Below are 288,358 nucleotides of genomic sequence, written 5' to 3' on the forward strand. Positions count from 1 at the left end.
AAAAAATATAAAGAGTCCTTAAGTAAATTTGTCATGTAAATTATTTTAAATATTGATCTAAAATTTTCGAATCGTACTTCTGGTGTAATATTTATTTCAATATTTAATCGAAAAACTTTCTTCAGAGATTTTCAACATGTTTATTTAGAGATTAATTCAGTTAACTACGAAAAAATATATAAATGAAACAATTAAATATAATACAAACAGTCATCTGAGTAATTATATTTACTATAACACAAAAAATTGTGTTTAATAATAAGTAAAAGATATAGTGTATTAGTAATTTGTCTATAAATCATAATTAATTATTGGATGTTTTATTTTTTACATTTACTACAAAAAGTATTAATTTATCGATTGATACGATAAACTACATAAGGAATGTAATAAAGGATCGCAACAGATTTTTTATAATCGTTTTAAATAAATCTGCTTTGTTTTGTTATTTTGGCAACAATATATAAAATTAGGCAATAGTTATGCCGTTAGAATATGTATATTTTTAAACAAATTTTTGAAATATTCAGCTTTAGTTGTACACGATAACAAATATTAATTACAATAATGGTGACTGTATAATAAAATAAATGTACCGTTTCGACTTTAAATAAAAAATATATGTATGCACACTTCATATCAGAACAAGTGATGTGCAAACGAATAATTTAACAAGCTAAAAAATTGGAGGTGACTTGTGAGAAATAGTACGGTCTGTATGATCGAGGACCGTGCCGTGGCTTTTTATTCAAAAACGTTATTTCTGAAGAAACGATTGTTGTTTTTAGTTGTCGTAACATGACATGACGATATTTTTATTTCTTAAAACACACACGATTCTTGTTTAATATAATAATAATTCCTGTACAACTCATTAAAATATAGCACATGCAAACAAAGCATAAGGACTTTTTAACTCTGTCCTAGGCTATTCTATGAGTATTGTTATTATTATGAATATGCACCTCTGCGGCTTATGATGGTTTCGGTATAAACAGCCATAAGGTCCGTCACGATTTTGACTTAGGCCATTATACCGATATCTGTGCCTCCAACGCTTTTTTATTATTATTATTACTATTACACTGAGATTTTCCCCTAAGATGTTATTTTCTTTAAAGATCAAGTCTTATTTTTTATTTCAAAATGTAACGTTAGCGATTTTATGTTGAGACCAATTTGTTGTTATTACTGTGGCTAAGGAATATTATTGTATATAAATGACGTGAAAGAGGGTAAAATAATTATTTATGTATTTTTTCGTAGGGGAAAATCGCTTTTTTGTGAACCATTAAAGATACTTGCAATTATTTGCAACCCTTTGTTGAAAGTTACACAGTCGGTTGTTAGAATAGTATTCTAGTTTTCTAAAAAAAAAAACACAGATTTTTTAATCGCAAATAAATTATACATATTCATTTGCAGTATTATAGATTAAACTTATGATTAGTAAACATAGCCAGTTATGACTAATGACGTAACATTGTGTTCAAACACGACACAAATAATTTAGGCCGATCTACATTAATTTAACTCAGTATTGGTTCTAATTTTAGTTGATTTATTAATAAAGCAATCTCGGCAAGTAACTGACGTAAAATATAAATTATTTATGGGTTGCTAAAATCGACATGCTTTTTGGTATAGCAAATAATTGATGAAACTTGTAGTTCCTGAGGAATTAAATAGTTAAATTTAAATAATTTAATGATATTTGACCATTGTACTTAAAATGACAATTTAGTATTTCATGAAATAATGAAATCGCAATAATATTTTGATAAAAATACTTAAAATAAATTCATGATTAAGTTCAATTATTACTAAGGAATTTTCTCTTTGGAAACTCAACCCGGATCAAACAAAGTTAAAAAGATTGAATATAAAAATTTTAAGTATTTCCATGTGATTAAATAACAGTTATCAGATTCAATTTAAAAAATACTTGGTTGTAGGGGATTATTTTATAATAATAATTATTATGTGAATTTTCCTTTTTATGAATTAAAATAGTTTAATTTAAAATGTTTTATGGTTTAAGAAATATTTCTGATTTTAATAGTTTCAATGTTAAAGTAAAAATTTCAGCCGTTGACTTTGGAGATTTATTAATCATAAGGATGAACAGTCCCATCTTCTGACTATCATTAGCAAAAATTATGAGCGTAACATTTGTATATATCAATATACCAAGTCATTTATGGGTAAATTGGGCGTTATTTTAAGTTATTATTATATTTTTCATTTCCTCGAGCGATTTAAATAAATGCAATCAGAATCAAATTAACATTCAGAAAAATATATTTTATAAACGAGTTTTTTATTTTTATTTTTGTTAATGAGTTCTGTTTCTGCGGGCAAAAAGAGATATCGAATTGACAATTGAATATAACTGAACATTAACTTTATTTTGATAGATCTGATTTAAAAACAAAAAAGGTTATATTCCTGAAGGCAGATAATTGTTATATTTCATTTATTAAAATCTATCATCGGTTGCCGTAGACCTATTTCGAAGGAAAGAGAAGGTAATTATTAAGAAAAATGTGTTTATCATGAATATCCAGAAACTATTCATACAATGTTTTTGATTAGATATATAAATTAATAAGTATTTGAAACGTTACCCTGTTTTTATTAGAGACCATACTCAATAACCAGCATACTTTTTAATATTTATTTACTTGTATTTTTAATAAAAAGTGTATCAAAAATTAATCTATACAATCCTTGGTAAAATCACATAGGAAAACGTTTTACTTTATCTAAAGATAGAATACAAAGTTTGATGTACACATTTCGGGTACACTTTAATACATTATACGGTACTCAATAAACAGTAGCTGTAAATTTATTCAAATACAGTAGTGACGTTAAAATATTACTTGCGCGTAAAGTTAATGAAAAATGTCTAGACACTATAGCAAAATTTAATTATTATGTTGGTACACGTAATATTGTACTATTATTGTGTTGATGGCGTCGAAGGAAAAATAATAGTGTTAAAGAAAATTACTAAATACTAATAACGGTTGTTTTTTAATTGTATTGCTCGTCGAAACAGTTGGTCCCGATATCCAAACTCCAGCAAATATATCTGATATTCAAACATTAAAAAAATAAAATAAAAATAGGTTTCCCGTTACTGCTATTACAATGTACATGTCCTCAAAGTGCCATTGACCACATTATACCGTGATGAGTTTAAATTGTCAGTGCACTATCGAGTTGTTGTTGAAGAGAATAGTTTAAAAATTATAATTTAGTAATACAATGTCGGTAATAACATCAAAGTTTACGACGAAGGAATATACTAGTGCATTTATGTACATACAATTGTATAATTGGATTGGCAGTAGCATTTCACCTGCAAGTGATAAAGATAGTTCTCTAATTAAATCTATTCAACTGAGTGTAATTAGTAAAGAAAGCAGGAATAATAATATTACAATATTTGTGTGGTTTTAATTTAAAGTCATTAAATACTCATACAATAAAACGTTTAACATAAGAAAGGTTTTTAATAGTATTAATTTTTACTGAGGTGAGCAAGAACTGCCCATGTATTCAAATCTATAGGTCTATTGTGCGCACCTCCTATTAAATTATATTAATTCAGTTTCTTCACATAAGTGTTTCCGACAAAGTGAATGTCTTTAACATGTATTGTTTTTAGTACATTCCAAAATAAATTTCATTATTAAACTGAACGCATGGAACAACGTTAAAGAAACATATTAGAGTACAATTCGTTCTCAATATCACTTGATTAAGGTTACAATTAATGGAGTTTGATTATTATGTGTGATACGTCTAAAACAAATTCGATTTCAACTAGTGAGTGATTTTTTAAAAATATTTCAATTTTTTACCTTATTATGTACAATGAAATAAATTTACTTTCTGATTATCGGATTATAAACGTAAATGTACATTTGTGGGCTACTACTGGTTGAAATTTATCTTTTCAAGCTTAATGACTTTGCAACCAGTATTATATCTATCGATTAACTGTCATATTCATTGATTGAATTATTATATTTAGTTTTCAAAGTATTTTTAAAAAAATCAGGCCATTAAAAGCTTAACCAGTGGTGGTGTCAAGGGGAGGCTAAAGGATACATAATTCACATTGGTCAATTATTTCAATTTACAGTATAAAAATTTGAAATAAAGTTTTGATAATATTTTTTGGTAAATTAAAAATGTTGATCGATTACTTTAAGCTGTAAATAGGTTAAACAATATTTGATACTGCGTTATCATTATTATAAAGTTGTATAATATTGTATGATTGTACCAGTCATTTGATTATAGATAGTAATATTATTTACCAATCTAAACATTTTAATGCAAATGTGAACTGATTCACAAGCAGAAAATAGAGCGAAATTCTATATTTTAAAACTAAAATTTTTTTTTAGCATTATGAACAATTTATTTTTAATATACAATTATACACATATTTTAACATTTTTTCTCTGTGGATAGAGGATAAGAATACTTCCACGGCCCCTCTGCCAGTCGTAAGAGGCGACTAATGAGGTTGCGTCAGGTTGACGGCCGGCGTAAAAATTTTTGTCAACTAGTATGAGGTGTCCTGAACAAAACTTAGGCGAATTGTCCCATCTCGGATGTACGCGGGGACAACAGGTGAGAGGGAATAAAGTAGTTAAAAACGGAGAAGACCAAAGGAATAAAGTATTTGATACCAGTCGGACAACATGTGCGGTAGCTGTTTCACCAATCATGTCAGTGTACAGGTCTACCCAAAGCTTGTAGTGTCAATGGTGTAGGGACATTACTACTTAACTATAGGCTGGACTCGTGTATAAGGGAGAAAGATAGATACAAAATAAGAATAGGTACTTGAAATGTTGGAACATTAACTGGTAGAAGTTGAGAATTAGTAGAAATATTGAAGAGGAGAAAAGTTAACATTTGTTGTGTGCAGGAAACTAAGTAGAAAGGAGAGAAATCGAGGGAAATTGGTTATAAAATAATATACTCAGATAAGTTTAGTACAAATAATGGTGTAGGGATAATAATGGATGATGAGATGAAAAGTAAAATAGTAGAAGTAGCTAGGAAAAGTAACAGAATTATGGTCGTAAAATTAATATTTAAAGAAAAAGTGCTGAATGTAATAAATGCCTATGCACCACAAGTGAGATGTGATGAAATAGACAATGAAGAGTTTCGGAGAGAGATGAATGAGTCGACGCAAGGGGTGCCTGGCAATGAGGATGCGATGATAAGTGGAGATATGAATAGACATGTAGGTAATAAGAGGAGAGGATATGAAAAAGTACATGGAGGATATGGTTTTAGTGGTAAGAATGAGGCTGGAAAAAGAATTTTGGATTTCGCAGTATAGTATGATCTTTTTGTGGTTAATAATTATTTTAAAATGAGGGAAGAACATTATATATAACTTTTAAGAGTGAGAGGAATAAATCACAGATCGATTATTTTTTGTGCAAGAGAGAGAGTGTAAAGCGAGTAAAAAATTGTAAAGCTATACCAAGCGAGAGTGTAACTACATAACATAGNATGTAGGTAATAAGAGGAGAGGATATGAAAAAGTACATGGAGGATATGGTTTTAGTGGTAAGAATGAGGCTGGAAAAAGAATTCTGGATTTCGCAGTATAGTATCTTTTCGTGGTTAATAATTATTTTAAAATGAGGGAAGAACATTATATATAACTTTTAAGAGTGAGAGGAATAAATCACAGATCGATTATTTTTTGTGCAAGAGAGAGAGTGTAAAGCGAGTAAAAAATTGTAAAGCTATACCAAGCGAGAGTGTAACTACATAACAACTGATGGTAATGGAGTTGTGGTGTACCGGAAAATAAGAAATGAGACATCGGTATCTAAAAACCAGTTTTGATTTATGCATAGTCAGTCAACAATAGAGCCTGTATTTTGCGTGAGGAAACTAATAGAAAAGTTTAGGGAAAAGAAGAAAAAGTTGTGTATGGTATTTATAAATTTGGAGAAAGCGTATGACAGAGTATCGAGAGATTTTAAAATGGGCATTAATGAGAAAAGAAGTCCCGAAAAGGTACATTAATATAATAGAAGATATGTATGATGGCACTTGTACCAATAAAAATTATTATTGCAGTAATTTTCTTCTATGAGCAAATTATTAAATGTGAATTTAAAACAATTTAAAGAGAAAAATCCTATAACTTTATATGAAATTAAAATTTTAAAACTATAAGATGCAATTAATATACTGTCTAGAATAGTCTATAGGGGTGTTCTTTCAATTGTTTAAGTTAAACGACTTCTCCTTTATTCTCGTTTTTAATCCAACTACTTGAGATCAATCACCCTTATCTTAAACTTCCATTTGACACGATTTCTCACATCATCTACGCTCACTTCCGCTGTCCTCATATCGCATTCAATAACAATCCCTCCATCTCTTTTTTGGTTTTCCTCTACCTCTTCTTCCTTCAACATTAATTTCTAAAACTGTTCTTACAGCTTCCGATTCTTCACTTCTCTTAAAATGACCAAATCATCTAAGTCTATTTTCTCTCATCTTATACACGATTGACACTACACCTATACTTCTTCTTATATGCTCATTCTTTATTCTATCTTTTCTAGTCACTCCACTCATTCATCTAAGCATTCTCAACTCTGCTACACTCATTCTGTGCTCAACTATCTTATCAACCGCACAACACTCTGAACCATAAATCATAGCTGGCCTCACTACAGTCTTGTAGAATTTACCTTTCAGCCTCATTGGAATTCTTTTATCGCAAAACACACTAGACGCTTCTCTCCACTTCAACCACCTGCACTTTAACTTTTATCTTACATCCTCGTCAATACCACCATTATTTTGCACAACAGATCCTAAATACTTAAAATTTTCCACCTCTCCTATCATGTCCTCGCTTATTGTCACCGATATCTTTATTTCACCTACCTCGAGTTCTCCTTTATCAAACTCAAAGTTCCAACTAAAAATTTACCATAACTGTGTGTAATAATTTTTTTTAAAGTAATTTCAATACTCAAATTATTCAAAAATAATGTGAGCACTATATTTTTTAATAAAACGTTTATAACGTACGTACTAGTAATTAAACTACTAGTGTATGTACTAATAATTAAATGATTTTATAAATAGTATGATCGTTTAATAATAAAAATTGATCACTTGTGGCTAACCGCGACTTTACATTAATTTTTTTGTGGCTTTGAGTTTAATATTTTTAATATTTTTTAGTTTTTTAAATTAATAATATTTTTAATATAGTTTTAATTTTACTTAGTATTATCGTTATCTTTATATGTATTCAATTTTAAAAATGAAATGTGAATGGCGATCAATTTTTCGCCGGTTAATTCATCGTCAAAATTTAATACTTATTTTTAATTTAATGAATATTTGTAAAGGAGTTTCAGCGATCATTTGAAATTGATCAGATCAAAAATCTGAATTTTTTAGTTGCAGAGAGGTATTTTATCCCCATCATTTATATTTTTAGTTATTTTGGAATTACGATGAAAATTAGAAAAATAGACATAAATTGACTAGCCTTATGAATATACGGGATATTTTGAAATATGTAAATATAATATATTATTAAATATGAGCTAAGTGTTCATTTTAAATGCTATGTATAAGTTCGCTTAAAAGTATTACAAGAGAATATTTTTAATATTGTAAATTTCACTTAAATGTCAATGTAAAAAATACAAAGAATCAAGTGTACATTTTAATAGAAAGACATTTAACTAATGGAGTATTTTTAGGGAGAGTCCAATAGTCTGGATCCTAACCAGATACCGATATTTTTACTCTTTAATATATGAGGTAAGACTCTGGTACGTATTCCTTGTAAATTTTATTCTTATGACTGACCCCAAAAATATGTTGCCAAATGAAACAATGTTTTTTTATTTTATTTTTTGCAATTGTTTCGTGTATATTAAAAAATCAATTTTACTACTACATTTATGTAGTATCAAAATTATATTTGAATTAGATCAAATAATTAATAGTTGATAAAAATATAAATTAGACTACATAGACTAGTGCAAGGTCTAGTCTAGCTATAAAGATTTTATTACTTAAACAAGATAAAAAAAAATACTATGTTATACGCAAGACTAGGGATAAGCCAAATCATCAAATTTGGAAAAACTTTGGAATATTTTTGAAGTTGATATAATTTGGTATTCAGAGACAAAATATTTAGAGTGGAGATTTTTAGCTTAAATGTTTTCATAACTTAGTTATTTGAAATTTCATTAGAAATTTGGTCGATTTAAAAATTATCATAACATTTTTTAATAATATAACTTATTTATTTAGTGGTTATATATCGTTGTTGTTTTCACAGAAATATTATTAAATATAGACTTTTCAATTTTTATGTTAGCTTACAGACTTCAGTTTGAGTGTTGATCTGGAACATTTTTAAAAAATCTATTTAAGAAAGTTAATATTAGAATATTCAGTTCACCATCAATTAAATCAGCTGGTTATTGCATTATAACATCCATTCATCTATTATCATTAGTAATTTTATAAAATTATATTAGTATTGAATTTCTTAATTTTTAAGCTGAATTAATGTAATTTTTATTTTGTTTCTTTGAAAAGATAATTATTTTTCTTAACAATGTTTACTAANATCATTAGTAATTTTATAAAATTATATTAGTATTGAATTTCTTAATTTTTAAGCTGAATTAATGTAATTTTTATTTTGTTTCTCTGAAAAGATAATTATTTTTCTTAACAATGTTTACTAATTATAGTACTTAATATTTTTTTATCGTTATTTGCAATGATGTTTTTTAAATTAAAATAAAGAATAACTGAGTAATTGATCAAAATCGCCATTAAAACTCAAAAGTTATTCAATGCCTGTACAATTAATGGAAACGAGTCTTGAAAGTTTTTTAATTATCGTTTTAATTTATCGTATAGATCTGCTTTGCTTGTAATATTACACAAAGCTATGTATTATAGCTCACAATACTTAAGCTACACTATTGTTATACCGGTGGCTGTGATGACAGAATGAAATTATACAAATACAGCGCACCAGCTGAGCGAATTTTGAACAGTTTGGTGGTCACTCATATTATATCATACAACCTCTTCCACCATTAGAAATGTTTACAGAGAACATCCATTGCGACGAACTTTTGTTTTTGTTTATCTTTGAACCGTTTAATCATTCAAGTGCATTCGTCAAACAATTCTTATCGTGGTTTTGGATTTCTGACCTTTTAAGGTATTGAAACAACATGTGTATAGCTCTAATACACAGAATTCTTGTAAGTCTTTCGCGGGTGTGACCTTGGGATCTAACGATGTATACAATCGTATTGTTTTAAGAAATACTAACTGTTTAGTTCAGGAAAAATTAAAAACGTTCTAGTCGAAAACAATGAAAACATTTTTGTAATATCTTAGTACAGTGAAAAAAATTGTCTCTCTCTTAATGTAAGAAAAATAAAAACAGAAGTATCTCCTCTTCAGTTTTTTATTTTTTATAGTGACAAGAAAAGTGATGATGGGAATAGTTGGTTGTAATTAAAACGAGAGGAATTTATTTAAATATATTAGTACAGTATTCAATGAAAAACGCCATAGAAATAGTTTAAAAATAATAAAATTAAGAATGCAAAAACTTAGAAAATAAGGTTTCTTTTTAATCCGTTGTAGACGGGATTTTTTTTAAGCCATTTTTAGAGATCATTCGTTTGGTAGTACACTTGTAATTTCGCCAACGGTTTTAATTCGTATTATTTGACAATGAAAATGTTTTCAAAGTGTATTTAAAGAAAAGTATCTTAAAGTTAAGCAGTACGTAATCATCGTAATAACTGCTGTAAAATAAATGTAAACATTTGTACTTTAATTTAAGTTTTTAATTATGCTAAGCTTTCTGTTTGAAAAAATGTTAAGAGTACAAATTTTTTTATTGAAAAAAAAGGAAGACTAGTCATTTATCCAATGACTTAACATTCTTATTGTGTTCTTTGAGATTTCTATTCGATATTTTTGGTCATGCTGAAGCCATTATGGTTTTAGAATGTTCATATATAACAATATTGCTGTGTAAGGTAACACATTATTTGCCACACAATAGACTCTGGACGAGCCTTTCAAATTATGCGTGTAAACCTTATAACGATTTGCGAATCTCTGGTGTTGTTCATTGCGTAAGTGAAACTTTCATCGAAAATCGCAGTGCAGGTAGTAGATACCTAAGTACGACTATCGAGTATCCACTTGAGGTAAAACAAACAACCGAGTATGATCTCCAGCAGTTGTTGTGTACACTGCACGCACAGAATATAATTACTATTTACCCGAGGCCCAGTGCGTCTTGTCCATATAAGAGTGTTCAACAATTATTTATTTATTTTTTTTACAACCTAAATGAGGCGGTTAAGTGTACATAAAGTGTTATACATTACACGCGGGCATCATCAACGTGAATGAGTTTAAGTTACACAGCGATCAGACTAAAAAAATTAATATAATGATAAAAGACGGTAGTAAAAAAAAATATATATTACTTTTTTGTTCATAGATTTTACGGTGCGAGTTATTTTTTGTTTACATTATCATATGCACTGTATAGGTATATACGTATATAGGTGCCGCCGAAAGGAAATGCGTTTTTATGGTAATCTAATGACCTAGGCATATTACTGGGCCCACCCACATTTGCTAAGTGTGTTAATGATATACATACACAATGAGATCTATTATATACCTGTTAACATGAACATTATTCTAATATTTATTTATCATCCTTAGAGAACCTTTATATGAATTTTCAAAGGTTTAAGCTCACAACAAAAGATGTTTCAAAAATTACAGATGCGAATTTCTAAAGTTCAGTCAAAAGATTTTCAATACCTATTCTATAAGAAAATGTAAAATATTTTTTTTGCCTTTGAAGTATTGACGATCTTGATATATTTTATATTGTTATTATTATTCATTTTTTTTTACTATCAATCAATCATTTATAATGACTAAAGTGGTTTTTATATTCTACAATACACATTTTGAATATGGTATTTTAACTATCAAATACTCTTTCGTTTATTTTTATTATTCGAATATATTTTCTATCCTTAATTTATATTATGAAAAACTTTCAGAAATTTACATACATAGTTTAGTTGACTTTACGATTATACCTTAGCTCTTGCCAACAGTAAAGTTTCATTTAAAGCACAATAGTTTGGTTGGAAAACTAACAACCGCTCTCGGTTAGACATTTTTGAGGTAGGTAAACCTAATGTTATTGTAGGAGTAGAAAGGACATCCATAAAAGAAATTTTCTTAAGAACTCTATTCATGCGAGCAAAGCCAATGATACTTTTTATGATAATCGTTTTATACCCCCGCATTTGATAATAAAAAAAAGGTTACACTTCCTGAGTAATAATATTGTAAGACTGTATTTGTTGCGCCCACGCACAATACAGCAAGTCAATTATAATGTACTGTTGGAACGGTAGCGACCCACAAATGAAAACTGGTTGTGCAGTACACTATCGTTATTACTCCGATTAAGTTTTCTGTGCCATAAACTCGATTTTGTCGTTACTTTTGTCCAGCACCGCGTACAGGAGGAGGTGTTGAATTTTAATCTGGTTGTCGGTTTTTTTTTCTATTTCACACTAATGGTACCGCACATCGTTGTCCCCCCACGCGGTTATTTCATAATATTTCCCTTTTCGGGGCAGTTATTACACGCGTGCATAACTTAAAATCACCAAGACGGCAGCACATACTACTGGTGTTACCTGCCATAATCCGTTTAAACACCACAATGGGCCTACAACATACCCGTTCGTTTGAGATGGAAACTCACATTTAAAAATACATGTCGGAGAATAGAAATAAATGTGACGTGTGTAATAAATTAGCCACCCGACGTCATTTTTTTATGTTTAAAAACGATTCAATTTTTTAAACGGCTTATATATTTCACTTTGCATATGTGGTGGATAAATTTATTACGCCTCGACTGATAATGTAGATTTTAGTATTGTGTAGTATAATATATGCATCGGTTGATGTCTTATCTGGCAGTAGTTCTCACTGCATTATATACACTATATTTTTTAATAGCTAAATATGCTTAACAGCTTAATATGAGTTAGTCAAGGTAAAATTCAAAAAGCTGAATGTTGTATCAGAATCTTGAAAAAAATATTGTTTATTGTCCTTATATTGGTTATTATGAGAGACATTATAACACATTCGAGAGTAAGATTGCCTGTCATCTAAAGTGATGTATACGATTTCTTATTTTCTTTAATTAATAACAGCTAGAAATGATATTTTGACTACTAATAAGAACAGTTATTGTAGACTGTGTAATAGTCATAATTAAACGTTCACCGACGGCACGATCATTGTTGTGTGTACAATAAAGTAGTGTTACTCGCGATTAGCTAGAAAGTATGAGAACGGAAAAAATGACTACACTATTCTCTTCTCATCGTTTTTTCGTTCGCACAATTATTGTTATTGCAACTTACTTGTATTTATTAGTATTCAAAATGTGAAGGATGATGCAATAAAATTGAGTTGAATTACACTGAAAATTAATTATTGTTTGGATGTTAACGGTACTATTAGTACACAGAAGTGATCTACAATACACTATTGTCTATTAACGATTCTTTTGTTTTTTAATACTACAAGAAACTGTTACAAACCGTAATCAATGCCTAAATTTATGTTTACTGTTCTTTTTTTTACTATATTTACACATTTCTATTAAATATTTCAGATATGTGAAGTCAACCAAAATAATGGATAGTTAATTTAGAGAAAAAAAATTAACTATTCCATTTTATAGTATTTTCTCAATAGAATTTGTGTTGTTCGTAAGCTGTGTACAGTTGAATTTAAAGCATTACATAGAGAATGCCTTTGAAATTTGATATTTTGTACATTAGTTATTGACGTCAGTGAAATATCGAATTACAAAAACTTGGGTTACATATATTTAACAGAAAACTAAGATAATGTTAATTAATTTTGTGGGAATGATTATATATTATCTATCATCTAAATCAATTTGATTTTCTAGATAACAAATTTTAAAAATAATTAGGCGTAATGAATGGTTATTTTAGTAAATAAAAACTTAATAAATAATAGTAAATATATAGTTTTCTCTAGTAGGCGACCAAATGAAGTTCTTGAATTACTTAGTTGATAAACTAATTTTGTAGAAAAAAATATAAACTGTCGTTTATTTTGTGTACTTATTAGGTATTTATTGATTAACTATCAAAAAGTGTATCATCGTCGACTTTTTAACTGTAATCTCCACGAAGATTTAAAAGTTACAGTTAAAATCTGACATTTATTATTGCAATACAAAACGACTGATTTTATTTTTATTTTAATGGCATTCAAGTATTTACTAATGATTGAATGAAGTCACTTTTTATTTTCTGTGAAATGATTTCAATAATTTTGAACTGTCGTTTTTATTTACTCATCGTAAATTGATTATTTGATTATTGTTATGTGAAACTTAAAAAAAGTTTATATATCATTATAATGTTTATAAAAAACAATATTTAATATTGTCCTAACAGAATCGTTGTATTTTTAGTTGAACTCGAATTTTAATTAATTTATCAAATCAATACTCAAAATACCGTAAAAATTAATAAATTTGAACAAAAACATTTTTCATATAATTTATGTGCCGTTTTTCAACAAGATATTTGTATCGAACAAGTTTCCTGCCGCCATTTACAAACCAAAAAATGTATCCCAACTTACGGTAGATTGAAGATATTTATGTTTGTTTTGATAATAACTATGTACGCCCGAATGCCTTTGCAAACTGATGCTAGTAATTTGGTAGCATTTTACAGAGCAGCTTATAAATTTCAATAGATACACAATATGATGTTTTAATATCTATTGTAATTTATGATCACAACTTCAATTTTTTTAACCAATTTTATCTTGTTTTTTCTTAAAACTCTTTTAAATAAATCGCAAAACTGAATTAAAAGGTCTTGTGAAATGTGATATCATATAAAAGTCTTGTACATTACTTTAAAATGAATTTTCAGTACGACTACAACCATTAGTCACCTAATAGGCTTTTCATGTAAAATATTCAAATAGATTTTATTTAAAATTGTGAATTCAAAGAAGTTAAACATTTATGATACATAGGCCATTCAATGATAAGTTCATATAAAAGGTTTAATATTGTAAAAAAATCCGAATCCGAAGTTGTACACTATTTGTACATTAGAAAAATACATGACATTTAAAGTATGGGGTTCAAAAAAAATATATGTACATGTATTGTATTAAATGAAATAAGTGACATTTTTATTTGTAAATATATTGAAGGCTAACAAGAGGAAATAGATTATATTAAATCAAATAATAAAAAGGTTGTTCGCTTATACTGACCATTTCAATAATGTTTTGTAATTGAATTTTTTTCCAAAAGTTTTTATCAGATTTAAATTTTTAGCATTAGTTCTTTCGCTTAGTATAATCTGTCATTTAGTGACAAAGTAATCTCCTCTTTTTATGTTATAATTTGTTTTTGTTTAAATTAGATTGTTAATGAGATTTCCCTATTGAACAAAAAAAATATTCAACACTATTGAACTATAGTCAAGTATTATAGTTTATTTTGACATTGTATATTATTCGAGTGTATCAAAGGTTTAGAATTTATAACGAATCAATAAATTCCTTATTTTTCAGATGAGTAAAATTGAGTTTTTGATTTTCGGCTTCTATACCTTTTGAGAGTGTAATTATATTGAAAATTATTTTCAATGCCATTAAAAGAATAAAAATGTTTTAAGCGTCGATAATTATGTTAAAATAATTTACTTAAATATTAGAGCTTCGTTTGGAATCAAATAACATTTACTTAATAAAATATTTGATCAACTGTAAATAAACAGTTTCTATTATTTTCAAATTTAAAATGATAAATGTTCAGATTTTTTTAATTCATCGGAAAACGACAAAAAAATTTTTTTTTTGTAATTGCTTTTATTGAAATTTTTTTTTTGAGTACATTTCTGCTACTGATGTGGCACTGCAAAAGGCTATGTACATATTACCTTACCTTTACCACATACAAACTATGAGTTCTATTCAGTGGTACGCATTCAGATAGGCCGAAGAATCCAAGATGGTGTGTAGTATTTTAATATTTTATTCAGTGTACGTATGAGTTTTTGGAAATAACAAACAAACTGGTTGTACGCGTATTCTCGAACTCTGCCTAGGTCCTCTTATAAACCCGGACGCGTTATTTATTATGATTATTATTATTATTTTCTACTGACATAATAATATACGTGTACTATCAAATATATACCTCCAGCTATATGCACGTATACCGGGTATATGGTAAGTATAGACCATGTGGTTGTGTGTGTGCTGGTGACGTACATCTGCAGTACGAGCGAGTGGTGTGGTCCTTATCGAACTCGGTGGTGGAAAGAAGACAAAGTAAAGAAGGACCAAGAACATCAGTCGACCGTCCAGTCACCCACCCACCCAAGCGTATACTTTCAGGTGCAGTCATTCGGAACTCAACGGTCTTTTCTTGCGTGCAGTGTGTGTACACGTACACAGTTTGTTGACGATAACCCGTGAGAGTTTATATAGACACCTCCTTAGGCGCACATATACGTTGATCTCTGCCACACACGAATACGTTATAGAAGATCTTATTTTTTTCCCTAATTTTCATTACTTTACTACTTTTTCATCATTAACTGAAATGATTAAAAAGAAGAAGTTAATGTACAGCGTAAAATTACTGGAAAAGAAAATATATTATACTTTAAAGTTTTTTATATTAAAATTCATGTTACAGTATAATCTGTTATTGATTTGTTTTTTTTAATTTAAAAACAGAATTACTTTGATGAATCGAAATCATTCGCACAAACAAAATTTATATCCATTTGTTTTTATGAGAAAAGTAAAATTTCTTTTCATAATTCAAAGATTATTAGTAAATATTTGTTGAAATGAATTTATATGTATAATGACATCAAAATACATTGAAAAAACGGTATAAAGTGAGGTATTGTATATTATTAATATACAAATATTGATGTTTAGAAGATTTTTTACAGAATTTGTTTGTTTTTGTAAATCTATGTGAAATGGAGTTGGTTTTCTTGTAACGGCATAAAAATATTTTTAGATATTTTTTTACACAAATATAAACAATATTTTGATCATTTAATTGATTTTATCCATTTAAAGTTTTATTACTTAAAAAGATGTTTTTATAACGTTCATTTGAATGATTAAAATCAAACTAGTCAAACATGGTTTATTTACATTACTTATTCTGATAGTGTCAATTAAATGAAAATATGCGGAAATTTACTTCACGGTGGACAATTTTTGCTTACGAAATATTCTGAAGAATTTATTTGTGTAAATAAAGTTATTTCAGAACTTTTCTTCATTTTAATGAAAATTTGATTATGTTATGAAAATTAGTATTTCAACTTCAGGTAGACATGATTTCAAAAACTATTCATTATATGATTTTTTTGTAAAATTAAATTAAACGGTTGAAAGATGTATTATGAATCTTAAAAAAGTTCTTCTTGAAAACTTTTACATTTATTGAAAATGCAAGCCTGATAATGACAAGCACTCTGTAATTTTTTTTTATTAAAAAACTGAGCAAAAAAGAAAACCGTCTTGAAAGAACAGTCAAATTAATTAATTTTTTCTACAATTACTTGATGTCTATGAATTATTATTCCTATTATTTTTTAGTGATAAATGTTAAACGATTTAATTATTAACATAAAGAAAATTTGTATTTTTACAGAATACATTTATTATCTGTCTTTATAAAGTTCTGGATAAAACATTAATTTTTAAAAAATGCGTTTAAAACTGTATTAGCAGTATATACTTAGCGTTTGAAATGATAACATTTTTTCCGAAATACTTATCTGCAATTTTTATATTATTTTTGTGGATTTTGTTCTATTAAGTATTTTTAATATTTTTAGTTTTAAATTCATATTATAATATAATATTTAATTTTTAATTGTATTTGCGATTTGAACTAAGACTTAATTATATAAATATTGTAGTATAGGATTTTTTTTACAATCACATAAGTAAAAAATCCTATATATATATATATAGGTACAATTCTATAGATATAGTGAAAATACATATATTTTTCTATAAGGGATTATTGGGTTTATCATAAATACTCGACAAAAAAATTCAAAATTGAAAAAAAATAATTGTTTTTTTTTTGTCATACATATATTTTTATTTATCAGTTACTGATTATTTTTAGCATCATTAATTGTATATAGAGTATTTAGTAAGTAAGGAAACGGGTTTTTATTGTTCTCGTTGTTTGTATTTATTTACTTGATTTCTTACTTACTGAAAATTCTGTATATTATGATATTATATTATCAATTTCTTATTTTTTATAGGTAACATAAATTTTTAACTAGCTTATAAAATAGAAAATTATCTAATTAAGAAAATGAAAAGTCGATATCAACTTTTAGACTTCGGAAGTTATGACGATTTGAAAATATGTTGTGATGATGAGAAGTGGGTAATACTATTTATATAATTTTTAAGATAACACTATCATTTTCTGTTACATCATTTAGTTCAATATGTATATTGTCATTTAAAAAATTAAGTTTGCCCTATAAACTATAAAGAATGATGTAAAAATATAATTAAAATCTAAAAGTAAAAATTAAAAAATTTTTTGTCAATATTATAATTTTTTTGAAATATGCCTAGTGCTTAGTACTTAATATATTAAACACATTAAATTTTAATTTTATAATGAAATTTTTGTTTATTTCGGACTTCATTTCTTGTGGGGTATTTTTCAAACACATCATTATAAATTATATGATAATTTAATTATTTTAAGTATACGTCGCGAATGGTTAATTTTTAAATCAACACACTCTATAAATACTTATTAACTAACGTGTAATTAAAAGTATTGTTTACACGCCCGGGTAAATTTTATATAACAAACTATTTGATTTTACTCACACGTTGCGTTCGTAAGTATAAGTACTTATTAACCTCGAAACAAAGTAAATATCCATTAAAATTTGACGTTAACTAATGATTCTATTAAAATAAATATTATGAGCGTTATAAATATCCCAGCAACTGTTTTCAACCTTAATTTGACTAGTAACTTATGTTTAATCATTATTTTCAATATGCTATATTATTAAAGTTTGTTAAGCTTTTTTTTGTTTATTAAGAAAATTGTTCATTGAATTATATAATCTTATTTTATTCCAGTATGTTAAAACTCAGTAATTTTATTAATTAATATGAGTGATGATTAGATCTAGAGAAACACCCACGATTGTATAATTTTGGAATCACGAAGATTCATGTCTTGGAATCTTTTTAAAAATCGGTTAATGAGAACCATACTAATATCACCACCCGTTAATGTAAAAACAATTAACAACTATTCGAGCATTTTATACTTTTAAAAATATAAGATTCATTAAACGTACATTATATGCCAATGAACTCATTAAATTTTTTAAATACCTAATGGTTTTATAGTCACCTCATTATTTTCTATAAAGCGTTGTTTGTTTTATTATATTTTGATAGTGTGTGTTAATTATCTATGGTATGCATCTACATAATTTTAGTAACACCTAACTGACATTGCAATCACCAACCAATTCAATAGTTTCATAAGGAAAAAATATGTCCTAATGACCTCATATCATGAACTAAAGCTCGTCTAATAATTATAAAAAAATGTATTCGTCATAAACAAACATCTGTGGGCCTTTGTTAAATATGCGTGGGTTAACGTATTTCATCAATTGTTTTCCAACTATTTTGTTTGTTAAAATGTTTTTTTTTCAACAATATGTACCTCAATTAAACAAAAACAAATGTTTTACGTCTTATTGATTTGAGTTAGGAGATATTTCGCATCAGTGTTTTAGAAAACTTATTGGACTTTTAGCTGTACTTTAATTTCCAGGTTGTTAGTTGACCGAACAAGGCGGAAAAATCAATTGTTCACTATTTCAATAGACTAGTAAAAATGTAAGATAGTAAAGTACACAACATGTAATGGAAACATTTTACCAATAAAACTAACAAGACAATATAAATATACTACAAACGTTTTAGTTTTTAGTAACCTATCATGTTCATTTTAGCATAAACTCAAGAGATTTCATTTTAAATTTCCAGTAGTAGCAATTGAACTTGGTTGGTAAATGCTGCTACACATTGGAATACTTAATGTCTACAATTATTGAAAAGGATGTAGAATGATAAACGCCTATATTATTACTGGTGTACTTAATTTTTAACAAACTATCATAACATATAATTGTGCAGCTTTAGATAAGATTTAATGATAAATTTGTGATTTGATAGGTTTTTGGACAAACTGGAATGAAATATTTCGTTTGTGGAAAGTAATGAGAATATGTAGAATATATGATTATTATTGCTGTTTGAACATGATACTCATCTTAGATAAATGCAGTCTATTTAGAATAGGCTCTTGTAAAATAAAGAGTGAACGCGTTTGAACCACGTACACAAATCTCCGTATGATAATCATATAGGAGACCTAACAATTACAGTTATAACGACGTAAGGCGATAATTTTGCTTTTGTTTTTGTCGGGGAGTTCATTGGTATGCATTAATACACTTAAGTATATATTACAGCATTTGTACCTATTATGCATCGACTTAAATTAGGGTGGAAAGATTTGGTCGAATAGCTGAGGACGTGGAATGGAAGTTTTGACCGTAAGATGGTGACAAAAAACAATTTGTATTAAAGTTATAAAATAATCATTAAAACAATTAAACTAATTTACGCAGCAAAAGAACACTGTTTGACTGCTTTCATAAATGTAATAACGTAATTTACTATAGTTCTCTAAAGTTGCTGGACAAAAGCGAACAAATTCACTGAAGAATTCAAAAAAATAATTAAACAAAAGTAAAAAGAGCAATTAATGACATATATATAAGAAAATTATGTAATATTATTGCTTTGAAAAATTGTGCTATATACTTCAATTTATTATTTAATATAAAGTAAGTTGTAAAGTTCTGAAATTTGGATTCTAAGTGGCTAGTTTTATTTAAATTATTTATTTATTTTTATTGACTGGATATATTTTACACTGAGTAATTTGGAGAATTCCTTAACCCCAGTGATTGTTCCCACGGTACCACTTGTGAGTTTATACTGCTTAATAAGGGTCGTCCTCGTAGTAGTTATATATTACGTTATTACTTATATGTCATATAGTTACCAAAGTGAAGTTTTTAGATTATAAATCTTTTGGCTTTCAATTAATAAAACAAAAATTACAGTATATAGTAATATTTTCTAAGTGTTTTATCATATTAATAATTATAATTGTTATTGAAAGGTATTATTCTTAGATATATACTTTTAAGGACAGAATTTTTAATCATTTTTATTAAAATTATAATCATGAATGATAAATAATTTTTTTGTTTGATTTATAGCATTATAATATTTTTAAGAGGCTTCACTAAGAGCGTATAGTAATAAAATTTAAATAACGTTTTATGAAGTATTTCTTTTTAATCTATACTTGCAATACAATCTAGATAATTACTCTATAACCGATTCACTCTTGTTAAACATACATCATAATTAATTTTTCTTAGATATATTTTTTTGTAATTGTCGTAAAAAATCTCATGAGATAATAACTTAAAATTTCGCTCACAGATTTTGAGATTTATTTGTGATTAATATAATTTAATGTTTGTGTCATATTTGTTAGTAATTAAATGACAGGCGTGTACTCGTGATAGGGATTGGATCCTTATCATTTTATTTTTATAAACTTTATAAATGTATGTTTAAGCAATATGCTTTACCAGGGTTGATTGCGTAGAAAATACTGACTCCACAAGTTTCAAACAGGTTATAATTTACATTAGATGAGGAGGCTATGTTTGATAAGATATACAGTCCAAATAGTTTTCTGTAGCGTCCGTTATTTGAATAGTATAAAATTAGCCTATAAAGTTTGAAAATAACATCGCCAGATTACGGTTGTTGCGGGTTTTTGGACCGTTAAAGGTTAAATTGCATTTATTCTACTAAAGTAAAGACATAAGGATCTTTAAGAATACTCAAAAGAACAGTTCTCCTTTAAATTAATCCTTTAAACTCCAATACTTGTGTAATTTATGTTAGTCATTTAATAAATAACCATATTTTAAGTTAAATTTAGTAAACATCGTCACAATTGATGTTATAAATTAATTTTAACATTTTACGACAAAGTTTCATTTATTAAACAAGTAAACGCATTTAAAAATGTATGAAAAAAATGTTGCATTTCATTTATGTTATGAATTTGAGAAAACTTATAAATTAATAAAATTTTAGAAACCTTATTTATACTTTAAACTTTAACTTTATAGGAAACCATTTACTTTAATTGTTAAATTATAATCATTTAATTTAAAATGTTTAATGAAGGAGTAATCTTTTGAAGCTAAAAAGATCAAAGACAACACTCTTTAGTTAAATGAGAAAACTAATGTCATTTGTGAAGTGCTGTTTCTCTTAAAGTAGTTGTAATGGTAGCTGTTGGTATTTATAAATAAAAAAGATTTTGAAAAGACTTATAAAGGGTTATAATAAAGTTGGTTGGATGTCCCATATTCCAGAGTCGTTTAGTTGATAGCTTACTTTTGAAAGGAAATAATTTGTAATAAAAACATGGTTGCAAGTGATAACAACATGAGCAAACATACTTTTGTAATTTAATACATTATATATCATTGACAAAGGAGGTTAAAGAATTCAGAAGCGCAGCCCAGTTGTTTGATTTAAAAAGACCCGTTATCGTTAAGTGCTGTTCATGATTTGAAATTGGAAAGCAAGTTGAATCTTTGTTTATATGTTATAAAAATTTATTTTTATCTTCTTATGGCGCCAGACCGTAAAGTGTAAGCTTCGAATAAATTTTAGGAACATAAAAGTTTTACTAACATAGGCTTTTTTAAGAATTATTTTATTATAGGTAATTCATTTAAAGGGATGGCAAAATAAATTAATTGTTCTCAAAGTTAGTAGAACCAAACACAAAGGAATGACCTATTTTCAGTTAATACTAAAACGTTATTCAAATGACAAAACTTAAACTCTTAGCATCTAGTTAAATTTAAATAAAAAATATACGGGAAGCCTTGTTAAAGAAAATAGTTTAAGTTTGGAAGCAAAAAAGTACGAAGTGTTGTTACCAAACATCTTTTAATAAATAATAATATTGTAAAATTATCTTAAACTTTAATTCCGCTCTTGTAATTAATTTTATACTCATTTGTAATAAGTTAAAACAACATTTTTATTTAAAATTTAAAATTATAAAGGTCTAAAACTAAATACGGCTCTAACTCGAACATTTTTTTTTAATTAAACATTTATAATTATAACTATAGTTAATCGATACATATAAATTGTTATATATATATAAAGTCAACAGCTATATAATTATTTTTATGTATTCAAATTATAATAATTATAATATAGAATTATTCTATTCATTATTTTAGAAAGTAAATAAACATTTTTCAAAAATAACCATTGTGCGACATTATTATACTCAAAACTGTCATTAAATAATAGTATGACGTAATTATCACGTTGTACTTTCAATCAATGTTTTCAAAACCATTGGCTTTTGAAATATTAATGTTATTCACTCTGCATGGGGTTTTCGTTATGCTCAGACTTCTCCAATTTATTAATTTTTTAACTAAACTGAAATAAAAATTAATTTAGTTATATATTTTTTTGTCTCACTTGTTTGTTTTTAAAATAGGTTAATTGGCTTTTGTTAATGGATTAGATTAATTTGATATAAAACAAGAAGAGTATCCAATTAAAATAATGCGAGTAAGACGTGATCGGTTTACAAATTAAATTCACCATCAGGAAATTTTAATTTTAGTTTTTATGAATAAATATTTCATGAAAATTATTAACTATTAAAAAGTATAATTTCATTAAAAATAAAATCAAATTAAATCAAATTGTAGGTTCATGTAGGTAATTGTAACAAGTTTAAATATTGTCTAAAAAAGGTAACATAATAATTTTCATAGAAAAGTATTATCTAATAAATAGAAGAAATAAAAATAAACCTATAAAATCAGGATGTATATCAAATTAAAAATGTAACAAAGTTTAATTAACGTGTATTTTGTACTAAATAATTTCCTTTATATTGAACCTATCCTTTATTTTAAGATTTCGTTATTTTAAGATTTAACAATTGACTTGTCCTTGTCAATCCTACTTTATGTTTATTTACCTATTAAATTCAAGCTGGCCTAGTTTAGATGTGTTGATAATACTATATATTATGGAAACTATTACGAAAACAAAGACTAAGCTTAACCTATTCCAAAATATACGGGTTATTGCTTCATAGCACAGTAAAAAAGTAAAAAGATTACTTAAATAAATAAAATTTTAATGAGATTTATACAAAACGATTTGATGTATTATTAGCACATTACATATTTAAAAAATACATTTTGAAAAAAATGCATTCATTTAATAAGATTGTTACTATTATTATTGTCATTATAATAAATGGAAATACTGACAATTAAACTTTGGTGTTTTAGCTTTGATGCGTAGCTAAGATGATAGTTCTAATTACCAATGGCTTATGATAAATTACAATTTGAATTTCATGACAAAAATAATAATTAACTAACAAAGGTAAATAATCAAATTAATAAAGTTATTTTTATTTCTTATTTTCATAAATTCATACTTACAATTTTGATACGCGTTTGCTTTAGCGATAACGAAATATACAATTTTTATAATTTCTCCGTAAAAATTACGATACAAAATATTGAATATCAAGTTCAAACTAAATTTAATTTCTATAATATGTATTTATTCAAAAATTATACTCATAAACCATAACATTAGTAACCAGGATATAATTTCGGAAATAGAAGGTGATGTTGCTTTTGAAATAATCTAACAATTCCTTCTAATATTTAAACATTATAGATTTGCATCTAAGCGCTTTTTACGATTGTGATTTCAATCACTGTCGGATATCATCTATACTTGACATAACTATGTTGCGATTCACTGTGCTGTTTTTTTTTTTGTTTAATATAAAATCGAAATTTATATGAAAAGTACTGTACGTTGCGTCGTTTTTAAGAAAAAACGACAAATTTTTCTAAGTGATCTACTATTAAGTGATTGTATCTATATTTGTTAAAATTGTGTACTTTTCAAAATAATTATTGTCAATGGTATGAATCATTTAATATATAAATTTAATAACACTGTATGTTATTTTTAACCTAGGATTTATGATCAAGCTCTATAACATATAAACCATATTTTTAAAGTAATTTAGTAGTTGATGCTTTTAAAGCGATAGGGTTTATGAATTATGACTGCTTAAATTTATAGTGACACGTCGAGACTAAAGGATCTTCTTTCAAATATACTTTAAATCAGACAGATATAACTATCTCTTTTTAATTTTTTGACTAATTACATTTACTTGATAAATAACATTAAGTATTTAAATAGAAAATCTTAAAATTAGCTGCAAAATATTTTTCAAAAATGTATTTTAATAAAGAGAACCATAGATCAGAAACATGTGCCATGGTCTAACTTGAATAAAATATTTTTTATTAGTTTTTAATCGCTAAAAATTGGATTTTATACAAAAATGAAACTTTTTATTAATTTATCATAGTTTTTGAAGCTTCAAAATAAAAATTAATTTAATGAAAATTGGTGAAATACACTTATTTATTTACAAGTATATTATAGAGCCAATAATTTTCTTTTTTTTTAATAAAAATAAGTATCTATATTGATTTACTACAAGAGATCATTTTTATACAGCATTAAATTTATGTCTAATATTCCAATAATACCAATAACTTGATATGAAGCATAGCTCCGTAAATTCGTCAGACTGCTTATAATAAAACATACAACCTTACTTTTAAAATAGTCGAATAAATTATGTAACAGTAAAAAAATACATAAGCTCACACCAATAAAATTGAATAAATCATGAAACGAAATTATATTAAATACTTATGACAAATTTTTTTTTAGAGAATTTTCAAATGGATAGTTTGACTAAATTATAAATAAAAATATTTTGTCACTATTTTATAAATTTAATTGTTGTTATAATTTCTAAGTGTTACTAACAAGTAATTAAATTAAAAAATTGTAGCACAGTTTAGACGTGGCATAGTTGGGATAAGTATAGATGATATTTGACAGTGATTAAAATCACTATTATCAAAAATGCTTCGATGAAAATCTGTAGATAGTGTTTAATTAAAAAAAATTGATGGATTATTTCAAAAGCAAAATGAACTCTTATTTAATAGAATTAAGAGTAAGATGCAACAAAAGTCATTTCGAGTGAGGTTTGAGCCTAGTCCCCTAGTGTAATAGATTAAACTGTTACCGATGCGGCAACAGTACATTACAAACATTAGTAGCCAAAAAGGAAGCTAGCTTAATATACATTAATTCAAAGTCGTTTTTTTCTAACTTTTAATTTAGAGAAGGAAAAATATTAAAAATAAGTTTAAATTTATATTCATTGTAAGTTAGATTCGTACAACTTTTATAGAAATCAGTGGCCTCATTATTAAGGAAAACCTTTATTTAAAAAAAAAAATTGAACACAAAAATAGAATGTTTTTTAACTACGGTGGCCATTTGCACTAGTAGAGAGGTCGTATGAACAATTTTTTTAACTTATAGTTTGTAACATAAGTATTAATTTAACATATATTTAAAAGACGTAGTATTTCTGGAACATTTTCAAAAGTTACACGAAAAATTATTTCCTTCCTCCCTTTATTTTTCATTCTCATCGTGCTCCTCGTTTTCTTCTTGATTGACTTCAATGTTATCCGGATCATATAATATATCGACATTTCTAAGGAATTCTGTGGTGGGGTCAAGTTTATGTTGTCTGCAATTTTTCAAAATACATACTTAGCCAAATAACCACCATAAAATTCTTTTTTTGGTCAATAGCTTGGCAATGACACTTAAGCATGTCGCAAAGAGTATTCTGTAGTGTTTGAGTGATCACCCGTTTCCGAGTCTATTAAGTTCACTGAATAGTATATAGAAGGTGTGTATAGCCATGTTCATTTAATCAATCATAAGCCTTAAAATTATAATTAATACTTCTAGAATTCATCTACATTTTTCATTTTTATTTTAATAGTACATACTTTCCAACAATCGGATATTGTTGTATTCTGTAGAAGCCAATCTTTGATTAGAACTACTAGAGTGATTGCAGCGTGATTTTCTTTGGATATTAAAATAGCATTTGTCACTATCCTTTTTATATCCAACAAAACCCCATTGCTCTTTAACACAGTAATCACAGTGATAGATAGGTCGTCTGGACAATTTTTTTTTTTTAAACTTGTAGTACGTAACATAATCTTTAATTTAACATATATTTAAAAGACAAAGATTTCCGGAACATTTTTAAAAGTTAAGTTGAAAGAGTTTTATTTTTTATACGTGTGTTTCAAATTTTGAACGCCTTTTGTTTAAGGTGAAATTGTCCGATTAAAAAAAAAGAGATGTATATAAAGCATTTAAAAATAAATATTTATGTTGATCGATATATTTTTTAAAAAATTTAAAACAATTTAAAGTTAAAAATATAAAATCAAACATTTTAACACAAAAATTGCATGTTTTTAAGTACTATTTTTACGTAAAAGATTAGTCGTCAGGACAATTATTTATATTTTTGTTTTTAGTACATAACATAAGCTTTAATTTATCATATGTTTAAGGGACGCAGTATTTCAAGAACATTTTCATAAGTTGTTATTAGGAATCCGCCCCTGTGGGCAGGTTGGGTTTTCGGTCAGAAAGACGGTCAAATATTCTAAAAATTTATGTCAATTGAATAAAAATACCTAAGGTTGGGATTTCCTCCTCCAATTACAGGAATCGAGGGAAAATTTTTTCAATTTTTAAGGACAATGTCTTCACCTAGATTGTGATCTTTTGACGTATTGTTGAAAGAAAACGATTCAGTAAGAACTGATAAAAAGTGGCGACAAATATAAAAAAAACATATAGTAAAGTTAATAGTTGTTCAGTTTCACATTAAAGCTAAAAGAAAATATAAAACAAATTATTTTTGGTATTTTGAAAAATATGTATTTAAAACTGGTGTTGATGCACATTCCTGAAGATTATACTTTAATCTCTCCGTGTTTCCAGGATTACTGGAACAATTGTCTTCTTAAATAAAGGATATTTAAATCAAATACTATATATAGTCGCTTCAGATTTAAATCTCATATTATGTGTCTTAGGTTTATATGGGTTTAGTATTTAAAAAAAATAAAGAACATTATTAATTTTAATTTAATCTACTTTACCTTACAAATTTTTTTTGGTTAATAGATTTTAATACTGAATATAAAATCTGCTTATATAACTTGAAAATCTATTATATCGACTCAATCTACGTATATTACTTTTTTATTAAATCAATGAAACTTTATTAAAATTTTTTTTTATCTAGTTTTATTCTTAAATCCTCTATTCAAGCAATTAATCCAATACATATATTCAAAGCATTCGTAGAAGATAAATCAAACGGTTCACCGTTTATTTGTAGAATTTCTATAGTATGGAACTTTTGAAACATACTTAACGATATTTTCATAGATTTTGCATTAACCGGAAAAAATGGTCTTACGATATTAAATATTTAATGATAGTTGAATCACTATTCTATTTTTCATTGATTATATTAATTCCATTTTCACAAAACTAAAATGTCCTTGCGTATATTTAATATTAATTTTCTGCTATGACAATATTTGTAATTAAATTTATTTCATTTATAACATGTATAAAGATATTTTATTAGAATTAATGAATTTTAGTGTAACCAACAGAAAAATATAAAAAACTAATTTAATAATATATTTTTAAAAATATTTAATTAGTATATGCACTTTTATAATTTAATATAGATTAAAAATAAAAATACATTAAAATTTATTGGACTGAAATATACTAACTGAATTAAATTGAATTTGAATATTATCAGTTTTACAATAGAGTATCTGTTATTTCCATCCCATTACCGATTTGATATTAAACCAAAAATAAGAGAGTTATTGTACCCTTGAGATACTTTTTTCTTAGGTAACAAATAAATATCTAATATAAAATTCGAGTAAATATAAATTCTGGAGCTTATCCTTCAAATAAACTGAGTTTTCAAGACCGAAATTGCTCTCGTTAAGAAAAATTAAAATCCTCGAGAAAATAGTAAACTTTTTTTAATCAAATCGCCATTAAAAAAAATGATCGTTTATTTATATAGCGTGAATTTTGAAAGAAAAAGTTTTAGGCATAAAAAATGAATAAAACGAAAATAATCTGATTTTCATGTTCGACCAAGTAAAGTAAAAAGGAGTTTTTCTTGCGTAAAACCGTTTCGCGTGCAAAAGATACCTTTAGGTAGGTTTTTAGACTAAAAGTGAAAAGGACAGGAGGAGTTGGATTTAGTACAGATAGAGGACACTCTTTGTAGTATTCGTAACCCATAAAACTTTTGAACGTTAAACCCCACATTTATCACTTACGTCTTTGAAACTAACCCGTACAGAATGTCATCCTATTCTAGTTGTTCATCTAATACTGATAAGCCTAGTCACCAAAAGTGTGACGCTCGCCGTTTTTCGTTTTCGACACATTGACAAGTAGTAAAAACTAAGCTGTGGTATATAGAATAATTTGATAAAAAGTGTATCTTCGTTATTAAAGCGCTGTTTAAAGAAACACTCTCAGGTTTCTGTAAATACATATAATAAATTATCCAAAACTTCATTTAGCTACATAATTCGAGCTTTATATGCACCTCAGGATATTAATAATTAAATGTTTAATGTTTTAAAAAATAAAATTTCTGAATAAATGTCTAAGATTGTTATCTAATCAATTAATAGTTTAAAATATTTTATTTACCATGTAAAATAAAAATTGGAACGCTTAACTACTATAACACGCCATTATTTGAGGTACAAACAAAATATTTTGATTTCATTATTTAACACCAAAAATGAATCTAATAACGTCATATATTCAAAAAAGAATATTATTTGGTCAAGCTAATCACACCTAAAGTTACTAAATATTCGTATTCAATTATGATGCATGTAGAGTTTTTGTGGTATAGATATCAGTGACACAAAAAAACAAAAAGTCTTAAAACCTTATTATATGTATACAAATTGTAACACAACCATAATAATATAATTTAAGTTATAAAAGTAAACTGATTCACAAAACATAGTTGAAAGTTATTTCAATACAAGTTCAAAACAGTGTAACTATATTGTTCTGTTAGATTATACAACATGTGGGTACTTATTATAACAAAGTTACAAAGAAAATTAACTGTTTCATTGTTTATTTAACATTTCAAAATTTGATAAAGAAAATAATAATACGTACAACATTTTATTTGTGTCATTCGGTTTATTTTTTTTTTTTGTTTTGTATTTTTCGCAGCTTTTTTATTATAATAATATAGTTACTTTCATTATTAAGGGGCTTTAATGTAAGCCTTCCACTCATTATCTCATAGCTATGTACAAATTCTTTAATTAACTTATTGTGCTACATTGTACTGATTGTAAATGTATTTATCCTCAATAAAAACTTATATAAAAAAAAAACAAAATATTTAACTAATAAAATAGTAATTAACTATTATTTTTTTTTAATTATAGCCATGATTTTTTTCCAATAAATATGTTTGGTTTCGCAGTTAAAAATAAAACATTTATTAAGTATTATTGTTAACACGGTATATTTACGAACAAAAACCCTTAATTGTTTTCGTTTGTGCATTTAATTAAATATTTAATTTAAGTAAAATTTAAATTAGCATGGATAAAATATGAATATTTCAAAGAAAGGTAAAATTTACAACTGTTTTCATAATTTTTGGTGCATACTTTATGCATAAAAACCCCATTTATATTAATGTACTTTAACCTACCAAAAAAATGGTCATACAAAATTAAATCTATTAATAATTGAGATGGTTTAAGTAGAAATTTTTAGCACAACATTGTGTATGTTGTTTAGAACCTAAATGAGAAAATACCAAGCCAATATTTATTTTTAAAAATATTGTATTTTTATGGTTATACATCAATTGAGTATTAATTTACATTAAAGAGTGTTATTATTAAAATAATAATCTTGTGAATGTGACATTTGTATTATGTTATAAATCTCAATTACAAGAAATAATGATTGCATTCATTATAAGACAAAATAGTTCAACTTAAAAACGATTAACATATGGTTGTGTGTCGACTGGCATGTTTGTTTATTAATAGCAAACAGGCAAGAGATTAAAAGTATAACGAATAATAGTGTCAATGTTGGTGTATGTGAAATAAAATGCAATTACAACTATGATTCACATGTGAACATTTTTGTTATTGAGAATAAAGATTTATTAAAAAGAAAAATTGAATGCTTCTACATTTTTTGAAACTTTTTATACTAACATCTGTCAACTGCACGGACAATGAACTTGGTACATCTGTTTTTTTTATTGTACACACACATATTATATATACTTAATTTAAATTTATATTTCCTCTTTTAAAACAAATGATTTTTTAACTCTCTGAAATTTGCATTTTTAATATTAAGATTTTGGAAAGTAAAATGCCAAGAAAAAAATAAGCCGAAAATAAAGAATTGCAGCAGATTGTAATTTATATTTTATTTTTTGGGACGACTATCAATTTAAGAAAATATATTTCTTTGTTATTTGAGATTTAAAATAAATACTTTCATAAAATGTACATTTTCTTTTGAGAAAAACAAAATAGAGACAAATTTATCATCGTTATATTATGAATAGTGATATTATTTTGTGTTCATTAACCTTTCAAAAATAATATTTTTTATTGATTGAGTTATAAAAACGAACTCACTGCGGAGAAATATTTAAATTAAAAAAACGTCATTTTTTTTTTTTATTTATATCTTGGTTAGGTTTGGTTAGAGAAGTTGTGTATTCTTCAGGGTATATTCGCATAGATTTTGTTTTATAGTCGGTTAGAGAATCCCAACGCAATCAGCAAGCCGATTTCGATCACTCGACTCACCTCTGGGACCGTAATTCAGTATTCGATCCACTTCATCGCTATGGAACATGAATAATATAGGATAGAATGCTAATTATCATCAAGAAAGGAACAATATGCACTTTAAGTATGAAGTTCATAATAATGTTTAACGAACTTCATAGTTGTATTATTATAATAGACCAACTTAACAAATAATAATTATATGATATCTGGTTAAAACAGTTTTATTTTTAAACAAATACTTTTCAGAAAGATGTGGCATTTTATGTTTATACTGTATCTACAAACTCTAATAAAAAAATAAATTTTTTTTTAACTATAAGTTAACATTTTTAATAATTATTTAATAAACAATTTAAGATTATGAATTCTTGTTCAATATTTTACTTTCGTTTATATTACAAATTAGTATAAGCCTTTTTTTATTTTTGTCACATTACCATATATCATGTAATTATTTAATAATTTAACAAAATTACACATAAATTATATAATATATGCAATCCACTGAGCACTAAATTTGAAATTTACATATTCCTAACACACTTAACGATCCTTCTGGCCTAAACTAGGAATCAAACAGTTCTATTTAAACTTTTATCGGCGAAACTAACTTGAAAACTTTCATAATTTTCCACACCATTTAATAGTTGCTTTTACAATATAATTACCAGAAAACTTCTTGTTTTTAGGATTTCAAATTACGATTCAAGTACATGAAATTTTAAACTTGGTTTCAAAACTCATAAAAGAATATATACCATAAACAATCGTTATTCTGCAAAAAAACTTGTATTATTGTACTTATACATAACGTAATAGTAAAGACATTTTAATTAAAACGCCAGACAACAAACGAAACTCGAAAACTTTTTGAAACAATTATTTATTTAAATAATTAAACAAAATTAGTTATTAGTGGTTAAAATGTTTAAAATTTTCCGTAAGACCAAAGAAAATTAAAATATTTGGTGTTTTAAGTACGTGTTTAAAATGTAACAATCTTGATATAAATCGACGTTTTATTCATTATTGAGTTAAAATAAGTAGTTTCTCAATTTTCTAGAGACAAGTATATTTTACTTGTTGATAAAAAAATTCTTAAATAATTCAAACCAGAATAAATTCTTAACATTAAAATTTACCCTTGTATAGTCAGAATTTGTAAATTCAGTTGTGATAAAACTCATTAATGGTAATATGAGCATTGTATTAGAATGCGTATAGTAGAATAGTGCAAAATTGATAAGATTTTTTAGTTTATTTCAATCGTCTGGTATTGTTTTTTAAACCTTGACAAATTAATTGACGTAATGGTTATAGCCATCGATCACTCATTGGGTCTATTTCATTGTTTACTCTCTATAAAAAATAATGTGAAACAAAAGAATTATATAATTATATAAAAAACGAATGAAAAATTTTATTTTTGTATATTTGGATACCGTACCGAAACTGTCCATGGCAAATTAGATCAAGTAAACGTTCGACGCGAATTGAGTTTATAAGTATTGCGTATTCGTATCTAAATCATTACATAATATATTGTAAATAATTTGTAACACTAAAGAAAATATGGAAACTGAATAATAGCAAAAACAGATACTTTAGGTGCTTTTTGAGAATATCCCATTTTATGAAAATAATAATTATTGAAGACTGGAATTTGATAATTATCAAAGCTAGCTAAACTATAATTAAGCTAAAAATTATATTTCCAATAATAATTTATTGATTTTCCAGAAACATTTTTATTTTTCATAATTTTATTTTATTTCTTTATAAAATGTATTCTTCTAGAACATTACACTTCTAACACTTAATTTGTTATTGTTGTTAAGACATATATTTTTAAATTCTTTAACTAAGATTTCTTTATATTATTATTTTGTTAAAGTTGCTATATTATTCCTAGAAATTTTTATATATAATGAATTTCATGTATATTTTGAAAAATAATTTTTAAACATCTCGAAACTATAAATAATATTTATTGCTTCTTTAAAAATACTTATAAATAATAGAATATCTAATTTTATAAATTCTGATGTATAAACTGTCAATATAATTGAAATCATTCAATTTGGCAAGAAAATATTGTTCTAGCACAATAATTTTATCTTTTATTTTGTTTTTAAAATTCTCTTGTTTAAAAAAAACCGCATTTTACTCTGGTATATTTTTAGGTTAAGAAGTAATTAAATTAATTCATTTATAATTTAATTAAATTTAAAAAAATTGTTCGTAATATTTTACTTTATAATTTGTTTCGTTTTAGTAAAAACTAATACTAAAAATTTTGTATTAATTAAAAACATAATTATTAAAGAGTAGAGTAAAAAAACGCTTATCTATTTTGTTAGTTAAAGATTTATGTTTATAATTAGTCCAGGAAGATAAAAAGTATAGTACAATTTAAATTTAATGTAAATATTATCTTGATTAAACCTATACGTTAAGTATAATAACATGTGTATGTAGGTTGTAAAAATAAATTATTAACCATTCAAAGTACTTAAAAATATAGATATATTTTTATTTTGTTACTAATGTTAGACTATAAATATTTCATAGTCTAATAAACTCAGAATCGGTTTGTTTGAAATACCATTTCAAAGTTAAGAAATAAACAATAAGATTCTGTAATACATTTTTTTGAAAAATATTAACAAACCACTCAAATTAAAAAAAATGACTGCTTCTTAAGTACTTTAAACATTAAATTTAAGTTTTTAAATTTGTAAGAATAATATGTATTTTTTAATTTGACAAAAAAGAAACAAAAATTGATATCTGTTGCTATTTTCCATATTCCATAATTGGCTTGTAATTTTTTGCCTCGTGTCAAAGAACATCCTAAATTATGTAAAATCTCAAAAAAACATTTTAATGATATATTATCTTTGAATATGAGCCATAGATATATTTCTTTATGAAATGTCGGAATGAAGAAAATGAAAATTCTAAATATATGAACCAAGTGTGACCGGATATAAACCGTTCCGGTCTATCCTTGCAATACTAAAATATAATATATTATTTATTTCTAAATAACAGTAACGGTATGAAGACACGCGTTATATTGAAATACCATTTTCAATAAGTTAGAGGTACTACCTGTATACCGTTATGACACGCTGTAACAATTACAACAATAATTATTGGTTTAATAAATTTTAAAAGTAAAAATTTTGAAATTATAAAATTTAATACAAAAATTTTAAAAATTTATAAAGGAGATATCAGGTTATATGATATTTACAATGCAAATCTAAACTTTTTGGGAAGATAATTTGTCTAGAGACATGTTACTTTAATTATGATTTAATGAATTTTTTTATTTTCACTTTCAGATTCATGTAAAACAGATATATAAGCCAATTTTATTATCAGAAAATATAATCTTATAAAAAAGGAAAAAATTGGTTATAATGCATTTATTTAATTTATTCAGTGTTGTGCTGACTATTGGTATTCGTGATAACGTTCATCTTCAGAACGATAATTACATTTCCACAATTGTAACTATACGATCAGTAAAATTTGTCAATGTTCAGAGTGATTTTTTTTTTGTCATAATTTACTCAATTGCTCACATACTTTTAGCATAAAATTATCGTTTATTAGTTATAAAAGTTTAAAATTCCAAATTTTTAATGTTAAAAATTCAAATTTTATTTAAATTTAAAATAAAAACTCAAACATTTTATTAAAATCAAAATATGTGTTTCCATTAGAAAAAACAAAGTTGACTCTCTTACAAGGCATAAGGGATGAACTTAAAAAGTATTACATAGCTTATAATTCAAGAACAATATATTACTAAAGGTATCCAAAAAAAAAAAATTGTTTAAATTATTTTCATTTTATAAGTAATTTCATCGGTTATGATAAATAAAACACTCTTTATATATATAAGGGCACCACATAATTTTAAAATCTTAAAATTTGAAATATACCAATTGGGAATGTTTTTCTATGGATCTAAAAGTAATATATATAAAATTTAAACTTTCAGTGACATGATCAACAAATATGCTCTAAGTTCAAAGTTTTTACTTTGTACAGAGTATTAAAAAAATTAATCTTTATGTATGAATGACTACTAATAAATTTTATAAGAAATTTTGTGGCAATTAGAATTAAATAGCTCTACAGAAAAAAACAATATTTGTAGAAAAACTGTAAAAATGTTTAAAGTTTAATTGAGTTTATATATTTTTTTCTATTTCTAAAAATATTTAAGTGTATGAGATATATTATGATCTGTTTTGATGGTGTAATAAAATGAATTGGATCATTAGAAAATCGTCTAACAATGTTTACAATTTTCAAAAAGTAGATATCCTCGTAAAGGCAGAACTTTCTCATTAAATCTAATATTTGAATAAACATTTAAAAATTCAGTGCTAACAAATAGCCTTAAAAAAAGTTGGGTGGGTCAATAGTATTTAACGCCAAATTTATAAAACAAAAAAGAAAGTTATTTGAAAAAGTAATACATATAGGCTCAAATACTTGTCAATAGTAAAATATTGGCTAGTTTCGTCTACTAGTAATACTATGTGTAACTCAGTAACCCTAGTCAAGACAAATAACCTTTGAAAACAGACAACCTCTGCATAAGGATTTGCATATTCGCTGTGTATACAACAATACTACAGAGGATACAGAATTCCTTTATTTTCGTAATCTTGTTTTAAAATGAACTCTAGCATATAAATTGCAATATTCCGGCAAATACCCTGACTGTTTTGTTTTATTTATTTATTCTCACACTTACTGTAAGAAACACAACATTTGCGTCCACGACAATAGTTGAAGTTGAACTAGAAATAAACAGTATTTTATGACAGTATTGTAATACTTGCTTTCAGCATTGTATATAATAGAATTATTAATAGGACCAAGAGGGGTAAATGTAAACAAATGGCGCAATTGTAAATTCAAATGAAAATACACGTGTTTTATTTTTTACATTTAAGTTGATATTGCACATCTAAAAATTAAATTTTTCTAATAACAAATAATGTATGCTAAATACTCCTTGAGAAATAATTAATATATAATTGTTCCGTTTGTGTTATGTGAAATTTACTCGAGCTTAACATAAGACTCAACACATTAATACATTTAGATCAGTGTATACATAGATAGTCTTTGAATAATTTAGGTTAAAACTCACAGAATAATATAAAAAGTTATACAGATTTATTAATATTTAATTTAGCAAAGCGGATTGTTATCGTCTTATATTTTTCAAAATTAAACTTTATACTTTCTCAATTATAAGTTTGATATTCATATCTTATTTTCCTTAGTTTTCTTTAAAACCTAAAAATTTGTCTTAAAAATAGCATATAAACAACAAACATTATTTTAAATTTTGAATTTTGTAAAGCATGCAACCAGCTATACATATAACATGAGTGTCGCCTTTTCCCACACTGCTATTTTAAAATCAGGGGACCCTTTGATACGTATCAGTATTGGAGGTACTTAGTCTATTGACTCCCTAGCACCTCCATATTCCTTGACGTAGAGATGTCCCTTTGTTTGTTTTTTATTTGTTGGTACTTTGTAATAATAAAATTACTTAATGGATTTGAATGAAAACAAAGATAACAGAACAACAAAATAATCATGATACTAAGGAAAACTAAAATTAAAAAAAATAAATCTAGTAGTTAATATTTTTGAGTCACAATTCCAGTCATTAGGTCACAAAATCATTAGTTTCCTTTCAATCCTGAATTCAGGTCATCCTCGTTGTGTGGGTTCAGACATGATAAATAATTGACCCCCTTTCTACCCTCCGTTTCTCTTAAAATCGGAGCGATACTGTTCCGGAGGTAAAATCATACATAGAGATTACGTGTATCTACTATAGCGTAGAAACTTAATGTGAAAACACCCAACCGATTTCGAACCACAAAAACCAATTTCCTCGGGAAAATATTAGCTATACAAATGTTCTTTTTATATTACATCGTACATGTAACTTGAGTAAACATAAATATAGTGAAATTATAATTAACTCAATACTAATAACATTACATTTTTAAACCCGTGAACATGCTTATGTTGGATATAATGTTTGTATTGGAATACCATTAAGGTAGAAAACACTATTGTTCGTATCTTAATTAAAAAAAATACTAAAAAGCATTTAAATTACTTTTATGGTATTTTATCTATATAACATACACCATAAAATTACGATTACTTTGACTAAAATTTGAAATATTATTTCATAATTTATTAATCTACATATTTTTCTGTTTTTAAAATTATTTATTTAACTATGTTTGTTGTGTTTTATTTTGTGAATACGTTGTTTAGTAATATTGTAAGTATCAGATTCAATGTGTTTTAACTTCAATCTTGGACATTTTTCTTAACAAAAAAATTGACTATTTCCCTCAGAAAAGATAACAAGGATAAGTAGCTTAATTTCTACATGACGAACGGGATTACTATTAAGCTAGTGCTTAAATACGTTGGTCGTTTAAGTGGGTAATGAGCTTTTAACGGTCGATCTTCAACCTTCGAAGAACGAACTAGATATTGAGCTCTCCTTGTACATATTTTTATGACCTCACAAAAATATTCAACATAATTTGTAAAACGTTAAGCCTCTCAAAAATACTATATGGGATGTATGTATATAATAGTAATAATGATACGTAAAAAATAACTAAGTATGCGATCATAAGCCAAATGCAGAAACATTATAGAGAGAGAAAAATTATTATTCATTCTAATGAAGTACATAACTTGACAAAAAATCCCAGTGAATAATGAATTGATACCCAATTATAATTCATTACTTTATATCATAATGTTAATTTTAATAAAAAAAAAATGCTCAAATTCTTATAAAATAACGTAATACAACCAAACCTCATTACCACAGATATTATTTATACAGCTTATTTGATTGACTACCGAGTTTAGATGAAAGAAAATATTTCAATTATAACACCTAAACCAATTTTATACTACACAAAAACACCAAACAATTTTTTTAAACTGATCTAGTACTGATGTTATACGTACAGATAATCAGTAATATAAAATTACTATTCGCAAAGAAAACACAATAAATAGTTTTTCGTATGATCATTGTCAATATTCTTTTGTAAATAAATTAAACTTTTGTAATCATTTACCATTTTGATTGTTTCTATTGCAGTTTTTTTTTTACTTTAAAAATTAATCTATTTTGGAACAACTATGAATAATTATTTATATAAATATTATTAATATTTTAATATTACAAATGTACAACATGACATTATGTCGTAAATTTTTTTTAATACAATTTTATCAAGATCTCTAGTAAATTTTATGACGTATTAATGTCAAAAAATACAAATAAAAGTATGTAACATTATTATTTCAGTAGAGAAAAGTTTCATTGTTCATAATAATCACACAAAGAGCACACTTTAATTTTTGTTAACTCAACTTTAACATTGTAATTTGAGTGTCATATTTGATAGCCTAAAATTCTTTCATGTAACTATGTATTTTTAGTTTTATTATATAATAAAATATTTAAAAGCCTTTGAGTAAAACTCAGAAAAGCTTTTTAATCGGAGTTTCTTGATCCGCAAAATAATACAGTATTTAAGAGATATCAAACTGATAATGCATTAACAGTTATCTCAGGGCAAATTTACTAGATGACTGATAAAGCTAATATTAAGTATAATGTTTTTATGCTCCTAGATTCTATTATAACATACAGGACTAAATTATATGCCAATTTTTATTAAATAAAATAAGATATTATTTTAAGTTTTTAAGTGTTCACAACAGTTAAATGACCTTTATTATTATCTAACTGATTTTTAGGCGAATACTTTGTATTAAACGTAGACTTTATAAATAATTATGAAAATAATACTTTGATTACCTGTAAAATACTTTCAAGAAATTCAATTATCGATAATAATATCAATTACATCTATAAATTAGAAAGTTATATTGGACTACAATATTCCAAAAACGCTACCGACCATTATGTTATTTCATGCAAAACAAAAAGACAATTTTAGGTTTGTGACATTGTGTAAAATACAATATAACTGTTTTTACTTAAAATAAAAACAATATTGCTTCACAAAACTCCATTGAATACGAACGGAAGTATATAAAAATATAAATAATGTGATGTTTTCTTTTGTACACTTCCAATAAATTTGCACTTTTTTTCTAAACACAGATACTTACTGGTCACACACCACTGAGGTTATGATACCACAATGCATTTACAAACGCACCCATAATGTAATGTTTTATTATTATATAAATTGAGTGTTATATTAATAAGAATAATGAAACGCAACCAACTGAGAAATGACTTGATAATGTAATCAATCAAATTATAGTTATAATAATGACAACTGCAATGTGTGAAAGGTAATGGGGGTTGTGTGACATTTGTTAGATAACTGAGTACGTTACATCTTGGATTGCCTTCCAAAGAAAAATTACAAAGAGGAATAAAAATGTGATAAATAGTGGCCAAGCAATATTGTCGTTTAGTTCATCGGCCAGTTCTTCCCAGTTGGATTCGCTTCAATTTATTATATAACCGTGAGAACTCCACGTGAGTCTCATAATAAATTTCACAGTTTTTTCTTTCATTCAAGAGTCGAGCAGGTGAACTGTTAAAAAGCAGGTGCAAACATTACGAATTTAAACCAATTGCCAAAATAAAATCTATGATAAGAGAAAAACGGATTATTTATTAAAAAATAGTTATAATACACCGATCGGAAATCAACAATATATTTGGTTTTAATCGATATTAGTACATATTAAAATTACAAAATAATGAAATAAATATTAATTGATTTATAAAGCATTTTGAAATATAATTTATAATTTACCATCCTCAAAAACTTTTCATTTCATTTAAAATTTTATATCAAAAGTATTATATAACTTATACAATTAGAAAACCTATAAATTATTTAGTTCATATAATTTGAAGAATTTAATAATCAGCTCAAAAGTATTCAGTAGCGCTTGACGGCGGACTTTTTGTTAATCGCATCGTGGTTACAAAAAAATGTCGCTTATTTTGAAAGTAACATTAGTCAGACAGTTTCGCCGGCTGAATAATATCTCTCATTCATTTCATGAAAATTTTGTTGTATGGAAAAACAGTAGAAAGTATTTACTATAACGTTTGGCAATGCTAAGCGTACCAGGTGTCGTTGGGTAAAAACTATTTAAGAACGTACGAGCCAAACCGAATACACCGACGTCGACAAATTGTTACCGTTTTAATTGAAAACTTTGCCATCATCTCTGTGCTCAAATTATTCTATATCCTGTAAAAACCACAAAAATGTAATTTAACAGTTACCGAAATTGCTTCCCTAAAACAAGAACGTTGCATTTCGATTAAGGTGCGTAATCCGTTAATGGAAACAATGTTTTCTAAAACATCGTGTAATCCTATTTCATTACTGCATATATTGAAAACAAACAGGACAACATTAATTAAAAGATCAAATTTTGACTCAGATTATTTTATTTTACATTAATTTATATTTTAGCAGCTGTTATAGGAAATCATATGAAAAAGTAATAACAAATTAACAGAATTGTGAAGAATGATAATACCACAGTAATTTAGCATATGTAGTGCCTTGATTAGCTTAAATACTTTTATAAGGATAAATATAATTTCAAAGAGTAAGACCAATTTGAAAATTTACTTTTGTGCATGTTTAAAAAAAGAACTTTAGGTTTTCAGTTCTATTAATGGTTAAATAAAACTAAAAAATATTAAACTCAAAAGCCACAAAAAATTACTGAAAGGTCACGATACGTTATTTCAGAAACAACGTTACTACTATCAACGGCTAAACACATATATACATACATGAGTATGTACAATAATAGTAGTTTCAATGAGATTCAGGAATCAGATTTCTAAGTTGTAAGTAAATCGATAAAAAATATTAAGTTATTTGAGTCATAACACGACTATTTCCCATGAACTGTAAATTTTACTTAGACTTAAGACAAAATATATTTTCAGTACTATAATATCTTACTACTTCATAGTAATAATGTATTTATCATAGTAATAATCAAATATAATTTAACGCTTTACATTATTGTTAATCATATAAAAAATAAAACAAAATACATCTTTCAAAAACGGCTAGACATAAAAAAAACACATAATCGTAAAACTTTCATCAAATTAGTTTAACTAATACCTGTGTCATAACATAAGTGCACTATTTGTACAATACTTTTAACACAAAAATTGAAACCAGGTTTTAACTTTATAAGGCGATTATTAAAAATACAAATGATTTAAGCTACTTATTAATCATAAGAATGAATTCTTCATTTATTTTTTTATTAATACACACCGGATATTAATAAAGCAATATAATATGAGTGTATTAATAAATCAATTTTCAAATTTTTTTAACGTTTTTACATTTACAAATTGAAATTATCGTTATGTGTATACAGGTATTTTAATTCTATTAAAAATATTCCCTGAAATTATTTATAGATGTGGAACTTTATTTCAATTTGAAATGTTTAAACTATACTTTATAATTGCGGTTGTTTAGATTACTATTGGCAATATGTCAAGCGTGTTTCGCTAAGCTTTAAAAACATCATGGAAATGTCCACCTTTGGTTATTTGAAATCCAATTATGTGTATATTAGCAATTCAATTTACTTTAATCTAAAAAAATTAAAACCAAACCCCTAATATTACCAATACAAGTAAATTAAATACTTCAACTATGATTCGAAAAATACTTTGATAACAGTATTAATGCTGTAGTAAAAAATTACAAAATGTTTAATTTTTTTTTTAAGTTTTATCATCTTAAATGTAATTTAAGAAATATAGTTATTATAATCACTTTATAACAGGTATAATTAGCAACCAGTGATATATTGTTACCGGAGTATTATTTCATACTATCTTTTGTTTAAATTACGCTCATTAAAGTTCTCGAAATTATTGTCGACTTAGGTCAATAATTTTATAGCTTAATGCTTATTTTTAAATTGTTATTACTCTTTATTATTCTAAGTGCTAACAAAAATTAATCGCACTCATTAAGTAGAAAACTTATAAAAATAAAAAAAATATTTTTAATTTTTTCAAGTTACAACTATTATAATATTAATGTAATTAACAAATAACTATTGTTCTATAATTTTAAGTAAAAGTATGTATACTTTAGCTCAAATATAATTAAAAATAAATATCATATATATTGAATTAGACATTAAAAAAAAAATATACAGGTCTATTATTGCGTCGTTGAACACAAAGAATAATTTACCAAGAATAGTTTTGTGGCTTAGAATGGAATATTTTAATTAATATTTCTAAACATAATATTTTTTTAATTTTAAATAAAATTAATTACAATTATTCATACACAAAATGTAAAAAAATATTTTCTCGAAGTGTTTATTACATGTTAATCTAATTGATTAACTGAAAAATTAAAGTTGTAGTTTTCTATACAATAAAAATTCAATATCAATTTTTTCATGTAAAATTCAATTTTTAACTAAATTCAAAAAGAATTCAATACAATACATTCACAACTTTTTAAGAGGCTAAAACATTGACTTATTAAATGTATTATTTCTGTAGTAATTAATGATTTTATTATTTTGATTAATATATTTTTTATTTTACTATTGATTTACCAATAAAAGTAATTAAATTAAGTTATTTATTTATTGTAATATTTTAATTTAAATTTGAAAAATTTAAGTTACCAAATATTTTATTATTAGGAAGATATTGTCGGTGACTTTTTTTTATTTACTATTAAAAATAAATAGTAATTGATGTTACTTTTTAATTTTTATTGTCGTATATTAAGAGTAATTTGTTGAACTATAATTATGATTGGTAAGCAAAAGATAGCTCAAGTTCTCGATCAACAATTACAAAAACACTATATAGTGAAAATAATTTCTTTAACTCTCCTAGGGGATTTACTGAACAAAAGTTGCTGTCAATATTGAAAGAAACATACTATTTGAAACTATCGTTTGGTAAATGATTAGTTTGAAAACAATTTTACACTCGATTTATTTGTAAAATCTTGTTTAATTTTTATGGAATTTAGTTTAATCTAAATTAAATAGCATTTTTATTTAGTTTTCAACATAAAATACATCTGTTCTCCTCTGTTTAAACTTTGTTCAGTCTTTATCACTTGAACCATAGAATCACTGCTGTTTTATGTGGTACTCTATTCAAGTAATTTGAAATACACGTGTTAACCCAAGGCAGAATCTTCACTACACAAACGTCACAAAAACATACTGCGCTTTGCTCAGTCAGAGATTTGACCTAATTCATATACTCAAAATTGATTAAATTAATAATTATTACATTAAACTATAAGACTGAATAAATTTAACTTGTCACTAACAAAATAACACTAAAATATTATTTTTTTAACTTGATATAAATGCACTCTAAATTGTGAACAAAAAATATCAAATACCGCATTTTCACTTTAATTAAATATTAAGAATTTCTAAGCATTGATATAAACCAGTAAAACAGTTATAGCGTAATTTTAGTACCCTTAAACAATTGATATGATTATTTCACGGTTGTGTTGTATGGGCGGGTATGCGAGTAATATGTTTTAAAAGTTGTCGTATCTTTGGAGATGACGTTGGCCTAGTGCAAAAATGAGTAGGAGGGACGCCCAAAGTATTAAACTCTGCAAAGTTAAGGGTTTTTATTCAGAGTTATATATTTATAATATAATTATGTATAAATAATATAATGCCGTTCATATAAGTTCGAAAACTTTATCGGGAAGTTATTATTAGTACTCGGCGGTACTTGGATTTCATCCTATTAGCATTAAACGACATCGCGTCAGATACTTCTTAGAAATTTAAAACGTTAGAAAAAGTCCTTGAATCGAGTACTCAGTTTAAAAAAAAAAAACTTGAACGGGGTTGTATTTTGTGTGTGTGTTTTATTACTAGCCTATGTATACGTTAATTAAATAAAGTGTTTCGATTGAGTATAAGCTCAGTTATTACGTGGGCTGTTAAACGACTGATAATACTTCTTAAACCGCCTAAACTAAAAAATAACAATGGCTGGTATATGTACCGATAAGCGCTGTATAGCTTAGTCATGATAGGGCGTTACCTCATAGCGTCGTACTTGGGGTGACAAGATCTATTCAACAATGTCTAAGGAGTATTATAATAACGTTAAAAAGCCAATTATTTCTTTTATAAAAACAACTATCGTTTGGGTGACAACTTAAACCAAAAAAAAAAAACATATACACTCAAGTGCGTCGAATGTGTATAGCACTTGAAAACAAAGAGATTTAAGAAGGAAACGGAGTAGGATAGGAATGTCTGTGGCTTCTTCGGGCGGTATCAGTATAAAATATATCAACTATCGATTTACATTGTAGCCACTTCCACGGTAAGTCTATGTGACCATAGAAATCATACTCTTGCAATTGACCATTACGACATGAAAAGTATATTTTTAAAATGCTATTTGCATATTTTTGTAGAAGCAATACAATAATTAATTCAAACTTAAATACAGTGTATTAAAAATGGATAAACATTTTATTGTTTTAATGCATAATCTTATCTCTTAAATAGAGTTAATTCAAATTTAATGGATAGAGTATTTCCTTCGGTCTTAAAAAGAGCCTGTATTAAATATTGGTTCGGGTGGACAGTTGCCTGAAGCGTTAACTAAACTTAAAAAACATAATAAATAATATTCTATCCTGATTGTTTTTAATAAGAATAAAAGATAACTAAGAATGGTTACGTGAAGTTCATCAACACGCTTGTTTGGCCGACAGCTGAAATACTTCACGCAAAACTAAACGAAACAAAGAGGTGTCAAATGAACATAAGACTTAACACTTAGTGTAATGATTTCCTAGTTCAAACGTGATAAATTGTCGCTATTAATAATTTTTAGGTTAGATTTATTTCTAGAAATACAACCGGTCCTTATTTTAAAATATTAGCAACTACAACTGAAGGACATACGACATCCAATTGTATGATTACACCCAAATACAGTTGAAAACATTTTTTTTTTGTGAATTAAACTTAATGTTCTGAAAATAAAAAATTTATTAAATAAACGAACATTCTGCTGAAATAAGAAAAAATCATTATAAACTATTATTTATGTATTAATATAATTTATTGTATATAAATCAAAGTTAGATAAATATTAACAGTTAGGTTGTAGATTTTATTTTTTGGATGCAAAATTAACCGGTAAAACAAAGAGTAATATACGGTAACTAAATTGTTGTATTTATTACTATTTGAAATACAAGTATTTGTATTACTTAAAAAAATACTTTTATAAAAAAAGTTTTAAATACAATTACATGGATCATAAATTATTCTGCAAATTAATGATGACATAAGTAGTCGGTTTAATAATACTTATAATAATCAATTGCTTTTAAGAAATAAGAAATAAAATAATTTCTACCAACTTAACGGTACTAGGGCGTTTTATATTAGATTGACTGATGGTTTTGGTCACAGCGATTGTCACAATAGAAATCGTTTTCGGATTTATGATGCATAGCTGACCCAGTCAAAACAATGGTCTTTATAGAAAACCGTTTTAGAGAAATCTCCTGATACAATATTTTCTTGTACGAAAAATCTATTCTCTTAATTACATTGGATTAGGATAAATGCCAAAAAATCCAAGTAAAAATATTTGGCATCGAGCTCGACATGACAACCATGAACTTTTTTCCAATTGTGGTTCAATAAATTTGAACAGCCAGTCTACTTTATAACTTACATTAACAAATAACTGAAGTTAAAATAATATTCTAAAATATTAACCATTACACAATAGTCTAAAATGAAAAATAAACAGGCCAAAATTGAAAAAATCAATTTTAAAAATTTAAGTATTATTGCGATATTTCGTAGTGGAATTGAATCATTTTTTTAGATTATTATTGATTGATATTTTACAGTAATAAAAATCACTCTCACAAAACGCATCGATACGTATTTAAAATAAATTTAAAAAAAAGCTTATCTACCAAATATCACATGGTTTTTTACTTAAATGGTAAATTCTAAGTTACCGAAACGTTTTTCTTTGTTTATTTTTTATTTTATCATATTAAACAAAATTTAATTTTAAATAATTAAATTTAATTTTAGAATGATTCTAGTATTCCGTTGCTACATAAAAAAACCTTAAAATCGGTTATTTGGATCAAAAATTATACAGAATGTTCAGTAAGTAAGGAAACAGCTAAATTGTTACAAACAATGAGAACAATAGAAACCCATTTCATTACTTACTGAACACCTATATAATTTTTTGTTTTAAAGGTTGATATTTTTTATAAATAATTAATAAAAAAACTATATTACCTTTAATTTGATGTAGGTTTAAAAAAGTCTGTTTTTTTTTTTTGGAAATTTTTAAAAACATAGCGAATTATAATCAATGGCTTCTTAGCTACTTATCAAAGCTAAAAATTACCATTATAAGATTGAATTTGAATACAAATATGTTCAGTCATTCATAGGCAATTTCTGAACTTAATTAAAACTATTTTTATACTGATAAAAGTATCAAACAGTGCAGTTGAGAATTGATAAAGTATGACTCTATTAAACTGCAGATAGACGCTTTTTTTATAATCTCCATAAAAAAGACTTTATTTACTTAAATAAATTACTTCAAATGTTTTGTCAAACACAAAACTCCACAAACTCAATTTTTTTTTAAAAAATAGTGCCTAATTGGTTTTAGAGATCTTAAAATCCTATAATTTGTTAAGTTTTTTTAAAATAAAATTGTGCCTTCCGTTCTCTTTAAAAATTAAATGTTTTTTTTTAAATAGTGCCGAATTTGGATTAAGAGATTCTAGAAACAGAAATCTTGATATTTGAACATAATCATAACTGTGATAAAATATCAAGATTTTAATTGATATATTTATTCAAATCTCGACCATAAGAATATTGTCCTATTTTTTTTTATCCTGAACCACTGTGCATTGTCAACATTGATTAATTAAAAATGAAAAATGTCATTAATTTACTTAGTTCACCAACCAAACTAAATTCTATACTTGATACAGGTCATGACTGCCTGTATTTGTTATGTTTATTCGTTCATCCGTTTATCAAACGTTCATCGCATAAACAGAGAAATAAACTGTATACTGTTTACCTCGCATTCCCATAAAATTCATACGCCATACTTGGAAGTGTACACGACTGACTTGTACATAGCGATTCGAATGACATCACGAACTCTGGATACTAATAATAATATTACTTATGATATGGTAGTGACCGCATTTATGGTTATTTGGCAACACACACTTCTATACGAAACGGTAGCCAATATCCGATGTGCGGTAATTCCTAATGCGCAAATTTATTGTGCGCGTATGTTCAATAGATTCAATTATGGCGAATGAGAATACGGATATTTCAATGGACTAATACAAATATAATAAAATACAAAACTGCATTGCCGAGAAACGTAATGTATCCTGTTATTCGATTGTTTATTTTAATTTGTTAAAGTATAGGCCCCTGAAAGCGTTTAAATCGATTCTTGATGATTTCATGTAATTAAAAATTTTTATTGGTAAACACATTATAATGTTACCGATTATATAATTTCTATACAACTTTAGAATGAGGTACAATTTTATTGTTATTGTTATTTATATGATACGTTTTCAAATTAAAAATCATAATTATTTATTAATAATTAATTACTCATTACTTACTCGTATTCATTTATCGTATATAAATTATCTACAAACTGAAATTTATTCAGATCAAATAAAGATATTTTTATAATTAAGTTTTTTAATATTGTGCCATTTAACGTTATTCAAATATTACTTATTATTCAAATCTATAACTTTTTCCAACCAATTTCTCACTATCTATAATCTTGGAGATATAAAGGCACGATAATTTATTAACTTATATAGACGGCTATATAATATAACTATGTCCCTAAATAATATTTGTGTTCGAGTTTAATTTGTGACTTCACAACATTGTTTTATTTGGAATTTTGTCGATTGCAAAGTATTAATTAGAAATGACTTCACTAAATTTTAGAACAAATTCAATATACTTTTATGATTTTTGGATATTTCATAATCACGTTTATCGACAATTTAAATTTTATTGCTCAAAGTGTAAATTTACTTTTAAAATTTCAATCTAATTTCATGCACCCAATATAAAAATATTTCCTTATTATTTTTTATAACTTTTGGTAGTTCTTACGTGCCAATTTTTTGCAAGCAAGAACAATAACAAATTGTCCAAAAGATATTTACTAGACATCATTTTATCCAAAAGTAACTATGATTTATGAAAGCGGAAGTTTACGGCAATATTTTCTCCTTCAATCATACCGAGAAAAATAATGCACCCCATGTAACTATATTGACCTTTTTATAACCAATTCTGTATATAAACCTATTGCATTATGTATGTGAATGTGTTTTTATATACCACACATCTTATATACTAAAACTCATAGGTACATATAGTGCGAAAAAAGGAATCTCATTTTGGTCAACAACTGTCACCTATTCATTTCTGTGGACACCAAACAATATAATATATTGTGAAGTAATGGAATACAGCGAATTCTCTCAAATAATAGTATGCATTCCATCTACCGTACGTTACTCAACGAAATACATAAATAACATACAAAAACATATATTTCTACGTGTTTTACATTGATACGAATTTATATACCACCTACGGAATCTGTGTCTATTATTTGGCAAAATCCAGATAAATACATTACATGTTATATATACATAATTAATAGCAAAAGCAATTACACACACAAAGTTTATATAATTTGTAATGTTTGCTATATAAACCATAGTGTGATCATAGTTATTATTCTGATAAAATAATGTGACGACGATGAAGTCAATGAAAAAAAAATCAATAAAGGGTAGGTCGATCAATGGCTTAAATTGTTATTGAAAATTCCACTAACATAGCAGCAGGTGTTACATCGTAAGTAACTGTATAAGCTCATAGTGATTAGTAAACTAATTAAAGTACATTTTATAAAAGATTTACTACCTACGCCCCACAGATCTCGTTCTGGATTACTTACATTTACTAATAATGATCACATTGTTGTATTGGCACACAAGTTAACTGCAATTCTGGCATAATCATGTTCACAATGCTTAGTTTATCTGCTATATTGAGGTAGAACACCTATTACTATTCAAAAGGGGAGTAGAGATCATTGTAGGTTGATTTCGATGTATACAGTTTCAACGTTGGGTCTTCTGACGTTCTTGTGTGATCGCTATTTTTGCATAATATTATCAAAACATCACAAAAACTAGTTTTTTATTTAATCCTCTACTCCATGGAAGTGCATATATAAGCAAGCTTGAAAAAATTTATTTAAATTTCATATACATCTATAGACTACTATTGTTCTTTAATAAAATTTATTTCTTTGTCAAATTTTTAATTTATACATTGAAGGGTTAAATCTGTTATTCTTTTGAGTGTGACATTGTGTAGTGAGTACAGTTACATTAAAATGAATACATTTTATGGACAAATGAATTTATTCGGAAGTGTATAATTTCAGTAAGAACAAATGCACTTTTAAATTGACAAATATAGTATAAATTCTGGTCTTAGATTTTTCTAAAATGTATAATTTAAAGTTTGAAATAAATAAATGTACTAAAAATCAACATCAACTTTAACAATGGATTATCAAATTCTTTTATACTAGTAATGACTATAGCAATTTACTATGGACAGCAAAAAAGTATTTTATATTTAAGTTTATAATCATTATTACTTCATTACGGTAATACTAACAATGAAAGACTTTCAATAACAACATTTTTAGATGCGAAAGAAGTATAATATATTACTACAATTGATCAAACAAAAAGTTAAGATTTATAGCAGCTAATTTTAGAATAAAGAGCTTTTATATACGTGTGTGAATAAATTTAGCGAGTTTATTCCTTAAATACAAATTTCTGTAAATATCTAGTTGATTTAAAATTTAAAATTCTGAAATAAGTATTTGAAAAAAAATATTATAATGATTTCTAAAAATTGAGTGTATTAATTTAATTTCTTTTGATGATTTTTTGAAAGAATATTGTTTTTATATACATTTATTAGATAAATAAACTACCTGACTTTAGTTAAAGGGCTTAGTGCGATAACCAGAAAAGTGTAACTTTTTCAGATAATAATTTTTTGTTAATTTTGAATAAATGTGATTTTTACGTAATTCAATACAAAAACTTATTTTATATAATTATTTGGAGAAATATTTAAGTTAGAAAAAACAGTTTACCGTTGCTTTAAATGAAAAATTGTTCAAAAAATATCCTTTTTCTATAAAAAAAATAGACTTATCTGGCTATTGTACTAAACGCTTCAATTAATTCATCCAGTTTCATATAGATGTGTATCTAACATTTTTTTTTTTTTGCTTTTTCCTACCTATTCCAGGAAATGTAAAAGCAAAATAAAAAAAAGGTTTTGGATATATATCTAATATATATTTTTCTAGTATTTGTTATTAAAATTTGAAATTGAATTTGCAAGACATTATAAATTTAATTCAACAAGCATATTTATATCATAATATTTATTTTCATATAATTAAAAACATAAATTATATTGTTACAAATTACATAAAATGACTCTTTTCAACTGCAATATTTTTTCTGACCATTAATTTCTGGCGAATTTTAATGAGCGTGTTCACTCAGTTGTACTTAAAATGGAGACTAGAGTGTTTTTGGTTTTATATTGGTTTATAATATATTTAATTTTTATGATAATGAAGTATTAAAAAGAATTATAAAGGGTTTTTCCATTGGAGACGTTAAATATTGTGTTTAAATATAGTACCTACTTTTACATTTTGAGTATTTTTGAGCTCTTACAAATTTTGTAAAACAACCAAATGTATTAATTATATTTCAATTGAGCTAAAGGAATTTTGAAATTATATTTTACAAACAACATTAAGTCCATCAAAAATTGAATTTAATCATTTAAATTTAATTGTTTTAATCATAAAATTACAATCGATAATAAATAGAACTAATATTATTTAAAATGGTTTTTAATTAAGCATCCAAATATTATTTGGATGGTTTTCACAAATGGAAATTTGGCATTTAATTGAATGCTCAATTTTCAAGAAATTATCTTAAATAACATAACTTCAATTTGATCTGCAACTACGTCATTAGTTTTTATTTCCGTATCTAATTATGTATCAGGTAAAGCACTTTGTATTTTAATTAAATGGGTATTATTCAACTTAGGATTAGTACTTAAACCCAACTGATGAGTGACTATATAGAGTATTCAGCAAGTAAGGAAACAGTTTTCTATGTTTGTCCTCAATATTTGTAACAATTGACCTGTTTCCTTATTTACTGAACACCCTGTATGTATTCAATGTATATATATCATCAATGAAATTATCAAAAATATTTATTAATTCATACTAAAAGGTTATTGTGACAAATTCTTCACTGTGTTTCTATTATGTTATTGTGTTAATATATTTTTATAGAATACATAATGAAAATACTTCTTTAATATAATTCAGATTTTAGGCTCAAAAGTAGATTATTAACATATTTGTCATTATATATGTTTTAGTCATTAAAACATTGATAATTTTTGTATTAATACAGGTTATTTGTAAATATAAAATTATCTACTCAGAATCACTAACAAATGTGTAAAATATATGTAGAATAAAATAATTCTAAAGCATAATATGCTTTCAAATATTTATTATTGTTAAATATTTTGAAAAAAAAAGCTGAAAAAAATGTTTTCAATAGTTTTATTTAAAAAATTTACTTATCATTATTGTAAAATATTTGTTTATATATGTATATTATATACGCATAAAAAAATGAATTTTATTAAGTTCTTTTAATAGATTATAATGAATTTCGATTATTGGAATAGATAATCTAAACTTGTATCTACAGCAGACAGATTTAATAAAATTAATTATTTGTACTTGATTATCATAAATAATGTGCATAATTATAGCACTCTATTAACATAGGGATAAAATCAATTTATCGGTTGAAAGACTAATATATTAGACTGTCGTTAAGAAATCATTTTGAAAGGTGTGCTCTTTTTTGTCTACTTCCTGTCACTGTATTGGTCATTGGAGGTGGCTCTTCCGATTACTGTAATAAAATTGGAACGAGGTTAAATCATTTTTGGATTACCTATAGGTAATACGTGCAACCGCTAGTAATTCCAGTAATTGCACGCGATGAAACTGTTCGTACACTTAAATGTTGTACGTTTTCTCTTTGTGTCATAACTTATAAAAGCTTATATTGCCTTTATAAATCGTTTTATACACATAATTCTATAGAGATGTAACTGGATTGTATCGAGGTTCCTTCAAAGTCAAATAGATTTGTTTCTTGAAATTATCATCACAAAACTTTTTATCAAAATCCGTTTACATATTTTCAATCTTCTCCTTAGCTTAAACTAATTTTAAGTAAATTTTAAGTAGATTTCCTTTACAATGGATGTCTATGAATCCATCAATCATTCGACCACACACACTTTAATAGAATTCCTCATAATAGTAATTATATCGCCCGAAGTTAACATCTCAAGGATAGTAGTTCAGAAAGCTCACACCCACAAAAATAATATTTGCATAACATTGGTATTGTATTATTTGATTTTTATGAATAACAAAAAATAATAATGAAACCAGTAGGTGCGTTATGACTCACAAATTTAGTCGTGATGTTTTGAATAATCAAATTACAATTTTACGCTTGACATCGAAATTGTACGAACAGTATTTTCTATATATGATTTGGATAATTGATTATAATCAATAATTAATTACATTAACGCATTAACTATAACGAAGCAAGATCAAAATATTACAATGTCGTATTATTTATTATTGTCATACGATCAGAATACAATAGCCTATTATTTACCAAGTTTGTGTAGGTACCTACCATTTATTTGGTTTATCCGGAACGGTTTTTCAATTATAATAGTCAGGTAAATTGTCATTATTTGCACAATGTAGCTAAATTATGATGTTTGAGTTGTCAACATAATCATTTACCATATCGTATGTCATGCATAAAAGAAATTGTGTACATTTTAATCCTCTGGTGGAATATTTATTAAACTAAAACCTACTAACTTATAAAAGGAAATATTTTTATTTTTTAATTGGAAATCCAAACTAATTTTCTATAAAGTTTGTCCATAAGAATTAATTCCATTATAGTTAAGATAAAATAAAGAAAACACATACCTCTTTAAGTAACATCTTGTATTGTAGATTATAATTTAAAAATAGCAAAAAATTAATTATTTTCTCTTTATCTTGAACAAAATGTATTTATAAATTAGTCTGTTTTATCATTATTTCTTTATATTTATATTCTGGAGGTTAGCACTAAAAATACATTTTACAGATACTCTCTATTATGGTATGCATAAGATATATTTTTTTAATGGAATATTTCAACTCAACTGCGGCAAACGGTAGCCTAACATGTACGTCTACAGCGTTGATTTATTATCTTGGACATAATATCGAATGTGATTATAATGTATATTATAATTATAATACTTGTACTGCAGTAGAGTTTGATTACTACAATAGTCCTAAGCTTTAGTTTACAATTTAACAAATGTGTATTTTTCAATATTCGTTTTTCTTAGTCATTTGCGCTTGTTCAGATCATAAAATTTATTGCTGTGTTTGATGTGAATACCTAGTATTCTATATAGTTTATTCAGTAAGTAAGGAAAAAGGGTTTTTATCGTACTTATTGTTTGTAAAAATTGACCTTTTTCTTTACTTTTTGAACACCTATATAATTCACATTTTATGTACAAGGAACTACATAGAAACGTTTATTTCTCGTTTCTTAATTCTTTGATTTCAAAAGTTTGAAAATAGTGTAAAGTGTTTTGTGATATGCTTAAAACGTATGATAACCCATTTATCAAAAAATAAATAAAAATTGATCCATTAAAAAACTGTTCTAATTCTTGAATTTACGAAATTAAAAGATATTTATAGATATCTTCGCGTTTCTATAGGATAGGACTACAATACAACTATGTGGATTTAATGTATTTTTATAATGTTATAATATTGAAGAAACTATATATGATGCCTAAGGCAAAACAATAATAAATGCCAAATAAAATTATTTCTATAGTAGGTACATATTTTACCCCGCCCTGGAAAACTTTAAATTTTTAAGAAAAATCAGTAAAACTTTGATAATGTTGTAGACAAAAGGTAAAATGTTTGTTTAAAATCTCTCTGGAAATAAAATTTTAGCAACGTACTCGTTCAATAGAATAATAATTCACATTCATGTGAATTAATATGTATAAAATTATATTAACTTCATATGAAACTAATGATAAAAAGTTGACTCTGATGAACTTCTGTGTGAGTTTTAATTTATAGTATATAATACTTTAACAAATGCATTATTTTGTGATATATTATTACAAAACAACGTAAGTATAATTTTGTAAAATGTGTAAATTTTCTACAAATATCTAAATATATGAAACTTTCATGTACGGAAGTGCCTTACCACACTGTGATTCATGTTATTATTAATTGCGCCGGAAATTTCTTCTAGAATTACATAGAATGCGACCAGATTATTACAAAAACTCTGTGTGACATGCATTTAAAACCACAAAAACAATGGAAAAGAATTGGAACCCCATTCAAATATTTTGTACTATAAAATAGATATAAATTAAAAATGTATTATAAATCGATAATGATTTTGTTTAAATAATCTTTGACACAATTAAAAAACAAGTGAATTCGCTTTTTTGCTGTATATTAAATTAAAAACTTACATCAAATCACTAACGGATTTTTATAATTTAAATAAAATATCTTTCTTACGATAATAGTTAAATTATCAGAAAATATTATTTTGTATGACAAGAAAGAAAATAATTAACTTTTTCGAGTATCAATTAAAAAAAAGCTATTATAACCACAAAGTACTTCTATTTTTTAACATGTTTATATTTCTGAGATTTTAAAATAATTATAAAGTTATTTCTTTTTCAGTATAATATATTATTGCTATAGAAATGATGATTTTTCTACTATTTTTTAATGTTTCTTATGAAAAAGGGAATTATTAGCTTTTAATTAAACTTCCCATAGAGGTAAAACTACAGGACGATTCTTTTAATACTAGCAACTCAATTATCTTAAAGTAATAATTTTTACACATATGTTAGTTATATATGTATTTTTCTGTTATAAAATACTTTTTATATACATCTCTTATGTCTTAAAGGACTGTTATATTTATCACTTGACATATGTAGGTCTTACTTCTCCTCCCGTCAAGGTATAAAAGTGTTTATAGGCTCTTAAAACTAATCCAAAAGGTGCTATCAATCAGTCTTTTAATTAATGACATTATTTTCTATTTTATATATATATATATTATAATTATAGCATACATATGAATATGTATGTGGCTATTTGAAAAAATAAAGTTGACATCCCTTTAAGAGGTAAAAGAGTTATAAAAAATGTTGGAGATACATATGTAATTAACAAAATAAAAAAATTAATTTCACAAAAAAATTATTATTTTAAAAGAAATTGAGTAACCGGCGTTAAAAGAATTATCCTATTTTTGCATTTTTTAACGTTATTTTTTTTACGATTTCGATATAATCATGTAACGTGAATTTTTTTTAAATGATTTTCTTTTAATCACATTTTAAATTCATCTTTCTTATTCGTGATATATTTTTTTCATTTACTGCACTATTAATCCACAAATTGGCATCATATATATTTATTAGTTTGCAATATATTTTCTGTTGGTTGCGTCATAAATGTTCATTATAAAATTTTTTCATTTGATAGCTATCATAAATAATTCAGTACAACCACAAAAACCGATTGTTAAAAACCATAGAGTAAAAAGTCTACCGCTTGTTTCGTACGTGATACCCAATATTTTAAGATAGAGTTTTTTTTCAATCTTTGGTATTATCAAAGATTGAAAATAATTTGGGTATCAAATTGTAACCAAAAATTTTCAAAAACTATTCATTTACCTTAGAAGTAACAAGGAAATGATTTTGCCGAGTATAGTAAGTTTTAAGATAACTGGACATAAGTACACATCATTGTCATTTTTTCCATTCGTAGAGACTTAAACCCAATGCGTGACGCACTAAAATAAAAACTTTCTCTTGTACATCTTTTTTTAATTAATTACTTATGTAAAATAAAAACTATTATTGTTTTTATTGAATAAAACTATATAAACACATAGTGACATAATATATAAATTATTGCATCAAGAATAAAACCAGAGGATTTTATTCAAAAATCGTTACTCCTCGTATCTATAAAACAGCTATATGAAGGAAAAACCGTTAAAAATTTTTAGCTATACACAATTTTTTCCTTTATTGAATAATAGTGAATAATTAAACTTTAATAAAAAAAACTGCATTGAACAACTAATATTCAACATATGCGAATCATTACTCATTTTTTTAAGATTCTCATTTAATTTAAGACAAATAAAACTTGGGATCAATGATGAAAAGCTGATCCAACGTTAATATTTGTCGCCATTCTGGTCCTTTTAACCTTTTTCTACGCGCATGTTTGGGAAGAACTTTACCCTATACGAATAAAGTATAGTCTAAACTGAAGAGAAATTATATTACATTCGGTGACGGTCAGTTAATTTTGGGAACATTCTCATTTTCATAGCTAACTACGAAAAACTCCCATGCTGTAATAATTAAGAAGATTACTGAACAGCTGCCACGGGTAATAGATGTAGAAAAGTTTAAATTTTTCCACCTAAAAAAGTACATGTTTAAACTACTTAATTTTTATGAAAATAATTCCCAAAAGTCAAGTCACAGACAACTCTTAATGGCCGTATAAATAACCGAATACTTTTTGAAAAAGTTTTTTTCTAACGTAGTACATATTTTAACTTTCAAACGCCTAATAACTATTACAAAGCTCATTAATTACTTGTAAATTAGGTCACTTTACTTGTTTTTTTTTTTTTTTTTTTTTATATGTAAAAACCATTTCTGGTAATATGATCACGTAGGTATATAACATAATGCATTCATCTAAACAGGATATTCTTAAAATTAAAAACATATATATAAAATACATATGGAATAAAATCATTTTAAAACAAAATCTGTTTAAATATCCATTTCAAAAATATATGAATAATAGTGGTAAGTTTTTACGAAAACGTTTGTGAAATCGTTTTACAAAATTATGAAAAATATTCCATAGTCTTAAAATGACAATATTTTAAAGCGGATTTTACTGTTAGTAGAGCGCCAGAAAAATACAACTAATTTGACACGTCGTTGTATAAGTTCAGCATTAGAGGCTTAAGGCGCAACGTGCGTACTGCTCACTTAGTTTATTTTTTTAAACCTAATAAGTAAACGATTCTCATAAACAAAAAAATAATAAAATGAAGTCAAATAAGTTTAATCGTTCAATACGATCAAAGATGGAGATTGTTCAAAGTGTTTTGTTTGTTTATTTAATTAAGAAATATCGAGTATAATCTCTTTCGTCCACGTTCAGTACACCAACATTTTATATGGATGTTAAAGAAACAATTATGATTTCTTACCAAAAATCCAAATAGGATTTTTAAATAATACTTCAAAGTTATATGTATGTAATACATAATTGTATGTGATAAATAAAATTAGATTGATCTGTTTCGCATGTTCTAGACATAAGGCTGTGTTTTTAATGTTGAATAGGTATGTCTATGTTGGAATCCCAATATTTTCTTGATAACCTTTTTCTGTTACATTTATATTTACTATGAACGTTCCATAAATTCTGTATCGTGTATTTACCATGTAACGAAACGTACAATAGTCCTCCCAAGTATAACATAAAATACAATCATAACAGATATGTTACTCGATCCATTATGTGTAAGGCAATTGTTTGGAATTCAAATAGGTTCCGTATAAGATTTAGATAGGAAATTATGTGGAAACTTTAACTGTGGTGGAGATCGAGAAGTTGAAAAGTTATCCGTGCCCTATTTCCGCTTTAATCAGAATTGCATGAAACACCCTATGTACTTCTCAAACACACACACACACAATACTGACACCAAATATAATATATTCACTCCGCCGAGGAGAGTTTAACGAAAATTATTTAAGCTTGTCGTTGAAGTAGAACCGATGTAGACGCGTAAAAGTTTGAAATGTATTACACGTCTACGTAAGTCTTTGACGAATAAGAGTTGCTAAATTATGTTAACTTGTTTACTTAAAAGTAGACATTTTTTATACCAACAGTGTTTGATGGATCTTTAAGTATAAATAATTATCAAAATATACCAAAATTATGAGAGTTACTAGCTCAAGAATATTTTACTCTAATTTTACCTGATCTGTCGATGATAGGGTTGATTTAATGATAGTAAATGTTATATGGTTTAGTTCTCGTAGAAAAATCATCAGTAATTGAGTTTGGCATTTATAATTTACCCGAAGCCTATAGAAGTTCACAAAGTAATTATTGAATTATGACTCACGTAATATCATTAAAAATAAAAACATTTTTTTTTTCGGAAGTTTGTAGTAACCTATGTTCTATAGTTTGCAGAAAACAATTTGGTGCTATCTCTCTCTTTCCCCTCTAAGATCTTATCAAATTCAGTTTTTTAAACATATGTGTTCAACGAACTTACAAACTAAAAAATGAACCAAGAAAATAATTAACAACATTTGAACCAGTATTTTAAAAAGATATTAGCATTTTTATAAAATGGCAGGAGGAGTAGTGCGGTTATGCCTAGAAATAAAAATAAACAGATTCCGTACTACTCTACCTGCCTTCATACAAAAATACTAATGTCTTTTAAAATACTGGTTCAAATGTTGTTAATAATTTTCTTAGACCATTTTATAGTTTGTAATTGGTTGAACATATTTGTTTCCACTAATAATAATTTTATAAAATTATTATTGGAGAAAGAGGGAAATAGCTTTAAATTGTTTTCTCAAAACTATATAACACACCTATGTTATGTAGTTATGTAGTTATACTACTAACTTTTTAAAAAAAGAAATATTTTTAAACATATTATGTGAATCTTATTTAAACAATCTCTCGTGTATATAATTTTAAGTTTTTAATATATACAGATTAAGGGGAAATCTTGATAAATATTGATAAAAATGTTATATTCGTGTATACATTTTCTGTACTTTGTGTCAAAATTACACTATTTGTATGTATAGTAAAAAAAAAATCATACTGACATATAGGAATTTTTGAATCGTTTCTCACGGTGTAGAGATAACGCCGTACACAACATAATAATAGTATAAAATATGATCAAAATCGTTAAAACTATTCGTACGAAAGTCATAATGAATTTACAGTTTTTAACTATAGAAATAGCATTACATCTCTTATGGTTTGCACATAAATCTAGTTCCGAAGCTGTGTTTTAGATGAAATTTGAAAATTAAATAGATGAGAAAAATCGTGGTGAATTAAAACGCTCATACAGCATTAACATCATCAATAGGGTGTTATACTTTAGAATTAAAATCAAAACATGACGAAAAGAGTGTGTTTAAAGATTATAAAGGCATATTTATATGTTTTTTAAAATAATGTTGATAAAAATAACAATTCAAAGTTCCACCGTATTTTTAAATTTTTAAGAAAACTGAACTTTACTTACTCATACATTACAAATAAATATTACTCATTTAAAAGTATACATATTATGTTAAATTTAAATGATATTTTTGTGTGGATCATTTGTTTCGGTAATAATAATCTAATAATTAATTGCATAATTAATCTCAAACTTCACTTCGGTTGAAAAAAAAAATCCTTTTTTAAAATGTTTACATAGTGTTTTTGAGTTATTAATTTGACAGAAATCTATTTATACTCTTTTTCTATTGTACTAATCTTGCCTGTGTGATATATTTTATCAGTTGGTTAAGTTTATCAAATTCTATTTATATTTTTGAAAAATTAAAAAGTGTAACTATGTATGATTTTTATATAGTATTTAGTTGTTATATTAATCACTTTAACCTCGTGCAATTAAAAAACAGAAAAAACACATACTAAACCGATAAAATAAAGATAATTTTTGCTGTAAATGAAAAAAATGTTACTTTTATAATTGTACAATATATGATTATGTAACAAAATAAAAATCCTAACCAATCCAATAATTTACAATTATACAATTATCCGATAACTTCACATATTAATTAAGATACATAAAGACATTTTTGCTTTTTAATACTTGCAAGGTATTTTTAAATTTCAACATTTATTGTTTTTTTAGTATTCAAATGCAACTCTAATTACATATCAGTTGTAATTTTGTATGCTATCTTATATTCACGGCGTAACAAGGTTTTTTTATATTATAAAAACATGATATATGATTGAATTGGATACCAAAAAAATAACTTCCAACACGGATGACTTGAAAAAGCTTTGAAGCTAAAACATAATATTATAAAAAAAATATTTTACAAGTATAAACTAAAAGTTGTTTTTTTAAATCAATTATATATTTTTGAGTATTTACAATGCAAATTACAAATTTGTACAACTTCAATATTTCATAGTCGTAACATTTATTTAGGTAACAAAAAAGTAATTTTACATACCAAAATAATTAAAGCAATAATAATATTTGTAACTATTTCATAATATTTTATAATCATCAAAGATAATTAAAAAAAAACGTCCAATAAACATTACACTGATATTATTTTTTAAGAATTTCTATTTGGGCGAAGCATTATTTTTTTAATGTTGTTATAAAGTAAAAAATTTTTATAATATGTTAGAAAAATAATTTTTTGGTGTCAGAGAAAGAGACTTACTCGATTTGATTATCTCTTCAGAAATTAATAACATATAAAATGATATACAATATAAATAATTGAAATTTATTTATAGTTATAGTTATAATTGTTTTGTAAATATAAATATAACTATATGCGACTATATAATACTTTTTATCGTTTCCAAACTACCTTAATTATAAAATTATTAAAATTTAATAGTTGATTTATTAATTAAAAATAGTTAACTCTAAGAGTCAAAAACATTCTAAATAGAAACTGCTACTATTTATTTTAAGTATAATGTTATCATATTCAGCGTCAAACATTACTGATACCTTTCTGAAAAATATTCCCCATTTATACTTCTATGATGCCACCTGGTCAAATTTAACATCATATTTTACTAGTTTAAATTAGCAATAATCAATTTTGTAGTGAGCCTGAACCTCAATTATTTTAATTATTTTTATATTTAAACATTTCTATTGTCTCCCTTAAATTTAAGATATTTTTAATTAATTAAATGATAAATAATTTAGGATGTAAGACACAGAATTAAATGCGGGTGGTTGAAGTGGAGAGAAACGTCTGGCGTCTTATGCTATAAAAGAATTCCAATGTGGCTGAAAGGTAAATTCTACAAGACTGCAGTGAGACCAGCTATGATGTATTGTTCAGAGTGTTAGGCAGTTGACAAGAAAGTAGAACAGAGAATGAGTGTAGCAGAAATGAAAATGCTTAGATGGATGAGTGGAGTGACTAGAAAAGATAGAATAAGGAACGAACATATAAGAAGAAGTATAGGTGTTGCGTCAATCGTGGATAAGACGAGAGAAAATAGACTTAGATGGTATGATCATATTAAGAGTAGAGAAGAATCGGAAGCCGTAAGAACAGTTATAGAAATGAATGTCTAAGGAAGAAGAGGTAGAGGAAGACCAAAAAAAAAAGATGGAAAAATTGTTATTGAATGCGATATGAGGACAGCGGAAGTGAGCGTACAGGATGTGAGAAATTGTGTCAAGTGGAAGTTTAGGATAAAGGTAGACGTCCCAAAGTAGTTGGAATTAAAACGAGTAAAAAGAAGAAGAAAAATTAAATGATAAATAATTAGTTACTTAATATACAAAATACAATTGTCGAAAAATAATGTTTATCATCTTTACACTAATTAAAACTCAAAATATTTAATTTATAATACATGTATTTTAAAACAAAAACACACATTGCTAAATAACTGTATTAAAGAAGAATAACTATGTAAAAAACTTACAACTCATATATTTTTTCTTTGAAAAAGGTTATCTTTTTTTTTTTTAAAGTTTTCAAGTATATTAATAAACCTTAATTTATTATTACTTAGATACAGTGCATAAAGATTATTAGACCAAGTATAAGCTAGTTAAAATATTTATAATAAATATAAAACAATTAAAATATTGAGACAAACATAATATTTCATTGATTAATTTAATATAAGCAATCAAATTTATTTTTACATTTACTGCTAATAATAAATTTTCATTAAATATTTATGAATTAATAATAAATAATTTATGATTAAGATTGAAATTTTTATTTATTTATTTAAATGACAATAGACATATTTAACCTCTCACCTAGATATAATTATGTCAATAACTTCCAAAATACTAGTCGAAAACTTGTTATTGACCATTTATTTTCTTAATAAGATCATTGTCTAATTACTAAGCTAGTTAATTATGTATTTTGCTATTTAAGAATTTAAAGTTGATGCCTTTATATGGGATGAACATAATATTTTTTTTTATTGATATATTAAGAAAAAAATTGAACTAAAATAAATTAATAAAAAAATAAAAAATATATTATTTTTATTTTTCGATTGATTATGTGGTTCATGATTAGTGAATCACTCTGTATATTGTACTTCTCCTAATTTTAGCTCATAATTTATTGACTATAAAACCTAAATAATCCATTCTCTCTGAAACATATATATAAATTGTTATAAATGTACGTGTGAGGCATTCTGTGTATTTTAGATTGTCTTCATCCCTTTTATTGCAACCCGCACTTGCAGACAAGAACTAAAGTTAGACTGTAATATATATTATACTACTGCCTTAAAACGATTGTCAACCATCAATGATACTTACAAATTACCCAAATGCACATTAAATCACATAAACAAAGTCTTACTACACATATAAACGTATCTAAAAATTGTCGCTGAACTATTCTTTTTTGGAAAAGTTCTAATAAAAATAAATAGATGAGTGTCATTTTAAATTGAACAAAACGCCATTTCATTTTAACAAGTTTAATTTACTTCAAAAGATTTTTAAGGTGCATATATAAATAAATTAAATTTGATCTATGAATAAAGATTCAGTTTGTAACGTATTTGAAAACCACTCCAAGCATTCAAAATGCCTATTAATAATAAAATGCTTGACTGTAACTGGTTATTTGTTATCAGTCAACATTTTTTTGGAAAAAAAAGACTAAAAATAACAATTTCAAAATTTAAGAAAAGATCAACCGGAACATTTTAAAAATTGTGATTAAACAAATATACATGCGTTGGTGGTTTCTTTTAAACTGTTTTTAGGTTTTTTATTGAATTTTCATTAAAAACAAATAAAACTTATTGTCATTAGTATGTTGTATTTAAATTCATAAAAATCATAGAGTTATAACAAAATGAAAGAAGTGACAATTTTTTTGAGAAACTTCACAATTTTCAGTTTTAAAGTTAAATAAATTACAGCAAAATATTTGTTGGACACATTTTTTTTTTCGTTCTAAAAACTATAAAAAAATCTATAATTTGATATTGGTATAAAAAATTGTTGGTCTACTTGGTTACTTTTGGTAACTATCATATATTTAGGCTTCCATTCATTTGTCCATTAGTCATATACTCTACATTCTGGTTATCAGGTCCTTTGTAATATCTTTTATATCTTCTTCATTTGATCCAAGTATCACTACATTCAGGGGCATCATTTCAGTTTTTTTTTTTTTGGTGTACGAGATTTCAAATAGGCCATTTTGAAATTTCATCAGGTCCCTAAATAGTAAGAAGAGAGAGGAAGACCTCCAAAACTTGATTCCTCCATTAATGGGTGGTTGACGTAGGGCTCATAAAAAAAACTCGGTTTCGAAACAAAACACAGCAAAGCCTCGGATGAAAAATAAATTGTGAAAGTTTAGATTTTATGCACAAAAATTATTACAATTTTTTTATTTCTGACATTGCATTAAATTGATTTTAAATATATGGGAAATACGTAGTTTTTTTAAAATTAATAACGCGTTACTAATATCTAAATTGTGCACATTTGTTGTAGATCCATCCAAGCTGACTAAATAATTTAGATTAAATTTTTACTCCAAAAATTAGGTTTTTATATTGCATTTAGTATAAGTAGTACTGAAGTCGATTTTTTCGAAATTATATCCAATGGTTTGGTAAAATTTTTATCAAACTAAAGTTATAAGTCTTAACTATATGCTATACACTAAATATATTAAAGTCCATTCAACTAAAATTTGTAATGTTTATTAACATTAGATGAGAAATTCAATTAAGCGATCTTTTAAACAAAAAGTATTTTTTTAGTTAAAATAACACTATTCAACTATTAAGTTAATGATGTTGAATCAACTCATTTTGTGTGTGTGAGCGCTATACACTATTGCTATACATATTTTATTACACTACAATTACTCATAAAATCCTTGTACTACATACATGTAACGCGTCCCTATTTGGAATATTTTAGATTTTTAATCAACAACTTTTTAATAAATGAAGAAGTTATCTAAAAATCAACTTAAAAAGGATTACGCATTAAAAAAAAAAATTCAATCATTAAAATAAATCTTCACAAACACTAAATTTTAGCTTTGGAAAATCACTCGGTGACTTTCCAATGTCGGTTGACATGTTTGTGTCACCCAACAAATTATACATATGTCGATTTGTATGCTATTAGTTCAATAAAAAACAATGTATGTTTTATTTTTTCCACGAATATCTCTTTTTGCATACAATTGTATATGTAGAATTAAAATGATTATTAAATAAATAATTATACGTAGCAATAAGTTATAATATCATAGTTATCTTTTAATTATTAACATTTAATTTTAAAATAATTAGAAAGAAAACTGTAGTATATTCTCAAATATATTTTTGTAGTCAAAAATTACTTTTTTTTAAATAAAAATTGAACTGTTAAGCTGTAAAATTTAATTTATTTATATACCTATATTACACAATTATTTTCGCCAAAAACAATTTTAAAAAAAGATTTCTTCATAAATAAATTCTTAAGCCTTTTATTTTTCGTAGGCCCAAGAAATAAAAGGCTTAAGTATTTAGCACAGTGCTTTATATATAATACAGTTCTGTCCTTATTAATAAAGTTTCTTGCTTTCAAAAAGTTCATTTTAATTTTAACTTTTAAAGATTTCTAATTATTTTATTTCATTTATATTATGTGAAAATCCAAAAAAAAACTTCTTACAATAAATTTTTTTGCGAGCTAATTTATTTGTTTTAAATAAATAATCTGAATTTTTTGAGCTGAAAAATAACCAAATAAAGAAATCATTATGATCACGTTATACTTGTACATAGTATGTATTTATTAAAATATAAAATATGCAATTTTATAAATCTATGGAGTTTTATAAAAAAAAATCGTAAATTCCTTTAGTAAAAAATTGGATAAATCTGATTTGAAAATAAAAAATTAGAGTATTAAATAATTAACCCGAAAACGCGTTCAAAAAGATCACTACTTTTCTAATTATTATTATTTTTATCTTTAAATCCTAATATGGCCTCTCTTTGAAACTAGACGTTTTTTTTAAATTTCGGGGATGTCAGTAGTGGTTACTTAAAAAACCCGTGTTTGATGAGCACAAGTCCTTCATTCCCAGTCGTTGTCTGCCTTTTCAGTTTATTAAGCAAAGGTAAATAGTGTGTAACAGAAAAAAAAAATTATGTTGGCTCCTGTACATATTTTTGTTATTTGAACAAAATATTTATTTTTTTGACATTTTTTTTTTATAGCATTAACATATTTTTATATTAACAATAAAATCTGTTGATTTTACTAAGTTTATATTATTAAATTAATATTTATATTATCGTAATATTATAATTCCGATAATAATAAAACTCCCAAAAATAGTAAAATATAATTTTTTAATTGATGGCAAGATTAGAAAAAATTATTCAAACGAGGAACACTGTTGGCAAATTGTAAACCTAATGAAATGTTGATAGCCCATACTCTTAATAATTATAATTTTTAGCAAAAGTGTAACAGTTGTAGCCTATTTAAACGTTTTCGGGAGTAATATTGCCTAATTTAAACGCCTTTGTAATGAAAACTCAATGGTAATCAAGAAAAATATTTTGAAAATAATAATTTTCAGAACTCATAAATTAACAAATAAGAAATAGATTAATTTTTATTTAGAATACAGTTATATTCAAGTCTACTGTTTTGCGCGGACGTTTCGAACATGTTGCACAGTTCATCTTTAAAGAGATTTTTACAGGTCGAAATTTATAATTATACTGTACAAATTCTAAATAATACAATAACCCATGAACATTTTAACACATTCAAATTTATGTGTGTTTCGAAAGTACATAATCAGTATATTGATTTTCAAATAAACTAATAATTTTATAACTAACTATAAAATTATTAACTTTACAAAAAATTATTTAATTAACGTAATAGTATTGACATAACCTATTTATTATATATTTACTCAGATGGCATTGTATAAATTGAATTAAATGATAATTTAGCTTCGAAGTGAAGCTGTAAAAAGTATTGATTTTATCATTATATGTATTTTTTATGTCTGTCTATGAAAATAGATCTCATTAGATCGATTTTAATGATTAATACGTCAAAAGATCCCAATTTAAAATTACATAACCGTGAAAATTGACATTTTCAAAAAAAATATTTTAAAGGGCTGTAAACATTTTTTTTTAAAAGACTGATCCTAGTGAAAGTTTAATATTAAAAGCAATAATATTTTTTTGGTTCGATTTTTGTGAAATTTCAAAAAAACAGAGATAATTCAAAAAGACTTCCCATACATGTAAAAATAGTTTTTTTTTTAAATTACTATTGAAAAATACTGGAATGACTACATTTTTCTAATCTATACCAAAATAAAACTCTTGAAACGTACTAAATACTTAAATAAAAACCAACCATTATGAGAAAAATAGGCTGTAACTTATTTTTTATTAAAAAAAAAAAAACAAATAAATTGTATTTGATTTAAAACTTGTTTAATGAACAAAAGAAAAAATAATTGAGTTATGATTTTTTCTATAAGAGGTATCGATTTGTTTTGTAAAATAAGAAATGTTAGTATTTCTTATTTTACTCTTAATAATCATAATTTCTACTTATTTAAAATAAAATTAAGACGAGATAAATATATTCTACATTGTCCATTTTATTGACGACTAAAATTTTATAAATATCGCATACCTAGATCAAAACTGTTAAAAATTTTGTTCTAAATGTGCAATATAACACATATTTGATGCACTGGTCGATTAAACCTGTTACATAATACATCTAAAAAACAATAGACATCCATGTAACATTCCTATTTCCGCTTCTACGATTTTGCCATTTTATTTATTTAACCTTAATGTACTCCATCAAATCTCCATTCGATACATTTATGTAAGTTTTCTTACAGTATGGCATCTTTTAAAATATATGTTTTTTTAAATGGTGCATATTTTTATGTGGCACGTGCCTGTCACTACTCAGATGTCACTTGTTCAATCCCTGATAGTATTACTAACAGGGATTGAAAAAGTTATTTTTTTTTAAATTACATTTTATTCAGTTTAACCATAATTTTTGATTATTTTGGATATTGTTTTAGTTTAGAGTTATTTTTATATCAAATAAAAAAGATGTATGAATTTTAATTAATTTATTAACGACTTATGAGTTTTGAAACGATATTTTTATTTTATTCCAAACAACTATAAGTTATTTGAAAACTTATTTAACAAATTATTTTACAATAGTGTTTTAAACCAATTAAGTCTAGTTATGTTTCTAATTATTTTAAAAAACAATGATATTTTTATTTAAGCTAGTAAAAATTGTTTTATTTATATAAAAAAAATATTTTGGGGACAAGTAAATATAAATTCCAATTATCTACCATGAAATTTACAAGGAAATATTTTAGTGTCACTAAAAAAACACTTAAATACCACATAACTATTTTTACAGTTTAAAATATAGACAGTCATCTAATGTTCAATACCACTACGGGATATAATTCAAGTATTTTGGTCATTATTTTAAATTTCTCGGAAAAAATTAATTTTATTTTAGTGCAATGCTAAATAGTTTATCAACCACAATTGCTGAACATTAACTTAACTATTTAAAAGATAAAACCAATGTTGTTTATTATATTTACTAAACGTGTTAAGTTACTGTAAAATAAAATAACTAGTTAAGTTAAATAGTTGAACTAACTTCAGTATTGACAATACGTTTGTAAAATAATACCATCAATTATGAAACAGAATAATAGTATAAATAATAATTGTATAATAATAAAGTGTGGTGCATAAATTAGTATTACTATTAACCACAATATTTCCTTGAGAGATCCATCTTGATTTTAATATTGTTTTATTTTCAGACGTAATCATTTTAATACTTATTTTTTTCTCTAACATTGCACTAATACATCACTTACAGTACAGTATGCACTAGTCTTATAGTCTAATACATTACCTATTTTTGAATAGGTATAAATATTTTTGAGTGATTCTTTTAACGTTAGTAACTCGATTAAATTAATCATTTTTTGTTTGTCTATTATTAGTTACAAATCTATCTTCATTTATCTGTTATAAAATATATTAATGTGCATCCCTTATGTTTAAAAGGGGTGTAAATTTTATTTTCTTAAATTACAACGTACATATTTAACTAGCTCATAGAATGGAAAATTAATGAATTAAGAAAATGACAAACGTAATTGGTCGATGACAACTTTTACTCGTCCAAATGTTATGAACAACTTAAAGTATTATCTGTAGATGAGTGGGTGCTGCTATTTTTATGATTAACACATATCTCGACATCACTTCTCCTCCCGCCAAAGTGTGTTTGGTAGAGAGCGCCTTTACCAAAGACTTAGTGTACCAGTTGTCATAAACACCGTTGAGTTCATCATATCGTTTATCTATCCATAATCGCTAATACACAACTGATCTCTAGCGTCTTTACCTACCCCCTCGCCCACCCAATTCGGCAAATCGACGGCCTATGCGTCATTTGCCCGCCATGTACAGTTCATCGTTGTGTGTCAGTGAGCTAATGTTTTTATGTGTCATCTTTTTACATCAAGCGCCTCCGCTTGATTGGTCAATTATATAGTGCGCCCTACTTTATTATTTGCAGCATCCTTGTGCTCAAGCTCTTAGAGCCCCAGTGCTCTTGCACACCTTCAATGAATGGGCCCTGACCATTACTGAATAACTCTTAGTCGTTTTTCCGTAGTCTGGTTTCATCCGCCATTAAGTGGTTATCACAGGTCAGCGTGTAGGCACAGGCTACACTCAACTGAGTTACACCATTACCATTCACGTTCTCTACAGTCTACTAATCATCACCGTCATCAATTTGTCCAGTTAAGTTACGATTTTTCGATATTGATAATTTTATTTTTAACTGCTTTCGCTAGCTATTAGTATTTACCGCTACCCCTTAAGCTTAAGATACTCATTGCAGAATATTAATATATTTGTTTTATGTGTTATTTGATTATTGTTTTTGAGTTATTTATTGGTGTGTGGTTACCTGGCATCCAACTAGGTGACCACTCTCCCTTATTATCATACAACAGGCTTAAGACAAGACAGTAATCGAGTGCGGAGCACAACTAGCCGCCCTATGGTCTATCTCCATCGTATGAAACAAAGTATAAAAACGTTAATAACTTCTAAAGTATTGGTTTAAAAGTTGTTATCGGCCAGTAATTTTCTAATGTAAATCATTATATAATGAATAAGCAAGTTAATTATAAATTATAAATTAATTGTAAATGTTCCTGATTCAAAAAATTAAGAGACTCCCGCATAGAACATAAAAAATATTTTATAACCGATAAACGAAAATAAATATGTAACTAAAAATAGCCAAAAAAAAAACATTAGAAAAAAATTATTTTTTAGAAAAATCGAGTGGCTAGTGTTAAAAGTATTACCCCGTATACAATACATAATACATGTTGGCTATTACAATAAAAATTTAGTTCCTTTTATACAAATGAGAGTCATTTTAGCTTCGATGCGAAGCTGAGAAGGTATTAATTTTACTATGATGTGTTTTTTTTTTTATTTTTATTTTTTTTAGTGATAAATGTTAAACGATTTAATTATTAATTAATAAAGAAAATTTGTATTTTTACAGAATGCATTTATTATCTGTCTTTATAATGTTCTGGATAAAACATTAATTTTTAAAAAATGCGTTTAAAGCTGTATTAGCAGTATATACTTAGCGTTTGAAATGATAACATTTTTTCCGAAATACTTATCTGCAATTTTTATATTATTTTTGTGGCTTTTTGTTCTATTAAGTATTTTTAATATTTTTAGTTTTAAATTCATATTATAATATAATATTTAATTTTTAATTGTATTTGCGATTTGAACTAAGACTTAATTATATAAATATTGTAGTATAGGATTTTTTTTACAATCACATAAGTAAAAAATCCTATATATATAGGTACAATTCTATAGATATAGTGAAAATACATATATTTTTCTATAAGGGATTATTGGGTTTATCATAAATACTCGACAAAAAAATTCAAAATTGAAAAAAAATAATTGTTTTTTTTTGTCATACATATATTTTAGCTTCGATGCGAATCTGAGNTTTTTTTGTGTCTGTTACCACTTTTTCTCAGCTCTCACCGAACCAATTTCTTTCAATGATACGTCAAAAGATCACAAATTGTATCTAGTCGAAGACATTACCCTCAAAAATTGAAAAAAATTCCCTCGTTCCCCATAAATGGGAGAAATCTCCAAAAAAATTACAAGTTTAAAAATCGCTAATTTTCGACATTTTTTTAATTTTTTTACTTAAAACTGCCATAACTTTCTTAAAAATGAACAAACCAATATAATTTTCTTTTTATATATGATTTATGTTTTTACCTATCATTTGGAATATTTTTTTTATAAATCTGACTCTTTACCTGCCCACAGGGAGGATTTAAAATGACATCTTTTTCACAAAAAATTTACTTTTTCAACTTAACTTTTGAAAGTGTTCCGTAAATACTAACACTTTTATATATACTTTAAATTAAAGTTTACGCAATATACTTTATCATGGAAACAAAAATATCGGACTTTATTTTGTTTTCATAGTGAAAACGAACATAAAAGTTAATAAAAAACATACGATTTTTATAAAAAAATTCTTTTTTATATTATTAATTTTATTATGCTATAACTTTTTGAAAAATATATGGATCAATACAATTTTTTTATGATAAATACTATTTATATACCTCATTCATTCGATTTACTTTTTTTTTCAAGTAAAACCATTTCCCTTTATATATATTTATTCATATATTACATTTATAAATCATAAAACTTGTAATCAAGATATAAATATGGAAATAGGAGATCATGTAACTTTTAATTTTTTTAAATTAAACGTTATCTACAAATTTGCATAGAATAGTTTTTTATGATAGTGATTTTAATCACTGTCAAATATCATTATACTTGACCCAACTATGCCACGTCTCCACTGTGCCGCGATCCCACTGTACTGGGTTTTTTTAGTTGTTTTTATGTAAAAGTTTAACTTAATCAAAACTTAAGATATTACTAAAAATGTCATTTTGATAGCCTAAGCACAGGCCATTTATAAGAGTCTAAAATAAATATGGTCCTGACTCTTATACTAATAACTAATTTGAAATATATATTAAGTAGTACTATATAATCGTATACATGAACACCCACAGGAGAGTTAAGGAGGTAGCTGTTAACCCCTCGACTTTATACTTTAATCAATTTTCATAGTCATAGTGTATTTTAAAATGTTCCAAATTAAAAGCATTAATGATTTTTTAACATTTTTTTTTGTATAATATCGTTTAGGAAGTACAATTTTGTTTATAAAATGAAAGTAGTGCAAAAAAGTGTTAGTGCGTGGATAGTACCGATTGTTATTTTTCCTATTATCTTAAAAACCCAAACTTTAAAAGGTCTTAAACCACTCTATCAATTTCAAACGTTTCGATCTATACATATAGTTTAACCCTTAACGTGAAAAATGAGAGTAAACGTTTTAAAACTGACACATCTTCCGAACGTCTCTGATAAATGTTCTGTTGTTATAGTACACATTGAACAGTAAATTTATTATTTTAGGTCATGGTATAAAAAACGTATTTTTTGTTTACGCACGACCCAGAAGAAATTTTCGACATTTATAATTCATATTTATAAAAATAAAAACAGTGTATGATTCCCATCATGAATATTTTAGTAATTAAACTAACACAACTTTCTTGAGTTTCATTGAAAACTGTCATTGTGTCATGAATAGTAATTGAATTTATAATAATAATTTAGAAACACTAAAATAGCTATGTGATAATACTAAAATTCCAGCTCGTATTTAAAACGTCAGAATTTCTAAATTATTGAGGATTTAAGAATAACTTCACTGTACAAACCTAATATCTACCGAAGAAAATGTTTATGATACTTCATCATGGTGTGACGTCAAGTTCAATTATATTAAATTGAACAATATCCAGCTAAAGAGTAAGTTACCATTGCAAAAATAATAATTGTTTTTAACGAACTCACGTGTTTGCTCGTTATTATTAGCCATATTAATATTATCATACACTGAAAAGTGTTGGCTACCATTTTAGTGTGGCCTTATCCACTTAAAACATAAAAATTTAATTCACTGGTTTCAAATAATCTCCATAGTTGGTCCGTCCATTAAAGTGCGCATATTCGGCATAGTTCGTGTGTAAAATTTATTATTATTTATTGTAAACTTTTCGCAGTAAATTTCACACGTCATTAAAATACAGACGTGTGAAGTATTAAAAACAATATTACACCCGAGAGAGTTGATCAGGCCGGATTTATGTGGAAAATTGACTTCCACATAGGCGGATGTAATGTATTTTCGCCATGCGTGCACATAAGTGTAGACTATTATGTACTGAGATATTATTATTGTTGTGCCTGCTAAAAAATAAAGATGACATACCATATAAAAGCCTGAATTATTTTTTACGATTTCCAGGTTTGTTTTACGGCGTTGGATAGCACTATAAAAACAAACAGCTATAACTGAACGGGGTAAATAAATCGTTAGCGGATCAACAGATTTTTGGATCATTACCAAGTTGAAAGTTGCCATTTTGGCCCTAACCAGCAATCTGTCAGTTCATATGATCGAACTCGAATGTATTTCGTACACTGTTAGTGTCTGATGTGTTGTTTATATACTAGGCAAAAAAAAAATACAAAAAATAGCCGTACAGATTATTTATAATAAATCGTACGAGTTTTCTATGAAATACACTTGACTGCTTTTTAGAGCTTTATTAATTTCTCGGTAATATTTTTGCCAACAGCAATCAATGGGACTCGTCTAAAAGTGCTAATATCAACACCGGAGTTCGTTTACAGAACTACCATTAATGTAAACGGTTGACAGATAGCATTATGGCAAGCAGATCAATAGCAATCATAAAAACCATTTCGTCTGGCTTTGGCGGTATCGTCATGATGATATCATTAACAAGTGTCATTATCATTAGGAATAAATGTATTTCCCGGAAATGGCTGTGTCGAATCAACTCGATTCCGACGTTAAACGGCAGATGAATGATGATAAAATATTTTCATAGCATCGCTAAACTAACACAACGTCTTACTCGAACCATCCCGAAATTAATACCTATCGATTTACAATCATTGGACTGCTCAAGTTTTTAGAGTTCCGACATAATTTGAAGCGTTTAATTACACAAGTGTAGAAGTAATAATCAAGTACGGAAACGACTAAAGTGTGAACGCTATGAGTCGTGTAAAACAACAATAGATATTTTCCTGTACTTATTGATTGAGCAATGTCTGTACCACAGCGGTACTCAATAATAGACAATGGTTAATATGGTTAAAAGTCAGCATCTTAAAATTTATGATGCACTGTTACCGCCGGTGTCGTGTTGTTGTTCTTCCAACAGATTTACAAAAGATTCAAACGTAACGCATTATAACAACTTTCAAACAAAAAACATTGTCCTTAGATTACACAAGTCTGGTGTAATGATATTAAATAACAATTATATTTATCCACGGTGTATAATTGCAAATACACAATTAGGTTATAGAAATTAAATCGTATACTCTTGAGTACATTTCAGTTTACTAGTACTGTTATTTTATTTTACACGATTAAATAAACCAGCAGAAACTAGACCCACTTCTAGATAAATATTGAGAATAAACATAATTTGTAATTATATTTCCAAACAGAACTTTCTATTTATTCAAGTGGTACTTCATTCTTTTATCTTGCCTTTTGTCAGAACTTTTTATGGAAACTGCTTAAAATAAACAACTCTATATGAAAAAAATATCTTCTATTTAACATGAACTTCTTAGGAAAAGCAAATATATTTTTACGTCTTATTAAACTTAATAGAACTCAGAAAGCTCGTGTTGCGTTTTTATAGTTTAGACGCAAAATCACCTTTTGAGAAGCTTGGTAGCTCTTGTTGTATCTGAAATAAATGTGTTCAGTTGGGTCATTGGCTATGTTTATTTTGAATTATTCAGCCCGAGATCTTGATTTGCTTTAAGTATTGAGTTTAGTCGTTTATGCGTGTCTTTAGTATCATTTTTCAAAAAAACATACAACTTTTTGAAATTTAAGATCAAAGGTACATATATACCTAACAACTTTTGTATGAACAAATACTCTGTTTTCATGGAATGTTTTCCTTTTCGTTTAAACTTTGGAATTAGCGCTATTTTAAAACCGTTGTTTAAGTTCAAATATAGAATACTTAAAAAAGAAAGTTTAAATTCACAAACAGATCTGAGTAAATGTGTGCGATTGTTAGCGTAGATGATTCAGATGCCAAAAATACAATCAAGGATTAAGAATATAAAAATAAAAAGGTGGAAACAGTGCGTGCGCTATTTGCGATTTGCTGCTAAGTGTTTTTACAAGTTCTATAATACCTAACATTCTTATTCTCAATGACAACCGTGTGCTTTCAGTATATATTTAGTTTTCACATAATACAGAATTAAACTTATTCGCTATATTAATAATGCTTATCTGTCACATTGAAATGTCTTAATTAGTATCATTTTTTTCAACAGAAATTAGACGTATAATTATTTCAAACTTTAAATAGTAAAATTTATAGAGAAAACTAGAGTAAAGAACTATACGGGATAAAAGTCCATAATTGAAATAAATAATTTTGTTTATAACTATTACGTACTGCAAATAGTGCGCAATTTTAGCTCAGGTTATTCTGGAGACAAGATATTGGAAATTATATGCATACAGTTTTTATTTTATCTTCAAGTGTGTATTAAATGACACATTTTGCGTATCTCTCTGAACAAAATAAATACGAGAAAATCATTATGCACAGCTACAAATATTTATTTAATTATGACGGCGAACACAATTTTGACATGTTGAAAAAAGTGCACTAGAATATTAAACGCAAATTGAAATGTGATAGAACTACGTTGTACAAATGTAGGAAACGTATACCAAACGTTTATAACAATAGATAATGTATGAATATTAGTAAACATTTGAACGAGTATTATTTCAAGGTACATTATGTAGGTTAGCTTGTTATCTGTGAGATGCAACTGAACCATAAAAGCAGCTACCGTTAATGTTGACGACAATAAAAAATATGTATTTGGAATTTCAATTTTGATTTACGTTTATTTTATGAAATAATTCACTTAAAGTTTAATAAAAATACATTTTTCATAAAAATTTAAAATTATGCTGATTAATATTTAACCTTGCGGTTCATCTAAATCTTTTGAATCTGCAGCCTTGGCTAAATGCGAAAACACTTCAATCAACTCTTTATATTCTATGACTATTGTAAACAGATTTAAACAAAATTGTGATGTTATTGATTTGAAAATTGTTTTACTACCAATAGTTTAATGTATTGTTTGTCCAGTTATACACAAAACATCTCATCATACAAGTTCAAACATTATACAAAAACCTATTTTAAGATATAAATGAGTAGGCACTTGATCGTTGCTAAATAATCAGAAGTAACATAATCATGTATGCGCTTGATTATAAATCATTTGAAAGGGGAAGTAGTAATATTTTCTTAGGGAAGGAGCATAAAATATTACGTACTGTAATCATAGACCATATAGAAAAAAAAATGTTGGTGTGTATATTTGTAACTTATGAATAAAAATTGTTCATAAAGATTCAATTTATTTATTCCAGTATTGTTTTACAGTTGCATCAGTTATTTTTAGTTTTGTTTTAACAGTTGTTTAACAATCAAATTACTCATTCGAAAATATTTTACCGTTAATTTGCACTTGTATGTGATGCTTATAATAGTATAAGTGAAACTTATTATTAAAAATGTAAATTGTTATTTTATTATTAAACAACTATTAATTGTAAAATATTAATTTCAGCTTTTACTTATATTTTATCTCAAGGTAACTAAGGATAATATATATTTTCAAAATATGAATTTAATTTATTTTAATCATATTACTCTAAGTATAATTGAAACTTTTTTAGGTAACAATAACAATACTTAAATGTTGTTACTTCGAATTTTATCTTAAATAAAAATTCTTGTGTCAAGATATTATTTGACTATTTACTTATGTTTAATATAACACATTGAAATATTTTGTGTGGTGATTGTTTAGAGATATATAAATAGAAAGTTTTCATTTTCAATACAATATACCTGAAACAAATGTTTCAGAGATTTGTTTACTATTTTACAAAATAAAAAATCTCATTTTCTTTTATTCAGTCTTTGATTCAACCTTACATGATCTCTACTTTGCCAGGAATGGTTTGTTGATTTTATTTTATTATTACTTTGAAAAATATAGTAAAACTACCGTTCATTGACTATTGTATGCATAAGAATATGTACATAGTACATACAAGTGTGTACCGTATTTTTTTTTTGGAAATGAACGCCGTTAGGTATATTAATGAATTTCAAAGAATTCTAATTTAAAAACCTCGTTGATGGTCGTGAAAAAGTTTAAAAGTTCTAGGTATACTTTTCATTTTTAAATATGTTTGAGCAATTTGAATAAAATCAGATGCGCGCTTGTAGGATAAACATTAAATGATCATATCACGTAGTCTAATACTTAGATCTCATGTACCGAAGCAGTGGGTAGTGATGAACAATTTTTTAAAAGTACCCTATAAACAATTGAAGAGGCTCGTGAAAACTCTTCCACTCAGTCCACTCATGAATGTGATAAGTAATCATAGGGGTAATTTGCTACGTAGAAGAGTAGGATAGAGCTCCCAAATATTATAGTTGAAGTTATCAATTACAAGTGCTCGTATACATATGCTATTTAATTACTGTTTTAACGTGATTTACTATAAAAATATCAAAAATACCCAATTTTCAACAAACAGGTTTTTAAAAAAAGTAGCTATGTTTATAGCCGCGCCTAAAATTACTATTTTTTTTGACCGTTGAAAAAAAATCGTTCTTTATAGAATCATTTATTGTTCGTCGATCATTTATTGTTGTCAGTAGTGTATAATCTTCTATTACGGCGAGACGTTTTTCGTATTTAAAATCAAAAACGTAAACCGCATCTGGGAAATTATAAAAAATATCATAAGGTTATTACCTAACAAAGTAGTGTCGCCCGAGGATGAAAAAAAAAAAAGTTTAATTTAAAAATGTATCAGTTGTGATATTAGTAGAAAACCGACTAGGGAAAAAAACACACACACGTTGTAGGCAGTAATTGAAGCGCGTGTAAAAGGTACGTTGCGCGGATTCTCCTCCCCACTTGTTCTACCGACGCCGTTCATTACCACCGACACGGCCACCTCACACACGTACGTCGCCGCCGCCACCGGCAATCCGTTCCCGAGTTCGGTCCAGCCACCCAGTCGTCAGTGGATCGTTGCGCTCAGACGTCGCTGGCCGTGTGTGTTTATGCGCGTTCCTTCGTATTGCGGCCCCGCCGATCTCTTATTTTCTCAACACTTTTCTCCGTGTTGACAGACAACGCCGGTCTGCTCTATGACGTACAACCACTTTAGATAATAATTCATTAAACTCGGCTTCGTTTTATTCGTCCTTCCAAACGGAAAAAATCACACTTAAAAAATATAGCGAGCTCATAGTTACCGATTATATTGTTCTAGCGGTTCGAGTTATTATTTACAGTAGTACTTATTATATAATATAGTGATATTTATGAAAATCGTGAGTTTCCGTTTGAAATAATCGTTTTATTGATTAGAATTTAGAGTGAATTTTTTTTTTTTTTTTTGGAAAGCACCTTTTTTGTTTGCTTTGAGCTTGTTATTGAATTTAAACCGAACGATTTGTGATAACACGGTGAAAATGAGGACTCTAGTAGCCGTTACGTTTGTAGCGGTGTTATCAATTTTAATTTTTGGCGCCAACTCAACTCACACTATTATTACTCCGAGTAAGTTTTATTTGAAAAACATTTTATTTTTATACAATCAGACTTTGGATATTTTACTGAACCCAATGAAACGTTGCAATTAATCGACCGTAAGATTATTGATGATAATTTTAGATCAGGAAAATCTAATACCGTGTTTAAGAATAACGTAGAAGAGGCATAGTGGTAGTTGATAAATATATCATAATCGTGTTACCTATGTACCTGTAATGATAAAAAAATAATATGGCTCAGTAAACCGTTATTATCATCTTGCGGATTCGTATAGTTTTAGCAGCTATGTTGACATCATATAAAAAATAACTACTAAAAAGTTTGTGTTATCTCGTTTAACCGGGAACAATTGTTAATTAATACTTAATGTAATTATACACACAGTTAATTAAAATGTTTATTTTAATTGGTTTGATAATTAAATATGGTTTAAATAATTGCGTACCCCATCAACACGGTACTCGTGTGCCTGTGATCATTCTGTACATTCACGTTGCCCGAAGAATAAGATACACCTGGTCGTTGAATTCGTCGATACACGTGTACAACAGCCCACACATCATTTCCCGCCGTTTCTCATATCGCGTGGTTCTTATTTTACTTATTTCGGACCTATAAAAGGGGATTATATAACTGTTTTTAGGTATACCGCCAATAAAAGTATGCCATTTCCAAAAAGATGGACTAGAATAAAATAAAAAAAGTAAAAGTCGATCACTAAAACCACTAAAACATTTGATGGGCTTGTAAAAGTAATGTAATCTCGATTTTATTTTATATACGGTCAGAATAGTATTCGCATGCATATTAAGTTAAATGTATTATACATTTGTTATATATGAACATGAATTAATAAATTCTGCTTCGGCATGTCGGACACCAAAAAAAAATGTTTGTAATAAATGCCTAAAACTAGAAATATTTAAATAACTGTACACAAATTATGAGTACCCTTCAAATCGACTCGGTATCTTTAATCTGGACACTTTGAAACTTTCCTTTGTCAAAACAAATTTAACTTACTATAAAATGTCATAATAATTGGCCAAGACTTGCATTAATATGACGTTATAGATCGTTTTATTTATCAAGTCAAGACGAGTTGATTTTATACCTTGAAAATGTTTATTTTTAGAGAACTAATAATAAATCTTTTCAGCGCAAAAACGTGTACGAAAACAATATTTTGATCTTTAAAACATGTCAACAACATAAGTTTTTTGTCAACATTTTTATTAGTAACTTGTTGTAAATCAACTTCAATTAAGTAGTTATGATTTGTAATTATTAATAGTACACATAATGCGCAAAACTTGTGGTAGTTGAAGTATTTTGTTCATTTCTTTTGTTTCAAAAACAAAGTTTAATTATAATACATGAAGTCTAAACACAAATTATTGGAGTCAGTTGAAATCTGTGCTTTCATCACCTGTTCTATGTATTATCTCTTGTATAATTTACATTGTTTTTGTTGTATTTTTCAATTACCAATCTGACGATGTCCTGTCAACAAAAATCGATTGGTAAACAAACGTAGAGAATTTTATCTAATACGAACATTAACATTGAAAAAAAATAATAGTAAATAACGACTTTACTAAATCAAGTAAATAATTAGTGTATCGTCAAATCGATTTTGTTACTAGTAATTAAATAACATCATTGAAAATTACATAATAACGAGTTATGAATGAAAAATAAATACGAATGCAACTAGCGATTTTAAATACAAATTCAACATTTTTTATACGGTTAAATGGTCCTTCGTAGAAACGTTAGTTTTCTTAAGTTTATATCCTGAAATTCTCGGAAGGAAGTTGTGCTACTTTTTTCCTCTCGTAGCCTTTACTTACCTATACTGTTGCAGTGTATAATACAGACGTCAGAACGTTTTTTTCCCATTACGTGGCTGATGTTATAGAAACACAGATCAGCTCTGCCTGCGTCTCCAAAGGCAAGTACTTCATCAATCACCGTATTTCAAACCGACAGTTTCCGCCGCCAACTACTGTTTTCGCCCATGTAATTCAACATAAAAAACATTTGCGGGCGAACACTGATAAATATTGTGTGCGTTTTATTTTTCCTTCGCGTTCACCGGTAAAATAGATATTTTTTTTCAAAATGTTGTAGAGGACTAGGAGATTTTTTTTTACACATCCGGCCGCACGGAAGTTTATGTCATGGCAATTTGGGTTGAGGTTCACGGGATGCAAATTAAATAAGTCACCGCACGTTCCCAGGATGATGTCGATTTTTACCCTCCGCCTACGCCAGTGTCCTGACGGGTTTTGTTTATATGCAAATTTCGTTATGAAATTTTAAACGGACTCTCTTTTTACCCGTCTGTCACACTCATCCTCCATTGGCCAATCACGTTTCGTCACTAATGCCACTTTCAAGGGTCGCTGCAGTATACGCGTATTATAATAACCGATAAATGTTTGACAGGCCTGGACCGCGTAGCGTCTCACTCTTGTTCAATTATAAATATGGATTACATGTTATGAATAAAAATATTTATTTCACATGAATTTATGTAATATTCAATTGGCATACCTGCTGGACGAGTATTATTAGACCTCGTACTTGCCTTTATTCATTTAATTTCAAATTTTGACTGCGAAATGCCAAAGTGACATTTTTTTAACAATTATGCGCATGTTTGTATAACAAATATTTTGAATGTGATAGTTTTCTCATTTATATACTTACCCTAATTACGATTTTTTTTTTTTTAATCTATTCGTAAATGTAATAAGAGTATAGTTTTTTAAATTTCTATCGGATGATATGAAATGCGATTCACATTTTTGCAACGAATAACAACAAAATGACGACTAATGTTGTTATTTTCAAGAATATAATTGTTCATCTCTATCTGTAAATATCTGTACACGACGCAATGATAGACGTTTATTCATTCGTGAAAACAAAAAAATCTCTTTTTGTTTACATAATTATTATCATCTTAAATTTCAATGAGTATTTGTCGTGGACGACCCGTCTAATCAATTTACCACCAAGTTATTACCTTTTTTGGAGCTTTTCTTTTTTGTAACTTAATGAGATTTAATTTACATTATCCAGTGACTGTAACATAATTAGTGTTTTTTTTTTTCAAATGCTGTTTGTGAAAATTGAATACTGTCCACGGGGTTATGTAAAATGGGATTATCCGTTATTATTATAATATGGGCGGCGACGCCTAACACCGACCGGCGGGCGGAAAGCGAATATTGCATTTGACATTGTTAAACTGTTTTTGCTGGAAATAATCTCAAAGTTAGTTAACCACGTTCGTGTTATATTTTACAGGGTTCAATCGAAAACAATTTACTACACCTGTTTCATATTTTACGGCGCTTCTTTTATATATTGTATTCGACTATCTACGCGCTTTATTTGGCCTCTCTTAGTACAATAATAATTCAACTTGAGTACTAATCGCTTAGATGAATGTTTTTGTACTCTTGCTATGCATATATGATATATAATATAATATATAATTACTCATTTGTAGAAAATACGAGTTCAAATACCGGTTCAATTCGTCGACGAACAAAATATCTCTGTTATCTCATTAAGCTTTATGTTACATACTCGTCGTGGATCGTATAACATTGCAAACTGTTATCTTATTAATACCTGTGATGTACCTATGACCAATACACTTATATTTGATTGTTTATAAAATTATATTTAATTTTTTTGTAATCGACATTATTACTCAATCGTGCTTCTCCAAAGATATATATATATATATTTATTATTATTATATGTGTATAATAATAATAATCTTTTATAATAACTTGTACATAATTTAACTAATTGGATTTTCTTATCTATGCGTTGAAAACCCCATTGAAACTAAAATTTAGGATATCTTTTTCTTCTTAAGTTTACGCAGTGTAAAGCGCTCTATTTACTGAAAATCAAACAATACAATGAAACTTTTTAAGTTTTAGCCTCGGTAAAATATTTTCTTGTTTTTGGCGACGTGCCGGTTGATTTATCATTTTGATGGGACCTTATATTACCTATGACTAAAATCTAGAGGTGTACATAATTTTTTTATTACTTGTGCGTAATATTATAAATAGGCACAAAAGAATTTTTCTATCGTCTGAATGGAACAGTTTTAACGATTTTATTTTTAAATGTTAATAATTAAATCGTAGAAACGGCCATTGATTATTGATCATTTTTAGCAAGTGGCAATTAAAAAAACATAAATGGTCTCATTAATTGACTCGCAGAAATTTCTTCTTCTCTTTAGCATATTAAAATGAATAATTTTACTCCAGTCATTTATAGTGCACTACATTTTTATTATTGCGTCGAGCTCATCACAGACAACTAACTTGGCGCCGTACTTTCCTTCGTCTTCGTTTTATCATCCAATTTCAACTATTCTACACCACATAGTGCCTGCTAAAAATTATTTGAAAAAATCAAATCACTCTTTATTCTATACTTGATTAAATTTAATTATTCATAAAATCTACAAATCTTTGCGATTTAAAATAACTTTTAATTTTTATCTTGCGACCTACAGAATCAATACACAAAAAATATTTTACTTTCAGAATAAATTTATAGCTATAATTTTAAAATGTTTACCGTTTTCTTTAGTCTTAATTAATCTGTTTATTGTTTTTTAGTGTAGTTTTCATTATCACTAACTAACTACATGTGAAACAATAATGAACATTACTGTTTGTTTTGTTTTTTTATAATCACCTAATTTTGCGCTAATTGCTATTTTATGCACTCTTCCGATCACGATTAAATAGTATTCAGATTTTTAGAATTGCTATAAAAATATTATCAATGTTTCAACGAGTTTCATCAATCGCAGTCACCAATTAAAATTAAGATAATTGATGTTACTTTGATGAGTTCATTTGTGAAAGAATTTAAGAGTTCCCAGTATATTGACAAATTTAGTATTATAAATGAATTTAAAGTTAAATTTGTTGAAACCGTTGTAAAATTAAATATTCAAGTTTATTACTTATAAAAAAAATATATATTGAAAGTACGTATATTACAAATTAAAAACTTCTTAAATTTCATATTTCTGTTTTGAAGACAACTAATTTATGAAATCCATAACCTTGCTTTGTCTAAACATTTACTTTTCTTAATGCTTATCTTAAAATAACTAGTAAATATAATTTACTATACATTAATTTTTTTGCTCTCATAATTGAAATATCTTCACACGGACAAGAAAAATTACGTTAAAAATATGTGTTAAATTTAATATTTATTTTTTAATGTAATAAAAAATTAACAATCAACTATTTAATGATTAAAAAATATAAGATTTAATATTTTCTCTCAAACAACAATGTTACTTTACTATCGATAAACAACATTATTAGCGACTTATATTTTTGTTACTTATGTACATACAACGTTAGTTTTAGTTTTCTGGAAACTTCCGATCCCTAAGCATATAAGAACAAAAAGTGGTGTTTTTGTTTACGTATAATATAAATATAGCCATTTTACTCAAGTAGTGGTGGGTTTTGTAATAGCTATTACATAAACTAGTAAATTTAATCTCGACGAACATAACCAGTACATTACAAGGAAAGCATAAAAATAGAATTGCTCCCTATCTTCATAGATAATTCTACTCTGCAAATATTTAGCTAAAGGCTAACATAAAAGTACTTATGATCGCCAATTTTTGAAAATTATAACTTCCTTTTTCGTTAAACTAATATTAATAAAATAAACCGTAAACAAGTTTTGAGAAATAGTACAGATATAAATATCCGCTTAATATTTAATTATACTCAAACTCATCAAAGGAACCATTAGAGTTCATCGTTTGCCTATGAATTTTACTCTAATAGTCAAATTATACGCACAATTGCTCAAAACATCACTTTTAAAGTTCAATTAAAGTCTAACTACTAGAGACAAGTTAATAAAGCAGCTTGTGGTGATCTGCTTTATTACTCGTTGTTGTCGTGATTACTCATTACCACAATAGTTCAAGCTCATAAACCAATGATTTGTTGACACGAGTGTTGTGGTTTTTTGTCAATCCAATGACACTTAATAATACTACCAGCTATTTAAATCAATGGAAAATCCATGTATACATTATCATTAACTTATTTTTCCAACTGATGCATCAACGATTCTGTTACTATTAACACTGAACTTCTACGATTTCAGAAATTGTATTATTTTTCAGTGTTCCCTATACAGTTACAGTTGTAACCATTTATATTATGAATCAATATCAATAACATATATGAAACCTAAAATTTGTATTATTGATCTATGCTGTATTATTTATTTAAAATCCATTAGTATATATTATGGGCCTTTTCGCGGGGAGGACAGAATCCCCGTGACAAAAATGAATGTAAGGTAAAGGGAGTAATAAAAAAATGTCTTATTTATATCAACTCCTAAAGACCCTAAGAACGCCACCGTATACGCAGTTTTAAATTAAACAATATTATGCTTTAAATGTTATCAAAAAGAATATTTACAGCAGCATCAATGAGTTTGACTATTGTAAAATTTATGTGGTATTTCATTGGGTTTTTTCAAAAGCCTTTTCTAAATTATGGTGGCAACGGCAGTGAGTCAAGTACGATTAATGGTCAGAAGAGATGATTTTAATTAAATTATACTGCCTATTCTCTGGCTACTACTACCAAAGGCGTGAAGGAATTTTCATCTCTGTCAGAAGTTATACTTGTCTGTGCGATACCCAAAACGAGTTTCCGTGGTGTTAAATCAGCAACTTAACCACTTCCTAAGTATTTTTTATCTAAAAAAAAAATCTAATTAAACATTTATAATTACCGAATGTATTTTTTTTTATTCGGTCTTAATTATTTTTATTTCTACATGAGATTCTACAAGAAAATTTTAATGTTTAATATGTACCAGTAAAATTAAAATCAGAGTTAAATCATTTTTATGACATTTTAATGCTTTTTTTTTCGTTTTAAGCATTTGCTATGATTAATAATTTAATGGTTTCAAATACATCTCAAAATTGTCGCGTGACTTTAATATCACGTCACCAACCATGAAATGTCAACTACGTAATAGTCATACGATGAATAATCCAATAAGATATTAGAACGCCGAGTATGAGTTTGATGACACCACTATTATTATTTCCATTAAAATCATTATGAATTAATCTCGTTACGCGATAAGTATAAAAAAAAACACTTAAAGATGATGCGCATCGTTTTTTATAAGATAAAAAAAAAATTTAATAATAATAATGTTAATTAATCAATATATAATGCATTGTTTATTTATTGTACATTTAATAAATGTTTGGCATTTTGCGATTAATACGGTTATTTTCATTCCGTCGACTGTATCCGACGTTAGATGTTTTTTGTTATTTTTTTATACATGATATATATTATATGTATGTAATGGACGTTGTTTATATATCCGTTAGTCCATAAATCGTAAGTCTTGACAGCTTTAAAGTTTAACAAGATCCGGAAAGCTTCTAAGAGACGGACGTATGAGACACCGAAAATCGAAAACTTATTTCCTCTCTCCGTCTACTGTATTATATATAATATATAGACTACACCTAAAAATATATATATATGCTATTAATTTTTATCTTTGATCGTTATTCTTTCATCACTCGCATTTATTTCATGTGCGATGACAGTTGAATTACAACTTTGTTTACCTGCCTCATATCAATCTAATAATTTTCCTTTTGATTTTAGTTCAAAAGTTATTGGCCACCAACAACGTTAAAACTTACTCCTTTGATCTTTGCTACCAAATTGAGCGATTATTCGAAGAATAAATACTATTTCGGGAATACGTTTAATTCGCCATTAAGACAGAGACGGTTAAATATTATTTTCGATGCACAAGACAGTAAACAGGTCTTGGTTTATGTATCGATTATACAACACTAACTGTAAGGAATTTGCATTGTTTATATTAAAGAATTTATAGTTTGGATGAATAATAAACTGTCCGCATTTATTTTGGTATAAGATAAATGAATCTAAAGCGATTTAAAATGTTAATCCCTCGTAAGATCTCTTAACGCGACCCAAAGTTCACTATTCGCGACGAATAATAAATAAACATCAATATTCGTCGAGGTAAACCGCTCTAACTCAACATGACTTAACCGATTTTTAGTTTCACAAAAATGTAGTCACCGTAAATAAAGCATTAGCAAGTTGATGAGCTTTCAGTGTATGTTATGCTCGTGACCAACTCATTCGGTCATGCAAGTCCAAAATTGTCTGTGAGCAGAATAATAGAATGAATCTAATTCATTTCTGTCAAAAAAAAATTACGTGATTATCATTTCTAATCACCTTTATTGAAAATTTTCAGATTAGGTCTAAAAAGTAGTGGTTTATTTCAAGTTCAATTTGTATTAAATATTGAAACAATTAGTTTGTTCGAAATAAACTAAACATTCTTATCGTTTGTTTCAATAGGCTTATAAAATTATCGATATGGTTTCTACTCGTCACTGTTGTTATTAAAAACGTTACATTCTAGAAATTCCCCAGCAGAGGATTCCGTAGGATTTCTTTGGAGTCATTCAATGAAACTTGCTGACATTTTATTTGCCATAACATTCCTCTCAATATTGAAACGTTTTTTAATTAAAAAGTAATTTTTTTTTTTTAATCTGATGTGAATTAAAAAAAGTTAAACATTCCAAATGTTTAGTTAACTGTGATATTGGTATTGCCATTTAACACGGTCGATAAAATTTTACTCCCTTGGTGCATTTTATATATCGATTTTCGATTTTATAACAGTATAACGACCTCTCCGTGCTAAAAATGATTATCTGTATGATCAAAAAATACTCAAGAAAAAATTAATATCGACATTGTAAGTCAAGTCTTATTTTATACTCGTCAGTAGTCAGATGCACCAAAGTCTCAGTTGTGGTTCATAAACTTTTTTCTCTTTAGGATCAGAAATATAATACTTGAAAATATTTTTGGGGTTCGTCAAAAGTAGTCCTGTTGATTAGACAAATATATAAACAGTATATGTGAAACGTGTTGTCTAAAACAAAACATGATGTGTTCATAAAACGAGTTCGAGGTTGACTGATGTGTGTTTAATGTGATTGCAAATACTATTGTACTTAAAAATTTGTAATTGTATCGAATACGCGTTTGAACATTTTTACACGTGCATAATTAAAACATCTTGTGAAGGGTTGCACTGGTGTAATCACGGCAAGTGATACGGATGTCATATCCCTTCTGACAGAAATAATTGTATGGCAAAGATGCAATATTTTTCGTTTGGAGGGAGAGTGGAAAATTTTCTTATGTTTATGCCCCCCCCCCCCAAGACGAAACCCTTATTACACCACTGCACGTTTGTCATTTATTTCGTGTATAAAAATGATAGCGCAGTGGTTCAACGAGTATGCGATTCAGGTGAGATGTGTCAAAAGCACACGTTTAAAATTAATGGGTCGTGGCTTCATGCTCTAGAAATAATCTGTCAAAGGAAGTGATTGAAATGTACACATCCAATTTGTCGAGGAACTGTACGAGCTTTTGATGGATTATGACGAATTCAACATTTTAAAACTTTTTAATCCCTCCAACCTCCCGTTCCCGACGTCTTTTAATAATATACGAGTTTATTAATTACTATCCGTCAAATGTTATCTATTTGCTCATGTTTATTGAAGATGTAATTGTTGTTAACTAAGTTCGGTCGGAGTAGGATTTTTTCACGATTTCCCTACGAGATAAATAAGAAATATCTCATTTAACGGCCCCGATACATTTAATTTGCCTGATCTCGTTATGTCACTGTACGTGTAACTGGCTAATCCACTAAAGCGACGTGTTATTTCGAACGGGTTAAGCACATTGGGGTATTAATTATTACACAGACATTATAACAACATTGATATTATTATAACTTAATACTGTAATCGATAAATTGCTAGATTCAATGAACTGATCAGACAAATCCCTTCTGTAACAGTGTGTGTATAGGGTATAGAATTCAAAAGTCTGTTTAATTAAGTTTCGCCTTTAAAGGATTGAAGGCCAGCACGGATGTTGGCTTAAATCCGAAAAAGCAATTACATTAAGTCATCGTAAAAGAGTTTTTCTTCTAAAACGTGTAATAATATATGTTCGTCTCTTCGTTATATATTTTAAAACGTTATATTCTTCGCTCAAACTCATTGATCATTTATCATAATTTTATTCTGGAGAAACTAACAGAAAATGTCGACGCAATTCTCTAACAGATTGTTATTGTCATTTGCCACATCGGCCGGGCGTATTGTGAACGGTTTTATCGAGCCAAATTTAAGGGACATCCGAAAAGTGATGGAGAAGGTGTGAGTAACTTCAATCGTCACCAGATCATTCAATTAACTAGAAACGACCAGATAAGTGTTACATAAAAATTCCATCTCTACATTTACGGTCACGTACAATACTCCTCTTTGGCGTTCATCCAATGTGACAAAATAAAATCATTAAATATTTCAACCGAAAAAACCAAATAAAAATCTCAAAATGTTTTCAAATTATCTCTCATCGTCGAACACAAAACACCGTCCAGATAAAATTACATTTATTACTGTTTGGGCTAAACTTGAAGTATCTATGTAAATTTTAGAAAATTGTTCAATTTGTGCTTCAGTTACTTTTGACTTCGCTTGACTTGTTGTCTTAAGGTATGTTTAGTATTGATTTACTACAACTACTCAGTAGCCGTTAATGGATAATATAATAATTACAGTCAATTTGCACAAGTTATTTCTCTAGAACTTTATAGCGTTCTCCATTGAGTTAGACTTCTAATAAATTGCTCCTAATCAAAAATTAAACAATTACAAATCGTTTAATTAATGAATTTTTTTTTGTGTTGTCTTTAAAATAACATGTTGCATAACACAATATCATTCGATCGCAAACGAATCGTATTAAAACAATTTAAATCTACGGTGAGATTACATTACTTATTATAAAAACGTTAACACTAAAGAAATATTTCACAAATTATTGAGTTGTGATAAAGAACTATAATCTAATATTGTATCATTGTAAACGTTATGCATATTTTATAAAGTATTAGTAATATAATAAACGAGTAACAATCTACATATTTAAACATAACCTGCAATTGTGCGAATTCTTGTAATGAGATTGTCTTTCAAACAGTATATTACAGAAGTAATTATATGAAACCTACTTGGAATTTTTAACTATAACTTTTTATAATAAAATTTGTTTGAATTTGTGTTTGTTATAGCCGTTAAATCTGTCATGTTAAAAAATGTCGCCAATAATACGATCCTAGTGCCAGTCAAAAGCCCCGTCACTCCAACCAAAAGACCTAAGCCTCATGTCGATTGCACGTTAAGGCAGCATACTTGCGGCAATGGAAAATGCGTACCTTTAGCTTGGACTTGTGATGGCGATGACGATTGCGGGGACAACACTGATGAATCGCTAGAGTTGTGTAAAAATGGTAAGTGTTTACATGCTGTTGTTAATACTGAACTTGAAGGTGTTTGTCAACAAGTACTTTTACTTGTGAGTTATACGTGCGAATGTCAGTGACCTGAAAACAGTATTCTCCAAACAAAAAAGGTTTAAAACATTGAGGAATTTTATTTCATTTACCGTAGTTGAATGCAGCCATTTTTTGCAGTGATTTATGCATTTTTCAAAAAGTTATCATACTATGTTTACCTTTTAAGAATTGTTTTCCTAATTAGACTTATGTTATCCTTGAAATATAAAACATAACAAAAAATTTATCAATTATGGCCAATATTATTGTAGACTAAAAACATATTTAATTCGCTCATGATGGTAACATTGTTTCTGAAATACGTATATGCAGTTCTTTAATGTTAAAATATTTTTTAATTTAAATTACTGTTTTAAATACATGTTGAGTTTTAAAAATAAAACGTTTATAAGGCTTGGAAGTTAATTAAACAAGAACTTCACGACCTTCCGAAAAACCTTAAATTTAATGTGACGACTACATTTATCATTGTGAAAGTTAGGGAAACATATATATATATATATATATTTATTGAAACTAAACCTACTTCTAAGCGCATACCTAACACTGATCTTATGTAGAAATTTGTGTTTAATTAATATCCCAATATTAAATAGAATATTCTGTATCTCGGATGTAACGGGAAATTCATTTGGCAAACCTACCAATGTTCATTGGAATAGTTTTTATTTTCGATAGTCGCCATAGTGTTAACTCAGTCATTGTGTTTTGATTGTTTTGTTTTCGCTGTCGTTAATCGACTGTATCATAGTGAATGGTGAAATGATGTGTAAACTCAATGGTTCAACTTTTTGCTGATAAAGTTATTTTTACATCACAACATAATGCTGACTTTTGATATTAATATACAAGTTTCTTCTATAAAATAACAATATTACAAAAAAGAAACGATAACTTGTCCTTATAAGGGCAACGGTTAAACAAGTAATAACTTCTCACACTTCCTATGCATACAGGAAAAGGTATCTTTTATTCATTCAACCATTCCTCATTTGACTATTCCAAATGAACTGATTTAAATATTAACGTCGGTCAGTGTGTCAAGAACAATTTAGCGAAAAAAAAAACACATTGAAAATGAATGAATTTCAATTAATTATTGCTGATATGAAAACAATTTCGGGATTGGTCGTAGTTCATGAAAACATCGGCAGCGCCGGAACTGTGGGGCAGCTGTCAGGTATGCACAGAAGGTACCACATTCATGTTAACGTGTATCGTAATCCGTTAACAGTCCAAAATCGCACCAGCGACAATAGACACACGTGGTTGGACACCGGTAGGGTCACGTGATGTGGCGTGATGTTGTATGCGGTGACGCGGCAGTGTGCACGTTGGGAGAGTTCTGAATGAGTATAACCTCCAACAACTATCTATTATATCTATAGCTAGTACTACTACAACATTTATTATGCCGTTGCCCGTCTGGTCTAAATAAACGACCTCAAGTTGTCGTGACTTGTTTGCTATGCGCCTTCGGTTGTATAACATCAAACCGACTTGATATGGTTGTGTAAATTACGAATAACGCGCCATCGAGTTTTTTAACCTGTTAAGTATTTTTTATCGGACTTGATACTTAAAAATAGTAGTTCGCGTTGTGTTACCAGTAGCCCATGTTCAGATAACTATCGCTAATACTACCAACCGAATATTCAAAGCTTCCTGCAGTATTATTATTTTTAATGTCATCAAAATTATTCATACTGTCACCTTTTCGTATTAAAATATAGTCAACACTGGATAAGTATCCAAATAGAGTTAAATGAAATGTGTATCATGTTATCATTTTCATTAGATTGAGCTAACAGATAACGACCGTTGGTTCAAAGTAAATGCAGTCAAAGTTTGAACGGTAAAAAAAAAGTTATGTGTTTTTATATTTTCTGCTGACTTTTTCAGCAAAACAAGTAAATTGGATTCTCTAAGAAAATAAATAACTCGATCGTTTGTCAAACATAAATGAGCTCGTTTATCATTTTATTCATCAAGTTTCTTATTAGAGTTTGTTTTTTATCTTTCGATTAGGGCGTCATATTTTTATTGATTATCGTAATTTTTATAGCAATCGTTCAATAAAAAAAAAAATAGGGTGAGTCTCACTTTTAGTTGAAACATTCTCAATTTTTGGAAATAAAGTATTGTTGTCGAAGGAATCCTTAGGGTTGTTACTGTATCACCGGAAGTTCGGTATGTGCCGCCGACACTGTCCTTGTGTATGACTAGTCGCCAATAAGATTGGTAAAAGGCCAATCGTCTGAGGGGATGTAACCGTCACCAGTCTAAATTGCTTGTAAGTTCTCCCCTTCTGATATCGTAATTGGTTCAAAAAAATAATCCTAATAAAAATCGATTTAAAATATGATTTATTACTATTTTCATTTCACAGTGGGCGTTTGCAAAATTTGTGTTCGACGTTTTATTACCTAACTCAATTGTCGTAGGAATTTAAGACTATTTTAAACCATTATGCGAAAAAAAAACACAAAAAAATTCGTGTTTAGATTTAAAAATATGTCATGTAGATATTATTGTGTAGACATGAAGGCACGTCATTAAACGCTATAAAAAAAAAAATCAAAAACACTCCAAATGACGTAGACGGTGGCGCGACGTTTGACTGCATTAGTTTTTGATTATCTGCCAAACATAATCGCGATGGAAAAGTCTTCATGTATAAGACTATAAATGACTCGGTAGCTAATTCTAATAACATTTAATGAGGTTATTGTAACTTGGGCTTTACCCAGTCTAATTTTTAGTGAAAACTGAGGTCGGTCGTTCCGCACATTGTTGACTTTGCGCAAGCCATTTCTCTTTAAAAGCCAATTTATAATCAATAAATAAATAAATTTATAATAAATGCAGTGAAAATGAATTATTAATCTACAAAAAATATACTTAATAAAATTATTATTAATTCATACTTTAAATAAAATAGACATTCAATTGTTACGGTGTATCGTTATCAAAAGTCTCTAAATAACAGAAAATTATCTGATTATTTCGTTTATAATGATTACACTTTAGCTATTAACATTATATTAGTGTAATTTTGAAGTTACAAATGTATATTTTAAGTAGAAAATTGTTAATTGGTCCTAAGTCCGGTTCTAACAGTCACAATTATTATCAAGTAATGCGTACATAATTTTTTTTATAATTCTAATCCTTAAACAAAAAAATGTGTAATAGATGCAAGGTACTAAAAAAGTGCCTTGTGAAATAACGGAACAGTTAAAAATTTGCCCATTCTCGTAAAATCTAAAATAACATCTCTACTAGAGATATTTCTTATTTTTTGATACACCTTGATAATAGCTTCATGTAATTTATTTTTAATTGATATTGTTCTTATGAATAAATTTATTTTGAATAATCGTAAGCCACCGTTATAAATTGGCCAACAAAAAAGGTATCACCATTGACTCAACACAGCGATTGAACAAAACAAGCGGTACCTTTCTCCCTGTAGTAAAATGTATATTTTCTTCCAACGGTCTTCTTTATTGTAATTGTTACAGCAAAATAATGAATAAAAGGACGGGCGTGACACTGAGTTTTATGTTTTGTTCGTCGTCAGCCATTGTTTTGTATGGTACAAAAATATAAAACTGTCTGATACTCAATACTTGGGTTCAATAGCACGTGTAGGTACCGCAGGCATTCCGACTGCATTAACAACACACCATCACCAAGGTTCTTTAGTAAAACGGTTGTATTTTTTTAATACTCTTTAATAAAAGTTATCTCCTCGATCTTCAATGCTGCCCGTCCCTTTAACGACTTCACGCCTTTTTAACAACGGCATATGATCACTCACAAGCAAATGAATAACACGAGCAGTGTTAATGTACGCAAAGCATAAAATATAAATTGTTATTGGAAAAATACTACATTAGTGTAGAGCCTACGTCATCTTCATTATCTCAATGCACACGGCGCATTATTATTATTTGCAGCAATAAATGACTGCTTGATGTTATTGGCAATCCTTAGCAACCGTGTTTTACTATGCATTTTTCTGTTATACGCATAAATCCTTCAGGCATAAAAACAAAGTGTTCTGCTCGTACATTACATTTTTTGAAATGGTCGCGAGAAATGTATAAAACATAAAAAGTAGCTCTAGTTGTGTGCTTAGAGTTGTTGTGATGTTATAACCTTACACGTTTATAACATTGTCACGTTTATAAATATGTGTGTATATTAAAGTGTCATACCATTCAACGCGGCGTCAGGTATATTAATTTTAACGTGACGTATATGACAGTCAATTCGTCTCTTTTACTTAATACCAATCAAACACCATCGCTATTTATCGTGAAATTACAATACTTGGCTTTCGTTCAATTGAAGTGTAGAAAGTTTATCTAAAAAAACGTGAACTTTGGTCTCCCTCTCCCTATTAAGAAGCAGTGTAACAACAGCTTGTGATAAGTGTATTTTGCAGTAATATTTCCCCGAAAACATTGGACGATCGATAAATTAACTTGCCCTAGGCGGCTTTTGATATTTCCTTCATCTGAGCAATGATTATTCCCTCGTGTTCAATTGAAAAACTGTCGTCTATTACGTATTGATACTATTGGAATAGTTTTTGTTATTTTTCTCAATAAGTTAATTATTCAATACGTCACTTGTGTATTTTGAAGAGTAATTTTCACTTATCGGCGTAAGATACTGAAGGTGAAAATAAATTAAAATTTCATTCAGAACTGTGTATACTACAGCTGTAATTATGTTGAAATTATTCCAAGTATATTGCACTGAACTAAATATTTCATTCTGATGAGGTAATAACACAATTATATCACAAAACAAATATAATTGATTGAGCTAATTCGATTTTCACGACAATTTACTGAAAATTATTCTACATAAATACTTTTGTCCTAGAATATATCATCGAATATAACTTTCTATCTACTAGATATTAAAAAGTTTTCATTTTTCCTTTCTTATCCAAACAGTCATAATAATCTAGTATAATTTGTTTATAATAAAGTTATCGTTATTGTATAGGTGTTTAACCGTGTGCGGTTTGTAGAACATTTGATTTAAAAAAGGAGGAAATATCAAATGGTCTATATTTTAGTTGGGCTTCGTTGTTTATCGCAGGATTTACTGATTTGCTCTAGGGATTTGAAGCGATAGCAAAGAGAAATAAAAAACCTATATTAAAGAGACCGACTCATTTTACAATAAGCTCAACGGGTTCTTTGCGATAACAAGGAGAATAACCCGTATAAATTTTCTGGACGCAAAATGAGCCCGCCAAATCTCGATTGCAATTTTGTGTTTCAACCGCATACTTATATTATTATCAACATTCAGATCTTGCCATACACCACCAATACCTGACTCGGATCCGTTTTAATTTGCACAGCCCATGTTGCCCGGCAGTGCTCTTGTTTCCCTGGAGAGCTCACAGACACAAGCTTAAAGGAATTAACCCTAAACAAACTAACGTGGTTTGCATATATTTTTTTTTTTATCTATATAAAAATAAAAAATTACGTAATCAAAAGAATAATGAGAGCAATGAAAATGCAAATCGCGTTTGCTGTTCTGTCATTCTTTTCGGGTGGTATTTTTTATTATTATTTTTTTTTTTTATCGAGTTTACACAGTGGTTTTGTGGCGCCATGCAGACACTCATTGAAAATGTTGATATTTCGTCCTCAATCCCTTTTTCTTTTGTACTTCCACTAAGTAAGCGACGTCTAAATTTGAATGAAATAGATAAATTAAATGTTGAAACTCAATTTATTTAACTTTAATATATTCTCTGCGTCTTCTTAAGATTTTAAAATCATTTTTAATATGAAAAATTACCAGAATAAATTTGATGTTATTAAAAAATAATTCAATCACATTTTATAAGTATTTTTTTACTAAAAGTACTTACAAAAGAGGTTATAATAATCGTAAATGGATGACCTCGTGATGCCTATTTATTACTTTTATCCAGCCCACAATACTTAGGACTATAACAGCAAGACAGTTTAAGAAATTTAAATATTTTTCCTATCGGTAAAAAAAATAAAAAAGGTATTTCTATAAGATATCTCTAATACTTGAAAATCATAAACTATCTTCGATGGTGGTTTTTATTTAAAAAATAATAATAACTATGTGAATCTTGTATAAACAACTCCATGAACTTATAGTGAGCACAACCATTGATTGTATCTTGAAAAAAGATTTGTCATTATCATCTAAACTGACTCCTTTTATTGGTTTGTTTTTTTTATTTTTCGTTGACACAACACGCTAGTTTTTAAAAATAAATTCCAATGAATTAAAATAATCTGTATTCATCATATCCTTTTAAAATGTTTCCAATAAATAAATAAAGGTTAAAGTTCAGTAACAATGAAATAACAATAATTTATCTCAGTAAAACGAGCCTCATAAATTAAAATCATTCCAGAGTTCCTCTTCGTGTCAAAATCATATTATTTATATTCAGCTATATGCATATTTAATTTTATTTACTTACACTAAAAATGGACCGAAGTGCAAGTCCATAATTTAAAAACACTCATAGCCACTACAATGTTATATTGCATCATGATATTTATACGTTTCGGAACTTTGGGCTCATTTATTTTGTTCCTCTTAATTAAATTACCTTATTTCTTTGTTCTGACAATTAATATACACAGTATGTAATTTATTCTTTATTCAATGTAGGAATTATAAAAATATTGTGTTGCAGTTATATAGAATATATGTGTTATCACTAAATTTGCTGATTCCTGTTAAATATTTAGATTAAAAATTTTACAATGAACGTCTTTATACACAACAATAATAATGTAATTAAATAGGTTTCTTTATTTTATAAGACATAGGAGAGCATTATTACCTAAGTTATCATATTTTTATCGCTAGTTTTAGCTTTAAATTATTACAATAAACAATATCCAGTGCTTAATAAACGTGTGAAGTTATATAATTAGTTGTTAAAACAATTCTAAAAAAATAATAACCATTATTCATTATCACTAAATTCAAGTTATTTTAATGATTCTATTAAAAATAATTAAAATTTATATTTTATTGTAAAATCGTTTTTGCTTATGAATTATAATGATCGTGTTCAACAAAATCGACAATCTATTATCTGTTTATGTTAATCAGTTTTTTAACAGGAGAAAATATTTTCCGTTATTGATTTTTTTATAATTATACATTTTATTTGCTATCATCTTTAGAAAACTGATGAAATATTCTAACTAATACCAAAATGTAGTTAAAACATGATGTGATTTAAAAAAATTATTGATAGTTAAAACAAGAGGGTTTGCAAAGTAAATTCTCAACTGCCATAAGCTATACTAAATATACAACACGTTATAATGACTCTTTCTATTACTACCTTTTACCTGTCAATAACCTTATAAGTCATTTAAGACAACGTACTTCTGCGAATTTCATAATGAAATATTGTAAACTAAGACATCATTTGACTTGCGACCACAAGGACAGAGTTTATGATTTTAAAGTAAAATTTTTCAACTATTACACTTCTTTTTTGTACAGAATGGTTTGTTTGTATGACTTCTAAGCAATATTATTTAGTGTGTGCGTGCAAAACTTTAAGTTTTCTTTCTGAAAGATCATTAGCAAACGTGTGTTCTTCACTTTTACATAGCTTCAAAACGAACGTGCAAATATCACATAACTCTGACAAGTATATAAAACGCATTTTCTAGAAAATTGTTCATTGTAGTCTATTGTGCCTCCAATCTACTTTTGAGTAACTTAATAATTTTGAACTATGTGTCTGAAATTGTGTTTTCTAAGTCTACTGAATTTAAATTCTAGTACACAAATAATACAACGTTAATTTGAAGAATAATAAAATTCTACCTAAAACTTTTAAAATAAGATATCAGCGAAAGATTTACCTAAAATTTTTTTTTAACTAATTTATGTTTAAAGGTGGTTTTTTTTAAATTCTGATACCACTATCAATACAAAGCACATTATCACCCAAATTGTATATTTCAAAAAATGTCTGCTTAGATTACATGAAAAGAAACTCATTTTGTTTTTAATTACAGTTTTAAAAATACTAAGGACGCTTTATAAAATGTACTTACTATAACAACGTGTACTTTTTCCCAATTAAATCAATTTGATTGATTAATTATTAATATAGTTCCAATCACATTCAGTTATCTGCGAGATCTACTAAGTGACCATTATCGTAACTCGCACGTCGTATCATATTAATTATTAATATAGTTACAGTTACAATAAAATTAATGAGAAAACCCATAGAGCAATTAATAATTAATAACGATTCCATTTGATATGATTTGATGTGCTCATTCTTCGATTCAAATCAATACCCTTACGACCTTAGCGATCTATTTATTGTGAATACAGTAAGACATTAATACTTTATTGATACTGCTACGCGTGCAATACAATCTTGTGTATTTTTTGTGGATGTTTCATACTTTCTTCAAATGCTTCAAGCATCTCGTTTTATTTTATATTTACTAAACCCATTCGCCTTATTGTTCTTTGTTTTTGCAATGGGTTATTGTTTTCTTTATATAGATCTCTTACCGCTGTTCCTTAAATATGAAAATAAGAAACATTTCACGTAAAACATTCACATTTTATGTATTTATGTAATCATAATACATCATTTTGAATCATCATATTAGATTATTTTTCTTTGGAGAAAAAATGAAAGCTTCCAGCTTGCGATATTATTACAATTGAACCAACGAAACGCCCATTTTTAGTTTAACGGTTACTACAATACGCAGATGTAAAATAATCGCCTACCATATTAGAGTAGAGGCTGCAAAGGATGAGGATGCCGTTATAACTTTTATTGGGTCAAGTTCGCGCAATGAATACATAAAACGGTCTGGAAATACGCATTTTTATAAAGATTCTCCCATCGGGTTTTAATCAAATCATTTATACAAAAAATGTCTAGTGAGTATACCACAATAAAATGCCTCTTTTGTCTGATAACAGTTTTATTATTTTTACAAATTCTTAATTTGTAAGTTATTTTGAACACATTCTGCGTAGTCGCAAAGAAAATACCATAAATTATATTACACTTTTTTTTTTATCGAATTGAGTAATTGATAAAACATTAGCCACTTTAGACATAACTATTCTTCCTTTAATTCCTACCCGTTTCGGGTGTTGGATACCAGATACTTAAAGGTTAACTGATATTAATAGGGAAGGGATAAATGCAGTGGTTTCCTGTTGCCTTCTACGCTTGGGACCTGGTGCTTTTGCCACCGTAAAACGCACGTATGGTCACCCATCCGTACACTTGGCGGCAAGCGTGGCTTAACACTAGAGTTTTGTCAACATCTTGGGTGTTCACCGCGCCACACCGCGTCCACATAACTATTATCTGTAAATAATCCGCTTTATAAATTTTAGAAAATTTCTAAACAAATCAATCTTTATATTTGCGAAAAACTATTACTTGTAAGCATAAAATCATGCCTAAATGTGTCGTTCATTAACGATTAACATACACTATAATTGTAATAAAGACTACAGTTTATGAATAACCAAACATAATTTAAATATCGATGGGGTCAGATCTCCTAAAAAGGTCACTGAGGGCCGCTGTTCCGTTGACCGTTCATATTGTTATTCTTTGGACTCGTCTGATAAGATACTTGGAGGACGATCACGTAGTTTTTTTTCGCCACACGCCTTTAAAACTTTATAAATCACATACAGTGTACGTTTAGTGTTGGAATGACCTTTTGCCACACTGTACTAAAACACGTATACATTAAGTATTCGACTTTGTCGAACTTTTTTTATCTTATTTTAGAACTACTGCATTCGGTGTTAAGTTGATAACGACTTTTGCTTTTGGCAAAACCTCAAAAAATAAAAGAATGATTATTATGTTCCATGCGGCTGGAGTTAATAGATTCCAAAATACACAAATGATACTTCATAAAACTCTAGAGGCGTTTTTTATGTTACGTAGTTTTATTGCTTTGTGTGAAGTGTTTAATAAAATTTAAAAAATGGGTAAACGAAAAACAACGTTTGTTTCATATTTGAAAATAAAACTTATTAACGCAAATTCAATGAGTTAATAATTTTTGATCGCATTAGCGTTTATAAGTTATTATTCTGTAGAAATGTTTGTGTTTTATTCATAAAGAAAAACTTGTGTCAAATAGAATTGGTGTAGACACTTCCATGTGAAAATGTTTGAATATAAATTTATATTGTTTTATACGTCAGACGATGGGGAATAAGGGTTGTACAAATAAATAAAAATGACAAATTTACAAAGTATGTGTTTATATAAGTTACTTTTTGTAACTATTTGTGTCACTATCACACGGAAAAAGTGAGAAATAGAATTTTATTGTAATTCATGTTGTTTGTAGCCTGTGTCTTTTTCACTATCTACAACACTATAATGCTTCAATGCTCTTATAAAAGATTTATCGACCGAAAAAAATGGCGTCGATGACAAAAGTTTATCTTACTCTGTTTCTCTATTCACATTATCTACTATAAATATATAACATCTGTCCAACCAATACAAGAGGTGACCTTCGTTTGCTGTTTTTAAACATCTTAGTATTTTACGGATATGTTCACACGCCTAGGGTTTTCCCTCGAAGTTAAAGGTATTTTTTCCTTACGAGAGTAGGTTACAAAAGGATCAGAGATAATTTTTAATTCATTACCACAGAAAACCTATCCAAGCATATCGATTCATGTGTTTGGTTTTATTTTTGAAAAACGCGTTTTATAAAAATATTAATCTGATTAAAGTAAGTAAATTGAATTTTAGAAATTATTTACCTGACATTGATGTATTTTATAAATTTGATATTCATTTTCATAAATTAAATTTATGAGTTTTCATGATTGTGTTTCTACATCATTCTGTACAGAAAGCAATTAAGTGCTTTATTTCTCTCTTACAAATTGTTAGAGGTCAATCTATACAAACAATAGCAACATGTTCTAGCAATTTGAGAGAATTCTTCTCGAATGGCTAGTGTATACTAAAATAATACTGATCAAATACCATCTGTTTTAATAGATTACTACTTGGCTTGGTTTAAATTTTCAAAGGACAAAACAACTCATAAGTAATGATGAGCCAAGAAAAAGTGCAGAGATTCGATTATCAAAAATGACATACTGACAATTATATCTTACAAATTCTTACTAAACGAGTGAAAACTATGTATCTGAAATCTTATACATTTTATTAAAAGTTTCATAATACTAAAAAATTCTTTTTTCCTAACAAAATTTGATCGCTATTTATGAACATCACATAAATTTATTTAATACAATGTATAGGAACGTACAATAAAACTGTTTTATTGCCAGGTCATTTTGAAAATGGCTGTTTACATTAGAGAATGAGAAAGGGTATGTAATCTAAATAAGGTTATAAATGTGTACATAGTGTTGTTGGGGATTACTTATTACATTTCTATAATTTATACGATTTTTATTTGGAAGTTATTTATGATGAAGATATTTATTTCAGTATTGCTACTTGTACATGTTTCAACCCCCAATATTTATTTGATTTACATTTCTTGCGAATACTGTTTTTCTGTTTTCATAGTACTTTAGAGTATTATTTAAAAGTCTGTTTAAAAAAATTAACTTGAAACAGAGTTCTGGGAACATTATTGTATTCTTGCATACCTTGGTAAGCTTAAACTTGATATTCTGGTTTTACAATTAAATTTTTTATCTATACTATTTCATGCATGCAAATACAAATTAAAATGTATCATTAATTTCCTGAACAAAACTGTTCTTATAATTATTATTCTATTATATAATAAGAAGATTTAACTGTTGCTTATGTAATTAAATCCCAGATTGCAATTTTAAAAAATAATGATTTAAAATCATTTTTATAAGATTATTTTTTAAAAAAATGCTATCGGTGTATGACTTATACGTTTATAATCATGTGTGGGGGTTAAAGTAAAAGTGGTGTAAATGAAGTTTTATCATTATTCAGAAGAATCGTTTGAAATATTTTAATTTCATAAGGACCAATATAAATTTATTTTGAAAATGCAATAATATTGTCTTGTAGCTTAATTTTATTGCTATTGTTGTTGATACCCTAGAAAAAGTTAAGCTTTCAATTTTTATTTTCAAGTCAAATTAATTTTATCAAAAAATTAACTCGTCCCACTTTTGCTCTAACCTTATCATGTATCTATTGTATATCTTTTGATATTTTTTTCATATTCATATTTATTTCATTAATTATGAAGATAAGGATTTGCTAATTTTTAATTTTATTTGATATTTTAACCATCCATTTTATTTATAATAAAAACCCTTCGAATAGGAATAATTTATAATTAAGGGACAAACTTTTTTTTTTATCTAAAAATTATTTTTATAATATACCATTCATATTTAAACATTTTTTTTATATATAAAAATATTTGGTATTCGAAATTTAATCTAAAACGTTTACGTTTTTATATTATTTTAATAAATTACTTAAAATCAAATCTTCAATTGAAATTTAAATATTTCACGTTTTTGCAAACAAAAATATTTTGGACTTGCCATTAACAAACATTTATGTTGTAAATGCTTTACTTTAAATAAATATAGCGGGTAAACATTCAATTAATCTCGAAGCAAATAATCATTTCTATATGATGACATAACGTTTTAATAGTTTATAAACTAATACTTTTACAAACCCCCATCCTATATTATTATACATAACTTGAATTTTAGACTGCTGTACTAATTATAAACTTCAATCAGATTTTTATTCATAATCTATCAACTTTAAAGTAATATGTTTTTTGGAAGTTAGTAAATTATAAATTATTCATACCAAATTTACAAAAAAAAACTATCAATTTTACTTTGTTGTGTAACGTATTAATTTATTAAATCATAAAATAAAATGAACGAACTTTCCTTAAAGGATGATTTTAGTATTTTTTTATGTATAAATGATCATCTTTGCATGGTACGTTGAGATAAGACATTGTCTAGATAGCCTATAATTAATTGAATTCCTAATCAATTGTGTTACGATTGTATTGTTCACTGAAACTGATTAATTATACCGCGTTTGCTGTACATTATACATAAATACTTCTTCATTGAGAAGTGAAAGGAACAATGTATTCATATATTTCCCAGGGTAGTCACAAGAAAAGGGATTTGAGTAGTGAAAAACAATTATTTGCGAGCATATAATCTGTACATATATGCATGTGACGCGACGCCAAGATCGTTAGATCCAAAGAACGTTAATACATTGTGCTTCTTCAGAGTGAAATGGTCAACTGAATTGGTTATTTATTCAAGTTTAGTCTACAAAACATAAACTTACCAGTAGCTAGGACCAAAGAGGAGGAAGCGTTTTTATCATCATTAAGTTGTCCGTTCGTCGGCCATTATAACCATTAAAATCGTGGCGCCTCCAACCGCTATTACACACAACTTTCCTAATTATACTACAATCTGCCAGCATAGAATGCAGTGCACAGCTCTTTGATTAAGATTAATTGCTTTTAAATAATATCGCAACTGAGAATAGATCTAAAAAATGCAAAATGTACATAAATATTAAACAAATAAAAACATTCTATTCAGCTTGAATTTTCGCAGACACGAGAAATTGGGTTTCCTTTGTTTTGTTCTATTTTATTTTCCATGCTTCACTTCTGGTCCACAAACATAATTTTTCTCTTCAGTTCTTTAAAACGCGTTACATATTTTTAAAGTTTTACGCCAATAATTGTTGTTTTTTTGTATTGAATGTTCTTTAAGTTAAACGTCAGATTCACAAAAAAACGCTTATATGATCAAAATTCTTATTTGTCTATGTCTATCCTTTAAATTATAAACTTTCATAACGATCGTCTTTAAAGGTGCAAAAAAGTAGGTTAAACATAACACTTTGAATCTAAATTTTACACGAATTATTTTTGACATCAATAACTCGATAAGAATTTTTTTTAGTTTTTAAATATTTTTTTAAATTCCTTCTTAGCATTTAACCATAAAAGATGAAATAATAGAGTTTATTACCGTTAAAACACTATTTAGGACATTTTTATTTTTTAACGTGTACATTCTTTATTTTTATTTTAGCTACATAAGTGTAAAAAGGATAATCATCATAGTGTACTGAGAATTTTATACACGTGTCGGTATTTAAGTACGTTCGCTTAAATATTTTTGTAAAAGGAATTTTTGGAATCAGATGATACAATAATGCAACGATGATCTTAAGACTTCCGATAAATTTATGCTGTTTTCTTTTAAATTACTTTTCAATGGAATGGAAACAATTCCTGTGTGATCTAAAAACAGCAATGATAGTCGTTATAAAATAAAATCTCACATAATTTAAATTGGAGATTTACAACGATGATTTACTCGGAGTAAATGAAAATTATAATAAATGTAATAATTTAATGATTATCAAACGTTCATAAAATCTGTCGGAGACGCGGTGATTTAGGTACTGAAAATGCTAAGAGTAAACTCAGTCATGAACTTTAAAAATGTATTTAGATGTGAAATTTAATAGACTTGTATTTTGTGAAAAAAAAGACAGTTTACGATATAATCATTTCATACGTGCTACTGCACAATGTTGTAAATAATCTGACCCCGTCATGTGGATTTTATTTGAACCTTATTGTCGTCGTCGTCGCAAGAAATAATATTGCTGCTCATATTAATAAATCCAGAGAAGGTGCAAGTCGTAAATGTCTTCCCATGCGAATATTTAGACACGCGGAGACAGTTGACTGCTTTGTGTATTTTTATCGCATGTGTGCATCTATACGAGTGCTGTTCAATGAATCGGAGTAGATTTTTATCGTTATTATTATTCTGTAGTACAAAAAGCTCTCGGAAAGGAAAATTTAATTATTCGTACGAGAAAGCAATCATCATGGTATTTGTTTGTAGCGTTAATAATGAATAAAACAATTCATCGACTTACTCACTTTTATTTTAAAACATAATCAATTATTTTATTACTACTCGTGACGCAAAAACCATATTATACAATAATTTCATTCTCTATAAAATTAGTTATATAGAAACAAACGAAACCTGTTTGGTACACAAATATTTTTGCAGACAAATGGTTTGTTTACTATTCAAACAAACAATACAGTACTGGCTTTTTATAAAATGTCAACGTAATTTACGATATTGTTTTACTGGCCTGAGGGTATTTAGACCTTTACTCCGTTTTTTGGTGTAGAATTACCGTATTAAGTAAAAATAAATGTATAAAAACGAATAGAATTATTGATCTTGGTCAATTTTGTATTCCTGTGTGTGCTATATAACATGGGTAAACTATAACAACTATTTCGGTCCATTATTCTTTATTTCTACGGCAGTCTGTGTATTAACTTTAAAACCTAGCTACCTGCTCTATACAGTGTATTTGCGCCAATAATAAACTTACGCCATTAACGACTAACCCGTTTTTCTGTCAGCGTGCAGTCAATAAACTTTGTGGATGATGGAAGACAAAATAGAATATTTTCCCTCTTTACTGATCACCTTACTAGTTTTATTTGGTTAACATTTTAGTTCAATTGTGTTATCACTAGAAGATGAATTGTTGCTCAAAACTATCAACTTAAATTTATTTCATTAGTAGAAGTTAATGACTTCTTGTTCAATTTTCATCAAATTTACGATAGCAGTAAATTCATTAAAGCTATGATTGCATTTACCCGGAAACCTATTAATCCGTAATAACTATTATTTGTATAAAATATTCTGGTTATCCTTGGAGGATAATTAAATGATAGTTTGATTATATCTGCTAGTAAAAACTTTTATTTATACAGATGTCTATCGACAAGCAGTTCAGCGACGGGAAACCATTAACTCATCCTCTCCACGGGTCATCTTAATGAAGAAACGAGTATTATTTACCTTCTTTCGCATTTAGTACATTTGTTGTACATCAAGAAAACCTCTTAGAAATTAAAATAATACGCATTGTATACCATGTATTTATTCACTTAAATGACATGACCATAGATTCGATTTGTGTCACATTTATTTATTGAACGTTTAAAAGAGTATTGAAATTTTCAAATATCGTTAATCTATGTGCTCATTAAATGATCAAGTACATACAGGATGTTTACTTGGAGTTTATATATCATAAAGTATGAGTAATCGCCAAGTAAACAACTAAATCGAATACACAATACTGGTTTGGCATATCGTGATTGATGTATGGTTAAGTACATTTCGCATAAGCGCGTTAAACTCCTCTAAGAAAACGACGAAATTTATCTTTGAGTACGTATCTGCCCCTAGTGAATTCCTCTGAAAAAAATGTACAATTTTTCTTATAAATTATTAAAAATGTACTAAATTTTCACCCAACTTCTGATTTTTTTTAAAGTTTAATAATATATTAGGTAGGTAATTCTAAAATGTTTAATATTAAAGACTTTTTTCCCTGCAGTTCAACAGAGATTTACTGATCCATTTCTGTGTATAATTGTTTCCATCAAGCTTCAAAATTTTTTCAGTAAAATAATGATATTTTCGTACTTTTGAGACATTTTTTGATCATCATTACAAATTACAAATACATGAAGAGAGAGATACTGTAATGAGTCAATAACTCGTATTAATGATATGAAAATCGCAACGATGAATCAATAATGAACAATATTCGCTTTAATTTTCTCGCCCTTTTTCACATCTTTTACCGATGAAACGAATTTTTGTGCTCACCAGTAACTATAGTCGAGTGTTGCGTTAAAAGTCGCCACACAGTTCGTTTCCATAGCGACTGCTTACCATTGCGTGTCTCTTTTTTTCTCTCTCTCCCTTAAAATCTTCTATGTATTCTCCCTCTGTTATTTCCCTTTAAAAGGAGTGCGTCCTTAGTTCAGTTCTGTCTCTTTCCAACCGGGTAAGCTCATAATTTATGAGAACTCCACACACATCTTCAGTCATTTAAAAATAAGACGACATGTCAACGTTGTTTGGCAGTACTTTAAGACCTTATGCGTTACGTGAATTTATCCTAAGATATATACTACACTGATTGTAAAGGGGCTCCTTATTCAAAATATTTCTTTTTCATAGTCTCTAGTGATCCTTCCGAACTGATCCTATATTGTCAGTTTTGTATATACTATACATTTCATTGTTATGTACAATATTCGTTAAATTTGACAAGCTCAATACATTTTATACCTATATAATAATAAAATATATCGTGTTGGGTACACATAGCAAGAAACTGTCAATTTTCATTGATTTAAAGGCGACACGAGGGACTTTGTGGAAATGAAGGAAAACATCTTTGGCAATCCACTATTATCCCTCGTCACTCGACTTTCTATAGTCGACCGGGAAGCTGTAAACTGAATGCTTCATATCTTATTCTCAACCTTTCCTACTCTTCTTAGTATACTCGTCAATTACCCTGGGACCATACAGCGATCATCATTCGTACGATGAACGTATACGTCTTCTAGATATAATCTTGGAAAGTATACACTTATGATAAATATCTAGGGAAGCTGGCAAATTCTGTACTTACCTTGTATTAGAGGCTGCCAATATAAAAGATAAATTTGAAAAACCTTAGTATGTATTCCATTTTAAGTATAGAAAATCACAAAAGCCTTATCGTCAGCTAAACATTCGTTAACTTGAATATGTGCAGTAATCAAAACAAGCATTTTCTAAATAAGACTTCGAGATTTTTTGTATGAGGTTTTCCATATTGTTAAAAGAACATTTTTGAAAAAACTCACTGAAAATTTCCATATATATATATATATGGGGTTTGCTTGTAATACATTCTGCGTATCCATTTTACTTTCTGGCGTTTGCTTAATGTATGCACATTACAAACTAATACAAATCGCAAAGTCGGGGCAGCTCTCTTAAAGGGTGTATAGTTTTTATACACTCTTCACCCACATTTACTTAATTCGCTTTATTCGTAAACCTTGGAACCGCTTTTCTTCTACACAATTTATTCAAGGAAAATAGACTCATGTCAAGTTTACGTTGAGGACAACGACCGTCGTACGGATATTTACTTAAGAACGTTACGCTGCTTAAGAGTTTAACGAACAAGTAAATGCAAAAACTGAAATACTTGTATAGTGATCTAAGTATATCATATTTTATCTTTTTATAATTAAAAAATTTAGGATATTCTACATCATTTTGTTTTTAAATTAGTGCTCAATTTTGATTAAAATTTAAAATAACATGATAAATTCAATTTATATGTATTTAAGCTCATATTACATATGTATTAAATTAATTATACATTTTTCTTTGATATTTAGTGTTTTCATTATATTTTATCTAAGAAAACTTTTACTTGTCTTTAAATAAGAATGTATTATGAAAAGATTTAAAACAAACACAGTTTAATATTGATTTTTTTTTAAGATATCTTGTAAGATTTTACTTAAAATAAAATATCAGTGGATATTTTTGAATACCTACATAATACATCGAATGATTCTAAAAAAGCGTTGCAATATAATAAAAAAGTTTATAGTGGATAAGCCTATAAAATGCGAATACTTTGCAATGATGTCTTTTTCTAATGTTATGAGAACTTTCAAACTGTTTACAAGTGATTTTACTTAAGATGTTGATCTTTTCCGGAAAACGATACGGGACGAACTCTCTTTTGAGCTAACTAATTCTTTTTGCTATAAATAAATTATTCATAATATATATGTTATTTATATTTAACTATTCATTAAAAACCAACACTTAATACATTGAAAATTTTTATGCGTTAAATAATGTTTATATAATCTACAATGCCATTTAAAATAACTTAACACATTTTTTTTTTTAACTGGAAATAATTATTTATAACGGAAAAACAATAAACTAACTTTTTAATATGTGTAAACATATTGAAAAACATTTTTTTATTTTAGCTTTTATTATGTAAATATTATTGCTTAACAATTACATATAAATTAGTTAATATAGTATTAATTAGCATTATGAAATGCAGAAATGAAAATATGTTAAATATTATTAGGATAACAAAGAGTAAAGTATGTATAGTAAAAATTATAAAATACAATAAGGTGGTTAAATAGTGCGACCAGCGCTCGATATTAAAAATATAATGGCAGTAATCACAGGAATAGACCGAGAATTTAGTATCACAAAGGGAACAAGATTGGAAATGTAATTGGAATCTAAACATTTTATAAGCAGGCCCTTTCTAGACACCAAGGAAGTGAAGTTCAATAAATAGTGGGGCAAGACAACTTTTTCCTCATGCATGTGGCAAAAAAAATTTTGACGTTGATTTCTAATCTGGCTTCAGATTTCTTTAAACACATTTAATTTTTGAGATATTTATTGATTTTTAAAAGATTGAAGAAAAAATTTTTTTTTAAATTTTAAAATAGTTATTTTTTAGCTATTTTCTTACAAAACAGTTTAATTGGTCGATAACAATTTTCAGATAAGTTCTTACTGAATTACAAGTATTAGTTACTGCCCTAAATCTGTTATCGACTCATTCAATTTTTTTTGTAAGAAAAGAGCTAAAAAATGACTAAAAATTTAAAAAAAATAAAATTATAATTTTTTTATTAAAAACAAATAATAAAAAAATGTAGTAATAATAAATAATGTAATGCTTAAATTATAAAAATAATAATTAATTACTGAAATATTAATGTTATCAAAAGTTATAAGACTTAATAGTTAGATCTGTTAAACCTGCATAAGAAATTATATATATATATATATATATTCCAATTTTTTATAATGATTGTTTAATTGTCTTTTAATTACTTATTATCTAATAAACTAGTTTCGATGGTTAAAAATCTTACAAATTCCTTATAGAATTGACTTAAATATTGTACACATCTAAATTACTACTGTCCTTTGTAATTAATTCGCCGTCAACGTTTCCGCAATAGTTTCGCGCCTACTGGTTGAACTCTTTTCATCATCCGTAAATCTGACGGCAACAGCTAAACATTTACGCCCGTCGTTCCATATTATTATACCACGTTCATGGAACTAAGTATTCTAGTTAGTTCTGTTATTGTTTAATATCACAGAGAGGAAAGTTCTCCTAATCATGTTTGCCATCTTATTAAAATCTCAAGCTATGATATGTAAACTTGCAAGCTTTATGATGTAACTTTCTTAAGTTGTTTTATTTTATTACTGACTTTTATTATTTTAGTATCCAAAGAAAAATAATTATCAATTTTAATAAACTTTATTTATCAACCTCTGGTCAATCATCTTGTTATAACGAAATAATTTTAATTAATTTAACAGATTTGCTGTGAAATAAATTTTACTGAGTTAAGAACGTGTGTTTAATTTTTATAAATCTATTTTATAAAGATCAAAACTTAATTATGAAATTATAATACTATTTATTATGTAAGCATATATATTATTATTCCAACAGTTTATTTAGTTTATTGTGACAATAATTATAAATATATGGTCAATAAAATGTTTTTACAATTATTAATTTAACAATTATAATAAAGGTTTTAAAACATTTGTAACGCTCACGCTTACCTAATAAGTGTTGTCTAAAAAATTATACTATTTCTTAACAAAGTTTTTCTAATCTATTTGCATAATTTATAATTACATTAACATTTATTCGATTGTTTGTAATGATCAGTCAAAAACATAGTAAAGGATTATAAAATAACTAAATTAGAGTGATTCAATAAATTATTTATAAATAAATTGAATTATTACGATTTTTTTTATTTTGTCCTTTTGTAGATTAGTAATATATTGTGTCTACTGGCCACACTGTAACGTTAATCGATAGTCGGTCGGCACCTAAGCAGTTTTCTAAGCAGATAACCTTATCGCTCTCTGTGGAATAGTCTTTCGGTGCGAGCACATGTTAAGTTTTTTATTTTAGTCTGATAAAATATTGTAAATGTAAAATATTCGAAAAATATACGATGATGTTTAACTAAAAAGATATGACATTGAATCATTTTCAAAAAGTTTTCATTGGCTGGTAAGTACAATTATAAAATTTGACCTTGTTAATCAAATTGTCTAAAACTGTTTTAAAAAATTTTAACTGTAATCTAAAGTACATTATTTTAATCAACTTTATTATAACCAATTTTTATAATTTTCTTAAACTTTGTTAAGATAAGTAAAAGTAGTATTAATGTATTACTAAGATTTCAGTTTTGATCTTGGTTATTTAAAATTTATGTTGATTATTTTTCATTATTATTTTTAGGTCATTAGTAATTTCTGGTGGTCTTTTTTCATTTTATTTGTCCAAGCGTTATATTGATTCAAAACGTTTTGATAGTATGAAAGCTAGAGAACGTATGCGCTTTTCTAATATTGGAGAATATACACCTAGTGAAAGAAAGTTCTGATATTATTATTTGTTAAATATTTGAATTATGGCTACTCCAAGTATTCCTCCACAAAATCTCACCAACTTACAACAAGTGGAGATGGACATGATGGCTGATATGTATGGTCGAATGACTGAATCTTGTAGAAAAAAATGTATTAAACCAGAACACAAAGCAGGAGATTTAAACAAAGGAGAAAGTGTTTGTTTAGATAGATGTATTGTCAAATATCTATTAATGCATGATAATGTGGGCAAAAGCTTAAGATTAGACTTCAATTCAAAATAAAAAATATTGTGCTACAATAGTTATACATTAAAAAAAATTAATGTTTTGTTTGTTACTTATAGTTTAAATATAAGATAAAGATATTTTTTAATTGTTAAACAATTAAATTATACTTGTAGATGTATTTTAGTCATTCATCAATATTCTGAAAAATAAAATAGTCTATTGTTTTATTGCCTTCCTTTTTTCATTTGGTTTACATTTTACATATCCTCAAATCACAGAATTTTTTTTAATATACCAAATTATTACTAAATTTAATCAATTTTTTTTTTTTTTAAATCAATAACAATAACATGTGAATTATATTTTCATCTTTGTAATACTATTATTACTACTTTTTAGTTAGGTATTTACGACATTCTATTTTTATCTTAATTAAGTATTGCTGTACGCTTAAAAAAATATTTTTTGATTTTAAGGATCGCAGTAATGATTTTCATTAATTGAAAATCCTGTAAAAAATGGTGTAAAAAAAAAAAAATTGGAAGAGTAAAATGTATTCCTTTGGAATTGCTATATGTGCACTATTTTCTAATCCATTTAGAAAATACTTCATACTCCTATTTATAATATATGAATATCAATATTATAATTATTATGTGATTTATTGTTTATTATGAAGACAATTTTTTTTTCAAAATAGTATATTGTTCACAGAGTGAAGGTCTTCAATTGATAAATTTATTCTTTAGTTCTTTTTTAATTTTGTTGTATAATTCAATATAATAATATTAAATATATAACATTTTTAACATGTACTATTATTGATTATCATATTTTTTTATATAAAGACAAACTTTCAAAATTTTATAATACCCATGTGTATTATAATTATTTTGGTGATCAGCTGTTTAGTTTTAAATCTTTGAAAGTTTACCCCATAATAAACACTTGTCAAATGTTCCTAAGGGAAACATCTAAAATTTTCCAGTTGACTATTTATATTAAAACCGCCTTAAAATGGCAGTTACCAGTTAGAGGATATGCACTGTTGGTAGGGATTACTCTTCTTTCAAACATAAACCTTTTTCTCCAGGGACTACAATTTACTTTCACGGTTCATTCGCCTGAATTTCATGTGTATAAAGTTTCAGACACAGTTTGGATAAAAGATTAATTCTGAGTTCAGTTTCAACGATTTTCTTTATAGATTAATTGCTAAATCACGAAAGCATCTACGCTAAGTTACTAAAATTAAATTTTAATATATTTCACTTTATTAACAACCTTAATATTTTTTCCTAGGAACGGTACATTTTCTTTAAGTAAAGTCATTTTCTTCACATATAATTATTTTTGCATTCAAATTGTCAAATTTTATATTAATTATAGGTGAGCGATGTTTTACGGTGTTTAGTTATTTTTTGTAGCTTAAATATAAATATTTTTATCCATTTACATTTTTTTACTCGTCACTTATATTGTGTCGAACAATATTAATTTTTAGAAACAAGTAAATAAAATGGAACTTTTCTTTTGAGACAGTTAAATTCTTATTCAGTTAAGTAATTGAAAATTTAATTACTAATTATGCAATGTAATATTATAATTGTATACAAACAATTGACGTATAAAACATTTAAAAGTTATCTACATCGTAAAATTTAAAAACTAAAGAAATTAAAATTAATATTTTATGCATATTTAATTCTCTGACTTGTGTTCAAAAGCTGATAAATCACAAAAAAAAACAATTTTGAGATTATTGATGGTATGTGTAAATATCTGTTATCCACCGAAAAATAGTCTACTTATTTTTTGGGTAGACAACTGGCTTAACACTAGAAAAATGTCAGTTTGTATAAAATTTTATTGAAATTAAAAAATTGCTAAAATTTGATATCAACTTTTGAAAAGTGTCCCAGAATTTAAAAAATAAATAATGTAAATTTAATAATTCATGCTTTATGTAAGTACATTGATATAAATCTCACACAGAAAAATTTGCTATAATAAACATTATTGTTTTCTGTTCTTGGTAACACATTTGTGATCCTTCCTTTTCCAGACAAATAACTAAAAATTATAATTATCCTGAGTACACGTAAGGTTGTTGTATTTATTTATTTTTTGATCATGTACAATAGATTGCGACCGCTTTAAAATGCTCTAGGGAAATCGGTTCCCAACGTAGGTAAACGATACTAAAATTAAAATTAAAAAGTTATTCAGTTTCTATATGACCCAAACAAAAAAATTGTTTAAAAATTATGTCTACTAAGTTATTTAAATTATAATTAACTATTTTGCAATGTTTTACTACTATACACAATTTCAACGTACGTTTTATAATTATTTTTTTGAAATTATTAAATAGCCGTCGAAATAATATTTATTACTGATTGTTTAATGAAGACTTTGGATAAAATCATGATTAATATATTTTATTATTTTGAAAATCTGATTAGTACATTTTCAGTTATTGATAGTACCTTTAACATTAAATGTTTTATAACATACATTTAAATAATAAATGTAAACCATAAAAATTCATTAGATATTAATAAAATAAAATTTTCAGCTCTGATAAACAATACATGTCCAGAAAACGAATTTAAATGCAAAAATGGGCATTGTATATCGGTTCACTGGCTTTGTGACAATGAAGAAGATTGCAAAGATGGCAGTGACGAGAGCGAAAGTATATGCCGTAAGTATCTTTCTACTATTTCTTAATAAATTCAATAACTATAATGATTAAAAACAATAATATTGCTCTTTTTGACTAGAAATAATTATCCTTGTATCCCTTTTGTTTGAAGTTTATACTGAAAGACTGCATGGATAATTGTTGTAAAATTTAAAATAATTGAATAACAGTACGAGTATAAATTAATAGCAAGTATATACATACGAACGTTTTTGAGCGATCTCTAGTATTAAAAATAATTATCCTAGAAGTTATTTTAAATAAATATTGTTTAAAAAGTCTGAAATATGTAGATATGGATAACGAGGTCATAAGAAACTAATATTTTAATTTATAAACTGCATTATATATTTATTATCGGTCGCTATAATTATAACAAACGTGGTGTATTAAAAAGCCTAAAAATAATGTATGAATTTGAACATTTCTGAATACTGTTTCAGTTGTTACTCATAAATCCTCAAGTCTAAATTATGAATTTAATTATAAAAATAATACAAATTAATGTAATCTCGATTTTGTCAATTGACACGTTCCATATTGCTATATTTTTTTAACCTAGGGTATCTCCAAAAATTAATAGTTAATTTGACATAATTATAAATCACTGACAACAAATAATTGTTTCTAAAAACGAATAATTTTTATTTTTTGAAAAATTTAAGTTTTTCATGAGTAAGAATTTAATTATTAATTTAATATATTGTTTTTCGAATCGTGGTATGTAGTTTTTATTATCTTCCAAAGAATTTTATAGAATTTCGCTCAATTAAAAACTTTTAAGTTTAAATAATAATTTTAATCTTTAGAAATTACTAAAATTGTGAATTGTTTAATATTTATTTAATTATTTGTTTTCCAATTATTAATTAAATCAAACACTGAAATTTGAAACTTTCATAAATAAACAACAACTTTTGAGGGAATATTTATTGAGTAATTTATTACCAAAACTTTTTGGTGTAAATAATTTTAAAGGAGAAGTATGAAGTGAGCATAGAATGTAAATCGAAACTCAGTATTTTATATAATCTAAAACACCCAAAAAAATGTCCATGGCTATAGGTTTAGCAAACAATAGAACCTGTAAAGAGGGACAGTTTGAATGCCAAAAAGGAGTATGCGTGTCTCGGAGTGTTTTGTGTGATGGCTACCCAGATTGCCCTAATGGTGCCGATGAAGAGTACCATTGTAGTAAGTTTTTCAACTTATCAATGGTTTAGGGGTTTAAAAAAAACTGTCACGCTAAGGTTGTAATAGTAAATTAACAAATTTTAACTAATGCGAATGCCAGATATATGAAATTAATTGACGAGATCACCATATTGTCATTGCTCATTGAGTTATCATTATTTATCATTATAATTGTACTCTATTCTGCATATGAAAATTTCAACTTAATCGTAACAAAAATAGTAATAAATCAATCTTTTGTAAAAAATAATTGATAGAATTGCCCGATTACATTATTTATAAATGCATGAACAATTATACCTAACAACAGCATGTTGGCTTTTGATTTGCCACAGAGAAACGGGTATGCAATGCAGACGAGTTCACTTGCAGAGGAACCAAAGGAGAATGCATACCTTTGACTTGGATGTGCGACGGTAACCCTGACTGCTCGGACGGTTCGGATGAAAAGGAATGCAGTAAGCGAACGGATTTGTAGTTTATAAACACTTTCATTATATTTGATAGTGATTTTTATCATCTCGGACGAATTTTTTTGCTTTCTTCCTATTTTAAGTTTTATTACTCCATTTTTTCATAATCAATTTAATGTAAAGTAAAAATTAAATGTTTTTAAAAACTAAAAACTTAATTGAACATTTTTATGAAATTTATAATTCTCATATTTAATTTAAGTTATATTTAAACTATAGATAAAAAAATATTTCATTCTTAAATTTTATTAAAAATATACATCATCGTTTATCATTTCTCGTCCTCTTTAACACAAGTATAGTTTTCAGAAAGTACGTTTAAGATAAATATCTAATAATAGTTGTTTCAATATTTGTTAAAACGTTGTTCCTAAAAACTAAATTCACTACAAATAATCTATCTTTTAGAGGTAGCTTTTATTATTTTTAAATTATCGTTCCTTTTTGCTTTCTATCAAACCAACCAAGTGCTCGACTTTAATTGAATCATTTTTATACAATCATTTATACAACTGCATGATTTTTTTAATATGAACTTTGCTTTTTTATTGCATTTTTATAAATGACAGTTTTCTAATACGCTTTTATATTAATTTTTATATATTCAATTTTTTTTTTATATAACTCGAACGTATTTTAGATGAAACTTGTAGAGATGATGAGTTCACATGTAGCAACGGCAAATGCATACAAAAAATTTGGAAATGTGATCGTGACGATGACTGTCAAGATGGATCTGACGAGCGTGACTGTCCTAACATAACTTGCTCCCAGTCAGAATTTGCCTGTGTTAAAGATAATATATGCATCTCTTTGAACTGGAGATGTGACGGTGATTTTGACTGTACTGATAAAACGGATGAATTAGTAAGTGATAACAAAAAAGAATAATTAAAAATTATTTAGCAACTTAATAACATGTTATTGAAAATCCTTTAGTTCTTCAAAAGTTATGATAATAGATTCACCTAATATATCTTTATTTTACTCGAGGTCTTATAAATAGATCTCCAAGAGTTTCTTTTTTTTAAGAATGAATAATAACAGTATGATTAAATAACAATTATTTAATCCTAAAACCCGATTCTTTTAAATCTAACGGAGTTATTGGGATATCATAGCACTATTAAATGGTAAATCCTCGGTATATATTAACCAAATAAAAATTCTGTAGAATATATGGAAATTAGGTTAACTTCCCCCTGATGACAGATTTGTTTAAACCATTGTGATCATTTTTATTTATCAGGGATGTGAGGGTACAACTAGGGTGTCCGAGTGTAGAGCTGCCGAGTTCGAGTGCGAAGATCGTAGCCATTGTATCATGCAATCTTGGGTGTGTGATGGCAGTGTGGATTGCGCAGATGGTTCTGACGAATCTCCTCAACGATGTCATAACACCACTTGTCGATCGGATCAGTTCCGATGTAGAGACAACACGTGTATTCCTGGATTTCTATACTGTTCTGGTACGGCAGAATGTGCGGACGGTAGCGATGAAGAAAATTGCAGTAAGTAGCCACTTAGAAAATGAGCCAAAGACTTAATTTAACTATGTATCTTTGGTGAACTCCATTAGTCAAAAATAATCTTTTTTAACTAATGATTACATTAAATTAAAATTTTTTTAACTACACTGGCTATTTATAAAGTAGATTATTTATAAGATTTTTGTTTTTAAGTCACATATGGTGCAATTATTTTTGTGTTACTTTTGATTGTTATGTCTGAATACCTTATACAATGCACCAAAAGTTAGTGTTTTTAACGTAATATCCATGTACTACAGCACGTACTCATTTTAAACTATATAAAATTTACTTATGTAGTAAATTTGCCTATTTATTTCGCCGTACAACAAGTCAAACTAATTTTATTTTATTTTAATCTTTTAAAATATAAATGTATGGTTTCTACTACTTATAGTTTTTAAATGAATTAATTACGCAATTATTTTAACCTTTGTTTTCATAATAATGTCCGATCGCTCACACGAACTTCGCCAAAATTTAAACAACGCTTTTAGTAATTTGTAATTTTTAATATTTTAATATAGAAGAACCAGTGCATAAATGTGATCCTTACAACGAATTTGAATGCGGAGGAGGCGTTTGCATATCAATAAACAAAGTATGCGACAAAAAACCAGATTGTCCTGGTTTTGAAGATGAACAGCAAGACAATTGTAATGTCAACGAGTGTCTGATTAATAATGGTGGCTGTTCTCAGACTTGTATTGATCTACCACACACGTTTAGATGTGATTGCAAACCTGGATTTAAGCTTACTAATAACAACACATGTGAAGGTAATACTATGCTATTTTTTAATTGTATTATATACTTGCAAATTTCAAATTACCTAACTGCATTTATGTGCAAGGTAATACTATAACGTATCAAAATTACATCAATACTGCTAAAATTGATTATTTCGTTTTAAAATATTTTACAGATGTAAATGAATGTGAAATTCAGGGTAGCTGTTCCCAGATTTGTATCAATGAGAAAGGAACATATAAGTGCGAATGCCACCAGGGATATCTTCGAGATCCACAAGATCACACACGGTGCAAAGCAATGGAAGGCCACGCTTCTCTATTATTCTCAATGCAACACAACATCCGAAAGATATCACTTGACCATCGTGAAATGTCTGCCATTATTAACAGTACCAAATCAGCGACCGCTATTGATTTTGTATTTCGAACCGGTATGATATTCTGGGGAGATGTATCCGAGAAAAAAATCTACAAGTAAGTTCTATTTAATGAAATTATAGTTTTTACATCTTTGGAGTTCCCAGCTTTTTTAAAAATTTTATTCATAAATACCATAGCTTTCTATAAATTATAATAGCCCTCGAAATTTAATTTTCAATAAATTAAAAAAGAAACAACGTAAACTATTAACATCATACAAGTATTGCACAAAAGTTAGTTGTAATTTATTTATAATTTCACAGTGACTGAATATCACTTTTAACTGGTTAAAATTTAAAGTATGATAGTAAAAGTAAAATGACCAAAAATGAAAGATGATTTAGTTTTCATATAATTTCCAAAAAAAAAAAAATGTATTCCCTTAATAACATATTCGCTTAATTTCTGTGGAAACACTGAAATAAAACAGCTTTATTTGACGAAAAAGAAACACTCTTGTACTTTTAAGCTTAAAATAAATGATGATAAAATTTGTATTATTTTCTAGAGCACCTATTGATGAAGGAAGAGAGCGATCCATTGTAGTTGAAAGTGGTTTATCATCAGCTGATGGTTTAGCCGTGGACTGGATATATGGTCATATATACTGGACAAATGCCGAAAAAGACTCTATCGAATTAGCTAACTTTGAGGGAAACATGCAAAAGACTTTGTTTAAATCTGAACTCAAGGAACCTAGATCGATTGCCGTAGATCCACTTAGAGGGTAAATATTAGAGATCAGTCCGGGCAAGGGAATTCAGCTTGATCTAAAAGTCGTATCGGACCGTAATATTGATTTCATGTTTTGAACCGAACTAGGTCAATCCTTAATATTAATTTAATGTTTTAAACCTGGTAGAGTTGGACCTTAATTTAAAATGAATTAAGCTGAGTCGCATTGGGCCAGATCAAACATTGATATTAGATAATGTATGTTCGTACAAGTTATAAAAACGATAAAAAATTAAATTAATAATTATTTTCTTAGAAACTAAAATTTAACGAATGGGATTAAAGAATTTAAACCTTTTAATTGCAGTTGTAGTATTTTTTTCAAATAAATCGGATCGGATTGGACTTGATTCATTTTTATTTCACTTACACCAGACCGGGTCAAACCTAAAATTTTACACATAAATCTGAATCGGGTCTGAATGAGGTAAATTTCAGATCAGATAGGGTTTGATAAATTTTTTTGGACCTGACCGAATCGGGTTTAATTTTTAACATATATATTTTGGGCTTCTAAATAAAATGTTCGGATCGGACCGTATTTTTATGGCCTCAACTGATCTCTGGTAAATATTTAAACTAATTTGTTTTTACATAAGTATTAATGAAACTCTTCTAAAATCGATAGATGGTTATATTGGACTGATTGGGGAAGTGAAGCGAAAATCGAACGAGCTGGCATGGATGGTACTCATCGGCAAGTCATTGCATCATTTGATGTTAAATGGCCTAATGGTCTTACTTTGGATCTCGTTTCTGAGCGGTTGTATTGGGTAGATGCAAAGCTGCACTCAATCTCGTCCTGTAATTTTGACGGTAGCCAACGCCGTTTAGTGTTATTCAGTCCAACTTGGTTACCTCATCCTTTTTCTATATCAACATTCGAAGATTCGTTGTATTGGTCCGACTGGAATAAGAAGGCTATTATCAGAGCAAACAAATTTAACGGTTCCAATGTAACTACTGTTACGTCACTGCATATGGTACGGTCTTAGTTTTTTAATAAATAAACAATACAATTACTTAGTCTACTTGTATTATCCAGGCACAAAATCCTATGGTAGTACACGTATATCATCCCTACAGACAACCTGATGGCATAAATCATTGTGCCGCTGTAAACGGCCACTGTTCTCATTTGTGTCTTCCAGCTCCTCAAATCAGCGATAAGTCACCCAAAATAACTTGCGCTTGTCCAAATGGTCTTATGCTAATGGCTGATGGTTTAATGTGTGCTGAAGAAGGTAAAGTTCTTCCTGACATTACACTAATCATTTTTAGTTTTAATCAGTTTTTTTCTATACTTTTTGTAGTTGACCATAATAGATTTTTTTTTATTACATTTTTTTATCCGCTTAAAATGATTTTTTTTTTATTGTTTGTTTGTTTTTTTGGTCGATTAAATTTACAGTCAAGAATACAGTGGTTTCAATGAAACCCAATTATAAAAAAACCGGTTCAATGACACTGATACGTGAGTACTATAAAAATACATGCACATAAAATATGATCGCCAATCGCACTTGACAGAATCGCACAACTTTTCTTCTTTCTTCTGTACTACTTTCAATTTTATTTAATGCTTAATGGTGGTTGGTACGAGTATATATCAAAACAATTTTGACGATTGGTGGTGGTAATTTTAATATTTCTAAACATTACATGTACATAACAAATTAATTTCAAATTAAAAATAAAAAAGGAAATTTAAATAAATTGACAATTGGTTTAAACTTTGCTCATTGACAGTAAAAGTTTAGATTTTTTGCATTGCTCATTAAATTATAAAAAAGATAATATTGAAATTTAGACTAGAATTATTATTTTTATTTAATTAGTATCTCGTTTTTGAGATCATTTAGTGATTTTTTTAAATTTTAAATAATGTTGGATTTTTACCGATTCTGTGGCTGTCTAACTCTTGTATGTCGAAAATTCGTTAAAAGAACAAACTTACCCGGTATCAGCCATTGTCGTTACCTTTCTTATTCTAAAATTCAATGATAAAAATTGAGTGCGCAATAAATATTTAAAATATTAGGAACTTAGACTATCGAGACGACCTCGATATTCACCGTGGGAAGAATTACCTGTATTCATACTAGGACGCCCTTGGCTTGGACGTCATTGGTTCTTTTTACATTGTAATTTCTAGAAGACACTATTTATTACGTTTTAGTACTGTTTGTATTTTTGTATCGATATATTGTGTATCTATAAATTGTAAGTATACACCAATTTTAACTTGAAATAATCATGTATTCAAAAATAGTAGTTAGTGTATTATTCTAAAAATTGAATTATTCTGTAATGCTCTTAACTTTATTATAACAATATTTATACTAAGTCGTGTGTAATTAAAAATGAATGTCTAGAATAATAGTGTGCAGCTTGCCTAACATATACTTGCGCGCTCACTTTATATGTATTTTAATTTCAGTGTTGGCCATTCAATCTTTTCTGCTATATTTGTGCAATGATATTCAATTAAAATCTTATGTTTAATATTTCGTTTGTAAATTGTTATAGATATGAACAGGACCATGATACCAACAAATGTTGTCAATCATAAAGAACAAGAAGATAATGGGCTCATAGCAGCAGTCATTATATTTTCGGGAACATTATTGATAACTCTGGCAGCTTTGGTAAGTTAGCTTTTAACTCAATTGTATAAATCAATTTTCTAAATATTTACGTACAAGATAGATAATTTCTATACACTATTTAATTTCTATAGGGAGCTTTCTTGCTATACAGACATTACCTCCACCGTAATGTTACTAGCATGAACTTCGATAATCCAATCTACAGAAAAACTACGGAAGATCAATTTACATTAGAAAAAAGTCAATATCAACCAGCTAGGATTTATCCGACATCAATTGGCGAAGAGGTAAACTATAATGTTATAATTTAAAATTAAAAACTAAAATATATGACCTATTTTACTCTTAAATTGTACATGTATTTTACACGCTGCTTTAGTTTTTTAATAATAATTTGGTATGTATAAGATTAAACATAATGCATTTCTATTTTAATAATATTAAAATTTTAAATGTAAAAGTATTTTTAAAGTAAAAATTATTCATTTTTATTTTTTTATTTTTTCTAGGCCCAAGAGCCATTGACGAGACCTGGAACTAATGATTATGTCTGAAGTAGACCGTTATAGTTTTTTAAATATAACTATTACACTAGTCAATGATAAATTACATTAAACAATTACGTCCAATTAATAACAAATATCTAAGAAGTTACCAAAATCTTTCGTCTAGAACGTAATAAAAGTGTTCAATCATTTCAAAAAATTCTGAATTTTAAATTATTTTCTGTCAAAATTAAGCAGTGGAGATATTTCTGAATTTTTTTTTTAATCAAAGATATAAAGATTACTTTATTCTTGAGCTATTTTTTTTTAAACGTTACAGTTCCTATTATTTACTTTTATTAATTTATATTATTATGTTAGTGTAAAAATGTCTAGTAACATTTTATTTAAGCTACTATATACGGTTTGCCTTAATGACAGAGGTATGATGTGTCAAAGCGGTTATCTTGTTGTATAATTTATTATTGTTTTGCTCAAACTAGAAATCCTTCGATCTGTGTCAAATCGTAATTTTATTTATTATTGATCAGTGAATATTATATAATATCTTTTATTAATTTTTGGATTATTTATAAAAAAAATAATATTTATTTTATCGAATTATAAACATGTGAATAGTTTGCATAGTTGTATTGTTGTGTAGCCAATTTAACAGCTATTCATATTTATTATAAAAAGTAGTCCTGTTATATATTTACAAAAAATGTCTAAGCTTTATTTCCTAAATTATCTCAAGAGAACAAAATGTGTTTTACTTACAATTGGATTTATTAAAATTTATTATTATATCTTGTATGTTATCATATATTGTGGTGTATAAAAAAGAACCAGTGAGGTGTTAATAGTGGATAGTTCTATTGTTCATACTAATTTTAATAAACCCATTACTTTTTTCCAGTTCTATTGTAAATTTTTAAATGGCTAAAATACTTCCTTAAAAATAAGTAGTATTTAATTCATTAACTATTCTGAAAAAATATATTTCATAAAATGAGATTATTTTTATGATTGTAAAACCTTGTTAGATAATAAGTTTTTATTATTTAACTGTGATTTTTTTTTTTTTGATAATAATTTGGTTAATAGAAAAATTCACTTTTTGTAAACTTAATAAATTAGATAATTGGTTTGTTAATATTGTGTTATTTATCATTTTATTATTGTTACAACAAATATTAAAAAAATATTTTTATGTTGATTATTATTCAATATTAATTTTTAATAGCTAAATATTTAATACTCGATAGGTCAAATAGGGATCGTAATTAAAAAAATTTAACACCAGATCCACCTTCCAATGTTAATATTTCAGCTTGTTGTCGCCTTTCTAATATTTTTAAAATTTTCATAAGCACATCATCATCAAGTCCATTAAGTTCTAAAAAAAATATTGGTTTCAATTAATATTAGCAAATATAACTTATTTATTAAATTTATTTAACTATAACTTAACCGATATAACACAATCATTTTTTAATAACTTACCACCACCAGTATCACTCGAAATTTCATAAAAGGTGCAGACTGTATTAATCATACCATTATCTTGAGCCCATTTATAGATAATTGAAGCCCATTCATCCAGAGTGTGCCAATAAATATGCCACCTATAAAAATAAAGATTCAGTCTACATATTATGCAATGCAATCCTTTAATAAAACTAGAAAAAATATTGTTATTATAATAGTTAACAATTTAATGTACATATTTATATAGTGTCTCAGACCTAACTATCAACCAAGAATGGACTGACTTCCTATACTACTGTACTACAGCACAGCTCGCTAATGATCACTAACAATGACGAAAAAATGTTTGGCTATCTGGCCAAGTACTAACATATTGCGGCCACAATTAATAACAATTTCATTTTTCTTTTCTAGTTATTTTAATATTTTATTGATTTTAAAAAAATGTACTCTTTTTCATATTGTACAACAAATAGTTACACAAATATATTTATAATGAGTCTATAGAAGGATAATTGATAAGTAAAATATTAAGAGGGGATAGAATAATTTAAGTTAATTAAACAGAAGATTTACATTATTAAAACTACAAAAAATTTAGAAATTTATAACATCGAGTTCATTTGGGTATGGATTGATTTCCCAATGAAATTTCCCATGAACGCTTACAATGAATAAATTTGTCTTAAATAATTAAATTCGTGAGCATTTCTAAAAAAATAATTTCTTGAACTGGTAAACATCATAGTAATGCAAGGTAAATTTTTCTCTATCACAGTAAGCTGATTATTCTTCAGTCTGTCCTTGCTAACAATTTTTATAATTTTTAATACAATTATCATTTTGTTGATTTTTTTTTTTCATAATAATTAATGCTTTCTTAGACAACTTTTAAAGAATATTTTATATTATTTATCAATAATAAAAAAAATTGTGCCATTTCCACTTTATTAAAATTCTTATAACTCGATTAGTATTTGCACTAGGATAAATGTTTACCCATTAAAATGTTTTATAAGAAAAGGGTTACTATGAAATGTCTACTTTTTTATTAGTAGTGATGAATAATAAGTATTTATACTTTAAACATAGTCTAATAAAACAATAATTATTTTTAAAATATTTCACAAAATAATAATTGTATCAAAAGTTATAAGTGTTGGTAGTTAAATTTGTGACACCTCTTTATATATATATATATATACAGAGTCTTTTAACACTCGCCAAACAATTTCTTTTAAAATAATAAGTTTTTAAACATTTTTTTTTTTTGTGGTTTTTGTTAGTTACATATGTATTTCTATTTATCTGTTATAAAATAATATTTAGGTCCATTCTTTATATTTTTTAAGAATTTCAACTTTATTTTTTTTTAATGGCAACATATATATTAAACTGGTAGTAGAACATACAAATAAAGTTAAGAAATTAATATATAACAAAGTAAAATTATTTAACTTTGCAGTTAAAACTCATTATCATATCAAACTTAACTTGACAATATATACTTTAAAAATATTATAAATTAATGATTTTAATTGTCTATATAAAGAATGTTGGCTATGCAAATTTAATTGAGAGCTGAGTAAAGTGAATAACAGACACAAAAAAAAACATATTAAAATAATTTTAATATGAATAAAAAATTCCAATAAAAAAACTAGAAACTACAGTGACACAGTCCTTAATATTTATTGAAGTTATTCAATCAAAATGAGGTAAAAACAAATGATTTTGAATTTTTCCAACTTAAAGAAAATTAAGAAAAAAATATAATTTTATTTTTAAATTATAAATTTTATATAATATATTTAAATCAAGTATATATTCATATTATGAATAAACACATAGTAATTTATAGTTTTAATTATAGTAATTAATCTTAGTATGAAATTTATATTCAATAATTTAATGTTATGAATTTTATAGAGAAATTATAAAATAGTTGTATATTTCATTACTTTTATGGCAAACATCTATAAAAATTGAAGTGTTTGATGCAAACTTTTCAGAAAATAATTTAAAACAATTGGATCTAAACGAGCCCAAGAGGAATTTTCATCAATAGCAAAAATATAATATTCTAAACTAATTTTTGCGCTGATTTAAATCTGTAATTAGATTTTTTCTATGTCCTCCAATTTTTGAGATTATTACTATTTAATAAAAAAACGAACATTTAAATATAAAAAAAAATAATAACTGAAAAAATCTAGGTTGAAGCGAAATTTAACAACACATCAGTGGATAAAATCATAGGTGAAACTATATTATAAAATACCATAGGATATAACTATATGAAATATAGTTCTGAATTTTCAAGGGTAACATCTATTTAGACACCAATAGTTTCATAGAAATTATCACTATAATTTTTATTTAAATGATTTAGTTTGATATTAATACAAAAAGTTATGACCGTTGACATACAGAGGATAAGTCCTCAGAACAAATTTTTTTTTTAACATGTTTGAAGCTCAGAGTATTACCATAACATTTTCAAAAGTTAAGTTGAAAAAACTATTTTGAATCCACTCTTGTAGTTAAATAAATGAATATAAAAATATTTTATGATTAATAAATAAAGAAAAACATTTATCCAAAATAAACCAAAAAGAAAGATATATATATCAATATTATATCTATTTTTCAACAAATTAAGTGGTTTGTGATAAATAAATCATCCTGTATACATAAATAATACATACTACTGACAAAACTATAAATATTTTTTATTTCTATTCCACAGAAAATGTTAAAACAGAACAATTTTGATCTATTATAAATCATTGATAATACAGGGTTCGACAGAAAGATCTCCCTGATTATTATGATTACTAATAAAAACTAAATGAAATCTGACAGATGAAAATAGAACATATTACTAATATTCATACATGGTGCATTTTTAATTCATTTAGTTTTAAATAAAATATCACTTAGGTGATGACCTCTGTTGGCGATACATTGGTTTAGGTGCTCTTGACAGTTTTCCATGACTTATTATAGATCATAATTTCTGATTGAATAACTATGACTTATAAGATTATTCTTTAGAGCTTCCAAAGTGTTTTTCCCAAGAAGAAAAAATTGCAGAGTTAAATCTGACGAACTCAGCAGACATCAGATATCACCACGCAATGAAACAACATGTCCCTAAGAACTCCAAGCGATCGACGAGACATGTGTGCTTTTGCATCATCTTGCTGGAACCAGATATTATCCGTATTGTGTTAGCTACATAGATAGATCAATTTAAGAGATAGTTCTCTAACATTTCACAGTAGCGTTTTCTTCACGGTAACTGTAACATTATCCTCTCCATAATAATGAACCCAGCATACTAAACTTATTTGCAGCACACCACACTGTCATTTATGGGCTATGAAGTGGTTGTTGACGAAGCTCCTGTGGATTATTGTCAGACCAATATCGAAAATTTCGTTTATTAACAGCACCTGGCAAATGGAAGTGTGCCTCATCCAAAACAATAAAAATGTCTTTTGGTCAAATTTTTTAAAAATCTTGTCAGGTTGTTACATTTAAAGTCATTCAATTCTTATGCGATCACTATCTTGTGTTTTCAAATCTCTTTGCAAAATTCTCCGATCAAAAAAATGTAAGACAGTTCGAGTGTTTTCATGCGGTGTACCTTAGAGACTAAAATCAAGGAGTTTTTCTGCAGAACCCTGTATTATCAAATATTTACCTAGTTTTTGATTTGTCCAATGGATCAGCATTCCCAGTCTTTTGTAAAAATTCTAACACTGTTGTAATAGCTTCAGGTGACAATTTTCCTCAAAAGAATAAAATTAACTTTAAAAAATCTTTAATAAGAATTTTATACAGTACCGATAAATAACAATAATGAAAAAAGTATTTAGGTAATTTAATTTGTAGGTCAATTTCTCTTTATGGTTTTATTTGTAAATTTATATAAATTTAAGTTAGATTAAAATAAAAGGTTTGAAACAATAAGCATACCCAAAATTAATATAAAGCTTTAATAATGACTACCAAATATTAAATGTTTGAAGTTCAAACTTTGAAAATATTTGGAATTACATAACAAAATTCTGAAGGAATCTTACAAAAAACAATGAATTTTAATAGAATAAGGCCTAAAAACATCAACTCTAGAAGATTCTATATTGAAATCCATAGTACACTTAAAACTTAAGATATTTCTGGTTTGCAGAATGAGATGAACACTTTCTTAGAAAGGGCTTAAAATATTTATATCAAATTGACACATGAAAGGCTCTGCCCCCACACCCATTCCAAATCACATATGCCTATATTGAAAAACAATAGAAAAACACAAAAAATAGATATATATTTACTGGATATCGCAGAGTTGTTAAATACTGGTAAACGATCACCTTCTCTTATATCAATAGAACAAATTTTTTGTGTACTACAGTAGTTTAATAACAATGTTCTCCAAGCTTCTAACTGTTTTTTTCTGGTTTCAACATTTGGTTGTATTCTACATAAAAATGATTACTATTAATTTTACAGAATTTAAAGTCAAATAGAACTTCATACTCAAAAAGACAAGTCAAATATGTATAGTTAACTAAAAAAGTATTTTTTACTATTATTTATTTTAAACTATTTTAAGAAGAAAAATTTTTATTTTTAGTACTAAAAAAAGTACTTAAATCATTTTAACAACATAACATTTAAGCTTAATGTGTTGCTAAAAATTAACTTAACTAATATTACTTATTAAATAAATAATAAGAGAACAACAATTAAATAATGAGATTTTACTAAGCTTATTGTGCATAACTAAATTATTTTAGACTGTGTAACTACTTTATGAATAATTTACTAGAAAAATGTAACTACTAAATACTGTAAAAACACTAATTTAATTGGTACATTGTTATCAGCATACAATAACAAAAAAAAAGATATTAACAATTAATTCCTAAGAATATTAAGAACAATATCCTTAGATATTGAATTTTTTACTTATATATCATAACTTAATATACTTCAAAATTTATCCTCAAATAATTGTTAACTAATTGCTATGTTAAATTGAACTTTTAGTGTATAAATCTTTCCTACACTCAATTAATTAAAAAATTTTTCAGGAAATTTAAACCATTTTAAATCTTCAGCATTTTCTCAATTGTAAAGTACTATTTAAGGAGTATACAGGAAAAACAGTTGTTTTTGTCAAATTAATCATAATAAATTGACAAGAATATCCACATAAAGGTCAAATTGATTTTAATCAAATACATGAGTTGATTCATTGGTCAAATACACCACTTCTCCAGATAAATCTGATATTTATTAAAACAAAAAACTTACGTAAAAAATGGAGGAAAATTATACTGCCATGGCCACTGTACTTGGCTCATTTTTAAAAATAAACAGAATACATACAATTTTGGACCTTTTAAATTTAATTATCCAACTTTATTAAAAATTATCACTAAAAATAAAATAGAGATCTATAAAAGTGTTAAAAATTATTATTTAAAATTATTTTATTGTAAAATAGTAATTTGTATACACAGAATATGATAATACTATTTTTACATTATCACTACAGACTGATGATACCAGCAACTAAGATAAAATGACCTAGCCACGACTTGATCGGCGGGACAGAGGGTTATACCACAGATAAGATAAACAATAAAGATTTACTTTGCGGATTTTTCAAATAAAATTATTTGTCATTTCTACACCGAATTAACATTGCAATTTGAAAAATGATCACTTAATCACACAATTACACGACGGCAGCTATATGCATTGTAAATAAGAAATCTATCGACCGACTTAATTAGTTACATATTTTAGGGGTTATGAGAACATCTGCATAAGAAAAATTTTTATTACCTCTGCCCAACAAAAAAAATGTATGTACACTAAGTAATTACTTTGGAAGTAATCCAACCCAACCTTTCCAAAAGTAATCTTAATAATTTTTATTAAAATAAAAAATTGAATATGATCAACTTAAAATTTATCAAATTTGTCAATGAATCATAACAAAAAAAAATTGGGTCCAAAGTTTTAATATAGGTCTTAAGTATAATTATTCTGTTTAATAATTTTACTTTTCATTCGTTCATACATACAATAAAAAATATGGCAAGTAAAGAGACACCATTCGTAATAATGATTTAGTAAGAAATACTATTTAGCTTCTATTTGATTACACAATAAGTATGTTAATATTAGTATTTGGTTAAGTAAAATTTAACTCATTATTATTAAGCATTGATTTGAATTTAAAATTAAATAATGATTGTATAAAAAACTTTGAATTACTATGTTAAGATACTATAAAACTAATACTATATTTTAAGTGATAGAAATATCAATACGAGTATCAAAATAAAAATTGCAAACCTACTCAGTTATAAAATATTAAATCTATATTTATAAACTTTATTAATACATCAAAAACATATAAAAATATTTTACTAAAATATTGTTTTTATAAATAATTGTAAATGATAACATTAAAAATTTGTTTTGATCATAACCAAGAATATATGAATATTTATGCAAATAAATAAACGAAAAATGTTTGGACACATTCTAAAAGTTTAACCTCCTATTATATGAAAATATTTTCATATCATTGATAACGGAAAATTTCCTATTATAACATAATTTTTTAGTTATGATTATATTAAATAATAAAATTTTAGAAAATTCAATATCATTTATTACACATAGTTAAAGTCATTATTTATATTATTAATAAATATCACAAATTTATTTCCGTATTTTTAATGTAATGAAAATAAATAGCTGTAACACAATATATTATATAATTTAAAACAAATATCAAACTTTAATTTTAGTCATATCATTATAATTACTAATTAATATGAATATAAAAACATAATAATCAATAGCAATTATATAAAAATGAATGTTTCAAATTTGTAAATGGTATTGTTCTGGTGAATAATTATCATTGATACTATGAATATAATAATTTTAAAGTACTTCTTTAAGATTTTATTTAAAAAATATAAAACTTTATATATAAAGTTTTTAATATATACATGTAAATGAATTTATATACTTCATTTTTTAGCTCTATTCCAAAAAAAAAGTTTTTTATAGTATATTTATATAAATGAAAAATGGGTAACCATGATATTATCAATTTTTTTTTCTAACTACTTATGACATAAGTTTAACAGAAATGAAAAATGTTTTTACATTTGTTTTGTCTAGTATAGTTGAGTTCTACACCATTTAGCTCAGACCATTTTTAAGGCAATATAGCTAGCTCTAAGCCGATCAGAAATTTTTGTCATTGTTTGTTGTTTTTAGCTAAATTGTGAGAGGCCCAATTCAGTGAAGTTTTCCATGAATTTCCAAGAGCTTCATCAAATTTTGACCTAAAATGTAATGTGGCATCGTGTTCTGATAGGTCAAGAACAAGTGTTTCTCGTAGATAATTAAGATCTTTTTCAGAACCTAATTCTGGTAAACCAGTTGAAATCATCATAGCAAAAAGGGACAGAATGAGTGAACCATGACGTCGTAGTATTAGAAAAGCCTAAAATAATACAATATTACCTCTTAAATATTAAATATCAAACAGTAAAAAAAGAATTTCTATTTGTTAAAAATTAAAAAGACTTTATCAAATAGATATATAATTTATCCTAGTAAACAATAAATTATTCTAAAGTTAAGTTATTGATAAATAATAGTTTTTTTAAGTAATTATGAGTATTATCTAAATGTTTTAGTTAGAATATTCATAGATTCAAACCATGAAAACCTACTTTTTCACAATAGTTCTGAAACATCTGAAATTCATTTGCTTCTTTTTTTGTTTGTCCTTTATTGATAACATGCACAAAATCATGGGTTAATACAAAAGGCACACGCTCTCGACGAAAACCAAATTTTTCTTTAAAATGACCAAGGATGTGGCCAAAGTCAATATGAAATAACTATATTTACATTAACAAATAAATAAAAAATATATTTTTCTTTAGCAAAAAACCTAAGAGTAGCAATATTCACTTGTCCAGTTCTCTTAACCATGATATTATCAGAATGTCTATCAGCAACGCCTAGTACATAGGTTGCAACACAATATCCAGCACATGAAAAAGTAAACTCCTCAATTGCCTTTTGTAATGATTGTTCAGTTTGATTATAGTCTTTTAACCAAGCTGAAAATAATTTATTTTATTTAATAATAAATGTCAGCATATCATTATAGATGATAAAATTGTCTTGGTAAGATAAAATTAATTAGACTTACATACTTTCACATAAAGTAAAATGCCCCAAAAAATAAGAAAATTCTGGTAAATCAACCTAAATTATAAAAACCAGGCCAAAAAGAACTTTCCTTTGGTCTTGGATGCCCAATAGGTTGCTTTTCATTATTAAATATTTACTCCAAATTTTAATTATTTTATTATTAATATATTTTTTAATTTGAAGTGGATTCAGGGTATTAATAAATAAATTAAACTGATTTTACTAAATCACTTATTAACAAGAATAATGCCATATCTCAAAAAAACAAAAATTTTAATGGAAAGACAAAATATATAACTATTTACTATTTAATAACTAATAGTCTTCTGTGATTGAACATTTATTAACACATAATCACTCCATTAAAACCATAAAACTAATTAAAAATACAAATAATTACAAAGAACTTATTATAAGAGAAGCAATAGAAATGTTCAAAAATATCAACAATTAAATTAATTGGGATCTTGGCCCACTGAAAAAGTTATTATTCAACTTATGTAAACTGACGGTACTAGGATATAGAAGTGTGATTAGCAATGAAAAAACAGGCAAAGAAAGATGCAGAAAACACCTATGTTAGACCAGAACCAGTAATAGTACTCAATGAACAATTCCTCAAAGTTCTACCCAATAATTGAAGTAGAGAACAGGAAAATATGATTTTACTTAGTGATAACTAAACAATCAAAAATGTTCATCAAGGCTACCGGTCTATTACTGAAGGATCTTAATAGCATAACAAGATATCAAATAGGCACTTTGACTGTACTACTGGTAGGACATGATCATCTGCTTAAGCATTCTTACACAATGGGAGTGACAATCACCACTGTGCAGGAAGTATGGAACAAAAGAAGAAGATACATTTAACATTTTGTGTAAATGTGATACACTAACCACATTAAGATATAAACATTTGGGTAAAAAACTTTTTTTGAATGACAGGACTCTTTGAATATATATAGGTGCAGTGTAGTAGGACGTCTTATATATAATTTTAGGTATTCAATAATGGCTTCAATATTTTGGTGGAGAAACTGAATTAATATAATTCTGTAGGTGTGCATGATGGACCTATAGGTCTTAGTGCAAAAAAAAAGTTAAAAAATAAAAAAATTAATTACCTAAGAGTGATCCTTTTTTAAATGCTGATGTAGCAGAAAACATTCCTTTTTCTTTTTGTATATTTGCTATAGTTTCAGCATTTAATACTACTTCAATCATACCAACTCGATTATCAGTAGAAATACATTGATATGGATTCATTCTGCAAATGAGAATTATTTTCTAAAATTTTTTATTGTTTACTTTTTAATATTGTTGTAAATATTCCAAATTCCAATTATATAATTATTATCATAACTATGTAAACACATAGTTACCTTAAATCAAGTCCTTCATTTTTCCATAATTTGTCCATAATACGTATCATCTGTAATGCAAGCATATCTTGTCTTAAATCATCACCATTTTTAAATATTACATAAATGTCATCTCCATGGGCATCATCATTTTCGAACACTATCCATAATGGTTTCATTTTACTATCCATTACACGACATTTTTCAGTTCTAAAGATTAAAAAAGTTTCAATAAATAAATTGTATTAAAAATATAAATATAAAGAAAAGGAGTTATGTATGTCTATGCATGTAGTAGTAATATTTTAGTAGAATTAAAATAGTAATAGCAGTAATTTAGTTGTTAAAATTAGAATTGTTTAAATAAACAATGGTGTTATTGATTTAAAGAAAAAAAAACATAGTACAATTTTAAAAACATTGAAATTACATGAATTTAAATGTAGATTAAGACAATGATTTTTTTTTCCATTACAAAACAAACAGTTTATGGAGTACTGATAATTATGGAGATGTTGATTTTTAAGTACATCAGTCATATTTATAAAATAAAAATTTAACCTTAATAGAAATTAAGATCTAGTTTTTCAATGTTTAAAGATAAGTACTAAACAGTCATAATATCCTATGATGTAACATCAAGCAAATAATACTATCTTAACTTGAATAATTGCTAACTTAATTATTATTTTTAATGACAAAAATTAATTCCCAATAATCAAGAAGAGAAGACTTACACCAACTTCAACATCAACTTAAAATTGTATACCTGATTTTTTTACATTTATAGCTGGGGTCTAGAGGACTATGAACAGTTGACATAGCTTCAATACAATGACCTTCTTGAAAATATTCTTGTAAAAAAGATCGTGCTTTTTCTTTGTCTCGGCGTTGTCTTACTAACTCGGTGGTCTTCTTTAGTTTTTCCAAAAAGTCCATTTGACGTATTAAAGTTTTCATGTGTTCAATGGATCCTCGGCAATATGCTTCTAACATGAGACCAAATCGAACTGACACAGATGCTACTTGCATTTCTGATCTACAAACAATATATATTAATGTGTTGAAGCTTTTGTGAATTGACGGATTGCTTGAAATGTTAACGGATATATCTACGTTTTCATGTAGATACATCCATAAACATATCAACAAAATAAAAAAAATGATTAAATAGTTGTTTTACATTATAAAAAGCATTAATTACCTAAGATGCCAAAATAAATAATGACCAATTTTTTGATTTTGTAATGCTCTTGTGAGTAAGAATTCTACTAAATCACAACATAAATATGATTCATGTTTTAATGCTTGAACCAGTTGTAGAAGAAATAAAGAGAGGTCTTCATCACTAAAAGTAAAATATTCAATGATACATGAAAACACAAAAATCATTTTTTAGCAGTGGCTAAAGAACTACGGTTTTAGGGATAAATTTTCTGAGGAGGCATTAACTCAAACGGGAGAGTACTTAAAGTGATAGAGAAATTGACTCATATACTTCTTATTTATATGCTCTAGAATAAATTAAAAAAAGAAAAACATGAATATAGAATAAATAAATTACTCTAGAAAAATGTATCTTTAAAAATGATTTACAAAGTAATTAGTTACCATCACTAATTTTTTTTAAGTAAATATGAACTTGCTAGACTTTTTTAAAATTTAAATAGTTAGTTAAGTTACTTAATAAGTAAAACGTCAGATTAATGTTTGTAATACTATATTATAAATAAAATACAGTTGTTAATATTGTGAATAATAAAATAAAATAATTTGTAATTCAAAATTTTTAATAATATAAAAGAATCATTCATAAAATGTTTATACTTATTATATGAAGTTTAATGACATAAATAAAAAATAGATCTCAAAAATTAACTAAATAAATTTGTCTTATCAGATAATCTATTCTTTTTCTGACATCAAGTTGACTAAAATTGTTCTGCAATTGACTTACATTGTTTGAAGATAATTAATACACAAATTATTTAATTTTACATGTACGTTAGTGTGCATCTGCATGTATATATAGACTTCTTTAGAGGTGACAATTTCGTGTTTCTCCACTGTGTAATTTTAGTTTTAGTAATTAAGAAGGTGGCCAGAACTCCGCATGCACTTAGATCTATTGGTCCATTCTGCTCACTTCATACCAAATTATTGTAATTCAGTTTCCCTACTTAAGTGTTTCCACTCAAGTATTTTTACCATTGTTTAGTATACCGAACTCTATATCGTTTAAACTGTACTTATCACTTATCAAGATAGGTAATTTTAGTTATTTCAAAAAAATTTTATTTATTAAATTTAAGATATTTTAACAACTGCTAAATGTTTTTTTTTTTTAATTTTTTCCTACTCATTTTAAAAGAAGGCAGCACTTTGCCTTTCTTTGAAAATTACTACTGTTTTTTTAGTAACCTACCTCAGTTTTTGTAAGCACTTTACAGCAAAACTACGCACTACTTGATCAGCATAAGCATAATCGAGAAGTTCTAATGCTTGTTGTGGGCCTAATAAAGGCCATTTAGAAACAATAGTAGTAGCTTCTGCTACTTCCCAACGAATACCCCATTCAACACAATCTAATAGTTTTGCTAATAATCCAGGTACTGATTGCAATATATGATATCTATGGCGCCACAGTTTTTTACGATCTTGTTCATGCATTTCGTCCAAAGGTTCTCCACGTTCTGCCATTGTTCTATAATAATACAACATATAAGATATACTATTTTTCTGATTATTAAATTATTTTTAATAAATTGCATACCTTATTTGATCCAAATAGTTTTTTAATGTTTGAGAATCTCCAGACGCTTGATCGTTTAAATCTTCTCTTCCCTTTTTTTCAGCATATTCTTGTAGTTTTTCTAAGCTTGGGTAAACTACCATATGTTCAGGAAGTTGATAACTATGATTAATTATTCAAAGAACAAAAAAATTACTAATTTTTAATCAAATTAAGCTAATACACAATATAAATATATTATTTTAAATGTTTTTAATCAAGATACATGAATTAATTTAAAAACAAAAAATTTTAAATATTTAAGTATTAAAATAAATAACTTAAGTATTTATTAAACAAAAATTAACTATATTTGTTACTGTTACATTAAGTTATATATCAAACTTTAAAAAAAAATGTTAAGATCTTCCTATAACTTAAACTAGATTATAAATAGGATATTGATAGTTTTTTGTAACATAAAATACAATTAATTTAAACATTAATAAGCTTAAACTTAACATATGAACATGGGCAAACTAATTAGGGCATAATAATTGAAAATTAAAAAATATTAATATCACAGCTTATGTTGCCACATCTAATGAAAAAGATTATAACTACATATTTCCAAATTTCTGATCACATATTCATATTCATCCACATATTTTTTATATATTCCCAAAAAATAACAGTATGTTTTTTTTTTACTAATTGGATCAAATATTATAAAACAAAAAGTTTTATATAAGTCGTTTAAAATTTTAAAAAGCCTTTTTGAACAAATGTAAAACGTCAGTTATGACCATTTTCATTGGAGATGATAAATGCATAGGAGGATTTTATGAATTCCAATTATATTTTAGAAGAAACGACAATTTACCTACTAAACTTTTAATTAATATTCAAAAGTATATTTTTAAATTAAATTTTTATTACTAAACATAATATTAACCTATGAAATGTTATTGTAAGAGCAGTTGTTTGTTCAATGTTTGGATTAGACACAACAGTGCCTAAAGGATGCAATAAATCTTCATTTTGCATATCATCTGCATAAGTCCACATATACAAAGTAATTGATCCGCTTTTCAGCTGATTTTTAAAGTCATACACAGTAGTATTTACCCAGTCCATTGGTGTTACAAACATTTCCTAAAATTAATTATTAAAATAAATATGCATCCAATAAATAATTTTTTTTCAGTTACTTGTTTAGATTCTTTAATTCTTCTAGTTCTTAAACCTTTAGAAGTCTTTGATACTTCATACACTACTAAACACAAACGTGCCATACGTGGTATATCAGCAACAGACATATCAAATATTAATTCTTCATCCCATGTGCAATCACCATTATTAACAATCTTTTCAGATGTCCTAACACATTCACACAATGCTTTACCACCATGAAACAAAGCTGCTTCTATTCCTACTTCAACAGTTCTAGTAACATCACAATTCAATTTACTTATATAGTTAACTTTAAATTTAAATTTTTCATCAATTTCAAATGACAATTTATGTTTTGTTTTTTTTCTCAATGTTAATGTAGTTCTTGTTTTATTTTGCTCTGTTGTATCAATATAATCTACATATAATTCTTCTGGAACTATAAAAAAATAATTAACAAATTTTTATATATATTATGTTTCAAACAACATTGCTTAACAATAGTTACTAACCTGGAACATTCATTTTGGAAGCAGCTATCAAAATAGGATTGAGATCTTGAGACAAACTATCCTGAACATATGCAAAATCAATTAATGGATGTGGACCAACAATATATTCTTCTCTTCCACAGACTTTAAGAGTGAAATCAGAACATTTTTCATTTCTAGTTTTTAACATCATTGCACGCTTATTTAAAATTTGCATCATCAATTGATCTGGTGTGGTTGTAAGGCCCACATTGAAAGTAAATGTAGTCTAAAATAAAACAAAATTATTTTATTTACAGACATATCAACAAAAGATACTAGATAATATTTATCTTAATATAAAGTAAGTAAAATTAAAATTAAAATTAACAAAAATTTTTTTAAAAAAAGTTGAAATTAAAATAACAAATTTAGTCTTATTCAACAACTATTTTCTTAGATGATTTTATTTTATAAAATTTATGGAATTGAGTCTAAATTTAAACAAGGGGACATATTATCTCTTGCACTCTTCAACTTAGCTCTTGAAAAAGTCAAATAATAGTAATATAATATATAAAGTCAAATATACATGCAGGAAAATGAGAAATGAAAGTACTGGTGTGCAAAATTTTCTTAGCATATAGGGAAGACATTGAAATACTTAAAAATATGGCCTTAAAAAATTTTTAAATACTTTAGTGCTAATATAAATCATAAAATTAATTTGCATAATAAGATTAAGTCCAGAATAAGTGTAGAAAACCAAGGATACCATGCAATGAGTAAAATAATCATATTGAAATTACTCTCAGAGAACACAAGGAAAAAACTAAACATTTACTATATATGCCTCATTGTCATAAATGGATATGAGAAATAGTCCACAACATAGTATAATGAAAATAAACTATTGACGTTTGTAAAGAAAATATTTAAAAAAAAAAAGATGTCCCACCAGGTTAAAAGCATTTGAATACACAAAGTATGTATGGAGCATAATCATAATATTTTGATATATGTTTTACTAAAAAAAATCAAAATAATATTTGGTTCACCTTTAATAATATAATTGCAATGTTCGGTTTGATCACAAAAATTATGGTTTATAACATCACTCTAATATATACACTGTTTAGTAAGTAAGGAAATAGGTCAATTATTACAAACCATTAGAATAATAGAAACCCGTTTCCTTATTTACTGAACACACCATATATTATTAGAGTTTACCCTAACATATGAACTAAAATGATAAATAAATATGTATAATATACACATATTTTTTATACCTCAGTATTATCAAACTTCACAACAATTGAAAAATTTTCATCCCTTAATCTTCTAGTGACGGTTGCTGGTAAAACATTAGATGATAATGTTGAAGCTGCAAGACGTGGAGCAAATTGGTATAGTAATCGTTCTAACCAACTCTGCCTTCGGCGATCAGCTTGCATTTGATCAGCTAAAGTTTTCATTTTTCCTCGAAATTGATTAACTTCTGAACTTTTTAAAGAGTCAAATTCCATTAAGCCTAAAATTCAAATTAATTTTAAGTTTGTTTTGCAGACAAAATTTTATATATTTTTTTTAATTAAAATTTTATATGTACTCTTGTAAGCTACTGTTTGTAATCTGATCACAATCTTAAATAACAACTCTAATAATTTTAATACCAACATAATTTTAGTAAAAACAATCTTTAAGTTCTATTCTACAATCTAAATTGTTAAATTCCTACTTAATATCTTACAATTTATTTTACTATAAATACTAATTTTAACACACCTTTGCCAATGAGATTACTGATTTGAGCATTAAGTACATTATCAGCTTTATCTTCTTGGCGCTCTACAATACTGAGCACAGCTAAGAATGGTCGTACATCACAGAGTCTTTTATTTTCATCTAGAAGCATTTCACGCTGAGCCATTGCATTTACATAAAATATACTGTAGCTGCTCGAGTCATGAAGCATCCCATGTAAGGGATATTTTACAGCTTCTTCCCATAATTCCTAGATAATAATTTTTAAAATGCATAAAAGTAAATTAACTCTTATAATAAAAATAACTAACCTCTTTTAACTCATGTAAAGAAGTACTTTTTGATACTGTTAGTGGTATAGAAACACTATTAGGCATGAGACATGTAACTTCAACAACAGAATCATTATTTTGATTCCAAAAATCGAAATCAAAACTGGGTGGAATGTTATACACCATTTTAATATTAATTGATCACTATTTTTACACCATTTTGAAAATCTTTAAATATTTAAAATCAAAAATATAAATTAGTTTAAATATAAAATGTGATAAATTATTAGTAAATGTTTAATTTAAAACATACCAATTTCATATTTTTAACATTTAAACAATTTTTTTATAAATTTTCATAAGATATTACTCTTAATATACGTATCAACAGTGTCACTTATACATATTTTTGAATAATTTTGATTACGAGTTTTGTTTACGAATTCATGAGCTATAAAAATACTGTAGTTTTAGTGTATGCTTATGTTATTTATTTTTTTTTTATTATTTTGGAAAAAATTTGTCGTTTTTGATTACTTATCACGATTTTAGATATAAAAAATCATTATAAGAATTACCTAAACTCTATTTTAGTAAGTAACCACAAAACAATAACACTTACCAATATAATGATATTACATCAGGGAGATTATTAGAGAAAAATAAGTGAAACGTAGATTGTCGCTCTTTTACAGGTAGACACTTATTGAAATGAAATTCGCACAAAAATTAACAATAATTTTTTTGATCAGTTATTATGATTGTTAATCTAAATATATGATTTATTATAATATATATATATATATATTTTAACATTATATAATATATCTTAAAAAATATTTTTATAGATTAAAATAAATATTATTTGTATAATTTTTAAACGATTAAAAGTAATACCTCTGTTCTTGAATAATAGTAATAAATGACCATTATTATTTGTTCATCGAGTTTATTTTCGATAACTTTTCCTTAAAAAAACAATGAGTATTATTTTAATTATTAATTTTTACAGGTATAATAAAATGACCTTTTCCAAAATATTTTTCTGAATCTATACCTAGCCTTCGAATGTTGAATAAAAAAAATGATTATAGTTTTGAGTCAAAACTTTTGACTATGTTAAGATGTTCTCAAATTTTAAAATAAAAAATTATTGTTTTAAAATGAGCTTTTATTGAATTCTAATACAATATTTAATAATATTTTATAATAAATAAAGATAAGTTTTCAAAAATTAAAACAGGTTGAAGTGGGATAAATCTAAAAGCATTTTTGAAATAAATACACAAGTTTTTATTTTGAACTTACATTAAATATCATAGCAACACATAAAATACCAAAACTTTTCAATTAAAAATAAAATCTGCTTAATTTTCTTATAGAAAAAATGAATTTAAAATTTCCTCATTCGTTTACATTTACCCCGCATCTCTCTATAGTTCATATAAAATTTTTGCTTTTGAGAAATTTCAATTTTTTTTTTTTATACTTTTTCAAAATTTTATATAAGTCGTCTTTCTAAAAAATTAAGAATTGAAGGATTATTTTTTTTTACTCTTTTTAATAAATAATAAATATTAATGATTATTATAATGCATTAAGCCAGTGACGGTGTTTTTTAAGAGAGTAATCAAATTCATTAAACCTACTAGTGTTAATAAGAAGGTCCTTTTAGACGACTAAAGTAACATTAGGAGAAATATGTTATCCTCTTTCCACTCTTGCATTTGGAAAAGGTACATAATTAAAGTTATACCAAATTAATAAAATTCTGAGGCATGAAATATGGAAACTCTCCGTCAGGTCTTTTATCTAGACTTATAGTTAAGTAACTACAAATTTTTTTTGATAGGAAGTTGATAAAAAGTGACGTTGGACCTTAACGTCGCTTTTTTAACCTTTATTTACCAAAAAAATTGTATTTACAGAAATTGTTAATTTGTGCTTAATAAAATAGTTCATTACATAAATTATGTGATATTTTAATTTTCAGAATATAATAACACGCATCTAAAACAAGATATTGCTATATACTATGAATTACAGTATTTGCATTTCGAATAATTTCTCGTATACCCTATTATCAATTTGAAATGAATGTAGTCCGTATTTCATACGCATGAATCGTTTGATATTGTCTACATTTATTCCGTACTCCTTATTTGATATTTTATTTCGTATTAAAGTTTATAGTTATAATTTCTCATATTTTTCTGATAATTTGTTAAATTTATAAGAGTGCAGTTCTAAATATAATTTGAAAAATATTTAATCTGATGTTAGAAAAAGGGATGTCAAAAATTATTGTAAGATTGTAGACGTCAACAAAGTATATCTTATCAGCTGTACGCGAGTTTTCAAGTGAAGTAACTTTCTACTAGTTGCCTAATTTTTAGTAGCCATCTCAATATTTGTATATTGATTCTATCTTTCATAATAAGACCATGTTAAGAAGTCGAGCAGATGGACTTGTGCAGCGTCGAAATGTTAACAGGGATAATACAGATGGTGTGTTTAGAGAAAATGGTCATTCTGCGGAGAAACCTGATTATGAGGAAGATTTAGAAGATGGTGATTCTAAAGAAACACGACTAACATTAATGGAAGAAGTTTTATTGCTCGGTCTTAAAGATAAAGAAGTGAGTAAATCAAGTTTATAATTATTTAATAATAGTTACACATGGTTAGAATTTTATAAATTTTAATACACGTATCATAAATTAAATTATAATGAATATTTTAATTCTACTTCAAATCTACATTTGTTTGATACCTATACTTTTAATTTATAATATTCAAGAGTATATAATATATATAATATAGATTTTAATCAACTCAATCTTAATTATTGAAAGTGACAATAATAAGAGGTGTATATATAGTGGTCAAAGTGGCTCATAATTAGTGGAGTGATAACCTCCATTTTAATTTTACTGAATTATTATTTTTGGTTAACACGCTAAATGTTAAACATTATATACTAATTTTGGTAAATTTTAATTATCATAATTAAAAGATAATATTATGGATACTTTACAAATTATTAAACTAACAATAATAGTATATATTTAAGAAAATTTAATTAAAACAATTATAAAAATACAAAATTATAATTTATAAGTAATAATTGAAAAACACCAATATAAATTGATAAGCTTAAATTACATTGTACGTTATTAAGGGGTGTATTATTTTGAACAAAATAAATGATGCAAAATTAATATTAAAAAATATTTAATAAAATATTTTTGGTATTAAATGGTTATAAATAAAAATGTATAATATAAATTTTAAATCAATATAAGTTAATTTTTTTTTACAAGTTCTCTATTTCAGTTCTTTTTATATAAATGTACAACTATAAATAAGAAAATTAATGTCACTCAATTGCTGTTCAAGTAATAATAGTCTCTTTCAATTATAACAGATTTAATTAATACAGTGAGACTTCTTTTTAATGGTACTGCTGAGGATAAAATAATTTTCTGTTGAAAGAAGATTTCACTGTATCAATAATTTATTGACGTTTTGTATATCAATAAAATGCAACACTAATATATTCTACATTTAAAATTAAAGATTGGCAATGTAATGCAATATCTCCAGCTAATTATCTCCATATTTTATGTAGTATACCAGTTTTAAATAGTAAACTAGACAATAAGAATGTCACCATAATAATATATTTTGCTGTCAAGTAAAATTAAATCCATTTATCATTTAAATCTAAGGTAATTATTTTTGTATTTTAAAAAGTTTTTGTCTCCTGAACAATAAAAAAAAAAAAATAAACATGGCTTTGTTTCTAAATTATCTTTAAGAAATAAATAAATAAATAATTATATTTAAGAAATATTTTTTGTCACCTTATAAAATTTCATTGAAAAAAAACCAAATTTATTTTTTGACAAAAAAAAAATGTAAAAAATAATTAGCCAGTTACCTAACAAAAACATTTTTTTTAATTGTTCAGGTAACAAAAAAAACTTTTTAATATGCAAAAAAATGTTGGAAGTTATATTAATAAACATACAAATTTAAATTACAAATATTTTGTAGGGTAAGTGGTATTATTAATCTTGTAACTTTTTATAACTTTTACATAATTCTTACAAATGGTTCAATTGAAAACAATATTTATTAATCGACTATAAATAATCCAATCATTCACAATATTGTACCTAATGCTAGTATTTTATTACAATCTTCATCAAACAGGTTTGCAATAAATAATTTTTCAGTTGGAATTCATAAAGAAATTGTGATAGAACAGGAAACAGTACAGTTCGTTGTTATTAAATATATATTTTTTAGATAGAGAACATTCTATTATTTAGGTACATTGACCTTGAGATATGATATGATAACTGGCTCATCAGATACATTCCTGGTATCTCATTGCTTCACTTATGATGATAACATTTATATATTAAAAAAACTTCTCAACTCCAACATTTTGTATAAGCCTTCGTATCAGTTTAATAATGTAACATGTATTTTAATTATTAAATATAAACACCACATTAAAACAAAATTTAAATACAATAAACAATAACACAGTTGGGTCACGACACTGTATGGATGTGGGATAATTGGGACAAGTATAGATGATATCTGACAGTGATTAAAATCACTATCATAAGAAATACTTTGATGCAAATCTGTAGATAGTTTATAATTCCAAGAAATTGGTAGATTATTTCAAAAGCAACATAAACTCTTATTTCTTTAATTATACAAGGAATCCTACAAGGAACTTTCATCGTAATCAAAAATATACTTTTCTAAATAAACTTTTCTCACTGTTTACAAAACTGAAATTAAACTTTTTCTATCACTTCTAAGTTTTGATATTATTACTAATTATAAAAAAAACCGAGAATTTTAACACAATAATAGCATATTTTTGAATACGGTAGCCATTTTCACACATAAAGACAAAATAAAGTTCGAATTTTTTTTCCATATTAAAGTATATTACATAAGATTTAATTTATAATATATATATATCAGTATTTCCAGACCATATTCAAAATTTGAGTTAATGAAGTTCATTTTTTGTGAAAAAGTTGCCTTTTTGAAATCCCCATGTATGTTAGGTTTACATGATTATGTAAACATCAAATGTTCACAAAAATATATTAAATGATAGGTAAATACCTAAGGTATCTATAAAAAAAAAAAATTATCATTTTGAATTACCCCTGGAGGCAGGTGAAGGGTCAGATTTAAAAAAAATATATACCAAATAATAGGTAAATATCTAATTTATTGAAAGAAAAATTGTGTCTATTCATTTATTTTTCAAAAAGTTATGGCAGTTTTAAGTAAAAAAAAATTTTAAAAATGTCAAAAATTACTGATTTTTAAATTTGTAATTTTTTTTTGAGATTTCCCCTATTTATGGGGAATAAGGGAAACTTTTTCAATTTTGATGGTAATTTTTTCTACTAGGTTCGGATCGGTGAGAGCTGAAGAAAAGTGGTTACTGCCACAAAAAAAAACATCATTCTAAATTAATACCTTCTAAGCTTCGTATCAAAGCTAAAAATACTCTGTCAGAAAACCCTTCAATTTGATCACATTATCACTAATAAAATACATTTTATCCTATTTTTATTTTAAAATTGTTATAGTGTTAAAAAAGTTAAGGGACATTATATGTGTCTTAAAAGATGGAGATCTATTTGATTGAATGTACAGCATGATTACATTAGTTATGTATTTTAGGGTTACACTTCATTTTGGAATGATTCAATTTCATCAGGTTTACGGGGATGTATACTTATTGAACTTGCTCTTCGACAAAGAATTGAATTAGAAAAAGCTGGAATGCGACGAAAAAGTTTACAAACAAGGAAAGTGTTAATAAAAAATGATACTCCAACAGGTGATGTTCTTCTTGATGAAGCTTTAAAACATATCAAAGAAACTAACCCACCTGAAACTGTACAAAGTTGGATTGAATACTTAAGCGGTATTTCGTTTATAAATATAAATCGTTTTTTAAAAGTTATAATCATAAATATTTTTATATTAATTTTACTATAAGGTGAAACTTGGAATCCTTTAAAAATTAAATACCAGTTAAAGAATGTGAGAGAACGATTAGCAAAAAATTTAGTAGAAAAAGGTGTTCTTACAACTGAAAAACAAAACTTTCTTTTATTTGATATGACTACTCATCCATTGACAGATAATGAAGCTAAACTTAGACTAGTCAAGAAGGTTAAAATATTATTAAATAAAAATAATTTTTATTAAAACAAACGTATAATTTTTAAAAATTAAAAATTTTAAACACTTTATTAATAGGTACAAGATGCAGTATTATCTCGATGGATTAACGATCCACATCGAATGGATAAACGGCTTTTATCGTTGTTACTTTTAGCTCAGGCCTCGGATGTATTAGAAGGTGCATTTTCTCCTCTCAATGATGAGGACTATGAATTGGCAACTAGAAGATTAAGAGAGTTATGCGATATGGATTTAGAAGTAGAGTCAATGAAAGGTCCTACAAATGATGTTATTTGGGCTGTATTTGCAAATTTTAATAAATAAGTAATGACCAAAATGTTAATCAACATTTATAAACAATTATATTCAACGGTTATTTTTAATATACCTGTATTAATATTATTATATACAAAATTGTTTAGTATGTCTTTTTGAGATATAGCTTTTTTAAAATTATTTTCACATCTTCATCTAAGTTATCATTAAAATTTAGACTGTTGTTAAAAAATGAAAAATTAATGTAACAAGGGTAGAAGTGTTTTTATTTTTATATAGTCTAAACTGATAATGAAATCATAATAAACTACTTCAAAATTGGAGGCCTTTATTTTGTATTATATAATATGAATAAATGTAGGTCTTTTTATTATTTAAATAATAAAACAATTTTTTTAATTTTACACACATTTTATTTTTTTCTTAAAATATTTTCTTTTGTAGTCATGCAAATTTATTTATACTGTATTAAAAATAGTTATGATTAAACCAATTATTATTAGAGTATTGTTAATTTATTATAATTTGATTGATTACTCATACTGATTCAATTTAAAATATTAGTTTTTTAATAATACCTTGAAAATAAAGCTTTCAATTAACAGTTTTATTAAGTGTTCAAATGTTCCCATTTATTGCATTTAAAAATATTAATTACAATTTATAGTGCCATAGACACTTTTCTATTCTTCAAAAATATAATAATCTAGAGTTAAATTTCATACTTAATGTTTCTGTCCAACTTCAATATAATTTTATAACTAATAATTATTAAATAATGTCTATTAAGACATTTAATTTTAATTTTGTGTCTTCCATTAATTTAAACTTCTTTTTTTTACAAAATAATTAAAAATTACATAAATTATTACTAGTGGTACAATCAGATATAAATTATATGTTTAATTAGTGTTTCATATTTGAAGGTATTGTACATTATTACTCAAATTATTGATATTTTCTGAATTATTTTATTAAATAAACCCACTTTATTGTTTTGATAGAAGTTATGTATTATTTTCTGTTTTGTTATACAATTACTTGTATTGATTAAAAACAACTTTTATTTTTTACTTATTAATGCAAAGATGTTTTGGAAATTAAGGTTACATGAATGGCTGTGATGGGTATATTAAAAATTAATTGTTCTACGACTTATAGATTTGTTTTAGTTATTATAAAATTCTTTGTAAACCATGTAAATATACTTTTTTTATTTATGAAATTTATTTAGATGTAACTAAGATAAATGAAATGTCACTACTAGTTGTAAATAAAAACTTCTATAACTTTAAATGTAAAAAGTTAACTTAAAATATCAAATAAAAAACTTTGTAACTCAAATTTTACTGTGACTTATTATTTTACTGTTGCTTAATTATTATTAATTTATTATATATCTATATAATTTTAATTTAATATTGCTTTTTTATGAAATTTATTATGTTAGCTGAATATAATTAATATTATATGATAATTTATATTTTTTGCAATACTAAAATGGTAGCAAACATATTTAATCATTTACAATAATATGATTTATAAAAACATTAGTTTGATAACTGTAATTTTGAAAAAGCATATATTTTGTTTATGTTAAAGTTTATTGTTTATGATTTTAATATCAAACTATATATTATTCAAACTACTTAAACTATTGTTTTTTTTTTTTTTTGTAAAATATTATAAAATTATTAGGAGTATTATATATTGTCAATCTTTATTCCATTGAATTATATTTAGAAAAATAACCATTTAATTATTATTACATTCATATTTTCTCTTAATCAATTATAGAGTAATTGTGAAAAAAAATTAAATCACTAATTGAAACTAGGACCCAATTTAAAAATAAAAAAAAAAAACTTAGTTTAAGTTTAAAATAAAATAAACTATTTTACGATTTATAGATTTAATAGAATAAGGTAAAAAAGAATGATTTAAAAATATATACATTTTTTCTGATAAAAAATCTAAAATTTAATCTTTAGAGTTGTGTCCTTACATCAATAAGTGATTGAATTGTACATAAATGATAAAAAATATTATAATCTAATTAATTAAAAAATAAATAAAAAATTTTATGAGAAATTTTTTTGAGACTGTTAATATGTTTTCAGTTTATTGTAATCATTGGTAAGAAAAATGCAGAAGATTATATGATTCTCAAAAATAAATATATATATATATATTTAGATTAATTTTAAGGTGAATAAAGTTTAATATTTTAAATACATATATTATTTTTCTAATTATTGACTACAGTTAATTATTAATAATTAATAAACTATTCATTGTTATCATAAAATAAAAATCCATAGCAAATATTATATATACTAATTTTTTTTAATATTTTATCAATGATGAGTATTTTGAAACTAATATTAAATTTTTTTGAGATTGTTTTAAAAAAAGCTTACCTATAACAATAAAATTGTTGAAATACAAAAAATATTTTCATTATAGTTAAAGTATTATTTTACTCATTCAGAATTTTAAATGTGAAAAATAAATAATGATACATTTTTTTATTTTAAAATAGATATTTTTTTTTAGAGCTTTTCTAACAAACAATTTTAGTTTATTAATAACTTTAGGGAAAATACTTATTGAGTTACAGTATTTTAATACGTAGAGGGAGTATGTAGCATGCATGAAGTATGCTTAATATATATAAACCATTACGATGAACCCAACCTCGCTTATAACCACTGTATATATATTATCTTGTTATTAATCCAACAAAATTTTTTGTAAAAATACAGTCATATTGAAATTTTAAAAATATTTTAGAAAACTCATGTTTTTCATTAATTAAAAATAAATAATTCAAAATATGCTTTTAACAAGATTTAGATCCAGTGAAATTTTAATTGTATTTAGAGTTTCAGTTAGATCTATTTCACCTGTATACTTGAGAAGCCAAGTACTTGAAATTTGTAAATTTTGTAGATAGTTGCATAGATACTACTTGTAAACAAATCTATGATTCAAGCTATGGAAAAAGAATATTCTAAATACCAAGAAAATAACTCAAACAGTAGTAATGAAAAGCTGTTTTAAATACAGACAAACAAATAAATTAATAGGTTACTTTTATTTAATTTATTTTAATAATTGTTAATAGAATACTGTTATACATTATAAACTAATAAGCTTAAAATTCAAAACAATAACAACCATTAGGAAGAATTTTTGAAAAAATTTTTAAAATGTAGAAAATAGTAGTTTTTTAATCAATTTTGATATCATAATTCAGTTAATGTGCTTAGAATTATTATTTAATTATATAAACACAACTAATCATCAATAAACTATTTTCACAATAGAAGAATAACTAAGGTAATATAAAACTTTCATTTTTTCTCATTTAGAATTTTTTTAATGTGAAGCTCCTTTATCTTCTTTTAAAAGAAAATAAATTTCAACTTGACCTTCTGAAGTTTGAACTATTTCTTTATAACTTATCATAAATACAGCAACAATACCATATAATAATAAAGGTACTCCTGAAATAAAAATTATTCAATTCACTCAATATTAATTTAAAACACTATCATAAATTTAGAACTTATTTTATATTTTTCAGGGTCCTAATTTCTTACCTAAATTCATAATTTTCAATAAATAAAAAAGCGAATCTTCTGTTTCTAAATTTTCAAAAGGTCTTTTAGTACAATGGTATTTTATGAACGGAAAGCATCCAGATCGTAAAACATGATAGTTGCTATTTCCTACCTTCCAATTAAAATGCGATTTGCCTCGTTGATCATTTATGACAGCACTATATTTTACAAAAAATGAGGTCCACTGTGGCTCGTTGTTTTGCTCTAAATATTTAGTAAGAACAACTGAAGCTTTAGGTAATTTTTTTGAACATTTCCTAAGAAATACAAGCATTTTGCTTATAAATTATAATAGTTAATCAGTATGAAATTTTCTATCGCATAGTGAATGACAAATTGTTAATTTTACTCTAAGGTATATTTATTAAAATGATATATATAAAAATATTCGAATAGATATACCGAATTGTTTTCAGTAGACTACTTGAAAAGTTCTAACAAAGACTTATGTTATAAGTAATGTTATAATATTATATGTTATAATTATAAGGTATAATTTATTGTAATAATAAGATAAATGTTATCAAATATTCACATTTCTTAAAATGAATGATTATGTTTTTCGATTATCAAAGATAATTATTCAGTTTAATCAGAAAGGTCTGTTTTTTGTGCAGCGAAAGTATTTGTTGTATTATTCTCTGACTAGAACTTCCCGCTCTATTGTCTTGTAAAGTCATAGTACCAATAAAGAAGACAGTGCGTTTTCAATTTTTAACTTTGGTATAATAGCAGCAACAATAAACTCAGCTCCCTTAAAAAACATACGAAATATTTTTAATTTAGCCTCACCAAAAAATTTACTACCATGTATGGCGTATGGTGCACAACTGATCTTTAATACTTAAAACTTTCCACCTCTGTTATCAGGTCCTCGCCTATTATCACAGATCTCCTCATTTCACCAACCTTGTGTTCTCCTTTGTCAAACTCTTACTTTAAATACTCTGTCTTACTCCTACTTATTATTAATCCTTTTCTTTCAAAGGCTGGTCTCCACAACACTAGCCTTTAATTAATGTCTTCCCTATTTTCTCCTATAACACTATATCGTCAGCGAACAACATGCATCATCTTACCGTCTTTAAAAACTCTCTCAGTTCTCTATCATACGCTTTTTCCAAATCTATAAACACGATACACAGTTTTCTTTTCTTTTCCTTATACTTTTCTCTTGGTTGTCACAAAAAACTGATTCCATCATCGATTTTCCAGACAAAATACCAATTTGGTTTTTTATTAATAATGTTTCATTTTTTATTATTTTTCCAAATTTTCATTTTATTTATTTATTAAGTATTTTTTTAATATATAGGTATCATTTTATTTCATTAAATGGCAACATACGTATTTAACTAGCTTATAACATAAAATCTAATTAAGAAAATGTCTGGGTGATAACAATTTTTGAAATAGTACTTCAGAAGTTATTAACATAATTTAATATAGAGTGGAAGAATAACGTAACAGAGTGCAAATGTTCAAATGGCCGCCATAGTTAAATAGTCATACTATTATTGTATTTAAATATATTATATTCCGATAACTTTTTTCAAAAAATATGGATTAGGGTTGGTACGATGTCAATTGACCAAACAAAATTTGGTTAATTGAATAAAACGATTTTGACCGATCATAATCTAGTCAAAATAAATAAATAAAAAATCTGTATTTAAATTGTATCATACAACACGGTATTTTGTACATTAACTTTTTATTATATGAAACTTTGTTTATACAAAAATGACAAGTACACAATAGTGTACTAAAGTTCTGAAAGGTTTTAGCAAATGCGTTTTTATAATAACTTTTTTGAATAAAATAATTACTTTAGTAGAAACTGATAGGGGGCACATGTCCCTGTATTCATACCTTGAATACTATGTACAGATCGGAGTACAAGATTCTTTTTTTTTACACGATCGACATTGCTGTGGACTCGCCTTGGAACTGCCGTTAGGCATTACTTCAGGGTGACCCACGCCGTCTCTATAATTTACACCACCACGTTGTCGATCAGCCCAAAATTAATCAAGAGCGGATTTGCACGTGGTGTGGCCCCCTCCCGTTTGCCGGATCCCAGAGTGGAAACCGTTAGGGAGGGTAGGCAAAACAACTCACAGAACACAAACACAAAAAAAAAAAAGTACAAGATTCTGCTGTCCAAGAAAAAAAATAATGCTCTCTATTTTTTTGAAGCGATGAGCTAAAAAAAGGCTTGTCAATACTGTAAATTCATATTTTGTCATTAATAGCGTGGCTAGTATTATTTTCAGTGCCGCCTTCAAACCTGTCGCCGGAGTCACGTGTACTCAATTCTCCCCTTAAATTTGTCACTGTAGAACAGCAAATACTTCTACTGGTGTTTAATCTTCTAAACGATCAATACATTATGTAGCTTAATAGGGACTTTCACCTCACCTAATTATTAAATAGTAAATACATAAATATTATATGTATTAAATACAAAAGTATATATGGAGAGGTTAGAGGCGTTCTTCAACTTCCCCTTCGAAAAACGTGCTAGTTGTGTTTACTTAATTGTTGTATTAAAGTGACTAAAGATTTAAATTAATAAGGATTTGTTTTTAAACTTTTTTAAATGTTAAATTGATCAATTATTCTATTTTATTTAAGTAACTAAATGTTACTTAGAGTAAAGGGATAGCTTTATGAAAAAATCCCAATTATTTTCAAAAACCTTAAAATTTTGTAAAACATTACTGGTTTAAATAAATGTTCGTAAAAAATTTAACTTAGTTTATGCTAGGTTAATATACCATTTTGATATAGATAAAAATGTTAACAATTTTCGCGGCGTTTTTTTTATCAATATTTATAATTGAACCTTATCAAACAAAAGTAAACAAATGAGAAATTATTCTCTTCGAAAATAATTTCATGTAATATTTATATCATTTATTCAAAAATTCAAATTAAACCTTAAATTACCAAAAGTTCTTCGTCATATGGATCTTTTAAAGTATTTTGAAAAATAATTAGCTTGATTATTTAAATTTTTATTACAAATCAATTTATTCTTATAAAAACAAAATTCAGTGAATAAAATTTTTTCAAGTGAGTTATTTTGTACAAAAAATTTAAAAAAATGAGTGTTCCAGAAACAAGTATTCATTGGTTTCGAAAAGGTATGCGTTTGCATGATAATACATCTTTTAAATTAGCTTGGGAATCGAAAAACTCAAGCAATCAACCTTATAAACTACGCCCTATATATATTCTTGATCCATATTTTCGAAAATACATTCGTGCTGGTATGAACCGTTGGAGATTTTTGCAACAAAGTTTAGTAGATTTGGATTTATCTTTAAGAAAATTAGGTACTCGGTTGTATGTTGTTAGAGGTTTACCAGAAGAAATATTTCCTGAGTTATTTGACAAATGGAATGTGAAGTTACTAACATTTGAGTTAGATACTGAACCATATGCAAAAAAAAGAGATGAATATGTTGAACAATTAGCCAGACAACATAATGTGAAAGTAGAACAAAAAGTTTCTCATACACTTTACAATACAGAACTAATATTACGAGCAAACAAAGGCAATGTTCCAATGACATATCAGAAATTTGTTGCTGTTATAAGTACTATGCCAGAACCTCGGAAACCAATTCCAGCTCCTGATAAATTACCTTCTGGTTGTCTTCTTGATGACTTAGAAAATAATAAATATGAAATACCAAGTATTGAAGAACTATTAACTATGAAAGGATATAGTCCTAATGATTTAAAGCCTTGTTTGTATCCAGGAGGAGAAGTAGAAGCCTTGAAACGTTTGGAAGAATACATGAAAAATAAAAGTTGGGTTTGTAAATTTGAAAAGCCAAATACTTCTCCAAATAGTTTAATGCCAAGTACTACTGTGTTAAGTCCTTATATGAAATTTGGCTGTTTATCTAGTAGCCATTTTTATTATAGATTAAAAGAAGTTATTGGTAATAGTCCACATTCAAAACCACCAGTTTCTTTAATTGGTCAATTATATTGGAGAGAATTTTACTATACTGTAGGAGCATTTACTCTTAATTTCGACAAAATGATAAATAATCCAATATGTTGCCAAATCCCATGGGAAAGTAACCCTGATGCTCTCTTAGCTTGGACTAATGGAAAAACTGGCTATCCATTTATTGATGCTATAATGAGACAACTAAGAGATGAAGGATGGATACATCATTTGGCTAGACACGCTGTAGCTTGTTTTTTGACTCGTGGGGACTTATTTATTTCATGGGAGCAAGGTTTAGCAGTTTTTGAAGAATTATTACTTGATGCTGACTGGTCAATGAATGCAGGTAATTGGATGTGGTTGTCAGCATCAGCATTTTTCCATCAATTTTATCGAGTATATAGTCCTGTAGCATTTGGTAAAAAAACTGATAAAAGTGGTGATTATATAAGAAAGTATGTTCCTGAATTATTAAAGTATCCAGATGAATATATTTATGAGCCATGGTCTGCCCCCAAGTCAATTCAGGAAAAAGCACGTTGTGTAATAGGAGTTGATTATCCTAAACGAATAGTTATACATGAAAATGTATATAAAAATAACATCACAAAAATGTCTCAGGCTTACAAAAATAATAAAACTAAACAAGAAAATTCCCGGCTCAAATCATCACCCGACGAAAAAATTTCAAAAAAAGCAAAATTAAAGTGATATTTAGATATTAGATAAAATGAATTAAAATTGCATATGAATATTACTTTTACACAATTGTTTATTGCTTAATTTATTTTGTGGCCACTTATTTTTAGTAATTATTTATGTACATAGTTTCTACAATGTGTATAACAATATCTATACGATAAAATCAATATAAGTTATTGGTATTTGTTATTTTTAATAAATAGTCTATAAACATACTGTTATACGATTTTGCGCAACTAAAATATGGTAAATATTCTTATTTTTAATGAAGTTATTACCTATGAAATATTTACATTCAATAATAAACTTTTTATATTCGATTTCATGTAATTAAAAATTGTATTTTTATTTCAAGGAAAAATAAATCATTAAATTTAATATTGCAGTACTAATATTGTGATACGATCATGACAAAATCTATTTTGTCATGGATACGATAATTATCGTACTCCGACTTAGTATCGTCGGGATACCTTTACATTTGTGCTACACATCAAACAGATATACGCAGCGCGTATCTGTTGATACTTCAATAATTTTACTACGTAATAACTACACTTGATTGAGGTAAAAGAAGGGAAACGTCGTGTGCTTCATTGTCATTGGACGAACTAAAAGTGGTGTGATATATGAAAACCGCGCGATTCGTCGTAAGTGCCGGGTGGCATTGGCCGTAGCCATGTGACGTGGTGGCACACACGAGTTGTAGTAGATGGTTTCTCTGGCAGAGGTATTATTTGCATGGTTAGTGAGGGTAAGAATCTGCGCAAACAATGATTAAGACAAACGTCTACCTTGTTTTATGTGGTACACAGTGCTCTAGTGACGTCATATGATTCATTATCGAACAAACCTTATTCTTTTAAACAGTTTTGCGCGAAAAAACCGTCTTCTTAAAATCATCAATCGATGTTCGATACCGTGTCGGTCGGTCGTCCGCAGTACTATTTATAGAAGTAAACGTAACATAACATTATCAGCACCGAACGTAAAAAGCCGAAATATAGCTTAAAAATTAAGTCATTAATTGATCTTTATATTTCAAATTAATCGACCGTTATTAATATTAGCTGCTTATCAACCACGTACCTCACAGTCGTCAACTACTTACTTTTCTTATCGGTAAATTTGCTTATTAAAGTGTACCGTTATATCTGTTGCTGTTTGGAAAACTCCGGAATCCGGTTAAAATTTAGAAACGTTTTTGGATATCCCGACTCCGAAGTGATCCTTTCAAGAACCATATCAACTTTGTTCATAACCAGGTGTGTGTATATAAACATAGGTATTTTTTTGCCATCTATCTGGTGGGTGCAATTTAACTATACAGTTTTTGAACGTTTGTCATATATTTTATTTAATATCGAAATCGCAAGGAAGTCGCCGAACGACATTTATCATCAATCGACCATAAACATTATTCACTAGGGTGTGATCTTATACGGTAACTAATCTTTTAAATTGTAAGATTGAATAAATTATTTTATTAAATGTGTTTATGTTAAATTATAGTATTATTAACTAGCTGAATATTTAAAATATAATAAACACCAAAAAAAAAAAAATTTTTGAGATTTTAGTTCAAAATAAATATTGTTCCTTAATTTGCATAGTATAACTATGTGAATAAAAGGTTGACCTCTAAAAACAATGAACAATTTAGGTAATTATTTTTATGAAAACCCATTTCATTGAATTAATGTAGATCCAAATTAATTAATTCAAAAGTACTATAAAAAATTAATACTTATCATTTTGATAAATATCGATTTTAATATTATTGAACATAGACACAGTATAGAATTATAAAAACTTTTGTAAGAACTAGAGCATTAAATGCTTAACATTATTCATTCAATATTAATTTTGATTATCAGAAAAATAATGTTTTAAGTATTTTAAAGATTCATTAATTTACAACTAGTAGCTAAAAATTTTTTTTTTATACATTATGTTCTTGTTTTTTTTATCTAAATATTTTTTATAACCATGATTAATTTAATAAATATTACCCTTAATATGCTTTATTATTTTAATCAAGAATATTCATATAACTTTAATATTTCCAAAGTAAGAATTTATTATTTTCACATTGAATAAGTAATTTTTCTGTCTAGTAATTACTAAAAATAAAATGTTAATTTTTAATTAACAGTAACTTTAATTAATATTAAATTACTTAACTAATAATATTACTACTTTTCAAGGTTTTTCTCTGTATAATTATTGTTTGTCTTTTATAAATATAGGTTGAGGGAGTTTCTTTGAATGTTTGAACAATGAATAAATAAATAATTGCACTTGTTAATTTAATAATAAAATAATATTTTATCAAATAATAAATTATTTAATAGTTATGCAATTAAAAAAAAAAATTAATTTATATGATTATTTTTCCAGCATTTTAAAATTATTTTAGAACATATATAATGAAAGTCCCAAAATCAAGAAATTACTTTTTTCAATTATACCATTTTGTATTAAATTAATTTAATATAATTAAATACCTAATGTTCATTACCTATCCAAGGCATAAAAAAATACTTTAAAAAGCTTTATTTCAATAGGTATTAAATATTGAATGTATTTGATCTAATTAGTGGTTTTATTAAAAATAAGTGTTTTCGTATTACATGGCTCCGAGTATTATCTAAACAATTCAGCAGCTTTAAAACTGTCCTTTAAAACTTGTTTTCTATTACAAGATTCAATATTTTTAAATCAATGAATAACTGTTAATTAGCTTTAGTTTTTTTTATGTGTAATATTGTATGTAATTTAATGTTAAAAATGACAAATTTGTTTGTTTTTTTACATATGTAACCATTGAAAGATTCTTGTGGAGTACTAATAAGTTGGTACATCCTTTATTGTTACAAAATGTTTTACTATAAAATATTGAGTAATATTTTTATTCCTTTTTTATATGGGTTTCAAAGTCACCATACTTATTTAAATATGGTTTTGTAATTTTGCCCATTCCAGTCTCGTAGTTGAAAAAATGATGATAAGGTATCAATTTTTTTGTGATCAATAGTTCAACAAATTTATGTGTCATAGTCCCATAATAAATAATAAGAATTCCTGCCCTGTAATTATATAATTTTCTAAAGTAGTTTTAAACTTTTATTTACACTTTTGTTATACTAGATTTATTTGTTAATTTTTTCTGAAAAATATGAAAAAGGAAGGTACAGATCTTAATAAGTCAATTGACCTTTTACTAAAAATGTTATAATATATTGTTTATAAGTATTTTTTAAATGAAGGGTGATAGTTTAACTATAATTCACGCAATATCTTTTAAAGTATGAAATATAATATTAGTTTTTATTTTTAGAAGTTGATAGTACTTTAGGTTTTACAATAACTAGAAATTTTAATCCTATCCCTTTCCCCTTTAAAATATTACAACTTCAGTTACTTAAAAGGAAACAAAATGATAACAATTTTTATTATATTATTATATATAATAAAAAACTAAATAATTATCTATCTAAGAAAATATCTGATCGATGACAATTTTTTGACCAAAACTTTGGAAGTTAGTAACTTTTTAGTATAAAAACCATAAAATGACGCACAAGTCTACTTTTATGTTTAGGTATTACTTGCACTACTACTCCCTTTTTTGTTATTAAAGTACTAATCATTTTTAAAAATTAATCCTAAAGTTGTTATTGACCAATCATTGTCTTAGATAGATCATTTATTATATGAAAGTTAGCTTAACATATATGTTTCTGTTAAAAAATCCAATGTTGATAATATTTTAAGTGGATTGAGCCAAATTTTCTAGAAATTGCAGAACTTATAATACTATCAACTTATGAAAAAAATATTATATTATATTTAATATTATGAAAGATATTGCCATTATACATAGTTAAATAAAAAAATAAGTACTTGGACGGTCTCTTCTGAAAGTAATTTTTAGTCTCCAATTTTAAAACTAGCAGCTCTCCATCATTTTTTGAATTGTTGTATCTATGATTAGGTAATAAAAAAGAAAGTGAGTATCTTTTTTTAATGAACTATAAAGGTATCGAACTGTATGAGATGCACATAAGTTATTCATCCATTATAAAAAAATTAGGTAAATGTTATATAAAACCTATATTATACTATTTATAATAATACACGGGGAAATACTCAGTGTTTTCTTAAAGAGAAATGCATATAGCATTATTTTAATACTTCTTCGTAAAAAAAAAAAACATACATTTTCACCATTTCAATTTTTTTATTCAATTTTCATAAGCTTAATCAGTCTCTTGAAGAGGTTGTAGGACTGTTATCCCAATTGAACAATATTTTATCTTTTTATTTAGCAATATTATAATATATTATAAATATATAGATAAGATATTATAAAGAAAAAACTTTTAAAAAAGTCTCGGGATATAAAAAGATAATTCAATCAGTAAAACTTTTTTTTTATCCCATTCCATATTTTTACCTCTGGGAGAACTTGAGCTTATTGTTGCACAAAATCACTAGACCTTGTGTGAAACAGTATTGCAGGGCTCTTAATTTTATTTTTTTGTAGAAAAAACCCTTTTTTTTGTCATCACTTTGTTTACGGGGATATTTAAAATGCGGGGTCTCATGCGGGTTGAACACCTGGCGTACCCCTTATATTGACCTTGACATTAAATGCCGTGAATTTTTTTAAGCAGGTGTGATAGTCTTCCTATTTGTTAGTTGTTATATTTTGAAACTGGTAAATAAATCGTATTTTTTTAAAACAAAATTGCATATTTTCTTATTATTTATTGTCAAGAGAAATATTTATATCTAGTAGTATATTAATATTGGTTGTTAAATAGTCTTTTTTTATATAGAGTATTATTCTATATTTCAAAGAGAAATCAATGGCTAATAACGCTTATAATTAAGTTATAACCTTTTGTTTTTAATTATTTTAATAATTATTCAGAAAATTGTTTAGTTACTTATTCGTTTTGAATATTCATTATAATCGTTAAAAATACTAAGACAAACAATGGTAGCATATTAAATAAAATCATACTCCCAAGCAATCGATGGAAATACGAAAACTAAGTATGAGAATTATACCCACGACTAATTAAAAATTAAAAGTAAATTGTATATACGATTTTAGCTATTTCAAATTAAAAAAATTAATTCGGTAATTTGTGTTATTGAAACTCAATGTCTACTTTTGTAGCTTTTTATACAAAAATATTTTATATGTTTTAAATATAATAAATTTTTTTTTTATGTATTAATTAACTTATTTTTAGTATTACTTAGAGTTTTGTTGACTTTACATTATTTTAAGCTATCTTTGAAATTTCTTTAGTGGATTCTGTCTAAATCCTTGATAAAATTATTTTATAATACCTTAACGTTTTACATTTCATTTTCACGTTTTCTTTATTTTTAAATCATTACGTAAAATTTTATTACTTGGAAGTTCTTTTTTTTATCTAAAATAATTATTATTTTTGGTTAAACTTTTTAATTATATTTCTATATTTTTCGCTTTTTAGGAATTTTTATATAAATAAATAACAATGTTAAAAATACACGAGAGACACATCGAAGATTCCTTTAGCTATTATTATACTACAATTTTTCCGATATATTGTATTAATTTTGATTATATTCATATTACTTCGTAGATATTTAATTAATGATCGAGTTAAATTTTACTTTATAAATGTGAATAATGCAGTAGTGAGAACGATGAACTTTATAAAGAGAAATATGTCTTAAGGTCACTATGGCCTTGTGAACTAAAATGAAATCAGGTTTTGACGTGGAATATGTTTAACCTATTTGTGGGTCGGATTCTAATCATCTAGAGATAAATAATAGTTAAATCCATACTATTCTTCCTATAATTTGTGTACGTGATTTCTAAGTTTCTCTTTTCCTATCTAATGAAAGTCGCTGGACATATCTTATTTTTTCTTTTTACTTAAGAACTCGTATTATCTAATCAAATAGTGCTCTTGCATATTTTACTCATTTCTTTCATCAACGCCATCTCAAAAAATTGATTTTTTAGGAGAGCGTTTTTAAAAATTAAAAATGCATTGCAATGTGTAAAAATGAATAACTCAAGCTTCTCTGGATCGCCAAATTATTGAATTTTTGATTGAATGTACTACGTGTTAGGGATTTCTTTAAACAAGCATAACTAAAAAACATCGAATTTTGAGATATAACATCGTTATAAAGAGTGAGCGATTTTTGAATATATATTCCATATAAATACTAGTTCAGTATTATGCATAATTTTTCATTTAGTTTTCCCAAACTGTATGTTTCTCATCTAATATTGTGTAAAATATACATTAAAATAATTACTCGTTTTTTAATTTTTATCCAATTTTATTATAGTCTAAAATTTCGAGTGGTACGAAGTGTTTATTATCGGTAGGTACATTTTTAACTTAATGTTATCAAATTTAAAATGCATTATTCTTTTTAACAATTTTTTTAATAACTAATTTTAAATTAGTTTAAAACTAATTCATTAATATCTAGTTAATCATTCGATTTCTATGCGATTTTTTTATTATTTTCTAAAATAGTCTAATAAAACGTATAATTCAATTAGTTTTATCTTATAATTGTATAGTTGTGTGTTTCAGACTTGACTGAATTTTTTCCTGAATCTCGTTAATTGTTATGTTAGTAATTCATATTTTAATCTAAATTTTATTTTTAATTTCTATTAACAGCATTTCATTTTGAAGTTTCCATCTTTATAGCTTAAAATGGACATTGAACTTAAGTCAATCGTTCTTTTGAAATTTAGAATCATATCGCATGCTTTGTACTTAAAACATATTTATTGGTAATATTTATGTGAATCCTAATTATTATTTCATAGAAAATATTTACACATTTACAAATAGTATGTGGTAAGCACGAGATTTTTTATTTCAAATATCATCTTACTAGTAAATATTTATGTTCAGTAGTTTATAAGCTGAAATATTATATTAATTTAATTTAATTCGTAAATATATGAGTAACTTAAGATGCAATGATAACATTTGTAAAAGTTAAACTTCGATTGAAAGCACTTGGTCGAAAGTTATTATAATGCATTATATTTTTTTCACACATTTTTTCTCAGCCTTGAAAATATTTTGCATAAAACAATAATTACATTTTATTTTAATCAATTGGTTCGCATAGATTTAACAAACAATCGTAAAATACTAAATATTCATTAATTATTAAATATATCTCAATAATCATATTTTTACGAGGCGTATAAATATTAAAACCGACGATGAATAATTTAAGTATTAATTTTTTTTTATTGGATGTGCATCTTGAAAATGAAGGTCAATTTGAATCAAAGGTTTAAAACTATTGAATCATTTATAGCCCAAAGGTAAAAATAATGTTTGGTATCTATTTGTTTATTAGTTATCGGCGATGGGGTCAGGTTATGAAAATTAGCTGATTAATTTTTATTCTATAATAAAACAATATTAATATTCATCCAGTTAAATAAAATAAAATTAGTATGTTTTTAAATGCTAATAATATTGTCTTTTGATAAAATTTAAAACCTCGTCTTTGATTTCTTTTTTTTTAAATAAAAAACATCGAAATTTATTTGTTTTACAACTAGAGTAAGTATAAAATTTTAATTTTAACATTTTGAGCGTGGAAATTTAATATTATTTAAGTTCATTGTACTGTGCTTCATGGAATGTAGATCATAATAATAATAATGAATGTTAACTGGACATGTTTAGACTTCAAAAGTGTAAATAAATGAAAGTAATCGCGTCCTACATAGACAAATTCATTTCAAAGAAAATAGACTAACCATATTTTAAGTTTAAACTTGACCTTATAGTTAAACTTTTATAACATTTAATAATTTTCCAGTTGTTGACTTACACAAAATGAGCGATGATGGCGATACTACTCCAAGTATTTCACAAAATGGAGGAACTCATTATAATTTAAGTCTTAAAGAAGTAATGTATAAATATTTAAAAATATGAGTATACCGAGTAATTAATTTAATATTAACCACATAATTAGTGAAAAAATAAAAATAATATTAAAACATTTTTTGGTTTCTTTAAATAAATGTTTTTTTTATTTATCAATTATAAAGTATTTTTTATGCTAATCCCTTATACATTATAAGGGTGTCAACTTTTTTATTTGATATGGCGCCATACATAATTATTTTGTTTAATAAATTACAATACAATTGAGAAAATCACTAGTCATTACAATTTTTGTAGTAGTATTTCAAAATTTATTACTATTCTTTTATAATTAGGTGAGAGGAAGAATTCAGTTGAGAAATGATTAGTGATAAAAATAACAACAGCCAAATCTCACTTCCAGCTATCACTAAAAAATTTTAATAACTTCTAAAATATTTCTACCAAAATTGTTATTGACCATTCATTTTCTAAATTAGATTTTTATTTATTAACTAGTTAATTATGTATGGTATCAAAAAAAAAAAAAAAGTTGATACCCTTATAATGTATAAGTGATTAATAGAAAAAATCATTTATTTAAAGAAACCAAAAATAGTTTTTAATATTTATATTTTTTTGATTAATTATGTGGTTTATAATAAATGAATCATTCTGTAAAAATATTTATAAAAAAATTCATGTGTTTAGTTATGTTTACACACTTTAACCTTGAACTTGTACTGAAAGTCCTAATGAGTTTTAAGCTTATTTATTGATACCTATAAATGTATTTAGGAGTAGGAAAGTAACTAGAGCCCTAATATGACATTAACATTTTTTTTTTTTTTAATGGTATACTTAAGAATTATGAGTTAATAAGCAAATTTATATTTAGCATTTTTTAAATGCAGGTTATTCCAAGTCATTTTGATAATTGAACAATTTTATGGAAAAAAAAAATCAAAATCAAATATTGTTGGTTATTAGTTAATGTTAGGGCCGATTAATTTAGACACATAGTGAAATGAATTGATAAATAATATTACATAAATAAAGGAAACTATCATTATTATTCTCTATTTTTTTATATTTTTAATTGCAAACCAAAATCAATTTGATAGATGTAGAATGGGTTATGTAACCATAAAATTAGTTTTTATACAACAATATTCTTAATTATAAGTTGCATTTTTTAATTTCTTAGCAGAAATAGCATAAATTCAGTAGATTTATGAAAATGTGATTCAAAATGTACATATTTTAAAATATATGAATAATACTAAATAAAATTGGAGTATCAGTTATATATTAAGCAGCATGAGAATAAATAACCACATTATACAGGAATTTTGCTTAGTATTAAACCATATTCAGTACTTTTAATTATTTAATAAGTTATATACTAAAAATAAAAAGTAATCCAGAAAAAGTAGTTTTTTTCTCAAAAGTACTATTTTGGTGCATATTGCCTTTTGGCTTAGGATAGCAGTGTTATAGCAAAATTATACTGTTATATTATTATTAGTGGTATATTATATATATATATTTTAACATGCGAGTTAATTTTTTTTAGAAACTTGAAATGAAATTATGTTGACACTATTCAAAGTATACTTATATTTAATGTATTAATGAAATTTTACTTTGTAGGCATTCTTAGCAAGCTCAACTACCACAACTACAATAGTTGAAAACCAAGTTAAAACACAGTCTACTATGAAGTGAGTAATTGTTTTATTATGAACTAACGAAAAGAATAAATCTAGAATTGTTTAATATTATATTTAAAAAAAGTATTTAAATTATTTTTTCAATGTTAGTAAATAGACAATTTTAAGTGTTTAAATTTTTTTATTTTATTTTTAGTCACGAAAATTCCACAAATCAAAATGAAATGTGTAAGTTTTTATTAGAATTAATTGGAATTCAAGCATGTTTAGTTAAATTATTGTAATTTGTATTTTAGATGGACCAGATCAAGTTTTGCCTGCAACAGAATTGTATACTAGCGCTGCAAATGGAAGAGTGAAATTACGAATTGAAAAAGGTGCAGATTCAACGCCAATATCAGTTCCAGGTCTTCTGTCAAATACTGTTGAGAAATATGGTGATAAACCAGCTTTGAACTATAAGTCTGACAATAAATGGGTCACAGTTACTTACAAGTAAGTAAAAAGATATTTATAATATACTTTCAGGTATTAATATTTTATTTTTTTATTTAATTTAGAGAATACGAACAAAATGTACGTACTGTTGCTAAAGCTTTTCTCAAATTGGGTTTGGAACGATACCATGGTGTATGTATTATTGGCTTTAATTCTCCAGAGTGGTTTTATTCAGATTTAGGAGCTATTTATGCTGGGTGAGTCAATATTGGTGATTTTAAAATCTTTTATTAGTCATTATGTGATGCTATTAAGTAGGAAAATAATATAAATAAAATCTTTATTATTAAATTAGAGGATTTGCTGCTGGTATGTACACTACAAATCTTCCAGATGCTTGTCACCATTGTTTAGAGAATAGCAAAGCAAATATTGCTGTTGTTGAAGATGAAAAACAGTTGGAAAAAATTATTTCAGTTAGGGATCGTTTACCTCATCTAAAAGCTATAATCCAGTATGAAGGAAAGCCAACTGTAGAAGGAGTTTTATCGGTGAGTGAACCTTTTCATATAATACTTAAATTTTATATTAAAAATAACTTTTGATGGATTTTTGATTTTAGTGGGGTGATGTTATGAGAATAGGCTCTGCTGAAAATGATGATCAACTGAACCAAATCCTAAAGTCTATGGGAGTCAATGAATGTTGTACTTTAGTATATACAGTAAGTTATCAGCAAATGGGTTTATGATTTTCATCTCAAAGTCATATAATTTATCTTATTTTTTTATTTTTAAACTTAACAATAACAATTACTATAATTTTATAAGATTTACAATTAAAACATGTTTATGAATTTTTTATATGTAATTACATATTTTTAATGAATAATAAATAAATGTTAATTTAGTAATTTAGTATTAATAGTATTAATTGATTTCAAGTTTTGAGTTATAAAAAAAATATCCATTTTTGTTCATTAAAGTGTTTATTCCAATTATTTTAGTCAGGTACTGAAGGACCATCTAAAGCTGTGATGATAAGTCATGACAATATCATTTTTAATGCTCATATGTTGACCAGCTTTTTGTCTCTAGAACAAGGCAAAGAAGTTCTCGTATCCTACTTACCATTAAGCCATGTAGCTGCTCAAGTTAGTAATATTATTTATTTTTTAATATTTTGTTTTAATTTTAAATAAAAATTTTTTTTAGATAACTGATATATTTTGTGTTATTAAGCTGGGAGGACAAGTATATTTTGCTGAAAAAGATGCTCTTAAGGTTTGAAATAAACAATTTATTAACTTCAAGAAAAAAAACAAAGTGAAAATAAAATTTTATATCCATAGGGTTCTTTAGTATCTACTCTCCAAGTTGCAAGACCTACTGCATTTTTAGGAGTTCCTCGTGTTTGGGAAAAAATCAATGAAAAGTTAGTTAGTATTGGGCGAAAATCTGGTTCTCTCAAAAAATATATTGCAGATTGGGCAAAACAAGTTGGCCTACATCACTATGAAGATGCTATGAAAGGGTAAATAAATATTTTAAAATAAAACATATAGTATTGAATTTCTAAAATTTCAAGTGTTCTCATAGTTCAATTAGAAATATATTAGTGTGTTACTATTAATTTTTTAAATAATTGTTTCATATGTAAAAAAAAATGTAATTATGATTATTTAATGTTCAGATTTGACTTTTTTATTGCAGTGTTGAAAAAGAAACGTACTCATATAAATTCTTTAGATGGTTAATTTTTAATCGAATAAAACATGCAATTGGCTTTGATAGATGTAAAGTTTTTGTTTCTGCTGCCGCTCCAATATCTGTTGAATTAAAAAAATATTTTATGAGCTTAGATATACCACTGTGTGAAGTAAGTACATTTCAATTTTTAAACTTTTATATACAACTATTTAATAATCATGAAATTATAGCTTTACAATTTTACTATTCCCTGAAAATTAATTCTATTAATTTAAAAAAAGGTATTTGGAATGTCTGAATGTAGTGGTGCACACACTATGAGTATTCCAACTGATGAAAATGTAGCTGGAGTGGGTAAAACATTGAGTGGTGCTAAATCAAAGATTCACAAACCTGACAAAGATGGTAATGGAGAGGTAATAATGAAAATTATCTATTACTTTTATTTTCAAGTAATACAATCATACTTTACTTATTTTAGTTATGTTTATATGGACGCCATGTATTTATGGGCTATTTAGATATGCCTGATAAAACTAAGAGTACTATTGACGAAGAAGGTTGGCTACATTCAGGTGATATTGCACAAATTGATCAAAAAGAACATGTTGTTATTACTGGAAGAATTAAAGTAGTGATATTTTTTTAAAACTATTTCATTATAGGTTTAAAAATAAATAAAAATTAGTAATATTTAATTTTTTTTTTGGTAAATTAAAAAAACTTTGTTTTACAGGAATTATTAATTACTGCTGGTGGTGAGAATATCCCACCTGTATTAATTGAAAATAATGTCAAAGCAGAATTGCCTGTTATAAGTAACGCTTTGTTAATTGGTGACAAAAGGAAATTTTTATCAATTTTACTATCATTAAAGGTAAAAGTACAAACTCATCTCAAATTTAATAAATACAATTATTTTAATTATTTTGTTGCTATGATTAAGTAAATGTTTGATAAAAAATAAATAATTATTAATTATTTTGTCTAGAAGTATAATTCAAGAGCTTTAGATAAAAACAAGACATTTTTAAATTGTATCCTTACCTACCAGTATATTTAAAAAATACAATATTATGTATTATACCCATTTGTTTCTTGAATAGATGTATTTGTCGTTTTTATCTTAATTTAAAATCATCAAAATGTGATTAAAAAAAAAAAAGAGTGACCTTGTTTTTGCACAAAGCCCTTCTATTAATTAAAATTATATTTCTTAACACAATGTTTAATAATTTTGGAAACTTTCAAATTTATAACAAATTTATTTTAGTTTTGACAATCATTCCACTGCTTCTAAAAAAATTTAAATTAGCCCTTAAAATGAATTTTTATTTTAAGAACTAGTTATTTCCGCATTTATTTATTATTCTGTAGAAATAAATAGTAAATATTTAAGTAAAATTAATTAGCCACAAGTGATCAATTTTTATTATATAGTAAATATTTATTTGAAATTGCATATTTCTTTAAATTAAAACATTTTACTAATTAAAAAAAATTGCCAAAATATATGGAGTATGATTGATTCTTTCATACTATAAATTTACTATTATATCTTTTAAATATAACTTCATTTTTCTTATAGTGTGAAATAAATCCAGAAACAACAGAACCATTAGATGATTTAACACCTGAAGTTATTACTTGGCTGAAGTCCCTAAGCTGTCAATATACTAAAGTATCAGAGGTCATAGCCAACAAACCTAAAGAAGTAATGGAAGCTGTTCAAAAAGGACTTGATAAAGCTAACAAAAAAGCAGTGTCCAATGCACAAAAAGTTCAGAAATTTGCATTTATACCAGTTGATTTTTCATTGCCTACTGGTGAATTGGGTGTGTTGAATAAATTGTTTGTTAATAATACAAATTTATTTTTAAAACAGTCATAATTTATTTTATAAATTATATATATAGTGTGGTTCGTCCTATATATTTAGACAAATCCTAAAAATTTTATTCAGTTTGTGTTTTGTTTGTTTTAATTCAATTTTGTAGTACATTTTTTTAATAATCTTAATATTTTTTGATTGCAATAATTAGTGATGGGCTGAATCAGTTAATTTGGAAAAACCAAATTACATAATTTTTTTTTAACTGAACATTTGGTATNATAATTATTATATACAGGGTGTTCAGTAAGTCAGGAAACGGGTTTCTATTGTTCTCATTGTTACAAACAATGAGAACAATAGAAACCCGTTTCCTGACTTACTGAACACCCTGTATATAATAATTATTATTACAATTGATTATTATTAAATAAGTTTCTTATACACTTATTAAAATATATATGCAGACAATCTACTTAGTTTAGTTGGAAATACTTAGTGTGTAGGTTCCAAAGTTTAATTGTGTTGTGCTGGGATATGTAGGTTTTTCTATTATTTTTAACAATATTATAACTTTACAAAAATATATGTAAGATAAATAGAATAATAGTAATATAAATATTAATTCTAATATGAAAAAAAGACTATAATAAAAGCTATAAACTTTAAAAAAATAATATTATCTTTAATTTAATTTAAATTTTATTACTATTTTAAACTATTCAGTTAAATACAATTTGAACGAATAGTTATACATTTTGTCTAATTACCAAAATATTAGCCAAATACACAGGATACCAAATAATTTCTTAATATTCTGCTCATCCCTAACAATGGTAATATAAAATTAGTTATTTTTAAATTTATTTAAAAAAGATATTAAAAATTTAAGAAAACATTTTGTAAAAAATTCTAGACGGCCATTTTGTAGAGCAGATTTTAAGCAAAAATTGGATATCATAATTTCTTATTAATGTTTTGTAGTTAAATTTCAAGAGAATTTTAAAGTTTGTAAAATTTTGAATTTTTATGTTTATTTCACACAATTAAATGTCAGTATTAGAGTTAGATAGAAGATATGCAATCTTTTCACACTAAATATTAGTTTTACTTTTTATTATTTTTTAATATTAGTTATTATCAAAGTTTTTTCATAAAAATTATCATTGCTTGAATGATTACCCAATTGAAATGAAAAACACGTACAGTAATATTATAACTATCTATCTAATAGTACAATTTTCTTTAATATTACCTAATCAAAAGTCAAAATAATTAGTAGGTATTAAAAAAAATTTTAAATAAAAACAATGTTCAAAATTTATTCAATTTATTTCAAGTTTCAATAGTCCAATTTCATTAAATTAAACTACATAAGTTAGTTGATGAACAAAAATTACACTATATTTGAATAAATGTGACTATTATGCTTTAGGATTGTAGCTATTGTAGTCCTAATGCATAAAAATGATAAAATATCTGCAATTTAGTCACTGTATTAAAAGTTATTTGATATGACAAAACATTGTGGATTATTCTGTATATGTTTAATTAATGATAAAATATTTTAATAAAAAAATTAAATTATTTTAGGTCCAACATTAAAAGTTAAACGACCAGTTGTTTATGAAAAATACAAAGATCTCATTGAAGAATTTTATACAAACACATAAATATATTAACTAATAAGTATTTTCATTCTTAATAAGTTGTTATGAGTTATATTAATGAAAGTAATTTCATAGTCACATAAGAATATTATGCTCAAAACTTGGTTTAACCAAGTAATGTTATTTAATTATTGTGTAATCATCACTAAATATGTTGTGTTTGTATTGTGTATATTATTATCTAAAATTTTGTTATTGTACTTAAGTATAGCTTTATTTTTCTAGTTTATTTCTTGTTACCTTTTATAATAAATTTGTACTGGTGTGGTGTACAAAATTTTCTTGTGGAGGTAGCTTTGTAATTAATTTTAAAGTCAAATTTTCATTGATTTATCAGAAATATTATTGTTGTGATATTATATTTTCAAGTATCTAGAGTTTTTATAATGTATAATAAATTAATTTTATTAGATAATTTTTTAAATAAAGATATGTAATTTGGTGGAAATTTAGTTAATACATTTTAATCAGATTTTTTTTATCTTAAATTATACTTATTGTTAAAATATTATTCATTAATTTGTTTGTGGCTTTATTGTAAATTTATTTTATACAAAAATTTGAATAGTAGTCAATATTCCATACAAATAGTTTGTATAATTATTTTAACTAATATACTTAATTATTTTTACTTTAAATGATTTTTTTTTTATTAAAATCTTTGTTATTTATATCAAATCTTCATCATTATGAATTATTATTTATATATTTTATTTTCATGATGAAATAGAAGTTATATAATATTTGCATTTATATTGTTTTATCACTAGTCCAAAAATTATTTGTTTACTAATTCAATTTAACATTTCTATTTAAAACACAAAAAAATAAAATATTTTGTCTTCGATGCGAAGCTGAGAAGGTATTAATTTAATTCTGATGTGTTTATTTTTTTTTTTGTGTGTCTGTCACTACTTTTCTCAGCTTTCATTGGACCGATTTTTCTCAACGATACGTCAAAGATCACAAATAGTATCTAGTTGAAGACATTATCCTCAAAAATTGAAAATTTTTCACTCGTTCTCCGTAAAAAGTAAAAATTCCCCAAAAAATCACGATTTTTAAAATCGGTAAATTCGACATTTTTAAACTTTTTTTTTCTAAAAATTACCTTGACTTATTGCAAAATGAACGAATCAAAATAGTTCTTTTCTAAATTGATATAGATATTTATCTTACATTTGATATAAATTTTTTGAATATCTGACCACGGAGTGGAATTCAAAAAAGCAACTTCTGCACAAAAATTTAATTTTTCAACTTAAGTTTTGAAAATGTTACGGAAATACTCCAAGCTTCAAACATTTGCTAAAATAAAGCTAATGTTATGTACTATAAGTTCAAAAAAAAAAATTTCTCCTGATGACTTATCTTCTACGAGAAAATGGTTGCCATAGATAAAATATATGCAATTTTGGTGTTAAAATTTACGATTTCATATTTTATTTTTTAAACTTAAAATTACTATAACTTTTTGAAAAATGTATGGATCAATACAAAAGTATCATATTAAAAATAAAATAAAGTAGTTAGTAGGGTAAATATTTTAATACAGATCGTTATGAACATATAAGTTTTTCTTGTTTTCTATTTGTTTGAGTATGATAAATGACACTAGTTTTCAACGAACTCTAGTGGGTAAATGGTCAATAGCCATTGAAACCATTGTAGTGTATACGTCCGATTTTTCAAGGGAGGACTCTTTTCTTTTTGCTTATCAAATCATACACTGTTAATAGTAATAATTAGCTAATGGCGTGGGGGTATAGTCCATTTAGTCCCACTGAACCATTGAATTTATACCAGTTATTATTCTCATGGCCTGATTAATTGTACATCGACTTTATGGTAGTGGGTGATCATTTTTTATCTGGACTGGAACACAATACTTTGCTGAGCTATACACTATCGCCAGCGTTGAAGCTCTAATATATTTGCAATACAAACCCATACTATGATAACGAGTTTAGCAATGATGTTGTATTTGCTTTTCATGACTTCTAAATGTTGTCTGAAAGTTAGGGTTACAAGGTCTGTGTAGAGCGTAGGGAGTTTATTTTTTTTAAAGTTGGTTCCACCAAAATGTAGAGAAAGTGCTAAAGATTAAAATGACCCATGAATCGTCAAAGTTCGTTAAAAAATGTTGTCGCAGTAACCAAACGCGTCAAACAATTTTTCCTCCGTTCGCTCCACAAATCGTAATTGTGAGGTTCGTTCGGTCATTTGATTCCTCACTTTGCGTAACGAAAATGCGACCAGTATCCAGCCAAAACCCTATGGACCACATGTAATGTCACTTTAACATGCTATCAAGTGGGTCAAGATGATTCTCCAAACTTAGCTCCTTTTTATTATTATCTTTTTACTATATTAAAATCAATTTTGTGAGGACAGTGTTTTACAAATTATGAGAATTTTAAGGAAGCTATAAAAAAGTGGCTTAAGGAGGTGTAGCGAGAAGTATTTAATGTAGGTAAACAAAAGTTGATACTAAGGCTCCAAAAATGTATCCAACTAGATGGAAATTATGTGGAAAAGTAATGGCATATTAATAAATATAATCTGTAAATTTCACAATAATATATATACGTTTTTAACACGCTTATATTAGTTTCACCTGTATGTACGTATGTTTGTAACTCTTCAAACGCCACGCGTTATAGCATATTCCGTCGTCTAGACTAGACTGTCATAACGCATTCACCCCAACCCACGCCTCGCTCATCACACGCCGGCAATACTATTCCTGTATACATTTATTTTTGGTTATCGTACCCGTACACACGTGCCTGTCATCAATATTATATACATATAAACAAATTTTTATTTTGACTGACCATTATCATCCGAGTGCATACGGCTTACGTATATATTCCTACCGTCGTTTATACCTCAGGTTTAACGTTAGTCCGACCCGCCCGCCCACAAAACACGACTGTACCTAATGCATGATACGTTTACGTACTTAAGTCGCTTTACATGTATATATATATTCTAATTACTATTAAAAATATATATTAACACACTTAATTCTTATTTAGAGATATAGAACTCATTCATTCAGATTACAAAGGATGAATCCAGTGTCGTTATTTTTCGTCACTACCTCCATGTTCCGGGAGTGGGTAATTTACGCGTCTGCTGCTTTCCTTGGATGTGGGAGCCGTTTCTCAGACTCCCTTCCCGGAATCGAATCCTGTATTCCCGTTACAACCATGATATTGATAGTAATTACTATCATAACATAAAACTAAAAAGTGAAAAATAAATATAGTTTAAAAAAACTAAAAAAACACGCTTTTAAACTATATTTTTAATAAATTACACGTGTTGTAACCTTACTTTCTAGACGTCCCTTGTATGTGCACTCCAATCATGAAAACGTTAAGGAAAATCTCTAGGCGTTTAACAATTATAACAAAATGTAACATAAAACAATTTTTTTTTTCATTATTTCAATTAACAGTCGTTGATGAAATATTATTACATGTAAAACATACATAAAACATACTATCCCTTTTAATAATAAATAACATGAAAATTGAGTTGTCTATTCTAAGTACCTGACGCTTTGTTAACTGACAATAAAATGAGATTTTTATCAATTTTACTGTTGTTAAAGTTATTCATTTAAAAAAATGTAATAAAATTAATAATTATTTAATTTTATCTAGTAAAAAGTAAATATATTTTTTTTTTTATTAAAACTCAAATACCTTTTTTATTTAATTATTCTTAGACAACTTTTTTTGAGTTTTTTTTCAAGTAGATTATGCTTCATCTAAACACTCCTAAACGTGAAAAACTTCCTTTATAATTCCTGGCATCTAAATAAATGTAAAGAATTTTTGTCGTAAGCTTTCAATAATTAATCTATCATATTAAATACATTTACTTAGTTTTTCACTTATATTGGAAATTAATTATAAAATATTATCAATACAAATATGGTTTCATGTTTATCGTTATGGATTTAAAATCTATTTTATACTTGATACCAATTAGTCACGTAGATAGAAGTGGCCGTACCATATATATATATATAAAAAAAAAAAAAGTTATAACATATTGAGTCTGTAAATGATGTAAAAATTTAAAACAAACGACTGAAAAAACTAATATAAAAACAGTTTTTAATAATTATGAATACCTAGTAGTTGATGTTCTGTTGGTAAAGATGATGTGTATATAATCATAAATATATATGTATATATTCGTATAATCCATTTTCACATTAGATATAGTTATATATAAGTAGATTTATAAAAAAGTGAATAAATAAATGTATTCACCTCCCATTATACGTCTTTGACAGTGATCTTATTGTTAAATGAATAGAAATAGTAATTTATTTTGTCGTGAATTCGTTCTTCCCATCCATTAAGATAAATCGGCTGCTCCACTGATACCAATAATTTAATTTTTTTGGTAAACTGATTTTTAGGTAATTTTTGAAAATAAAAATACAAAGTTAAAGAATAAGTTTAAAACAGTTAAAGAAGACTCTTATAATTATGTACATGTACACGTGAAAATACTTAATTTGTTTTTTATTAATAATTTTATTTGTATAACTTTGAAAGTGAATTGAATGAATGTTTCATATATTTTTCACAGAATTTTCTAAAAATGACGTCAGGCGTAGCTGTTTGATTAAAAGACATTCGAAGAATGAAAATGCTTAAATCTTGTCAATCACAAAAATATCATCAACCAAAGATTTTCGGTGGGGTAAAATGCATTGAAATATTTATGTATAATGTTAAAATGTGTATAGTTTGGGTCTTCACGGCCGATACTCAATCTTGATAAGAATTCTTTAATTTCCTTCGTTGGTCAAAAGCTCTTTGACGAATTTGGTTTTTTCCATAAATAACTCATTTATTACAAAAAGAGGACAGTCAACAAATCATTGCTTTTCATATCAATGGGAAAACTAGCGATAAAAGATCTCTTAAACATTCTATGGCGAGCATATTAATGGTTGTATATAAATAATATATATTTGTTAATTGTTAAAAGCGTTACTTTTATGATTATATTTCAAATAGTATTGTATAATCGCGGGGACTTGTCAACACTAATAATCAACGATTCATAAAAGAAACGAAGAAAAAAAATCACATTCATCGTTTATACATTTTGGCAATGCAACCGATGATTCGATTGCAAAAAAGTTTTAAACCCGAAAATAAAGTAAGTATAACGTTATTGCATTACCACCCAATCTTGTGATAGAATAATTTTGCAATTCTTCATGAAGTGGATTTTACTTTTTAAACTAGATAATCGTATACTCATTATTTCGTTGATTCGTCAAGAAACTGCTTTCTTCGTCGGGGAATTGCTGATTGAAATCAGTCACTGGGACGGACAAGGACCACATGTATATATTTGGTCTCTATTGTGGCCTTAGTTCGTTAGTTGTAAAATAAGTTTGTGTTCGTTAAGTTTCCACTTATAATTTAACTCGCATCTAACACTCTTACGAGTAAATACAAACGCGCGATTTATCTACACGAAACTTGCTCAATAGCCAATAATGAACATTCGTTTACTTGATTCGATTGAACTGTGAATTATGTGTAAAAACGTTAATTGTCCGTACATTATCAAATCTGAATTCAATCTACTATTTAAGAATAATTAACATTTTTAGAGTTTATTAAACAGATTTTGTATCAACCCTTTTTGCAAGATTTTTATATATAATATATAGAATAATGTATAGAATTAATATTGAAAAACATCAGACAAATATTTAAGGGTAAATACTGAATGTATAATAATGATGTATTAGTACAACTTCACGTTTACACTGCAAGTTTTTTTTTAAGTTTAGAAATTTAATATTTTTCTTAAATACTTCAAATATTAATTTATAAGCTAATTCGTAAAGTATTAATTGTATATTTAGAGTAATCAAGGGAAAATAATTAATTTTCAAAAAACATTCCATTTGTCTTTAAAGTAAAAACAAATTATTTTCTTTTTTTTCATCTCCATAATTTTTATCCAAGCGGCAAAAATAAATAAATAGATATTTTAGATAAGAACTCGGATTGTATGTGATTGAATATATACCACCTTTTTTTTTTTGTTATTAATTGCTCGTAACTTATGTAAATTTCCCAAAAAAATTGTTTAATAACATGTTTATAAGACAACTAACATTTTTTTCGTGATAAAAATGAATTATACTGTTGATTATCAAGTTGATAAAGTTACAAATACCAAATGTTTCTTTTACATGATGACATCCATGTCAACAAATTATATTTCATAAGAGAAAATATTTTACTTCTTCCCACAAATTGTATCTCAACGTACCATGGAAGATCTGGTAAGCTCCTGTGTATAATGTTTTGATACAATAGCAAATTCGCAATTTAATTAAAAACTTGCAAAATTAAAATGTTGTTCTAGGAGTTCATAAGGTATTGCGTATTAATGTCAATTAACTAATTCATTTTAAGACATTATTGATATTTTGCGTCAACTATCGTAATCTAACAGCAATTTCTAAACACTAATGTTTGCGATCATATTTAGGTGTCTCCAAAAGGTTAGGTTATCCATGGCCGTTATGTTTATTGACAATTTTTTTCTATTATTACAAGTATCACACTGGTTTACACTTGGCATAAAATAAATTAGTTAGTATCCGTGTGGTGGCTGGAATACAATGGGCTGAATTGATCTTGTTAAACTAGAATACGTTGAGTTGTATTTGTTAATGCGTTTTTTTTTAACTGTCGTGGTTAGCTAATGACGTCTTATAGTTTTTTTTTAAACATGTTATCATTTCATTTATATAGCTGGTGCCCAATGCGCGATTACGACTAGGCGACTTTGCAATAGTCGTAAGTGACATAATTGTGACAACTATAGAAACATTTAAAATGCATATAAAACGTATGTGATTACATGTTCACCGATAAGACGTAACTTAATGAGATGATTCGGAAATTGGTATTGTCTATAGGTGGTGCTCATGAATTTCTGGTACTAAATGTTAACTTTCATCCAAAATCCGCATTAACATGTTTTTACACTAATTTTAAACTTTTTTAAATTTTATTACAATCCTTTTATTTGTAGGGACTGTTTAGAAAGGTTTAATAATGTATATTAGCATACATTTAAATTCAGTCCGGTTTAGGGTAAACGTCAGTGCCGCACTCACGATTTTTTGCGAAGGGTGTTGTACACGAGTAAAATTTTTTACTATTCCCTTCAAAGTATACCTTAAATACGTAAATGTTTTCAAAATAGGGAGTTTCAACTCTTAACCTATTTTTTTTAGGTATGTCTTGATTCCACAATTGCGACCGCTCGATAATTTTTTAGACAATAGTCTAATAAATTATCGAGTGGTCACATTTGTTATAGTCTCCCGACTCTTCAATTCAGCCCTCATTACAATAAAGTTAATTTGTCAGCTCGTAATTAAACGACATAAAAAAATTATTGCCGATTATAAGCAATAACTCGATAACGTTAATTGTGAAAATGAGTCAAACGTTTAATTTTAACTCGCTTAATAAGTATATTTATTTCAATACTGATACTACGTAAAAAATGATATATAAGTAGAAATTTTAGAATAATTTTGGAAATAACTTGAGTTACTCAAGAAAAAAAATCTAGTAATTAGTAGATTTTTTTGATGTTTCATAAGTATTAAATAATCTCCTACTAAAACTAGTATTTAGGGAATATAATTTTTATTATATATTAATGAAATAAGGTTAAGTATACAATGTTAATTTTTTTTTAATTTGTTATAAAAATTTTTTATGAAAATCAAAAGTTAAAATTATAATATTAGGAATTATTATTATTTTTTTCATAGTAAGTTATTATGTTTTCTTCAAAATATTGCTAGTCTTAGTTTTAGATTCTGATATTGTTTGTGATAGGTTACTTTACTAAGTCATAAATAAATTACAATAATTATGATAACTGTTGTGTATCGTATTAGAGGTTAATAGAAACAGTAAAACGCCAAAATATTTTATATTGATATATTGTGATTGATTTATTTTTCTATAGATAAAATTTAATAATTACGCTATTCAGAAAATAATTGTATAGCCAACTTGTTACTCATAATGTAGTAAGATAATAAATAAATAAAATAGTAGTTCAATTAGATGTAATTTTAACATAAAAGCCATTGATAATAATGTATTTTAGGTTAATTTTTACACTATTAATATTGAACATTAATCGTCTAGTATAATTTATGCTAGATATGTAGAATTATTTAGTAAACACAAGGAAATAACATAATTACCATTTAGCTTTTCTTTATTAAACTAATCATCAAATTTTATCAAAGTTATTTCCAATATTTATGACGTTGTGTATGAAACAATATTTACAAGGAAATTAAATAATTTCTTAATTTCTATTAAGTGATGAGATACAATTGATTTATAAGCATTAGTCATTGATAATTTAAATTGCTCTAACTTATTACATCATATAGGAAAATTTAGATGTTTACAATCTATCAAATATACATATATTAGTTTTACGTTTTATATTGTATAATTATTTTAACAAAAAAACAGTTCTTGTAAATTCTTATGATTTTATATTTTTGTATATTTAGTATACCTTCATGAGGAGCATACTGGCCCACTATGCTAATGTGTTACAGTACAGTAGGGAGGTTGCCATTATGTCTACGACCGGCCGAGTACAGAGGTGACTCGGCCTTGACTAGGAACAATTGAATTTTTTTTTTTATCATTTTAATATTTGATTAATTTAAAATATATATATACTTTCATATTGTATAACAAATAGTTACACTAACATATTTAAAGTAAATCCATAGACGGATAATTGGTATAATATTTAGAGGTAAATATTATTAATGTTATGTTATGTTAATGTTATGTTATGTAATGTTATTAGAATAATTTAAGTTAATTGTTCGGGGTACTTAATTTAACTAAAAGAATTTTAGGAGCTTATAACATTGATACGACCATATCGTTAAATTTTGTTTTAGAAAATTGAATTGATGAACAAAAATAGTCCGTTCATAGTAAACATAGCGATGAGTGCCAAATTTTTCCTACACAGTGGTCCGATTACAACTCAGTGCGGTTTTGATTTATTATTTTTACGGTTTTTTTATTAACAATATATACACTTTACTTATAAAATCCATAATACAACTTGTTTTTTTGTAAATATAGCAACATGTTTATTATTTAGTATGACTAACTATTGTCGGAAAATTTTCTAATTAACGGAAAGAAATTGTGATATGAAAAAAACCAATTATGAAATAATGTTATCCACTAAAAATAAGATGTCGGTAAAAAGTCAGCATAAGAGTTTACCATAGATTTATAAATATAAAATACTGTTTAAAATAGTTATGATATATTTTAACTTACTAAAACTAATAATAAAGTTTACTATGAATTTGAGTATTGTCGCATACAACTCAACAACGTTATTCATAATCAACATCAACTGTACGAACTGAGATTGTAGTGGTACCCATGTAGTTTTATTGTTGCTAGCAAACGATAGTTGAATGAGAGACAAGGCTCGTAATATAAATTATTAGGCTGATACCTTTATATCGTATTTATGTAATGTGAGGTTAAAGGGCATTTAAGAGTTCCTAATCAAAAGCATCAGCAATAGTATACCTAGCAGAGTTTCAGTGTGTCAGTTCTCAGTGCTGTTTCACCGTTTTAATTTCATTAGTGTAGTATTTGTTACATTTGAGTATAAAAGTCCTTAATCAAGTGTAAAAAACGTGGAACCTCATGAAGATTTTAGCGTTGCTCGTGAGTTGTGCTTTGCTAGCCTCACGATTAACTGGTAATTATAAATTTCAGTTACGCCGTTTTTTATTTAAAAGACAAATTGACAAAAAATTAAATCTTTCTTCGTTTTTTAAATGGACATATTGATAGATATCAATGATAACAGTCGTGGTGGTCAAATCTTACGTATTTGAATTATTGATCTAATAACATAATATAATTAAATTTCCAATTATTCCTTAATTATGTATCGTTTACATATATGTTTTCATAAATCGAATTTCTAGGAATGGACAATTTAAATTTTAATAAGATAAATATTTATTGAATAATAAAATATTTTTTTTACATTAGATATTTATAGGGTTTAAATTCTAACTAGAGCATTTAATGTTTGATTTATTCGTGTAATAAAAAATTATCGTTTAGAACATTATAATGTAGGAATAAACATTTTTATTCGAATAAATTTAATCTTATACCTGTACTAAAATTGATTCACTTTTTTTATAAAATAAAAAAATTGTGAGCTGCATTTTTTTTAAGTTTTTGAATGGTTTATTTATTTATAATCATAAATATTGAATAACAACGATAATTTTGTGTACTTCCTTGTAATATATAAATAAGGGCATCTAAAAATATAGTATTGATTTGTATTTTTAGTCTAGTTGATTTTTTTTTAAATTTATTGAGATTTTATTTTTAATAATATTACATTATGACTATTATTAATACTGAATACTACTTAAATTAATTTCAATAATAATATTTGCATTCTAGAGAAAGGAAATAATAACACAATATTTTTTTGTGGTTTTAACTTAACTGGAAACTTTACTACACGTTTATTAAATAATAATGTCTTACATTAAAGTTGGTGAATTTTTATGGCCTTTTGTGGAATAGACGGCTATTTTTATGACTAATGCTTGTTTCAATTAAATTTATTTAACATAACATTATAATATTGATATATATTATAACAAGATGTTTTAAAGTTACTCAATCTTGTGATTTCTTCTTTGATAAGTCAAAACACAAAGCCTATCTATGTTAATTTTTCGGTTTAATCATGTCATACATTATCATTTAAGAGAAACAGTTAATGTATTGCTTATCATTTTTTCTTTCTTATTGACTTTATTTTTAATACTTAAAATTTTTATGTTTAATAAAAAGACAGATAGGATTCATACTACAAAAGGATTAATAAATTATGATTTTAAATGACTAATTGGTTAAATATCATATGGTTGAAAAATGTTTAGTGCAAACAAAAAAATAAGGAGTTTTGTTGCGCTAAAATTGGTTTAGCTCTATTATTCAGCTTTTGTATAGTCAATACTATGAAAAAAAAAAAGCCTATTAACTTAGAATTTAATAGAAAATTATCATAAATTAGCAAAAAAATGTGTTCAATCTGATTCAATAGGGTAAAATAAATTTATATAAATTATAAGTTTGTTATACCAACGATAAAGTATGAGCTGTTTTGGATGGATTTTAGGTCAGTAGAAGTTTTTTTGTCCTTGACCTGTATCTTTATAAAAACAAATGACGTTATTAACAACTTAACAAATAATTTTTCACTTGGAAATTTAAAAAAAATGTAAATTTTTACTGATAAAATAATAATAATAATTATTATTATAAAATAAAAATATAAATTTTGATATTTTTTATAAACTTTTCGTTCAAGTGTATCATAGCACATTTGATGTCAAAAATTATTTTCAATGCATATATAATCTTAGGGTATTATAATGAAAGAGAAATAATAAGCAATTATTTTATTTAGTATTATTTAATTAGGAGTAAAATATGTTGATTTATAGTTGAATCAAGTGGTATTAAATGTTTGCAATATTTTTTTAGAGGGTTGTTAGAATTTGAGTTTCAAATATCAAAAAATTGTCTTATTCTTAATATATATATTCAATAATTTTAAAAATGATAAGGAGAAAGTATTTTATATAAGACCAACATATTGGATTATTTTTTATGTTAAGAGAAACATTAACTCTTTTTTTGTTTAAGGCCTCTTAGTTTATTGGTTCGTTAAGATTTTAAGAAAATTATTATTCATAAAATGGATATTTAAAAAAATTGTCTAAATATTAAAAATATATTTGTTGATTAAAATTATGATAATTTACAGGAGCTTCTCCAATAGCAGCAGACGATGAAACGCCAGATATTTCATCTGTTCCTACTACTGAAGTGCCGGCAACAATTTCTGTCGACACTACCACTAAAATAACTGAAATAAATTCTACCGAATGTACTACTGATGTTCCTGTAACAAGTCCTGCCGAAACTACTTCTGAAGTGCCTGTAACAAGTCCTGCCGAAACTACTTCTGAAGTGCCTGTAACAAGTCCTGCCGAAACTACTTCTGAAGTGCCTGTAACAAGTCCTGCCGAAACTACTTCTGAAGTGCCTGTAACAAGTCCTGCCGAAACTACTTCTGAAGTGCCTGTAACAAGTCCTGCCGAAACTACTTCTGAAGTGCCTGTAACAAGTCCTGCCGAAACTACTTCTGAAGTGCCTGTAACAAGTCCTGCCGAAACTACTTCTGAAGTGCCTGTAACAAGTCCTGCCGAAACTACTTCTGAAGTGCCTGTAACAAGTCCTGCCGAAACTACTTCTGAAGTGCCTGTAACAAGTCCTGCCGAAACTACTTCTGAAGTGCCTGTAACAAGTCCTGCCGAAACTACTTCTGAAGTGCCTGTAACAAGTCCTGCCGAAACTACTTCTGAAGTGCCTGTAACAAGTCCTGCCGAAACTACTTCTGAAGTGCCTGTAACAAGTCCTGCCGAAACTACTTCTGAAGTGCCTGTAACAAGTCCTGCCGAAACTACTTCTGAAGTGCCTGTAACAAGTCCTGCCGAAACTACTTCTGAAGTGCCTGTAACAAGTCCTGCCGAAACTACTTCTGAAGTGCCTGTAACAAGTCCTGCCGAAACTACTTCTGAAGTGCCTGTAACAAGTCCTGCCGAAACTACTTCTGAAGTGCCTGTAACAAGTCCTGCCGAAACTACTTCTGAAGTGCCTGTAACAAGTCCTGCCGAAACTACTTCTGAAGTGCCTGTAACAAGTCCTGCCGAAACTACTTCTGAAGTGCCTGTAACAAGTCCTGCCGAAACTACTTCTGAAGTGCCTGTAACAAGTCCTGCCGAAACTACTTCTGAAGTGCCTGTAACAAGTCCTGCCGAAACTACTTCTGAAGTGCCTGTAACAAGTCCTGCCGAAACTACTTCTGAAGTGCCTGTAACAAGTCCTGCCGAAACTACTTCTGAAGTACCTGTTACAGTTTTTTCCGAGACTACCACAAAAATACCCGTAGTAGTTACTGACGAGACTGGAAAAGAAACAATTTTAACAACACCTATTTCAATTTTTGATTTTCTCGAGACAGTAATAAATAAAACCGAGGAAACAACATCAACTCCACGCGCTGAAGTCCTCGTTAACCTAAAGGAGGTGCAGACTGAAGAAGAAGTTGTCGTTAGTACGCCACCGTCGTCTGATCAAACCGATATTGTGATTACCGCTACCAAAGCAGATGATACCAATGTAAATGTGTCGTCTAATATGGTCAAAGAAAAATTAAGTGAACAAATTCGAAAAGTCCTGTTACATTACCAAAGACCTGATCCGATTGGATTTCCTGGAGCACCAATACCGGAATCACTTTCCATACCACCGATGAGGAAGAACTTTGGAATGGCCGATATGACGTTTACTAATATGACAATACACGGATTATCCAAATTTACAGTAGAACGAGTTAATACAGATCTAGATAATATGCAGGTGAGAATATAATTCATAAGCTATTTTATAATTTTCAAGAAGGGATTTTTTTTTTCATTGATCTGCTATTATAATCCTTTGGCATATATAAAAAATATGATGAATTTGGTTTTGACATTTTTTTATAATTTTTAAAGATGTTTTTTACTGAGTGCAAAAAAATTACGAATCAATTTTATTGTGGTTTATTTTAACATATTATTTTTGGAGGCTAAAACATTAAAAACTAGGGATTTAGAAAAGCGGAGTAGAACCATTTTTTAGATTAGTATTGATGATATCTGACAGTGATTAAAATCACTGTCGTAAAATGTTTCAATGCGTACTCGAAATAAATAAAATAATTATTACACGATTTTCGATTTTAAAATCCGATAAGAAATAAAAGACAATTCGTCGGAACGTTTTTCATTTTTTTTATCGTATATTACATTAAATAAGCTCTAATTTTATTTGGTTTTTAACGATGTATATATTCTATTACTACACAAAGAGTTACAAAATTGGCTATTTTTAACAAAAATTGTATGATTTTTAGTATTAATATTTGATAACTCCTAGAAATTAAGTTTTCAGATAATTCTTTTTTTATCATCTCAAAGTACGTTATATTACTTATATTATTCATTAAAAAATGAACGGATAATATAGTGACAACTACATTTAAGACAGTTGTCACTTCATTAACCGTTTATATGATTAACCTAACCGTAATGTCTTTGCGTGTAGTTTTAGTTTAATGTAGATTTACAGAATTTAGGTTTTTCATCATTAAAAATTGAAAAGAAAAAATTTTTCAGCTCTCACTGGACCGATTTTTCTCGATGATACGTCAAAAAAACAAAAATTAATTTTTTCAAGTTGTTTTAGCTTCGATGCGAAACTGAGAAGGTATTGGTTTTACTATGATGTGTTTTTTTTTTTTTTTTTTTTTTTTTTTTTTTTTTGTGTCTGTTACCACTTTTTCTCAGCTCTCACCGAACGGATTTCTTTCAACGATACGTCAAAAGATCACAAATTGTATCTAGTCGAAGACATTACCCTTCAAAATTGAAAAAATTTCCCTCGTTCCCCGTAAATGGGGGAAACCTCCAAAAAAATTACATATTTAAAAATCGCTAATTTTCGAAATTTTTTCAATTTTTTTTACTAAAATGTGCCGTAACTTTTTAAAAATGAACGTATCAATATAATTTTTTTTTATATAGATGCTTGATGTCTTTACCTATCATTTGATATATTTTTTTTGTAAATTTGACCCTTTATCTGCCCACAGGGGGGGATTTAAAAAGACAACTTTTTCACAAAAAATTAACTTTTTCAACTTAACTTTTGAAAATGTTCCGGAAGGTCTGACACTTTTATATATATCTTAAATTAAAGCTAATGTAATATACTTTAATTTGAAAAAAAAAAATTTGACCTCTGGACTTGTCTTTATGGTGAAAACGGCTATCGAATGCTATTATTGTGTGAAAGTTTTCGATTTTATAATTTACATTTTTTACTTTAAAGTGCTATAACTTTTTAAAAAATGTATGGATCATTACAATTTTTGCATGAGAAGTAGTATTTATATACATCTTTCATTGGATATACTTTTTTTTTAAATCAGACTATTTCCCTATATATGGGGGGGCTTCAAATATAAAAAATGCATATAGAAAGTAGAACTTTTTCAACTTAACTTTTGAAAGTGTTCCGGAAGGTCTGACACTTTTATATATATCTTAAATTAAAGCTTATGTAATATACTTTAATTTGAAAAAAAAAAATTTGACCTCTGGACTTGTCTTCGTGGTGAAAGTTGACATCAAAGTTAATAAAAAATTACGATTTTTGTAAAATAATTTTTTTTTATATTTTTAATTTAATAATGCTCTAACTTTTTCAAAAATGAACATATCAATATAATTTTTTTTTATATAGATGCTTGATGTCTTTACTTATCAGTTGGTATATTTTTTTTGTAAATTCCACCTTTTTTCTGCCCACAGGGGGGGATTTAAAATGACAATTTTTTTACAAAAAATTAACTTTTTCAACTTAACTTTTGAAAATGTTCCGGAAGGTCTGACACTTTTATATATATCTTAAATTAAAGCTAATGTAATATACTTTAATTTGAAAAAAAAAAATTTGACCTCTGGACTTGTCTTCATGGTGAAAACGGCTACCGAATGCTATTTTTGTGTGAAAATTTTCGATTTTATTTTTTATATTATATTTAACTTTATAATGCTATAACTTATTGAAAAGTGTATGGATCCACACAATTTTTTTTATGAGAAATAATATTTTTTAATAAACCCTTTTTCATTCGAAATACTTTGTCTTAATCGAGATATTAATAAGGAACCATCAGATCAAGAAGCTTTTGGAATAAAACACCAATTTTTTAAAAATTAAACACTATCTAAAGATTTGCATCGAAGCGTTTATTTTTGATAGTGATTTTAATCACTGTCAGATATCATTATACTTGATCCAACTATACCACGGCACCACTGTGCCCTGACCCCCCTGTGCTGGGTTTGGTTGAGTTGGGTTTTTTTTATTTTTATTAGTTATAACTTTTTTGTAATAATATCGAAATAAATAATTTTAATAAAAATTATAGTAATAAATTCTACATAACTATTAGTGTTTAAATAGATTCAATAGTTATAATATTGAGAACTATATTCAGTATAGTTATTTCCTGTAGTATTTAATAATATACTAATATTCAGATATATTTCGGACCTAGATTTAGGTCTATGATTTTGTACGCTGATATGTTGTAGAATTTAATAGTAGATTTGAAATCAGCACAAAAATTGGTTTATAAAAAGTATATTTTTGTCTCTGAAGAAAATTATTTGTACACCAGTTTAAACCAAATTATTTAAAAATTTTTTTTGAAAAGTTTTGCATCAAACTATAAATAACTAAATGTTTATTCTTAATCTAAATGTTAATCAATTGAATTTATTATTGTTATTATTATGCCTTCAGATCTAGACGTCTCATATACTATACTAGAACATCTATTATTTTAAAATAAAAATGTCGAGTATTAGATCCTCAATTCTTATTTTTTTTGTTTTAGGTGTACGTACTTTTAAAAATTCGAAGACTGTATATTTTGGGCAATTACACAATGAAAACATGGTTCAGTCGACCAGCAGCTGGACCATTCAATGTGACGTTGATTGATGTAGACGCTGAAGCAGCAGCCGCACTTGAACCCGATGCTGATGGTTACCTGCAAACCAATGAAACAGAAATGGATATGCAGTTTGCTGATTGTAACTTGGACTTTAAGAACTTAGGCTTTATGGCATCCGTATTTCAAGGTATGATTAGTACAGTTGGTTCAGTGTTATTTGACGGTATAAAACCATTCATTATCAACGAAGTGAACACAAACATGAGAGCTGACATCAACAATCAAATCAAAACTATAACCAGTAAATTGCCTAAAATGAAAATGCCGGTCACGGATATGGCTGTGATCGAAGGTCGCAAATATGTGATGCGAATGGGCTACGACCCGTACCGGTTGACGGATCGTAAAATCAAAGAAGGTCCGTTTTCATTTACCATAAGCAATCTTACAGTTTATGGACTGTCCAAATTCCGAAGAGTTGGTGAAATTGGCGTGAGTCTTCGTGGTCACGTGTTACAGTTGACGGCACATGTTATCACGAGTAAAATACATGGGTCTTTAAATTGGGCATACGAGCTAGTCCTAACAAAGAACTTTAATCGGACGGGTATGACCAACTTTACCATAGATCATTTACAGGTCCGAGCTGTAGTAAATCAATCGTTGGACATCCGCGAGAAGCCGATACTGCACAAACTTGACATTGAGGTTGGAAATATAAACATCTTAATGGACCGACAGGTACCATTAGATTATGTGGTTGAAATAGCTGTCAACTCGTTACCGCCGTTGTTAAGACACATCATCGTTGACGCATTGGAAGAACCTATAAAGATAAAAGTTCAGACCTTACTTAATGACATTAGAGTAGACCAAATGGTCGAAGAACGGTTACCCGAGTTAGACAACTTAACAAATAATGAACAGCAAACACAGCAACAACAACAGCAGCGGAAATGATATTTACCTATAAAAATTTCAACATCGGAGTTGTATAAAAAAGGTTTAATCGTTGAGTTCATACAGTGAGACTAATTTTAATTGTTTTTCTCACTAAGAATATTATTTCTTAATTATTGCTATTTATTTATTTTTTTGTTAATTTTATTTGAATTTTATAATACGTATTTTTACAATCAATTATACCTTGAAGAGCATTTTTTTATAGTACATTATTTTTATTCTAATGTATATTTACTACGCTACTCTAAATGTTTCTATATTTGAAATATTTTAATTTCATGTTTTTTAGAATAGAAATTGTCTATTTATGTCTTATTTTTTGTTTATTTTATGTGTGTAACATTGTTTGATTATGGCTTAATTTATTTTACTGATGTATATGCTATAAAATATACTACATCAATGGTCGAATGTAATAAAATTTACATTTAGTTGTAAATTTTGATACTTACGGTTTTTTTTTTCAAATATCCTATAATAGTTGGAATTACTGCAATTGATGAACGTGTTATGATCGTTAATTATGTTGTTGTTATTATTATAAGACTTTAAATGATTTTTTTAATTTACTATGTGGCAATTATCCTTCAATACATTTTTTAAATATATATTTATATATATGATAAAGTATTTTTGTGTTTATGATTATTTTTATGCTAACCCATTTCGTTATTATTATACCGAATTGTGTTTTCATTTCAGTTTTCAGCGTTTGTATTACTACCTACACTTGTTGAGACTAAATTTATTATTAAAATTTAAAAGTTCAAACTTTTCGTTATGATAATATTGTAACTTAATGCTTAGTATTAAAACAAAAGTTACTCAGTAATAATGCAACAATTAAGTTAAATACTCTACATGGTTGTAATCCTGTCTTAGTCTAATCTAATTTTATACTGTAACCGGAACTCGTTATAATAATATACAGTCGCAAGTTTCTTAAACTTTATAACAAATGTATTTTAAAGAGATATTAAAATAGTAAAATATATTTTCATTGTAATAAAATTAATACGATTGAAAGATTTCAAAATTCGATTGAAGGTCTTTTATAAGGAAGGGCAACAAGTCCTCAGTTTTTAAATATTTTTGTGTAAATTGACGCTTTGCGTTCATGAAAAAAATTATTTTTATCTAAATTTGAATTTATTTGGTTTATTTAGTCCAATTTTTTTGACATTAATAAGAAATTTTTTGTATATTGATCATAAGTACAAGTTATATACACACAATCAACACATGTGTACATAATCAAAATAAATGTGTTATTTTGTATATCACATTCAGTCATTAGAATTTAGTGGTGTTAAAATTAATAAAATTTCAGGTCAAATCTTTTTTTATTATTTTTCATCATCACCATAACGTGCTTATTTACAACTAAACTCAGGTGTTAAGCTAGTGACGACATTAGTATTTATAGTGTTTATAGCAAAATAAGTTAGTAGGCCATTATTTTTACAAACCTTCTTCTGTGTGGTATAGTATATCATTTGCAGTTTGAAAGATTGTTATTTACTATTAATCATTGATTGAATAATTAAATCATATACCATTTAGGATTTTTAAAAAATATACATAATAAATGTAATGTAAATAGTAACAAGAACCTAATAAATTTTTAGAAGTTTGCCTTACAGAGAAAATTTTACTTGTAAACATTAAAATATTTTTATCAACTTATAAATTATAAAAGAAAAGATAATTTTTGACTTGTAAAGTTAAACATTAAATTAATATTATTTAATGTTATATTAATGGATTAATATTATTATTATTATTAATAGATTAAAATAAAAAAAATGGTTAATTAATTTAATTTATCAAAACATCCAACATTTCATAAAAAATTATTCCACTAATATATAACTTCATAAAATAGGAAAAATAGGGTTTAGATTTCTAACTTAGAAAAGAAGTACAAAATAATAGCATGTGTCAAATATCTAGTCAATATTTTAAACAGAAAATCATTTTATAGTAAATTAATTAAAATAAAAATTTTTAATTAAATTTTAATCATATTTTTTAATTGATAAGATAAAAGAAGCCATAACCATACATAAAATTTAAAAAAATTATAGAAATACATAAAATTTAAGAAGCCATAGAAAAACACAATTTAAGAAACCATAAAAATTCATCTAATTTAAAAAGCCATAAAAATGCACATAATTTAAAAAAACATACAAATCCATCTAATTTAAGAAGCCATAGAAATTAAAATAAGAAATAAAATAAACATAATATTAAAATAAACATAAAATTGAAGAAGCTCTAGGAATGCATAAAATTAAAAATACATTTAAATGCATAATGTTTAAATGAACCATATTTATAATAAAATTAAGGCTGTTAATTTTATTTTTCAAATTTTAAAGGATCACTATTTAATATTAATTTAATAATATTAATCCAAAAATAATTACAGTAGAATCTTCATTATTTTTTTTGTAAAATGGGCATCTATTTCAAAGGCCTGTAAAAACTGTTAAGGTGATGAATAATTCCCAAATATTGTTACAGAGTGGACATAGCTTGTTTTAGTATTTGTGTACTCTATGTGTGCTTCATATGTATAGAAATTTATAAGTACTTATCATACAGTTATTATCGACCTATCGAATTTTTTTTAAGATATAGTCTAAAAATAAGTCTTTTTGAGGTTAAAAAAATATTGATTAAATTATTACATATTTAAATAATTTATATTTTATATTATTAAGATTAGAAACGTAAAAAAAAATGGTTGGGTTGGTGGATTGGTGTCTTTTTCTAAATAAAATTTGAAAAATTCCATTTTTTACATCTCCAACTGGGAGATACTTTTTAAAATCAGTTTATACGCATGATGCTAGTTATTTTATGATTATAAGAATTATAAATACCAAAATATATTTTTTTTAAATAATATTCATTTTTACGTTATCGGATTCAATAAAATTATCTGAATATTAAAATTTTAAATATGAATTCTTAACGTAAATACACTGAGTTTTTTCATACTTCCGATCTTAATTTATTTCTAAAATAAAATGTTATTTTCTTTTCTATTATTTCCAAATTCAAAGAGTTTTCATACAATATTCCTTTTGTGTTTCATCATTCCGGTCAGTAGAAAAACGGACAAATTCAACAACAGTAATTTTACAACTATTGTATGTATATATACAATAGTACAACTTGTATCGAATTGAAGAACAATTGTATAGCTATTTTTACTTTTAATATTGATGAGTTTTTTTAATAACTTAAAAAATAATTTTTACTAACTAAACACATTCTAAGGAGATATAATGAAAATAAATGATTCTATCATTCTTATTATTATTTTAATTCAGTATAATTAAAAGAAACAATGTTTAGTAAATATTTATCGTTTCAAAAAAATAAAAAGCTGATATTTTTATTTAAGAGTTTAGTTAAAGTTTAGTGCAATAAAGATTCCAGTGTTTTTTTAACGAAATTGAGTTAATCGTGAATGTTAACTACACTATATTATATTATTAAATATAAAAAAAAAATGTATTCAGTATAAATTTGAGAAGTAAAAACTATATATAATAACAATAATTTAATCGCTAACTTTATTAAAAAAGTTATAATGTAAAAGAAATAATAAAAAAAATTTCAAACTGTACTCTTGAAAAAAGGTAAAATACAAATTTTTTTGTATTAAACCATCGATATCATAGACTAAAACACACACAAAATTGAGGTCTAAATTTGAATATAATATATATATATATATATTTAAATAATATCAGAAAATTGAAATTCTTTGGATATCTCTGATGTGACTTCGAAGTGTAACGACTATATTTGGATTTTAATTTAATCAGAATTTTCCTAATTGATAAATTAAGTTCTATTTTTGTTAGATTTTATTAGAAATAATATTCAGCAGTATTTTTTTTTTTAGTACGTTAGTTAAGATAAACGACCATAACAAAAGCAACGGCAGCGCATGAAACAAGCCTTTTGCTGTGCTAATAATTATTATTACAATCTTTGGCGTATATAAATCATCTAGAAACGAACTTTCTGTTTTCACTTCCATCATTGAAAAGCTACTTGCGTTTTGCCTTATGCTACTGCAGCCATTTGCCAACCAAAGTAATTGCTCTCTCCAAGTGTGCACCGAAATGCCGAGAGAGTAAATGTGGCAACCGACAGTTTTAATATTAAAACATTTAAATATTCCTCGATCTCATCCTTTCTGTGTAGCGGTTACAAGCATATAAATCATTGAAGCAAACGGGTAAAAAAGTATACAATGTATTTGTTTAAATATTATGAGTCACAAAAATTCTATAGCCTCGACAGAAAGCGCGTTTCTTCTTCATTACAATTAAATTAGAGATTTCTGCAAGATGAAGGGGGATAATCTTAATATCAAAAGTTAAAACTTAAAACCGCAAGCAAATAACACTAATTAAGAATTATTAGATTGCTATAGCAAAGGTTATTTTAACTTCTCCTTTCTGACAGTTACTAAATTATAGTAAGTTAAAAGATAATGCATATTTTAATATTTATTTGAACATTTAAATACAGCTATTTGTGTTCATTTTAAGATGTTGTTAGATTCTTTAGACATTTTAAAAATTAAATGAATTTTTATTTTTGATGCGAAACTGAGAAGATATTGGTGATTTTTGTGTCTTAACATGAAAATTCTCAACTTTCAATTGACCAATTTTATTGATCTATGCTACAAAAGAACCTAAATTCAATGTAGTTGAACCAAAAAATGAAGAAAAAAAAATTTAATTTTAAATATTGAGATAAATATTTCGAAATTAAGAAATTGTCAAGAATGACAAATTCAGATATCTTTTTCTAAATTTTAAAATTTCTAAAAGAAATGTTTATAATATAAACTAGAGACAATAATATTTCTTTTGGTATCCTTTTTATGTAAACGAAAATAAAAACCTAAGTACAGGAAGGATTTGAATAGACCTCCCAGCATAGAAAAAACTTTTTTCAAATCAATTTTTAAAAATATTTTGCAATGTCTGACAACTTTTAACCTATATCATATTAAAGTTTTTGAAGTGAACTATAAATAAAAAAGTTCCGATGATTGTTCTACTATATGAAATCAACTATCTAAGTAAAAAAAATTACTTTACTTTCAATTTTGGAAAATCAGGGATGTCTGACATACCAAAACTTATATCAAATTAAAGCTATTTAAATGTACGTTAAAATTAACAAAATAAAAACATCCTATCGTTTTCTCTGTTGTGAAAAGATTTTTGTCAATTTTTTTTTATGTATTTCTTAATCAGGGATTCGGAACGGAACAAAAATATTGTTCCGGAACGTGAAATTTCGTTCCGTTCCGAGTTTGCTCCGGAACGGAACTCTTCCTAAAAATCGTTCCGACCATTTGCTCCGGAACGGAACTATTATTAAAATTCGTTCCGGCCATTTGCTCCGGAACGGAACTATTATTAAAATTCGTTCCGGCTATTTGCTCCGGAACGGAACTTTTTCTAAAAATCGTTCCGACTATTTGCTCCGGAACGGAACTATTATTAAAAATCGTTCCGACCATTTGCTCCGGAACGGAACTATTAGTAAAATTCGTTCCGGCCATTTGCTCCGGAACGGAACTTTTCCTAAAAATCGTTCCGATTATTTGCTCCGGAACGGAACTATTAGTAAAATTTGTTCTGGTCATTTGTTCCGTAACGGAACTTTTCCTAAAAATAGTTCCGAGTATTCGCTCCGGAATGCAACCTATGCTAAAAATTGTTCCAACAATTTACTCCGGAAAGGAGCTTATTCTAAAAAACGTTTCGGATAAAAAATTAAATTATATTAATAGCTATAATAATATTTTGCGTATGGAGTTTTTATATTTAATATGTAATCCATATAATTATTGCAACATTTATTCAAATGCTTTGCGCAAAATATTAATAATTATGCCATAAATAATTATTGCTTAACGTTTTTAATATGTTAAAAATAATCAGTGCAAATTATAATTTTTAACCTATTTTTTGAAAGTTTATAATGAAAAAAAAGGTTTATTTGTTACCATAACTTATAACTCAACTTCAAATTTGAAATTTAGATTATTAAATAAAAAATTGTATGTGAATTAAAAAAATAGTATAATATTTCAGGTGCTTAAGATTAAAATGCAGTCAAGAAATTGTGTTATCAATGCTTCCTGTAAATTTATCAGTAAAGCTCAATTTTACTGTAATAAATCATTTAAATAGAAACCATAGTAATAATTTATAAGCAACTTTTTGTATTTAAATATTATGATATTCTTTCGAAATTACCGCTTATTAAACGTTAAAGTTTTACAAGTATTACATTTGTAGTTAATAATTTATTCATAACCATGAAAAATTTTTATAGATAACGTTATATAGTTCTTTGTGTTATATGAAATCTATAATAAAAATATCTAGTAATAAATATGTATTTGGTACTTAATCAAATTGAAACATTGGATATAATTGAAATTGTTGGGGAATTAATTATTTAAATTTAAATTATTTTTATTGTCTATTAAAAAATCAGCTACTAAAAGAACGGTTAATCCGTCCAGATGCCCTCGAATAGAATGTATGCTGTCAACTCATATTCGTGACAAGTTTACTTTCTAATGTTACAAAAAAAACAACTTCATGCAAATTTTTGATCAGTAGATATTTGTATTGTATTTGCATTGTTATTTACGTGTAAAAACCATAGAGTAACTCTATGGTAAAAATGACACGGTAATATTAAAATTTAAGTTCCATCACTGGTCAATAATAAGATTGTTTTTATAAATTCAGAAAAGCGACTGCTAAAATAAATCTAGTTATAGCAATGCAATACGTTAAAATAATTGAATAGGCTGAATATAACGCTCTCCAGTTGGACTTAAGTACAAAGATCTGGATCCGTAAGTGGCCCACCTCTATATAAAAGATAAAAATTTAATAGTAGATTAATATAAAAAAATATAATAATAATTTAAATGTGATTAATAAATATCAGAGGGGTGAAAATAAATAGGAACGTTCCAAAGCATTTTTGCGAATCAATTTGTAGCTAGCACTCTGTTCCGGAGCAAATAGCCGGAACGATTTTTACTAATAGTTTCGTTCCGGAGCAAATGGTTGGAACGATTTTTAGGAAAAGTTCCGTTCCGGAGCAAATAGCCGGAACGATTTCTACTAATAGTTCCGTTCCGGAACAAATAGCCGGAACGATTTTTACTAATAGTTCCGTTCCGGAACAAATGGTCGGAACGATTTTTAGGAAAAGTTCCGTTCCGGAGCAAATGGCCGGAACGATTTTTACTAATAGTTCCGTTCCGGAGCAAATAGTCGGAACGATTTTTAGGAAAAGTTCCGTTCCGGAACAAATATTGGAACGGAACAAAATTTGCTCCGTTCCGAATCCCTGTTCTTTATAAATAATTGCATATAGGTGTTTTATAATAGTGATATAAAATTACAATCTATACACAAGAATGCTGTAGTTCACTATGCTGGAACCTCACTATGCTGGATTATTATTAAATAAATTGATATTTTCTTCTGTAAAGAATTTTACTGGGATAACTTTTAAAGTATTCAATTTTATTTTTTAACCACGATAAGTTTCTATGTAAAGTTATAAGTATAATTCTGAAAAAAAGAAACATTTTTTTGTTATTGAGACAAGATTTAAAAAAAATATTGTTATAAAACGTAAAATGGTCAATTCAAGCTAATGGAGATTTACTGTAACACTTTTGTTGCCAACATTAGTTTTTTCTGAGAGCAATTCTTTATAAAATGTGGTAGAGGTGTCTTTAACCCCCTAAAAGTTACATACATTATAGACACTTAGTTGTTTATTGTGCTACCGTCGCAGCCCAATAAATGCGTTGAAATTACTTTATTCTTAAAGAGGCGCCTAAGAGTACAAGATATTTGTGTATTTTAACTAGTTTTGATTTATTGTTAAAAATTAAAACTATTTTTACTGTTTTAAATGTATACCCGATACCAATACATTTTTTTAGAACGTGATTAAATTTACGAAATAATATCTTAAATTGTCANACGTCACTAGGTGATAAGGTCACTAGGGGTATATAAGGGAGTTTTTTCTAGTCGGGGTGTCAGTATGTGTTTAGCGTTGATAATGGTAACATTGTTTCCGAAATACGTATCCGCGACTTTTCATTAATTTTTTTGTGGCTTTTGAGTTTAATATTTTTAATATTTTTTAGTTTTTTTAAATTAATAATATTTTTAATATAGTTTTAATTTTACTTAATTAACTAGCCACAAGTGATCAATTTTTATTATATGTCATTTTTAGCTAAAATAGATGGTTAATATTAACGGTGGCTGCGTATAATATATTATAGTTTTATACGGTTAGGGTACGAAGTTCGAACCGCATTCGTTAAACTAATTTTTTTTACATTTTTTCTTATTTTTTTTCGAGGTGAAAATAAATTCAAAGTTTATTTGATTTTTATCTCATTTGAATTGAATAACTTTAATAAATATCAAGGATCTTATCAATGTAGTTTCTTGAGAAAAAATTTCTTGTTCATATTAAATTTTTTTTTTTTGTGACTGTCATTGACCAATTTTTTAAACAATACGTCAAATGATCACAAATAGAGATGTTTTGGGAATAATTCACCAATTTTTTAAATACTATCTACAGATTTGTATCGAAGAATTTTTTATGATAGTGATTTTAATCATTGTCAGATTAAATTTATACTGGACCCAACTATGCTACGTCCCCTCTGTACTGGGTTTTTAAAGTATAACGTTTGAATTTAATTTAATTTTGTTTTACATTATTGATAGTGGTTTATAAGTTAATGAGTTAATTACAACCGTTAATGAGTAACAAAATAAGAATACTATACAAAGTTGGTGCACTTATTAACTAGTAAATTATTTAATTACTAACTCAAAACGCTAATTACAAATTTATTTAACAATTAACCACAGAAATATAAAAAAAAATTTAATAACAAAAATAAAAATACATTTTGACTTGGTTGATTCTTTGGTAATAAGAGAAAACGGAAAAGTAGATCAACGATGGATGGAAGATTTAAGTTTCGAGTAAGACGTAAAAAACCATAAAGAGCATAGGGAGCCATCGCTCGGTAGTCGGCCGCGGTCCAGTAAATAGATTTTACACTCTAATTAGAAAGAGGAAAAAAAAACTTTGAAAGAGGGCAGTGGTGTATAAAGAATTTCAGCACTCCGAGTAATTTGTACTAGATAGCCTCTAAACATTTTTGTCGCAAAAAAAAAAATTCAGCTTATCCCGAAAAAAATTTCTGGTTTAAAATGTACATAAACGCAAGAACGTTAATTAAAAAAAACATTACATACATTTGTACCCAAGTTTTATTAGATACATCAGCTATGACGTCACCAAAAGTCTCACGTGCGCCCTACCACATGCTACTACCCTAGTAGCCCTTTATGTAAACAAGTCACTGAAATCAGGGGTAGTACTCTAATCAGGCTGATTCGCGATATAGTACAGAATTCACAATTTTAAGCATTTTGTTTTTAAACCATTATTTTTATCTTGTTTAAAACAACTAAAATTAAACATAATACCATTAAAACAATATGTTTTAAAAGAATATTTAAAATACATACTTTTTTAAATCATGTTTAAAGCAATAAAAAATAAAATAGATTTTTTTTATTATAGTTCAAATTATCTTTTTTTCAAGTTTTTTTTATTGTATGACTCAGTTAATTATATCGGAATAAAAAATCATGAAAAGTGTTATAGAATAACTAGAACTCGGAAGTTGGAAACCTTAAAAAATGAAAATATTACCAAAAAATTACAAAAAAAAAAAACATAATATAAATTTTGAATTTTATTTAAAAACCTCATGAAATAAATCTATATATTACTCAGTTCATTTTTAGTTTATTAAAAAAAATCATCAACTTCCGAGCACTAATTATAACATAGATTAACTTGATATCTTAAGTAGTTTGATCAACTCGTAGAAAATAAATATATAAAAAAAATATCAATAGCATTTAAGTTCTTCGCCAAATATTTCCAATTAATATAAATTAAAATAAAATATTATTTATTTGGTTTAAAACATGTTTTAAACGTATTTACAACAGACAATTTTATTTTGATTAAAAAAAAAAATATATATAAATCAATTAAAATCTATATTTTTGTTAAAATGAAAAAAAAACTGGTTTTCCCGAACCCTGAGTAATGTGTCTTTATAAGTTATTTATATTAAACGAATTTTGAGCTTATTGATATACATTTTTTATTTTGATTACATTTTTCGTTTTAAACGTTATTCTTAACATTTCCTTGTCCTGAAGGAACAGGTCAATAACAACTTTTAGTTGAGTACATCGGACGTTATTACCATTTTAAAGGGGTAAAGGGGTACATTTTAAAGTAATGACAAGGGGTGAGTGGAAGATTCAACTAATATTTTCCATAGACATTCACGTTACGATTATCGGCTGTACAAGTGACTTGCATAGACTTAAATGAGGGGGTGCTTTAGTTACTTAACAACCTTGAGTAGTTTTCGCCATTCTTTCCAAATATTGTAAGGATTCAATTGATTAATTTCTTATGATATCGTATATTTTAGACAGTACCGGCCGTGGTTTGGACGGCGGGAAGATCGCACCCCTACTAAAATTAATTAGATTGATTGTATATTCTTAATTCTACATTTTTATTGAAAATGAAAATGAAAAAATATTTATCTCTGGAACTTAAGTACCCAGGTTCAAAAACTTTTCGAGTCTATAGGCGACATGGGTGTCTATATATATTCTCTCATTAAAAGGACAAATTATTTTGAGTATTCTTATTTAAATTAAAACACATACGCGAGGGGACAGTAATATTGTTACAAATTTAAACTCGTAAAAACATAACAAGTAATTACTGTTGAATTTAACTTAAATCTCGAGTTGTCAAAAATAAATGATAATAAGCCGCCGGTATCGAACACAGCGAGCGGTCCGCAGAGACTGCAAATAAAAATGTTGACATTCAGAAATAGTAGAGAAATATTTTTATATTGTTTGATTTGTGTAGAACAAAATGTTAACAAATAAAATTACAAGTGCCATAGGAATGAAAAGGAAAATTATTTTATTAAATAAAATATTCGTCGTTTTATCTGTTCAGATGAATTTTACCTATACGAGTGAATTACTTGATCTAAGATGGCACTCAGATACTATATAGTTTCTAGTATTTGTATTAGTGTCTAGATAACACTGATCGTTTTACAAAAATATATTACGAAGCTTTATATTACATATTACGAATGACTTGACACGTTAATACGTGGAATATACCAAAATTCTTCCAAGGTTAATAAGAAAATTGCTTACATTTGTCATTCTCAATATTGTTTATTTATGGAGATTGAAAAACGACGGACTTGTTTTCCATTATGTGGTATCAATCGTCTTAATTCCTGTTTGTTTATGGAGATTGTTTTACTTGAATCTAGCGAATTTTCTTCTAAGATTACTTGTGGTCCTGAAACGTTCAACGAAAAGCCACCACAGATCGTTATGATATCGACGGGATAAAATGAATAAAAAATAGGGTACAACGTCGTCGGACTAGCGTGTGATCCGAATATGCCACTGACGAGCACGAGAACAACGTCGAAGTCGCGTGTCATTTGTATATCATTATCCGCTGACGAGAAGCGCGAACATGCGGAGAAGATTTGTTGTCTTTATGTTGGTAAAGCTCAAGTTTCTGCAAACTCGAGCGAAGGGGACAGTGTATAATTGCCAATTGCGTCCTAATGCGTTCGTTTATTACACAACACCAAGGAAATAATGTTAGAGTTTATTTTTACCGTAAATTGATTTTAGTTTATATCAAAGTCCGTCGTGGACCTCTTCATGTTTTATACTGACGTATTATTTTTCATTTCATACAAACAACAATTGCCGTTGTTTTTATTTTAGAAATTGTAAAGCAGACTATTGTAAAACACCGTTCGACAAATTTAATAGGGAATAAGTAATTTTATCAAGTCAATGACTAAGTTCATGCACAAGTTGAACATTTAGAAGCCAATTTATAGCGTCAGAAAATTTCAAAAAACAAACACAAGTTTTCTCTGTTTTTATCAATGTTTTACTCCTTTAGAATTCCCAAGTATAAAGCAAATGATTTTATCTAAAAATTAGGCTTTTCACGGTTACGTTTAAATTACAGATAGACGATATTCAATGTGATATTTTATCTGAGATGAACAATGGCTGTTAACAAATGTATAAATCTAGTGAGCTAAAATATTATGAATTTCAAATAACATTTTTAGAAAATCACAGCTATTGTCAACACAGATATATGTATAAATTATGTACTTGTTGATCCTGGTAATAAACATAGATTTTTTTTAAAGATGACAAAATCATTTAAACAAAACTAAATTTACATGAACTTAAAAATAGAGATTTTATTTAAGTTTTGAATTTTTTTTTTGTTCTGAGTAACAGGAATTTTATGTAAATTGTTCGTCGATAAATTAAATAAACCACTGCAGTAAATATTTTTGGATTCCGTTTTATATTTCCAAAATAAATTCATTAGTTATACAGTCTGCCAAGTATCAAAAATAAGTTTCATAAAAATTAGACGTTTATATTAAACATGTTTTGTTATCTCGATACATTTGAGTAATTGATTACTAAAAATGTTCAATGATTGAGCAAGCAAAGAACTAGACATTCGGTCATTATTGGATTGAAATTGTGAAGGTTCTTCAATAAGAAAACAGTTATTATTTTCTCAAGTTAGTTTGTATATTCTAGTGAATCACATAGACGTTCATAATTCTCTCGGTTCTTTCTTATCTTTAAAATAACAAAATTATACTTGCACAATCAAAAATATGCGCGTTTACATGTAAGTAAAATAATTTATTGCGGCAATCAACGATTTCCTCATTTACATTCCACGGGTCTCATGGGGATATACACTTATCAATGTTTTAGAACGAAAGGGAATCCCAACATCTTCTAATTCTTTTCTCTACGTTGAATAATATAATGTTGTATGTTTGAATTTCAATTTCATTACACTGAAATTCGAGCCCACCTAAAATTTGCACCAGCATAAAGAACACGAAGAACTTAATATAGCTGGCATAAAAAAAACAAGAGAACTTGACCATACTAGTCACGAATAAAAAAAATTAAACACAAATCGCGGTGGATCGTTTGAAATCCTAACAATCGGTGTACTCTCATGGAGACCGCTGGGCGCTCCTCTAACCTTTGCTGCCGAAACTCTGTTTATTATTGTTGTTATTATTGTTCTTGTAATACCTTAGAGTCGGTTTGAAAACGCGAGCTGTTTAAATTATTACGCCGCTTCCGGCGTTTTAAGTGTTTCGCTGTCCCCGTTTTACCCGGTCCCATACGTCCCACCTACCCTAGCCGCCGTGCAGTTGAATAATTCATTTTGGTTGGATGTAAAGCGAACCCATTGTGGCATTGTCTGTACCCGCCGGTACATATATTGCCGTACGCACCATTATCATTACGGTAGATTATGAGTCAATATTTGACACTAAAAATTAATTTCTCGTGACGAATTATTAATGTCCAACCTTTCTTAATTTGAAAATGGGCCTGTGACCTGCTCGACTTGCTTATGTGCGTCCCCTACCGCCGTTTCCACCGCACCGCCACCTTTATTTTTATACGCCAAACCAATTCATTGTACTTACCGTGCAACCTTTGCTCGTTTTTTAAACGCGCAACTCCCTCTAAATTCTTTTCATTATACATATATGATATTGCACTACTGTAAACTTTGTTTAAATCGCGCGTTAAATACTTTTCATTATTTATATCACGAGAAAATATTCGTTTACCACGATTACAGCGACAAAAGGGCATCGATTTAAGAGTTAACAAAGGAATCGTTGAGGAAATGTAAGACAACTCTAAAAAACCATTGGAATGACTCACGTTTATTTTTAAGTGTTTAGTCAGTGGGGCGGCTCGTGGCCTGGACGACGGAACGATCGCAACCCCCACTAATTAAATTGATTGTATATTTTTAATTCTACATTTTTATTAAAATTGCAAATTTTTAAATAGTAAAAAAGTTATAATACATTTTTTGTGTGTAGTATATACACACACGAGTAGCGTTTAGTAATACATTAGTATATTACTATATTGGGTAATTTATTTTGGAATTAATTGATCGTCATTAATTCTCTTTGTATACTAAAATCGTAAGCCCCACATTATAGCTGGACCTGTAAGAGTTTTTCGGTTTTCTGGTCGGTTGCTATAATAGTATAATCGCTATTATTATTATTTACATTTATATTTTCTATTGCGACCTTTAAAATAATAATATCTGTTTTATTTTATTATATTTATTTTTTTTATACCTACGACTAGTGGTATTATATTTAAAGTCGCATTCTCACCACCAGCGCCCACGAACCTACGTATCTACGACGAATTTCATTCAACAATATAAAAACCTTGCACTAAGTCGTATAAATATTTGACTTGATTTTTGTACAATTTTCTTTGTTTCATTATGCCCTTGAAAAAATAACAGTTTGCTATCACTTTAAGTACTGATATCATTCAACAGTTTTATTCATTAAAACCAATACCTATTTTTAGCTTATGTTATTATGAATAATCTGGCATAACTATGAAGTTATCAATATTTTATTGTTTAAAGTCTTTCAACATCGCTGTGTTAGGAGTTATTACTGTAAGTTCACTTGTACAGCAGTGAACTTGTCTATGGGTTTATATTTTTTGTCTGTATTTAACTGTTTTTTTTTATCGCGCAAGATAATGCACGAATGAACATTTCTGCACACAGTTTATATTTATATTTAACGACATATTAACTCAAATTAAATTACTAATTAATTTAAAATTAAATTTCACCTATGGTCCGGTAATCATATCTAATAGGTTTGACATCTCGCTAAGGTAATAGCTTGTTATTATTGCTAGTCGTTTTGCAAGGAACAAACCACGTTGTTACTGTAGGCCAACAAAAAGCTCACTTGCAATATAATAACAAAAAACATGTATTTTAAAATATCAAAATTTGTGATAAACAAATTAAAATTGACTGTTTGTTCAGAATTATTGTTTCATTAAATATAGTATGTACATGCATATTATGCATGTATAAAACAAGTTAATAGGTCTTAAGGATTTTTTTAAATTACATAAATTTTATTTTAAAGTAATAATTTAATAATTTAATGCGGTGCTTAATTTTAACCTTTATAAATTTGAAGGAATCCCATAAAATTAATTGTATTGTAAAATTAACTACTCTATCTAATTTATGTCAGACAATATTAAATCAAACCATAATCATGAAAAAAATTTAATAAATTTTACCAATAAACAACTAAAAATAATAATACAATTCTTAGTTTATTATTAGAACTTTTGAATTATTAAGATATATATTTTTGTTAATATACAATGTATATTATAACCTATTATATGTCTTATAATAGGTTATAATTTAAAATGCAGTTGAATATTGTTTGTGCAGCTGAGAGAAATTTTTGCGTAGTTCAGAGAAAAATTGTGGACATCTGAAAACTACTAAAATGATAAATAAAAGCAAGCTACAGAAACACTTCTTGAAAATATCAATATTTTAATTTTTCCTATATTATCATAATAGCGTGTTCAAATTTCGAATACGAAAAAAAACTAAGTAATTATTTATAATTCAGCAAAGTTACGAAGCCAGAAATTTATTTTTGGGTGGGAGAAAGGTTAAAAAAATGTTTTATCATTTTGCTTAAAATCTATCTAAAAATACAATATTTGGTAATCAATTTAGCCATATAAAATAGATTTTAAACCACGCAGTATAAGTTGAGAATGATTCAATTTTATTATGATTTACGCAAACATACGAAAGTAAAAAAGCTTTGATCCGTCAATTTGGATTGTACATAAAAAAATTGAACTTTGATCTCAAGGTATCACATATTAATATTAAAATCAGGGTGGTTTCATATTTCATAGTGATCATTTTCATACTTGAAATCTGTAAAATATTTGACAAATTAATCAGCGCCCCAATTTGACAGTAATAATACAAGGAAAATTATTTATGGATTAGGTATAAACAATTTAAATTGCACGATTTTATTTTAAAATTTTATTAATACATATAAATGCGGTTTATCGTACACATATGATTTACAAAACATAACGAATAAAATGTCAACTTAATTATTTCTACAGCGTTACAAGTCCTAGGCTATGATAAATGTTTAGGCCTTAGAACTAACATACACGTTTGAATTTACACGGTCGTGCGATGGAATAAAAAAATGATTTAACGAAAACATAAATCTTTGTTGTAAAAATAATTATTAACATACTAGAAATTGTTCTACACTTATTTTTATGATCGACTCTTATTTACAAAAACAATAGTTAAATTATTGTAATAGATTTCTACTACATTAATTGCGTTAAATACTTATCCAATATTTTTTTTTAACAAAAATGGAAATTCATTTGTTCATTCAAATTGGACCATAAAATACTAGCGGATTTATAATTTTGTAATTATTGTGTTCAACAACCGTTATGAATTTTCTTTGACGCACATAACATATAAATCATTTCACTAACACATTCAGTTTAATAATTATATTAATGATGATGCTGACGATAATAATAACTTCGCACGAGCATACGACTTGGCTGTACAATTTGTGTGTAAGAACAACTGCGAATAATTCGTCGTCCTTAACTGAGCGAATACATTACATGACTTGAGTGGAAACAATGAGACAGGAATTGAATGTACTCGAATACTTTAGATCAATTCCGCCTCTTTTTGGTAAAAAGTACTTGATGTAGTAATATTTTAATGGTGTGGTTTGCTGTAAAAAACTATTATAAATACTTGTAGTGTACTTTGTTCTAATACTTGTCGATCTTCTTAGCACGTTGATAGGGTCGATTGCATATTCTCTGAGAGTAGAGAATAAGGTTTCCAGCGTATACTGAATAATAATAATAGATGATCTAGTGTAATTATTTTATTGTAATAATATTTGTATACATTTTATTTTGATTGACGAGGGAGAGAAGATATCCGTAGTACAGTTTATTTTTGTCAGACAAAATGTTTTTGTTCTATACGAGGGTTAGTTTTAGCTTGTAATATCTAACATGATGTTTTATATTGGCCTGGACAATCTGAACATCATTAGATGGGTGACGGTAGCTGCTGTGACCAATAACATTATTTCGGTCGAAATCTTTAGTCTCGGTGTTGAATCTGAAACAATAGTAAAAAAAAAAATGTAGGCAGCGATTAATAACCGGATCACGTTTTTAATCGAACATATTTTCTACATAATGAAAACGCGAAGAAAATTTTAATTTTCAAATAAAGTGTCTAATAAGAAAAAAATGATAACATTTCATGGCTTTCATTTTATAATATAACTTTTGAAATTCAATTATTTTGAAATTTACGTTATTTTAAAATTGTTAGTAAACTATAAAGCGTATAATTCACGACAAATTAAGATGGCGTTTTATTTACAATTTTTTATTGGCTATGATCATAGAAACTTAAAATAGGGATAATTATACATTTTTTTCTTTACACAGTAGTTGAACAAAAAATTTGTATGTATAAACAGCATATGAAACATTAAGTTTATTGTAAAATCAATTTTATTAATTTATGAGTTTCCTGGATTGTAAATTTTTTCTAAATTTTCTAATGTAACATGTATTACTAATATTGATTAAGGTATCAATTAAGAAAATAACAAGGTATAAGATACACTCTTATAATGGTATTTCATTTTAATTTTTTAAATGCGTTTGTCTTTTAAAACTAAATACCGTTTCAGTTTGAGATTAACGGTTTACATTAATTGAAGGTATTGGGGTGACAACTCAAATTGGTGTGTGAACTTTAAATTATGACGCCGTTCTTTACTTTAAGTAATTACTACATTTTCGCAACTAATGATAATCGAATATTTTAAAATCGTTCATAATTTTAATATTAAACTAGATAAAATTTTAACATTTTAGAGTATGACTGTACAATATGCTCAACGTTCATATTATGAATTTCGTAAGTGTATCGGATAAAATCGGTTAAATGGAAATAGATATTTTGTTAAAATAAAGCTCGAGGAAATTCCTTGAGTGACATTTTAATCACTCGTTCGATAACTTTTTAAATAAAATTACGCGTTCATTAAAGTGCTTTAAATAATGTGTTGTTCTACAAATTGTTTAAAGCCGCATTTAGTTCCAACGATCAGTTTATTCTCAGTATTATCCAGAAAACTCTCAATTGAATAATAAAACCAAGAGAAAAGTAAATTATTGCTAAACAACTTCTCAAGTTTAACAATATAAGTGCGTTTTGATTTTTACATTAAACTTAACAGCTCAGAAATGACACGTTGAGTTTTAAATAATAATTTCTTTATTAAAAGATGTTGTTTAAGTACTAAAAATTGAATAAAATGGTCAATAAACATTGTGTTTTAACAATCGAGGTGATTTTTCCTTTTAATTGTTTAAGGCTTCTAAACATCGTTTAAGTGGTCTCTGTGGGCTTCTCGGTTAATAGTTATAATGGCAATACGCGATTTTGGTGGTTTGTAACTGTTCGTAAGTTATGGGTAGAAATTAATGAGAAGGGTTTGGTCGTGCGTAGGGAGAAATTTGAGACACACAGGAAACTACAGCAATAACGATTAGGGCTTGCATTTTTATTACATTTTTTATGGTAAACCCTCGAGCGTCCAGTAATATATTATTACACAAAGGAAGTAATTATAATGATGATGGCTATAATAATAACAATAAGATATAATTAATATTTCAGAACTAATCGAGTTAGTTAACTTTATAAGTATAAAATAAATAACCTTTTTGAAAAGTTAAATTAGGAACTATTTTGAAATTGTGTATTACGTACATTAAAAATATTACAAATTATATTTTTATTCATTCTGTTAATTAATATCTTTGAATATTATGTTAAAAATCTACAACTTATTATTTAATTTATGAATCATTTTATAAAGTACTGTTTCATTTTATTTTTTTAGAAAACCGTTACATTATAATAGTTAAAATTAAAAATATACAAGAAGTTTTTTTTATAAAATAAAATAATACGAATATTTTAACGATTTTATTCAAACATTAAATTTTTTACGTGTTAATACAGAAACTTCATAAGCTTGGAAATTGTGTGGCAGGTTTTCTCATCCCAATTAATTTTACGCTTTGGTTACCTTAACTTGACAACATAAGCTTTCATTTATTGTCAGCGACAAATTAACTAATCAGTAAAAGGATTTTGTACGGGTATATAAGCGTATGGCATTTTTGCCATTTGCGGAAACTCTATGATGCATTATTATGAGTTCAAGGTGAGATAGTAACTAGAAACGGTCAATCTGATGGGAATATTAATACGAATCTCTGTGGGGCTTATTGGATGATGTAACCCATTTCCACAAATTACACTCTTACACCCCCTTTCTTAATTATCTAATTGTTTGTGAACATTTGACCAGCGTTTACAATGAAATATTTGGCTTCTTTTATCGTTGACATGTTTTAAGTATTCGCAGTTACAAAACAAAATTATTAACGTTTATCGAAATGTTATTTTATATTGCAAATTTATTAATAGTATTTTTAACAAATTATACTCGAATAAAATGATAACGTTTAAGGATCAGAGAGCCAATTCAACGGCACACAAGAGTACGTGAAAACCGTTTGAGACTCACATCGACATGCTGCAGCTAACCTTCATGATCATTCTTAAGACATCAGAAGATTGAAACGCTCAAAACCATATGACATATCGTAAAATTTGTTATTAATTTTACTAGTATATTGTGTATTATATCTTAATTATACATTAATTTAATATAACTTTAAATGTTAACGTTTGTGAATAATTTTGACTAACAACTTAAAGTCGTCACAAATAAATATATATTCTTCAAATATTTTGAAGAAAAAAAAGTATTATGCAAATTTATGTTTTTGGTTGAAACAATTATACATGTAAAATAGTTTTATATAACCCATAAAAAGATGAGCATATCTAATAGGCCTTAAAATAGTTTTACTGCTAAATGTACATTTAATTATCCTTTTTCCTTTTACTACAATTAAGCGTTTGATTGTCAAAAGCCTTTTTAAAATGTCCAGAGCGCAAATGCTTAGAGCTATTTAACTTAAGAATATTATGCCTATGATGATTCACATAGTAAATATATTATAACTGGTATATTAAAGACTTACTTTTCGTAGAGACCATGTGGGTGTTTGAATTTTCTGGTTTGAAAATTGTATTTTTTTCCCCGAAATGATCGATTTCGTTTAAAAAAGAGTTATCTGAAAATCGACACATAATTTAACAAACTTCTTTAATAACAGAAGTAAATTAATATATTCTAATAATATTATTTTGTATATTAAATTAATCAAGTTACTAAAATGATTACGACTAGAATGCAAATTTATGTATTTATAAATTTTTTTTAAGCCATTTTAAAATGACCCAAATTTGTGCAAATTTGTTATAGGAATATATAGTCACGAAGATATATTTATTGTATTTGAGAGGAAATAAACCCCCCTAATCCCCCAATTCTTGACCTCACTTTGAACACATTACTAAGCTTTATAGCGAATGAATACAAATTTGTAATGACACAAATTTAACAAAAAATGTATAACAGCACATAAATCCTCACTCTAATTATGACAATATTACACTAAAATTAGTACACGTGAATAATTATTCAGGGTTCTAATTAATTATGATAAATTTTTTCTTCAAAATATCAACTGTCTTTTAAGTGTTTGTTCGTGTAATCTACACGTAAGACTTTTTTGGTTTTGACCGTTTGCATACTTATTTCAATGAAGACGACTACTGTGGTCAATAAAATTAAACGTTTAACGCACGTGTTCAGTTTTTGAACGGCTGAGTCTAGGGTGCTATAAGCCTTAAAAGGAATCGGGCGGTGGTAGACAAGGGAGGTGGTACTGGACGTTGTGCCCGATGGAAATATAGAATGCTGATCGTTCCCCAAGGGACCTGTCGAGAGGGGAGAGGTTAGGAGAACGGGATTGTTTCCATAATCGAATGTCGAAGGTTTACTCGAAGGGTTGTTCTCTCTTCTTCATCTCCTTCCTTTATACGTGCTATTATAATGAACGTAACATCTGTCGGCGTTTGTCCCTACAACATCGCGGCAGAAAGATCATCCTCGCGAAAAGCTCTACTGTACAACTGTGACCGCTTGTACGGGCCGAACTGTTATACTTGTCCTCTGCTCGCTGGCTACGCTCTACATACTCTGTTATACTTTTTTTTTTTGTTTATTACCTTTTTTACCTTCATTTCCATTCATGTGATTGGACGCGCTGTTTTCCAAATCATTGTTTCCAGTGGGCCATTGTGGACCTAAAACAAAAGAAACACACTGAAGTACCGTTATGGTTATCAACATCATAAGAATTTCATGTTATACATGAAAATAGAATAAATTAAAATTAATAGTATAGAGGGGCAAAGTTAAATAAAAATAGTGAGACATAAAAACCATGTTTTACATCAATGGCTTAAAATTGTCCGTATATTATCAACCACAATTGGTATTATATACAAAATTTGCATATCATTTAAAGGAAATTTATCGTGGATACTTATTTCCCCTACGTCCCAGAAAAATGTATAAATGAGAAAAATAAATTCGGTTATTTATTTCCTGTTTATATTTCTATAAATTGACCTTTTTGACTCAGTTTTCATAAAAATTAAAATCAGGTTTGACACAGAAGTAATATAGTTATAAGAGTATACTAAAGCTTATGATTATTAAATTAAATATATTGTATGTTTGAAAACTGAATTCATCAAATATAGGTCAAATAAACAAACAAAGCATAATACTAACAAAAATAACCAGAGGTAACAGTTAAAGTGCCAAAGGAGAAAATAAACTTAGGAATTTTCATTTATGTTTTCAAATTTTAATAATTTTTTTTAAGATAATTTAATTTTCATCTATTGAGAACAATATCCAAAATTATTATTAGAGATATAATTTTCATTACGAAATCACTTAGTTGGAATTTAATAACATAAAATTAATATTTTAGTAATTTTTGAAAACGACGAACAAAAACAAAATACCACGTATTTTACTGTAACATGGGCACTAGTTGAGAAATATTCAGATTGATGAAATATTTACACAGCGTGTCAATATTTTATAAAAATGATAAGAAAAAATTTTCTTTATCACTTTTTATTTGATTAAATATTATTATTATTTTTTTATCGGCAATGTGTAAAATATAAAAATAGTAATTTTTATTAGTAAAAAATTATTTGTTGTATTTTCCATATTTTTTTTAACTGTAAGCTGGTAAAACGTTAATATCCGTCTTACCTAAAGCTGGGAAGCCGGAAGGGTAAGGGTTCTCCGTGCGCTGAAGTTCTGGTGCCAGAGTGGGTGGGTGTGAAGCTTTGCAACAGATAGACAAGTATAGTGTTAGACAAGAGTAATAGTGCTATAAGATAGTTTTAATGACTTAAAATCATTAAATGTCAATAGAACCATGAAATTAAGATTTTAAATTAATTAAAATGCATGCATTGCTTATGATTGTATGGATTTTAACTAATGATAGAAGCTCAATACGAATAAATGAAAAATAAAGTAATATTAAGAGATATTATAAACTAATTATTGACATAATATTTACACTACAGCATGCTACAAAAAATCATTCAGGAATTTACCTTTGTTTTGAATTATTCTAAAATTGAAAAACAGAAAATTATTAGTAGCGTTAAAGTTTTGTCTACGAGAAGAATGCGGATATTATAAGTTATAACCCTCGACGTCGACTGAGCTGTGCTAATAAAATTAGAAAATAACTTCTGTTCACTCAATTTATTTTGTATTTATTTTTGTAATTTGAAAAAATAACTTTGACTGGTTAAAAAAAAAATTATGTGATAAAAATAATTTTTGAAGAAAATACTAAGACACAAATCTATATCAATGTTATAGATTATTTAAATACTAAACGCTTCTTATTGTGTAAATTTCTAAATTAATATCTTTTTAAAATTAAAAAAAACAAACAGGATAAATAATGCAACAACCCACGAAAAGCTTTTCACACATTAACAAAAAAATGTATAAAACAGTATTTCTTTAGTTTTAAATTATATATTAAATTAAAAAATTAGTTTTATAGGTACAATTTAATGGGATAAACATAAAAACACTTTAACAACATTAAAGTAAAAGTTATGAACAACAATTTTTTCAAAACTGAATATATCATAAAAATAAAATATATCACTCTTAATCATAAAGTATAAAACTATTTGCATAACGGGTGGACATTGCAATTTTATAAACTATAAAATATATTAACTTAAATATATTAGTCAAATCCCAAATCACTGCAATAAGGGACACTTTATTTAAGAATACAAATTTTGTAATTTGACGCTTGTGGTAAGATGATCTTTTAATGGAAATATGTTTAAATATATAAACCATACAATAATAATTTAAATTAATACATATGTATGTTTTAAATAGAACTTTTGCCTTTTTTTTTAATTACTCGATAGTCCAATTCAAGAATTGTATAGTTCATTCACAATTTCTTAAGGAAGCAACAGGCCATCTCTCTTGATTGGGAAACACATATACAGTGTGTTTTTTAAAAATACTTCTCTACATTTTTTCATTAAATGATACATTTTTCATAAAAATATACAAATAAAATTTTTTTTTTTTTTTAAGAACATAGTAAATAGTCAAGCTTATTGTAGTAAAAAACGATTTCTAAGGGTTTTAGGGGTTACTATCGATAATTAAATGGGAACCTATTTTTTTTTTTTTTATTAAATAGACAATGATTAAGATAAAATTTTTACTAGTCGATTACCAGTTGTATTATTGCTTATGAACTATTATATTTTTACTTATAAGTGGGGAAGAGCGAAATGTTAAAAAATATGTGCATTATGGTGAAAATAGAGTGTTTTTAAACACTACTCTGTTTCCTACCTTTTTTAAACTTTTAAATGCTAATATTTCATATATAAATAACGAAAAAAAAACAACTTTCCCCCTTTAATTAAAAAAACATCAATAGTACTCTACTAATTTTAACAAAATTGAAAATTTCAAACAATTTTTTTTAAGAAAATTCAAGTTTAAGAACGTTCATGTTAAAACCTTAGAATGTAAAACAACAAATGTAGTATTTTTAATAAATTAACTGTATAATACATTTTTTAAGCGTACATAAATTAAGCTAAGATATGTCAAACTGCCTCATTAAAAAAAATCTTGACCCCGCGTAGGGCAAGATTATGAATTTGACTTTCTTTCTAATTAATTAATAATTCTTAAAATAGTTAATACTAATTAATGAGTCTCAATATATCAAGTAGTAATTCTGCCAAATTTCAAGTTTGTGTAGTAAATACTATCTTTAAGAGATTCAATTAATGCTGTAAACATGTCATACTCTCGCCTTCATTGATAATATTCGAAAGACTTTTTTGCTTATTAACTATATGAACACAAAAATAAGTAACATTTGCTGATTGTATGCCATTTATACATTACCTTATCAAGTTATAATACCTTTAAAGTAAATTTGAAGATTCAAATGACGATATGTAATTTTAATGTTAATAGTTAGGTTATAATGTATTCAAATGTTTGAATTTGTATTATTATTCGAATAACAGAAAAAAAAAAGTTGTATACTATTATTTACAATACATAGTTTATGTAGGAAAATTCTGAAACAGACTTTGTCAACAATTATATATTCAATTATTGGATTGAAAAAATATAAAAACTCAACGCTGATGAAATATTTCATCATTTTCAAATATACCGAATATAAGAAGTTATTTTAGCATGAATTTATGCTTGTTCATTTTAATCATTACATCGTTAATGAACCAATGTTATGGTCATCCACAAAGATCATTGTTTTGTGATGTTCAAGAAATAACAGGTTATACAAAAAATTCAAAAACTTGGGAAGCCATAGTTAATCAAAAAATTACCAAATGGGAACAAGGTACTGAACAAATTGCTTCGGTAAGAGAAATTATAAGTAATGACATACTTTATTTTTTGAAACACCGAAAAGAAATGAATTCAACAGACAGTCTAATTAATTTTGCCTTTAAAATATTCAATAATGTTAAATCTTCAGTAATATGTCATGGTTTTGAACATTTGATGACAATTATGCAGCTAATGAATTATATTTTAATTACATTTCTTTCAAATAAGGCTACCCTTTTACCAAATTTTTTAGTCAATACAATTGGGGAATTAAAATTCCAAGAAAGTTATCTTAACAATACATTTGAAAGGGAACCACCTATAACACAAACAACTTTTAATGAATCATACAATTTATCAAAAAGTGACAAAGGTTACAACGAAAATAGTAATAAAGCAAAGCTTAATAGGTTAGCTTCAAGTAGATCATTAGTCCGGCAAGAATTTGTGAATAGCTACATAAATAAAATGGGAATAGTTTTGAAACTAACAATTGATTTGATAGAATTTTGGGCAAACGATTTTGAAGAAATCATTTTATATTTTGTTACGTTTAAGTCAAATATAGAAAATAATTGTAAAACAGAAATAGATATGTTAGATATTTTACAGAAAGAATTTGATACTTTGTATAAAATGTATAGCAAAAGATGTGATAAAAATATTGATCCAAAAATAATATTTTGCAATAATTTGGTTAGTAATTTTTCAATTGACCAAATATATGATTTATCATTCAAAATGTACAGTAAAATGTATTCAGAAATAATTTCATTGCCTCACGAATGGAGCAATTCTGAAATCGTTTTAAGCCAATTACCAGAAGAACTTATTCTCTTTACAATATAATATTTTAATAATTCAGTGTATCATTTCAACAATGATACATTAAGTTTATTTGAATTTGCTCAATAATCTGAAATTTATTTCGTTTAATATTGTGTATAAACGTTTGTATTTATTAATATTTCACTATTAAAAGCATAATTTTATTAAATCAAACTTGTTAAATTTTTCTTATACTGATTAATTTGTGGAACTATGAAATATTTTCTTTTTAGGTATTCAGTTACTATTTTAAAAATAACCGAACCATGAATAAATAATTCACGTTAATATTATATATTATAATTTAAAAAAAAATTACGACAGTAGGTAAATTATTATTAAACTTTGTATTTTTCAAAATATATGACAAAATTTTGTCTAATGGTAGGAGATAAAATTATTATTTTTTAAAACTCCCGTTCAAATAAAAATATAGTTGTGTGAATAAATAAAGTTTAAAGTATTTCTAATAATAAACATAAATAAATTTTAAGAACTAATATTAGTAACTATAATAAGTTATTAAAATGTACTAACATTCACTGTTAATGTTTATCTAAGTTTTCCTAAAAGACAAACATAGCTATTAAAAGAGGGTGTCAAATGAACGAAAAAAATTAACAGTTTTGTAACGAATGTGTAAAAAAACTAATTTTATGAAAACTTTATAATTTAGATTTTATATTTCTTGCCTTTATTCACGGATATTTTTTTTATATATATGGTTAATGTAGTGACAAAATAAATATATAGACTATCTAACTATATAAAATATATAGTTAAATTAATTAAATCATATAATTGGTATAACTATAATATCAGTTGAAATTACTAAATAAATTAAGTCAACAATATTTTTTGTGAGTTCAAAAAGAAGATTTAGTACTTGCAACTGTATGATTTTTCTCCTCTTTAATCATTTGTGTCTAAATTTTGGTTTTAGAAAATGTTTTAAAGAGAAGAGAAAATCGTTTCGTAGCGTAATATTTTCATCACTAGGTGCCCTTAAATTCAGGTAAATTAATTGTTTTGACGTCCGTGTGAACAGGATGTATCATCAAATGACATGACCACCACAATGGTGGTTAGGTTTCAATGTAATGAACCACAAGGGCAATACGTATGTTAATTACGAATTTGAAATCGAAAGCATCTGGATCGAGAAGCTTTACAAATAAATTCATTGAGGTTTCACTAGGTTTATTCGACGAAATGTAGTAAAACATACGTTTATAGGAAGGAAAACGATCGATTCAAATTGCACGCGGTTTAAAACGCAGAACGTGACAGTTCGGTCAGTGTTTCCTATTTCCTGAATATGTATTTACCTCGCCCGCCTCTCCTAGAATTATTAATTCAAATTACCCAGCAAATATCGCAGCAGTTATTCTTGTTTGATTTCTAATGAAATCACGTGTTCACTTAATACGCCGAGAAATGATTTCCATTGAGAAAAAGAAAGAAAACTTAAACACTTTTGCATAATTTACAGAAACTTAATTTTAATATTATGGTTCACAACTATATGCCTCATTTAAATATTCATTTTATTCAATATAATGTAGGCTTCTATAATTCATGTAAATATTTTTTTGCCATGAAAGTTTTATTTGTACGAATAATATAACAAACCTTAAGTTATAAGCTATTTTATCAGCCTGTGGAATTATGGTCTTACAAAATCTGCTGTTTTCATGCGAAAATATAAATGTTGAAATTCGTTGTACTGAATGAATAATATTTGACAATATATATCGTATCCAGATAATATTTGTATTAAAAATCATAAATTAACATACACAATTAATGAATAAACAACTTGCAATTTTAAACGCGTAAAATAAGCAAGTTAAATTTCATACATAATTCACGCAAACATTAGGATGCAATACTGTATGAAATGCTAAGCTTTTGATGGTAAAGATTCATGTCTTAACATCCGTGTAAGTTGTACATGATTATATCATACATTAAGTTATTTGGCAAAATTATAAGTAGCCGAGAAAAGTTAGAAAGCGAGATATTTAATGTTTAATCTGAACATTACAATCATAATAATTTGCAGCATAAAAACATTGTTTAATTCCACTACAAATCAAATAAGCTTATGGTAATAAAATTAGATAAAATATGAATAATTGCCGATAAAAAAAGGTCGAATGAAATTCCACAATGATGTTGTGCTATGTGGTTAATGTATAATGACAGCGTTTTTGTGTATAGAAACTACCAGGGGCTGCTCTAGAATTATTTTGAGAGAGATGCTACGATTATTATTAGCATTCGTCAATGAATATTAACTAGTTAAAAACTAGAAAAACAAAAATGCAACTTGGTCAAGACGGGTGCTGCTGCACCCTAGCACTCCCTCGCTAAGATTGCCCCTGGAAATTACTAATTATGAAAAAGCGTTTTGAGATAAAACCGTAAAAAATCCAAAAAATACTTACTGTACAATCGAATAGTGCCATCAGTCTCTCCGCGAGAATTTTTCGCTACACATTTGTACACACCGTAGTCGGTTTGTGACACATCCATGATAGTCAACTTCATTTGTACTTTGTACGAAGGAATGCCCTGAATTGAAATTGCTTTATATTTGCTGTTGTCATGCAACATCTGCCCGTTATCTCGAGTCCAGTAATGCAACGACGTTGGATGGGCTTCAGTATAACACTCTAACGTTACATTGTATCCTAATGGAACGCCCACAAGCTGATGAGGTATCCAAAGCATTGGCGGAACTAAAAATATTTAAAGCAAATTTAACAATATAAAAAATATTATGTTAAAAGTAACGTCAAATAATAAGTTCAAATTTTTTTTTGAAAATTGGAAAATTTAAATCAGAATTAGTTGTTATAAATAAATTATCTTAATATTTTTAGTAGCATGTCTAAAATTCTCAATCGTAAATAACTTTTCAAAATTTTAAATATGATTTAATACGATTTAAGGTATTTTGAAAGTAATAAATGTTTTAAATTTTCGTGGTTGCGATTTAATATTTGATCAAATTAGTTTATTCTTACAGATTTTAATTTATAAACGCCCTAAAATGTATGGTAATTAATATAATAACCGAGTTCCTCTGGAAAAATTAATTCACGTTTTTAAGTATCAGCATAAAAAAAAATTAATCTGATACCAGAGGAGGACTGTTGACGACCAATTTAAGAGATAACGATCGAGTTGGAAGAATACATTTTTACATAAAACGTTAAATTTAAAACAGAATCGCCTAACAATGTAGATAGAATAAACTTCATTGATCAATTTAGGGTATCTTGGTGATTACTATTTTTTTGCCGTTTTACTTATTATAACATCTGTTTTTAATATTATATCTCATCATCATTTACTAAAACGATATGATATTTCGGTACGAACCAACGAGTATTTATAAATGTCATTTAAAAACTTTGATAAAAATCAAATTTTCTTTTTCAAGTTGGAAAGATACGATTCTATACTAACGGTTTATTTTTAAAATTGCGACGCAAAGCTTTAAAAATCATCTATACAAATATGTAAAGAAGCGTAATGTCAAACGCAGAATGAATCAAAAGTAAATGAAAAAAAGTTTTTGTTGTAAACAAATAAAAGGCCTACCGAAAATAGTGATCGTTCAGTGTGCCAAATGTATAGAAATGCCTAAGTGACTTTCGTGTACGGCGAATAGTTAGATGGGACACATTTTACACGAAACAATTGCGTTATGCATTGTAATTATGATGATAATACTTTTTTTTGCAACAATGCACGAGAAGGGATAGGTGGTGGACAGGAAGGCAGTGAGAATGACTAACGGCAGCATTACCACGCACGGGTGGTATTAAAATAAAAGAGGAACGAATAAAAAAAATAAATAAATAGAAATCTCGGGCGGGGAAGCGACGTTGACGACTAGCTATTTAACCGATGATTAATTATCCCTTTGTGTTGCCGCGGGTCGCAGTTTGGCGGTACATTGCCGGTAATACCTGACGATCCCGAAGATATAATATTCATATTATATTATGTGTACGGCGCATCTCCTATTATGATAACACGCGTCCGTGTATTATATTATTATGAATTATAAATATTATTATTCTACGTAAACGCCTTTTAATGATTATTAATGGACGCTTTTGTCTTAAAGGTTTTTCCGCCGCACCTCGTTCGTTACATCTATTGCCCCGCCATGGTGACATTTGAAGAATACTGATTCGCCAAAGTGTACCGATCCGCGTGGACAAAATTTCCATCGTAACAGAAAGGACTTACGGTAGCTGTCGCGCGAACGACAGACATGGCAATCGACTTAAGTCCTAATTCATCAAAATATTTTTTGCGACTAATTCAAGAGATGTTTTCGATAGAATTAATTTGTTATTTAAATGATCACATTTACATCAACTAAACATTACAATCAATGGCAATTATATTTATAACTATAATCGTAAAAAGTTTATTTTAAAACTTTCCAGTTTATTTCATATATGTTTATTTATAACGATTTCGATGTTTTGTTTTCATAAAAAAAAAAAAAATACTAAGAAAGGTAAAAAATTTTACTAAATTATGATCTAAATTTAAAGACGTCAGATTTTAAGATTAAATTTTAATTGAGATGAAAGATTCAAATATTTATTTGAAAAAGTATAACGTGTATCATTGTTTGTATACTTAACGGTGTTGTTATTTTTCCTAGCAAGTCCTTTCGCGTGTAATTCATAAATAATGGAGGATGTGCATTAACATTTTAATGAAATATAGTGGAAACTGTAGATCAAATGAAAACGTGGCAGAAAGGAAAACGAAAGAAAGGGAATAAAACATGATGGGAATAAAATGGGGGAAGAGTTCGGGTTCAAGTATGAGAGGCATTTGGTTTTATTTCATTTTTTCCGAACAATATTTGTTTGAATAAGTTTTGTGGTGGTTTTGAGAGCGTGTGTGTTTACTGCTACTGAAAAATCAACATCCTGTATTAACGTTGGACAAAGCATTATTCATGTGCAGGTATAGAGGCATTTTGTGGTTGATTCAACAAGGCTAATGAATAAAATACAATTACGACGGGCATGTCAACATTTTCCACCGCCAAGAGCAACGCCAGGGTGTAATCAAACGTTTTTTTTTTTACACTAATCATTCATACGTGCACCGAAAATCATTTGCTAATCATATTTTATAGTATGCTTCAACTGGACACAATTAAAATATTTAACATAACTAAACCTTAATAACCATTTTCCGCCATTAATTGAAACCACATTTTAGTTGTTCATAAAATATAATCAAATGAAATCGCTATCATCTGGCCATTATGTGTGCTATTGTGTAAATTACTTACTACCATTTGAAATATATTGTATTTTATAATTGATCAAAGACAACAGACACAACGATTTTTTAAAATTTGTTTAGTGGCTACCTGAGATTTGAAGGAAAGTGATCATACAGTTTCAATCTAATAATATTGTATGTAAAGATAAAATCAAATGTATTTTCGAGTAGCTAAAAGTATAATTACATGGGTATAATGTAAGTCAACAGAAAATAGTAAATATATGTAAAATATTGATTTTTTTAGAATAGATTTACTTACAATCAACACTGACTTTAATTCTTTTGCTGACCGATGGCGGTACTGAATTAGTAGCTATACAGAGATATGCACCCATATCCAGCCGACTAATCTTGTGTAATTCCAATGTAGGTTCAGCCCATTCGCTAACTAATAAAACCAGTGAACAATTGTAAATAATGATTATTGTAAAAAAACAAATAGTAGCTGTTTGCAGTGCGTGAACGTGCATATAACGACGAGCAATAATAATTGTTATCGCAGTAAAGTTCTTTTACGGATGGGTTACCAAACGGCTGGAGGGTACAGATAACAGTGTTTCTCCGCCACGACTAATCTTAGACCGCGTACATGACTTATATTATAACAGAGGTAATAGTGGCCCCTCCCGAAGGAGAGTTGTTTGGGGAGGAGTGTCGTGTACGTGAGTAAGCGGTTCAACTTTTGCTGCCGGTCGGTGTTTCAAAAGTTTTCGAATTCCTTTGTGTGCGTGGATACCACTACACTGCCAATGATTCATTGCTATCAATAAGGACTGTCGCTATTAAAATTTCCCCTGCCCCAATCTTGTTCGGTTATTATTGTTCCAATTAAACGGGGTCTGGGAAGCGAATAAGACAAATTCTTCTTGGCCCCGCCGATCTCAAAAACATTATACACGCACTAACCGGAGGAATGATAATTATTGTTGTTAACGTTTAATATTTCCATTTGTTTCAATATAGGGACGGGTAAGTTTACCGAGGTAAAACTTTTGTATAGTCATCCAAACTACCCAGGATCCTGTAACGTTTATTCTGTACTATTACCACGTGTTTAGCCACGAAGAGACAATGATACCACCGCAAATATATCAATTATTGAGTACAAAAGCCATAATGAGTAACCTTGCCTTTTGTACAAAAATGTGTGTGAAATGTTCATCCAAAATAAAACAAAATGTAGCATTTTACCGGTTAGTGTTTTGTTTATGTTGATTTGTGCACCGTCGTCGCGTTTCCATTTTATTTCGGGTTTAGGGAACCCATCTACATGACATGTTAATGAAACGTTAGCGCCTTCTCGCACAATGGCATCAGAACTACTTAGCGAGTCTGAAATTGAAGGTGGAACTGTAACAAAAAAAATTATTAAAATTAAACAAACAAAAACGAAAAGGCATTTTCTATACTGATAATTATTAATGCGACATATAAAACAACAATAAGAGCTATAATTATTTTCATTGATATCATTTATTTAAAATTGTTTTATAACTATATAATGCAAAACCAGAAATAACACATTACAATTGTGTAGTAAGATTTTCATTATTTTCTATTCGAAAAATACATAAAATGGAATACATTCATTATTTCATGACAGTGATTCATCACTACAAATGCCCTCCAAATGATCTTTTTGTGTACCGTTTACTTTACTGTAACAGTACTTTTTTTGTTTAAAAATAGAGTTTACAAAATAATACAGTGATACAATAACAAGTGTTAATACACAAATATTAAAATTTCTTTGAGTTTGGACAAAGCAAATATTCACCAGATAATATTCGAGTAAGACTATTAATAATAATATTATACTACTATAAGTCATATGAGTATAATTAAAAGCTAATTAATGAATAGTTTATAATGAAGCGAAATTAAAATTTTAAATACAAGATACTAAAATGGCAAAAGAGATATCATGAAATATTTAAAAAATCATCCGAAACATAAAGTGCCATCAGCTTTGAGAGCTTTAAACTATTATACCGAACTTTTTCAATAACAAAGCAACACACTAGCTCCTCAAATGGGTACATTTATTAACTGTTCGGCGTTCAATTAAAAAGGTAACTTTTTAATCGATTTTCTCAATTCAATGAATACTTATTAACAGCATAGTTCAATTGTGGGTTTATGTAAATTTTGACATTTCATATTGATTTAAATGATAAATGTTCATAGCAAAAGTTTTAATATAATTCAATAGCAATAGAACAGATGTACTCAAAACCTTTTAATTATTCCAGTTTAAAAATTTAGGTAATTTACTCGCTCTGTGAGTATTTTACGCAAAAGAAGAAAAAATACTGTTTCCCAACTAGTGGTTACATAAAACAAGTGGCATTAGGTAAAGTTTGGTGTCTAGATAAAATACCGCCTCCGTATAATTATTAATATTATATTTATTGAAAACGTGTACGCGACGTCGGCAATAAAGATTAGCAATATGTCATATTATATTCTTTTTTTTCTTCGAAGGTCAGAAGAGTGAGACGTGTGAGTAGAATTCCGATAAGACTAGTGAGTGCGCACACACGCCATATGGCGAGAAGTAGCTTAGGGGTAGATGCACTGGTCCGCTTCCATAGTGTATATGGCACCCCTAAGCCCCTTTCACACGCCGCTGGCCTTAATGCAAAACGTGCCTCACTTACTAATCTATTTTTTATTCCCCTTTATCGTCCTTTATTGCTAGCCTTTGGACTTTTACACGTCAGGCACTCCTTCCTCGCCGTTTAAATGTGTATGAAATGAAAAAAATACCAAAAAATCGCTTGGCAATATCACCGTGTTTTGATATCTTTTATTGTGTTTTTCCAACACGCCATGAATGTCCGACCGTGCAAATTTCAAGTTTATATAAGAAAATTTTCATATTTATTTAATTAACATAATCATTCATTTAATTGACTATTCGTTATTTTATCGATCTTCGGATGAAACACTACTTAAATAGTACTAATAATAAATCCATTTTTAAATAGAACATTTTGTGAACAATTAATATTTCTGTTTTATGGTAAATTAAATAACAGATTTTCGAAAGAATACCCCAAAAAAGATTTTCTATATTTTTGCAATATTTTACCATAACATAGCCTAATTTAAAAAAACAGATAATTTTAGGTATTTGTAAAGTAAATCTTGTTTAATTTGTTAAACAAATATTTCATCAGCCTTATAAATAACCACATTTTGGTATAGTATAATAATTATTTTAATAAATTTGTGATTCATTTCTTTTGAATATGATGCAATCATTAAATTTTTTAACATCAGTCGTCGTTATATTTCTCGAGTGTAATTGAAATACTAACTACGACATGGCTAACTCGCCTTTGAATCTGTCATCGAAGCGTATCAAGTACTAGTCCCTTCTCCAGATTTCACGCAAAAATTATCATACAAGTGTAATTATTTTTATTTCTATGTGCTTATAAAATATGAATTATATTTATTTATATATTTGTGTAGGCAGTAGTGAACAAAATAAATAATGCTGGAATCATGGATTACCTGAGACTATTTGTCTTACACGTTTGATTCTTGTTTTATTTATCCTTGATTCGATTTGATACTCATCTGATCAACTTAAGAGAGTTAAGTATAAGTATCTACAAATACTGCGATACTTAAGTAAGCATCACTGAGGCTTTATTTGTGAATACATAGACTAATGATTATATTTCTATAGATTAAAAATATCACATAATAAGAACATATGCGCCAAGAAAATACAAATTATTTTCATATTAAAATTGCAACTTTTGTTTTAGTTTGGTAAATTGAAAATGTCAGTATACTTCAAAGTTTAGTATAATATATTAAACTTATATTAATCATATTATGATTAATGTAATGAATCTCATATTGATTCGCTTAATATTTTACTATAAAACGGATTCAAAATATAACAATAATGATTAAATATTGATTTATATCTAAAAGGCAACATAAATTTGCCAATTATCAATACCTTTATTAATTCGTAATCTAGAATCGAGAGATTTGGCAAATTCCTATTTAGTGAATCTTATTTTTTGGCGGTATTAGATATGTGTTTGTAGTGAAAAGTATAGATAATGATGCCCACAATCCTAATATAAGGTTATAAGAATAAAAAATGGCAAATTTATCTTTATAGAAATTGAAGTATGTACAAAATATATATACATGTAATTTATTCATTTTGATTATGATTTTTAAACATTGACTTGTTAATTATTAGGTTATAGTATTGTGTAATAAGTATTAATCATGGATTATCTGAATGATCGAGAAGTTTCCCGGTAGTGGGTCGAGGAAGAACATGTTCGCAAAGATTTTTTTGTTTTTTTTTTTAACATAATCTCTTGTTTTTATGTTTGGTCATACCGTGAAACATACGACAAAATGAAAGTATGACACACAGATGTATTTATAATATTTTGTATATCATTTTGTCGTATAATACATTACGGCCAATAATATTTTAATTTTACAATAAATTATCATTTAAACTATAGAAAAATATAAAATGTGTGTTTATTTTTGAATTAAAAAATAATATCAACAATAGTCAATAATAGTACATTCTTTATTTTACAAATCACTAATCATTAAATAAATATTTTGTGCTCATAATTTTATAATCAAGGGTTATATATAATCAATTCTAATGAACAATAAAAAGTGCAATATATATCTAAAACTTCGAAGAGTTTATAAAATTTGTTAGTCTTGACAATATTTTATTAAGTTAATTCAAAGGCTAGATAGCAATGTCGTATTAAGGACTTAAGCACCTCGAGGCAGTTTTTATTTAATGCTCCTAAAATTATTTTTAACTTTATGTTATAATTTATGAAATTTAACCGATTTGCATTGAAGTACTTTTTATGATAATGATGTTCATCATTGTCAGATATCATCTATGCTTTTCCTTATTATGCCACGTCCTCATTATGTTGGATTAAAAAAAAAAAAAAATGAATACAATATTTGACTACGTTAAAATTATATTTATCTATAATAAAAAAAAAGAAAAAATCAAATTTTTTTATTTATAATTTTTCGAAAACTTCAAAAAAAAAAATTTTTTAACCCTTTTGTTTACAAAAAATTAATATGAATAATAACTTTCTGATAAGTACTTATTGAGTTACAAACATTTTAATTCATAAAATGGGTATGTAGTGTGCTTGCTGGGTATATTTATAATGTATACAGGGTGTTCAGTAAGAAAGGAAACGGATTTCTATTGTTTTTATTGTTTATAAAAATTGACCTATTTCCTAACACCACCTTCATTACATGTCCACTCTATCTATTAAAATATATATTATAATAAATACTTATCCTAATATTGTTATGGACTCATCAAAATTTTTTCTAAGAAAAGGGCTAAAAAATGGGTTTTTAGAAATGAAAAACATATTTATTTTTAGAGAAAAATAATAAAAATATACTTTTAAAGTGGTCAAAAATTAATTATTTTTAAAAGATTGAACGCAAAATATTTGTTATATATATAATATATTTACCTTCACTTAGAAATATTTATGTATCAGGAATATTTTTTTTTTCGAAGTTAGTAGAACATGCTATTAATAATTTCTTTGCTTTTTAAAACTGAGAAATAATTCAATCATTATTTTTTATTAAAAACATTTTTGCCAATTGAAGAAAAAGAATTTCTTAAAACTTTTTATTCGACTTTTTATTTTTATATGAAATATTATAAAACTTTTATATACTTTTAGTCTATAAGCAGTTTTAAATCAAAAAGGGGAAAAATTAACAAATCTAGGCAAACTTATTTTAGTTTAGTTCAATTTACAAAATAATGATTCCAATGAATAAGTAATGGTAATATTGATCCAGTTAGTTTCTATATTCAAAAGTTATTACTAATTGACCTATTAAAACTATTTTTAATTAATTTAAAATAAATCACTGGGAGATTGGATTGACTGAAACCAAAATTAATATTTTAAAACTAAAATTCCGCAAATAACTACCAATGGTGTTTTGGGGTTTACGCGGTTATATGACGTTATTTTTTAAATTAATGTATATCCTAAAAAAATAATACTTTTGTACTATTTATGCTATTTATGTACATACTCGAAAACTTTTTTACTGTGATACACCATTGCTAACCACCACGTGCAAACATTTTTTTAGAGTAATATTAAAATTATTACGGTCAAGTCAAAATTTAAAAAGCATATTATTCACTTAGTATATTATTTTTGTTTTCTGTTGGCTTTTGAAAAAAAACAACGGAAATTATGTGCTTTTATGTAGTCCGTGTTCCATTATCACGTGTCCATTCTTAAAATCTCGAGATGGACAAATGCACTCACATATAAATATGTTGTTCAGAAAAGTCAAAAAGGTCTCTCTAGAGTAATACGAAGACTCCTGAATTTCGTAACGATAATGTAATAACATATAGTGACCAAGACAGCAAGTATTTTTACCTATGCCAAGATAACGATATCGAATGTGTTTATGAATCGCCTCAAAGGACCCTCAGGACAATCACATAACTCGCATTACTTTTAAAAGCCATTTCATGTCTTATTTATATGTATTATAAATACGAGCGAAAAAGAACCACAAGGAATAATGGCAACTAATTTTTTTTAGTAAACATAAAACAATTTCCACTTACAATAATCCGTAGTGTTATTTACAATAAAAGTAAAAGTAATATATCATAAAAATGTGAGTATTTCTATTATGTATTAAAAACAATAATGATACAAATATATATATATACATATATATATTATATACATATTACAAATTTTGCATATTGAAATTGTCACGATTTTATTAACTATTAAGTAACTTTAAACATTTTTTGAATTTGTTTTTTATATTTCAAAATGTGTGGCATTATATTTGTTAAATATAAAAATTTTCGCTGACGTCGAATAAAAAAAAACACCTGTACAATTGTAAGAAAGAATTCTAGAGTTTCGAGTGGTGAGTATTGTAATGAACATTATCTAATGTATACGTAATGAATATTTCATAAGCCTATAGGAAACACGATTTAAAATCTGTAGATAAACCAATAAAATGAAAAGTACAATAATCGTGCAGTGTTTTAAATACAACCAATGTGTAAACATGATAGACATTTTTGAAAATCAATCAATTTAATTTAAATGGAATTCGATTAAAACAATTTGCCAGTGTTATAAAGAGTTGAGGACCAATCAGTAGAAAAATACGGTAAAACTAAACATGTTTCTGGATCAATAATTTTCTAACAAAACACGAATATGACCAATATTTATATTTATTTCAAATTTTTATTTGATTTTACTAGGCGTCATAAATATTATAAAAACGTAACTTACTAAGTTATATTTATTTAAGATGATCTTTATTGACCATAATGACACAATATGTTCTTTATCATTTTCAATAATTTTTTTTTTTGTAAACATACGAAAACAAATAAGGTAGATCATTCTATGTGAATTTTAATAAATATTATAATCGAAATTCTATTTAAGTCTGTACAAAAAATTACTTGAAAATTAACAATAAAATATTGTGAAATCTAACAAAAAAAAAAAAAAATCAAAAAGCTGCCGGAATTTCCTACTATTTTATTAGTTTTATTCAAACGCAGGTATTACACATAACGCGCTAAAGATTTATTATTACAATATACATCAACGCATGCTTGTACATATTATATAGGCTATGGCTCATAAACGTGGATTGAGAGAGGTAAAAGAACAGCTCGGCGTGGTCTCCAGGTGGTTTGCTTGTCAGTGTGGTCGTAAATGATATATCACATGGTTGGTGACAAGCAATCAATTCAAAGTTAGAATCCCTTTGCTTCATCACCAACTTTCGTCCAGCCTGCACCTACTAACTCTCTTCTTTTACCCAAAAGCAAATTATGAATTAATACGCGCACCAGGGATTTGTATAAGTTAAACTTTTATACGATGCTGCCAACACCTTCTGAAATATCATCGCCAATTAAGGGGACACGTCATGGCCGTGGATTATTTATGAGCCAACGTGACCGACGGCCTTTATTTTTGGTCACGAAAATCAACCCCAAACGTCGACAGCGTACATTTATTTCGGATTTTAAATTTCTCGGTGTTTTGGCTTTTTTCCATTTCATTAATTCTAAACGTTATAAAAATTAGGATGAAATTTAAAAATAAGAAATTATTGATTTCTTAAATAACTATTAGACTTTCTTTCGGCATAGATGTCATTAGGAAAGCTAGGGGGGCTTAACTACAGATAAAAATCAGGTACCCTAAAATTTTTTAAAAAATCATAGACATTTAGTACCCTTAAAAATTTTACTGTAATAGCGTCTATGATAATTGACAGTTTCTAAAAAATAATTTTATAATTTTTATCAACATGTTCTGCTGACTTCTTTCTTTAACGATACTGATTTGGTTCATTACTTCCAATCATTGAGTTATTCAATTTGTTAATTAAAAATTAACATTGAAAAACAACTTTTAATAGCATTACACTAATTTGACACTGTGGAATGACTTACTAAGGTTATATTCAGTTACTTTAGACTTCAGTAAGTCTTCTTTCTTCTTTATTTGAACAAAATGTTTTTAAACGCAAGATGAATATCAATTATATCGGAACTTCAAAAAATGTCAAACAAATCGAAAACGATTTGATAAACATTCTATGATAATACTCAAAGAATACGTGAAATTTTTTTATCTAAAAAATTCTACATAATCTAGTTTTTTACAATTGGGTTTTCTTTTTTTAGACACTTAATAAAGTACCAAACGCATTAAATTAAGTTTCAACTAAATAACCTTTTACATTAAATAAATTACTTGTATGTATCTATTATAAGAACATTTATTACTATGTTCTTGCCATTTATATTATACACATTGTATTTTGTTTTACTTAATTCGAAATACATATTAATTAGCATAGAAGGAGGTGCTGACGTGACACTTCTGCTCGTCTGTAACCCAGAGCTACAGACGTTGAACTAACAAAGGGGCAGTTGTGTTTGAGTAGCCGTTATAGATATAGTTTTCGATATCATCACTTTTGTCTTATTTACATTGTTAAAACCTTAACTTATTTTATTCGACGACTCGTCTATCGCCAATTTTCATCATAGCCAACCAACTCCGTCTCACTTGGATATACCTACTAACCAACTGTACTAGGACTCATGTCAGACTTATTGTAAATTACATGTAACTTATATTTACTGAACATCAAAAATAAAACTTTACTTTGTCGTTGACATAAAACAATAGTTTAACTTTATTATATAATATCTCACTAAGCAACTAGGGTACACAATAACCTGTGGCTCTTTCGAGTAATTAAAACTGATCTAACGAGAGAGGAACAATATTTGGGAACATGTCGGGTGGCTTCCGATTCTTGATTTTGACCAAGATTCCCAAGTATTAAACGGACCCCTAATACTATATACATATAATGTATCACAGCAGTGTGAAATTATACATTTTATTATGTTTTTATCAAAAATAGAACTCTTAGAATCACATAAAAAATATCTGTTAATATTTCCCAATTATTCTACCTCCTTACGCATTATAATTGATTGATTTTATATATTTTTCTACTGAAATACAGTTAAAAAACTTACCGACTACATTTAAAAATCCTATTTGTGTTTTAGCTGTAATAGTATTTATTTGACACATATAGCGTCCGCGATCTTCTTGTTGAACATTGCCTATGTGTAAAAACCATGTACGATGCTTATCATGTGACACTGTAATCCTCGGATTTCTTGTTATCACATGACTGTTCACCGTTAATATAGCCGACTGTTCAAAGTGCATCCATGCTACCTATATAACATCAAGTATTAACTTCGATGCAAAATAATTTATTAAAAGATAACAGGGTTTCTTTCGGGCATTTTTCTGGAAGGGACAGTCCCTCTTTGAAGAAAATTTAAAGAATACCGTTAGAGAAATTTCACGTTTAAATCACAGTAATAAACTTCAATCGCAAGATTTTACAGAACACAGAATTAATTGTTTAATTTGTATTTGTTATTTGTTAATTAATTGGTAAATTTGGTTATTTATTAAAAGATAAAGGCACAGAGATAAACGTATTAAATTATTATCAAAATTTGTATAGAATTTTTACTGTTCTGTAACTTGATCAAGAAGGATAAAAAGAAGAATAGATTTTTATTTTAATACATGCACAATCAATTTTTGTGAAATTTTGTATATTTAATTATACTGTCCACACTCATACTAACAAAGGTAATTATTATAAAAATAATTTATTTTTTTTGATGTAATGGTCATTTCCTATAAAAATGATTAATTTGCGTGATTCTATCACTGATATAATATTATAATAGGAAATTTTTTGTTAAGAAATTTGATAATAAATGCGCTTATTCATTATTATTCACGATTAGATTTTTGAAACAAGAAACTATTTTATTAAAGACTCAACATATTTTAGATAAGTTTTCGTGATATTTTTGATTACATGAATTTTACTACTATTTGTTTTTTCGTGTCAATTACAGATGCTTATTTAAGCATTCATTTATAATTATTTTAAAATAACGGAAATAATGTATCAAGGATATTTAACTTCATAAAAAATGTCTGAAAATTAAATATACTCAAATTATAGTAAAAACTCCAGTTTTAGTAATATATCGAATTTTACATTAGACATATCTTGTTTCGTCTTTAAAGTCTAGAACAATTTATTGTTGCCTTAGAGGAAAAATATTAATAGCACATATTGATAAAAAATAAATCTGTTTGAATGAGGGAACAAATAACATATTATTACAGCATAAGCCTACGGCAAATAAAAAACAGGTATCTGCTTGTGTATTTTATATTTTATGACAAATTTAAATCGATATGTACATATAATATGGCTTGGCTGTTCGATGAATAAACCGAAATGTTACTCATCTCTCCTTTGTGTGGTGTATTTTGATAAATCACTAGATTGAAGTTTAAAAGGACAAGGGGACTGTAAACATACTTAAAGGAGAAAAAGTTTAACTAAGAGACAAGATAAAACATTTGTTTAGCAATTTTATCATTATTGTTATTATTACTTTTTCTACTGTCGTAACATCGGAATAAAGGTATTACTGTACTTAAAGTATAAAAAGTGAACAGGAGTCCCGAAATTGGTCGGTTGAATTAATGCAGCGCCTGCGGTCCTATCGCGGAAAATGTAATAATAACGATAAAAAAATTCAGTCGGCCCGGCAAACAAATAGAGAAGGAGCATACCAAAATTGGCCAATTACTTTCAGGTGGCGTTCTTTCCTGCGTATCTATCTTTAATATAACCATACAATTACAACTTTCAGATAGATTTTTTTATAACATCACTGCATGTTCGTAGCCTTCTTACGAAAATGAAGAGCCTGTTTAAAACTACAAAGTCTAAGGTGCGACGAAAAAAGTAAACCAGACCAGACATAAATAATAATTTAGGGGTGTTGCAAAGACAACAAAAAAATTTTTAAGTTTCCGTCAACAACAAAGAGCGTAATAAATCATTATAACGTCATCATAATAACTAACTCTTACAAATAAAACCAAATAGATATTTTCACTAACTATTCCTAATTTTTAAATTAAAATTTTTTCATACTGAATATAAAGATGTATACATACATTAAGTAACTAATCTGTATAAACACATAATCGTCTAGAAAAAAAAAAAAAAAAAGCCAACATGGTTTAAAGCAAACACAAGAGCTGTCTGTGTATTTAACAAGTATATTTTGCCAGTAAATTTTACGTGTAATTGTTTGAAAAACTTTTAATAAGAAAAAATACGGCTTACAAATCGATTTAAATAATATTAGAAAAAATAACATTATCATTAAATTGCATTCATATTGATAATTGTATGAGTATTCAAATATGTGACAGGTCTCAAGTCACTACGGTGAAGAATTGGTTTATTTAAAAAAGGAAAATAATCAAAATTCAGCACACGTGCTCTAGACGAGAATTATACAGATGTGCGGTAGCATAACAGAATGAACATCCTCCACTACTGGCATTTTTGAACGGATTTGTCGTTTTATGTATAACTTCAATTGTCCCCTTTTCCATGATACAACAACCAGCGTTTGAGACGTCTATATGCATAATGTCGACTTTGGTTTTTCAAATACAAACACCTGCCGTAACGTGACACCCTGACAAGAAAAATTATCCGTGTAATACATTATACGGTTGTACTGTTTTTAAAATCAGAAACTTCAAGAAGATTAAATGTCCACATACGTGGCAATAAATGCTGGGTTATGGTAATGAGCTAGTAAACTTTCAGTGAAATAGGACAAACAATATTGAAGATCATAATTTTTCAAAAACTGCGTAAAACAATGATTTGAAAATAACAAATAATTCACATTTTTTTTGTGTTTAAAAAAGTTTAAATTTACTAATAACAACTACGATGATATAATAGTTGTTATTTTCTCATATTTCATCTTGTTTTATTTTATTTCAAATCTGGACATTAATACTCGGTCTTGTTTTATATACTAAACAATGTTAACCTATTAATAGTTTGTCTATATTTATTTGGTCACGAGGAATAGAGTTCTAGTCATTTAGATCGAATTTAATTTAGAAGGGTCTTTCAAAGTTTTAAACGCACACGCACATAAGAAAAGTCTAGTTTATTTTATTTATTTTTAGTTTCATTTATCGCTCGAAATGTATGTAATGTAATTTTAAAATTGTAATAATCAAGGCTGCTTTCAGTCACATCAACTTGTAATTTTTTTTTTATAAATTAAATTTGATAAGCCAGAAAATGCCTTCAATGCCCACCACTAACGACGGGTCTGGTGATAAGTGATGCTATCTAAACTATAGTTTTTTTTACAGAAAATGCAGTAAAATAATTCTAATAACACAATCAGTTTCAAAAAAATATAAATTCGTTTTCATAGTAATAATCTTTGTAAGAACAAGAGGCTATGTAAGAATTATATTAAGTTTCAGACTAGCGTTAAAAGAAAACGTAAAAACTAATTAAACTCGGTGTTTAAAACAAACATTTAACTTGTATTACCGCAGTGAGCGACTACAAGTTGTGTAATTTATCATTGTTTACGTTTAACAATAAGAACAAAGAACACAATCTAGTGAGATTTAACATGAGACCATTAGTTTTAGACGACAATATTGAGCATTTTAAATTTAACGGCATGACTTTTGAAAGAAAGTTGTATTCAATTATTCTGAGTACATAAATTAAATATTATTGATACTAATTGGTTTTGATTGTACGTTTACCAACAAATCTATTGGAAACAACAAAAAACTTACAGAAACTATTCTTGATCTACAAAACTGTTATTCGTGACCTAAGAATTAGACCTACTGTAATATTTAAAAACTGAGTCCCTAAAATTAGAAGATATCTAACGAATAAACTAGTGTACACTTACTAGTACTCGTGTAATTCATATAAATAAATACTGACTTTAGATTGGATTATGGTTTCGGGGAAAAAAATGTATTTTTTTGCTGTAAAAAATTTGATTGAAGTATTACTTTAGTGACGGTAAATAAAATATACGCAGCAGCTGATTCACAAAATCACGTGTGGTGACAGTGTGTGAAGAGAGCGCGTTTTCTTTCTGGAGTTTCAATCAAAATAATGGATTCTGGTTTTGGTGTAGTATGAGGGGAGAAATGAAAAAAACAAAAACGGTATCGTAATATTAAGCACGTATTCGATTTCCGATGTATAAAAAAATATGACAAACCTTGTATGATCCCAGATTTCTGACAGAGCAGCCTAACTTCACACTACGTCCTGCGGGTACAGTCACGTTCACTATAGGTTCCGTAAATTCTGGATCATCCATAATCACTGGAAAACAAAATAGAAACATATTATACAACGCGTGTGTGTCACAAGTTTTTTTAATTTTTAATGTAAACAAGATGGTCGGATTTCGATCAATTCACTCTGATTCTATTAGACGCACAAATTCAATATGTCTCAACAAGCTTTCGCGCAAAAAGAGTTATTATACGTAAAAATACCTTTTTTAAGCAACGAAAAATTATCTATTACACATCGACATTTTTTTTTCTCTATAGTAATAAAAACAAGTCCCTCCCTTTATAGAAAATGCTCGGCACGTCACTAAAGTTTTCCCTAAACAAGTTTGATACTGAATGTATGCTAAGATAAGTTTTAAAAACTTTTTCTGACCGACTTGACGAATAAATTGAATATGTACTGTGATAAAACTATGAGTTGTCAATAGATTTTCTAATGAAAACGAACATTTTACTATCAGAAATTCACGAGAATAATTAACAGGTAACATTATTATTCGGAATAAGTTATCAAATAATTTTGGATGCCACTTCAAAATCGCTGACGAGACGCTGAAAACATTCTCGAGACATCAAGAAATGTGATCTTTAACTTCAACTTACGAACTTTTCATACTCAATAAATGATTTTTGTCACGAAATACTGGTGCTAGTCATTATGCTACTGTACGGCTTATTGTTAAGTAGTAATTTTGAATTTGATCAAAAAATTACTTACGGATGCCCAATGATCAAGTTTTATATTCTAAACTAAAACCATTATGTATTAATAATTTGTAACCAGTAAAGTAAATAATGTCTACCTAACAATGTTAATAAGTCAGACATAAGAGACTGAATAGTAAGATAACTAATTGGGATTAATTATAGTGAGGTTTTAGTGCAAAGGAAAGTTTAAAATATACTTATGCATATTTTAATAAACGATTCGAACAGCAGAAAACACCCGATGGGCTTGAACGGCTAGAAGAAAAGATTTACGACGTATAAATATTTTGACATATGACACATGTGTGACAGATGTATTATCTCCTACGCGACCTCTAGATAAGGTTGGCGCGTGTTTACTTAATAAGTAACCCATGCAAAATAAAATTTTTGTGGATGTTTATGTTTTATTGGCCACTCGAGTTATTTTTGTTCTTGGCCATTTTAAACCATTACTACTTGCCATGCTTATTGATTCGTCGTATAGAAAAGATTGTATAAATGTTGAATATTGAATATTTTTACCAATAATAACACAAAATAAATAGAGAAATAAAAATACTACATCACAAATGGATTTTGTAATCGTTTTCCATATTTTATGTAGTTCACATTATTATTTTTACTACCGTTATTGCTCTTTTCGCATATGTTATCAAACAGTTATGATGTTTAAAAAAAACATTATTCTTTGGTGCGACAGAAGTGAATTGAACAACGGATTCTAAAAACAAGAATTTCTAAAACAATATATTTATGTAATACGAATCGAAAATCATATTTATTTCATAATTTTTATTAACCAAAAATATAATAACTTGGGCAGAATACTTTCCCGAATATTCTATACATACTTTTTTAAATTCTTATCTAACAAAAAAAAAAAAATATTAATGAATCTAAATTATGCAATTGATATAGATTTTAATACTTAACGACACTGTGGGGTGTACATTTATTATAAACACCACTATTTTAATGTAAACATTTATTTTCAAGTATAAGTATTCGTTGTTTTTGTAATTTATAATAGAATTAGGAATACTTTGCCAAAATAATATTGTAATACAAAGCGTGAGTATTTAAAATGTTTGGGCATCAACTACGATACTCTTGGGCTGGGTAATATATTTATTAAATAAATACGTTTTAAAACGATTTTTATATTTATCTATATTTTCTAACAATAACCGAATAAATATCCTCGCAAAATGTAAATCTGATACTTGGCGAAATAACTTAATTAATCTGAATTGTTCAGCAAATACTATTGCGGCCAATAGTCAATAGTATAAATGAGGATTGAGCTAAATAATAGAATAGTCAGAAATAATTTCGGTCTAATATTATACAATAGTAATAACTGATAAACAATTTTAAACGATTTCCACATGACCTCTGTCAAAGCATTTCTTAATACTTGCAACAAATACATATGCGTGGAAATGGTACATAAAAGCAGATAAATAAAGTTGCACTAAGTATGGCAACAGCGTCAACAATAATAATTTGGGGATCGAGGAAAGGAACAACATTTAAATCGAGCTTATCCCACACTGGTTCGATTTAATATTGTGTTGTGACGTTTGTCTTTTGACTCTGCACGACACCCCTTAGAGTAAATCGCCCAAACCCTTCCCTCCTATTGCTACCTTGTGTGCTTAAAGTTTGTATCGCAAACTAATAATATCACTGGCACAATTTACCCGGGTCGAGATTGTGGTGAGGCAACCCGAAAAGGACTTCCGGACGCGCCGGCAATTATTAACACAACACAATCCAGGGTATGATTAACTCGTGTTGTTTCTTACTCAAACCACCATGGCGTTTATAACTCTCTCTTTAAACGATAAGAATCAATGTTGAATAAGGGTTTTAGGAAGACAACGGCGTTTATTGAAAAACAACTTCATCAGGATATCCGCTAATAAGACAAGGCTGACGGATGTTTTTCGTTGTTGGTATACCTAAGCTTCCGGCGACATCCCTCATTAACCCGCTCACAATTACCAAAGAAATCAAATTCATTAACTCAAGTCTGAACGAAGTAAGTAGTTGTAAATAAAATGCTAAAATTTTATTAAGTTAAGTCAATAAATCACCCAACTTATCTATGTCATTTGATTTAAACAAAACAAGATAAAAACTTAATTTCAAGTCAATAAGTTTAAGATAACCATAACATTATTAAAACTTCATTTTAAGTAATAATAATCGCTGAATTTATTTTATGATTTTTTCTTGATATTTCCATCGAAAATCATGAACAACTTCCTACAATTATATAATAATAAAAATTATCATATAATATAAAATCAATAAATTTCATTTATTATTATTTTTTAAATGAAATATAAAACAATACAATTTAAACTATTAATTGACAACTTAAAAGTTATGTTGCATTTCTCTGATATTCTATAAAAAATAAAATAATGTTATGTATTTCATAGTGTATTATAAATACACTTTATATATTATAGTTTTCATTGAAAATCGGTGCTTGACCGAAATAAAATAACCGCAAAGATCAAAAAACATTTTTCAATGAAAATCCCTCGTGATTAAAGAGTATCTTAGATTTGGACGCTCAGCAAATATGAATAACATGTTACACGTGTAGATTGACTTCAAACTTTGAGCTTTTCAGTTTACTGAAAAAGTTTATGATGGTAAGTCAACATAAAATGTATACAGCGTGTCTAAGATCTAACTGACAATGCAACTGACTTTTGATTCAATAATTATCGTTGAAATTTTTTTTTAAATAACTTACAATTTTAACCTTAAACGCATATTATTATAATTTGTCTATAATAAGAAAAATAAAATAAATTTTTTTGTTTTTCAGAATTTTTAAATAGTAATTTTTTAGATCTATTCTTGTAAAAAAAATAGATAGGTTTAAAATAAACTTAAGAGTAGTACTTATCAAGTTACAAGCATTTAATACATTAGGTAGCGCAGGTGGGTACAGTTCGCAATGGTGTATATTTATAATTCAACCGCATTACATACCCACTCCATGTTTATCATTTAAACACTGACTCGTTAATCATTTTTGTAAGAAAAGTGCTTAAAAATGGCTATTATAAAAATTTAAAAAAAAATGTAATATTTGCGATAAAAATCACCTTCTATAAGGATGTTTTTTGTATTTAAAACTGCCATAACTTTTTTAAATATTAACAAATCAAAATAATATATTTTTATATTGAAACCTTAGGTAATTTCCTTTTGTTTGATATCATTTTTTTTTTGAAAATCTAACACATATTCTGCTCACAAAGGGGATTTAAAATAGCAACATTTTTACAAAAACTAACTTTTTCAACTTAATTTTTGAAAATGTTCCGGAAATACTGCGTCCTTTAAACATATATCAAATTAAAGCTTATTTTATGTACTATGAAATGAAAAAAAAAATTTGTCCCCACGACCTATCTTCTATGCGCAAATGGCTACCGTATTCAAAAATATGCTATTTTTCTATTAAAATTCTAGGTTTTGTATTTTATTTTATTTTAAAATATCTTATTAGGAGAATACATGGTGAAAATAGCTACCGTATTTAAAAATATGCTATTATTGTGTTAAAATTCTTGGTTTTGTATTTTATTTTATTATAAGGGGATTACACTGATTTTCATAAATATTATATCAATCTAAATGACATAGTATAAAAAATTAATCATATTTAAATTTTTTTTGTTCTTTTGAAGTCGAGAAAAATAACTTTAAAATTTGAACTAGCTAAATTTCCATTTTTATTAAGTGATGAATGAGACGTACGTTTTTTGAGACGGTAATACTTAGGTCTTTCACGACTGTGGCACTGAATTTTTTTTAAATTCTTTTTGAGTTAAAAAAAAATGTCTAACTCATTTGATTTTTATTTCATTTAGATTCAATAACTTCAATAAATATCAAGGATTCCATTACTGTCATTACTGTGAGAAGAAATTCATATTAATATTATTTTACTATGTGGTTTTTTTTTGTAAATATCATTTATTTTCTCAGCTCTAATTTGACAAATTTTTTTTTTAAATTAAACACTATCTATAGATTTGCATTGAAGCGTTTTTTTATGATAGTGATTTTAATCACTGTCAGATATCATCTATACTGGACACTACTATACCACGACCCGACTGTGCCGCCACCCCACTGTGCTGGGTTTTTTAGATCTATTCTTGCAAAAAAATTAGATAGGTTGAAAATAAACTTAAGAGTAGTACTTATCAAGTTACAAGCATTTAATACATTAGGTGGGTAGGTAGCGCGGGTGGGTACAGTTCGCACTGGTGTATATTTATAATTCAACCGCATTACATACCCACTCCATGTTTTAAAATGCTTGTGACTCAATAATTACTTGTTTTAAAATCGTATCGACTCACTAATCATTTTTGTAAGAAAAGTGCTTAAAAATAGCTATTATAAAATTTAAAAAAAAAATGTATTAATTTTTTTGATTAAAAACAAATAATAATAAATATTATTTTAAAGTAATTATAAACTCCACTCGCGTTTCATACTCAAATAATGTTTTAAAATGATTGTAACTTAGTAGTACTTGTGCCAAGTTTATTATCAACCTAGCTGAACTTTTTATAAAATGGCTATTTTAAAATTGTGAAAACATTTAAACAATTTGTTTAACAATAATTATTTAAAAAAAAAATAACAACGATTTAATAATTCATTAAAAGTTTTAAGTATTGTCAATTAGATCTAAGACATCTGTATATTAACTTTTATAAATTCCTAATCCTAAACTTATAGCTGAAGGTTATCTATATTTTAAATATTTCTTTAATAGTCGAGTGTTTGAGTATTTGGTTATTAATAACTATCCTATTAGATACATAATTTGTCTACGGGTGTCACGAAAAGAGTGAAATTTTTAACCAAGTATTCCAAGGATCGTAAAAATAAATCTAGGTACTTAAGTTTGCTGAGCCTTTGGACAATATTCGCCAATTACACGGAGTGCTTCTGTGAATACTGTTGTAGTAACGAGACAGACAGTTTTAAATTATTCGCAGGCAGTGCAATCACTGCGATTACATCAACACTGCTACTTTACCGTAGCGTCTCCCTTAAATAATATCTTAAATGGCCTGTGTGAGATTGAATAAAGAGGAGAGAAAAGATATAGACCACGAACTCACATTACGTTGTTCTTAACTAAATAAAAGCAAATGAAATACAAAGGGTTGGCCGATCTTGACGGTTTAAGTTTTCCGTCATAACTTTTTATGTACTTAGAGGTTGGGTTCCATTACACTATTACGTTTAATACAAAGCAATGAAATTTAGTAACGAATTTCATGGCATAACTACATTAATATTTTAAAAATATAGATTTTATCATTGGATTGAATGACACTTAAAGATTTTTATGAACATCACACAGTAAGAAAAAAAAAACATTGTTTGTTCTACAATTAAATTGTTTAAATAATAAAATCTGATTTAAACAGCAATTAATTGTTTTAGTATTAAGCAATTACATGTGGAGTAATAAACAATATAATAAACATGATTGATAGAATGAACACCAACTAATTATTAGTTAAAGCAACAAATATTAATATGAGTAGCATATATCTGTTTTTGCATTTCAAAATATCCATGAAACATTTGAATCTATTTTTTTAACAATTACTGTGTAGTAATTTAGTCGGGGAAATCCTAATTGCGTCCCAAATTTTTCTCATGTCTCGAATGCACCTGCAAAAAGGTATCACCTTAGTGCGTCCCGAGATTTCATAGAGTATTGTTTTCAAAGCTCGAATGCGTCCCGAAAAATAATAAATGTTTTTCACAAGTAGCTCGAATGTGTCCAGTCCATTTATGGTTACCATGGGTGCTCTGTAAGGAGGAGCTCAAAACATTCTTTTTTCAAATATTTGTTAATAATTTTTTATTTATTTTCTGTATACTGTTTTATAATATATTATAATAATAATGTATTATAATTAAACGTTTTTTTAGAAGTAAAAAGTATTAACTATTCAGAATATCAATAAAATCATCTTCGTTCCTGAAAAATTGTATAAAAACGCGTGTACTCGTCGAGCCTAACAACCAATCAAACCTTTTAATCGTGATATGCACTTGTTGATTCACATCTGTGTTATACAGTGATGTATTTTGGGGACCCATGTGGTTCAGAACCCTGACGGACATTAATTTGTAGAAGCGGGGAGTAGTGGAGTGATAAATTTCCTTATTAATCTTCGTTCCAAAAGCTCTCTGAACTCCCTTCAATACAAAATTCGCCCATAACGAGATAACTAAGTTTATTTAGTAATAATAATTGCCCCAGATAAAATCGACCTATATGATAAAAATATGGATGCAATCGAGCTAAAGGTAAAAAGTTATATGATAAAGGTAAAAATAAAACGCAGTTGAGAAACACTCATTAAATGGGAGCTACTAAATTTTAGTTAACTAAAATTTATTTCAAATGGATTTTTATAAAAAGATCATAAGTTATTGATGGAAACTATTAATAAGTATGACTATACGTTTACTGGTAAATGTTTGTACAAGGTTGTTTAATGAATCAATTTTATTAGTGTTGCCATGTGTTATTACAACAAAATAAATTGTTGAGACATTATTTAAAATAATTATTTATATTTTTAATCAAACAATGAATTCGGAAATCGAGCTATGTTATTAAATTTGAATGATGTTCATGTATACACTTCTATAATATAGAGACTATTCTAAATTATATGCATGCAAATAGACTCTATATGCATGCATATAATTTTAAATGTCATACACCTTTGCTATTTTATTAAACAGCTGGTTTCCGAACAAACAGAAGGAAATGTATGTGCATAATGAAGTCATATCGTGTTGCGCAAATACTTTAGTTTGTAGTTTTTTTATAAAGCAAAAAATGGTTTCATTTCGTATATCGTTGTTGTATTCTCGGAATAATGGGAAAGCCGATCGCCTAAGAATCCAATATACCGCCGGAAATTAAAATCGATTACTCATCCAGTCAGTAAATTCTGCACATAAACATACACATGTAAAAGTTATACATATTAAAATGCATATAAAAGTATTATAACGGCGTATAATGTTACGCCGGACTTTTATATTTCCTAGTGGACCATACATACAAACAAGGATTCCGATCCAGTCACAGATAATAATATTTTGTTTTTTCTAACAGTATAAATTTGGGTATCAAAAATATAGGTATTTTGAATTTAACCAGTAAGCGCAATCATTCGTGGTTATAATGCACATGGTTAAAGGCTCTTTATATGTATTTTTTTCGGTTAAAATTGAAAATTATATTATCAATATTGACAAAATAATAAAATTGCTTTTTTCATAAAATTTTATAAAGATTACATTAATTTAAGATGAACAGTTTAAAATAAGAAAATATATTTTTATTACTTATAAAGACCTAGATCTATCAAAATAAATTCTAGGCAAAACTTTACAAAGAAAATTTAAAACATGATATTTTCAAAAGTTTTGGGCCAAAACTCTCATTTGAGTACATAATTGTTGAATCAATAAGAGATTAAACTTACTCATAAATGTCAACAAGTATATATTATTTTGGTATTTCACATTTCCATAAGTATATTGAAAAGATCAACCCGTAATAGTAATTTATATAAAAAATTGATTTCATTTTTTCTATTATTTAAAATAATATCATCTATTCTATGAAAGTTAGCACAGTAAATGTTTTTTATAAATACAATACAAATATAATAAAACTAAGTCTTTTTAACAAGTAACAAAACAAACCACTGATGTTAAATTTTACAAAGATTAACATTCAAGTTGGGAATAACTTTTTCCTACTATTTGCCACTCCTCCCTTTCAATGCCCATTCATGGAAAGCGACCATGAAGGGAGACCGGATGAGAGCTGTAAGCAGTTATTTTTTACGACCATTAAACTACTAGCAGCACGAGTTAGGTGAACTCCAATTTGGATAATAATAAAGACGATTCATTCTCATCGGTGGGTAAAAAAACTAGAAAGTAAAATACACTAACAAAATCACGTTAGTTACAAAGAAATATTAACAACGGTTTCTCGTTCCAACTATGTCTCACCCTTATTCACATAAAACTCCCATTGTTGACAGCAGTGTGAAACATTTTTTCTTTCGTTGTAAACTTTGGCTATAGAAGTGGCGGTCACGAGATATAAAGACACCGCATTCATTTAATGACTTTTATGATAACCAAAAGGAAAGGGGAGATTGTGATTTCAGTTATGGAAATTAATGCAAGTTCAGTTATGCATTTTAAATACAGTAACATCGTTCAGGACCATATTCGTCAAACTATTTAATTATTTTAACAATGTATGAACAAAAAAATATCTTAATATTTTTATAAAATAACTAAGGATAATATTCTCATCTGAGGCGTGTGCAGCTTGTTCTATTTAATTCTAGTAGGTGATAAATAAAAATTATTTTCTGAAACCCAACCTTATAACTTTTTAACTAATGAATATTTACCTGCAAGGTAAAACGGATAAAAAGTTTCCCGTATCATGACACTACTAACATTCAAACATAGAATTCTTTTAAATATTTATCTTATCAAATTTCAACAAGTTGTTTGAGTAATATTATATTTGTATTATTGCAGAGCGTTATGATGACTTGTATTCTATTTCGAAGATATATGAATTCGTAAGATTCAAACGTTTGAATTTATCTATAAACTGCATTCATGAACATAGTTTGGTAGATAATGAGTGTTTTTTTTTTAAGGATTTTTACCAATTATAGCGAAAAATTTACCGAAAATATTGCAGTAATTTTTGTGGTTGAGAGAAGCGCATCAATCATTTTTCTTGTTAATCTTACTAGCAATAGACATTAAAAGGAAGAAAAAAACTTAAACAGATTTCTGTTGGTGAATTTTAAAGAGTATTTTTTGACTACCGGTAATGCTAAATTCTACATCATATCGTTAATCACGGAACATCAGATTAATTCTGTTAAGGGATAAAAATACACGAAAAAAAAAAGACTTACGGTGTAAAGAATATAGTCTATCACCTCAGTGATACGGGGTAATTGTGCGATGACAAGAGAGGCAACAACAGCAAAAAATATGCGAAGGGATGGAAGGTCATTTGTTTGACAAAATGTAAACGCTGGCGCACGCGACAAGGTTTCCTCTCTCCTTCTCATTTTCAGAACGTTGACCGTGTAGTATAATTAATGGTGCTAACTTCTTTTAAAAAAACTGCAATAAATAAAATAATAAAACCACTGTCGGTACTAAGGAGAGAAATAAACAAGAGATAAAATAACTTAAGACCGTTTTCAGGTGCCTTTAAAAAGCATACAACAGTCACCTGGACTGGCTTATTCTATACAGTACTCTTAAGTGTGAATGCTCAAGAATCTTTTTCAAAGTAGTTACAATGTACTAGTAATTACTAGTACTTTACATTTAAGTTAAAAATATGTAGTAGACGGCTTTATAAAGTATTTGTACGTTTAATTTATTTTTAATAATGTTAAAATATTTTATTATAGTAATTATAATCAAAGATTTAAATTATTGAAATCTTAATAAAAATGTTTAAATAATAACTGAATAAATGAAAGTTGAATGAATAAGGATATTTTATAATATTAATTTTTTTTTTTCTAATTTTCACCACAAAAATACGCAATTAAACATAATAACTTTATTATTGGTTTACGTTAAGTTTCGAAATAAAAATAAAAATTCAATAAACGATTTTATGTATTTAAAAATTATACTAGAGATAATTTGTAATAATTACTATTAAAGTAACCTGTCTTTCATAAATGATTATTTGTAAGCCCAAATGCATTTATTGAATAACTTTGTAAAGGATAGCAGAGCCTAAGCTGCAAATGCTAGTTTTATTATCTTGAATGTTTCCTTTTATTCGATTTGTATGTTATTTATTTTAAATACACAAAAAAATTAATATTAGGAAGCAAACGATTTAATAACATTTTACCAGTGAAATTGTATCAGATGTACATAATTAATTAAATTAATGTATTAATCAATATACCTCAAAAACTATTTGAAAATAGTCTATAGTGAATACTTTTAAAACAATTTTTTTATTTAATTAAAAATTTTTTTAAACGATTCTTAAATATTTATTTGAATAAATAAATAAATCTTTATTAAATTTTACCTTACAACGAAATTGTTGCAAGATCTATCAGAACAAAACTATACAATTATCATATAATCGTCCAGGAAATAAAAACTATTTAAACAAAATGATATTTTCAGAATGTTTATTTTTATAAAGCTTATTGAACTATAATATTGATGTTACTAATTAGGTAAAATGTATTTACACATTTTTATATTATCTATAGTAAATCTGAATATACAAACTGTTAGTACTGTATATTGAATGACAATAAATGTTTATTAGAATATCTGATGTTTGTTGTATGGACAAATGCGTTATCATCAGATTTTGCCTATGGGTAACTTCAAGGAGAGAATAAAAAGGCGCAAGGGTGTTTGATTAAAGATCCACCCCACAGCAGCATCACCTTAAAACAATAACATTATATGTATATATAAACTCTAATAAAGACACACCAGCAGTGTTTTTGATGCATTCCACCGCAAAACCGGACATCCGGGTGAGAATAAATATATCCATTCCGTGTATTCGTCGACGTGACATAGTGATAGTTTTTTTGCATAAGCCGCCCGACAAAAATGTCCTCACCGCATTTAATAATGTAAGTAAAATGCAATTTTTGCATACTATCTATAACGCAAAATGTGAACAGAAAGCCAAAGAGGAGATAGGTGTGAAGAAATGTGTCAATAAACGTCTGTCGACCGGAAACGATTTATAGAGAAACGTTTCTTTGGTAGTGGTGTCAGTTAAGATCATCAATCTCTCAGAGGCACTTCTTGCATGTCGATTCACTGCAACCACCGCAATGAGCTTTATAATCTCAGAAATTTAACGCTAATTCTAGATAATAGTCATACTGAATGGAATTAATAACTATGAAGTCTAGCTTTTCAATAATGTCCATTTATCTAAATTTATTAAAATATAATTATGTATATTTATACATACAATTATAATTTACAAATCAGTATTGAAAAAATTAAAAATAGCCATTTTGTAGAACAAATTTTTATAAAAAATTGGTAGCAAATTTCTTGTAGTTTTGTAGTTGAATTTCTAAAACATTTTTAAGTTTTTGATAATTCAAATTTTTTTGTTTATTTTACATGTTCATTTCACAATATCAAACAAGGTATTTGCTATTAAGAAAAGAATAGAAGAGAACGCAATATTAAGATTGTGTTTTCTTTGGTGTGAAAATATTCCCACCAAATATTGGTTATAGGTATAATTTTTTGATGAAACCATTATTACTTGAGTACCTAATTGAAAGGAAAAACGCATATAATAATATTATTATTTCCAGTAATCTTTTTTGTATTTACTTTATCGCAAGTTAAAATAAATGATAAATAATTGAAATCAAAATCATTTGTTTCTTTAAATATTTTCTGAACACAATAACAGTTAATTTAATATTTTCAATAATTTATACTGTCCACCTAATTTTTTACGAATTATTTCACCAATATTATTTTATTAAAAAACGTTATGATTTGTTATCAATGTATCGTCGAAATACTTGTTTATGATATGTCGCGTTATATTCAAATCTAAGTTATAATTATGCACTGAATAAACTATTTAATTATAATTATTTATATTATCATTTGAAAAAATAACAATTTTATAAGAGATGAATTAAAAAAGTACATCGTAACTGATAAATCAAAATGTACATATACGTTTTGATTTAACTAAAAAAGTAAATATATATATTCATATATAAATTTCAGAAATTATTTTTATATTGTAAGTAATCGAGTGGGTTATGATAAATGGATCAACTTGTATATTTTAAATAATTATTCTAAAAAGATAATATTCCTTTGAAGTTGACAACTACTATAATGATTGGGTGTTATTTTTGAAACCCATTTTCTCCTTCAATACTCATGTAAAAAATTTGTCGCCATAAATCAATCTTATTGAAATTCAATGTGCGCCTCGGTGGCCACCGAAATAGTAAAACGTTGTTAGAGAGTAACATAGTTAGGAAAAAACAGCTGACCTGGCACTATGCATGAAGCCAATACATCACTCGCTTTACCAATATAAGTAGTTTATTTTCGTTTGTTTTTTAACTTATAGCTATTGAATATTATGGCTCAACACAACTCTCGAATATATACATCCATTTACACTCTTTTGCATTTCATACACTGCATACAATATTCATAAGCCTTTCTGGGACTTGGACGAGTTTTATTGGCAACATGTAGGTATCGTTTATTATTGGCATTATTGACAGTCAAATTATGCATATCAATCGTTGTCCCTTTTACTATGAACAGATAGCTACGGAGGGATGGCTGTTAGGAGGGGTCCCCAATGTACAATTCATCAAAGGCAAAAAAGCAATTCCAGACTACATAACAGCCGTCGTGAGTGTATGATGTATCTGTTGCCTCATCTACAACTTCATCTGCCAGGGTCATTAGTCTACCGTGACCGCAAACAAAATGTACCCTTTCCACATTCTCATCGACATTACTCGTTTCCCTTACATTCACAACCGATTTCGTTAGGTTTGACCTAACGAGACCCATCTTTTTAACCATAACAACGTGATTTTTGACACTTATACATATACATATTTACTTTATTATTGGTCTGTGTTGTTAAAAGTTCGTAAATAAGTCATAAATTTACTATTTTAAATTGACTTTATAATGATATGATCATTTCTTTCTGAAATTCGTTAAGTTATAATTTTCCTAAGAAAAATGAACAAATTGTTTGCTATTTTAAAAATTAAGTCGACTTTAGTATTTTATAACTAATTATTTAAAGAATGGTTTTATTTTAATTGTTTGTATTCTTATTTTTTTTTTTACTTTAACATTCAATTAAGTTTGAATGAAACGTGAAAATCGGCATAGTAACTTTATTACAAAATTGTGATGAGACAATTACGGTGATATAACAGGTTAACAAAGGCATTTACATAAGTATTTTATAATAATGAATATTTCAAATATTTACATTAATAATTATTACAAGTAATACATTTATCAATACGAAATTAACTGTGATTTGTCAAAAATTCCAGTATAGATATATTTTGTCGAGTAGCTAAAGAATGTAAAATTATTTTATAGAATGCATTTTATTAGCTTTAAAATTATTTTTATTATGTTCTTTGGAATTCTTTGAGAATGTGGCCTTTATTTTTATACTGTGATCATCATGTATTCGCTGTTATTCCAGTAAACCCAAAAGCAAATAATAATAAAAAAATTACTAAAAAGCTCTTTTTTTTTTTTGCATTTTACCGTTTGACCGAAAATAATATTTAACATTCGTTATACGAGGATAGGGCCAAAAAAAACATTATTTAAGAAAATATAAAATATTACATGAAACGTAAATTGAAAAGCGTTTTATTTACCTGATAGACAACAAGATAATTCGGAATTTCTTTTTGACTTTACATACGCACATTTTTAGTCAGAAGTGGCAAAAAAAAAAAAAGTATTAAAATAATATTCTTCACGCCTTTTTAACACGACTAATCTTCCGAAGCCAACACTTTTTTGTAGTTAAGTAAACAAAAATAAAGATAAAACGTTGTTCATTTTAAGTAAATACTTATACTGTATAATATACATACTCTATACGCTTATAATATTTACTTTATGACGAGACCTACTAATGGCGATTGAATATTGAACAAGATAAAAACGCATTATGTATTGGAAAAAGAAGAACAAATGGTATAAAATGTCTTTTTTATGTTAAATTTGTATTCCTTAGGGACAATAACTCTCGAACGAAAAACCAAAACATGCAACGAGTGAATTGTTTCGTAATAGTTTAACTATCATAAGGCTTAATATTCTACCAGATCAATTTTAGAGTAATATAACGCATTTTAAAAAAAGGTTTAGTTGCCTACAATTAATTTGACAATGCGAATAATAATCAAATAATCAATTACAATTTTTCAAATAAATAAATTCTAACAAAACAATTGTTTGAAATTATAGTGAAAATAACTATTGCCAGTGATATAATTCGATAATGTCAAACTGTATGAAATAGTAAGGCAATTGTTTCCATCACACATGTAAAAATACAATGATTATGCAAACCAAATTTGCAATACGAGTACTTATAAAACAAATTGAAATCATCCAAAAAAGGACGATTGAGTATCTCTCCCCTTGAAACTATATGTACACTGCAAGAACTTTTTGAACCACCTGCCTTTCTCTGAATATTACAATTTTTGATTAATGGTATTGGACGAACGAATATTTCTTTGAAATGTAAATTTTGTCCAACTAAAAGGGAAATATTCACCACAACACTTGCCTCTAGGGAAATAGGTTCAAGTTTATATTGTTACCAGCTTCTACCATTAAACTCGTTAACAATGAAATGTATGACGAGATGATAATTTACACCCAAATTAGTCGACCACTGAATTGTAGTCATGCGATTAAAGTAATGATCTTGATACAGAATAGCAAAGGACAGATTAAAAAAGATTTCATGAATACTAGCGGGGCAAAATATCCTAAACGTAAAATGTTGAGACTTATATTAACAGCACTAACTTTAAACACTACGTACTCTAATTACATTTATAATACCGTTTAAGATTAGCGATTGAGTGAAAAATTATTGATTCAGATTCAACATTTTTTTAGAAAACATAATATCAATTACTTAATAAAATATTTATACAATTTTATTGATTATTATTCCAAGTAGCATGAGATTGCTCGAATAAAACAAATTGTTTGCCCGATTGAATAAAAAAACGTACAGTAAAATTTCTTACTAAGCTTAATTAATTAAATTAATTTTTATAATGCAATAACAAACTTTTAGCGTAAACGATTACAGGTGACAAAAATGTTTATAATTATGACGAAAACGTAAAGCGTGTCGTTGTAATGAGTTATTTAAATATAAAACAAACTCATTAATTCATAATTCATTAATTTATAAACTATTTTTTTTTTGTTATCATAAACCATAATACACACAAAATAATAAATTATTAAATTTTAATTTATTAATTCGTGTCCTAGGTAAGAGTTAAAACTATCGATTGAAACACTGTAATATTAATCGAACTACTCAGTATTATAAGAGATGTTATTCGTTTTTATTAATTAATAGAACAAATTGTTGTGTATTTTCACGGCAATATAAAATATTAATTAATATAAATTTGTTGTAAAAGTTTTTTTAACAAGTGTAATTTCAACAATTAGTTCATGTAAACGAATTGTATAAACATAAAAAAAACATGATACACTAATAAATTTAACTATAAATCATTCACTTTAAAATTGTAAAAATATTAAGGAATAATATAATAATAATACTGGTAGCTAGAAACATTATAATATTATTAAATTTATAAATGGAAAACATATACTTATATAGAAAGAGCACGATTTAATAGGTATTACACAATATTACTATTTTTATATGTTTTTAAATTTTATTTGTTAGATGAAACTCTTATTTCAAAACAAAAACCAATTGCTAGTGAAATGGCATCGTCAACATAGCTTTTATAATAACTTACTGTTCAACATAGTAATCCAGTGCTTCATCATTTTCAAAAAGTAGACCGAGTAAATACTCATTGTATAATGTAACATTGTATCAAATTAAATGAATAAGCGGACATTTTCGGCGCCGAGCGGACGAAGATGGCAATTTTATTATTATTTGTATTATGTATATAAAATGTGTATTTTTATGAATATACGACGGAAACTCAGAAGCAACCCATAAAAATAATTAGGAATAATTGGAACTCTTATAGTTGACCTTAACAATGCTTAATTATTTTCAGTACCAAATACGCTCTCATTATTTGCATTCTCTTTATTTTAAAGATATGATAAACGATAAATGGATTAATATCAGGCGAAAACATTGTGCTTTATCATCTAAGTAATCTATTTTTTCTCTATCAATTATATGATAAAACGTGAACACTCAATCAATTTCGATAAAAAAAATGTAAAAAAGCTTTTCAATGTCTAAAAATATTTTTGTTTATTAAATTTCCAATTATTTAATAGCTTAATGGTTAGTGAAATCGTTTAATTGCTTTTAGTGGAATTTTATAAAATTTTACCGCTAAAATCATTTACGCCGTCAGTTGTTATGATATTGAATGACTAAGAGAGATGGGTAACTTTAGCATTACACGATGCCGACGGCGTATTTCATTTAAAGCCGATTAAAGTATCTCTTATGTCTACCATAAACGTATTATAATAATAATAATAATAATGTGTACACGAATACACTACTCATCACTATTTCATACTTCATTAAACGACATTATCACTTAGCAAAATCGGATTATTTGACAGATTAATTACGAGTTTGGGATGGCGGGCGACGCGTTTAACGAGTGCGGCGATAAAACCAAGAACAACGAGCAGCGCAGTATCATAGAAGATTTTAAACGTGACTAAAGAACGGCGATTAGGTTAGGCAATTCGCGTACGTCCGAGACGTGATGGTCATAAAATCATTCGGTTTTTTTACAAGTCAGATTTTCAAAGAAAACATGTCAGGCTATAAATGTCACATAGTCTAGTAAGATAAATCTTTAATGATAATTAGACATTGTGAGCGTATTTACAGTCATTTAAATAAGTTCACCAAAGAGTATTATTATTGTACACTGTTAGAAAATAATTTTGATTTGTAACATGATTTCAATGCGAATGTACACAACGCAACAATACAAACTATTTATTGGATAGATTTTTTTCTTATTCTGCCTAATTAAATTAGTTCAGATTCAGTTTGGAGTTACCAAAAAAAAAAGAAAAAAAAACAATTTTATAAATACAAAATAAATAAACACCCCTAGACTCCCTGCCTAAAAGTATAAAGTCACCGGAAACTTTGTTGCAACCACAAAAGTGGTCGTCCTCCCATGTTGTATTTTATACTCCTACACGATATCTAACGGCCGACCATACCGATGAATATTCATGTCTATTTTGTCGTCCTACTACAGCGGTGCATATCATCAGCATCGATGTAGATCCATACTACATACATGCATTTATAATTTTGTCCATAAATCTATTTGCATTAATATTCACTGATAAAATAACCGCTCGTAGATAAAAAAAAACATTTTTAGTAAAACAGAAATAAAATGATTATCAAAGGTATTCTGTACTAAAAACTAATAATTTAAATTAGTGATCAAATAGTGTGCCAGTGTGACGCCGTGAGCAAATCATTCACAATTTGTAATTGAAGTAATACTACGCCGTTTACTGCTATTTTTTAGATAGATAATCACTCTAGAATTTTAACATCAACAACAAGGCGCTCCCTAAACGCAACAAAATTAACAAACCATAGAAATAGATGACCGAAAATTTAAAAAATTACCTTCGGTCAATATATCAAATGATAATAATGATAGTAAATAAATATGAAAAAATATTTGATATTTATTATATAACATTGTTATGAATCTTTTTTCTTTATTTCATATTCGATTTTACGAAATATTCATGCGAATTAAAAAAAGAAAATAGAAGTGGCGTTTTTTGTATAAGTATCAAACTTTTTCTTTTATTACTCTTTATGTGTTCTTTACAAATGAATCATAATCAGCCATAATACACTATTTCGACCAACAAGAACAGAATTGCAAATTAAACGAAAAATTGTCAGATTAAATTCATAGGGTTCTCAAAAAAATATATCTGATGATAGTTTACAAGTATCGTATCTATCAAGTTTTAGCTGTTTTTAAATAGAAGTTTTGTCAGATCGCATAACTTCTAGTTGATCGAATATGATACCTACACACGTGTTAAGTAATATTGTAACATATTCGACTAGCTATTTTTATAACAAAGCCGGAGTAATATTTTATGCTTTTTATTGATAGAAGTGATATAAATAAAAAAATGGTATTACTAAAAATACATGCGTATTTATAGAAAACATCATTCTATTTTTATACATCATTATGGACATGACTTTAATTATTTTCTCATAATTTCTATATTAAACAATATATAGTGCCATATTTTTCAAAGATACATTTTACTCGTACATACCACTAAATGACCAAAATTTCCAAGTATTAATTTCATTTATTATTATTAAAAAAAAAATAGTTTCAATTTTAGGAGGTTATACTTAATTAAAATAATAAAATTAGAATGATTAATATATGTTTCATTTTTCTCTACATATTAAATTCGGATATGAAAGTATTACATTTTTCACAAAGCAGCTCTTTTATCATATGATATTTAAACATTTTAGAAGATTCTAAAAAATAAACACTAAACTGCAACAATGGGTAAAATTATTCTTTAAATTAATTTAAATAACATTTAAAAATTGCCATAGTAAAAAAAGATTATTAACATAACAGACTAATAATGAAAAAGATTAACTTAGATCTATTAACTTTTTATAATTCTCTTATTCACGTTAAATTTAAATATATTTTAAATTGTTAAATTATCACAAGTAAAAAAAAAAAAAAAACTATAATTAACTCTATAATAAATTTACATATATATTATTTAGTATGGTATTTTATTCTTTCTAATAAAAAATTTCTTAGAAATTTTGACAAAGAACTATAGTAAAATAAATTATTTAATGAAATCAGTTAAATTCAACTGTTCTACTTGAAATTCCTTTTTCGTATGATTATCTGAAAATGTCCACTACTACCCAATTACTTTCAAAATATCTATTGTTTGACCTTTTTAACAAAAATTTTCCAAAATATGACGTTTGCAAATATCAGAGTTAACTAATTGTGGCCAAGAAGAAGACTGTGAATTTTGCATATTTTAACAAATATGTTTCAACTAACCTGAAGGGACAATTGCTGCTGAGGTTAATTTGGAAAACAGCCCTAAAGCCACTGTGGCCGTGCACCATAGTATTACGGCCATCCGGTGTCGTTTCATAGTGGCATGATCATCAGCAAAGTGTTTTTTGTCGATTACAACAATATCGATAAGTTTTTTTACGTGAGCTATGAAATACGACGTGAGTACACAAAATGCTGTTTAGTGCGTCGGAACGTGGACTGGCGTGTCTTATGGACAGCACGCGACTATCGTGCCGGTCTGAGAGAAGCAATGCCGCCGGCTAGCCGCGGGCGCACTTGTCGCCGCCCCGCCGCAGCCAACGGCTAAACCAATTACAGTCAGCAAGTGCGATGCGCAACCGTCGGGTGGGCGTGACGAAAAGCATCGGAGTAATATATTTTGTGGTAGTCCAGCGAAAGAATTAATCGTGAAGACAGGAGAGATAATGACGATACCCCTTCGTCCTGAACGACATTTATCCGCTACAACAGACCGCCAAAATCCAGTAGCCGGACACTGTTCATCAACGTTAAACGGTTATATTTGTCCAAAAAAATGGTTCTCACAGTTGGTAGAAAAGATTTCAGATGATCCATCAATTTCCTGTTCTACTGTTATCCCTAGCTTTGTCAAAATGAATTTCCTTTTGTTTTTATCAGCAATGACAACTATCTGCCTCAGTAGATAGACGAGTTGATTCCAAATAATTAGAATTATTAATTTTTAATTATACATACATAACTATAAATAAAAAATTTACTGAACTATTTTAAACACACGTTGTTATTCGAAGTAAATAATTTTACACTAATTACATTCGAAGCGCAGTTCACGTGTTATAAAGTCTATATTAAAAATCATTTAATTGGGTATTTGTAATTGTATAAATTATCAATAAACGAGAAACAATAAATCCAAAATAAAAATACCACACGGCTAAAAAGTTATAAAAATTGAGTTTTATTATTATTAGTAAATTCTTTATAAAACGGTAAATATTATGAACCTGTATTTTAACAAATAACAATAGAAATTATTAATTGCTTTAATAAGTATATATTTCAAGATTTTTTATGATTTATTTATTATTTTTAATTAAACAAAAATAATTGGTTTATATTCCACAAAAAAATAAAACACAAGTGTAGTACTACTCATTAGTGAACATAGTTGGAGGTTAAAAGGGTCTCTATTCCCAAAATAATCTGAGGAATCCAACCATGCCTAGTTAATTACTTCAATGTTAAAGATCTTAAGTAGTGAAATGTCCTATCAATTTTGATATTTTCGTTTGAGAAGTATCCTTTCAATTAGAACGTTTTAAATTTATTTATGTTAATTAATTTGTACTAATTTACTTAATATTAACAAATGTTCTGTAAAAAAAAAATGTTTGCAATAAAATGTCAAGAATAATTTCAATGTCATAATACAAAAAGCATTTCTAAACTAATTATTTATTATGAGAACTCTATTGGTTTATAAGATACTATATGTATACTTTTGCAGTTCGTTCCCTTTACTGTCAACGTGACAGCGGTGAGCAGTATTTTGTTGTAAGTAAGTTTGACAGCAATGGTGACTAAATAAAACCGAATAATAATACGAAGAAAAAAATTACTGTGAGAAAACTTTTTAGTACGAAGAATGTGTTGGCAATTTTATAAATACTACGTCCAACTAATAATGTATTCCATGAGTGTTCAATAGTGTCGTTCTGCTTTCCACGTCGTTATCATTGCTATATACTTTTTTCACCCGCGGCCAAAACTTTATCCTCTTTCTTCTTTGCGCGCACCAGACTTTCAACTTCAATAATACAATGTAGAATATATTTATAAATATATTCCAAACCGTCTTATTCGCACGTCTGTAGATGGGAAATATGGTCTCTGGCCAGTAGCTACGACACAAACTCCGGAAGAGAATAATAATCATTTTCCAAAGAAAAAAGTTCAACCGTCATCAAAAATAAAAACGAAATAATACAATTTCATTCAATTAACACAACAGTGCATCTTTATTTAGCTCCCAGGAAAACTTTTTTTATAAGTTTGTCACCTTTAAGTGTACCAGTAAATTTAATTTAGATAACTTTTAGTTTTAAATACTTCAGACCTGTATAAAATATAATCGAGTAATTTAGAAATGTTTCCAACATTTCAAAATTTCGATTAAACTATATCGTACAAATAATATTGTAATTACACATGAATCATTTGTCATTTGACGCACGTCTATCTAGAAAAAACAATAATTCCCAGAAAAGTTTGGCGGTGTTCGGTAAGAATAATCGACTGATGTCGTGAAATGGAAAAAAATCGGTTGGCCTTAGATTAAGACAGATCGGTAAAAGAATTATGGCCCCTAAGCCATTGCAAATCTTGGATGTCGCAATGTTGATTCGCAGCAATAACGTGAGCGTGACATTATTACACGAAGAGACCAACGAAATCGATCGTACCTAATACTCGAAAATAATTTTAAACATTTTTACTTTATATCAAGTTTTAAATAAAAATTCAAGATTCAAAAATTTAGGTTCAAAGCAAAGCAGAAAAGATATTGGTATTGTGATAGAATGTGTCTTATTTTCAGCTCTTACTGGACCGATTTTAATAATCAGTATGTCAAAAGAACTCGATTCTAATGTTGATAAACTTATCAGAATAAAAAATTTGAAAAAAAAACCCTTCATATTCATAAATGTGAAACAAATTCATTAACAATAATTAATAAAAATAATACGATTTTTGTAAAAAAAATCTGTTTTATATTTTTAATTTTATAATGCTATAACTTTTTGAAAAATATATGGATCAATACAATTTTTTTATGATAAATATTATTTATATATATTATTTATATAATATTAATATATTCATATATTACACTTATATATCATACAATTTTTAATCAGGATATAAATAAGGAAATAGGAGATCATGTAGCTTTTGGAATAATCCGCCAATTTTTAAAGTTAAACACTATCTATAGATTTACATGGAAGCGTTTTTTATGATAGTGATTTTAATCATTATACTTGACTCAACTATGCCACGTCCCCACTGTGCTGGGTTTTTTTAAATATGGTGAGACAATAAAATTATTGAGCATTTATGCTAACTTATTTTTATTTAAGTATAAACACAAAAAAAAACAATATTTCTATTAAACAATAATTATCATTAGTACACTTGAAACTCATATCAGAAAAAATATTTGGAAACATATTGGAATTTACTACGAATTTATTAAATATATTCCAAAACTACAAGTAAGAATATTTTAGTATAGATTTAATAAAAATAATATTAAGATAGTGCCGGAAAAAAATACCATGCATAATGCATACCAAGCAAAAAAACATCAGTTTTGAAAAATGTTTCTTTTAGATTCAACTAAAATACATGTCAGCTGCCTGTAGTTATGTTTAGTCATACTGTGCGTTTCACACTTGACTGCCTTATATTCTACTGATCACCCAACATATATTAGTAAAATGTGTAAAATACTGAAGTTGATAACATTGACATAAAGTAGATACATCATTCATCAACGAATCTCCATGAGAAAAGAGTATAACATACTGATTTTATAAAATTCACCAACATTTTATGAATATTTTCAACCCTACCGCATATTCATTGTTAAATTCCAAGTTTTTAAAAGGTTTAAAAAAAAACGAAGGTTATTTTTAGGGTGCAGTTTTAAAACAATACATATTTAGATAACTATATAAATTAGATATTTTAAGTAAATATATTTACTGATATAGCGATCAGTGACATTATAGTCCCTCGTGTTCTGACAATGTAACAATTTGACTATTATTATTTATTTTATCATAAAATTTTAAAAACAGTCTGGTATTCCATATTATATATAATATTTTGTAATATTTTATAAATTATTATTTATATTATTATTTTATAATAATTATCTTCTTTACTTTATCTGACGAGTAAAAAAATTTACTATTCCATTATTTATTTTTTCAAAAATATACTAAAAATAATTCTTACTCGAACATATATAGAATATATAATACTTTTCTAGGGTAAAAAAGCACACTTTTTTCCTATCACATATAACTTGCAGTATATAGTAGTTATCAGTATATACAGTCATACAGTATATATATATAGAAAAACTATTAATAATTAAAAATTAAGTATGAATATAAAGATCTAAGCTTAATGAGTTATTAACCGAAAAAATTGAAAAATAAAAATGTACTCTTGATTGATAAAATTCCACAAGCAAATTAATAAACAAAAACTGTTTTACAATATTTTTCTACTTGAAATAACACAATAATTGCAAAATTTATTGAGTTTAGTAATTTTATTATTTAATAGCACCATATTTAATTATAATGAGTGAAAAAAGAGTTCTTAATACTTTTTTTCTCAAAAAATAATTTTTTTTAATAAATAAAATAATTACAAAAAAATATTAGATTAATAATTATATTTAATAAAATAATAGAGAAATTTCATTTATTTAAAAATAAGTATAAAATTTATTCCTTAAAGCAACGTTAGAATTTTATCCAAAATTAAAATTTTTACATTAAATTATATAACAAACATTGTTTGCAATAATAAAATTGTCATTACTCAATACTGATTAATAAAAATATTATATAGCTAATCAAAAATTTCATGTCAAACATTTTTTTATAAACCTAAAATAGTATTCATAAAGAGTTAAGTATATCATGAAAGTAAGAAAAATGTTTATAATTTATATAACATATTCAATTTTAGCTTGAGATTTCGCAAAGAATTCAAAAACATGAACAAATAGTCCAAAATTTGATATTCGTAAACTATAAAAGTAAATTATTTATTTAAATATTGAAATCTTAGCACAGTCTACTATAAAACTAATATAATCAATACAAACCTAACCGAGAACCTAAGCGGAACCTTTAATTATTTGTTTTGGGGAACCGGAACCCAACCAAATCCGGTTCTTTTAAAAATTCATAAAATTAGTGGTTTTTATTGGTAAACTGTCTATTAAAATGTTTTTAAAACTTCTTTTTTGCTTATATATACTATAAAAATGTAATCATAAAATGTGAAAGTTTATTAACTTTTTAGGTAATTTTTTGATGATGGCATCATTTTTAAGACCATTCCTTGGCTATTTAATTAAATAATCAAAGATTAATGTATAAATTGATATTTATGGTATCTACTCTAAATAATAATAATAAAGCTTCGCGGAAGTGTACTTAATAAATTTCCAATTTTTCAAGACATATATTCGTTTATATATATATATATATACAGAGAGAGAGAGAGAGAGAGAGAGAGAGAGAGAGAGAGAGATGTTATTTAATAAATAATATATAAGTTGTTTAGTAAGTAAGGAAAGGAATTTATATTTTTGTCATTGTATGTAACAATTAATCTGTTTCCTTACTTTTCAGGAAAGCAAAATAAAAAAAATTATTTTTTTAATATAATATATGGTACACAACGTTCACTTAAAAAATATTTTTTATATGAGTTGAAATAAAAACGAAATTGAAAAATCCCAATTTTGGTTGATAAGATATTTTAAATCTGCACCCTTATTAAAAATACAGTAAAATAAAAGTTGTTATTTTATGCACTAAAAATATAAAAAAACACTTTTAATTGGCCATATATTGAAAATATTTTTTAATGTCCCTTTTTTTATATTGATAAATATATACACAATTTTTGAATAATCCTTAGGATATTTGTAAGAAATAATTCTCCCTCAAACTATTTTCCATATACATGTATGTAAGTCCATTTGTACCTGTTTTACATAAAAATGTGTACTAACTTATAGTTTTAGATCAATTATAGGATCAAAAAACTGTAAAATAACAGAAATTCCTACGAGTAAACAAAATATTAATAGTTAGTAATAATTTACCTAAGATTATTACTAATTGGGCTAAACATTGGCATTTAATTAATCTAAGTATTTGAAAGTATAAATCAATACTAAAATATTTTACTTTGCAAATAACTGCAAAAATTTTATTACTACAAACTCAAACTTAAATATAGAGACTGTTAAGTAAGTAAGAAACAGTGGAAACAAATCAATTATTACAACCAATGAGAATAATAGAAACTCGTTTCCTTACTTACTAGATACAGTGTATACAGATTTGGGCATATTAAAAAAAAATGATTGGAAACACCAAAATTATTTTTAATTGAATTCAAAAACAACCGCAATTAAATGGAGAGAATAAGTATTTTTTTTTAGTTGAACATATAAACTTGCTCATTTTTGCAATATTCTTTAGCTAATGTTTTTATACAGTATGATTTATTAAGAATCCAATTGGATCATCCAATTTTTTCGTTAAGTAATATATTTTTTTAATGTACAGATAAATGTATATGAAGGAATTTCATGTACAGTTTGATTTATTTAAAGAACTATAGTAAATATTAAATTTATTGTAAAAAAAACTTATTCTAAGAATAGGTTTTAGAACGACTTTTGGAAATTGAATTTTATTATTTTTAACTGCTTATGGAAAATAGTTTACCCAACCGAACCAATCAACTATTATGTATTAAATAAATATTGACTAATTGACAACCAGTTTTATAATACTACTTTTTGAGTTTCTTTATTTTTCAAAATGATTATGAACCATTCAAAATTTTATTTAGTCAATTATCTATATATATATATATAATTATAGGTTCCCGTTTAACATTCAAAAGTCATTCTAAAAACTGAGAACAAGAATAAGACCTTAGAATATGTTCTTTTATAATAAATTTGATATTTATCATATTTTTTAATATATATATATTCACCATGTTTACAAAGAAATTAGGGATTAGTGCTCTCAATAATCATACTATATTCAATTAATTTTATGTAACTGTCGTAACTCAAGAAAAGGATATAATATGATGAAAGGGAATGTTATAGGAGTATCGCAAAATAAGAACTATCCCTTTTCTCGGGGTGTGTTGTTCGAGGGTCACTTGCTATCTTAAGTACGTGCACAATAAATTAGAATGTTCTTACCTTAATCATATAATCCTCATTAATACAATAATTTACTCGTGGAACAATAAATAAAACATGAATTAGAATAACTAATTTGTATATAATATCTTCGACTATTTTATTATTAAAAACACATGATACGGTAATAATAAAGGAAAACAAACAAAACCAAAAAAATGCAAAACTGGTTTAAAAGGCGAAAGAGAGCCGGACGATGATCGCGACGTGTTCGTATGTCGGTTAGATCGAAACAGGCCGTGTCAGACGAGCCCATCGAGTCCTTTGGTGCCCTTCCAAAGTCCCCTTCCAGACACGTACATGACCATCGGCCTTACATTTATTTAGATTCTTTGTTGCTATTTTGCTGACATTGTAGAAGGATTTTGTAAAACTACGGGGTTGTACATGTTGGGAAGGAACGGATGTGTGTGCATGGCGTAATTGTGTGAGTTGTGTGTGTATCTGCAGTCAGTGATAGAAAGTGTTGATTGTGTTTTGTAATTTATTGGTGTGTGGGTAGAAGATGAAAGAATAACAGAAAAACATTTTGTTCGGTTGTGTGAAGGGCCTATTACAACATAACTGTTAATAAGGCATACATTTTGAAAATTACTCTTTTATTCTATTTTATAATTATTTAATGAAGAATTTATTATTTTATGTAAACACGATTTGGAAAAAAACGAAAAAATCATTAAATCAGTTTTATTCTGCGAAATTTATGCCAAAAACTTTTCGCGAATTGAGGCCTCTTCTCTAAAAAATAATCAAATTAACGTAAATAGAGTATTTAAAATTAAAAATATATTAAAAACATTAATTTAAAATTAAAAGTATTTAACTCAAAAAGCCACAAAATTACTAAAAACTTAAGAAGTTTTAAATAATATTAGCCACGACGAGTGATAAATATTATGAAAATAGCCTAATTATATTATAACAAAAATAACCATTGAACAATTTAAGTTTTTTTATTTTTACAAAATATAGCAATATCTCGTTTTAATTTTAAACTATGTAAAATAATTATATAACATTTTTTCAAAATAATAACTATCTTTCTTTTGATTATTTATGTTTTTGATCACTAGAAACGTTTAAAAGTAAAACTTAATATAAAAAAACAAATTGTTTTTTATGCGGAATATTCATTAATTCATAAAGCCAACCTGTGTATTTAGTCGTGCACGTGTCATGTTTCGGTGTGCTAAGTTCGATTCATTCCACCGAGCATTTAACACTTCATTGAGAGGATGTTAAGAGGGTACTTATTCTTTTAACAAAAAATAACATGATAAAACTATCTCAATTTTTAAATTCTACCGTTTTAATTAATTGATTATTTATATGTTACAAATAGAGAGCGAACTTATAAGTTTTTAAAAACTTAAAAATTTTATGTTAATAATTAAGTTTTACAATCTCTTCCAATATAATCGCAAAATTCTCTAAAAATTTTAAATTTATGTTTAAAAATTCTAAAAACCTAGTGTAAATCAAAATTTTTAATTCGAGAAAATGATAAAAATCTATATTTTTCCTGAAAATAAATAATTATAATCTAAAATAATAACAATCCTCCAATCTGCAAAACATGCAAAACAGGTTGTTCAAAAAGTCCCGTGACTGGCGCATAGATGGCGACTTTAATAACTTATCGTTATGATTTTTAGTTAGTATCAATCTTCAAAAGACACGTGTCGACATTTCATCAACGCATTCCTAAGTCACAGTCGTTGCAGTGAAGCTACTTTTGTTGTAAACAATAGATAAAAACGAATTTCGTACGTCGATTAAACACTGATATTTGATGGTAAAAAACTCTGTGAAAATCCAGGAATGGTTTGAAAAGTGTTATAAGGACTCTGCCCTTCGAAAATAACTATTTGTTGCTGATATTGTAAAGATCTCAATTGACCGTGTGCATCATATTTCACATTAACATTTGGGTATGAGAAAACAATGCTCGAAATGGGTACCACGTTTGGTGACAGTGGACCAATACAACGTGTCGATGATTCACAGATCTATTTGAAGCTTTTTAACAAGGGATTTTCATGATTGAACATGTCAATGGAGTTAACGACACAACAGACTTGATGTTTTTTGCTTAAAGCCGGTCTCACACTATGCATTTTCGATGCTGGCGACGTTGGTCTAAATTGATATCGTGTACTTGTAGAAGCACTTGTACACACTGCAATAAAAACGCGCGTCCACTTCATTTTTGTTTTGTCATTTTTTGATCCTCTTTGTATCTTTTGTAACTTTTTGAAAATTAAAATAATATTCACTATGTCTAATACCGAAGCATTTATAATTGATGTCCTAAATGAGGAGACTTCTTTGAATCTAATTAAGTTTCTAATTACCTTTTATATTCACTTTGAAAACAGTGCTGTCACGAAGGACTCATATACAACTACATAAGACTTCAAAGTGCAGGGTAGGCTGAGGTACTATTATTAACAGCATAGTCTAGATTAAAATCAACGCAATTGAGAATTTTAATTGCAATTGAAATTTAATAAAAGGAGATTTTTTAGTGAAACGTTTGTTTGTAGGGTTGAAACATAATTCTTGTAAATTATACAACTAGTGCTGTGAAATAAAAATTGACCTGTTGCGAATGATTTATGCACAGATTTTAAATTTTGTTATATTATAATCGCCTACAACGGACTTGAAGATTTCTAGTCGCATTGCTACGTTTACTGGTCTAGAATATGTTTTTTATATGCTCATCAATTTAACTTTTTTGAACAAATTTTACCATCTCGAGGGTCCCAGTATTATGACCACCTGACTTTATATAATTATAATATGTAAAATCCCTAAATAATTAACCTAAATTATTTTAGTCATGCAAAATATTTAACGATATATTCGCCAATATATGTGTGTCTTTTTTCATTGTCCAATACGAATAAAAATATATTTTTTTAAAACAATCATTTATCAGATCAAAAATAGAAATAATTAAATTGGTAAATCGCAGCTGCAGCATTTTCTCAGTACTTTGCCAGTCCGTCCCTAATAATCGCTTATTTAGTCAAAGTATACTTAGCAGAAGTAATAAATTTGGAATTATTTATTTAATTTCTCAACTCTATTCAGCAATTTTCCAATCCTATTCACTTCAACACAATCTTATTTACAAAACAACTTTCCTGTATCTCAGCGTCCCCAGCAGATTTATTCAACTCTCATAGAGCTAAAATTTGTTCAAATAATCAATCTTAATTTTCTCCAGCTTCCAGGTGTACCCACAAACAAAGTTTATTTCTTTTCACTTTTGATTCTTTCTGAGCTCGGTGGTTTTTATATAAAGTGTACACCACACAAACCGCCTTTATATCATCCAAAATTAAGTCCATTTTTTTAAAATCATACACATACAAATAGGATCACTGACCACGAATCAAATAAAAAAGAAGTTGGAAACGTAGTCAACAATATTTTACTATTTTCTCGCGCGCGTCGTAAACGAAGCGTAGCGTCTAAAATGCGCGTTTAAAAAACGAGTAGTGAGAGAACTTATTAAATTGTTTATGTTTAACCAAAAAAATTTAGGACAAATACTCATCGAGTAACAAACATTTGAATATATAGAGTGAGTATGGAACGCGGACGGAGAATACGTACACCACAAGCTGAACTCATTACATACCCACTCAACATATTAAAATGCTTGTGACTCAATAAGTTCTGACGCTAAAGTTAATATCGGCCCATAAAAATCTATTGTAAGAAAAGCTTTAAAAAATTGGCAATTTTCAGATTTAAAGGAAAATGAAATTTTAAAAATAAAAAATATGCTTTTAGCATAGTCAAAGAATGCAAAAATTGTTGGACAAAAATTATAGCAAAGTTTTAATTTTATCAAAAGTTTTAAAAATTATCAGTTAGACCTGTTCCACTCTATATATAAATTATTTTTTTTTAAAATATGTTTAGCTTCGATGTGTAGCTAAGAAACTATTGGTTTTACTCTGCCATCTTACTTTTTTTGTATCAATTATGCAATTGATCAACTTTTACTAGACTAAAAATTGTTTTCAAGTCTTTCTTTAAAAAACCATCACATTGAAACTTTTTTTTAATGTGATATTAATCACTCTTAGACATCAAACTATATTGGTGTCCGCTACCCTCACTATTTTTTAATTAATAAATTGTTTTAGCCCTAAAATTTTTCAAAAAATAATAGTTTATTTCAAATAATAACACCCTCTATTTTTACCAAAAATAAGACGGGTTTAAATATTACGGTTCATTTTCTACAAATTTAATTTAATAATGAAAATTGTAAATCATAAAAATAATGTACCGATAATTTTTTCAAAATGATGAATTATAACATTTTACACATGTGTTATTCTAAATGAACAACACTAAAATACAAAGTGTAAGTATTAAAAACGGGCGTACATCATCATGCGGCTGTTGTTTTATAGGAGATTCAATTTTCGCTATTGACATGCAAATGAAGAAGTAAAATAATTGTTTTGATGGAGTTGTAAATTCATTAAATGTCTTATGAGTCAATTCTATCTCAGAAAAGACAACTTCGAATGAAAAGATATGCATAAAATAACACCTTCCTCAAATTTCATACCTACTGAAAACATTGAAATTCATCATTATCGTCTTAAAATAATATAACAACAAAGTTATTCTATTCTAAAACACTATAGAGAATTTCTTAAAAATATTTCTCGTTTAATAAGATAAATGCGAACGTTAATATTATTCGAGAGTTGAATTTTCAAAACTAAATAACTATATATTATTACTGAAATGAATAACTTAGTCATTCATAAATATACTCATAATTTTGCTAGAGATAATTTGATTTTCAAAACAAAAATTTAATAATAACATTATAAAACCATAACACCAAAAAATGTAATATTGGAACGAAAACGAATTTTTCTACGATGGATAATATTCTTTGGTAATTTATTCAAATAGAAGATTATAATTGCTGTTAATTGCGAAATTCATTAAAACCGTGTGATCATTTCGCTGTAATGTCATGAACTTCAATGTAACAGCAGATTTTGTAACCACAAACCAGGACTGAATTTACGTTATACGTTCAAATATATTCCAACACAATCGAACGGTGTTCATTTGTCTCGTGGGGAATAGTGCGAAATCGAGAACAATTTGTACCCAAAGTCAATTAGTTGTGGAGTACGTTGAACATTACTAAAGAAAAATATACCATGTCGTTCATTAGCCAACACCGCGCCCCGTACACGAACTACAATATAACTCCTGTGTCGGGGGGTTGGTTTCTAGTATAAATTGTATACGTCTGTGTTAATTTTCCATGTAAGTCATTACTTGTCGATATATCGTGAGCTTCCCGGAATCAATCTGCTCGCGTCTTTTTCTGAGCCAACGTTTTTGGAAAAGTATCAAATTTGTCAAAGTGAAAATCTAGTGAAATACAATTAATTTGACAAAACGGGCGACAGTTTCCAGCGAAAAAATTGGCGGTAAACCGCCAACGCTTTTGTGGGCAGAAACATTACCGAAATGACAAATAACTCTACGCGCTTATTTTTAAAGAGACGTGGGCGTATATATGACACAAACTAAGTATATTTCTTGTAATTCCAATACAATAATGTTTTTGGAAAAAACATAACACCTCTCCTCTTTAATCAGTGCACACGCGAATACCTAACAGGGCGCGCCAAACGAAGTGGCAACAATACGATTTCATGAACACGTTTAAAACGCAGGGAATTGTGATCTCGAACAACATATTGACTCAGTTGCTAAAGACTTTAAAAAGAACAATGACAGTTTATCGCATGTACACGCTAGAAACTCGTTATGTGATCTCCGACGTGCCTATCCATTCCATTAACTGTGGCGCATGCAATGGCATAGAAATACACGCGGTGTGTATAGAAGTGGACGAGTTTAGTGTACGTCACGAAGTCACCGCCGGCAGAAAGTTTGGCCGCCAGGGCTGATTGCGTCGTTGCTCCGTTGAATACAGATCCGGAGCGGGACGAGACTTGCGACAGGGTACAGTCTTTCCGGCCGACCAATCAAACCTCGTCTTTCACTCGCATCCCTCGCCGCCGAGAAACAGACGGACCCGGAATTCGTGGACTGCTTACTAAATCAATTGTGTGTTTATGTTCTGTCACCGTTGTCACCGTGCCATCGGTATCGCCCGTGTACAACCGGAGGGCCTAATCAACAATAATCCGGTTAAACTACACTTCGTGTGTATTTTATGTGCATGTCGTATACAGCAACGCGAATAGCATTGGGCGACCCACGTTCCACGTTAATTATTAAACTCGCAGTACATAATAAGACCACTGTAAGCTCTTTCCGATTTGTAGACGACCACGACGTGTGTGTTCATCATCTTACGGTATCTAATTAAACAGACTTTAGATACATCATTGGGCGAATCCTTAAACGAAACACAGCGAATGTTTGCAGAAATAAATTGACACACTCCATTTCTTTTACTCGATCGGTTCGATGTTGAAAAATATGGTCTCGGCGATAAATCATTTTTATCGATCATCCCAATAATGTATGGGCTCCAGACCAATTGCTGTCAGATATCTCAGGACTTATAACAACTGTACAAGCGTTTTTCACCCAACTTTTTTTTCTCGGCTGCAACTATTTCCCGAGAATATCTGACCGCAGTATCGAGGACCAGAAACAAGATTTTATTGCTTTAACTTTTGAAATTTTTTGGCACAGCAGTTAAAGTGCCAGTAATACTAGCGAGGGAGTGTCATACGTGCCAACTCGGTGCTAATTATTGTTTCACTGCCAAACGGCTTGTCCGAAATTATGTCGGTCGCCGCCGCCTTTCTCGTAAAACAATTACACGAAACCCCAAATTGGGGATGAGGAAACATAGAAATAAAAACTACTCGACAATAAGTCACTGATATTTATTACGTGTCAACGTATGTGTTACGGGCCTAAAAACAAGTATGTACACGTCGCGTCGGCGGCGCGGGATTTCCCAATTGTGCCACCCAAAAGAAAGCACAGGGTTTTTATAATTGAATTAGAAACAAAAGCGCGGTGAATTCGTCATAATATTAATATGGACGGCAGACAGGCCAAGTGTAGGAAAGGCAAAAGTTGCACACGAAGTGCCTTTATCATCGCGTCTCGAGTTTTTGCGGTTGGCGACAAAAAGGGTCGCCGGGGTGCATTTTAGGAAATTAAATTAAAAACTTCAACGGAAACAATGATGAGGCATTACTAAACGATGGGTACGGGACAATGTTCAATAAGAACGACATACGTGAATATCAAACACTTTTTTTTATAGAAAACTATCAGGTTAGAATACCAAATACTTCAAATGAATTTGACATTTTAAATATCATTCAATTTTAATAATTATAAATCTATTAATTAAGCCACATAACCTTATTGTTTTTGGTCTTACAATATAGCGTGGAAAAATTATCTTAAAATTAAACTTATTACACTTGTAAAACTTAACTAAATTACTGAATTTATTCGATATTAACAAAACAATATTATGCTACCCAAAGAGACCACCAGCGCAAATCTGCAAATTTTAATAGTAAAATATAGTATTAAAATAACTAAAATATCAGATTTTTAATTAATACCACAATTATTGTATATATACCAATAAACTAGTATAATAGTTTAGTAGTATTAAACATCGTATTTTCATATTATTTATTTATAATACATCGAAAACTTAGCCACTGTACACACGTGCTCACATTGCCTATACATAACACGTCCTTAAGTTTATTAGTTAAAATAGTGTTATTTGAGGTACTTTGTTTTTTTATATCTCCTGTATAATTGTACTTTTGTACAGAACAGAATGATAACTAAGTACATAATTAGAGTAATTACTAAATAATAACAAATACTATAAAGTTATAATTCCTAAAAAAAAAAAATCAATAGCAAATCAATTATAAATTCATCTAGTATATACTTGTTCTACATTGTGCAATACACTAAAATATCCAACATCAAAAACACTAAATTTTAGTTAGTATAAATAATACATATTGCACAAATAAAATTAAAACCATAACGTTACATAAAGTGACTTACTTTGAAAACGATAAGTTCATTCGCAATTAACATCGGAAATACTCGTATTGTTAAAACAAGAAATTCCGTTGGTCGACTTATTTATCTATTCTAAGGTTATTACAACATAGTGCCCAACCCAACCATTCCTTATCATTGACTATCATAAAATTTTATCAGTATAGTAGTTTTCTCTAGATGAATAAAACCCATATAGGAGTAGCGCCTATTCAAAATTTGGATGTTGTACCGTATTACAAACACAGAAACAATGTAGAGCCCAGTTCTTTAAATTTGGATTTTTTTAACAACAATATTGTTTAATAATAGATAATAAATAATTTATTACATATAAATTATTATTATATCAAATTAAACTGTCAATAAACAATAAAATATATTTTATAAGTTTTTAAGTCCTTTAAATATTTGCTCAAATTCTGAAAAATATTCAAAGAACATTTGTAATAAATTTTTTCATAATATATTTATAATATTTATAATAATTATAAATAGTATATTATAATTATAATATCGTCGCCATAATGTCAAAAGTGACCAAGTGCAAAAACATGTTTAAATTCAATTTTTCATCCCTATAAATTTGTGGAATAAGTGTCCAAGTGATATAATGAATAGTTTAGGAACCTCTTAGTACATCATTTTGACTAACTTGACTTTTAGCATAAATTGAGCTAGTAAAAACTGACTATGTTACTTGATCATTTTTTTTTTTTTGCAAGAAGAAATAACAACTTTTTTGTCAATGTCGAGTTGATCACTTTTTGTAAAACTATAAAAATATTTTTTCCCACATGACCATATGGCCATATCTGAAATAAAATCTCACATTGAAAAATTTCCTACAATGGAATCTCACTATTGTAGAGCAACTTCTAAACGTAAATACTTAGATTCTACACAGTCTATATCTAAAATGTATGAGCTCTATCTATATACAGGATTGTAGGGAAAAAAAATTAGATTATAATTATTTTGTTTGTTGTACCGTATATCGAAAAATATTTTGTGACCAATATAATTTGAGTTTTTATAAGCCAAAAAAAGATCAATGTCTTCTATGTGAAATATTTAAGAAATCAGACAAACGACATAAACAACAAATATTAATGGAGTATAAAAATCATACTCGAAGACGGGATGAATCGTTTACAGCTAAAACGTTTGACAAGGAAAAAGCTTCAAACTGCAATAATTTTTGCAGTGCTACATTTGACTTACAAAGTGTTTACAGATACCTAGTTCTGATGTCTCTAGTATTTACTACAGTAGAAAACAATGTACTTACAATTTAACTTTGTATGAGGCTGCACCCCCAAATAATGCCTTTTGTTTCTTATGGAATGAAGTAAACGGACAAAGGGAAGTTTAGAAATTGGTACAGCTTTACTAAAATGGATCAAACAGCTCCCAGTAAATATAACTAATATTTCCCTATTTTCTGATACATGCAGTGGTCAAAATAGGAATCAATATATAGCATCTTTATTCTTATACATTGTCACACATTCAAAAATTGATGTTATAACACATAATTTTATGGAGAGTGGAGAATATGTATAGCACAATTGAGGCAACAAAGAAAAATATTCCTGTGTATACTATGCATGACTGGCTTAATATTTGTCGATTAACTCGTTTTAATAGGTATATTAAAAAATGATCTAGCTACACAGTTCAAGAATTGAAGTATACTGATTTTCTTGACTTGAAAAGTTTAGCAAGTTTAATAATAAAAAACCGATCAACTGATACACAAGGTATTAAAGTGAATTGGTTAAAAATTAAGGTTTTAAAAATATGAGAAAACTGAGCTTGGTGTTATACAGTTTAAATATAACTATTCAGATGAAGAGTTTAAAAGTATATGTGTAAGTGGAAGAGGTAGACCAACAAAATATCCTGATAACCTTAAACAATTATATGACAAGCCAAGACCAATTTCAACATTGAAAAAAAAAAGATCTCATGAAACTTTGTAAGACTGTAGCCATTCCTGTAGAATTCCATGAGTGGTATCAAAGTATTCAAACATGTTCAAAACAAAAGGATACAGTGATAATTTCTGAGTCTGATTAATATTTATTTTAAGACTAATTAAAATAAAATAAGGTACTGTAGTTATAAAAAAAACTTGTCAACAAGATATAATTTTTATAAAGTTTCTAATTAAATATTATAAAAGTAATTTAATCTTTTTATTTAAAATTCTAAATATTGCCCATTAGTATTATAATATTATTATTAATTAAGTTTTGTGATACACAACATTCTTGTACTTGATTAGAATTATGATAATTACTAAAATATTTTGTTTATGTTTGTTATCTTAATGTTGTTTATTTTAAAGTATTTAAAGTAAAGGTATAAAAAATATTGTGTTTTATTTTAATGTTTATAATTTTTTTTATTTAAAAGATGTTCAATTGTTTTTTATGTCAAAAAAAAAAGTTTAATATTATATTTATTTTAATTGTGATGGTAAAAATAAAGTTTGTTATGTTAAAAATTTAAATAAAATATTAACTTAATTTTTCTTATGTTTTAGGAAAATATGTAATGACTATATTAATCATAATATAATATATTATAAGAGTATAGATGCATTTTACATGGTTAATTATAAGTGTTCAAGTGAAATATTGTCATATGGTCACTTTTTACCCTGAAGTTAAGTTGGTAAATTACAATTAATTAACTTAAATAATAACTATCTAGTAAAATTTTGTATCATATTGGTAAGTATATTATTATTTCGGTTTTATTGATATCAAGTTTGTTAATTTTTGTTAAGTTTTGAATTTTTTAATAGATGTTAAACATTCAAACTAGTTTTTCTCAAAATTACAAAAAAACACTTGGTCACTTTTGGCATGATGGCGATGATATAATATATTATAATTATAATATAATTTATATTCAAAGAATAATCATATTTTTTGTAAGAAAGGCTTCTATATATAGGTTGTTAAGGGCGGTTTTAAGAATATTAACTAGATAATCATTTTCTAATTACATAAGTTAACTAAAATATAGTTTTAAATTAATTGGTAGGGTAAAATTATATAAATCTACTTCTACGATATTAGGACGATAATGTTCTTTTAAAACCGACTTGTATCTCTACATTTATACCCAGAAATTACTTAAATTATTACATCTTAAATAGTATAACTATATAATAGTAAACCTGAACCAACAAAGAATGAAAAAATAATATTAATCAATAAAAATTTAAACTTTTATTGATACAATTTTAAATAATATTATATTTACAGTCTAAATTATAAAAAAAAAATAAATAAAAATTATAAACTAAAAATAATAAATATAAAAAATAACAGTTTCATAAAATTATATTTTTTTTATGGTAATAGTAAGCTTTAATTACATGATAAGGGACAATTCTAAATTAGAATTTTACACACATGATAATAACAACTTTAACACCAATTTATTTAAAATAAACAATAAAAAATGTATTGATAAATCACATACTTTAATTATTGTAAAAATAAATTACATACATATTTTTCTGGATTTACTAGGCAAATCTTTTTTAATAAAAATGTTTGGAAAAGTTTTAAAAAAATTTAAAACTTTTTATGAACAAAAACCAAAAATGAAAACAAGCTTTTCAGTTCTTAATTACAAACGTCAATCTAAACTATTGTAATAATTATTATGTCACTTATTGGGTTAAAATTGATTATATTTTAGATTCAGTTCAATCTATAATATTACTATACAAAATTAAGTGCATAGAACTTCCAATGAATACTTTTTCATTATTAGGACATTAATAATAATTAAAAAAAATCCTTCAACTAAAAATTATTGATCTACAATTTAATGAAGATAACATGAAAAAGATAATTTTTAATAAATGCTATTTACATGATATGTACACAATACAAAAGTAAATATGTAGCTACAAATTTCACTAGAAGCCTTCAATAACAATATTTGTAAGCAAATTTCGATGGTGTAGTAGGTATACATGGATTTAATAAATAATATTTGCTAAGATGGAAGTCCAAGGGAAGAAGGATTTTGTTGTGCTGATTGCAATTGCATAATATGATGTTGTTGTTGTTGTTGCATGTGCATAGATTGTTGATGCATATGTATTTGCTGCTGCATATGTAATTGTTGCTGTATTTGAAGTTGATGAGATTGAGGAGGTGATACAGAAGGTTTCAAAGAAATTGGAAATGGTCCATCTGTCCAGGATATTAGAGTGTGTTCTGGCATTTCTGATGATTGATAGTGGTCTTTTAATAAAGTTTGAGAAAAATTACTGTGCATTTGAAGAGCTTCATTTTCTCTGACTGGATCGTTGCACATTCTATAGAGATCTAAATAACAAAATAAATAAAAATGAAGACGATTTTTTATAAAATTATTATTTATAAAAAAATTATACCTTTGAGAATAGCTGAAGCCCATAACTGAACATGTACATCAGGAATTTTACTTGCTAATTGCATTGCTGGAGTGACCATATTCATACTTTCTCTACTGTTACCTAATGACAAAAAAATGTGACCTAGTAATACTAAAGAACAACTAGTCAATCGATTTAAATCTTCTGCATTTGCCATTTTTAGGGTTTCTCTCAAATATCTCCTAAAAAAAAAATTATTAGATTATACCAAACAGTTTATATTTCAAAATTATAAACATATCAAATTATTATTATATAAACTTTTTCAAAACTTACTATTGCATGAGTGTAACAAAGACACCTTTATCTTAAACCTTTACACTATGTTAACTTGTAATAATACATATCTAGTAAAGTGACAATAAAATCAAGACTTAAAAATAAAACAACCATATCCTTTAATACAATTCCAAAATGAAAAATACGGGTTCTACAAAATTTGGTCAATATTGATCACAATAAAAAGTAACTGAAGAGAGTTGAAAATTAAACATAAAGAAGTAATTTTTTAATTTATTGTATTTTTTACAAAAAATAAAAAATGTATGATGTAAGTGGAATAAAACTTTTAGAATATTTAATAATAACCAACTTTTCTATGAAAAATTCTTATATTTATTTTTTTATATTTTTTGTAAAAAATACAAAAATCTAAATTTTTGAAAGTCTTGATTTCATTTTCACCTCAATATCTTTTTTACTGTTAGTTTAAAAGGATAAAATGTTTTAAAAATTATGATTTTCGACATTTTGAATAGCAATTATTACTCTATAAAAATATGTAAGCACTATCAATTAATATTGACATGAATTTAGTATAAATGGTAGAAAAATTTTAAAGTACTTTAATTCAATTACCTTAAAATTAACATCATGATACACCCTCTTGCATTAATATGAATTAAAAACTTTAGTAATATTTATGAAGTTATGAAACTTCATATCAGACTTTATACCATATATTTTAATATGATCATATAATTATTTAGCTATTAATTGAAAAAAATTACTAAATTAATTCACTTACTTAGCTTCATTATACCGTGCTTGGAAAAATGACTGTAAACCTTGAACATAATACGCTGCAGCTCTAAGACTATGTGAATGTGACGTCAAAGTTTCAGGGTTAATACGATCTAAAAGGGCATTTAAATCTGCATCTCGTTTTGTTCTTAGGTAAACAATAGCTAAATTAAGATTAGCAAATGTCCATAATTCACGTTCTTGAGAAAACTACAAAATATTACAAAGCAATTAATTTACTATATCAAAAGTATATCTACAATTGTAAGATATCAAGATACTAATAATAAGTTTTTCTTTTTAAATTTAAATTGTTAAAATTATATTTGTATAATAAGTACTCTTAATGAAGTTGTGAATTGTATTTCTGCAGCATCCATACAGTTCATGCTCATTGCATAAAGTCCAATAAGCATATGAAGTTGAGGGCGATGAGTAGTTAATAATCGTGGATGTTTTTGACATATACTGCATACTTGAGACATTTCACGTAAAGCTTGTGATTTGTTTCCTGTTACTAGACGGCACATGACCATATTTTCTAATAACATCAGTTGAAATACTGATAGAATTGGAGTTTTATTTTCTCCAGCTAAATAAATACATTATAACATTAGTATAATAATATAATATCCACTAAAATTATAAGTTACCTTTAAGTTTCTCAATTTGAGCCAAAGCTTTATCAGTGTATTTTTGAGCTTTATCCATGTACCCTGCTTGCATACTATGCATCACGGTCACTAAATATACAACTACATAAAGTTGTTCTTTAGGCATCCAAATAAACATATCACCCATGTTTGATCCACATACAACTGAAATGTTTTATCAGATGTTAATTAAATTAGATTAATATGACAATTATTTTGAAAAAAATTGTTAAATAAGAATCTAAAAGTGCATTAAATAATATATATATATATTTTTTAACAAATGATTTAACTAGCTTTTTATTTTAATATTATGATTATTAAATTATCGTATAGTTGTATTAAGTGTTAATGCACCTTTATATATAACTAATTATAATATTTTATTATATCAGAATAACATTAATAGTACAATTAAAGATTATAAAGATAGAGTAAAAAGTATAAATAATAATAACAAGAACCATTTGTGCTTAAGCTTTTGAATTTTTTTTATTAAAATTTTGGGACTATTATCAACTAATATGTATTTAATTAATAAATAATTACCTTCATCAGACGGCCACGTTGGTTGCATAATTGTTAAAATACTTTGTTGTAGTTGTTTTAAGCATGGTTTTACACTTTTAACTTGTCCTGACATTAAATAATGACACACCTTTAAGAGATTGTATTTAAAAAAAATATTAGAAATCTATATTTTAAATATGATTTTTTTTTCTTTTTTTACTTGTAAAACTAGAAAGAAGACTTTAAGATACTCTTTTTGATATTGACTAGCTTGCCAGTTATCAACTAAATATCCAGCTTGAGTAAGTAGAGGTGAAACTTCAGTAATTTTTTTATCTATTAAAAGTAACTAATAACAAAAAATTTGATTATTACATAAGCACTTATTAAATTAATTTTGAAATATTAATATAGAACATAAATATTAATGTATTTCATACCATGCATCTACTAAGTAGAAAAAGAACTCTAGTATAAGCTGCAGATGATATATGAGCATAATCAACACCTACTCCTAACAAACTACTTGCCAACTCATAATCTTTTTCAACAGCATGTATTTGCTGAAAATTAAAAATATGACATTACACAATTAAAAGTTACAACTAAAACAATGTTAGACAAATAATAAACTTACTGCTAATTGAAATATTAATCGACAATGCCAGTAGATGTTATGTTGTGATAATTCAACAGCTTTTCTTAAAATAGGCTTTGCTAAATTTGATTGATTTTGTTGTTGGTAAAGTTCAGCTACTACACTAGCAGCTTCAAATTTTACATCATCAAATGCGTTGATGGCTTGTGATAATAGCCACTGTATGAACATTTATAATATTTAATTATTTAATATTATAAATTATAATTTTACTTACAGCTTGTTCGAGGTGTGTTCGAGCGAGATCTGTATTTTTAGTATATTGTAATAAAATATTTCCCAATTGCAGATGAGTTCTAGCTTCAACTCTTGGTGGTGGCTTGAAACTGAACACAGCTTGCAGACATTGAATACACATTTTGATTCTATTTGACGTCCGGAAGTTTTCTGCTAGCCCTAGGAGCGAAAGATACCAAGCGTCTTGAGACGACGCCATTGGTAATCAAACGCTGAATTTCGGATGGATTAGAAGTAAAAACCTAAATTCCTGTTTTAACAGTTACATTTATCAACAATTTTCATAATCAGAGCGAAATGTCAACAAAACACTAAAAAATCAAGGAGTACCAATTTTAGATTACAATCAAATATCCTATTACAACGGTAATGGTTTAGTGTGGTCGATATAATGGCAGCAGTAATAAGTTTCATACTAGCGCCATCTAGCTATAGTTCTATTTTGTTTCTGAACAACAGTAAATTAGCTATTTTATCATTAAATCTCAAAATTGACATACTTATTAAATTTTATTATATTTAACATTTAAATAAAAATATCATCACATAATATCAAAAATAAAATTTAATGTTATAAGGCTAAATTTGAACAATTATTTATACCTTACTTATAAACAAGCACACATAAAACGTTTATTTACGAATGATAAAAGTCAAGATATTGGAGTTTATTAAACAATAAATTTAACTAAAACCCTAATAATTTTTGTAATAATCAATAATTATTTGAAAATAATTATTATTTTTACATTTTTTTTTTGAATCTATGTTATTATTACTCACATTGAGATGACGTATGTAAAACAAATATAAATTATTATATCTATTTCTAATACTTATAATTTATGTTGCATTCAAATATTAATATCAAACTAATTCACTAAAATATATCAGGCTACAAACATGCCGATGTATGTAATTAAATAATTAATTTTGTTAAGTTAATCCGAACAAACATCATCCAGTACAAAATTAAAAAATTTGTAAAATTAATAAAATTATAAAACATTTAATACCTGTTCAGTAGATGAGCGTTTTAAATTATTTTAAACTATTTATAAATAAAGAAAAACTAAACGCAATTGTCATTACAGGAGAAGTTGTCAATAATTTAAAAATAAGTTTGAAAAAAAATTATAGAAGAAAAAATGCACACAAACATCAATTCGAACACTTACCACAATAAACAAATAAATTCAGTAATAAAGAAAAAAGAAGCAATAGAAAATAAATTTTTATAAACTAATTACAAAAAAAAATTGTTTAAAATCAAAGAAGCTGAAAAAATTCGAGAGCAAATCTTTGATGTTTATGATACGTTACAACAAAACATGTCATTAACAATAGATAATATAAACCAAGAATAAATAATATTGAAAAAATAAAGATAAATTTTAACTGCCCCAGAGAAAAGTTGATATACCATAAAAACTCAAAAATATCTACGTCGAAAGTAATAATTAAGAAAATTGAGAATTTGCTGTACATTTATTAAAAATAGTGACAAAAATTTTAATGCCAAAAAATATATATTTATAGGATTAAAAAATAATAATAATAAAAATTGAACTAAAAGAAGATATTAATATTTTGTTAGAAAAATGTAAAATATTAAATATAATTTATATAAAAAATATAAGTTAATTATAAAACCCTGAATTTGTGAAGTAAATTTAGGAAAATTAATATTTATAAAGAATTATATTAAAAAAACATTGTATACATATACAATAATTGAAATAATAATATTTTGAGGTACACTTGGCAACCTTTAATTTGGAAAACTTAATTAGAATGAACATTTTTTTTAGTATTTTTATATATTAATTTATAAATGTATATTTTAACAAATTTGAAAACATTAGATATACTAGTAAAATTAAATTTTATTTGGAAAATTTGAAAAGTAAGTACTCAATTTATTTCACATTCTAATTTATTATTCAGAAAATTTTCATGAAAAGTTATTAAATAGTAATAAAATTAAAATTACATAATTGTCATAATTATACCCTAGCATAACATTAGAAGAGAGCAGAGGCCTAACGTCAATACTTCAATATTAAATTGTAAAGAGTGTTCAATAAGTAAGGATACGGGTTTCTATTCTCATTGTTTATATTAATTACCTGTTTCATTACTTACTGAACTCATATATATTTTATAATATCGACTTAATTCATACATAAATGTAAACAAGGAGAACAATTTAATTAAGTAATAAATTGAAACATAAAGATAAGATTAAGGCAAGGAAAAAAAAATAAAAATTATTACGACTAAACTTAAAATATCTAAAGCAGTTTGAGATGTATGTAAAATTAAATATTACTCAAGATTATTCTATTGATTATCATATATACCAGTTATTTTAAACATTTAATACAATCATATTATTGAACTCAATTTTAATTGTTTGATAAAATAACTATTTAATCAAATTATATAAAAAATTAAACTCCGACAAAAAAACTTCATAAATCAAAATCCTTATTTAGTAGCTGAATGTAATTTCTGCGGATGTTCTCAAACTCTAATTTATTTAAACATTCAAATAAATTTTATGAATTTTTTTTTGCTTAAGTTTTAAAGTCTATATTTTATATCTTATAAGAGACTAACTTTGTTTTTTAAATGATAATATTCGGTATAATATTAAAATGTTTGAATCTAAAAATGTTTAGGTAATCTATTGTACGCTATTTTGAAAAAAACTTTATCAGTAACATTACTGAACATGAAATTGGAACTACCTTATAGAGCTCAAGTGTCTTTTTAAGTACTCCAAGATAATTACCTGGTAATATCTCTTAATGCTTAGATGAAAACTAAAATTTTAATATTTTGAGATTTATTTTAAAATAAAGATAACAATGAAAATACGTTATTTATGAGTAATTACTTATTTTTTTAAATAATTCCAAATAATAGTAATATTAGCCATAAAAATATATGTTTTTATTGATCTAGGAATTTTTTTACTAAATGTTATAATGATTTTCAAAGAATGAAATAATAATATTACATCATTTTAAAAATTCAGGTTTTTATAACATATTTGGTTAATATAAAAAGTAAGTTAACCAGTTCATGAATAAGGCACTTCGCCGACCGGTTTTTAAATACTAATCTAAACTAATCCACAATTTTCACCCAAATATGACACAAAAAGTAAAAAAATAACTTGATACCATCTTACTATGAAATTACTTACTTATAAACATAAAAAAAAATTATATATATATGTATGGTGTCTCGACTTAAATGACAACAGATAAAATTTTTGATAAAATTAAAATTTTATTTTTAATAATTATTGTATTCTTAAACTACGTTTAAAAATTATTTATTATATTTAATAATAAAAAATAACAATTTTTATTATTATTCTTTTTTTCAAAACTTCAAACTAGCTGATTTTTTTAAAGCGTTTTTTACAATAAATTTTAATCAATTAATAACAATTTTAGGACAAATACACATTAAATTACAAACATTTTAATACAAGGATGGGTATGAAACGCCGGGAAGTATTCGTGTACCACTATCTAAACTCACTTTCACTACATACCCACTCAACATATGAAAAATGTTTTTAACTCATCAAGTATTTACACTAAAATTGTTATTGACCCATAAAAATTATTTGTAAGAAAGGAGTAAAAATTGGCTATTCAAAATTAAAAAAATAGTAATAAATTTGTTTAATTTAATTTAAAATCAGTAATAAATAATATTATTTAAACGTAGTGTAAGAAACAATAATTCTTAAGAAAAAAATCAACAAAAATTGATAATTGTATCAAAAATTATAAGCGTATAAATGTTTTATTGATATTTTTCCTAAAAATATATTAAATATATAATAATAATATATATTATAAAATAGTTAAAATAAGATTTATTTTTCATTTCATAATTTTTTTTAATTTATGTACCAAGATTCATTCAAGTAAGATTCATAAAGTAATCCGGAATATAGTGCGTACTTTTTTTTCTATCGAATAAAACTTACAGTATATGGTTGTTATAAACAATTTTATTTTATCTAGAAAAACTATTAATGATTAAAAATTAAGTATTAATAGTGAAATCTAAGCTTAATGAGTTATTACCTGAAATAAAATAAAATATAAAAATGTACTCTTACCTGATTGATGGAGTAAGAATCTAGTTAGTATTGAGTAAGATTTAACGAGCAAATTAATAAATTAAAACTGTTTGACCAGATTTTTTAAGTTGAAATAACACAATAATTGCAACATTTATTGAGTTTAGAAATTTTATTATTCAATAGCATCATATTTAATTATAATTAGTGAAAAAAAGAGTTATTAATACATTTTATCTCAAAAAATAATATTTTTTAATAAATAGAAGAATTACAAAAAAATTATAGATTAATTATTACAATTTAATAAAATAATATAGAAACTTTATTTATTTAAAAATAAGTATAAAATCTATTCCTTTAGAGCAATGTTGAAATTTTACCCAAAATTTTTACATTAAATTATATAATAAACATTGTGTGTGAAAATATAATTGTCATTACACAATACTGATTAATAAAAATATAATATATATATAATAAAAAAACTTTATAAAAAGTCATAAAAATGTTTTTTATAAACTTAAAATAGTACTCATAAAAAGTTAAATATAACATGAAAGTTGGAAAAAATTTTAAAATTTATATAACGTATTCAATGTTAGCTCTAGTTTTTTGTTAATTCTATGAAAAAAATAATTTAGAAATTTATATTTTTATTAGTCGAATACTAGAATTTTAACGATAAGTTAAAATATAGATTTAAAAACTGATTAATGATTAACTTCTAGTTAAAATATTATTCATTCCATCTCATAAGCAATGGCATATATTGGGAGATGCTTAAGCTCTTAATAGTTACCGTACTCCAACGAAAATTTTAGAAAATAATGTAAAACAATTTTTAAAGTAGGGAAAAAAGTAAAATTGGTACTTAATTTATTTTTATTTGTGTCCATTCTTTTAAAAATAGTTATTTGTTATCATTTGTTTTTTTATTAGGACTCATCATTAGCAGTTATCGCCATTATTGTGTATTATATCTTAAATATACTTTTATGTAACTTGACATATTAAAGTTTGTAAACAATTTTGAATAAAAATTCAAGGTAGTCTCAAATATATAATTTGGAAAAATATTGTAGTAAAATTATTGATACTAAATTATATAAGTGTATTTAAAAATATATTGAATAATAAAATTATAGCCCTATTGGTGTTTAGAACAAATATCTATATTTTAATTATGCTTAATAAGATTTTTTTTTAGATTAAAAAATAATTTGATATGAACATAAATACTGAATTATTTAACATAATATATTCATTGAAATAAATCGATTATAATTATGATGCTGTATTAAAAATGATACACTGAAAGGTATGTTTAATTTATTAAACTTCGAATAAAACTCGTGAAGTTGGTTTTTTTTTGTAGTTGCACGGTTTTCTTGCAAAAATTTTAAGTAAACATGATCTACTAATAATTTGCAAATATGTCTATGACAAATATTAAAAGGTTTAACGATGCTTACGGGTAAATTAAAAAATGTTGTTTAAAAATTCTAATATTTAGGAATTATCTTCAGGCTACAATTTTATAATCTAATTACTTAAAAGCCATTATGTTGCAATGATATAAATTCAATATAGTATTTTAATTGATACATTAATACATAAATGTTATATCATATTTGTAATTTCCTAAATTATTAGATATTTTATAACCTGCGGATAATTTATTTCATAGTGTTGTCATGTGCAACTGTTTTTAATGAAATAATAAAAATGAAAAATAATTAACTATGCCAAAAATGTTTAAAATGATAACGTCAAATCTCTTTGTTACTAGAACTAGTTTTAATTGAATAGTTTGATATCTTTGTTACTCTTATATAATTAAATTATAACGAAATAAATTACAATAATCTTCAATATTAACAACATCAATAATTTTTACAGCTTTATTTTTTAAATTAAACATTAAATTTGTAAAACTCAAACACTTATTAATAAATCAACTTAGCAAGGGGAAGAAAATATTGAATGATATAATTCTAAATGTATACAATAAAATATTAGTTTCTATGTGAATCATAGTGTAATAATATGATCTAATAATATTATTTTTTCTGTAATATTTCCTATAGGCAACGGAAATCAAAGATTTAATTTTATTTTATAACAAAATAAAATTCTTTAAAGTCAATTATAAAGTATAATTTTAAATTTATACTAATGTATTTTGCAATGAAATGTATTATTAACTTATACTAATTCTAAATTTTATATAATAAACATTTTTTTTTTTTTGGGAGCAAGTGTAAAGCTTTAATTTACACACATTTAATATGATTTCTGTGAAAGCGAACAAAACATCAAAACAAGTTGGCATTATTACTACAAGTGAATGTTAATATATTTACTATCCATTTGCTTTTTAAAGATGCATAAACACACTTTCGCTGAACAAATATTAATTTATTCAAGACGCTTTTGTCGGATTAAAAAATCAAGCACATTGAACTTGAAAATTCATGATCACGAACAATTTCGGTCAACAAAAAATTTTAACTAAGTCTATGATGCTGATATTATTTATGTTTTAATGTAATAATTTTTTTGATACTTAAAGACAAGAGACGCAATATAACTCATATACAGAGGTAAATTTAGGAAAGTCATAACGTTCATGCTTCAAATAAGTGCACTACCATAATGTAATTGCTTCTTTGATTACAATATGGTTGTATCATGTTTTGTATTAAAAATTTTAGTGCTTTTTTTTCAAATTTGAAATTATGAAAAAGAAACAAAGATATCTCATAATCAAATATAGTAAAATAGATATACGTCTACAAGTTTTAATTTATTTAGAATTAAAAACTATTGTTTATTAATAAACAATTAAGGATCTAAAAATTAAATAAAGAATAACTGTACAAATATACTTTATTGTAAAATACATAATATTATAGTCGAAAACACAAATATGATATAAAATACGCTTAAAAACGTATATAATTTTTATATGATAATAATAGTGCTTTACAAACTACACAATAATAATCAAAGTATCGTGATCATAAAAAAAAGTAATAGACAAGAAAATATCTAATTAATGTTTTTGTTATTAAACAGTGTAGTACAAAATTATTTAATTATATAAATTAAACATGCGTAAAAATAACAAATAAATAATTCATAATTGACTAATGTATATTACTATAGATATAATATTTACAAAATAATTAATACGCATTTTTTTATGTTGGCACAGATTTCCACATGAATATCATCAGTATATTCAAATTTGTATTGGAAGTCCAATTTAGATGATTTGTTTCTTTATATCGAACGCAAACCTGAATCTTTCAAGGATTCAGTTTACATTTATTTGACATACTAATGTCAATACAATGATATTATTTACAAACATTTTCTTTATTTTTACTTAAAATAATTAAACTATCCAGTGTTTAAATACTATGAAAAATATTTGTTATATTTTTGTTCATGGCTCGGGTAACAGGTCGGTAATTTTTTTGTTTTTTTGACTCTTCACACACCTACCCTTATAGCATATTTCAGTCTCCACGGATACTTTAGTTGTAGTAGAAGTGATCTGATCGCTGTTAAGTATTTCCGTGACAGTAGTTGTAGGAGGTACGGTTGTATCCATGTCGATCTCGTCCAACCTTTCTGAAGTAATTTCTTCGACTATAGTAGGCGCCATACTTGTTTCTTGTAGTTGATGCTGATCTTGTTGTGGATTATTAATAAACTTAGCCAGCATATCAGCCAAATTCCGCTGGAATACCTCATCTTGTTCGTCATCAACATTTTTTATGGGTGCACTAGTAGATGATGATAAAATCATGGTTGTTTCAGCTGGGTGATATTCGGTTACACCTTCCATTGTGTACTCAGACATCATAGTTGTAGTTAATGGTGGACTAACAGTAGTAAATGCAGTGGACTCTGAAGATGTGGGTGGAAGGCTAGTAGTAGTTTTAGTGGTTGTTGTTGTTGTTAGTTCAGACATAGCTGATGAAGGAAAATTATTCTCAGCAGGAGCTGATGGCTTAGTAATCATTTCATGTATAGCATTTGCCGATAATGGTCCCAACGAATTTTGTGATTCTGCTGTATCTAAGTTATCTTGCGGTTTCTTTACCTTAACTCTCACCCAATGGCCTCGCCTACCAGGTGTTTTTTTCTCATTATTAGGGTCATAAGCTTTTTTATCGTTATGCTTTTCTTTTGTTATAACTTCATCTGAAGGAGGTTCTCCGCTACTAAACTTAGAGCCATCAGATGTATACGAACCTAATTCGTAACCTTGACTTTGCTGTATAGTTACAGGTTCATTCCAAAATGAAGCCGCTTCTTCGATTTTTTTTTGTTCGTCTTGTCCATTTGTCTGAACATCATTGCTATTCTCGTATTGTTCTGTCCGTGGGATTTCAGTAGTTGTTGTAGTAGTGGTGGTTGTACTTAATGGTCTTCTTGACCTTGATCGTACAAAATCTGGCCTATTTGCTTGAGTGGTTCTAGACCTAAATGAACTTCTAGTTGCAGGTTCGGAGGCTTCTGTTGAAGTTATTGGACGGCGCCTTCTTAAAGGGTTATACCTTTGTGTAGAAGAAGATTCTGTTACATGTTCAGAGTTTTCTTCGGACGGTTTCGATTCAGATGACGGACGTCTAGTCGTAGTTAATCTTTGTCTGGGTCTTAATTTTTGACGTTCTCTTGGTTTTTCACTAGTTTCAATAGTATTTTGAATACTAGTACTTTCAACTGGAGATTCCGTCGAAGATAAAATTACTTTGTCGTAGTATGACAAACGTTGTCTATATTTTGGTAATCCCGTAGAAACGGCTGGTTGAGGTTCGTCTGATGGAGTTTGAGATATAGGGGAAGCTGTTTGTACTTGCTCAGTAGTAGATGGGTGTTGCACTTGGTTTTTATGCGGATTATACTGGGAAAGAGATTGTACACTTTGAAAATTTTTATGAACTTGTTTCTCTGTCGTACTTGGTAGGAACTGTTGCTGAACGGGCTCTTGAGTACTAACTTCGGGTACTGATTGAGTTTTTAAAGTTTCTTCGGTAACAAATTGCGAAACATTATCAAATAATTCCTGTTGAACTGGTTGTTGTTGATTTTCCAAGGAGGTTTGTTGATTTTTTTGTGATTGGTCAATAGATTGTGGCTGTTCTTGATAACCGAAAAATTGTGGTTGGTTTAATTGTGGTACGGTGTCTGAAAATTGTTGTGGAACCTGTTGTTCCGAAAAGAACTGGGGTTGATTTGTTTCAAATTTCTGAACTGGCGTTGGTGAAGATTCAAATACAGATTGTTGTTGTTGTTCGATTGACTTCTTTGGGAAATCAGAGAATTGATGTTCAATAGGCGTTGGCGTATTTTCTACAAACTGATATTGTACTGTTGATTGAATATTTTCAGGTAATCGCTGTAATTCAGAAAGAGTTGTGAACTGATCTCTTTGAGACTCTGGTACGTCATTTAAGGGTGTAGTTGTACTAAAACTAGTCAACGAGCCTCTATGAATAGGTTTCCTTTGACGATTTCTTTTTGTAGGAGATATAACAGTTGTAGTTGGCTTTACTCTTTCTATTGGTGCAAACTCTCGTTGGGTACTAGAAATCGGTTTTAACGAATTAACTTCCGTAGGCAACTGAGGCGTAAGAGTGAAGGGCACAAATTCTGTGGATGTTGTTACGACAGCAGGTGATTTAGAAGACACAACTACTGATCCTATATGAGGAGGAGGGAATGGTATTTTAGAATAACCAATTGGTGGTTTGAAATTAAGTGGTGCGACGAAAAAAGGTAAACTATCAACCATAGTTTCAATTTTTGAAATGTCGAGAGAAGACAAATAAGGCAACTCAAATTTTACATAACCTCTTGGCGCATCGAGATCAGAGGGACCAACAAATACTTTTGGTGAATGATCGCCAATTGTATCTAGTACAGGAATTGTCTTAGCATCTTTTAATATAGAAAGTACTTCATTTACTTTGTTATCTAGACGTTTTTCCATGTAAACAGAAAGTGGTGGTTGATGGGCAGGAGGATATGTAGTAGGTGTAAATGTTTCTTCTATTGAATTTGGAGAGCTGAAAATTTGTGGCGGTGTAGGGAATGTTGAAGTTTGTACTTTTGGTCTAGGTTTTGGTCTTATATCTTCAAAACCTGGTGAAAAAGTTTGCGATACAGATTCTTGCTTCAGTCTTGTATCTTGGAAATTTGGTATGAATTCTTGATTTTCTGGTCTTGGCCTAAACTCGAAATTAGGAACGAGTGTTTGCTGTGCTGTATCCTGAGGTGGCCTATCTTGGAAATTAGCAGGTAATTGTTGTTGTGATCTCAACGATTGATCGTCGTTAATAGGTATAAATTGTGGTGACTGTTCTGTTCTAGGTTTATCTTTCAAAAAATTCGGAATAACATTTTGTGGAGCCTCTTGAGTTGGACGACTACTATCAAACACGGGAACTACGTTTTGAGATGACTCTTTTGAGGAATCCTCGAAATTAGGTACAAATTTTTGTTGTACTTGAGATTGCGTTTCTTTAGGATTTTCTTCTTGTATTTGTGGTTTTTGGAATCGACTATGAAATTGGAAGATATTAGAAGGAGGATTTCTAGCATCTTCAGAAAATTGAAAAGATAAAGGTGAAGTGGATTGTTCATTTTGGGGCAAGAACTGTTGTGGCCGAGAGTCTTTTGTTTGAGTAATAAATGCTGGTTTTTCTTGATTAAATATTTGAGATGGTGGGATGAAATTTCCAGTATTCTGTTCAAAAGATTGTGACGGAGAAAAAGTATTGATTCCCTGTTCAAATGATGGTAAGGGCGCAGAAAAACGGCCAACATTTTGTTCAGCCGGTGGTGAAGGCAAACGTCCAGAGTCTTGTATAAAAGATGGCGCCGATGGTGGTGTCGGGAAACGATTTGTCTCTGGAGCAAATGTTTGTGGAGGTACTTGAAAACGTCCAGGGTCTTGTCCTAATTGGAATCGGTTTTTAGTTTGCTCTACTGGGAGTGGTGGTCTTTGGAATCGTAACTTGTCACTGTCGAATGATGCTTGTGGTTTTGTATCTAAAGTAGACTGTTGTGAAACAGGTCTATCTGATTGGAATCTAGGTTTTTGTCTTTGTAAAGCTTCAATAGGTACATATACAAGCTGAACCATACCTTTATTGGGTTGTTGATTGAATGGAGTTTCAGGGAATGTAACTTTATTTTCTTTGGCTATAGGTTGAGGTTGAGGTTGTTGTTGTGGCAAAAAAGTAAACTGTGGTTGAAAACTAGCTTGGAATCTATTTTGAAATGGATTTTGTTGACCAAAGAAAGGTAATGGGAAATGTACAGGTTGTGATATTTTAGGGAAAGGCTGAGGGCTGAAAAATTGTTGTTGTTGCTGTGACTGTGCAAATTGCGGAGGTGGAGTGACTTCGTAAGGTTCTCCAGATGGCGCACGTTTGAACTGATTTTGTTGGGAATTAAAATTGAAAAGACTTCTTGCTCCTGCTGCAGGCAGTGCAGGTGGATTTAATAAACTCCCAATTTCGTCAACACTACTAGATTCACTAGGCTCTAAATTTTTTCGACAAGATGGACAGGAAGCTGTAATTGGAACCCAGTCATCAACTCGTTTGTCAGCTATCTCTGGTCGACTCCATTTTTCTTGAGGTCGAACAACTGGCACGAACAACAAGGCCGTGCAAAGTAGCACGACCAATCTCCACTCCTTCATGATTTATATAAGCCTAAAAATGATGATAATAAATGTATTAATATTAACATTTAAGAATGTATATATAAATGAAATAGATATTAAATTAAACATGATTACAGATAAAACAATATTTCACATTAAAATATATGAGACATGTATCAAAATAAAAACTA

The 288,358-nt window shown here is 26.7% G+C and overlaps 12 protein-coding genes and 3 long non-coding RNA genes across 38 annotated transcripts in view; 8 read left to right on the forward strand and 7 right to left on the reverse strand.

Moving 5' to 3' along the window:
* The first annotated feature begins 78,630 nt into the window (after nt 1-78,630).
* Nucleotides 78,631-124,505, forward strand: LOC126905924 (very low-density lipoprotein receptor-like). 7 transcript variants are annotated; one of them, XM_050686082.1, is made up of 16 exons: nt 78,631-79,200; nt 90,493-90,711; nt 115,024-115,152; nt 116,218-116,346; nt 116,682-116,804; nt 117,460-117,686; nt 118,069-118,330; nt 118,876-119,127; nt 119,274-119,574; nt 120,029-120,247; nt 120,884-121,238; nt 121,301-121,499; nt 121,667-121,729; nt 122,785-122,903; nt 122,996-123,151; nt 123,374-124,505. In XM_050686082.1, the coding sequence occupies exons 1-16, from the start codon at nt 79,113-79,115 to the stop codon at nt 123,416-123,418; spliced, it is 2,886 nt and encodes a 961-aa protein (XP_050542039.1). In that variant the 5' UTR covers nt 78,631-79,112; the 3' UTR covers nt 123,419-124,505. The 7 variants fall into 7 exon arrangements, with proteins under 7 accessions (XP_050542039.1, XP_050542032.1, XP_050542033.1 ...); XM_050686075.1 differs by lacking the exon at nt 116,682-116,804 and adding an exon at nt 123,244-123,261; XM_050686076.1 differs by lacking the exon at nt 116,218-116,346 and adding an exon at nt 123,244-123,261.
* Nucleotides 111,687-112,229, forward strand: LOC126905927 (uncharacterized). Its single transcript, XM_050686085.1, has 2 exons — nt 111,687-111,850; nt 112,085-112,229. Exons 1-2 carry the CDS (start codon nt 111,813-111,815, stop codon nt 112,227-112,229), a joined length of 183 nt encoding a protein of 60 aa, XP_050542042.1. The 5' UTR covers nt 111,687-111,812.
* Nucleotides 112,257-112,672, forward strand: LOC126905926 (mitochondrial import inner membrane translocase subunit Tim10). Its single transcript, XM_050686084.1, has one exon. The coding sequence runs from the start codon at nt 112,257-112,259 to the stop codon at nt 112,497-112,499; it is 243 nt and encodes an 80-aa protein (XP_050542041.1). The 3' UTR covers nt 112,500-112,672.
* A 2-nt stretch (nt 124,506-124,507) lies between the features above and the next one.
* On the reverse strand, nt 124,508-130,391 carry LOC126905925 (vacuolar protein-sorting-associated protein 25). Its single transcript, XM_050686083.1, has 5 exons — nt 130,169-130,391; nt 129,184-129,329; nt 128,550-128,637; nt 124,856-124,977; nt 124,508-124,748 (listed from the first exon to the last, which is right to left on the reverse strand). The coding sequence occupies exons 1-5, from the start codon at nt 130,216-130,218 to the stop codon at nt 124,636-124,638; spliced, it is 519 nt and encodes a 172-aa protein (XP_050542040.1). The 5' UTR covers nt 130,219-130,391; the 3' UTR covers nt 124,508-124,635.
* A 966-nt stretch (nt 130,392-131,357) lies between these two features.
* LOC126903580 (phosphatidylinositol 4,5-bisphosphate 3-kinase catalytic subunit delta isoform) lies at nt 131,358-141,404 on the reverse strand. The gene is made up of 16 exons (XM_050681805.1): nt 141,205-141,404; nt 140,931-141,119; nt 140,641-140,869; nt 140,145-140,386; nt 138,895-139,141; nt 138,421-138,821; nt 138,165-138,364; nt 137,252-137,392; nt 136,904-137,182; nt 135,683-135,826; nt 135,248-135,517; nt 134,500-134,688; nt 134,242-134,384; nt 132,869-133,020; nt 132,625-132,795; nt 131,358-132,392 (listed from the first exon to the last, which is right to left on the reverse strand). The coding sequence occupies exons 2-16, from the start codon at nt 141,075-141,077 to the stop codon at nt 132,144-132,146; spliced, it is 3,204 nt and encodes a 1,067-aa protein (XP_050537762.1). The 5' UTR covers nt 141,078-141,119; nt 141,205-141,404; the 3' UTR covers nt 131,358-132,143.
* Nucleotides 141,405-142,896: 1,492 nt separating this feature from the next.
* Nucleotides 142,897-147,853, forward strand: LOC126903581 (Golgi phosphoprotein 3 homolog sauron). 3 transcript variants are annotated; one of them, XM_050681809.1, is made up of 5 exons: nt 142,897-143,252; nt 143,333-143,530; nt 146,622-146,868; nt 146,944-147,119; nt 147,207-147,853. In XM_050681809.1, exons 2-5 carry the CDS (start codon nt 143,336-143,338, stop codon nt 147,453-147,455), a joined length of 867 nt encoding a protein of 288 aa, XP_050537766.1. In that variant the 5' UTR covers nt 142,897-143,252; nt 143,333-143,335; the 3' UTR covers nt 147,456-147,853. The 3 variants fall into 3 exon arrangements, with proteins under 3 accessions (XP_050537766.1, XP_050537764.1, XP_050537763.1); XM_050681807.1 differs by having other exon boundaries at nt 142,898-143,257; XM_050681806.1 differs by having other exon boundaries at nt 142,898-143,530.
* A 2,110-nt stretch (nt 147,854-149,963) lies between these two features.
* On the reverse strand, nt 149,964-151,897 carry LOC126903582 (uncharacterized protein C15orf61 homolog). Of its 2 annotated transcripts, XM_050681811.1 has the most exons (3): nt 151,569-151,897; nt 151,013-151,290; nt 149,964-150,916 (listed from the first exon to the last, which is right to left on the reverse strand). In XM_050681811.1, coding segments are annotated over exons 1-3 (408 nt in total). In that variant the 5' UTR covers nt 151,571-151,897; the 3' UTR covers nt 149,964-150,788. The 2 variants fall into 2 exon arrangements, with proteins under 2 accessions (XP_050537768.1, XP_050537767.1); XM_050681810.1 differs by lacking the exon at nt 151,569-151,897 and having other exon boundaries at nt 149,969-150,916; nt 151,013-151,530.
* A 2,030-nt stretch (nt 151,898-153,927) lies between these two features.
* LOC126906423 (long-chain-fatty-acid--CoA ligase ACSBG2-like) lies at nt 153,928-171,601 on the forward strand. Of its 7 annotated transcripts, none has more exons than XM_050687036.1 (17): nt 156,602-156,970; nt 163,593-163,684; nt 165,296-165,366; nt 165,512-165,543; nt 165,612-165,810; nt 165,876-166,010; nt 166,109-166,304; nt 166,376-166,477; nt 166,760-166,906; nt 166,968-167,036; nt 167,105-167,286; nt 167,466-167,631; nt 167,744-167,878; nt 167,944-168,093; nt 168,199-168,339; nt 169,051-169,297; nt 170,887-171,601. In XM_050687036.1, the coding sequence occupies exons 2-17, from the start codon at nt 163,610-163,612 to the stop codon at nt 170,964-170,966; spliced, it is 2,127 nt and encodes a 708-aa protein (XP_050542993.1). In that variant the 5' UTR covers nt 156,602-156,970; nt 163,593-163,609; the 3' UTR covers nt 170,967-171,601. The 7 variants fall into 7 exon arrangements, 6 of the variants coding, with proteins under 6 accessions (XP_050542993.1, XP_050542998.1, XP_050542994.1 ...); XM_050687037.1 differs by lacking the exon at nt 156,602-156,970 and adding an exon at nt 156,977-157,149; XM_050687038.1 differs by lacking the exon at nt 156,602-156,970 and adding an exon at nt 163,063-163,086.
* A 2,316-nt stretch (nt 171,602-173,917) lies between these two features.
* LOC126903927 (uncharacterized) lies at nt 173,918-180,499 on the reverse strand. The gene is made up of 4 exons (XR_007703639.1): nt 180,383-180,499; nt 174,680-174,790; nt 174,306-174,541; nt 173,918-174,213 (listed from the first exon to the last, which is right to left on the reverse strand). It is a non-coding gene; the product is annotated as an uncharacterized LOC126903927 (long non-coding RNA).
* Nucleotides 180,500-180,623: 124 nt separating this feature from the next.
* On the forward strand, nt 180,624-188,922 carry LOC126903926 (neurofilament heavy polypeptide-like). Its single transcript, XM_050682502.1, has 3 exons — nt 180,624-180,818; nt 182,925-184,582; nt 187,674-188,922. Exons 1-3 carry the CDS (start codon nt 180,764-180,766, stop codon nt 188,691-188,693), a joined length of 2,733 nt encoding a protein of 910 aa, XP_050538459.1. The 5' UTR covers nt 180,624-180,763; the 3' UTR covers nt 188,694-188,922.
* A 15,956-nt stretch (nt 188,923-204,878) lies between these two features.
* On the reverse strand, nt 204,879-260,853 carry LOC126905172 (neurotrimin-like). Of its 6 annotated transcripts, none has more exons than XM_050684645.1 (10): nt 260,742-260,853; nt 233,873-233,979; nt 229,718-229,925; nt 221,260-221,418; nt 220,328-220,456; nt 217,182-217,475; nt 211,237-211,311; nt 210,168-210,245; nt 209,075-209,167; nt 204,879-206,051 (listed from the first exon to the last, which is right to left on the reverse strand). In XM_050684645.1, the coding sequence occupies exons 2-10, from the start codon at nt 233,972-233,974 to the stop codon at nt 205,951-205,953; spliced, it is 1,239 nt and encodes a 412-aa protein (XP_050540602.1). In that variant the 5' UTR covers nt 233,975-233,979; nt 260,742-260,853; the 3' UTR covers nt 204,879-205,950. The 6 variants fall into 6 exon arrangements, with proteins under 6 accessions (XP_050540602.1, XP_050540599.1, XP_050540598.1 ...); XM_050684642.1 differs by lacking the exon at nt 260,742-260,853 and adding an exon at nt 253,694-253,945 and having other exon boundaries at nt 210,177-210,245; XM_050684641.1 differs by lacking the exon at nt 260,742-260,853 and adding an exon at nt 253,694-253,945.
* LOC126905175 (uncharacterized) lies at nt 223,317-224,646 on the forward strand. 2 transcript variants are annotated; one of them, XR_007703887.1, is made up of 4 exons: nt 223,317-223,484; nt 223,549-223,710; nt 223,769-224,226; nt 224,303-224,646. It is a non-coding gene; the product is annotated as an uncharacterized LOC126905175 (long non-coding RNA). The 2 variants fall into 2 exon arrangements; XR_007703886.1 differs by having other exon boundaries at nt 223,769-224,646.
* LOC126905176 (uncharacterized) lies at nt 235,580-244,266 on the forward strand. Of its 2 annotated transcripts, none has more exons than XR_007703888.1 (3): nt 235,580-236,709; nt 237,146-237,334; nt 243,327-244,266. It is a non-coding gene; the product is annotated as an uncharacterized LOC126905176 (long non-coding RNA). The 2 variants fall into 2 exon arrangements; XR_007703889.1 differs by lacking the exon at nt 243,327-244,266 and adding an exon at nt 238,568-238,740.
* Nucleotides 260,854-272,493: 11,640 nt separating the features above from the next.
* LOC126905171 (MAU2 chromatid cohesion factor homolog) lies at nt 272,494-276,676 on the reverse strand. Its single transcript, XM_050684640.1, has 10 exons — nt 276,344-276,676; nt 276,106-276,285; nt 275,909-276,031; nt 275,689-275,817; nt 275,508-275,616; nt 274,959-275,123; nt 274,647-274,897; nt 274,310-274,515; nt 273,262-273,464; nt 272,494-273,193 (listed from the first exon to the last, which is right to left on the reverse strand). The coding sequence occupies exons 1-10, from the start codon at nt 276,560-276,562 to the stop codon at nt 272,859-272,861; spliced, it is 1,920 nt and encodes a 639-aa protein (XP_050540597.1). The 5' UTR covers nt 276,563-276,676; the 3' UTR covers nt 272,494-272,858.
* Nucleotides 276,677-283,348: 6,672 nt separating this feature from the next.
* The window catches only part of LOC126905169 (mucin-17-like), a 33,765-nt gene continuing 28,755 nt past the window's right edge, over nt 283,349-288,358 (reverse strand). For both annotated transcript variants that reach the window (XM_050684636.1, XM_050684635.1), the window contains one exon: nt 283,349-288,216. In XM_050684636.1, coding sequence (XP_050540593.1) covers nt 283,929-288,203 — 4,275 coding nt within the window. In that variant the 5' untranslated portion in view covers nt 288,204-288,216 and the 3' untranslated portion in view covers nt 283,349-283,928. The remainder of the gene's footprint in view (nt 288,217-288,358) is intronic.

Source organism: Daktulosphaira vitifoliae, unplaced genomic scaffold (assembly GCF_025091365.1).
Source record: "Daktulosphaira vitifoliae isolate Bord-2020 unplaced genomic scaffold, ASM2509136v1 Scaffold_4, whole genome shotgun sequence".
Classification (NCBI taxonomy): domain Eukaryota; kingdom Metazoa; phylum Arthropoda; class Insecta; order Hemiptera; family Phylloxeridae; genus Daktulosphaira; species Daktulosphaira vitifoliae.

Bases quoted from the DNA above. Each gene is read 5' to 3' on its own strand.
- LOC126903926 (XM_050682502.1), top strand. From the start codon at position 180,764: ATGAAGATTTTAGCGTTGCTCGTGAGTTGTGCTTTGCTAGCCTCACGA. The intron at 180,819-182,924 runs GTAATTATAAAT...GATAATTTACAG, and splicing joins GCTAGCCTCACGATTAACTG to GAGCTTCTCCAATAGCAGCA. The intron at 184,583-187,673 runs GTGAGAATATAA...TTTTTGTTTTAG, and splicing joins CAGATCTAGATAATATGCAG to GTGTACGTACTTTTAAAAAT.
- LOC126905926 (XM_050686084.1), top strand. From the start codon at position 112,257: ATGGCTACTCCAAGTATTCCTCCACAAAATCTCACCAACTTACAACAA.
- LOC126905172 (XM_050684641.1), bottom strand. From the start codon at position 253,790: ATGAAACGACACCGGATGGCCGTAATACTATGGTGCACGGCCACAGTG. The intron at 211,312-217,181 runs GTAAGTATTTTT...TCTGTTGCAAAG, and splicing joins TGGCACTATTCGATTGTACA to CTTCACACCCACCCACTCTG. The intron at 209,168-210,167 runs GTAATAAACAAA...GTCGATTTTCAG, and splicing joins TGGAAATGAAGGTAAAAAAG to ATAACTCTTTTTTAAACGAA.
- LOC126905171 (XM_050684640.1), bottom strand. From the start codon at position 276,562: ATGGCGTCGTCTCAAGACGCTTGGTATCTTTCGCTCCTAGGGCTAGCA. The intron at 275,818-275,908 runs GTATGAAATACA...TTTTGTTATTAG, and splicing joins TTCTACTTAGTAGATGCATG to TTACTTTTAATAGATAAAAA. The intron at 274,898-274,958 runs GTAACTTATAAT...GTATTTATTTAG, and splicing joins TCAAATTGAGAAACTTAAAG to CTGGAGAAAATAAAACTCCA.
- LOC126905927 (XM_050686085.1), top strand. From the start codon at position 111,813: ATGACATTGAATCATTTTCAAAAAGTTTTCATTGGCTG. The intron at 111,851-112,084 runs GTAAGTACAATT...TATTATTTTTAG, and splicing joins CAAAAAGTTTTCATTGGCTG to GTCATTAGTAATTTCTGGTG.
- LOC126903580 (XM_050681805.1), bottom strand. From the start codon at position 141,077: ATGGTGTATAACATTCCACCCAGTTTTGATTTCGATTTTTGGAATCAA. The intron at 134,689-135,247 runs GTATACAATTTT...TTTAATCTTTAG, and splicing joins TATAAATGTAAAAAAATCAG to AACTGAAAAATGTCGTGTAA. The intron at 133,021-134,241 runs GTAATTAATTTT...AATTATTTTCAG, and splicing joins TAAAAAAGGATCACTCTTAG to CTTGGTTAAAAGACTATAAT.
- LOC126903582 (XM_050681810.1), bottom strand. From the start codon at position 151,307: ATGCTTGTATTTCTTAGGAAATGTTCAAAAAAATTACCTAAAGCTTCA. The intron at 150,917-151,012 runs GTAAGAAATTAG...TTTTTATTTCAG, and splicing joins ATTGAAAATTATGAATTTAG to GAGTACCTTTATTATTATAT.
- LOC126906423 (XM_050687036.1), top strand. From the start codon at position 163,610: ATGAGCGATGATGGCGATACTACTCCAAGTATTTCACAAAATGGAGGA. The intron at 165,811-165,875 runs GTAAGTAAAAAG...TATTTAATTTAG, and splicing joins TGGGTCACAGTTACTTACAA to AGAATACGAACAAAATGTAC. The intron at 166,478-166,759 runs GTAAGTTATCAG...CAATTATTTTAG, and splicing joins GTTGTACTTTAGTATATACA to TCAGGTACTGAAGGACCATC.
- LOC126903581 (XM_050681809.1), top strand. From the start codon at position 143,336: ATGTTAAGAAGTCGAGCAGATGGACTTGTGCAGCGTCGAAATGTTAAC. The intron at 143,531-146,621 runs GTGAGTAAATCA...TATGTATTTTAG, and splicing joins TCGGTCTTAAAGATAAAGAA to GGTTACACTTCATTTTGGAA. The intron at 146,869-146,943 runs GTATTTCGTTTA...TTTTACTATAAG, and splicing joins TTGGATTGAATACTTAAGCG to GTGAAACTTGGAATCCTTTA.
- LOC126905925 (XM_050686083.1), bottom strand. From the start codon at position 130,218: ATGAGCCAAGTACAGTGGCCATGGCAGTATAATTTTCCTCCATTTTTT. The intron at 124,978-128,549 runs GTAAATATTTGA...TTATTTTTATAG, and splicing joins TTGGACAAATCAAAAACTAG to GTGGCATATTTATTGGCACA. The intron at 124,749-124,855 runs GTAAGTTATTAA...TATTTTTTTTAG, and splicing joins TTCGAGTGATACTGGTGGTG to AACTTAATGGACTTGATGAT.
- LOC126905924 (XM_050686082.1), top strand. From the start codon at position 79,113: ATGAGGACTCTAGTAGCCGTTACGTTTGTAGCGGTGTTATCAATTTTA. The intron at 119,128-119,273 runs GTAATACTATGC...AATATTTTACAG, and splicing joins TAATAACAACACATGTGAAG to ATGTAAATGAATGTGAAATT. The intron at 120,248-120,883 runs GTAAATATTAGA...TAAAATCGATAG, and splicing joins GCCGTAGATCCACTTAGAGG to ATGGTTATATTGGACTGATT.